The sequence below is a fragment of the Bufo gargarizans genome, chromosome 2, assembly GCF_014858855.1.
Source record: "Bufo gargarizans isolate SCDJY-AF-19 chromosome 2, ASM1485885v1, whole genome shotgun sequence".
NCBI classification, from domain to species: Eukaryota; Metazoa; Chordata; class Amphibia; order Anura; family Bufonidae; genus Bufo; species Bufo gargarizans.
This window is the reverse complement of record NC_058081.1, coordinates 624618532-624906889: the sequence shown is the minus strand read 5'-3', so window position 1 is coordinate 624906889 and position 288358 is coordinate 624618532. Positions and strand designations below refer to the sequence as shown.

Here is a 288358-nt window from a genome sequence, read left to right as displayed (position 1 = left end):
CCATCTTTAGTAAGGTAGACTCACCCGTCCAGCAATGCACAGGTAAGCCATTACCTGTGCCTGTGTCGGGAGCCAGTCTGAATTCAAATGCAGTCACCGGGAGCAGGCAGTTCCGAGAACAGCAGCCGGGGGCCTTCATCGGGCTGTTCTTAGAACTGCCTGCTCCCGGTGACTGCATTTGATTTCAGACTGGCTCCTGGCACAGGCACAGGTAAGGGCTTACCTGTGCATGGCTGGACGGGTGAGTCTACCTTACTAAAGATGGCAGCCCGCATGTGTTCGCTGGCAAACACTGCAAACTGACCATCACTGGTCATCGCACCTGCTGAGCAGGAAAGCGCATGGTTGGGGAATGATCCCCGGCCTGTGCACTCTTCCACTCAGCAGGTGCAATGATGTTACGGTGGGAAGTGCATTGCATTCTTCGGTATTTGTGTCCAGATACTGTTGAGGACATACCAAAAACATCCCTGGACTGTGGGACACCATTGAAGTCCCTACTGTTCCACCAGATCCTAGATGGTTGGGAGGTGTGGAGGTGACATGGGATATATGGCTTTCGTCTAAGCTACATTGTGATGTTTTGTAGTGCTACTGATTGATTTTAATAGTGACAGTTGCATTCCAAAAGATTGATATAGTGCTACAACAGGTCTCAGTGTAGCCCTAGCCTAAGGCATAATACTACTTTTTATTGTCTTTTTAGTGAAAAATTTAAAATCTGTGGAAAAACAATAAAGGCAAACTTCATATATGAATGTTCCCTAAACCCATCCACGCTGAAGTTTGACAATCACAGACATAGGTGGTAAAAGCCCTACCAGTGGTATCTTCTCACGTAAACAGATGCCCAGGCATATGGCACCACCTTTGGATCTTGGAGAGGCCTCCAGAATGGGATACTGTATACAAATGTCTTATTCATGAGGCTTCTCTGCACTTGATACAAAAATATGGCAACCTTCTGGTCACATCATACTGTAACCCAAAAAATTACCCCTCATCCATCACAGTGTTTCTGAGATTAGTAAAACTATTCCCATGTAGAGCATAACGCCTCCTTCCCTGATGTACCTTTCATTTGGCGTTTCTTGTTTTCTATCTTGTGAAAATCATCTTTGTATGATAGGCGAATGAGACCCTAAGATGCCCAGAGGAGCGTTATTTTCTTTCAATGGTGCCCAGGAACACCCCCATTGAGTGCCCAGTCCCACCGTCCAGTAGAGCCCAAACAACCCTCTCCTGGGCTGAGACTCCACATCAGCACTGTTGCCGCCCCTTCCAATACTAGGTCACTGACATGAGGTAACGCCACCCACACTTGCTTTCAGTTTTGCAGAGAAATCTTGCGCAGGTGCATGCCCAGTGACACATTTGAGGCTGACATGAAGCACGCAGGCAGTCTTCGATATTGCGCCTGCGCAAGATTTCCAGAAACGCCCCCATCCAGTGCCCAGTCCTGCCCCCCAGCAGAGCCCAAGCACGCCTCTCCTGGGCTGAGACTCCACATCCCCATCAGCGCCGTTGCCGCCCCTATGCCCGCTACGTCACTGATGTGAGGTAATGCCGCCCACATTTGCCTTCAGGTTCGCAGATAAATCTTGCGCAGGTGCAATACCGAAGACTGCCTGCGTGCTTCATGTCAGCCTCAAATGTGTCACTGGGCATGCGCCTGCGCAAGATTTCTCTGCAAAACTGAAAGCAAGTGTGGGTGGCGTTACCTCATGTCAGTGACCTAGTATTGGAAGGGGCGGCAACAGTGCTGATGTGGAGTCTCAGCCCAGGAGAGGGTTGTTTGGGCTCTACTGGACGGTGGGACTGGGCACTCGATGGGGGTGTTCCTGGGCACCATTGAAATAAAATAACGCCCCTCTGGGCATCTTAGGGTCTCATTCGCCTATCATACAAAGATGATTTTCACAAGATAGAAAACAAGAAACGCCAAATGAAAGGTACATCAGGGAAGGAGGTGTTATGCTCTACATGGGAATAGTTTTACTTTATTAGTGATAATCCATGTGACAGATTTCCTTTAAGGAGGACTAAATACAGAAGCTTTGCAATTAAAGGGGTTGTACAGAATGAGCAGAACAGGTACAGGTTTTACAGAAGAACAAACAGCTCCACACCTGTTCATGGGTTTTGTCTGGTGTTGCAGTTCAGCCCAGCTGAAATAAATGAGGCCTAATTGCAGTACCACACACAACCACCTGTGGGCAACTGTGGCACTGTTTATGGAAGAAAGTAGACTTCTTTTAAATTCTGTACTTACTGATGAAATAACAAAGCTGTGTCATTTATGTTCACACAGTTATGCCTAAAGAAATATAATTTAAGCAGATCCCCCCCTTAATTGTACCCATACGTGGATTCCTCATCTCCCCATCTCTCTGATCTGTCTCTTTAAAACAAAACACAGCATTGGGTAAATGTGACTTTGAGTCATGGTTGGTTCCTTCTTGAAATATTCACAGTTTATCTCGGTGATAAGTTGTATTTAAGCTCCAATAAAATGTTTTCCCTGTGGTCTTATATCATCTAACTGGAAATTCATTTTTTAATTTTTCTCCAAATCTCCGTTTGGAATGTGTAGTCCTTTCCACTTAAAGGAAATGTTCTATTGTTTAATACCTTGAAATGAGGAGACAATGAATCGTTACCCGTTCATTTACACTCCACTTGCCTGTTTCATTGTCATCCTCGCTAATGCTTCATCCTTTAGACTGCGAGCTTGACCTTGCAGGTTGACATTGCTCGCTTTTTCAAGTATTTTTGTAAGTGGCTTATTAGCTGTTCACTAGACCCTTTAGTTTTCATCCTGACAAAGCTCATTTTTCTTGCAAAGGGGATGAATTGCATTGTGCCCTACAACAACTTCACCTAATCGTCCCAAAGGGATGTCATTTAAAAAAAAATATATAAAAAATCTATGCAGGTAGCCAAGGGCAGGAATCGTCGTCCGTTATGGTGTTGAATAGCTTGGCTATCAGTCTTTGGATGGAAAATCAGCATGATGTTCACGTTATGATAGGACTTTATTTTGGAGCTATAAATATTGTAATAAAAATGTTTTAACATTTTCCCAAAAAGATCAGAAAATATTAGAATTAATTTTTTTTTTGTTTCTTCAGCATTAAATATTTCATATTAAGAAGTAAACTATCAGTTTTGCAAAATGTCAGTAAAAGGTCATGCCTGGCTGACCTGTTACATGTGCATTTGACAGCTGAAGGCATCTGTGTTGGTCCCATGTCCATATGTGCCCAAATTGCTGAGGAAAATAATGTTTTAATATATGCAAATAAGCCTCTAGGAGCAACGGGGGCGTTGTCGCTACACCTAGGGTCTCTTCTCTCTCTGCAACTGCTGTGCCCTCTCCACTTAGATTGACTGGGCCAGGCATAATGATGCTTTCAGTGCCTGGCCCTGCCAATTAAGGTACAGGGAGAGCAGAGCCTCTAGGTTTAACCCCTTAAGCCACTGTGACGTACCGGTACGTCACGGTGGTACAGGGGATGTATGGAGCAGGCCTCTGCAGCAGGCACGCTCCATACACAGCGTGTGCTGGCTGTATCATACAGCTGCCACCCGGCCACACTGACATAAAACGGTGACTGCGCCACCCCCGTCATTTAACCCCCTGCGAGTGAAAGTAAAGGGATGCGGTTCCCTCTGCCTTCCGATCGGAGCCCCAGCAGTAAAATTGCGGGTCTCCGATCGGTTGCCGTGGCAGCCTGGACGCTGCCATGGTAAGCTCCCTGCTGCCGTGTGCACAAAGCACAGGGCGGCAGTGAGGATGTGAAAATCCTATTCACCCTAATAGATCTCTATTAGGCCTCATGCACACGAACATATTTTCTTTCCGTGTCCGTTCTTTTTGCGGACCGTATGTGGAACCATTTATTTCAGTGGGTCCACAAAAAAACTGAAGTTACTCCGTGTGCATTCCGTATGTCCGTATTTACGTTCTGCAAATAAATAGAACATGTCCTATTATTGTCTACATTACGGACAAGGATAGGAGTGTTCTATTAGGGGCCAGCTGTTCCGTTCGCAAAATACAGAATGCACACGACATCATCCGTATTTTTTGCAGATCCGTTTTTTGTGGACCACAAAATACATACGGTTGTGTGAGGCCTTAGGGTGAATTGGACAAGGGATCAAAAGATCCCAGGTTCTAGCCCTCTAAGGGGCTAATAGTTAAAAAGTAAAAAAAATATAAAGTTAAAAAAAACATTAAAATATTACAAGTCTAAATCACCCTCATTTTCCCAATTTTACATATAAAAACATATATACAATAAAAAAATAAACATATTAGGTATTACCACATCTGAAAATGTCTGACAGAAAAACTACAATTCATTACGCCAAAAACAAGCCCTCATACAGCTCTGTAAACCAAAATATAAAAAAAAAGTTATGGCTGTCAGAAAATGCCAATGCAAAGAAAAGTTTGATTTTTTTCAAAGGTTTTTATTTTTTAAAAGTGGTAAAAATAATAAAAAAAAAAACCTACACAAGTTTGGTATTGCTGGATTCGCATTGAGCTGCAGAATAAGAATGTCATGGCATTTTTAGCTCACAGTAAACGCTGTGATGTCAAAATCCAAAAAGCTTGGTGGAATCGTGTTTTTTTTTTTAATTTAACCCCACAAATAATTTTTTTTCCCAATAATAGAAATGGTAAATTAAATGGTGCCATTAAAAAATACATCTTGTGCCGCAAAAAAATAAGCTTTATAAGTTTTATCTTGAAAACAAAAGCCATTGAAAAACAATTGAAGGTGTTTGCTTAGTTTAGGTAACACAACTCAGAAAGCATGAGTGTTAACTCTACTACATCGGTATGTGAACGAAAAAATCTAAACGTTATCGCTATTGGAACGTGGGGAGGAAAAAAAACTAAAATGCAAAACCAAAAATGGGCCTGGTACTTAAGGGGTTAATAGCAACACCCTTGTTGCTCCTAGAGGCTCATTTTCAGGCTCATTGCTCCTAAAAGCATTTGAGTATAAAAGTCTCAAATCTTGGCGCAATTGCAGTTTTGCGCCAAAAATTTGACTTTTTGTCCTTCTCCATCTCCTTCACCATTTTGTACTAAAAGTGGTCTGGAGGAAATGGGTGGGACTTCCAAAGCCCAACTCTTTTAACATGTGTACTAGAACCTGGTGGAAAGGTTTTATAGAGATCTTCTGCGTAGGATTCCCATACCTTGGACTGAGTGAGGAGCAGGTCTAAGGCAACTATCTCTGGAGGACCTATTGCACATTATTGTAATGCTAATGTAATGAAAAGCCAAACTAACGGCCAGCAAATGCGGCGTACCAGACACACTTTGCACAAGCCGTCACACTCTGAACACCCTTGAGGGCCAAGGTACTCTTCACCAGCCTCCAGCAGGAAGGGGGACTTTGGCAGAGCCCTTCCCAGCTGTCAGTAGCAGGGCGGCTGGTGGCTGGGCACAATGGCTGCAGTTGGGCAAAAAAAACCAAAGTAAATACCATGAAACTGAAGCAATGGCCAATAGGGAAATTGGTCAATAAACGTAAGCCAGTGCACAAGAACCAGAAGACAACCAAAACCAGAGCCAGAGTCAATAACCAGAGAATTATATAGACAATCCTTGATCTGAATAAGCACTGTATAATTATTAATTTCCCCTGTGGTAGACCTGCAGAGAAATGTAACAGTTCCTGTTAGGCATCTTCATCGATTACCGCTGATTGTGCGGTACCCCTGAACTGGGGCCCTACAAAGCTTTAATTTGGTACATTACTAAAATGCATAAAGCTTTGCATGTGTTCCCAAAAATGTCTATAGGTGGCATTATTTTTTTATTTATGCCCTGACTGAGCAGAGGGAACTTGCTTTCCCCTCTGAGGGAGGAGCTTTTTAGTTGGGATTGCATAAAGCACTTCAGTTTAGCTCAGGGCAGGTGGTAGTTCAGTTTAGCTCCAGGAGAAACATTATTCCTGTTGAGAGAGAGTAATTACTGAGGGAAAGCTAGAGAATACATTGATATACTGTCTAGGATCACAAGGCAGTGTGTGTTAGCAAGGTATTCACTGTTAATTACGATAGTCTTGTTGAAGAGTTTAACAGTTAACGTACCTTTCACACTTATATAACGGATTGGCCAATGATCTGCATCCCTCTGTTCAAGAATTGCAGAGCTGATTGTGAGACTTTTTGGATGTGGATGGATTGTAGTCTCTGGCGCCTACCACACATTCTTGTTATTTGTGTGGATGGTTTTTAGTCGGCGCACCTACCACATTTTTTAAAACTTTGCATGCCTGTGATCATCTTGGAAAGGTTGCAAAATATTTAGAAGGAACTCAGGGACTACTTCTTCTATTATCATCATTTTTGCCATTTGCCTATATATAGCTATTGGGAAAAGGCTGCACTGTCACTTGCCTTGGAACTGTGCCTTGATATCGTTGGATGTACTACAACTCCCATTCTGCACTTTAGTATAGAGAGAGTTGTCTATTTTCTATAATTGGCCAGGTTACTGACTCCAGCACCATTTGCCAGCCACAGCACTTATACCTCCTGCCTTGCACCCATAAATCAAAGGGCACCCTAACTACCATAATTTAGGAGCCCCAACATTAGGGTGTGCCCCGTGGGAAGAAAGATTGTGCACTCCTATGACTGCCCTGGCTCTAGGGCGCATTGGTGTGAGGACTGCCACTGTGAAAAATTATTGCATCCAGAACCACTATCACTCGTGTTGCACCGGCTGGTACCTTGGTACTGAAGCTGACTTCAGATTCCTGTTTTAAAATGTTTTTAAAGTCGTAGAATCGAAACCCGAAGTTATTCACTGAAGTCACGCACAACTTTGGACTTAACAAATTTTGCCTCCGTGAAGCACATACATTTTAAGGTCTCCATACAGCATAGAAACAAAGTTTTTGAACGAATCGACTTTGGATTTCTGATTCAAAGCTCGATTCGCTCAATACTAGTGATCGGTAAACAGTGTAAATAAAAGTGGCACCATTTTTTTACCTTAATTTTAGTAATAAGTAATATACTATATATTTCATATTCTGCCTTTAAAGGAAACAGTAATACTATTTAGTAGTATTTTAAGCACAGAGCAGCAAGCCTTTCCAACAGGGCAGGCCTATAGTATGGTGGTAAATCTTTTGCCTGCCATACAGAAGGTCTAGGGTTCAAAGCCCAACAATAACCTATCAATTCATTTATTTAGTAAAGTGTATGTGTCAGGAGAGGCCTCCTTTCACAACCCATATCCAGCTGCAGGGCCACACAGCTCCATCAGTATGCACTGATTTAAAGTGGCTGGTCCTGGGCCCCTGATTGCAGTACTGCCCTGATAGTGGCCCCCATAAACACATGAGTAACAGCCCTGTTCCCTATATAGCTTGTGATTTTCTTGTTTTTGGATATGACTTGATTATAAATGAGAGGAGAGCATTATCTTCCTCTTCCGACCAATATTAGATTTCAGGAGCGTGTCATATTTTATAAATGGATACCAGCGGGTCAGATATTTTTTTATTTGCAATATATCATTACGCAAGGTATCAGCGGTGGATGTAATTACTTCTCCCAGTATTAGTGTTGTAAAATGTAGAATGCAATGTGCTGGAAACGGGCAGCTTCTTCCATTTTTAACCATGCCGTTAATGAACAGGTATATATTTCCCCGGATAATTGCCCTTTTTAGAAGCTCATCTGTCATTTTTGAGTTGAAGAAATTACTTGCTTTCTCAATCAATATTATTACAATATTCGGTAGTGACCACAACAGTTTTATGGCGCTTTTTTTTTCTTCCTAGAAGCTTTTAAATCTATTGGTTATAAATTCCTGGCCAGACATTACAATGAGTAAGGGAGTTGTGATGTTGAACATTTAATTAAACTGCCTCTGCAGGTTTTACAAGTCTGTTTATACTTCACCTTATTTACAGACGTATTATTACTTTTTTCTTATAACAAATTATAATTTCAAGGGGCTCTCCTCTTCCATTAATTTACTTTACAAAAATCTCTATATCGGCCTTGAGTTTAAAGGGAACCTGTCACGTTGAACATGATGTCTGAGCTGCAGCGGGTCATAGAGTAGGATGATCTGAGCAGATTCATACCGTATATACTCGAGTATAAGCCGACCCGAGTATAAGCCGAGGCCCCTAATTTTACCCCCAAAAATGGGAAAAATTAGTGACTCGAGTATAAGACTAGGGTGGGAAATGCAGCTATAATGCAGAGTGTATGTGTATATAATGCACACACTCTACATTATATACACACATCTGCAAGAGGGTTACTCAGATTGATGGGAGTCTGACTCCCTGTATTTAATGCAGAGTGTGTGCATTATATACACACACACTCTGCATTAAATACAGGGAGCCATCCACAGATCTCCCCCCTAAACAGTGCCATCCACAGATTCCCCCCTAAACAGTGCCATCCACAGATCCCCCCTCCCCTAAACAGTGCCAGGATGGCACTGTTTAGGGGAGGGGGGATCTGTGGATGGCACTGTAGGGGGATCTGTGGATGGCACTGCCATCCACAGATCCCCCTACAGTGCCATCCACAGATCCCCCTCCCCGACGCTCACAGCAGTATATTTATAAAGTAGTATTCATCAGTATTCTTTAACTTTGGATATCTTACTTTGTCTTTACTCCGGTAATAGCAGCCGCAGGCAGTGCGGGGAGCGGCGCTCACTCACTGACGTCACGCGCCTGCTCCCACTAGCCGGCGCAGGCGCGTGACGTCAGTGAGTGAGCGCCGCCCCCCGCACTGCCTGCATTACCGGAGCAAAGACAAAGTAAGATAGTAGACTCGAGTATAAGACGAGGAGGCTTTTTGAGCACAAAAATTTGTGCCCAAAAACTCGGCTTATACTCGAGTATATACGGTATATAGTTTTATGGGATAAAAGATTCAGTATAACTTGTAAATTTAAATTCCTTCTCAATCACTGATAGGCAGTCCTATCAGTGACTGACAGCTATCTCTGTGTACACAGTTATAGAGGGAAGGTCGATCACTGATAGGAGCGTCTCCTGCCCTGAATAAGCAAGAATTTATATGAATGAAATACAGGTTTTATTGAACCTTTCCCCTTAAAATATATATATATATATCAATCTACTCAGCTCCTCCTGCTCTATAGCATGCTGCCTGCAGCTCAAACACCATGATTGCTCAAGTGCAAACTGGACTTCTGCATACGGCAGCAGTGAGATTTAGGAAGGGGATAGATTTTTCTTGGCTTTGTGGTTATTTACTTCTACATAAGAGCTCATTCATTGCACTTGTTCACACATGAGTCTGGATCAGCCTTTTTTGCTGCATTTTATATTACAAACTACAGGAAAAAATTGTTTTTATTTATAACAAAAAAGGCACAAAACTCAAAATATGATCAAACCACTCAGTGTTTAGCCATGCCCCCAAAACCAAAACCACTTTTGACTCGTGTAAACTTGGCTGGTATGTTTTGTTGGGAAAGGTGGCAACCCTTTAGACAGCACACATCCTTGTTTTTCCACTGCCAGAAGCATGCACTACTTTGGGCAATGTTGTGGACCAAAAACACCCATATAAGTCTATAGGTCTGTGAAAACCACTGACAGAATACAAATAACCACAGCGCTGTACACTGTGTAGTGGCCATTCTCAGGTACTGCAGCTCAGCTAACGTTCACTTGAATAGGATTGTGTCTGATATTGTCTGTATCTTGCGATAAGTGATGAACATTTTTTTTTTCAATTCTCTTGATTCCCCATATTGCAAATCGCTCTGATTTGCTGTGATTCTGGAATTGAAGGAATAGTTTCTACCTGTTACCTCTAACATCCCGCCAGTGGCGGATCCAGAGCCTGGTCTCGGGAGGGGCACTTTCAGATTATTTTCTGTCCGCCGCCACAAAACAATGGTGCTTATAGAACAGACTACACAGTGTAGCAGTATACTGTATATTGTGTGGCACAGTGTAGGCTATATGTGTATAACAATCATATTTCACATGAACACACAGTTACTTGGCTTGGCCCTTGGGGATCTCGGACGCCACTTCCACACTTTGGCCGGGGGCTCGGCGGAGCTGATGTTGTGTTTTATCCTAATGAGAAAGATTTCATAATAAGTATTTGGAGAAGGGGCAGAGGGATAGCAGAGCAGGGAGAGGATGGTGCTGCTACTAGGGGGCTCATACCATAGGGGAGTAATAAAGCCCACCATAATGCCCCCCCCCAGTAGAAATAATTCTCCTTATAATGTGACAGTGCAAAAAATACCCCCTTGTAATGCCCCCAGTTGAGCTAATGTCCCCATAGTGCCCCCATAATGTGCCAGTATAAAATACCCCTATATAGTGCCCCTAGTAAATGACCCCATAGTGCTCCACACCCTCCTTCCTCCTAGTGCCCCCCATAATGTACCAGTATAAAATGCTCCAGTAGATGCCCTCAGTGTCCCCCATAATTTTCAAGTATAAAATACCCCTTCTTAGTGCCCCCCGTAGATGACCCCATAGTACTCCTCTCCCCCCTTCCCCATAGTACCCACCATAATGTGTCCCAGTATAAAATTGTACTGTACAGAGAGCCCATATAAAATACCCCTTCTTTGTGGCCTCAGTAGATGCCCCTATAGTGCCCCCAATCATGTGCCAGTAATAATAGCCCCCCTGTGCCAGTAATAGCAGCCCCCCTGTGCCAGTATTAGCAGCCCCAGTAATAACAGCCCCCCCTCTGTGCCAGTAATAACAGCCCCTCTGTGCCAGTAATAACAGCCCCCAATAATAAGAGCCCCTTTGCCAGTAATAACCGCCCCCAGGTGCCAGTAAAAGTATTGTATATAATGAAAAAAAAAGAAAACACACATACTTACCTCCATGTCAGCGATGCGATGCAGGCCTCTTCTGGCCTGTGTCCCACGCTGTATGGCTCAGGCGGCGCGATGACGTCATCGCGCTGCCTGCGCCGGCCTCTGATAGGCTGCAGGCACTAGGCCGGCAGCCTATCAGAGGAAGGGAAAGGGACACGCCTCTCCCTTCCCTGCCGCAGCACAGGCAGGCATCTGTATCGCTGTCCTGAGGACGGCGATACAGATGACTGGAGATGAGCGCTTCCACAATGGAAGCGCTCATCTCCCTGTGCCCCGCTGCCGCCGCCGCCAGCTCGGGGGGGGGGGGGCAATTGCCCCGTTGCCCCCCCCTGGATCCGCCACTGCATCCCGCGCTATACACCAAGCCCCAGTAAATCCTTGTATACTTATAGAAAATAGTCATATTTTCTGACACACATATATATATATATATATATTTCCCAAAAATGAGGCAGCACTCCAGATAAAAGTGAAAGGTGATGACCCAATTTATTTCCAACATTTTAGCCCACTCAATGAGGCCTTTGTCATTGAGTGGGCTGAAACGTTGCCTAGGAATAAATTGGGTCATCACCTTTTATCTGGCGTGCTGCCTAATTTTTGGGAAATATTGTACAGTGGAATGGTCGCCTACCTTCCCTGAGGATTTGCACCCTATTTACTTTTTTTTCTAACTGTGCTGCTGTTGTATTTTTGGTTTTATATATATATATATATATATATATATATATATTATTATTTTTTATCAATATTTTATGTTTATCAATATTTAATGTGAGCTTATTCTGTTTCTGTTGTTATTGAATATGGCCAATTAAGGTCAAATGTTTGCTCGCTCACTGAATGTAAATTTAGTTTTTTACAATATTATGCAGAAACTGGATGTACAGGAGAATACAATAGCATACTCTACTCCATAACAACTGGCCACAGTAATATGGTGCAGATTGACTCATTGTCACTTTGTTGTTTTGGCTTAATTTTGTAATATTAACATTTTCCAGTACATTGTTTTTCTAGCAGTGTATACGTGATGAGTTAGTTCATGTCCTGGGGTCCTCGTAGATCCCATTGCGGTTTTCTCCTTACAAGCATCAGGTCATAGCTGTAGTTTGTACATGGGTTGGTTCTGTGCCCAGACAAGCTTGCAATAAGCCCTGAGGCCCTAAAATTAATAAAATAACTCACGAGGGGTCACCAGGAGTTGCCAGTGGGACTTGAACCAGGATTCCCAGCTCGGAGGTCACGATCATTATTGTCAGAGTCAGCAGTATCTGTTCCATACAAGGCTCAGAGACCTGTGAGTGTCCATGATATGAGAACGTTACCCATCATTTGACTTAGCAAATTCCTCTCACAAGAACCATGTCAAGAGCAATTGAAAGATATTATTGACTGCTCCCGGCAGTTAAGTCCTGCTGTTGATACGGCCACGATGGAAGCTCAGCGGGAAATAATGACAGCATTAAGGAACATTTATATGATATTAGGAGAGTCAGTTCTGCCATTAGCACTAGAGCCTCCTAGTACATCAATAGCCATTATGACTTTTAGTTCGGGTTATAGAAATGTGCAGCTTTACAGAAGAGTCTTACTTTATGGGGATGCTACCATGTGATACCATAAATACTTGAGTGACGTGTATTAGAGTATATATTTATGCTCTATATGGAGATGGCAGCTACATTTGCCAAGTGTCCTTCTACCCCATAGGAATACGGTACGTAGAGTTGCACCACAGACAAGATTCAATGACCACCACTAAAACCATGATTTCAGACTTTAGATTTCAGACCATGAATGGCAGCCCACGCCCGTCTACAGGTGATATGTGGTATTGCTGCTCAGCCCCATTCACTTCTGTGAAGCTGAACAGATACAACGGCTGGACAGGGTTGGTGCTGTTTTTGGAAGAAATCAGCCATGTTTTACTAATCCTGGAGAATCTTTCATATACTGCACTATCCGAATGCTACCAACTGCTTAATATACCAAAGCATGCTCTATCCGTTGGAGTTTTTGTGGTTTAATCCCCATTGTCTTAAATGGAAAAAAACAGCTATGCTCCGGTTCTCTGGAGGAATTTTGCTATTGAATTCAACAAGAAAAAAAAACGTCACTTTAGGACTCATGCACTCGACCGCGCTGCTCAAATTGCAGATCTGCAAAACACGGATGCCGCCCCTGTTCGTTTTTGCAATTTGCAGAACGGAACTGGTCACCCATAATAGAAATGCCTATTCTTTTCTGTAAAATGGACAAGAATAGTAAATGTTCTATTTTTTTGTTGCAGCCCCACGGAACGGAGTCCTGTCCTCATCTTTTGCGGTCCCATTGAAGTGAATGGGTCCGAATCCGAGCTGTGAAAAAATGCAGCTCGGATGCGGACCAAAACAACATTTGTGTGCGTGAGCCCATAGTCAAATTTGAAAGTCATGGTTTTCCTGCTCCAAACTACAGGTAACCGTTTACAGCAGTGACATACGTAGAAGATAGGGGGCCTCATTACAAACCTATAAATGGGCCCCATGGCTTCAATTCACACCTAACACCCCCCATCTACCATTAAGCCTTTGGACCATTTGCACCCCTTGTTTAAAAGGGTCTGGTGTTTGTTTCTCCCTGACCAATCTTTCTGTGACCCTTGAGCCAATTCCTTAACCTCTGTTTGCTATAAGTGCAGGTCCTTTTGGAGCGGGCAGGGGTTGTCCACTGGTTGTTTCTGGTATGGCAGGTCAGCTCCATTGACATGAATAGGGATGAGCTGCAGTACCACAAACAACCTATGGACAGGTGTGGTGTAGTTGCTGAAAGACAGTAGTCCTGTTTTTCTAATTCACAACTAGAGAATTAAAGTAGTGTAAGTCAAGTAAAAGGTGCTCTGTAAATATAGAGCTATATGGAGTTTATGCCTAGTGCAGGAATGTTTTTTTAAGAAGATCCCATTTTATCAGAACCAACGAGTAGGGATGAGCGAACTCGAACTGTATAGTTCGGGTTCGTACCGAATTTTGGGGTGTCCGTGACACGGACCCGAACCCGGACATTTTCGTAAAAGTCCGGGTTCGGGTTCGGTGTTCGTCGCTTTCTTGGCGCTTTTGTGACGCTTTCTTGGCGCTTTTTGAAAGGCTGCAAAGCAGCCAATCAACAAGCGTCATACTACTTGCCCCAAGAGGCCATCACAGCCATGCCTACTATTGGCATGGCTGTGATTGGCCAGAGCACCATGTGACCCAGCCTCTATTTAAGCTGGAGTCACATAGCGCCGCCCGTCACTCTGCTCTGATTAGCGTAGGGAGAGGTTGCGGCTGCGACAGTAGGGCGAGATTAGGCAGATTAACTCCTCCAAAGGACTTGATTAACTGATCGATCTGCAGCTGTGGATCATTGAGCTGCTGATCCTCAATTGCTCACTGTTTTTAGGCTGCACAGACCGTTTGTCAGTCTCATTTTTCTGGGGTGATCGGCGGCCATTTTGTGTCTTGTGGTGCGCCAGCACAAGCTGCGACCAAGTGCATTTAACCCTCAATGGTGTGGTTGTTTTTTGGCTAAAGCCTACATCAGGGTGAAGCTGTCACACCAAGTGCATTTAACCAGCAATAGTCTGTTCATTTTTTGGCCATATACAAAATCAGGGGCAAGCTGCGCCTGTCACCAAGTGCATTTAACCCTCAATGGTGTGGTTGTTTTTTGGCTAAAGCCTACATCAGGGTGAAGCTGTGACACCAAGTGCATTTAACCAGCAATAGTCTGTTCATTTTTTGGCCATATACAAAATCAGGGGCAAGCTGCGCCTGTCACCAAGTGCATTTAACCCTCAATGGTGTGGTTGTTTTTTGGCTAAAGCCTACATCAGGGTGAAGCTGTCACACCAAGTGCATTTAACCAGCAATAGTCTGTTCATTTTTTGGCCATATACAAAATCAGGGGCAAGCTGCGCCTGTCACCAAGTGCATTTAACCCTCAATGGTGTGGTTGTTTTTTGGCTAAAGCCTACATCAGGGTGAAGCTGTCACACCAAGTGCATTTAACCAGCAATAGTCTGTTTATTTTTTGGCCATATCCCAGTCTAATTCTGTCACTAAATCCATACCGGTCACCCAGCGCCTAAATACTAGGCCTCAAATTTATATCCAGCTAAATCTGTCCCTAGTGCTGTAGCTGGGCGAGTTATTTAGTGTTCGTTCAAGCACATTTCTTGTTCTGGGTTGAAATACAATTCCCAATTTAGCAATTTCATAATTTAGTGGTTCCTGCTATATCAGAGCTATTTGAAATCTATCCCAAAAAGGGTATATAATATTGAAGGTGCACATTGGGTCATTCAGAATAACTTCACACACACCCGCTACTGTGTATTTCCAAGTCTAATTCTGTCACTAAACCCATACCTGTCACCCAGCGCCTAAATACTAGGCCTCAAATTTAAATCCCTCTAAATCTCTCGTTACCGCTGTACTGTTGTTGCTGGGCAAGATATTTAGTGTCCGTCAAAGCACATTTTTTGTTCTGGGTTGAAGTACAATTCCCAATTTAGCAATTTCATAATTTAGTGGTTTCTGCTATATCAGAGCTATTTGAAATCTATCCCTAAAAGGGTATATAATATTGAAGGTGCACATTGGGTCATTCAGAATAACTTCACACACACGCTTCTGTGCATTTCCAAGTCTAATTCTGTCACTAAATCCATACCGGTGACCCAGCGCCTAAATACTAGGCCTCAAATTTAAATCCCTCTAAATCTCTCGTTACCCACCGCTGTACTGTTGTTGCTGGGCAAGATATTTAGTGTCCGTCAAAGCACATTTTTTGTTCTGGGTTGAAGTACAATTCCCAATTTAGCAATTTCATAATTTAGTGGTTTCTGCTATATCAGAGCTATTTGAAATCTATCCCTAAAAGGGTATATAATATTGAAGGTGCACATAGGGTCATTCAGAATAACTTCACACACACCCGCTACTGTGTATTTCCAAGTCTAATTCTGTCACTAAACCCATACCTGTCACCCAGCGCCTAAATACTAGGCCTCAAATTTAAATCCCTCTAAATCTCTCGTTACCGCTGTACTGTTGTTGCTGGGCAAGATATTTAGTGTCCGTCAAAGCACATTTTTTGTTCTGGGTTGAAGTACAATTCCCAATTTAGCAATTTCATAATTTAGTGGTTTCTGCTATATCAGAGCTATTTGAAATCTATCCCTAAAAGGGTATATAATATTGAAGGTGCACATTGGGTCATTCAGAATAACTTCACACACACGCTTCTGTGCATTTCCAAGTCTAATTCTGTCACTAAATCCATACCGGTGACCCAGCGCCTAAATACTAGGCCTCAAATTTAAATCCCTCTAAATCTCTCGTTACCCACCGCTGTACTGTTGTTGCTGGGCAAGATATTTAGTGTCCGTCAAAGCACATTTTTTGTTCTGGGTTGAAGTACAATTCCCAATTTAGCAATTTCATAATTTAGTGGTTTCTGCTATATCAGAGCTATTTGAAATCTATCCCTAAAAGGGTATATAATATTGAAGGTGCACATAGGGTCATTCAGAATAACTTCACACACACGCTTCTGTGCATTTCCAAGTCTAATTCTGTCACTAAATCCATACCGGTGACCCAGCGCCTAAATACTAGGCCTCAAATTTAAATCCCTCTAAATCTCTCGTTACCCACCGCTGTACTGTTGTTGCTGGGCAAGATATTTAGTGTCCGTCAAAGCACATTTTTTGTTCTGGGTTGAAGTACAATTCCCAATTTAGCAATTTCATAATTTAGTGGTTTCTGCTATATCAGAGCTATTTGAAATCTATCCCTAAAAGGGTATATAATATTGAAGGTGCACATAGGGTCATTCAGAATAACTTCACACACACGCTTCTGTGCATTTCCAAGTCTAATTCTGTCACTAAATCCATACCGGTGACCCAGCGCCTAAATACTAGGCCTCAAATTTAAATCCCTCTAAATCTCTCGTTACCCACCGCTGTACTGTTGTTGCTGGGCAAGATATTTAGTGTCCGTCAAAGCACATTTTTTGTTCTGGGTTGAAGTACAATTCCCAATTTAGCAATTTCATAATTTAGTGGTTTCTGCTATATCAGAGCTATTTGAAATCTATCCCTAAAAGGGTATATAATATTGAAGGTGCACATAGGGTCATTCAGAATAACTTCACACACACGCTTCTGTGCATTTCCAAGTCTAATTCTGTCACTAAATCCATACCGGTGACCCAGCGCCTAAATACTAGGCCTCAAATTTAAATCCCTCTAAATCTCTCGTTACCCACCGCTGTACTGTTGTTGCTGGGCAAGATATTTAGTGTCCGTCAAAGCACATTTTTTGTTCTGGGTTGAAGTACAATTCCCAATTTAGCAATTTCATAATTTAGTGGTTTCTGCTATATCAGAGCTATTTGAAATCTATCCCTAAAAGGGTATATAATATTGAAGGTGCACATAGGGTCATTCAGAATAACTTCACACACACGCTTCTGTGCATTTCCAAGTCTAATTCTGTCACTAAATCCATACCGGTGACCCAGCGCCTAAATACTAGGCCTCAAATTTAAATCCCTCTAAATCTCTCGTTACCCACCGCTGTACTGTTGTTGCTGGGCAAGATATTTAGTGTCCGTCAAAGCACATTTTTTGTTCTGGGTTGAAGTACAATTCCCAATTTAGCAATTTCATAATTTAGTGGTTTCTGCTATATCAGAGCTATTTGAAATCTATCCCTAAAAGGGTATATAATATTGAAGGTGCACATAGGGTCATTCAGAATAACTTCACACACACGCTTCTGTGCATTTCCAAGTCTAATTCTGTCACTAAATCCATACCGGTGACCCAGCGCCTAAATACTAGGCCTCAAATTTAAATCCCTCTAAATCTCTCGTTACCCACCGCTGTACTGTTGTTGCTGGGCAAGATATTTAGTGTCCGTCAAAGCACATTTTTTGTTCTGGGTTGAAGTACAATTCCCAATTTAGCAATTTCATAATTTAGTGGTTTCTGCTATATCAGAGCTATTTGAAATCTATCCCTAAAAGGGTATATAATATTGAAGGTGCACATAGGGTCATTCAGAATAACTTCACACACACGCTTCTGTGCATTTCCAAGTCTAATTCTGTCACTAAATCCATACCGGTGACCCAGCGCCTAAATACTAGGCCTCAAATTTAAATCCCTCTAAATCTCTCGTTACCCACCGCTGTACTGTTGTTGCTGGGCAAGATATTTAGTGTCCGTCAAAGCACATTTTTTGTTCTGGGTTGAAGTACAATTCCCAATTTAGCAATTTCATAATTTAGTGGTTTCTGCTATATCAGAGCTATTTGAAATCTATCCCTAAAAGGGTATATAATATTGAAGGTGCACATAGGGTCATTCAGAATAACTTCACACACACGCTTCTGTGCATTTCCAAGTCTAATTCTGTCACTAAATCCATACCGGTGACCCAGCGCCTAAATACTAGGCCTCAAATTTAAATCCCTCTAAATCTCTCGTTACCCACCGCTGTACTGTTGTTGCTGGGCAAGATATTTAGTGTCCGTCAAAGCACATTTTTTGTTCTGGGTTGAAGTACAATTCCCAATTTAGCAATTTCATAATTTAGTGGTTTCTGCTATATCAGAGCTATTTGAAATCTATCCCTAAAAGGGTATATAATATTGAAGGTGCACATAGGGTCATTCAGAATAACTTCACACACACGCTTCTGTGCATTTCCAAGTCTAATTCTGTCACTAAATCCATACCGGTGACCCAGCGCCTAAATACTAGGCCTCAAATTTAAATCCCTCTAAATCTCTCGTTACCCACCGCTGTACTGTTGTTGCTGGGCAAGATATTTAGTGTCCGTCAAAGCACATTTTTTGTTCTGGGTTGAAGTACAATTCCCAATTTAGCAATTTCATAATTTAGTGGTTTCTGCTATATCAGAGCTATTTGAAATCTATCCCTAAAAGGGTATATAATATTGAAGGTGCACATAGGGTCATTCAGAATAACTTCACACACACGCTTCTGTGCATTTCCAAGTCTAATTCTGTCACTAAATCCATACCGGTGACCCAGCGCCTAAATACTAGGCCTCAAATTTAAATCCCTCTAAATCTCTCGTTACCCACCGCTGTACTGTTGTTGCTGGGCAAGATATTTAGTGTCCGTCAAAGCACATTTTTTGTTCTGGGTTGAAGTACAATTCCCAATTTAGCAATTTCATAATTTAGTGGTTCCTGCTATATCAGAGCTATTTGAAATCTATCCCAAAAAGGGTATATAATATTGAAGGTGCACATTGGGTCATTCAGAATAACTTCACACACACCCGCTACTGTGTATTTCCAAGTCTAATTCTGTCACTAAACCCATACCTGTCACCCAGCGCCTAAATACTAGGCCTCAAATTTAAATCCCTCTAAATCTCTCGTTACCGCTGTCCTGTTGTAGCTGGGAAAGTTATTTAGTGCCCGTCAAAGCACATTTTTTGTTCTGGGTTGAAGTACAATTCCCAATTTAGCAATTTCATAATTTAGTGGTTCCTGCTATATCAGAGCTATTTGAAATCTATCCCAAAAAGGGTATATAATATTCAAGGTGCACATTGGGTCATTCAGAATAACTTCACACACACGCTTCTGTGCATTTCTAAGTCTAATTCTGTCACTAAATCCATACCGGTCACCCAGCGCCTAAATACTAGGCCTCAAATTTATATCCCGCTGAATTTGAATACAATACATTGGGCCAAATAATATATTTGTTGTTGTGGTGAACCATAACAATGAGAAAAACATCTAGTAAGGGACGCGGACGTGGACATGGTCGTGGTGGTGTTAGTGGACCCTCTGGTGCTGGGAGAGGACGTGGCCGTTCTGCCACATCCACACGTCCTAGTGTACCAACTACCTCAGGTCCCAGTAGCCGCCAGAATTTACAGCGATATATGGTGGGGCCCAATGCCGTTCTAAGGATGGTAAGGCCTGAGCAGGTACAGGCATTAGTCAATTGGGTGGCCGACAGTGGATCCAGCACGTTCACATTATCTCCCACCCAGTCTTCTGCAGAAAGCGCACAGATGGCGCCTGAAAACCAACCCCATCAGTCTGTCACATCACCCCCATGCATACCAGGGAAACTGTCTCAGCCTCAAGTTATGCAGCAGTCTCTTATGCTGTTTGAAGACTCCGCTGGCAGGGTTTCCCAAGGGCATCCACCTAGCCCTTCCCCAGCGGTGAAAGACATAGAATGCACTGACGCACAACCACTTATGTTTCCTGATGATGAGGACATGGGAATACCACCTCAGTATGTCTCTGATGATGACGAAACACAGGTGCCAACTGCTGCGTCTTTCTGCAGTGTGCAGACTGAACAGGAGGTCAGGGATCAAGACTGGGTGGAAGACGATGCAGGGGACGATGAGGTCCTAGACCCCACATGGAATGAAGGTCGTGCCACTGACTTTCACAGTTCGGAGGAAGAGGCAGTGGTGAGACCGAGCCAACAGCGTAGCAAAAGAGGGAGCAGTGGGCAAAAGCAGAACACCCGCCGCCAAGAGACTCCGCCTGCTACTGACCGCCGCCATCTGGGACCGAGCACCCCAAAGGCAGCTTCAAGGAGTTCCCTGGCATGGCACTTCTTCAAACAATGTGCTGACGACAAGACCCGAGTGGTTTGCACGCTGTGCCATCAGAGCCTGAAGCGAGGCATTAACGTTCTGAACCTGAGCACAACCTGCATGACCAGGCACCTGCATGCAAAGCATGAACTGCAGTGGAGTAAACACCTTAAAACCAAGGAAGTCACTCAGGCTCCCCCTGCTACCTCTTCTGCTGCTGCCGCCTCGGCCTATTCTGCTGCTGCCGCCTCGGCCTCTTCCTCCGCCTCTGGAGGAACGTTGGCACCTGCCGCCCAGCAAACAGGGGATGTACCACCAACACCACCACCACCACCTCCGTCACCAAGCGTCTCAACCATGTCACACGCCAGCGTTCAGCTCTCCATCTCACAAACATTTGATAGAAAGCGTAAATTCCCACCTAGCCACCCTCGATCCCTGGCCCTGAATGCCAGCATTTCTAAACTACTGGCCTATGAAATGCTGTCATTTAGGCTGGTGGACACAGACAGCTTCAAACAGCTCATGTCGCTTGCTGTCCCACAGTATGTTGTTCCCAGCCGGCACTACTTCTCCAAGAGAGCCGTGCCTTCCCTGCACAACCAAGTATCCGATAAAATCAAGTGTGCACTGCGCAACGCCATCTGTAGCAAGGTCCACCTAACCACAGATACGTGGACCAGTAAGCACGGCCAGGGACGCTATATCTCCCTAACTGCACACTGGGTAAATGTAGTGGCAGCTGGGCCCCAGGCGGAGAGCTGTTTGGCGCACGTCCTGCCGCCGCCAAGGATCGCAGGGCAACATTCTTTGCCTCCTGTTGCCACCTCCTCCTTCTCGGCTTCCTCCTCCTCTTCTTCCACCTGCTCATCCAGTCAGCCACACACCTTCACCACCAACTTCAGCACAGCCCGGGGTAAACGTCAGCAGGCCATTCTGAAACTCATATGTTTGGGGGACAGGCCCCACACCGCACAGGAGTTGTGGCGGGGTATTGAACAACAGACCGACGAGTGGTTGCTGCCGGTGAGCCTCAAGCCCGGCCTGGTGGTGTGTGATAATGGGCGAAATCTCGTTGCAGCTCTGGGACTAGCCAATTTGACGCACATCCCTTGCTTGGCGCATGTGCTGAATTTGGTGGTGCAGAAGTTCATTCACAACTACCCCGACATGTCAGAGCTGCTGCATAAAGTGCGGGCCGTCTGTTCGCGCTTCCGGCGTTCACATCCTGCCGCTGCTCGCCTGTCTGCGCTACAGCGTAACTTCGGCCTTCCCGCTCACCGCCTCATATGCGACGTGCCCACCAGGTGGAACTCCACCTTGCACATGCTGGACAGACTGTGCGAGCAGCAGCAGGCCATAGTGGAGTTTCAGCTGCAGCACGCACGGGTCAGTCGCACTACAGAACAGCACCACTTCACCACCAATGACTGGGCCTCCATGCGAGACCTGTGTGCCCTGTTGCGCTGTTTCGAGTACTCCACCAACATGGCCAGTGGCGATGACACCGTTATCAGCGTTACAATACCACTTCTATGTCTCCTTGAGAAAACACTTAGGGCGATGATGGAACAGGAGGTGGCCCAGGAGGAGGAGGAGGAGGAGGAGGAAGAGGGGTCATTTTTAGCACTTTCAGGCCAGTCTCTTCGAAGTGACTCAGAGGGAGGTTTTTTGCAACAGCAGAGGCCAGGTACAAATGTGGCCAGCCAGGGCCCACTACTGGAGGACGAGGAGGACGAGGATGAGGAGGAGGTGGAGGAGGATGAGGATGAAGCATGGTCACAGCGGGGTGGCACCCAACGCAGCTCGGGTCCATCACTGGTGCGTGGCTGGGGGGAAAGGCAGGACGATGACGATACGCCTCCCACAGAGGACAGCTTGTCCTTACCCCTGGGCAGCCTGGCACACATGAGCGACTACATGCTGCAGTGCCTGCGCAACGACAGCAGAGTTGCCCACATTTTAACCTGTGCGGACTACTGGGTTGCCACCCTGCTGGATCCACGCTACAAAGACAATGTGCCCACCTTACTTCCTGCACTGGAGCGTGATAGGAAGATGCGCGAGTACAAGCGCACGTTGGTAGACGCGCTACTGAGAGCATTCCCAAATGTCACAGGGGAACAAGTGGAAGCCCAAGGCCAAGGCAGAGGAGGAGCAAGAGGTCGCCAAGGCAGCTGTGTCACGGCCAGCTCCTCTGAGGGCAGGGTTAGCATGGCAGAGATGTGGAAAACTTTTGTCAACACGCCACAGCTAACTGCACCACCACCTGATACGCAACGTGTTAGCAGGAGGCAACATTTCACTAACATGGTGGAACAGTACGTGTGCACACCCCTCCACGTACTGACTGATGGTTCGGCCCCATTCAACTTCTGGGTCTCTAAATTGTCCACGTGGCCAGAGCTAGCCTTTTATGCCTTGGAGGTGCTGGCCTGCCCGGCAGCCAGCGTTTTGTCTGAACGTGTATTCAGCACGGCAGGGGGCGTCATTACAGACAAACGCAGCCGCCTGTCTACAGCCAATGTGGACAAGCTGACGTTCATAAAAATGAACCAGGCATGGATCCCACAGGACCTGTCCGTCCCTTGTCCAGATTAGACATTAACTACCTCCCCATAACCATATATTATTGGACTCCAGGGCACTTCCTCATTCAATCCTATTTTTATTTTCATTTTACCATTATATTGCGATGCTACCCAAAGTTGAATGAACCTCTCCTCTGCCTGTGTGCTAGGCCTAAATATATGCCAATGGACTGTTGCAGTGGTGGCTGACATGAAGCCTGATTCTCTGCTATGACATGCAGACTAATTCTCTGCTGACATGAAGCCAGATTGTCTGTTACGGGACCTCTCTCCTCTGCCTGGGTGCTGGGCCTAAATTTATGACAATGGACTGTTGCAGTGGTGGCTGACGTGAAGCCTGATTCTCTGCTATGACATGCAGACTGATTCTCTGCTGACATGAAGCCAGATCCTCTGTTACGGGACCTCTCTCCTCTGCCTGGGTGCTGGGCCTAAATTTATGACAATGGACTGTTGCAGTGGTGGCTGACGTGAAGCCTGATTCTCTGCTATGACATGCAGACTGATTCTCTGCTGACATGAAGCCAGATCCTCTTTTACGGGACCTCTCTCCTCTGCCTGGGTGCTGGGCCTAAATTTATGACAATGGACTGTTGCAGTGGTGGCTGACGTGAAGCCTGATTCTCTGCTATGACATGCAGACTGATTCTCTGCTGACATGAAGCCAGATCCTCTTTTACGGGACCTCTCTCCTCTGCCTGGGTGCTGGGCCTAAATTTATGACAATGGACTGTTGCAGTGGTGGCTGACGTGAAGCCTCATTCTCTGCTATGACATGCAGACTGATTCTCTGCTGACATGAAGCCAGATCCTCTGTTACGGGACCTCTCTCCTCTGCCTGGGTGCTGGGCCTGAATATATGCCAATGGACTGTTGCAGTGGTGGGTGACGTGAAGCCTCATTCTCTGCTATGACATGCAGACTAATTCTCTGCTGACATGAAGCCAGATTGTCTGTTACGGGACCTCTCTCCTCTGCCTGTGTGTGTGCTGGGCCTAAATATATGCCAATGGACTGTTGCAGTGGTGGCTGACGTGAAGCCTCATTCTCTGCTATGACATGCAGACTGATTCTCTGCTGACATGAAGCCAGATCCTCTGTTACGGGACCTCTCTCCTCTGCCTGGGTGCTGGGCCTAAATTTATGACAATGGACTGTTGCAGTGGTGGCTGACGTGAAGCCTGATTCTCTGCTATGACATGCAGACTGATTCTCTGCTGTCATGAAGCCAGATTGTCTGTTACGGGACCTCTCTGCTCTGCCTGTGTGCTAGGCCTAAATATATGCCAATGGACTGTTGCAGTGGTGGGTGACGTGAAGCCTGATTCTCTGCTATGATATGAAGACTGATTCTCTGCTGACATGAAGCCAGATTGTCTGTTACGGGACCTTTCTCCTCTGCCTGGGTTCTGGGCCTAAATTTATGAAAATTGACTCTTACAGTGGTGGGTGACGTGAAGCCTGATTCTCTGCTATGATATGAAGACTGATTCTCTGCTGACATGAAGCCAGATTGTCTGTTACGGGACCTTTCTCCTCTGCCTGGGTTCTGGGCCTAAATTTATGAAAATTGACTCTTACAGTGGTGGGTGACGTGAAGCCTGATTCTCTGCTATGATATGAAGACTGATTCTCTGCTGACATGAAGCCAGATTGTCTGTTACGGGACCTTTCTCCTCTGCCTGGGTTCTGGGCCTAAATTTATGAAAATTGACTCTTACAGTGGTGGGTGACGTGAAGCCTGATTCTCTGCTATGATATGAAGACTGATTCTCTGCTGACATGAAGCCAGATTGTCTGTTACGGGACCTTTCTCCTCTGCCTGGGTTCTGGGCCTAAATTTATGAAAATTGACTCTTACAGTGGTGGGTGACGTGAAGCCTGATTCTCTGCTATGATATGAAGACTGATTCTCTGCTGACATGAAGCCAGATTCTCTGTTACGGGACCTCTCTCCTCTGCCTGGGTGCTGGGCCTAAATTTATGACAATGGACTGTTGCAGTGGTGGCTGACGTGAAGCCTGATTCTCTGCTATGACATGCAGACTGATTCTCTGCTGACATGAAGCCAGATCCTCTGTTACGGGACCTCTCTCCTCTGCCTGTGTGTGTGCTGGGCCTAAATATATGCCAATGGACTGTTGCAGTGGTGGCTGACGTGAAGCCTCATTCTCTGCTATGACATGCAGACTGATTCTCTGCTGACATGAAGCCAGATTCTCTGTTACGGGACCTCTCTCCTCTGCCTGTGTGTGTGCTGGGCCTAAATATATGCCAATGGACTGTTGCAGTGGTGGCTGACGTGAAGCCTCATTCTCTGCTATGACATGCAGACTAATTCTCTGCTGACATGAAGACAGATTCTCTGTTACGGGACCTCCCTCCTCTGCCTGGGTGCTGGGCCTAAATATATGCCAATGGACTGTTGCAGTGGTGGCTGACGTGAAGCCTCATTCTCTGCTATGACATGCAGACTAATTCTCTGCTGACATGAAGACAGATTCTCTGTTACGGGACCTCCCTCCTCTGCCTGGGTGCTGGGCCTAAATATATGCCAATGGACTGTTGCAGTGGTGGCTGACGTGAAGCCTCATTCTCTGCTATGACATGCAGACTGATTCTCTGCTGACATGAAGCCAGATTCTCTGTTACGGGACCTCTCTCCTCTGCCTGTGTGTGTGCTGGGCCTAAATATATGCCAATGGACTGTTGCAGTGGTGGCTGACGTGAAGCCTCATTCTCTGCTATGACATGCAGACTAATTCTCTGCTGACATGAAGCCAGATTCTCTGTTACGGGACCTCTCTCCTCTGCCTGTGTGTGTGCTGGGCCTAAATATATGCCAATGGACTGTTGCAGTGGTGGCTGACGTGAAGCCTCATTCTCTGCTATGACATGCAGACTAATTCTCTGCTGACATGAAGACAGATTCTCTGTTACGGGACCTCCCTCCTCTGCCTGGGTGCTGGGCCTAAATATATGCCAATGGACTGTTGCAGTGGTGGCTGACGTGAAGCCTCATTCTCTGCTATGACATGCAGACTGATTCTCTGCTGACATGAAGCCAGATTGTCTGTTACGGGACCTCTCTCCTCTGCCTGGGTGCTGGGTAGTGTTGAGCGCGAATATTCGAAAAGCAAATTTTTTTCGCGAATATCGCAACTTCGCGATTTCGCGAATATTTCGAATATAGTGCTATATATTCGTAAAAACGAATATTCGTTTTTTGTTTTTTCCCCCCCCCCCCACAAAATTACAGTACACATATAATTGATTGTTTCCCAAAGGTCCAACAGCTCAGATCTTACTCACATTGCCTAGAAAGTGATTGAGGCGCGAATCTTCGTAAGGCGATTTTATTAGCGCACATGCGAATATCGGCACGTCCCAGAACAGAGGCAAAGGGCTTTGCATTCATACATTAGTGAATTGAGTTGCGAATCTTCGTAAGGCGATTTTATTAGCGCACATGCGAATATCTACACTTGTCCCAGAACAGAGGCAAAGGGCTTTGCATTCATACATTAGTGATTGAATTGAGCTGCGAATCTTCGTAAGGCGATTTTATTAACGCAAATGCAAATATCTACACTTGTCCCCAGAACAGAGAGGCAAAGGCCTGTGCATTCATATAGTATAGCACCATATTCGCGAATACGTAGAACTTCGTAAAATTCGATTAACGAAAATTCGTATTTTTTATTTTACTTTCCACCTTACAGATTACATTGATCTGTACTCTGTCAACTACTGTCATCACCCCCCACTGTATCTCGATTGATTCCCAAAAGTCTCACATTCCCTAGAAAGTGATTGAGGTGCGAATCTTCGTAAGGCGATTTTATTAGCGCACATGCGAATATCTACACTTGTCCCAGAACAGAGGCAAAGGGCATTGCATTCATACATTAGTGATTGAATTGAGTTGCGAATCTTCGTAAGGCGATTTCATTAGCGCACATGTGAATTTTGCATAGCATATGTATTATGCGATAATTCGAATTATCGCATATGCGAAATAATAACGAATTTGAATAATCGCGAATATTTTACGAATATTCTTTCGAATATTCACAAAATTTCGCGAATTCGAATATGGGACATGCCGCTCAACACTAGTGCTGGGCCTAAATTTATGACAATGGACTGTTGCAGTGGTGGGTGACGTGAAGCCTGATTCTCTGCTATGACATGCAGACTGATTCTCTGCTGACATGAAGCCAGATTGTCTGTTACGGGACCTCTCTCCTCTGCCTGGGTGCTGGGCCTAAATATATGCCAATGGACTGTTGCAGTGGTGGCTGACGTGAAGCCTCATTCTCTGCTATGACATGCAGACTAATTCTCTGCTGACATGAAGCCAGATTGTCTGTTACGGGACCTCTCTCCTCTGCCTGGGTGCCGGGGCCTAAATATCTGAGAATGGACTGTTCCAGTGGTGGGTGACGGGAAGCCAGATTCTCTGCTATGGAACCTCTCTCCAATTGATTTTGGTTAATTTTTATTTATTTAATTTTTATTTTAATTCATTTCCCTATCCACATTTGTTTGCAGGGGATTTACCTACATGTTGCTGCCTTTTGCAGCCCTCTAGCTCTTTCCTGGGCTGTTTTACAGCCTTTTTAGTGCCGAAAAGTTCGGGTCCCCATTGACTTCAATGGGGTTCGGGTTCGGGACGAAGTTCGGATCGGGTTCGGATCCCGAACCCGAACATTTCCGGGATGTTCGGCCGAACTTCTCGAACCCGAACATCCAGGTGTTCGCTCAACTCTACCAACGAGCTAACGTGAAAAATGTACGATGTATTCCTCTCAATCCATCCCCACATCAGGCAGTTCCATATCCATTTATTAAGGTATGTATCAGATGGTTTCAGGCTTGTAATTGAGTCCTGTTCTAGGAAGCCTCAAACATCTGACTAATGACCTCCTTAAAACAATGACTCATTTTGTATGCAGCACCTAGCAATGTCCTTTTTACAAGTTAGCTTCTCGATTGGTTTGCCTTAGCAATGCAAGAATGTCTGCTGTTAACAGAAAACATTGTTACTGGTTTTGATGAATAGTCTTCAAGAAATAGATAAAACCTTCAATGACCTTTCTTACAGCAAAGCTCTCGAGTACAGTATATAACTACCTTCCTTCGAAATGCCACCAATTATTGTTTGTTTGCTTAGCACAATCTTTTTCAAATTTGCAATTACATTTTTTTTGCTCTAAAATAATAGTATTTTTGGGGGCCTATTATGTTTTCTGCCTTGGAATAGAGGCTTGTGCCCAATACGGTGGTTGCTTCTTATCTTGGAGAATCTAAATGGAGTTCTCCCTGATAGACAAGACTTTAGAATGGAAAACGCGGGACATAAAATCACTGTATTTCGTGATTACTCCGGTCTGAGGGTGACGCTCCTTTGATCTATTTAAATGAAGTGCACTTAGCATCAATTGCAACTGTCAGCAGAGAGCAGACGCTGCGCAAGTGATTTTATTATCTATGGGGAGCCATCTAAATTACCCTTTTCAAGTTTTAATGTGAGCCATTTAATTAGCAATAAAGACGAAATCATCACAGGCTGCCAGTACAGCAGCTCCGAAATGCGACGAGCATAATCCCCTTATAGGAAGTTGCATGGTGTATTTTCACAAATATAAGCCTGATGACATCTAGATGATTTAGCCAGAGAGGATCTTATTCTTTTATGAATTTGAGATGTTTGACTTGGATTGGATTTCATTTTATTTATTTTTTATGAGTTTGTGTGCACGCCTGTAAATGTATTATACATGTACTCTTCGAAAAATTATAACATCTTATCGGGTTTAATAGTCTGCGATGTCACTCTCTTTTGATATTGAGAATGTGGTACTTATCATCCAACATGCATATATTATTGTTGGCTGCCTTGGGAGTTTAAAAAGTTCATAAAGAGCCTGATTTGTCATCATTGGTGGCGCCCGAAAGCAGAATGACTGTCAGTTTGTCCTTGGTTGGCTCAGGAGTCCTTTTCTTGAGCCTCAGGAAGTTCCTTGTATGAGTGGCTTTCTCAAGTGTGGACACTGATTACTTAAGTCTTGTGTTTATCGTATTGGAGAAGTTATCTGGGTCATATTGGGTTGTATCTTAGGCTTTGTGAACTTGGTTGTGATGATAATGGTGACCTTGTTTTGGTAGCCTTGCTTTGACTTTTAATGCAACAACCTATCCAGAAAAGTTGGCCCTGTGGAATCATGGCTTCAGCACTGGTCAACTTTACCTAAATGAGAACCCAGATTATGTAAGTGTAGAAAGCGAGAATACATATCATTTGATTACTTTGATTACTGATTCACATTTCTCTAAAATATAGACATGTGTGTGAGTCAGATCATGAATTGAGGAACGTTAGGCATAGATGTACTCTTGTTTTCTTCATCTATCGTTAAGGACCAATATGAGAAGTTATGACATATGGCACATGATAACATTCAGTCTGTACTATGATTTGAATATATAATATTGAGCCTTTAGTGGGCATCGTGATATCAGATGGGTTTGACGAACTCTGGTTCAGGCTTTAGGCTCTGATCAGGGATGTCACCAAGGAGACATGCCCTAGGTCAGGGGTACCTGAGTACTTTTTTTTTAAAGTTCCATATACCTGGATCTACTGCTAGGTGAAGGTCTGAGGGACAACACCAGGGATGTGTAGTGCTCTGCAGCAAGCTGTTTTTTCTTCTTCTAACAATAAGCAACGTTTCTAATCCCACCCAATGCTCTTAGGGTCCCAACACAATAAGAATGCCATGTCACAGTAGAGACAATATGATGCCCCTTTAGTGCCCCCCTAGCAGTATGATGCACCCTTATCTGCCTCCTGTCACAGTATTATGCCCACTTAGTGTCCCCCATGCAGTATGATGCTAAGTTACCCCCTCACGGTGATGCCCTCTTACTTTACACAGTATTGATTCCCCTTAAGTTGCTCTCAAACAGTATCCTGTCCCCTTAAGTGACTCCCTCTTAGTGATGCCCTCTTGTGTGCACCCTGACTATTATGCCCCTTAAGTGGCCCCTTACACATTAGCATGCCTTCCTAAATGCCCCCACAGTGATGGCCTCTCAAGTGCCCCAAGACAGTAATGCCCCTTTAAGTGCCCCCCAAACAATATGATGCCCTCTTACATGCCCCTTCACAGAGATGCCATCTTACATGTCCCACTAAAGACTGCAGAGTGATTTTTTCCCTTGTGGCCCCCATGAAGTGATGCTCCACATTGCCTCCACTTGCGCCTTCCTACAGGCTGCATATAATATGAATTCATAGTATGCTGCCATTTTCCCCCATTCTCCCAGAGTGGTTATTAGACTCTTCTACAAAACATTTCTTTCCATAGCCAGCAGACTTCACTTTGACTTGAACACTTTTTAAACTCTTCACTCTTACATCTTTCAGAGACTTCTGGCAATGAGCCTCTACTTCAATATGACTCCCATTAATGTCTACCCAGGTTGTGATATTGATAGCACCATCTCTACTTCATATATAGTACACGGCTTTATCATTTGGAAACTATGCTATGCCTTTGATTTTTTTTCTTCCTAAATAATTCCCATAGCACCTTCATTGGGTACATACAAGTGAAAAATAAATAGCGCGGAGATTCTGCCGCTATGTAGCATCCATTCTCAGCTCAACCTTTTCATACTCATCTCAATTTCTTTTCCTTGACATTTCTCAAAGGAGCCTTTGCTTGTTTGCTGTGCGTTGACATAACTGCAGGTTCATTGCACCCAAAGGCTGAGGAAAAAATGTTTTTAGCAGTTGGTGTTTGTAGAACACATCGGTATGAAATCCACTGCATCTCAATATTTTTCTATAATTTTATTTTACTGCCATATCGTGTTTAAAATAGGCATCTTAAAACGAACTGTAAAATAAGCATTCGCTTTCTCACATGGAGTGGCTGCGATCCATTAATGGAGAGGGAGTTAAGCCTTGCAATTAGCTATTTAAATATCGTTTTGTGCTTATCAAGCCCTTTTTGTACAGTTTCTGATCTATCCATCATGAGAATTTTATTTCAGAAACTGCAAACTCATAACTACACTTTAAAACTTGTAATATATCATAAAGCTGCGATATCATTATTTTATCTGGAACATCTGACACAACATCTGGTGCTATCCAATGGACCAGATGACTTGCATTGAATATTATGCAGCAGAGGTAGAGCTTGGCCCTAATATGGAATCTGTTCTGTGGCCCTCACCGCTACATACTATTTATAATACTGATGGCTTCTGAAAAGGAAATTGTCACCAGGAAATTCAAGGTCATCTTGGCTGACCCTGTCAATCAAGGGTGCTGGCCAAGGAGCAAGGGTGCACAGAGTAGCTTAGGCCCACCCTCGTTGCACTTAACTGCTCATTTGCATATGAATCAAAAGTAATTTTTCTCCAGAATGAAGCAATGGATTTCTAATTGAAGGGTATCCATACATTCAGGTGAGATAGCCCTACAAGGCATTGTGCCTGGTTTACCAGTGAGTTACCTGGTGAAAGGTTCCTTGTTAAAGGGGTTGTCCCATTAGGACAGCCCTTATCCATATGCCCTGTTAGGGCTTATGAACACAGAAGGTGTCCCATAGTCAAGGCTCTCTTCTATTAGCAAGAGAAGAGTCACTAAAAACCAAGAACATGCATGTATCAGCATGCATGTTCAATTGAACGGACACCATGTCATACCATGGGGCTGCCCACAACTTCCTGTGTCTATGACAGCTGTAGCCTGGGAATTTAAGCTGTCGAATCAACAGAGAGCATTTGATTATCAACAGGTATTCATTTACAAATCGCCTTGTTTAGATGAGACGGCCGCTTTAAATAGCTGAGGGGTCTTTGACTCTTATAAAATAATTAACTTTACTTCAATCCTCTGACCAAAAAACTGGTTGTCTCAAGAAGACTACCCCAGTCCATATGACCTATTAGGATAAATGGATTTCATGGAGCGGATTCCCAACTTGGAAACCCTCTGAGCCCAAATTGGGATAGGATAGAGGATAAGCAGTCTGATCGTGGGGGTCCTACCTCTGGGGCCCCTGCCTGATCATGACAATGGTGGCCTGTGTTCCCCTGTTTGAGTTGTGCATCGTACATGCATGTGCAGTCTCTGGGTTATTTTATATGTTACTTTTATGTTACTGGTTATGTTTATGTTACTGTTACTATTGTGACTTCTTCCCCATCCACGCTACATACGCCAGTTCTAAAAAGGGGGCGGGATGGCCGGCCCATCTCATTAATCATTTTCTATGCTTGTTTTAGGCGTAGAATATTATCTAAATATACACCAGCAAGGAAGCTGGCATAGACTTAGCACAGCAGTGTATGCGCCTAAGTTATATAGAGGCCGGCGCCTCTACATAACTTAGGTGCATCAAGCTCCAGCGCAGGGGTATTAAGACTGGTGTCTAAAACGCCTGTTCTTAATAAATGACCCCATTAATTCTTTATGCCTTGTGTGCAACTATTAGCAATGTATGTGCAATATATGGTTAACACTGGCAGTTTAGGTTAGATTACCAGGTTAAAGGACCCGTCCTCTGGTTAGGGATTTTAGTCTGAGCAGAGCAAGGGAGATGATCTGCATGTGCAAGCTCCTGAAAACTAGGCCATAGTCCACAGACCATAATCCTTGAGGTTACAGCTGCCAGAGGAGATCCTCTATCCTCAGAGTACCAACCATCTTAGAAGGTCCAAAGCAATAAAGCTAGGCAAGATAATGTCAGTAAGATATTCGCTTGAATATGGCAATACAGACTTTACTGCTGTGGAAAGGGTTCCTCACCACCGCACCCACCACATTTGGAGATGTATTGGTCATCTGGATCTAAACTTTGCACCTCTCAGCCCAGGAATTGCAGAAAGGGTTAAAAAGAGTCACATGGCTTGCCTACAATTATTTGGAAAGACTGCAAAGTGTCCTTAGAAGAAAAGTCAGGGAGCACTGCTATTGCCATTATTGTTGCTGTCCATACACTGCTATTGAGAGGTTACCATACTTTGGAACTGAGCCTTTTGCTGCTATATGTACTACTACTCCCATCATTGTCTTAGTAAAGAAAGACTTTATTTATTGCAACCAATGGGCCTGATTATTAACTCCATCATCCATCTGCTGGCCTGGCATCCATATTCCTGCCTTGCACTCTGCCAACCACCTAATATCAAGGGCACTCCAATTACCATCAGGCAGGTGCCCTAGAAAGTCAGGGAGCTGCGCCTTCCATTCACTGCCATTCAGCAGGGAGGACTGCCATGGTAAAATTTGACTACTACTACCCTTCTCAGGGCCACAGTCACCACTCCTATCCTTTCTGTCCAGCATCTCCCCTCCAGACTGCTGCACATGCGCAAAACCACTCCATTCAATTCTGTGGGGTTGCCGGAGACAACCGAGTGCTTGTACTATCTCCAGCGGTACCATAGAGTTGAATAGAATGGGGGAAATGAACAGTGCCTTTATTGTATATGTTCCACGTTCAGAAGCTGGAAAAAGGAGTTTATAACGATATGCTTATTTGGTCTTGCAAATGCCCAGGGGTGGTGTTATGTCCACAAGTACGCAGGCCCCTTGCCGATGTGCCCACCTAACCACTCCCCTTGCAGTCCTCTGGCCCACCTCTGCCCTCCTAGTTCAGCGGTGGATGGTGCAGATCGCAGAGGAGGATGACAAACAAAGTGGGCAGGGTGGGCCTGAGGACTGCAAGGGGAGTGGTTAGGCGGGCACATCTATAAGGGGCCTGAGCACTTGCGGCCATAACGCCTCCCTTGGGCACTTGCAAGACCAAATAAGCATATTGTTATAAACTCATTGTTTTCAGCTTCTCTACGTGGGACATACACAATAAATGTATTGTTTAAATGAGGAGGAACTGCGCAATAATGCAATATGAGCAGTCTAGAAAGCTAAAAGTAGGTGACAGACTCCCTTTAAGTAATCTAGCTTTTCTTCCCAAATAGTCATATAGGTTTCTACTTTTGTCACAAGCAGGAGAAACATAAAGGAGCTCTGTATAATTGGTAGGACTGTGCTGCTTCATGGAGGTTAATGAGGACATTACAGCTCAAATGTTTTCACGGGGAAGAGACGATGAGCGTCCGTCATATTCATTCAGTAAATGCGAAACACATTTTCCATGGAATGGGTGGTAAAGCAGCTGTAGCCAGTCATTTCAGTTCACATAGACCTTGTTCCACTTTCCTCTAGAGCCCCAGCCAAGTGACAGCAGAGATGTACGGGCGGATGATCTATTTTGGAATTTTTGTTCAAATTGTCTTTTTTGTTGCTATGTGGAAGGTGATTGAAGTTGGTTTCACACTATAAATATCAACCTTGTCTTTCCTTCGTCTCTCTTATACATTTCATCTGTTTCTTAAACTTCTAGGACATCAGCTGCGCTCCAAGCTAACTCTGATCCAAATAAGATATATGTCCACAAACTGTTCTGAATAATCTTGATGCTGATTTTGAAAGTAGTGGGCTCCTACCTGTGGTTTCCAGCTGTGAGAAAACTACAACTCCTAACCTGTTAGGTCAAGGCAGTCTTAGTGATTAAAGTTTCACAACAGCTGAAGGCCCACTGTATGAGACCAATGGTGAAGGATAATATCATGTACAGTGTCCTCCATCTTGAGAGCTCCCATGATGACTATAGGGGCCAGCCATGCTCCTAGGGGAGAAGCCTTCCCTGGATATCAGAAGCATATGGACATATTGTAGTACTGTAGGGGTGGAAAGTATAATATAGACACCGAATTATGAATCTGGACCATATGGATTTGTACTACAGCCATGTAACTAAGTCCATAAGGTGCTATAGATATTTGTCTGGTTCCTGACTTTTGACTCATGCTGTACATTTTGGATCTCTTTAGCATAGGTCAATGATTGTTACCTTTGGAAAAGCTATTCAAATATCAATATAGGATTGGGTTCATTACAGTAAGGTAAGCTGTAGAATCTTCCAAAAAGTACTGAGATCTTGAAGGACTTGACTGTGAGATCACTAACAAATGCAAGAAGAAAGGTCTCAATTAGAATTTTCTTATGCCCCCACTAGTGATGTATCTATGATGAAGACAAGGCAGATGACTGCTTCAGGGCCCATGGCAGGAGGAGGCCAGTGATAGCAGCTTCCTGCAGCAGCCTGTGGGGGCGCTCCCTTTGAGTTCATTACTAGATATATAGAGTCATATGCAGTGAGCTCCTTCTTGTGGTGGTTACATGTCTGAAAAAACATACATATGTTTAAGTACATAACAAAAGAAAAAAAGTATGATATACATGAACTAAATGGCTGACAAAGTGATAGAGGACCCCAATCTACAGTGCCAGGGCCTTCAATCTACAATGCTTGTAATTCCCATGATAATGTAATTCCCAATAACAATTCTACAGCATCTTTTAACTCTGTCTTGTGCCATTCCTCTATTATTCCTTCTGAATAGTTATGAATAAACTGAAAACTAGGCATTACCCTTCCCCTTGTAGGGACACATCCCCACCTGGCAATGTCCAATTGTTAATCTGTTCATAAATGTCTAGTAGGAATAACAATGGAATGGTACGGGTGCTCCAAAATTGTTATTTCACGAGGAATCAAGGTATTTACTAAAACCGGTATATGTCAGGAGAGACGACAGGTGCCCCTCAAGTTCTATTTGTCATCTCTGTTCTCAGCACACCCTCAAAAGAGGTCAAGAGAGAACATTTCAGAACTGCAAGAGAATTAACTCCAATAGCTGTTGATTACAAGCCTTCATCAGCCTGATCCATCACTGGTCCCCTAGGACATATGGATTTGGACCTGGAGGTAAATCACGCATAGGCTTACTGCTTTATCCTTCTGTGTCCTCATATTCAGAACATTCCTGCGGTATTAACCTGTTATGACATCACTTGATATAGTAAAGCTGTACATTGTATATTGTGGACAAGGCTGTGTTCACCAGTAAATTCTTAGGCTCCTGCCAAGTACCGTCTTGATTGCGACAGGTCGAAATTACTGTGTGAGGCTCGGCAGTCTGCTCTGGAGCAGATCCTCCGGGTTGTTATCTGTGTCAGGCTGCAGATGTGTTGTGTAAAGGAATGCTGAAGGAAAAGTGGGGTGGGGGGGATTGATCCAGACCAATCTGACAGGTATTGCAGTTTAAGGGCAATTATTACACATGATCCTCCCATTTAGAAACATGACATAAATCTGTTACTGTCTGCTCTCTGTGGTTGTTTTGTCAGGGCTAATTGGTGAGAAGAAGTCCAATTAGGAGCAAGAAGAATTTTCAGTTCTTGTAAATGACTTAAAATGAGAAGAAACCTTTTAGTTATTTAACTACTTGATATCCCTGTTCCAGTTGTACATCGACCAGTTCTAAATGCACTTTACATTTTGTTTCCTAGTCTATTACAGTGCTACATGAAGTCTAAAAGGGGGTTTCCACCAAGAACAACCACTTTATCTCACAGAACATCTCTCCATTGTAAGCTAAGCATTGACTAATAGTCTTATGGGGATCGGCTCACTGTTGGGGGAGGGATTCCTAGAACAAAGGGGTTGTCTTAGGTGGGTCACCCCTTTAGGATGAACTATAAGCTACAGACTAGGGGAATAAAAAAAAGCGATGGCCGTGGGGAAGACAAAGGCTCATCTACATTTCCCTTGGGTGATACTTCAAGTAGAATGGAGTTCACAATGGTGACCATGTAATAAATCGTCACACGAGTTCTCCTGAGTATTGCCTCATTCACACGTCAGTGTTCGGTCAGTGATTTCCATCAGTGATTTTGAGCCAAAACCAGGTGCGGCTTTAAACATAGAACAGGAGAAGATCTTTCCCTTTTTCCTTATGTCTGTGAAGGCTCCAATCCTGGGTTTGGATCACAATCACTGATGGAAATCACTGACAAAACACTGACATGTGAATGGGGCTTAAGATTGAGTGTTTGTGGGTTGCTATTGCTAATAGAGGAGATGTTTGAAGCAGAGGACCACCTTTTAATAGGGCATTTGGACAGGTGTGGATTGTGATGGAGAGTACCTTTAAATGGGATATACTTTAACTGGAAACCCCTTTACGCCAGGTTTGCATGTTGTGCCTGTATCACAGTGGTGGTGTGTTTTTTTTTTGCTGCATTTTTCTGATTATGGAAAAACGTGGCAAAAAAACGAATTAAATGATGACCGCAATTTGTGAAGCCAGCCTTTGGCTTTCCAGCTGTTGCAAAACTAGAACTCCCATCATGCATTGACAGTTACATGCTAGAATAGTTAGAGGGCTACAGAATGGGCAATGCCGCCCTCTAATCTGGAAAACAATGAAAACTGACATTACCAGACTATAGAAATCCTAGTATTAAGGCGTACTCACATTGTGTTGCCAAGAAGTGATTTTTGTTAAATTGCGGCAAAAAACACAATTTGAATCTACAGTGTGAGTACACCCTACAGAATTCACTGCACAATATTCCCCTTTTCTTACTTCAGTCACGCTGGTAATTGAACATTTTAAGTGCATAAGAGAAGAAGAAATCAAAGCTTTCTGTAATTTTCCAAACCACTGCTGGACCTCACAAGTGCATCCTGGCCATCTGGTGAGTGACAAAAAGAACGTGAAAGAAGTGGAAAAAGGGACGGAGATCAAACTTCACAATGGAATTATCTGTCCAGTTTGCATTTCAAGTTTGTGTGACTAAGGCCCCTTTCACACGGGCGAGAATTCCATGCGGGTGCAATGCGTGAGGTGAACGCATTGCACCCGCACTGAATCTGGACCCAATCACTTCAATGGGGCTGTTCAGATGAGCGTTAATTTTCACGCCTCACTTGTGCGTTGCGTGAACATCGCAGCATGTTTTATATTCTGCGCAATATTTTCCACGCAATATTTTCCACTATATTTTTCACGCAACGCAGGCCCCATAGAAATGAATGGGGATGCGTGAAAATCGCAAGCATCCTCAAGCAAGTGCGGATGCGGTGCGATTTTCATGCATGGTTGCTAGGAGATGATAGGGATGAGCAACCCCATTAAAGTCAATTTACTGTATTATTTTCCCTTATAACATGGTGATAAGGGAAAATAATAGCATTCTTAATACAGAATGCTTACTAAAATGTGGCTTGAGGGGTTAAAAAATAAAAATAATAATTAACTCACGTCATCCGCTTGTTCGCGCAGCCGGCATGTCTTCTTTCTTCTACAGGACCTGCCAAAAGACCTTTGAAGATTCCATCTTCATTCAGCAGGACCTGCCCTGACGTCACCGCGCTCATCACGTGTTGAGCGTGATTACATCATCAAAGTCCTTTGGCAGGTCCTCAAAGAAGAAGAAGAAAGAAGAAGATGCCGGCTGCGCAAACAAGTGGATGAGGTGAGTTAATTTTTTTAGTTTTTAACCCCTCATGACACATTTTAGTAAGCATTCTGTATTAAGAATGCTATTATTTTCCCTTATAACCATGTTATAAGGGAAAATAATAAAATCTACAGAACACCTAACCCAAACCTGAACGCACGCAACGCAATCACAGTCAAAACTGACTGAAATTGCGTACACACTCGCACGATTTTCCCTGAGCGCAGACGCAATGCATCCAGACCCAATCCGGACACACTCGTCTGCAAGGGGCCTAAGAAGGGCAAGGCTAAGCATCATGCAAAATTTATATCATCTAAATCGCCTCCCAGAGGCGCGGCTAAGTGCTCCCCCCCCCCCCCCAGCGCCGCGCTCTGCGGCAAACACCCCGATCCTCCTCTCTCCGGCATCCCAAATCCCGCACAGGCGCAGTGCCGGCGATTGCCTGCGCTATGATAAGACTGACGGTACTGCGCCTGCGGGGGATTTGGGATGCCGGCGAGAGGAGGATCGGGGCGGCACTGGGGGGGGGGGTGTTGAGCACTTAGCCGCGCCTCTGGGAGGCGATTTAGATGAACTTGGAGGCGTTATTAGTTTTCAAATTTAGCCAGGCACGGCACTTCAGAGGGGCGTTCCTGGGCACCGTGGAGAAAGAATAACGCCCCTCTGGGCTCCTTACAGCGCCATTGCATATCATAAGAATCGATTTTTGAAGAAATGACAAGACTCACAATAAAAAGAACAAGACAGATGGAAAAAAAAGGTACTCTATTAAACATGGATTCATGAAAAAAAAATATATTGGGTAAATTGCTAGTGACAGATTCCCTTTAAGCAACCAGCAGTGAAGGAATAGGGCATCCTATAGGAGTCAGCATACACCTGCCATCATTTAAAGTGCCTCTGATTAACCCCAAATAAAGTTCAGCTGCTCTAGTTGGTCTTTCCTGAAATTTTCTTAGTCGCATCCCACAGCAAAAGCCATGGTCCACAAAGAGCTTCCAAAGCATCAGAGGGATCTCATTGTTAAAAGGTATCAGTCAGGAGAAAGGTACAAAAGAATTCCCAAGGCATTAGATATACCATGGAACACAGTGAAGTCATCATCATCAAGTGGAGAAAATATGGCACAACAGTGACATTACCAAGAACTGGACGTCCCTCCAAAATAGATAGAAAGATGAGAAGAAAAGTGGTCTGGGAGGCTACCAAGATGCCTACAGCAACATTAAAGGGGCTGCAGGAATGTCTGGCAAGCACTGGCTGTGTGGTACATGTGACAACAATCTCCCGTATTCTTCATATGTCTGGGCTGTGGGGTAGAGTGGCAAGACGAAAGGCTTTTCTTACGAAGAAAAACATCCAAGCCAGGCTACATTTTGCAAAAACACATCTGAAGTCTCCCAAAAGCATGTGGGAAAAGGTGTTATGGTCTGATGAAACCAAGGTTTAACTTTTTGGCCATAATTCCAAAAGATATGTTTGGCGCAAAAACAACACTGCACATCACCAAAAGAACACCATACCCACAGTGAAGCATGGTGGTGGCGGCATCATGCCAAGGGGCTGTTTTTCTTCAGATGGAACTTGGGCCTTAGATAAGCTAGAGGGAATTATGAACAGTACCAAATACCAGTCAATATTGGCACAAAACCTTCAGGCTTCTGCTAGGAAGCTGAACATGAAGAGAAACTTCATCTTTCAGCATGACAACGACCCAAAGCATACACCCAAATCAACAAAGGAATGGCTTAAAGTTTTGGAATGGCCCAACCAGAGCCCAGACCTGAATCCGATTGAAAATCTGTAGGGTGATCTGAAGAGGGCTGTGCACAGGAGATGCCCTCGCAATCTGACAGATTTGGAGTGTTTTTGCAAAGAAGAGTGGGCAAATCTTGGCAAGTCAAAATGTGCCATGCTGATGGACTCATTCATTTCAGCCTGATCCTGAGAACATCTCATCCTTGGGATCAATGGATTCCCAGACATTACACCTTCACAAATAAGAGTGAAAGGTCTAAAACGTCTGATGCTGTGGGAGTGTCTCTTTAATTTTTTTAATGCAGTTCAGCAGTATACATAATATGGAGGATTTTCAGCCTCCTGACGTTGGTAATTCTTTTAGTTGCTGCGTTTTAAGGTAATTAATACTTTATAAGGTGCTGGGGACAACTGATAACCACATCTCATTTAAACCTGTGGTTGTACCATAATAACAATGTGATTTTATTGGATACAATGTATTATGCAGTAATTATACCTGGTATAATTAGTGTCATGACTCGGCTACACTTAATTAATACATGTGATGTATAGCGTATTTATGTTCCTGCTCTCGGTCACTTTTTTTTTTTCATCTTTTTTTTCTAATAAATTTGAAGGTTTATTATTTGACCTTCAATAGCACTTGCAGTTCTGTCTTTATATTATATGTGTTCACATTTAAGTAACTTTGCTGCAGGTCATTAACCCTAGCACCAGATGTTTCCTCATTTTCTATAAAGTTTAAAGGGAAACTCCAACCAAAACCAAACTTTCCCATGTGTTCCATTAAAGGGGTTGTGAAAGAATAGTGGGAATGGGGAGAGGGGGTTTGGCCAGACCTGTAAAGGAAGGTTATTTACCTGCTTCCTGGGGCCAACTCTCTTCTCCTACTAGTCCAGGCCTGCAATGTTCCGCTGGGCTCCCTCTATGTCACCATCCTTGGCGGTGACTGGCTCCCATCATGACAAATGGTCACATGACGCAAGAGGATTCAATCTTTGCTGGCCTAGAGGAGAAGGAGTGGGGACCAGTGCCAAGAAGCAGGTAAGTCATCTTTACTTTTACAGGTCTAGCCAAGTGAGAGCCCCCCCCCCCAATTCTTGCATAGTGCCTTTAAAGAGGTTGTCCATTTTTATGTGATGGCCCATTGCTAGATTATTGGTTGGTGTCCAGGGCTGGAGTCAGCACCCAGCATACTCGGGAAAGTGCCACTGGCGTAGCTATAGGGGTTACAGTTGCAACTAGGCCCCTAAGCCCACAGGACAGTGCGGTGTGTCTTATAAAATGAATATTAGTGAACGCTTCTATTATGGAAGCACTGTGAGAGCTGTACTGTGCTTTTATCAGCAGCAGGCATGATGTAGTGACCTAATTACATCTGCTGAGCTGAGCAGGAAGGCCATCCCCCGGCCTGTGCGCTCTCCTGATGATATCACCACATGGCGCCTGCTTCTGGGGAGAGCATGATGTTTGCCGTTCATTGGGAGAATGGGGCTAGCTGTGTATTGCTTTGTTTTATAAACACTACAGGGGCAGCTGTATGGCGTCACTAAGGTGGCATGACTACTGTGTGGGGCACTAAGGGGCATGACTACTCTGTGGTGGAACTAAGGACGCATAACCACTGTGTGGAGCACTAAGAGGGGTATGAACTCTGTGTGGGGCACTAAGGGGACATTCTACTGTATAGAGGAACTAAGATGGCATTAATACCATGTGGGGCACTAAGAGGACATTCTACTGTATGGAGGAACTAAGATGGCATTACTACCGTGTGGGGCACTAAGGGGACATTCTACTGTATGGAGGAACTAAGATGGCATTACTACCGTGTGGGGCACTAAGGGGACATTCTACTGTATGGAGGAACTAAGATGGCATGGCTACTGTGTGGGGGCACTAAGGGGGCATGACTACTATGGGGAGCAAAAGTGGGACATTCTACTGTGTGGGGGCATCAATGGGGCATAACTGTGGGAGCGCTAACAGGGATTTATTACTGTGAGGGGGCATTAAAGGGAGATTCTACTGTGCGGGGTGTGAGGCAGTGACAGGCCTCACGGCTGCTAGGGGGGAGATATGGCAGGAGTTTCCATTTCTTCGCTGTCAATCAGCAGGTCAGAGGCTGCACCAGGTGGAACAATCAGTCTGGGATAAGAGCCGAGTCCAGACTGTTAGGAGGAGGAAGAGTCCGTGTACAGCAGAGGCCTGGGAAGGCTCTGTACAAGTGGGCTCAGCCGAGCTGGCTGAGGGGCCACGGGGCTAGGTGTTAGCCTTAATTTTGGGGGACTCCGCAAGGTCTTGGAATTGAGGAGGACTTCTGGGCCACGATCTCCCAAAAGGTACTGGACTTTGTTACAGCCTGGAAGTGCTGGATTGTTAGGCTGGGAAAAGCCGCATGTTCTTCCCGTGTGTGAACGGGGCTTTTAGTGAGGTAGGGAGTCCTCATGTTTAATTAGAGCCCGGCCGGGCAGGTGTTTTATTTTTATTGTTTGTTTTGGTTTTGCTGAGGTGCCAAATAAAAGCAATGTTTGGCCCCTAACCCTGTGGTCGATGAAGATCATTGTGAGAATGACCCCCGAATAAGAGGCGATCCCTTACAGGGTACAGTAAGGGGGAATAACCACAGTGTGAGTGCACAAAGTGGACAGGATGGGATTGGACATGTATAGATAAACACTGGGCAGAGTTATGGGCGTGACTTTGTGTTACAAAAAATTGCCACAGCGTGCCAAGTGCGCTGAAAGTTTTGTCCCTCTGGGCTCTTTCAGAAGTTGTGAAGTAGAAAACCAGGGTGGAATTCAATAAGAATGGAAAACCCTTAAATGTTTATGTATTCCCAAGGCATGGATAGGCACATTAGTATCTGTGTGCATGGGATCGACAACTCCGCCGAGACTCAGCTGTTATCTGAGACGGAATCATTGCTCTGAACCCGAATACTATTCCGTAGAAACTTAGAGCAGCGGTAACTGGTCGCTCAAGATGTGAGAGTTCATTATGGTGTCAAACATAAAACGGAGTCCCAAATGAGTTCCAAATCTCATCCGCTAACCCGATTATATTTATTCATTTTCATTGCATTCTGAGGGGGGTTACATACTGTCCTGTGTGCGCCCTTCCTTCTTGTTTGTGTGACGTGAAAATAGGGGTGGTAGGCGCTGAAGCAAAAGAGACATTCTCCAAGGCTGAAAGAATGTCTTCTATGTTCTGGCTGGGGCTCCTGGAGGGCGGTGGAGGCCCGGCTCAGCCCTTCGCAGATTGCCAAGTAGGCGGGGAACGTGATAGAGGGACATAAGTGGGAAGATAGGAAGGATCATGTAGTGTGAGTTGATGTGGAGGTCAGGGAGAGCTGCTGCTGCCATGCAGGGACAGAATAGGCCAATTTTGGACCACTGAACTGGGCCAGGCTGCATTGGGAGCAGGGGTGCACCTAGCCCTTCTGCTGCCTGAGACGAAAACTGAACCAGCTATCTCCATGTAGAACAGTTCTGGAGCATCTATCCTTATGGCTCTATGTTGTGCCATTACTTTATTATTTGCACTAATAGTTATGAAGGAATTGCTAGCAGTCTGCAGTAAGGGTACAGAGGGGTGGTAATACGTTGGGGGTGTGTACCTGCACAGTCTGAAAATGGCAGCACCGATTGGATAGAGTGAGTCTGTGCAGGTACACCCCCCCCCCCCCCCCCAACTGGTTACCTCCCCTCTGTACCCTTACTGAAGGCTAATAGCAATTCATTCATAACTTCTATTTGAAATAATAAAGGACTGGCACATACAGACTTAAGAATAGATGCTCCAGAATTGTTATTACATGGGGAATGCATGTAGCTGTTAAAACAGGCATGGCAGGAGCGGTGACAGGTCCTCTTTAACTATTAACTATTTAGAGAGTGAGCCTTGGAATAAATTCCTCTTTTGGCTTCAGGGGACCTCAGTCCATCCCTTGTCAGGTACAGTGGTCTATCATAGACTGCAGCTGCCAGGCACAATTAATAGCAGAGGGCAGAGGCCCAACACGCCTAATACAAAAATGTGATACTCATTTTATAGGAACCTTTATAAGACAAACAACCAAGTTAACTCTACAGTGTGTATATAGAAAGTCATTCAAAAATACAAAAGTATATCCAAAGGTCACAATAAGGCTTGTACAGCTGTCATAGGTGCCTTTGCAGAGTGTCTGTATGAGCATTTTTTGGGGTTCGGAGCAGCATATCAGCACAGCCTTTGTGAAGTCTGTTCAGTCAACTTCTTAGCCGCTGCAGTCACTTAAACCCCTAGATGCCACAGTCAGTAGCACTGTGTAATACAGTCACTTAGACGGAGGTAGGAGGATGCCTCTGTCACCACCTGCCCTCCTGCTGCAAATGCAATCTAGGATGCTAGTGTGCTGCTAACAAAAACTCCCAGAGCTGCCATGTCTGCATGTCCATTAGGCTATGCCACAGGCATAGTCTAATAGACTGGTTGTCACTGGTAAAGTGAAAGGCTGTAATTGGCATACAAGGTATACATAAAAGTGATGTTCCCTAGTGGGGCCTTCAAAAGTTAATAATTAAAGGTTAATAAAAAATAATAAATGCAACAATATTTGTCCTTAAAAAATTATTATTCTGTTAAAATGATGAAAAAAACCCCACACATAATATGATATCACCGAGTTTGTGGCAACCAATATATAATAAAGATAGCATGTTATGTAAACTTCCCCATAAACAATGTCAAGAAACCTGCAGTTTTTTTTACCCATCTACCCATCAAAATAGTAAATATTAATGAATAAGTCCTATCTACCCCAAAATGCTATTAATGAAAACTACATCTCATTCTGCAAAAAACAAGCCCTCATATGGCTACACTGACAGGAAAAAAAAAGTCATGGCCAGAAAAAAAATGCCACCCAGCCTCATTTTTCATACTCCTCCAAATGCTGAAAGGAGTATTTTTATTCTGCCGGTTTAACAGAAGGGCGACCTATGACCGTATCTACGATTCTTAGCTTACCTTCCTAGTCCACAAACTACACAATAAAATGCATAGGTGGATTTGCAGCTGTATTGCCATCTGGTGGCCATATCTTGTATAGCACCTCCAATTATTTTGGACTCCTTAATATTTTTCTGCAAGCTGTTGGTACCTCCGAGGTTACATATGTACTCGGAGACTGGGGACTCACAGGATCCATTAGCCCCATAAGATAACAACCATAATATACTGTCATTTTCATGTGATCGTTGGGAAAATGATGGTAGCAAGATTTTTCAAGATGCAGAATCCAGCAGCCAGGTGTTTTTGCCACAATGATTGGCCATGTTGCCTCATGGCGGTGTAATATTTTATCATATACATGTTTTATCCGGCAGATAGAATTGTGCAGGGAGCGGTAGCTTTCACATGTCAGATATTATGGCTGGAGGACACAGGGGATAATGGGTAAAACACGCATCTCAGTAAATTGGCTGAGAAGCTGCTGTCACGTGTGACCGCGCATGTTCTAACAGAGCGGCGTGGTCCCTGTGAGTGACGATCGCCTCCTGTATATGCAGCACCTGACATGAGGATTCGGCTCCGGCAGCCCCGGCGCAGGAGCCTTCCCAGTGTTGTGATGGATCTCTCCTCGTCTGTCTGCTCCCCTCACATCTATCACTCACCAGAGGCCCTCCAATCTCATTAAACAGCACAAGTTTCTTTAGGCCATGCTCAGAATCAACTCTAAATGGTTATTACGTTCCCAGTGGCCTTTTAGATTTATGAACGCGTTTCACCTTTATCTGTCTGAGCCTCCATCCATTTAGGGAAGAATTGTCTAATAAATCTATTGGTTTCTCTGCTGAAATAGATGAAAGAATTCTTCCTTTTTTTTTTTCCCTCTGACTTTTTCTCAGAGTTGCCAAGTTTTGAAATAGGCCCCTGACCTGGCATAACGGCAAAACGCCAAATGTTCTGACAGGGAAGTATTCATTTACTGCGCCGCCGGTCACAAGTTTGCAGAGGGTTATGTATTAAGCTCCCGGATTGGGAGTTGTCGCGGCTTTCAGATGGCTTATTTTTCAAGTGTGGAATATCAAAGGAGAATGATTTCGACAAGGTTAACAGCGCTTCCGTCCTGACATTTGATTTAGTAAAAAGATGGTGGAGTGCGGAGCCTAGAAGGTGACGGATAAAGGGGGTGGTGAAGACAGCAGTGGAGTTGGATTGAAATATAATGAGGACTATAGAAAAGCTGCTGATGAACTACTAGTACCAGAGCAGAGGGGTGGTGTGAGTTCCCATAGAAGAAAACAAAATAGCACCCCCTGTTGTTTCTGCTTGATGCCACCACACCCCACCCCATGTGTGCCTTCTGCCTCACCTCTTCCCACCGCCTACTTGTAGATAAGCGTTTGTACAGCTTGGAGATATTGATGACCTATCTTCATATCAGATTGTGGGGTCTGACACCCGGAACTCCCACCTATCAGAGCCAGAACCAACACAAGAGACTGAGCCAGGAGAACGCTCTGTCCACTGTGTAGTGGTCGTGCTGGCTTACATGAATGGGAGCTGAGCTGCAGTAAGACATCACGGCTTCTGGCTACCTCCACTGTGTTGTTTCCAAAGGGAAAGCAGTTTTGTATCGGTAGGAGCTCCGAATGTCAGACTCCCAACAATCTTGATGACCTATCCTGAGGGTAACATAGTTTATAAGGCTGAAAAAAAGACATTTGTCCATCCAGTTCGGCCTGTTATCCTGTAAGTTGATCCAGAGGAAAAAAAAAACTGTGAGGTAGAAGCCAATTTTCCCCACTTAAGAGGAATAAAAAATTCCTTCCCGACTCCAATCAGGCAATCAGAATAACTCCCTGGATCAACGACCCCTCTCTAGTAGCTATAGCCTGTAATATTATTACCCTCCAGAAATACATCCAGGCAGTGGCGTAGCGTTGGATGCCAGCACCCGGGGCGAGCCATGTATTGCCCCCCCCAACCTGTGGACACGCCCCTTTTTACAGATAATGTAGTAGTCCTATGTAACACCACAGATAATTCAGTGATAACTCTCTGAGTACAGATGTTGTAGTAGATGGGTGTGAGACCCCAGGATTCCGAACACGCACAGTGTGATCTGGAGTCTGGGGCCGGGCTGTGGCAGTGATGGCCAAATTCTATATCCCCCTCCCCCAACCCTACCGTGAAACAGATATGTGTTTGGACATTACATACATCACTACAAAATGTACAGGTGAATATAGCACCACATGCCTCTTATATCCAGTCACATCTCCTGGGATGTAGACTTTCCTCAACGTCTTCATTCGGAGATAAGACCGCTATGATACCTTTTATTAGCCACGTCTCGTCTCTGCAGAGTTTCACAGAAAAAATGTTTATATTCCTGACTTTACTATCATCCTCCCCCTCCTGGTGCCTCAACACTGTCATCCTGCTGCTACCCCCAATACTGTGGTAGAGTTGCAGCGGCCCACTGCCAGCGTTTGGGGGATCCCTTGCCCCTTAGGAGGTTTCTATAAAATATGTCCCTCTTATAGAGCAAATAAACGTGACGCCAGTTGCAGTTAAGCAACGAGGACATGGAGTCCCCTTTGTAGATAGTAGTGTTGGTACCCGGGGTAGGAGTGGCCTACAATGTCTCTGCAAATGCTATATGCACATGTCACGGTGCACGGTGCTCCTACCTGGATATCCTTGGATCCCAGATGTGGTGTAATAATGTAGAACACAGCTTTACCTGGCATAAACGGTAATCCAAACAGTTTACAAACTGGTCATCAGCAGGTATTGGCTTAACTTTGGCAGGCAAACACTTCTGCAACAATCTCAGCTCTGCTATGCTATCTGGAGTAAATAGGAACTTTTCCTATTCTGCTAGAACTTTAGCTTAGCTGTAGTCTCTTTATCTTTAGTCCTAGGAACTTCTTGTCCTGGCTTTGAGTACCTCAAGCTCGAGCTTCAGCTTGGATAAAGGCAATGCAAGCCCAGGAGGGGACAAGCAACCATGTAGGCTTCAGAGGCAGGGCCTCTGGGCACAGCAGGGCAGGCAGAGCTCTACTGGCCGACACACAAACTCTCCCTGAGGAGGGTAGGCTAGACTGCTACCTAACACTAATACTCCTCCCTCTCTAAAGATGGGCTGGAATGGAACCAGAAGGTTCCTCTCCAGGGAAACTAACTCTGCCAATGTTGCTGCAACCTGCTGGAGAACCAGGCACATTACATGTCAACATAACATTTGCAAGGAAATTAATACATACACATTGCAGGATATGGAAATACATATAAGAGATGACACAGTATCACACAGTGCAGATAGTGGGGGTGCAAAAGAGGTGGTAATGCCACTCTGGGGTATTAACGAGTCAGACCGATAGTCCCCCATAATAACATGCTCCCAAACTGTCCTCCAAGGTAATAGCGTACCCTGAAGCTGGGTTCCTCAACTCCAGTCTTCAGGGCCCACCTACCGGTCATGTTTTCAGGATTTCCTAAGTATTGAGCAGGTGATATAATTAGTGTCAGTGCGTCAGGACTTACCACAGGTATTCATTCTGTGGGATATTCTCAAATCGTGACCAGTAGGTGAGCGCAGAAGACCGGAGTTGAGACACACTACCTTACAGTATCTCCAATAGCAACCCCATTAATATGTGCTCAATAATAATGCCTTCATAGGGCCCCTAGTAGAAATAAGGCTTCCAATAGTGCCCCCAGCAGTAACAGAAGGGGCCATTACATATATATATATATATATATATATATATATATATATATATATATATGTATGTAATAATACAGAGGAAGCCATTATACAGTTGCAAGAAAAAGTATGTGAACCCTTTGGAATGATATGGATTTCTGCACAAATTGGTCATAAAATGTGATCTGATCTTCATCTAAGTCACAACAATAGACAATCACAGTCTGCTTAAACTAATAACACACAAAGAATTAAATGTTACCATGTTTTTATTGAACACACCAGGTAAACATTCACAGTGCAGGTGGAAAAAGTATGTGAACCCTTGGATTTAATAACTGGTTGAACCTCCTTTGGCAGCAATAACTTCAACCAAACGTTTCCTGTAGTTGCAGATCAGACGTGCACAAGGATCAGGAGTAATTCTTGACCATTCCTCTTTACAGAACTGTTTCAGTTCAGCAATATTCTTGGGATGTCTGGTGTGAATCGCTTTCTTGAGGTCATGCCACAGCATCTCAATCGGCTTGAGGTCAGGACTCTGACTGGGCCACTCCAGAAGGCGTATTTACTTCTGTTTAAGCCATTCTGTTGTTGATTTACTTCTATGCTTTGGGTTGTTGTTCTGTTGCGACACCCATCTTCTGTTGAGCTTCAGCTGGTGGACAGATGGCCTTAAGTTCTCCTGCAAAATGTCTTGATAAACTTGGGAATTCATTTTTCCTTCGATGTTAGCAATCCGTCCAGGCCCTGACGCAGCAAAGCAGCCCCAAACCATGATGCCCCCACCACTATACTTCACAGTTGGGATGAGGTTTTGATGTTGGTGTGCTGTGCCTCTTTTTCTCCACACATAGTGTTGTGTGTTTCTTCCAAACAACTCAACTTTGATTTCATCTGTCCACAGAATATTTTGCCAGTACTGCTGTGGAACATCCAGGTGCTCTTGTGCAAACTGTAAATGTGCAGAAATGTGTTTTTGGACAGCAGTGGCTTCCTCTGTGGTATCCTCCCATGAAATCCATTCTTGTTTAGTGTTTTCCGTATCGTAGATTCACTAACAGGGATGTTAGCATATGCCAGAGACTTTTGTAAGTCTTCAGCTGACACTTTAGGATTCTTCTTCACCTCATTGAGCAGTCTGCGCTGTGCTCTTGCAGTCATCTTTACAGGACGGCCACTCCTAGGGAGAGTAGCAGCAGTGCTGAACTTTCTCCATTTGTAGACAATTTGTCTTACCGGGGACTGATGAACAGCAAGGCTTTTGGAGATACTTTTATAGCCCTTTCCAGCTTTATGCAAGTCAACAATTCTTAATCGTAGGTCTTCTGAGAGCTCTTTTGTGCGAGGCATCATTCACATCAGGCAATGCTTCTTATGAAAAGCAAACCCAGAACTGGTGTGTATTTTTTATAGGGCAGGGCAGCTGTAACCAACACCTCCAATCTCATCTCATTGATTGGACTCCAGTTGGCTGACACCTCACTAAAATTAGCTCTTGGAGATGTCATTAGTCTAGGGGTTCACATACTTTTTCCACCTGCGCTGTGAATGTTTACATGGTGTGTTCAATAAAAACATGGTAACATTTAATTATTTGTGTGTTATTAGTTTAAGCAGATTGTTATTGTCTATTGTTGTGACTTAGATGAAGATCAGATAACATTTTATGAACAATTTGTGCAGAAATTCATATAATTCCAAAGGGTTCACATACTTTTTCTTGCAATTGTATATACTAATAATACAGAGGGGGCCATTATATATCCTTTATAATACAGAGGGGGCCGTTATATATATAAAAATAATTATACAGGGGGGCCATTATATATTATAGTTATCCAGAGGGGCCATTATATATACTAATAATGCAGAGGGGGCCATTATATATTATAGTTATACAGAGGGGCCATTATATATACTAATAATACAAAGGGGGCCATTATATATTATAGTTATACAGAGGGGCCATTATATATACTAATAATGCAGAGGGGTCCATTATATATACTAATAATACAGAGGGGTCCATTATATATACAAATAATAATACAGAGGGCGCCATTATATATCCTAATATTACAGAGGGGCCATTATATATAATAATTATACAGGGGCGCCATTATATATTGTAGAGAGGGGCCATTATATATTATAGTTATACAGAGGGGCCATTATATATAATAATTTGACAGGGGGGCCATTATATATTATAGTGTTCAATAAGTTTTTATTGAAATATAAATTTTTTCGTAATGAGCAGGTTACAGTATCTCGTTTTAATAACCATATCAAACAGGGAAGGGGTGTCCAAAAAAACACATCCAATACAATAAATGTCATACACAGTATATGCCCACTGAGGGTGGAAAGAGGACCCAAAGTATATGTTAACACAGTGATTATAAGCAGAGTTGCAGGTTGAGTGAGGTAACTTAAAGTAGAAGTAAATTACCACATGCCTGCAGGTAGAGGAGATGCCATATGGCCCATTGATAAAGGGCACACTGTGCGCCCTCCTTCACTTGAGGGGCTCCGTTCTCTGTTCACCTGTAAGACAATGGAGGCATATCCCACCGATATGGCCCCATTGTCCATGATGAGACAACCCCTTTAAGATACTTCAGTCAAGAACTACTCAGAAACAGTTCCTGACATTGGGTTTGTTTAGCAGTCATTGAGCAGTATTGTGCCACCAAGTGTGTTCCTGTAGCCGCCAAGTATGCTGTGCCACTTTTTCTGCAACTGCCTCGTCTGTGATTGTCTACGAAAGGGGGACACTCTTACAGATATACATATTTGCACATGTTGGCCTGGATATAGCCATACTGACTTGAATAACTTGAGGACTTCTGCAACATATAAGGCCTCATGCACACGACTGTTCCTTTTTTTGCGGTCCGCAAACCGTGGATCCGCAAAAAGCGGAAGCCATCCGCGTGCCTTCCGCAATTTGCAGAAAGGAACGGGCGGCCCATTGTAGAAATGCCTATTCTTGTCCGCAAAACGGACAAGAATAGGACAGGTTATATTTTTTTGCGGGGCCACGGAACGGAGCAACAGATGCGGACAGCACACGGAGTGCTGTCCGCATATTTTGCGGCCCCATTGAAGTGAATGGGTCCGCACCCAAAATTCAGCATGGCTAGTATTTGCTGTGGATTATGTACGCTGTGGGTGAATGGAGTTTGCTAAACCACAGTTCTGCCATAAATATGCAATATGTGAACTTATCGTAGACAAACGCATCTATATAGGATCTACAGCTCCCAAGACCGCTTTTGCCAGGGAAACCATGGGCAGCCAGGCACATTGATTTACATGGTGGCCATTGAGGTGTAATATATCCACAGTCCACTTCCAACCCTGTTTGTTAGCAGCACTACATTGGCTCATACAAGCGGAGTCCCAAATGGCAACTCCCCTCTATAATGTCCATGTACCCTAGGACATATATTGTATAATGGGAACCCCTTTAAGGGTATTATCACATGGTTGTCAAAGCCAAGAAATATCAACCAGACTGGAATAAAGCTGTTTCCTTATGGAAGGAATTTCACTTGTGTATTGTGCGGACCCTTCATCAGGCGGAATAAGTGAATCTGGCAGTGATATTTAATATTTTCTAAAGTTCTGCAATTATAGACATATGTAATAAACACAAGGTTTTCATATTTATTCCCTGGCTTGTTGGCAGAAGAATCTGGAATTTATAAGATGCAAGAGTTCAACATTCCAGTTTTTTTCTACTAGAGATTAGAATTCGCACCACGTGCGGCGCTCTCTAAACAATGGCTGACAATTGCCAGGTCCGGACTCTTCGTAAAACATGTAATTTGCTTTAATTGCATTTTATTTGCCCTTTTCTTTCCTTTTTTCATGTCTTCAATTAATTTAATTGTTTTGTATTTAGAAACATTCTTTTCAAATTATGAATAATGACCGAATCATGTAGAATGGGAGAATTCTGTGTTCTGGGATAATTGCTGCCTGTGATCCCGTCTTCTCTGTTCTCCAGGATCGGGTGACGTTCAGCCATCTTGTCTCTTATGGAGATGCTTCCTCTGTCATCCAAGGGTTATTTCACTTCCTTTCCTCTTCCTGACTTTTCCCTCCATTCCTCTCAGTGACATATGATCTGTGATTTAGCACCTCTCCTGACATGCCTGTTTTAGTAACTACTTGCATTCTCCATGTAATACCAGTTCAGGAGCATCTATTCTTAGGACTCTATGATGTGCCATTCCCTTTATTATTCCCACTGGAAACTATAAATGAATTACTAGCAGTTTGCAATGAAAAAAAAAATAATAATAATTTAACTCACCTTAATCCACTTGTTCACGCAGCCCGGCTTCTCTTCTGTCTTCTTTGAGGAAAAGGACCTGTGGTGACGTCACTGCGCTCATCACATGGCCCATCACATGATCTTTTACCATGGTGATGGATCATGTGACGGACCATGTGATGAGCGCAGTGACGTCACCACAGGTCCTTTTCCTCACAGAAGAGAAGCCGGGCTGCGTGAACAAGTGGATTAAGGTGAGTTAAATTATTTCTTATTTTTTTTAACCCCTCCAACCCTATTTTACTAAGCATTCTGTATTAAGAATGCTATTATTTTCCCTTATAACCATGTTATAAGGGAAAATATTAATGATCGGGTCCCCTTCCCGATCGTCTCCTAGCAACCGTGCGTGAAAATAGCACAGTTTGCGGATGCTTGCGATTTTCACGCAGTCCCATTCACTTCTATGGGGCCTGCCTTGTGTGAAAAACGCACAAAATAGAGCTTGCTGCGATTTTCACACAAGGCACAAGTGATGCGTGAAAATCACTGCTCATGTGCACAGCCCCATAGAAGTGAATGGGTCCGGATTCAGTGCGGGTGCAATGCGCTCACCTCACGCATTGCACTCGCTCGGAAAACTTGCCCGTGTGAAAGGGGCCTTAGAGGCTGTGTCCCTGCACAGTTTGCATTGATTGGATAATGGCAGACTGTACAGGGACACACCCCCAACTGGTAACACCCATCCGGACCTTCATTTAAAACTGCTGGTAATTCATACATAACTTCTAGAAGGAATAATAAAGGAATGATGCAACACACAGTCATAAGAATTCAGAGTCCAGAATTGTTATTATATGAGAATTGCAAGTAGTTACTAAAAGAGACAGGAGAGGTGACGGGTCCTCTTTAAAGCAGTATCACTAGCGTATGCAATCACTTTCTGAACTGCAGGGATCCAACTAGTAGGAACCCCACTGATAGCGACAGTAAAAAGATCACAGCACTGCAAATCCAGTATCTAGGAGTGCTGCTGTTCGGGGAAAACTGTGGATGGGCTTCAAGGCTCCGTCAGTTTTGTGGCATGTCATGCTCTTCATCGTTGGGGTCCAATTAGTCGACTTTACTGCGAAGGCAAGAAAATAAAGTCCTATAAGTTGCCTTAATTACACAGATGTTCATCCATTGGAACCCACAGCAGTGACGACGAGCAGGTGAACGGTTGCACCTGCAGCAATATGGCTTCAATGTGATAATTTGCAGGGGGTACAGCCGTAGGACAATATTGGTAGGACTTTCTGAAATGACAAGTTGGTCAGTCTCGGACTGTTATATAGCATTCCGTTCTGGCCTATCCAAAGCTTTACATATTTGTCCCCATCTATGTCGCCCAAATTGTCCTACATCTTTGTGCTAGAGTCAGTGCTTCCCAGGCATTTGTGAAAACTCCCGTGTGTCGGTGAATGCCAGACTATCAGATGTCCCAAGTGTTTTTTACTGATGACCTATCCTCCTTTCATCAGTCTCTGATCCTGGGGGTCCGACACCCGGGAACCCCACCGATCAGCTGCTTGCAGTTGCACCTTGGCTGTCTCTCTACAAACCAAGCACAGCGCCAGTGGCGTAACTACCAGGGAAGCAGGGGAAGCGGCTGCTTCGGGGCCCGGGCTGACAAGGGGCCCGGGAGCAGTGTCTCACACACACTTACTGTGTGTACATAACTTTACATTTTCCGGCCGGCCCCACCCCCGAAAACAACCCCTCCAAATCCCCTCCCCTTTACATTTGGTGCGGTCACATAGGGGCCAGGCCCGCCCACCCCTCCCATCCATCCTACACCCCCATTCATCAACACAGGGCCCGCTTCGGCGAGCAACTCCATCCATGATTATCTGCATTCTGCTGACTTGCTGCCTCTTCTGCCTGCATAGCGTGACACCTGCCAGAGAACAAGTCGGCAGCACGCTATGCAAACTAATCTCTTCAGGCAGCACAGTGGCAGCCCGCCCCCAAATGAAGTCCTCCTCAAGGGGCGGGGAGGCTGGGAGAAGCTGCGCATCATGGCAGAGAGGCGAGCAGCTGCACTAGTACACAGTGGTTCTGGGGCCTCTCTGGGCATGAGGAAAGAGGAGGGCAGGGCAGAGTCAAAGTAGTTAACCCTTTCCTCTTCTCCTAGTCTGTCAAGTTCACAGACTTGGAGAGGAGAAGAGGTAAGACCAGTTACAGCAGCAGAAAAAGTTCTGAGTGTGCAGCCATGGCAGGCTGCAGCATGTAGCTGCCACAGGCTGCCATCCCAGTCCCACCAGCCTCCTATATAATAAAATGCATTCATCTGCTTCTGTTATAATATACAGTCATGTGAAAAAATTAGGACACCCTTTGAAAGCATGTGGTTTTTTGTAACATTTTTAATAAAAGGTTATTTCATCTCCGTTTCAACAATACAGAGAGATTAAAGTAATCCGACTAAACAAAGAAAACTGAAGAAAAGTCTTTTCAAGATCTTCTGTAAATGTCATTCTACAAAAATGCCTATTCTAACTGAGGAAAAAGATAGGACACCCTCACATGTATTCCCTCTTAAATTGGCTCAGATCTCACACAGGTATATCACACCAGGTGCACATAATTAGTAGATCGTTACTCTGCATGTTGAATGAGGCTTGCCCTATTTAAACCTCAGACATTTAGTTTGGTGTGCTCCTGACTGTTGAAGTGAGAGTGAGCACCATGGTGAGAGCAAAAGAGCTGTCAGAGGACTTCAGAAAAAAGATTGTAGCAGCCTATGAGTCTGGGAAGGGATTTAAAAAGATCTCAAAAGATTTTGAAATCAGCCATTCCACTGTCCGGAAGATAGTCTACAAGTGGAGGGCTTTCAAAACAACTGCCAACATGCCCAGGACTGGTCGCCCCAGCAAGTTCACCCCAAGAGCAGACCGCAAGATGCTAAAAGAGGTCTCCAAAAACCCTAAAGTGTCATCTCGAGAACTACAGCAGGCTCTGGCTACTGTTGATGTAGAAGTACATGCCTCTACAATCAGAAAGAGACTGTACAAGTTTAACTTGCATGGGAGGTGTGCAAGGAGGAAACCTTTGCTTTCCAAGAGAAACATCGAGGCCAGACTGACATTTGCCAGAGATAAAGTTGACAAAGACCAGGACTTCTGGAATAATGTTCTTTGGACAGATGAGTCCAAAATTGAATTATTTGGACACAACAGCAGAGGACATGTTTGGCGTAAACCAAACACAGCATTCCAAGAAAAGAACCTCATACCAACTGTGAAGCATGGAGGTGGAAGTGTCATGGTTTGGGGCTGCTTTGCTGCAGCAGGACCTGGTCAGCTCACCATCATAGAATCCACGATGAATTCTACTGTGTATCAGAAGGTGCTTGAAGAACATGTGAGACCATCAGTTAGAAAATTAAAGCTGAAGCGGAACTGGACCATGCAACATGACAATGACCCAAAACATACTAGTAAATCAACCAAAGATTGGCTGAAAAAGAAGAAATGGAGAGTCCTGGAATGGCCAAGTCAAAGTCCAGATTTGAATCCCATTGAGATGCTGTGGGGTGACTTGAAAAGGGCTGTACGTGCAAGAAACCCCTCAAACATCTCACAGCTGAAAAAGTTCTGCATTGAGGAGTGGGGTAAAATTTCCTCAGACCGATGTCGAAGACTGGTAGATGGCTACAAGAACCGTCTCACTGCAGTTATTTCAGCCAAAGGAGGTAACACTCGCTATTAGGGGCAAGGGTGTCCTATCTTTTTCCTCAGTTAGAATAGGCATTTTTGTAGAATGACATTTACAGAAGATCTTGAAAAGACTTTTCTTCAGTTTTCTTTGTTTAGTCGGATTACTTTAATCTCTCTGTATTGTTGAAACGGAGATGAAATAACCTTTTATTAAAAATGTTACAAAAAACCACATGCTTTCAAAGGGTGTCCTAATTTTTTCACATGACTGTAGGAGGCTGGCAGAGGCTGGGATCGCCACCTGGCAGCTGCATGCTGAAGCCTTCAGCATGTAGCTGCCAGGTAGCCAGATCACAACCTCTGCCCACGCTTCCTCTGCCAGCCTCCTGTACTATAGCATGCGGTACGTGGCAGCCTCCCCTCTCTGCTTGCTGTTGCGCCATCTACTAGTGCTTATTATGGCACTCTTTTAAGTTACATATACACAAATGTGATGCCAGGATGGTTCTGGGCTGGCATCAGATGCATGCATATGTGTGTCATAATAAGCACTAGTATATGGCAGAGCAGCGGAGGCAGAGAGGGGAGGCTGCCACGTACCGCATGCTATAGTACAGGAGGCTGGCAGAGGAAGGAGTGGGCAGAGGTTGGGATGAAAGTTCCAATCACCCCCTTTCACAGTGTTTTAAATATAGGTAAATACACATAAAAAAAAGCATTGCCATGTCCGAAAATGTCTTCACTATTAAAAAATATAAATAATTTTAATTCAAAAAGGGTACCAATAAAAACTACATCCACTTGAAAAAAAGCTTCAGCTCTTTAGGCAGAAATCTAAAAAAAAGTTTTAGCTGTCAAAAAATGGTGATACAAAGACAAATAGGTTTTTTCAAAGGTTTTATTTTAAGTAAGGGTCCATTCACACGTCCGTTGTTCTGGGTCCGCATCCGTTCCACAATTTTGCGGAACAGGTGCAAACCCATTAATTTCAATAGGGCCGCAAAAGATGCGGACAGCACACCGTGTTGTGTCCGCATCCGTAGTTCCAATCCGCGGCTCCCGCAAAATAAGATGGAACATGTCCTATTCTTGTCTGCAATTGCGGACAAGAATAGGCATTTCTATCATAGGGAACTATCAAAATGCGAAACGCACACGGCTGGTATCTGTGTTTTCCAGATCCGCATTTTGTGGACCGCAAAGCACTTGCGGACGTCTGAATGGACCCTAAGGGAGGGGGGCCCTGTAAAAAATTTGCTGTGGGGCCCAGTCAGTTCTAGTTACGCCCCTGCACAGCGCCGTTCATAGTATAGCGGCTTTGCTTGGTATCTCAGCTCAGCCCCATTCATTGCGCCTGTGACCAATGAACGTGATGTCGTTGGCCTAGGAAAAGCGAGAGAAGGCCGCGGCTCTACTGGGAGCACCGGTGCCTTCTCAGACAGCTGATCAGTGGGGTCCTGGGTGTCAGACCCCCACCGATCAGATACTGATGAACTATCCAGATGATAGGTCACCAGTAAAAAACACTTGGAAGACCCCTTTAACAATGCTGTTTTTGCCCTCCTGATATTTCCAGTTCACAGCTAACCCCACACATGTCCACCCAGCATGTACAGGTCCTTCTAAAAAAATTAGCATATTGTGATAAAATTAATTATTTTCTGTAATGTACTGATAAACATTAGACTTTCATATATTTTAGATTCATTACACACAACTGAAGTAGTTCAAGCCTTTTATTGTTTTAATATTGATGATTTTGGCATACAGCTCATGAAAACCCAAAATTCCTATCTAAAAAAATTTGCATATCATGAAAAGGTTCTCTAAACGAGCTATTAACCTAATCATCTGAATCAACCAATTAACTCTAAACACCTGCAAAATATTCCTGAGGCTTTTAAAAACTCCCAGCCTCGTTCATTACTCAAAACCGCAATCATGGGTAAGACTGCCGACCTGACTGCTGTCCAGAAGGCCATCATTGACACCCTCAAGCAAGAGGGTAAGACACAGAAAGAAATTTCTGAACTAATAGGCTGTTCCCAGAGTGCTGTATCAAGGCACCTCAGTGGGAAGTCTGTGGGAAGGAAAAAGTGTGGCAGAAAACGCTGCACAACGAGAAGAGGTGACCGGACCCTGAGGAAGATTGTGGAGAAGGACCGATTCCAGACCTTGGGAGACCTGTGGAAGCAGTGGACTGAGTCTGGAGTAGAAACATCCAGAGCCACCGTGTACAGGTGTGTGCAGGAAATGGGCTACAGGTGCCGCATTCCCCAGGCCAAGCCACTTTTGAACCAGAAACAGCGGCAGAAGCGCCTGACCTGGGCTACAGAGAAGCAGCACTGGACTGTTGCATGTCATTCGGAAATCAAGGTGCCAGAGTCTGGAGGAAGACTGGGGAGAGGGAAATGCCAAAATGCCTGAAGTCCAGTGTCAAGTACCCACAGTCAGTGATGGTCTGGGGTGCCATGTCAGCTGCTGGTGTTGGTCCACTGTGTTTTATCAAGGGCAGGGTCAATGCAGCTAGCTATCAGGAGATTTTGGAGCACTTCATGCTTCCATCTGCTGAAAAGCTTTATGGAGATGAAGATTTCATTTTTCAGCACGACCTGGCACCTGCTCACAGCGCCAAAACCACTGGTAAATGGTTTACTGACCATGGTATTACTGGGCTCAATTGGCCTGCCAACTCTCCTGACCTGAACCCCATAGAGAATCTGTGGGATATTGGGAAGAGAAAGTTGAGAGACGCAAGACCCAACACTCTGGATGAGCTTAAGGCCGCTATCGAAGCATCCTGGGCCTCCATAACACCTCAGCAGCGCCACAGGCTGATTGCCTCCATGCCACGCCGCATTGAAGCAGTCATTTCTGCAAAAGGATTCCCGACCAAGTATTGAGTGCATAACTGAGCATCATTATTTGAAGGTTGACTTTTTTTGTATTAAAAACACTTTTCTTTTATTGGTCGGATGAAATATGCTAATTTTTTTAGATAGGAAATTTGGGTTTTCATGAGCTGTATGCCAAAATCATCAATATTAAAACAATAAAAGGCTTGAACTACTTCAGTTGGTGTGTAATGAATCTAAAATATATGAAAGTCTAATGTTTATCAGTACATTACAGAAAATAATGAACTTTATCACAATATGCTAATTTTTTTAGAAGGACCTGTATCTCCCTATTACACTGGAAAAGGCACAGAATGTTTAAACAGTGGAATAGACTAGCTGGACGGAGCGCCAGAGAATCTTGTGCGCAACTAACTCATATTGTCTGTTTGGAAAATGAACCTGGACGACATCCTGTGTATATTACGGGACAGATCTGCAATTCATCGAGTGTAACACCTGCAAAATTATCTCCGGTTATCTTTTTATCTCAAATTTATTCCACATTGATAACCTCCTGAAACATCTGCCTGCAAATATCTTGTGCTCGCCATGCGGAAAAGTATTCAAAGCGATGTTTACCCCTAGTCAAAAAATATCAAATAGAGATTGTATGAAATGTATTAGTTTCATAATCTGTTATCTAAACCAAACAGAGAAATAGTGCCCCCCCCCAACAAAAAATGTAAAAGCCTTAGGCCGAGTTCACACGAACGTGTGTGACCCGTGCTCGTGCTGCGGCCCGCAAACAGCGGGCCGCAATGCACGATCGCCGGCCGTAGGTCAGCCGCATCGGATCGCGGACCCATTCACTTTAATGGGTCCGCGATCCGCCCGTTCCGCTAAAAGATAGGACATGTTCTATCTTTTTGCGGAACGGAGGTACGGGACGTAACCCCACGGAAGCACTCCGTAGTGCTTCCGAGGGGTCCCGTCCCGTGCGGCCGTTCCGCTATTCCGGCTTTGCGGACCCATTGAAGTGAATGGGTCCGCATCCGTGAATCGGAATGCACACGGAACTGTGGCCGTGTATTGCGACCCGCGATTTGCGGGCCGCAATACGGCCACAGATCACACACGTTCGTGTGAACTAAGCCTTAGGCTGGTTTCACACGGGCGTTGCGGATTGGGGCCGGATGCGTTCAGAGTGCGTTCAGTGAAACTCGCACTATTTTGCAAGCAAGTTCAGTCAGTTTTGTCTGCGGTTGCGTTTAGTTGTTCATTTTTTTCCGCGCGGGTGCAATGCGTTTTGATGCGTTTTTCACGCGCGTGATAAAAACTGAATGTTTACAAACAACATCTCTTAGCAACCATCAGTGAAAAACGCATCGCACCCGCACTTGCTTGTGGATGCAATGCGTTTTTCACGTAGCCCCATTCACTTCTATGGGGCCAGGGCTGCGTGAAAAACGCAGAATATAGAACATGCTGTGATTTTCACGCAACGCAGAACTGATGCGTGAAAAACAACGCTCATGTACACAGACCCATTGTAATGAATGGGTCAGGATTCAGTGCGGGTGCAATGTGTTCACGTCACGCATTGCACCCACGCGGAAAACTCGCTCGTGTGAAAGGGACCTTAGGGTCCATTCACACATCCGCAATTGAATAAATCCATTTATTTCTATGGGGCCACACGATGTGCTGCCCGGATCCGGAATTGTGGATCCTCACTTCCAGGTCCGCAATTCCGTTCCCGAAAAAAATAGAACATGTCCTATTCTTGTCCGCAATTGCGGACAAGGTTAGGCATTTTCTATTAAGTGCCGGCGATGTGCGGTCCGCAAAATTCGGAACGCACATTGCCGGTGTACCTGTTTTGTGGATCCGCGGATCCACAAAACACACATGGACGTGTGAATGGACCCTTAGGCCTCTTTCACACGACCGTAGGGCTTTTCCAGTGTTTTGCAGTCTACTTTATTACGGATCCGTTTTTTGTTTCCGTTGCGTTTCCATTTCTGTTCCGTTTTTCCGTTCCGTTTTTCCATATGGCATATACAGTATAATGTAATTACATAGAAAAATTTGGGCTGGACATAAAATTTTCAATAGCTGGTTCCGCAAAAACGGAACAGATACGGAAGGCATACGGATGCATTTCCGTATGTGTTCTGTTTTTTTTTGGCGGACCCATTCACTTTAATGGAGCCACGGAATGTGATTTGCGGGCAATAATAGGACATGTTCTTATCTTTCAACGGAACGGAAATACGGAAATGGAATGAATACGGAGTACATTCCTTTTTTTGTGGAACCATTGAAATAAATGGTTCCGTATACGGAACACAAAAAACGGCCTTCAAACGGGGGAAAAAAATGGTTGTGTGAAAGAGGCCTTATAGAGGACCTGTCACCTCTCCTGAAATGTCTGTTTTAGTTACCAATTACATTCCCCATGTAAGGCCCCATGCACACGGCCGTTGTTCAGGGCCGTGTGCGGGCCGTGGAACCGCGGCCTGGATCCCTTCCTGTGAGCTGGAGCGCACGGCGTCACTGGTTGCTAGGACGCCGTGCGCTCCCTGCTGCCGGCACAGAACAGTAATACACTGGTATAGATCGTACCAGTGTATTACTGTACTGTGCCGGCAGCAGGGGGCGCACGGCGTCCTAGCAACCAGTGACGCCGTGCGCTCCAGCTCACAGGAAGGGATCCAGGCCGCGGTTCCACGGCCCGCACACGGCCCTGAACAACGGCCGTGTGCATGGGGCCTAATGAGAATTCTGGAGCATTTATTCTGATGACTCTATGATGAGCCATTCCTGCGTTATTTCTGCTAGAAGTTTATACATTTAGTTGCCATCGGTCTGCAATAAAGGTCCAGATGGGTGTTACCAGTTGGGAGTGTGTCCCTGCACACTATCCAATTAGTGATGCCAGTGTCAGACACTCCCCCGCAACTGATTACGCCTAGATGGACCTTTATTGTAAACTGCTGGCAATTCAGTCATAAACTTCTAGCAGGAATGCTAGAAGAGTGGCACAGCACAAAGTTATGTAAAAAAAAATTGCTCCTGAATTGTTATTATATGATGGATGGAAATAGTTACTAAAATAGACACGTAAGGAGAGGTCCTTTTTAAAGCTATCTGACGTGCAGAAAAATGTGCGGAGAAAAGTAATGATATAAAACATTCTTGTACAAGAATTGTCAGATTTGATTATTATTTTTTTGTATGTGTGCTTCATGTATAGTTCTTTATCCTGTTATTGATAGAAGACGCTCTCTCTTTCTCCCTCAGAGCAGGAAATCCCAGCAAGATCAGCTTTCTTTGGTGTTACTGATATTTAGGAGCCCAGGGGATATTATTTTGTCACTATATACAGGAATTGTATTGGCACTATTCGGCACTATTGATTAGTGTATGGAACTATTTGGCCTCTTTCAGACGGCCGTTGCGGGAAAATATGCGGGTGCGTTGCGGGAACACGCGCGATTTTTCCGCGCGAGTGCAAAACATTGTAATGCGTTTTGCACGCGCGTGAGAAAAATCGCGCATGTTTGGTACCCAAACATGGGATCGGTGTCCTGTAGATTGTATTATTTTCCCTTATAACATGGTTATAAGGGAAAATAATAGCATTCTGAATACAGAATGCATAGAAAAATAGCACTGGAGGGGTTAAAAAAATAAAATACAATTTAACTCACCTTAATCCACTTGCTCGCGTGGCCGGCATCTATTCTGTCTGTCTTCTGTGTGGTGTGCAGCAACAGGACCTGTGGTGACGTCACTTCGGTCATCACATGATCCATCACCATGGTAAAATATCATGTGATGGATCATGTGATGACCGGAGTGACGTCACCACAGGTCCTGCTGCTGCACACAGCACAGAAGACAGAAGAGATGCCGGCTACGCGAGCAAGTGGATTAAGGTGAGTTAAATAATTTTTTCCTTTTTTTTTTAACCCCTCCAGCGCTATTTTACTATGCATTCTATATTCAGAATGATATTATTTTCCCTTCTAACCATGTTATAAGGGAAAATAATAATGATCGGGTCTCCATCCCGATCGTCTCCTAACAACCGTGCTTGAAAATCGCACCGCATCCGCACTTGCTAATCTCCTCCAGCACCAGAAAAAGTGTTGCATCCTGTTGGATGCTGTCTCGTCACCAGGGGGCGTGGCTTAGCAGCTCGTCTCTCCATATGTGGTTACGCTGAAGCTAGTGAAATTGCCGCTGAAGCCGGTACAGGTAAGTTTGTGATGTATATTTTAGCGCCTCTCTTTCTAACCGTGGCAATTTTTCCGTTAATTGAGACATATACCCACATATTAAGTTCAGTGAAGTAAGTTTCTGGTGTTGCCATACCCAAGCTTTACTGTGGCAATGTGTTTTTTTGGGCTGATCAGAAATGTTGGGTTTGTGCCCCACATAGCGTTTCCTACGATGATCAAAAAGTTAAATTTTATACTCATCGGACCAGAGAGCCTTCTTCAACATGCCGTTTGGCCAACTCCAAATGTGTTTTCTTATATGTTTCTTTAACTTCTTCCAGACCGGGCCATTTACCCCCTTCCTGACCAGGCCTAATTTAGCAAATCTGACATGTGTCACTTTATGTGGTAAGAATTTTGGAACACTTTTAGTTATCCAAGCCATTCAGAGATTGTTTTCTTGTGACACATTGTACTTCATGTTAATGGTAAATTTGAGTCAATATGTTTTAAATTTATTTATAAAATCCAAAAGTTAATGAAAATTTGAAAAAATTCACTGTTCACTGAATTTATCTACTTTAAAGACAGATAGTGATACCTCATAAAATATTAATTCATTAACATTACCCATATGTCTACTTTATGTTTGCCATAATTTTGGTAATGTAATTTAATTTTTTTAGGTCATTAGAAGGTTTAGAATTTTAGAAGCAATTTTTGAAATGTTTAAGAACATTTCCAAAGTCAGCTTTTTTAAGGACCAGTTCAGTTCTGAAGTCACTTTGTGTGGCTCACATAAAAGAACCAACCCATAAATTACCCAATTTTAGAAACGACTCCCCTCAAACTATTCAAAACTGGTTATAGAAATGTTGTTTACCCTTTAGGTATTCCATAGGAATTAAAGCAAAATAGAGGTGAAATGTCAAAATTTCAATTTTTTTTGCAGATTTTCCATTTTAATACATTTTTTCCTGGAACACATCAAGGACTAACAACAAAACATATTTATTACCTTGATTCTGCTGTTTACAGAAACATCCCATATGTGGTCGTATACCGCTGTATGGGCACACGCAGGGCACAGAAGGCAAGGAGCGCCATATTGTTTTTGGAGGGCAGATTTTGCTGGAATGGTATTTGGGCACCATATTGCATTTGAAGAGACCCTGAGGTATCCCCACAGTGAAAACCCCCAAAAAGTGACTACATTTTGTAAACTACACCACCCAAGGAATTTTTAAGGGGTGTAGCGAGCACTTCACTTAACAGGTGTTTCATAGAATTTTTTATACTTGTGAAAATGAAAAATAGATTTTTTTATATATTACAAGAAAATAGTGCTTTAGGCCCAAACTTTCTTTTTCACAAAAGATAACAGGAGAATATGCCCCCACAATTTTTTACCCACTTACTCCTGAATACAGTAACACCCCAATTGTGGTCGTAAACAGTTTTTTGGGGATACGCCAGGGCTCAGAAGGGAAGGAGCAGCATTTGGATTTTCTAACATGGGATTTTCTGTTATGGTTTTAAGAGCGATAACTATTTTTTTATTTTTTGCTGAATGAGCTGCATAAGGGCTTATTTTGTGCGGGACAAGCTGTAGTTTTTATTGGCACCATTTTGGGGTACCTTTTGGCTTTCTGGTTCCTTTTTATCTAATTTTTTGAGAGGTGACTTTTTTTTACACCGTTCACCTGATGGGGTAGATCATGTGATATTTTTGTAGAGCCAATTGTTACAGACGCGGCGTTACCAAATATGTCTATTTTTTATAATTTTTTTTACATTTTACACAATAAGAGCATTTTTTCAAAAAAAAAATCATGTTTTGGTGTTGCATTGTGTTGCAATTTTCATAGAGCCATATGTTTTTTTTGTTTTTTTTTCTGGCTGTAGACTTGTGTGGGGGCTCATTTTTTGCGGGATGAGGTGACGTTTTTATTGCTACCATTTTAGGGTGAATACGACTTTTTTATTGATTAACATGTTTTTTGGCAGGTGAGCTCACTAAAAAAAAAATCCGTTTTGGCGCAATGTTTATATATTTTTTTTACGGCGTTTTTTGCTTCATACCTTAGGAACGCAGCCTGGTACCTTGTACCACTAACCAACTGCATTACAAGGAATTAAAGGGAAAGAACCACTAAAATAAACATTGCCACACATGCCCTTTATTTATTTTTGAACAATGTATTTCATGTTATTCCAACTGTAACTATTTGGATTATTTTGTCAGGGTTATTATATAAAATTTAAATTAAAATACCTTATTTTTCCAGATTATATAGCAACAAAACGAGGAAAAACACCAATGAGGTGAATACTATTGAGAGGCATTGTAGCAATATTATGTAGGGACTCTGTGATAGTGTTATTTCAATACTGTGTGGAGTAATTATTTCGGCACTGTATGGTGCCATTATTTGGCCACTGAATGGCTGTATTATTTGGCATTGTATGCCAGTTTCCAGGTATAAACAAATGAGTAAAAAGTGCACATGCATCTGTGTTTTATATGTATATCTAAAAATGGCGAGTTGCTGTTTCCTAGGGCGTCATATAGATCCCCCATTGGTTAATGGAGCTGTGCTATAATAACATACCATGACTAGAGAGAGTAGTGCTGTTTTTGAAAAATAGCCAACCCTTTTTACAGATCTATTAAATAGAAAGTTAGCTCTTAAAGGGAACCTTTCCCTGTGAAAATTCAGTGCAATCTGCAGCAGGTTATAGAGCAGTAGGAGCTGAGCAGACCGATATATACAGTAGTTTTATGGGAAAAATTCAGTATAACTCAGAATTTATTAATTTAAACCTCTGCAATTTTTATGCATAGGAGTCATGTGGGTGGTACTACTTCCTGACTTCTCTTCTTAGTCATGTAAAGTTAGCTCTCAAGAACCGATTGGCACTGCCCCTAGGCATAGCCGGGGCAGAGATTTAAATGTATACATTACAATATACTGAATCTTTTCCAATGTGTATCAGGCTGCCTGCAGATTGTCCCTTTAAATGTATTTTATTTTGAAATACTGTGAAAAGAAAATGTTACTATATCTTCTGTTCTTTGTGCTTTTGTCTGTTATTTATTTTAAATCTATGCAAGTGGGATGTCTGTGCCCCCCTACCCAGGAATGAATGATATTCTCTTACACAGCCAAAAATGCTGAACCAGGAATATCTGCACTACGTGTAGAAAATCATCTGGTTCTTATAGAAAGATGTTTTGATATAATGCAAAATGTGAACAAATGTGGACTTCCCTGACCCCAGTCTGCTGCATCGTGCCAGCCCATTGGAAAAATGGCAATGTAAATGTTGGAACTAGACAACAACTTCCTTGCAACCGCCATGCAACTTTATGTAAATCAAGTAGTGCACCTTTTTCACACTGGAGCCTCTGCATGATTTTACAGACAGTCATAGGGGTTTTCTAGTTTGCATCAACATCCTTTAACTCCTTCAAGACCCTGCAATTTTCCATTTTTGCGTTTTCATTTTTTACACCCTGCCTTCCTGGAGCCATAACTTTTTTATTTTTCCGTTGAGATAGACGTATGAGAGATTGTTTTTTGCAGGACAAGTTAGAATTTGTAATGGCACAGTTTAATACTGCAAACAATGTAGGGGGAAGCTGCAATTTTTTTTTCAAAAGGATTGGAATTGTAAAAAAAAGCAATTCTGCCACAGTTTTATGGATTTTGTTTTTACAGCGTTCCTTGTGTGATAAAACTGAACCATTACCTTCATTCTCTGGGTCAGTATGATTACAGCGATACCACATTTATTTAGTTTTTCTTGTGTTAACTTTGGAAAAAAATCTTTTTTCTTTGCATTGCATTGTCCATGGAATAGTTTTGTGGGGCTATCTGTAGTTTTGATTAATACCATTTTATTCAAACTTTTTGGTGAGGAGAAGTGATGAAAAAATGTCAAATTGCCCATTTAGATTTTTTTTCTGTTATGGCATTCACCATATGGGATATATACATTTATATTTTAATAGTATTGACATTTTGGGAGACGGCGGTGTTAATGATGTTTATTTTTTGTTGTTTATTTATTTTTAATATGGGGAAAGAGGGTAATTTTAATTATATATATATATATATATATTTATATATTTTATCTTTGATTTAAGTCCTCCTAGGGAACTTTAACATGCAATTGTCAGATCACTTGTCCCATAGACGGGTAATTCCTTATGTTACTGTGGAGCCTGCCACTGGCAGGGTTCCATAGGAACATTGCTGTGGCATGTCTTGAGCATTCAGAAGACCCAAGGCTGCCACAGCAATTGAAATTCAAATATCAGCATGGTTGTAATCAACCATGGCGTCTCGGGGGGGTTTAAATGTCCGTGACCTGTACACCAATCACAGAAATTGTCTCTGGGTGTCTGCTATGTAAAACAGCAGGTACGCAGTGGCTATGAGTGAGTGCCATGTTTAAAGACCCGACTTCCAGTCTATATGTATGGTGGAGGTCAGGAAGGGTTTAAAAGAATAATGTATAAAGATAGTTGTAATTCTTTAATATATTCATTTTACCTTTATTGCTCCTATCTTCTGTTCTGAGCTGTGGTCACATGACCATGTCCATGCAGTGCTTTCTTATTTCCTGTGATGTCATGTTCATGGGCGGAGCAGTGATAGGGGAGTGTCTATATAACTAGCTGAGTGGGAGGAGCTATAAACTAGCTGGGTATTGTTAGAGTCATTCCTGGAGCTGTGGCAGGGAAAGAAGTGCATCATTGGTTTGGTTGGATACAGGAACAGGAAGTGCTTCATACAGGATGGCAGTCACTGCTTGTAAAACCTCTTTAAATTCAAAAATATTCCCTCTGAATGGATTCATAAAGTTGGCATCTATCCCTAGTCTAAAGCTGGCCATACACAAAAGTATTTTGTCAGCCGAACCTGCTGACAATCTAACGTGTGTGGGGAGCGCTTGACTCTCCCCTGACAGAAGATCCTAGGGAAGACAAGGATCGGGCCCAATCCTTTTGTTCCCCCCAAGATATGAACCACCAGCTTTCTTCTCTCTCCCTGTAGAATACACATACATGTCAAGCTGAATGTGTAAATGTGTGGGGAAGCCAGGAGGGAGTTGGGAGAGATTGAAGGTGTATAGGTGGCTTGCAATGTGGTGCAATGTTACTTTGTACTATCCCAGTCACTGGGGCTTGCTTCCAGGCACTGAAGGGTAAATAAGATGATAAACATACTGTATCTGGGACAGATGCACTTTCTCAATCCACTTACGGTATATACTAGGCGTCACCAAGTAGCCGTCTCACTGGTAGTCCTTGAGGACGGATCAGTTCCTCTGCTCCTTATTATCGGTGACATTTGATGTTGACAAAGAAAATGCTTCAGTTCCATTTCTTATGTGACAGATATAAATTCAACATTAAATTTATAAAATGTAATGAAAGGCAGATCTCCCTGAGACTATAACAGTAGCCAGATGTTAACCAGACTCAACAAAACCACGAGTTTCGTGACTAACAAAGAAGAACACTGTACAATAATATTCCCCAGTGTACAAAGCGCTCACTGTGAAATCCTGACCTAATCCCATTCAGAACCTGAAAATTCAAATGTGAAGTTGGCCAGGGTTAGAAAAAACATGGCTGCCTTCTTCTAAAAACAGTGCCAGAACCGACCATGGGTCGTGTCTAGTATTGCAATACCCCACAAACTCTGTGGACATGTGTGGCCCTGTATCTTCTAGTCCCGAACAACCCCTATGTCTAACTCACGGATCTCTAGGAAGATGAGATATGGAGATCTATTTAGTAGGGTCCTAGCACCTGAGAGCCAAATGCAATCTCCTTTCCTAAGATGCCGGCAGTCTGATTCTCACCAAGCTTTCCTGGGCTTCTGAGTGACCACGTTGCCTGTTTACATACTTTTAGGTAGAACAACTGGGAAAGCTGGGCCACAACCCTTGTGGGACGAGTCCGCCAGCATTCCCTGGAGCAGATGTAGCTGAAAATTGACAAAAAGGCTGTTAGTCAAGATTTTCCTTTTTTTGTTTCTTCGGGCCGCCATGTTGACATTTTGAAAAGAGTCCATTCACTGCGGGTTAAATTCCTACCTTCACTGGCAGTGACCTTGTCTGCTGATTTCTCCACAGCTGGCTCGTCACATCAACTTTATAATTTTTCTAACTTTTTTCAGCTTTTTCTCACACTTTTTGTGGTCAGTTCTGGACGAATGACCGTAACCTTGTGAGCAGGAAAGTATAAATGTGACATTCCATAAGCAGGTGGACAAAAGATTTATCATACTAAGTTCCTGAGCTGTCGGCTCACTTGCTGAGTGGTCCAGTACATTACATGCGTATGGTTTGCCTGCTGTACTATTAGTATTACTGTGTTATCGTCTTTTGCAGCGTGTACAATAGGTTTCTATCTTTACATACATAGATCCTATCTGTCCTTAGGCTACTTTCACACTAGCGTTCGGGCGGATCCGTTCTGAACGGATCCGCCCATAATAATGCAGACGGAGGCTCCGTTCAGTACGGATCCGTCTGCATTATTTTTAGCATAGAACAGCTAAGTGTGAAAATAGCCTAGTACGGATCCGTCCAGACTTTCAATGTAAAGTCAATGGGGGACGGATCCGCTTGAAGATTGAGCCACATTGTGGCATCTTCAAACGGATCCGTCCCCATTGACTTACATTGAAAGTCTGGACGGATCCGCACGGATCCGCACGCCTCCGCACGGCCAGGCGGACACCCGAACGCTGCAAGCAGCGTTCAGCTGTCCGCCTGTCCGTGCGGAGGCGAGCGGAGCGGAGGCTGAACGCCGCCAGACTGATGCAGTCTGAGCGGATCCGCTCCATTCAGACTGCATCAGGGCTGGACGGCTGCGTTCGGGTCCGCTCGTGAGCTCCTTCAAACGGAGCTCACGAACGGAAACCCGAACGCTAGTGTGAAAGTAGCCTAACCAGTTCAAGCCAATTTCCCACCAGACACTTTTTGCTTTTTTACTGTATGTATTTTATGTTACACATTATGCCCTCCACATTTACAAATGAGCCCCAGTTAGGCCCCTTGCAGACGAGCGTGAGCTGATTAGATTCGGATGCATTGCGGATGCGTTTTGTGAAAAATTAGCAATTTCGCAAGCAACTCCATTCAGTTTAGTATGCAATCCCGTTCAGTTGTTCAGTTTTTATTGCGCGGGTGCAATGCGATTTAATGCGTTTTGCACACGCGTGATAAAAAACTGAAGGTATACAGACAACATCTCTTAGCAACCATCCGTGAAAAACGCATTGCATCCGCACTTGCTTGCGGATGCAATGCGACTTTCACACAGCCCCATTCACTTCTATGGGGCCAGCATTGCGTGAAAATCGCAGAATATAGAGCATGCTGCGATTGTCACACAATGCACAAGTGATGCGTGAAAATTAACGCTCATCTGAACAGCCCCATTGAAATGAATGGGTCCGGATTCAGTGCGGGTGCAATTCGTTCGCATCACGCATTGCACCCGCGCGGAATACTCACTCGTGTGAAAGGGGCCTTACAGGGGGAATACAGCCTCTTATAATGCACTGTCGAACTTACTGCATTTGCTAGGGCCCCTTTCACACATGAGTTGAACGCATTGCACCCGCACTGAATCCGGACCCATTTATTTCTATGGGGCTGTTCACATGAACAGTGATTTTCACGCATCACTTGTGTGTTGCTTGAAAATCGCAGCATGCTCTATTTTGTGTGTTTTTCACGCAACGCAGGCCCCATAGAAGTGAATGGGGCTGCGTGAAAATCGCAAGCATCCGCAAGCAAGTGCGGATGCGGTGCGATTTTCACGCACGGTTGCTAGGGATGGGGACCTGATCTTTATTATTTTCCCTTATAACATGGTTATAAGGGAAAATAATAGCATTCTGAATACAGAATGCACAGTACAATAGTGCTGGAGGGGTTCAAAAAAAATAATAAAATAATGTAACTCACCTTAATCCACTTGTTCGCGCAGCCCGGCTTCTCTTCTGTCTTGATCTGTGAGCAATAGGACCTTTGATGACGTCACTGCGTTCATCGCATGGTCCATCACATGACCCATCACCATGATGATGGATCATGTGATGAGTGTAGTGACGTCATCAAAGGTCCTATTGCTCACAGATGAAGACAGAAGAGATGCCGGCCACGCGAACAAGTGGATTAAGGTGAGTTAAATTTTTTATTTTTATTTTTTTAACCCCTCCAGCACTATTGTACTATGCATTCTGTATTCAGAATGCTATTATTTTCTCTTATAACCATGTTATAAGGGGAAATAATACAATCTACACAACCTTGAACCCAAACCTGAACTTCTGTGAAGAAGTTCAGGTCTGGGTACCACATTCAGTTTTTTATCACGCGCGTGCAAAACACATTGCACCCACGCCATAAAAACTGAACAACGGAACGCAATCGCAGTCAAAACTGACTGCAATTGCGTACCTACTCGCGCGGGTTTGCCGCAACGCATCCGGACCTTATCCGGACACGCTCGTGTGAAAGAGGCCTAAGACCCAGCAACTCCTGAAGTTTCCCGGCAGTCACATTTAGGAAGGTCCGCAGGTGACTCTCCAAGGACCTACCAGATGCTAATATGCTATATGCTATAGTCTTTCCCAGAGACCCTGTTTCTTAGGCCTCTTTCACACGAACGTGACGGATTGGCTCCAGATGTGTTCAGTGAAACTCGCACCATTTTGCAAGCAAGTTCAGTCAGTTTTGTCTGCAATTGCGTTCAATTGTTCAGTTTTTTCCGTGCGGGTGCAATGCGTTTTGATGCGTTTTTCACGAGCGTGATAAAAAACGGAAGATTTACAAACAACATCTCTTAGGCCCCTTTCACACAGGCGAGAATTCCGTGCGGGTGCGATGCGTGAGGTGAACACATTGCTCCCACACTGAATCCGGACCCATTCACTTCAATGGGGCTGTGCAGATGAGCGGTGATTTTCACGCATCACTTGTGCGTTGTGTGAAAATTGCTGCATGTTCTATATTCTGTGTTTTTCAGAGAAGTGAATGGGGCTGCGTGAAAATCGCAAGCATCCGAAAGCAAGTGCGGATGTGGTGCGATTTTCACGCATGGTTGCTAGGAGATGATAGGGATGAGCAACCCTGGACCCCATTAAAGTCTATTCACTGTAATATTTTCCCTTAATAACATTGTTATAAGGGTAAATTATAGCATTCTTAATACAGAATGCTTAGTAAAATGTGCCTTGAGGGGTTAAAAAAAATTATATAATTAACTCACCTCATCCACTTGATCGCGCATCGTCTTCTTTCTTCTTCTTTCAGGACCTGCAAAAGGACCTTTGATGACGTAATCGCGCTCACCACGTGGTAAGCGCTGTGACGTCAGTGCAGGTCCTGCTGAATGAAGATAGAAGATCCTTCTGTATCTTCATTTAGCAGGACCTGCTCTGACGTCACCATGCTCACCACGTGGTGAGCGCGATTACGTCATGAAAGGTCCTTTTGCAGGTCATAAAAGAAGAAAAAAGAAGACTATGCCGGCTGCGCGATCAAGTGGATGAGGTGAGTTATGTTTTTATTATTCTTTAACCCTCAATTGGCATACTTTGCATTCTGCATTCAGAATGCTATTATTTTCCCTTATAACCATGTTATAATGGAAAATAATAAAATCTACAGAACACCTAACCCAAACCTGAACTTCAGTGAAGAAGTCCGGGTTCGGGTCTGGGTACCACTTTAATTTTTTTCTCACGCACTGCACTCGCGCGGAAAAAACTGAACATCGGAAAGCAATCGTAGCCAAAACTGACTGCAATTGCGGGCCTACTTGCGCGGGTTTCCCGCAATGTACCCTGAACGCATCCGGCCCTCACCCGCGACACCTGTGTGAAAGAGGCCTTAGCAACCATCAGTGAAAAACACATCGCACCCGCACTTGCTTCCGGATGCAATATGTCTTTCACTGAAGCCCCATTCACTTCTATGAGAATATAGAACATGCTGCGTTTTTCACGCAACACAGAACTGATGCGAGAGAACGCTCATGTACACAGACCCATTAAAATGAATGGGTCAGGATTCTGTCACGCATTGCACCAGTGCTCGTATGAAAGGGGCCTTAGGGAGGAAGCCAAACGCACCCATTAGTGTAAAGCCATCTATCATTGGAACTACATGGCATTTTTATTTGCATGCTGAACATTATGTGGACATCATATGGTGGTATTATTTGTGCTTCATTTGACAGTATTATCTTGGTACTATATAGTAGTATTTTGTGGGCTGTATATGACAGTATTATAAATTATCTTGGCTTTACTGTATTATATAGGTTCAAATTAGAAGTCAATTAAATTAAACTATACATGGCAAGCAGTGGGCAATACTTTCCTAGGACCCATTTTCTGTAAAACTGTCCCTGCACATGGCAAGTAGAATGGACCCCACTGAAATAATGGCTATAGACAGCAATAAAGATGTTAAGCTCCATTGTAAAATCTTCTGTGTCCAGGTTAGGTTGAGATGTAAGCAGTGGCGCCATCACCCGTCCATAAATGAGGCATATGACAAGCTGCTTTATGCCAGTTTATTATATCACTTGTTACTGGGACCAGCAAGCGGTCTATTTCTAACTGGTGTCATGTTGGGAGCTCGGCTGAAAAAAAGCTTATTATAAATGGACTTTTGTATGTTGTTTACAAACCCATTACCCCCCAGCAAAAATACCGAACTATTTCCCATGAGGTTTAGGGACAGAATGACAGATTAACGTCACCTCCTGGGACCCCTCTTACTCCAAAGACATTTTTCAGATGATTTGGCAATCGCCTGGTGAGTGCTGTGTGGGAAAACGTTCCCGAACAAGGGGAAGGCGCTATATGAACAGCTGGGTCATTGACGCTTTTGTGGATGACATGTGTGCCCTGGTGGGTGATCAGGACACAGCGCAGGTTAATTACAGCACAGCAGGAGGGGGGCAATCCCCATTTATGCCAATTGCCACATATATATGTGTGTGTGTCTATAGATAGCAGCAGTAGGCAAAGTATTTAAAGTATGGTGCACACAATCCAGATCCTGATCAATTAGTCCCAAAGAGCATATACAAGATCATACCACCCCGGGAATGTGATAAAATAGTAGATTTAGTGGGAGGTGAAACATTGCGTTTTTTATGGATACAGAGGAATAAATCTACTATGTTCCCACATTCCAGGAGTGGTATGATCACTTGTATCTGCTATTTGGGACCATTTGATTAAGATCTGGATTTTATTATGACCAAAGCCCATAATAAAATGTTGATATTCTATGAAATATATTTTTCAGAGGTATTTTATAATTTGTTCTGCTCAGTCTTCTGTCTGTGGAATTTAATGTCATAATGTATATCAGAGCTAAGAGTAAGGCCTCATGCACACGACCGTTGTGTGCATCCGTGGCCGTTGTGCCGTTTTCAGTTTTTTTTCGCGGACCCATTGACTTTCAATGGGTCCGTGGAAAAATCGGAAAATGCACCGTTTTGCAGCCAAGACCGTGATCCGTGTATCCTGTCCGTCCAAAAAATATGACCTGTCCTATTTTTTTGACGGACAACGGTTCACGGACCCATTCAAGTCAATGGGTCCGTGAAAGAACACGGATGCACACAAGATTGGCATCCGTGTCCGTGATCCGTGGCCGTAGGTTGCTTTCATACAGACGGATCCAAAGATCCGTCTGCATAAAAGCTTTTTCAGATCTAAGTTTTCACTTCGTGAAAACTCATATCCAACAGTATATTCTAACACAGAGGTGTTCCCATGGTGATGGGGACGCTTCTAGTTAGAATACACTACAAACTGTGTAAAAGACTGCCCCCTGCTGCCTGGCAGCACCCGATCTCTTACAGGGGGCCGTGATCAGCACAATTAACCCCTTCAGGTGCGGCACCTGAAGGGATTAATTGTACTATCATATCCCCCTGTAAGAGATCAGGGCTGCCAGGCAGCAGGGGGCAGACCCCCCCTCCCCAGTTTGAATATCATTGGTGGCCAGTGCGGCCCCCCCCCTCCCTCTATTGTAATAATAGGTGGGTGGCACAGTGTGCGCCCCCCGACCCCCCCCTTCCTCCCTCTATTGTAATAATTCGTTGGTGGCACAGTGTGCGCCCCCCCCCGCCCACTCGGCCCCCCCCCTCCTCCCTCTATTGTAATAATTCGTTGGTGGCACAGTGTGCACCCCCCATTGGCCCCCCCTCCCTCTATAGCATTAACAACATTGGTGCCCAGTGTGCGGCCTCCCATCTCCCCCCCCCCCCCCCCGATCATCGGTTGCAGCGGAGTTCCGATCAGAGTCCCAGTTTAATCGCTGGGGCTCCGATCGGTAACCATGGCAACCAGGACGCAACTGCAGTCCTGGTTGCCATGGTTACTTAGCAATAGTACAATAGTAGAAGATTCATACTTACCTGCTGGCTGCTGCGATGTCTGTGTCCGGCCGGGAGCTCCTCCTACTGGTAAGTGACAGGTCTGTGCGGCGCATTGCTAAATGAACTGTAACTTACCAGTAGGAGGAGCTCCCGGCCGGACACAGACATCGCAGCTCCCAGGTAAGTATGAATCTTTTACTATTGTACTATTGCTAAGTAACCATGGCAACCAGGGCTGCAGTAGCGTCCTGGTTGCCATGGTTACCGATCGGAGCCCCAGCGATTAAACTGGGACTCCGATCGGAACTCCGCTGCCACCAATGATCGCTGGGAGATGGGAGGCCGCACACTGGCCACCAATGTTGTTAATGCTATAGAGGGAGGGGGGGCCGATGGGGGGTGCACACTGTGCCACCAACGAATTATTACAATGGGGGGGGGCGCACACTGTGCCACCAACGAATTATTACAATAGAGGGAGGAAGGGGGGCCGATGGGGGGCGCACACTGTGCCACCAACGAATTATTACAATAGAGGGAGGGAGGGGGGGCCGCACTGGCCACCAATGATATTCAAACTGGGGAGGGAAGCGGGGTCTGCCCCCTGCTGCCTGGCAGCCCTGATCTCTTAGGCCTCATGCACACGACCGTTGTGTGCATCCGTGGCCGTTGTGCCGTTTTCCGTTTTTTTTCACGGACCCATTGACTTTTAATGGGTCCGTGGAAAAATCGGAAAATGCACCGTTTGGCAGCCGCATCCGTGATCCGTGTTTCCTGGCCGTGAAAAAAATATGACCTGTCCTATTTTTTTCACGGCCAACGGTTCACGGACCCATTCAAGTCAATGGGTCCGTGAAAAATCACGGATGCACACAAGATTGTCATCCGTGTCCGTGATCCGTGTCCGTTTTTTCCTATCATTTCAATGGCAAACTTGACTTAGATTTTTTATTTTTTTTTCATGTCCGTGGATCCTCCAAAAAACAAGGAAGACCCACGGACGAAAAAACGGTCACGGATCACGGACCTACGGACCCTGTTTTTGCGGACCTTAAAAAAAAACGGTCGTGTGCATGAGGCCTTACAGGAGGATAATTGTGCTGATCACGGCCCCCTGTAAGAGATCGGGTGCTGCCAGGCAGCAGGGGGCAGTCATGTACACAGTTTGTAGTATATTCTAACTAGAAGCGTCCCCATCACCATGGGAACGCCTCTGTGTTAGAATATACTGTCGGATATGAGTTTTCACGATGTAACTCATATCCGACAGTATATTCTAACATAGAGGCGTTCCCATGGTGATGGGAACGCTTCAAGTTAAAATATACCATCGGATTGGAGAAAACTCAGATCCGATGGTATGAAAGGGACTCCAGACTTTACATTGAAAGTCAATGGGGACGGATCCGTTTGAAATGGCACCATATTGTGTCAACGTCAAACGGATCCGTCCCCATTGACTTGCATTGTAATTCAGGACAGATCCGTTTGGCTCCGCACGGCCAGGCGGACACCAAAACGACTTTTTTTTCATGTCCGTGGAGCCTCCAAAAATCAAGGAAGACCCACGGACGAAAAAACGGTCACGGATCACGGACCTACGGACCCCGTTTTTGCGGACCGTGAAAAAATACTGTTGTGTGCATGTAGCCTAATTGCTGGATGTTGAATTAAAGGAAGTCTACAGTACAGGCCCGGATCCTACTGAGGACCCAGGGAGAGGGGCCCTGTTTCTGGGAGTCCCCATTGTGATTACTTGAGAACATTGTGGGAACAAGTTAACGGCATCTGTCAGCAGATTTGTACCTATGAAACTGGCTGACCTGTTACATGTGCTCTTCAGAGACAGGGGAAGAAAAAAGAGGGTTAGTCACTGGGCCTTCAGAATGATGGTCCAGGGATAACTTTGCAGGGCGCCAAAGGTGGGGCAGAATAAGTGTACTACGATTACGCCTGAATATTGGAAAAAATAATAATATATATATAAGTCAATTGACAATAGTAGAACAGAGAGGGGCCGGCTGCCAATGGTCTCAACCCACCCTGATGTCCTCAAGGTGGGTGATTGGAAAGAAAACAGTGGGGTTGCGCGGAGACGCTAAAAAGGACCACAGAGAAGCGCCAGAATCCCTAGTGTCTAGGATTGTGATGGTATATAACCCAAAGGTAGAGGCTTATGTTTTTAGGTATACATAAGTAGGGTGGCAATATTCACACACTCACCAGATATTAGGGTTGGTTAATATATGGTAGGTAAATAAAAGCAAAATAAAAAAAGCGATAATAGGCAAATATAAAATCAAGGTATAAAATCAAAATTTTAGTGACTCACTTCACCCAGGAGGGTAATGTGGGATAAAGCTCAAGACACCCACATCACACCTCCTGCGCCTGGATCGCCAGTAGAGTCTCAGAAACGAACAGTGATCACTCAGGAGTCCTTGTTCTTTCTTATAATCCTTTATTCCAAAGCCAGGGTGGGGGAGTGAGCATTATTCCCTAGTCACGTGATCAGGGATAGCAAGATCGTATCTGTGTTTATATACATTATTCTGTAGCCATATATAGCATCCATATTTCAGATGTGACTAATTATATATAAAATATGGATGCTATTTATGGATGCAGAATAATGTATATAAACACAGATACGATCTTGCTATCCCTAATCACGTGACTAGGGAACCAATAATGTGAATCCACTCTCTAAAGATATTTTTGCACAAAAGATGTATTTTTTTTATAAAATCTGTATCCCTAGGCTCTGTGTAAGCCTATTACCATGGGACCCCCCCCGCTTTTTTTTCGCATTGCTGACCCCCTAAAACAGATACTCCCGACTAGAGGCGTACTTCCGGTTCGGGTGCGCTCCAAGCTGGAACGCATCGGAAGTCCGATATGCGTTCCACCGCGGGCGCACCAGAAGGAGGAACACTAACCCACAGAAATACTCGGGAGCGGTGAGGACTTGTCGCCAAACCCCCCACCGGCTCCGCATGTGTTCCAAACCAACCATTCTTTATACCTATAATTTTCTCCACTATCTGCAAAACGGACGGCCCTGAGACGGAAGTGACGGAATTTCAAGCCGTTTTTGGCGGTCTTTTTTGCTTCTTCATTTGTTATTTAAACCCCATTGTACAGTTTTTTGACTATATATGCTCCTGATGAAGGGGACCCACTAAGAGGCCCCGAAACGCGCCGAGCTGCTCACTCCCCCACCCTGGCTTTGGAATAAAGGATTATAGGAAAGAACAAGGACTCCTGAGTGATCACTGTTTGTTTCTGAGACTCTACTGGCGATCCAGGCGCAGGAGGTGTGATGTGGGTGTCTTGAGCTTTATCCCACATTACCCTCCTGGGTGAAGTGAGTCACTAAAATTTAGATTTTATACCTTGACTTTACATGTGCTCTTGGCAGCTGAAGGCATCTGTGTTAGGCCCCATGCACACGGCCGTGTTTCACAGCCGTGTGCGGGCCGTGGAACCGCGGCCTGGATCCCTCCTGAGTACAGGAGCGCACGGCGTCACTGGTTGCTATGACGCCGTGCGCTCCCTGCTGCCGGCACAGTACAGTAATACACTGGTATGATCTATACCAGTGTATTACTGTATTGCGGCGGCAGCAGGGAGCGCACGGCGTCATAGCAACCAGTGATGCCGTGCGCTCCTGCTCTCAGGAGGGATCCAGGCCGAGGTTCCACGGCCCGCACACGGCTGTGAAACACGGCCGTGTGCATGGGGCCTTAGTCTCATGTTCATATGTGCCCACATTGCTGAGAAAAGTGATGTTTTAATATATACAAATGATCCTCTAGGAGCAACGGGGGCGTCGCCATTACACCTCTCTCTGCAACTGCCACATCCTCTGCACTTTGATTGACAGGACCAGGCAGGTGTGATAAAGGGCAGAGAGGGCAGAGCCTCTAGGAACAAGGGCAAATCACCTCTATGTGATGTCTCTGCATTAAAATACACTGCACCTGCCATCTTCACTTCAACCGTTGGGAGTTTCGTGCAGGTGCAGTGTATTAGGAGGCTGAGTGACGTGTCTGGTCACATGACCCTCCATCAGCAGCCATCTTATGGACAGAACCTGTATGCAGACAGCATAGATTTGCCTAATAGGTAGACATGACATGAAATATAGCAAACAGCACAGAATATCAACAAAGGCTATATTAGGGTCCATTCACGCGTCCATATGTGTTCTGCGGATCCGCACATCGCCGGCACTCTCATAGAAAATGCCTTTTGCGGACAAGAATAGGACATGTTCTATTTTTTGGCGGAACGGAAGTGCGCATCCGCAAATGCGGATGCGGACAGCACATTCTGGCCCCATTGAAAATGAATGGGTCCGCACCTGTTCCGCAAAATTGCGGAACGGATGCGGATCCATTTTGCGGACGTGTGAATGGACCCTTAGTATGTGTCATATAGTCATCTTACATACACACTGATCAGCCCCTTTTAAGGCCCCTTTAGACTGCCTGAGGTTCGGCCTGATTATCTCTGTTGAGCGTTTGTACGAACTCTCGTTAGCGTTAATCTGCTGGTGTAAAGGTGCCGCGAATTACCCAATGACCAAGCATAACGCTTAAATAGAATAGTTAGCTCTGGCACCTAAATCCTCATTTGCCGGAAGCAGATTGTGCAATCTGAACAGCCCCTGCTGCCAACAAACAATGATTCTGTATGGGGACGAGCGATGGCATTAGTGATCACTCCTCCCTATACTGTGGAGGGGATCACTGCATGTAAATGCCGCGGCGGTCACCTCCGCTGACGAGCAGGCGGTTGTTAGGAAGGAATTGGACATGTGCAGGGGCCTTTAGCCATTTACTGGTTACACGGCCAAGAATTTGGCCCCATCAGCAGCAGCCAGGGAGGTCCACATTTCCTAATCGCGCTATGCTTCGTTAGTTTAATTAGCAGCACATTTCTTTTTACAACTGTGTATCAAATAAATGAATTAACATGTGAACTTCTGAAAACAGAGAGAAGCGTTTCTCACTACAGAACAAGAAGGATTCCATCTTGTTTGACCTTTGAAACCAAGCCTGGGTTAGGCCTGGAGAATGACAGAGGCGACCCATACTTGGTTTCAAGGGTCAGCAAGGAACTGTGTCGGACTGAGATTCCTTGTGATCCCTAGAAGGAGCTTCTGCTAGACCTTAGGGCCTATATTGTGCATGAACCTGGGCCAACAGAGGATCATCTGGTACTCTGGTAGGCCACTCCAATCTTCTACTCGGATATCTACTGTCTCAGGAGGATGCTATTTTAATGCTGATCAGTGATCACACCCTCGTGAAAGGTACAAACATAGTGATGAAATATATTCTTCTGGACATTTGTGGACCATTACTGGACCAGGACTGGGCCTGCCAGGAAACCAGGCAAAGTACAACTTTGGTAGGAAAATGAATGATGTTTCTAATGGGATAACCTGGGATACATGCCTCTCCTCTCCCCTCTAGCTACACTGCATCTGTGGGTATCCTAGTAAAAGAGATTAGGCACATCTAGCTTGCTTTATCTCCTCAGATGAGATATTTGGGCTGACTTCTAATCAGATGATGATATACGGTCGTCTTTGGAAAGCCGCATTACATCACCCTTTCACTTGTCCTCTTTTATCAAAATGGACCTTGTTCCCCATAGCAGCTGTCCACAGCACAGCTTTTCTTATCAGCTGAGCTCTGATGGATTGGACAACAAGAAGAGATTTTGTAAATTTTTATACGTTTGGCCCATATTCGTTCTTTGAGATATTTATCAACTGGCAATAGTTTGTTATTTGCTTATTATCATGAGCTGCTCAGTATTTAATATAATATCAATATTGTAAAAGGAAGTCAACGTATTGCGCCAATGTATACCAATGATGCATACAGAATGATTATTTTAGTGCAGCTCAATTGACACCTTAAAGGGAACCTGTCATCAACGTTATGCTGCCCATACTAATGGCAGAATAAAGTAGAGACAGGTGAGATGATTTCAGCGGTCTGTCATTTTAAAAGTTAAAAGTAAGTGGTTGCCGAGAACCAACATCACAATCATTGCAGACTGGGCCTGGAGAAGAGTCCCGGCCACCTGAGAAGAGTCCTGGTTATTCATGAATTCCTGCCCACCTGCTGATGACTGATGTCTTCTACCTAGTTTTCTCCCTTTCTCTCTAGGAGAGAACTGCCAATCATCAGCAGGCGGGAGAGCAGGAGATTAGGAATAACCAGGACTCTTCTCAAGTAGATTTGACTCTTTCCAGGCCTGTGCTGCAATGGTTATGAGGCTGGTTCTCAGCAACCACTAACCTATAGCTCATGAGTGACACACCGCTGACATCAGCATTTCTGGCACTAATTTATACTGCCTTCAGTGAGGTCAACATAAAGTTGATGACAGGTTCCCTTTAATTTCTGATTATACTGCAGCATTATTTTATGCTCATTTTACTACTCTTAGCCACTGTAAAAAATAATAATAAAAAAAAAATAATAATTTTTCAAAACTTCCAGGAAAGGTGCAAAAACCGTGTTTTTGGCACACTTTGTCTTAATTTCAGTGCATTTTGCGTAGTGTCTGGAGCTGTATGTTTTTGTCTTAGATCCTATGTAGGGCTTGTGTCTTTCAATATACTCATCAGGGTTGTCCACCTACATTTTTTTTTTGTACTGGACAATTTATCGAAAAATCACAGACAGCCACCATTTTTACAGGCAATTTGGAAAACTATATTGAAGTATTAAGATTCTAAGTAAAACATGCTATAGGTTAGATAATAATACTGAACACAATACCGTAATTTACTGTAAGCTCTAAAATGCTGAGAACTGCAATCAATGTGACCTTCTCAAGTACCACTAGCCTCAAAACAAAAAAATAATGGACACGTCGATTTGTTTTCATGGCAATGGAAAAAAGTCCCCTATTTTTACGGGCTGTCCAGGAATTTCTGGATGTTAGGCAACCCTAATACTCACAATCAGAGTCCTACTTTACTTTTAAATTTTGCAAGAGTATCTCTATTACTATATGGCAAACTTTATACAGAGCAGACAAGTGTTCTCAGTGACGACTCTTCCTGTGGTTTTATATTCCTTAACATGTTGCCGCTTCTTTCCAGCTTGGTGTCTGAATTAAACGCCTGCTTTTTCGGTGATGTGCCGTGTTTTATGTGTTTATTACAAATGAGACAGAGTAATTGGCAATTAGTGGCTCTCTAGTCAAGAATGAATTTTCATTAATGATCTTCACAAATCCCATTATTTCCAGTTTGATGTTGGAGACTGATTGAATCCTCGGGCTGGGCCACACACTGCTCCCCGACAAGTGATGAACGGTATTTTAAACTCTGTTTGTGCTTGTTACATATGTGGTTTTAGTGTGTGGAAGCGAAAGTTTCACTGGCTGCTACTAAGTTAGAAAGCAGTTTTTGTTAATATGAGTTCAAAATGGCTGCCTCTGTGGTAGAGTGAAGCTAGTTGGAGTTATAGGATGTAGGGAATGCCTATTTCCAGGCTTTTGGCCAGCAAAGTGTTCTCACGGCAATGGCTAGAGATAGGTCGATATTCTTGCTGTGCCCACCTACAGTACTTCACCATTTAATTATCTATAAACCTCTTGCACATCAATAGTTTACCTAAATTTACCTTTGACACCCAAGTAGGAGGAGAGCCTAGCTATTTTTTTTCTGATGACTTTATTGATTTACACATCCCAGATTCCTTGTTTTTCTCTTTAAAGTGCACCTTAAATAAGTCTATACGATAATCCACAACAGAAGAACAGTACCATTACTTGTAACCACCAAGCTGTGAGGCCACTTGTGGCTGTAGACACTTAGCTCAGAAACAAAGTATTAGCAATAATCCACAACAGAAGAACAGTACACGGCACTCACCAACAATCTTCGCAGCTTTATTTGTAGATAAAACAAGATGGATGCGGGCACAGCACAGTCAAAAGGCTACAGACGGCTGTAGTTTTTTTTTACTGTGCTGTGCGCGCATCCATCTTGTTTCATCTACAAATAAAGCTGCGAAGATTGTTGGTGAGTGCCGTGTACTGTTCTTCTGTTGTGGATTATTGCTAATACTTTGTTTCTGAGCTAAGTGTCTACAGCCACAAGTGGCCTCACAGCTTGGTGGTTACAAGTAATGGTACACAACTTGGCTGTTACAGTCTCTTTTGGAAACTCAGATTTGTTGTTACAAGTAATTGCACACAGCTTGGCGGTTACAGTCTCTAATAGGCCCACAGCTTGGTGGTCCCAAGTAATGGCATGCATCTTGTTTGTTACAGTCTCTGATGGGCACTCAGCTTTGTGGTTACAAGTAATGGCACATAGCATGGCAGTTACAGTCTCTAAGGGGCTCACAGCTTGGTGTTTTCAAGCAATGGCACACATCTTGGTGCTTACAGTCTCTAATGCGCACATACCTTTGTAGTTACAAGTAATCGCACACAACTTGGCTGTTGCAGTCTTTAATGGAGACTCAACTTTGCGGTTACAAGAAATGGAACACATCTTGGTGGTTACAGTTTCTAATGAGCACAATTGTAGTTTCAGCTCTCTGATGGGCACACAACTTTGTGGTTGCAGTTCTTTGATGGGCACACAACTTTGTAGTTTCAGCTCTCTGATGGGCACACAACTTTGTGGTTGCAGTTCTTTGACTGCTCACTTGAGCAGCTCGCAGTAACAATAGAACACATAGCCGCTGTAGTTTAGCATAACTTAGTAGGAGCACCAGGGCTTCTCACGGCCCACTATGATCACTTTGAATACACTTTGAGAGTGATCAGAACCCACTCAGAGCCCACAGGATCAATGCGGTCACTGGGGATTCTCTTACCCCAGCAATCTCATGCAACACTGCATTCTGATTGGAATCAGTACACCACACTGAAAGCTGTCGGCAGTCACTTGAATTGAGTCACAACCTCTTAGTGACAACCATTACCAGGGCCATAGACTAGGTCACAGACCTTTTGCTGGACTTTGCTGAATTGACAAGTTTACTGCTCCCTCTGTCACTGCTCACTACATAAACCACAATGGATGCCACTCCACCTCGCTGCACCTGTCACACTTATCATGTGCCCCTCGCAACAGAATAAATGGGGTAGGCATAATGTTTGCAGTTAAAGGCCTTTACCTGCAAATGACCACAGTAATGTACCAACAATAGACGTGGCATTAGCACAGAGCAGTAAACAGTGATGCCCACTTACCTCAGTCCAGTGCACGATTCTGAAGCTGAACATTTATAATGAGGAGCAGTAAAGTATTGCAGACAGTCCTTACACACCCCCAGAGAGCATTCGTCCGACAGCTATTAGAAAAAGATAACTGCTTTCTTTTAAGAATAGCACCACAACCGTCCACTGAGTGTGTGCGATATTGCAGCTTAACTACATTAAAAGTGACAGGTGCTATATTTGGAAGAAAGCAGCCATGTTTTCTTAGTCTTGTTTCACATTTGCATTAAAACAGACCTAGCAGGCTGTTCTGGCTGGATCCGTGAATACTGGGCGCTACTTTGCGCTGCCAAGGTTCCATCCGGCCCCATTCACTATAATGCGGACCGGTGGAGATCTGGCCACAACCCAGGAAATCCGGCCACATATTTGCCAGGTTGTGGCTGAATCTCCGCCAGTCCTCATTATAGTGAATGACGCTGGATGGAACAGTAGCACCCAGTATTCATAGATCAGCCGGATCTGTTTGTGAAACAAGCCTTAAAAGGGTTGTGCAGTGCAAAACTAACTGATTTTCCTAGTCTACGACGTAAAGTCATAGTTTTATTAAGACACGGAGGCGAATATTGCTTTCTCTTCCTTTACTGATCACCAATAGCAGCAAGGAGAAACAAAAACAAATGCAAATGGTCACCATAGTAACCCCTACATCCCACCCCTACAGCCCCAATATAAGGCTGCGTCCAAGGTGGTACTTCCTCTTTCTCTGCGAACCAGTCCATAATAACCGATGAACGAACAACTCCGGACCACTCAAAGAATGACCTGCGCCAAAGAGACCCACAGAGTCCAAGCAGGAACTTTCCAGCGACAGGATCCACTTCAAGGGAAGGACTGGAAACCATCATCCAAGACTCTCAGCAAATCCAACGTGGCAGATGCAGGAGCTGGAGGAAAACACCGTCCAGAACAGGAACATTCCAGGGCTGGAAGACTCAACCTGAAAGAACAAGAGAAGCAAACTCCGATAAAGCAAGAGTATGGCCAAGCCAAACCCATATCCAGCGGACACCAGAGGTCCAGGCCGGCTTAAAGCATACAAACAAGTATGAGCACATAATGGCGAAAAACTGAACACTATAAATATATAACAGTTCAAAATAGGCCTACCAAATAAAGTAGAGCTAACAGGCCAAATCCCCCCCCCACACTACAAGAGCCCAGGGGAGGGAAGGGTGGGCAATATTCGCCTCCGTGTCTTAATAAAACTATGACTTTACGTCGTAGACTAGGAAAATCAGTTAGTTTTACATCAGACACGGAGGCTTCATATTGCTAGTTCAAAGCTGGTTAACCAAGGGATCAAACAAATGAGGAGGAGGACGGAAATAATACTCACGGAAGGTGGAGGCACTAGACCAGTCCGCCAATCGTAGGATGTCCTCCAGGCGAGCTCCCGAGACCGCCAACGAGGTAGACGCCGCACCGCGCGCCGAATGAGCTGTAAACACCGAAGTGTCCACACCGGCCAGAGCCATAACCCATTTCAACCAACGGGCCAACGTGGGGCTAGTCACAGGACCGAACGGGTGACGGATGGAGAGAAACAATTGCGGCACATCCGGAGATCTGTAAGAACGAGTCCTGGCCTCGTATTCTTTTAAACAAGCTACCGGGCACAAGGCCGGGGAAGCAGGAAAGCTGGGGTACGACACGCCCCGGATGTTTGTCTTCGTGCGTCTCGAAATATTAAAAGACACGCCTTCCGGGGTAAAGGACCTGGCGTCGTGGTCCAGAGCCCGCACATCAGAAACTCTCTTACAAGAAATTAAGCAAAAGAGAGTGACCAACTTTGCGGAAAGCTGACGTAAGGAAAGGTCAGTATTGGTAGGCCAAGAGGACAAAAAGGTAAGCACCAGGGAAACATCCCAAGTGGAAGAAAATCTCGGCCGGGGAGGCCGAGACAGCCGCGTGCCTCGGAGGAGGCGCGAAACGGAAGGATGCTGTCCTGCCGGAACGCCGTCAAATCCTTGATGTGACGAAGAAATCGCCGAACGAAAAAGATTGATCGTTCTGTAAGCCTTTCCCTCTTCAAAGAGGGAGGTGAGGAACTGAAGCAACTGAGCTACAGGAGCTGAAACGGGATCCAGGTCCCGTTCCAGGCACCAGCCAGCCCAAGTTCGCCAGGCCGCCCGATAAGATTTTCGGGTGCCGGGAGCCCAAGCGTCGTCCAGGAGGCGCCTAGTTGCCTCCGAAACTCCGTCGACCGCTCCTGGAGTCCTGAGAGCCGGCAGGCCATCAAACGCAGGGATCCGTCCAGGAGCAGAGGGTGGGGCGTCCCCTGAGGGCAGCGCAGGAGAGAGGTCGGGTTCGGTAGAAGGACGGGAATGTCCACCAGAAGCTCCAGGAGAGACGGGAACCACACCTGGGAGTCCCAGAACGGGACTATCGCCACCAACTCCGCCAGATGGCGACGTACTTGGAGAAGCATCCGCGGAATCATCATGAATGGGGGAAAGGCATAGAGAAGGCCGGAGGACCAATCCTGCAGAAACGCGTCCGCCGCCAACGCCTCCGGATCCGGGCGCCAACTGTAGAACCGAGGGAGGTGAGCGTTGAGCCGGGAGGCGAACAAGTCCACGGAAAAGGGTCCCCATCTGGATGACACCTCCGAGAAAATCGACGGGTCCAACTGCCAGTCGCTGCCGTCCGTAAGATGGCGGGAACTCCAATCCGCCCGCACGTTGTGAAGTCCCGGTAGGTACTCGGCCTGCACCATGATGTCCCTGGAGAGACAGTACGCCCAAAAGTCCTTCGCCAATCCCGCCAGAGTAGCAGACTGGGTTCCGCCCAAACGGTTGATATAGCGAACCGCTGAAATATTGTCCATCCGGAGACGGATACATGCGTTGGCCATACCGTTGGTAAAACTCTTGACGGCCAAGGAGCCGGCCAGCAATTCCAGGGCATTGATGTGCAAGTGTGTCTCGACATGCGACCAAGGTCCTCCGGTGGAGACCCCGTTGCAGTGCGCTCCCCAGCCCTGAAGGCTCGCATCCGATTCGATGGTGAATTCCGGCTGGAAACCAAAGATCGCCCTGCCGTTCCAAGCCTCCAGATTGGCGATCCACCAACGAATCTCTTCTCTGGCCTCCGAATCCAATTCCACCATGTCTGCAAAGGAGGCCCCCGAGCGGAGGTGCGCAATCTTCAAGCGCTGTAGGGCCCGGTAATGCAACGGTGCCGGGAAGACAGCCTGTATGGAGGATGCCAGCAGGCCGATGATGCGGGCTAGGTGACGCAGGGACAGGTGGGCACTGGTCAACGCCCGTCGCAGTTCCTTGCGAATGGAACGTAACTTGTCCCCTGGAAGGCTGAGGGATTCCGAGATCGAGTCCACTGTGAAGCCTAGGAAGTCCAACCTCTGGGAGGGAGTGAGCCAGGACTTCTCCAAGTTGAGTAGGAAGCCGAGCGACTCTAGGAGATCCGCCGTCCATCGGAGGTGCTGCAGCAGTGTCGACCTGGATTGATGCATCAGGAGGATGTCGTCCAGGTATATTATGAGGCGTACTCCGCGACTCCTCAACCAGGCCATGACCGGACGCAGGAGTTTGGTGAAACACCAAGGAGCCGATGACAAGCCGAATGGAAGGCATGTGAATCTCCAGACCTCGTCTTTCCAGAGGAAGCGAAGGAGATCCCTGGAGTGGGGGGCCACCGAGACCGTAAGGTACGCGTCCTTCAGATCCAGCTTCACGAGCCAATCCCTGGGGGAGAGAAGGTCCCGGAGTAGATGGATTCCCTCCATCTTGAAGTGACGGTACCGTACGATGCTGTTTAGGGCCCGGAGATTGATGACGGGACGCATCTGACCCCCTTTTTTCTGGACCAAGAAAATGTTGCTTATTACTCCCCCTGAGTGGCCGTGAGCTCTCTCTATGGCCCTCTTGAGGAAGAGGGAAGAGAGCTCCTCGTCCACCCGGGCGGAGTCCGATCCCCTCCGAAGAGAGGACGGTGGGTGCTGCACTGAGCAAGGGGTGTCTGTGAGTTCTATGGAGAAGCCCCTGACCGTCGCCAGAACCCATGGGTCTGCTGTAATTAGTTCCCAAGCGTGTAAAAAATGCCGAAGCCTGCCCCCTACACAAAGGACCGAAGAATCCCCGACCGGGGTCTGACTTACCGGAGGACTTGCGGGAAGCCATGTTTCCTCGGAAGGAACGAGAGCGCCATTGTCCCCCTCTGGATGGGAAGAACGCTGGGGGAGCCCGCTGGTCTTGAAATGCGGCTCGCTGGGAGAAGGAGCCTCTGGATACACCCCTGCCTCGGGTGCTGGAGCGGCCGGACAGACGGCCCCTGTTGCTGCCGGCCCTGTGAGAGACCCGGCCCTGGAAGACTTTGCGCATAGTTGTCTGCGCCTTGTCCAGAGCGGAAAATGTGCCGACGAAGCGGCTGAGATCCTTTATAAAGGAATCCCCAAAAAGCAGGCCTTCCGCCTCTTTGCCCGTCTCCGTCTGGGCGAGATTTATAAGCTTGGGGTCTATCCTAAGAAGGATGGCTTTGCGCCTTTCCACTGACAGGGATGCATTGGTTCCCCCGGCGATGCAAATCGCCCGCTGGGCCCAGCCCGTGAGTTCCTCAGGGTCAATGTGGGAACCCTCTTGTCTGGCGGACTCCGCCAATTCCATTATCTTTGCCAGTGGACCAAAAATGTCCAGGAGCTTGTCCTGGCATCCTCTAAGGGCTGAGTCTAAACCCTTCTTGGCATTCCACCCAGACCTGGATAAAAATTGGGTCATTTTCGGGTCCACGACGGGCGTGTCGCAGACCCTGTGGGGTATAATAGGCCTGGGGCACTCGGCCCGCAGCTTACTGCGCGCCTCCTTGGACAGAGGACGGCGGACCCAATGCTCCAGGTAATTACTAATTTGTGTGTCGGGGAGCCACTCCGCCGATCTAGGGTGGTGGAGGGCCTCAGGATCAAACATGGGTGCCCCGGCGGAATCCAAAGGGGAATTGTCAGCAGAGGCCGAGGAGGAATCCTTAGTTAAAGGAACAGCAGGGGGAGTGGCAATAGGGTCGGACCCCCGAGGGGTGTCATCCTCCTCTGAAAAATCACTAGCCTCTGCCGGGTCCTCTGGGCCCGAAACCAGATCCGAGTCAGAGTCGGAATCGGCTTGCGCTCTAGCGCATTTCCACACCCGCGATTTATCAGCCTGGCGGGGACAAGCTCTTTTACGCGACCTCAGCGCGTCGTCTGGGGTGGTCATCAACACACCGGTCATTGTCTCCTGTCCAACAGGAGGTTCAGCAGCATAAGAATGCTGAGCAATCTCAGAGGGAGCAAGTCTGGCCCCAGCTAGGGGGTGTGCAGACAGGGCCTGGGAGATGGTCTGTGATAAGACTGTGGACATGGAACCCATAGCCTGCAAAATAGCATTAGACACAGAGCGCTGGATGAGCTGCGCCTGTGTGTCTGAGTCAGTGAGATTAGCATCCCCAGGGAGGGGGGAGGGGGATGACTGGGCAGAGGGATCCATATTGGTATAGCAAAGGGAACAGGGTACCTGCAGTTTGGAAAAAAACTGTGAGGGAGAAGAGCCTGAGGAACTAGGGGTAAAGAGCCTGAAGAACGAGGGGTTAATCACCCCAGGAGAGAGAGGAGCAGAGCAGCAGCACAGACGACCGGCAGCAGGGCACGCAGGAGACCGGAGGAAACGAGATCTCGCGGGAACGGGAACCAAGATGGCCGCCGGATCTCGCGAGATCTCGCTCCAGCCAGCCAAAAGCGCGCGAACAGTTCGGAGAAGAGCCGCCGATCCGGAGAAGACGCGCGCTAAGAGGGGGGCGTGGCCCACCACCGGGAGGCAGAAAATGGCGGTAAGGCCAGCGGAGCGCACAACCAAAAATGGGACCCCCAAGCAAAACTCCCGAGGGGAGAAGGGGGGAGAGGGAGAAAACACAAGGACCCCCAGAGGGAAGGTCCCAGGGGGAAAAAACGCAGAGCGCAAACTAGGAGAAAAAACCAGGGAACACTGAAGTAGGAAATGCCTGCAATGACAGGGATAAGCACCTGGGAAAAAAATAATGCAGGGTAAACAGCTATACCACTGCACAATCACTACACCACCTAAAAGGGAGGAAATAAACCCCAGGGGAGAAAAATAACAAGGGGAATATAATATATAGCGATATAAACCCCTAGGGAGAACAAAAGCAGCTAACAGATAAAATGAACATGTTACTTATCTGGTGAGCAGCAAGAAAGAGGAAGTACCACCTTGGACGCAGCCTTATATTGGGGCTGTAGGGGTGGGATGTAGGGGTTACTATGGTGACCATTTGCATTTGTTTTTGTTTCTCCTTGCTGCTATTGGTGATCAGTAAAGGAAGAGAAAGCAATATGAAGCCTCCGTGTCTGATGTAAAACTATTGATGACCTATTCTTAGGATAGGTCATCAGTATCAGATCTGTAGTGGTCTGACTCCTTGCACCCCCGGCGATCAGTTGTTTGGAGGGGTTGCGGCACTTGTGCCAGCTTTGCTTTTGTTTCAGAATTACCCACATGCCGTTTTTCTTGTAGAAGCCGTGCACTGTAATTACAACGGCAGTAAATCACACTGCGTGGCCAATGCAAATGAAATACCACGCAGGTAATTTTGAAGCGGAAGCAGCGCTTGCATGAGTGCCGTGACCCCTTCAAACAGCTGACCGACCAGGGTGCCTGGAGTCAGACCCCTGCTGATCTGGTATACTATTGATGACCTATCCTGAGGATAGGTCATCAATATCTTTGCACTGCACAACCCCTTTAACACTGGACATCTCCTACATGGATAACACTGCACGTAGCTGCTCCGGCTTTGTATTTATTGTATGTTTTGGCTGGAGCAGGCCTTTATACTACTTTCCATGAGGCTCCATTCTCACGTCCGCAATTCTGTTCCGCATTTTGCGGAACGGAATTGTGGATCCATTCATGTCTATGGGGCAACACGATGTGCTGCCCGGATCCGCAATTCCGTTCCCGAAAAAAATTGCGGACGAGATTAGGCATTTTCTATTAAAGTGCCGACGATGTGCGGTCCGCAAAATGCGGAACGCACATTGCCGGTGTCCGTGTTTTGCGGATCCTCGGATCCGCAAAACACACCTGGATGTGTGAATGGACCCTATGGTTACTTTCACACTTGCGTCAAAGTTTTCCGGTACTGAGTTCCGTCCTAGGGGCTCAATACCGAAAAAAAAAAACTGTTTTATCCCCATGCATTCTGAATGGAAAGCAATCCGTTCAGGATACATCAGGATGTTTTCAGTCCTTTTACAGTATTTGGATGGAAGTAAAAACCGCAGCATTCTGCATTTTTCTCTGCGGCCAAAATTCCTGAACACTTGCTGGAATGCCGGATCTGGCATTTTTTCCATTGGAATGTATTAGTGCCGGATCCGGCATTAAAATTGCCGCATTGATGGATCCCGTCTTCCGTTCTGCGCAGACCTTTAAAAATGTAAAAATAAATAAATACCAGATACGTTTTTCTGGATGACACTGGAGAGACAGATCCGGTATTGCAATGCATTTGTGTGACGGATCCACACCCGGATCCGTCTACAAATGGTATCCGTTTGCATACAGATTGCCGGCGACGGAACTGCCTGCCTGAATCCAGCAACGCAAGTGGGAAAGTAACCTAAGCGGTTTCTAAGTGATTGCTGTACAGCATTGCTCTTGGGTAGTAAACAGATTATTACACTCCACTGCAGCCAATCCTCCGCCAGATTCCCAGCTCCACTTTAATATTCCTGCCAAGCAACTTGTCGAGTTACTGAAGAGTGCGCCTTTGAAGTGCAGTGATTTATGATAACAGAACGAGACCACGAATATCTCCGGCTTTTCCCAAACGAGTGATCCAACCGCTGAGTGTCCCGGGCTGAATGGAATGAGGCCGACTCTCAGGAATGTGTCACATCTATAAATTGGAAATAAAAAATTAAGCAAACATCAAAGTGGCAGAATCTTTAGTGTCACCTTTTGTGTGCGGAAATGAGTTTTTCTCAGCGCTGCCAAGTTCTGTGTGTGCGAATGGCAAATTTTACTATGAGAGAAGTCGGGAAATTGCTACTAAAGTGGAAGAAAGTCGATTCCAGTTCACTTAGTGACACCAAGACACCAAGCAGCTGTATGTATACTTTATTATAAGCATTATTCAGACAGCACCAACATAAGCTACAGCGCTGTACAAAGATTGTCATCACTTACATCAGTCCATCAATTTCCATTTTCGTCAGACCGGCTTCTGCCTTAGTAGTTTGCTGCAATGTGTCAGTGCAGATAAATGTATTAGACTTCAGATAGGATAACATTGGAGCAAGATCGAAACTGTGAGAAGTTTTAGACCTATGGGTTTCAGCCTCTTGATGGAGGTAATCATGTTCCCATTCACTGACAGCAAACTGATATCTTGAAAATATACCATATGTTAGATGTAGAAACATTTTATTTTAAAGACCTGCTTTTTCTTTGTTAACTCATTAAAATGGAAGGATTTAAAAAATAATATTTATCACCTATCTGATGGTATGATTGATAGGGGTGGGACCACTGTGTTTGCAACTGCATCAAGGCTGGGTTTCCACACTTTTTTTTTGTTTTTTGTTGATGTTTTTTAAGCCAAAACCAGGTCTGGATCAGAAAGGGGAGAACGTCCTTTATATAGGACAGGAGTAACTAGTCCTATTTTGTTCAATGCACTCCAGGTTTTGGCTCAAAAGTTAAAAACAAAAAGGGCAAACATAAAAAAAATCCCTCACCCCCACATCAAATAATGCCACCTAGCTGGGAGGTATGCTGTCCCTTTAGTTCTTCTTGTATTCTGCTAAGGGCTCATTCACACGTCCGTTGGTGTCCCGTTCCCGTATTGCTGACCGCATTTGCGGATCCGCAATACACGGGCACCGTTCCGTTGTCATTCCGCATCACTGATGCGGACCCATTCATTTCAATGGGTCCGCAAATCCGGAGATGCGGAACGGTGCGGAAGCACCGAATGGAACACTACGGAAGCTCTATGGAGTGCTTTCTGGGGTTCTGTTCCGTGCCTCCGCACCGCAAAAAGATAGAACTTGCTGTATCTTTTTGCGGAACCAAGGTATTGCGGACCCATTCAAGTGAATGGGTCTGCAATCCCCATGCACCTGCTCCATGGAAGGTGCCCGTGCATTGCGGACCGCAATTTGCGGTTCACAGCACTGCACAGGACACCAACGGTCGTGTGAACGAGCCCTAAGGCTGTAATTGTAGTCCAGCAATCTGGGGCAGGGCCTGCAATGAGATACAGACTGCGTTATATACAGATGTAAATCAACAGCGTGTTCTAACTTCTACAGCTGCTGATCTTCATTCTGTAGAAGACCGGGCATCCAACAGAATGAAGATCAGCAGAACACTCCACCATCCATTTCCATCTCGATATTGCATGGCCTGTGTCTCATCACAGCTCTGCTGCAAATTGTGATACAAGCTGCATTATATACAGATGAGAAGTAAATGGATGGAGTGTTCTAACTTCTGCTGATCTTCATTTTGGGTGCATGTGGTGTCCTACCGCCTGCCGCAACCAGACCACCGTGCATCAAACCCCAGCTCAGCCCCCAAATTCATACAGATCCCATATTAGAATCCAAATCGCATCTCAAATTCACACAAACCCCAAATCAGCCCCCAATTTCACAGAGACCCTAGATTAGACCCTGAATCAGCCCCCAAATTCATACAGACCCCAAATCAGCCCCCCCCCCCTAATTCATACACACCCCTGATCACCCATCAGAATTAATACAGACCCAGAGAGGAGAACCCATGAATTAATAGAGACCAACACCAGACCCCCAGGATAGACCCCAAAATTAATATGGAGCCCTAAAAGCAGCCCCCAAACTCATACAGATCCCATATTAGAATCCAAATCACATCTCAAATTCATACAGACCCCAAATCAGCCCCCCAAATTCATATAGACCCCCCTTCACCCCAGAATTATTACAGAACCCCCAGATGAGACCCCAGAATTAATAGAGACCAAAACCAGACCTCAGAAATAATACAGACCCCCCAGACTAGACCCCTGAATGTATATGGAACCCTAGATCAGCCCTCAAATTTATACAGACCCCAGATCAGGCCCCAAATGTATGCAGACCACAGTTCAGGCCCCAAATTCATTCAGACAACAGATCAGACCTCAAATACAACACTTGTATTACTCTGTATGTGTCGATTTTGAAATTCTGCGCTGATTAATTTCTCAGAATATATTCCCAGAGATCGGGACTTGGTTTTTTTCTAATACAGAGCTCCAAATCTTTAGTATAAACATGGTTAAATGGTAAACCTCTGGCTGCCACTAGAGGGAGTTTAGGAAATACTGGTTTATCAATGAGTGCAATGTATAAGAGTATGCACCAAACTCCCACACTCCCTCTAGTGGTGATTTCAGGCAGATGGAATGTTAATATTTAACGCTATGGCTATGCAGACTATAGTCTGTGTATAAGCTGATTATATATATATATTCAACCCTTGATGCCTGGTTGTTGCCACTATCTTCTGTTCAGCATTTACTGCAGATTACGTATAATCCAGTGCTGGCATCGCTGGCATAACGCCTAACAAAGGACTTCACAGAGCTCTGCCGTCTCAGTTCTCTGTGCCTGATGATTTATGGATTTAGCTTTTTTTTATGGGGAAAGAATAAAAGACAGAACCTGTTCAGTCTGTATTCCATGCCAAGGTAGTAAATCTGTCAGAAACAGCAGAGGTGTTTTATCTGACATCGCCTGGATGGAACACTGGGAAAATAGGCTTCACAGGAACTGGTCACAGAAGGCCCTAGGACAGCTCTTATATTTATGCCACCTATGTGCCCTGGGGGGGCAAAAAGAAAAAAATAGCACACTAAGAACTTTACGTTGAATTGCGGAATACAGTCTATCTATCCTTCCATCAGAGGTATTCATTCCTACAACTCACCTCCGATGGAAGGTGTACTTTGGCTTATAATGCATATGTCCCCATATGCTATCATGTAGAATATATACCATGCAGTATACGTTTTTTGTGGAATGTCTTAGCATAGAAAAGTGCAGTCACCTGTACTTTTCTATGCAGTTTGAGATAGTGACAGGAAAAGTGATCAAGGATCAAGATTTCTCGAGACAGCTGCTCGTAGGATGATTTGGCAGACTCTGGAGTTGTGGTACATTGTTCTAGTGTTCAGCGAGACCTGCACAAGTATCTCCTGCGTCCTTATACCACAAAATTCTGAATCAGAAGTTTGCAAAAGAACATCTAAACAAGCCTGGTGCATTCTGGAAACAAATCCTGTGGACCAATGAGGTAAAAATAGAACCCTTTGGCCACAATGAGCAAAGATATGTTTGCAGAAAAAACCCTCACAGAATTTCATGAAAATTTTGGGTTATGTTGCAGCCAATGGCATGGGGAACATTTCACGGCTAGAGGGCAGAATGGATTTAATGAAGTTCCAGCAAATTCTGGAAGCAAACATAACACCAACTGTAAAAAAGCTGTAGTTGAAAAGAGGATGGCTTCTACAAATAGATAATGATCCTAAGAACACCTCAAAATCCACAATAGACTACCTCAAAAGGAGCAAGATAAAGGTTTTGCCATGGACCGCACAGTCCCCTGATCTGAACATCTCTGAAAATCTGTGGATAGACCTCAGAAGAGCAGGGCATGCAAGATGGCTCAGAAATCTCACAGAACTGAAAGACTTTTTCAAGCAAGGATGGATGAAAATCAATCAAAGAAGAATTGAGTCTTGGCTGGCTACAAAAATAGTTAACAAGCTGTGATACTTGCCAAAGGGGGTGCTGCTAGATACTAACCATGCAGGGTACCCAAAGTTTTCTTTTGCACCCTTTTCCTTTTTTGTTATTTTGAAAATCTAAACAATGAACCTAAAAACGGTTTCTGCTTAAAATACCGAGGGAAATGTGTCCTCTTAACTTTATTGAAATACACAAGGGGGGAAAAGAGGTCAATTGAACAGAGTCCAAATGACCAAGGGGGATGGGGAACCGTACAAACAGCGCCAAACCGAGCTATGAGTGGGTCAAGAATGTGGTATCCTGGTGGTATAGTACCAGCATATTATAAAGACAAGTAAAATACAAGTACAAGGTATATTCAAGGAGTAAAATGGATCATCCATTTTACTCCTTGTTTTTAACCGTTTGTTTTTAATCTTCTGCGGATACCGCTAGCAGGAATTGAACTTCATCTGTCTATCGGTTGCAAATGAACTGAGCTCTTCAAGAACTCTTGGGTGTAATCCATTTGGACCACACATTTACCTTATTGAACTTCTCTTGGACCATATCTACAGTTAGCCAATTGAGTATATTACTGGATGTACTAACAGCCCCAGCACCACACATATCAGCTCCTTTCTCTTCTTTTGTATATACAGAGCTAAAAAAACTATTTAGTTATACCGCCTTTTCCCTATCTTCTAATCAAAGAAGAAAGTTTATCCAGCTCACCATAAGCGTTCGGTGCACGGAGAGGACCGGACCCGTCCCTTGTATAATCAAAGAAATAAAGGAATATTCTCCAGCATCCGTCAGTATTGGTCGTCTTTATTGTAGATCGGTATAACAGTACATGCTTCAATCTTCACCACCCTCCACCACAGGTTAACATGTTTCAAACTCGGAAGTTCTTAGTCATAACCTAGTGAAGGTTATGACTAAGAACTTCCAAGTTTGGAACATGTTAACCTGTGGTGGAGGGTGGTGAAGATTGAAGCATGTACTTTTATACCGATCTACAATAAAGACGACCAATACTGACGGATGCTGGAGAATATTCCTTTATTTCTTTTCCCTATCTTCGGTGACGATTCCCCCTTTACCGTTATTTAGGGGACCTACCTGCTCAGACCATGGTTTTTTATGATCTATATATTTTTTTTAAATGTTGGGATTTTGTATTGTTACTGAGGTTAATAGCCTCAAAGTGGACCCTGGAGCAGTGTTTCATTTGTGTTTCTGGGCCTGAATGTAAAAAATATACTTCTATATTGTGCAATGAACTAAAGAACAGGTAAAGCCCTGTTTAAAGTGGACTTCTGTGTCTCTGTCTCCGACTGCATTTGATTTCATTTTTTTCTACCGCTACATGAAAAAGTATACCGAAGAACAGAGCTGTGTAACTCTATAGCAACAGGCCTGGCTGTTAAACACTGTGTATATTTCTCTCCTTCTTACAATGTAACATTTCTTCTACTCGGCTCAGTAGACGGAAATACATAGACATTTTGATTCTAGGTCCCTGGAGACCCCCCACTTCTGCACACACATGCAGGGTATGGTAAGAAGCTTATGATCAAATGTCAGCGGTGCATTACATGGCCATAATGATATATACATTAAATAGGAGATTAATTGCCCTGTGTGCACTGAGCTGTACTGGAACTGAAATGGCCTTTATTAAAACCAGATGAGAATCATACAGATTTAGAAACAAAGAAAATATTCTAGATTTAGAAACGGTCAAACGTAAATGAGATTTTCATTACTGGGCACTTATTTTTTTTTAAACAACGCTGAGGAAATAAGCATAAAAAGCTAATGGATGGCAGTCTTCTCATATACACTGCTGTCCACAAAAAAAGTCACCACCCAAAAAAGGTCACACACTCTAATATTTCATTGGACCGCCTTTAGCTTTGATTACGGCACGTATTCACTGTGGCATTGTTTCGATAAGCTTCTGCAATGTCACAAGATTTATTTCCATCCAGTGTTGCATTCATTTTTCACCAAGATCTTCACCAAGAGTCTGACCGCTGCGCAAAGCCTTCTCCAGCACATCCCAAAGATTCTCAACGGGGTTAAGGTCTGGACTCTGTGGTGGACAATCCATGTGTAAAAATGATGTCTCATGCTCCCTGAACCACTCTTTCACAATTTGAGCCCGATGAATCCTGGCATTGTCATCTTGGAATATGCCCGTGCCATCAGGGAAGAAGAAATCCATTGATGGAATAACCTGGTCATTCAGTATGTTCAGGTAGTCGCTGACCTCATTCTTGGAGAACATACTGCTGCTGAACCTAGACCTGACCAGATCATAGCACTGCCACCACAGGCTTGTACAGTAGGCACTAGGCATGATGGGTGCATCACTTCATCTGCCTCTCTTCCTACCCTGATGCGCCCAACACTCTGGAACAGGGTAAATCTGGACTATCAGACCACATGACCTTCTTCCATTGCTCCAGAGTCCAATCTTTATGCTCTCTAGCAAATTGAAGCCTTTTTTTCTGGTTTCCTTACTGATTAGTGGTTTTCTTACGGCTACACTGCTGTTTAGTCCCAATCCCTTGAGTTCCCTTTGCATTGTGCATGTGGAAATGCTCTTACTTTCACTATTAAACATAGCCCTGAGTTCTGCTGTTGTTTTTCTTCGATTTGATTTCACCAAACATTTAAGTGATCACCGATCACGATCATTCAGGATTTTTTTCCAGCCACATTTCTTCCTCGAATACGATGGGTCCCCACTATCCTTCCAGTTTTTAATAATGCGTTGGACAGTTCTTAACCCAATTTAGTAGTTTCTGCAATCTCATTAGATGTTTTCTCTGCTGATGCATGCCCATGATTTGACCCTTCTCAAACAGACTAACATCTTTTCCCATGACCACAAGATGTTTCTTTCGACATGGTTGTTTAAGAAATGAGAAGCAACTCATTGCACCAGTTGGGGTTAAATAACTTATTGCGAGCTAAAAGATAATTGCCAATGCAGTAATTATCCAATAGGAGGCTCATAACTATTTGCTTAGTTAAATCCAGGTGGCGACTTTTTTTATTTTTTTGGACAGGCAGTGTATATGGAGCTGAAAATTTTATGGACTATAGAAGCCTAAAGGAACAGATCTAGCTTCAGTCTCACACCCTGCAGACTTGGATGAAATCCCTAGGAAACCTACCTATAGAAACACTCAGTGCAGTCCCTCCCGGTGTCAGCGCTGAAATGTTATTTTGGCTAATATTAAAGTTTTACATTTCGATTGCAGGAATGTAAATCTCACAAGACTCCTGACATATGTCTGCAACTCGGATCTGCAGGCTGACATAAGGGCTATATTGTGTCTAATGCCAATTTCACATATGCATTGGGTTCTGTCCAAACTGCTTTTTGAATCGCTAACTTGGTGCTAGTGACCTCTAGTGGTTCAGTGGTGGAGCTGCAGTGCATTAATAGCAGGACTGGTGGTTGTAAGTAGGGAATATAACAGAGCATTATGGCATATTTTTTGACATTTTTATAGAAAGGAAAATCTATCTATCTCATATCTGTTTGTTTGTCTATTTAATTATGTCACATCTATCATTATCTATCTATCTATCTATCTATCTATCTATCTATGTCACATCTATCAATCTATCTAACATCCAGCTTTAGCTCTGGGAACCATGTTTCGGCTACGTGAGCCACAATTTTGTCCTTATTTTTTATACCCCTCGCATGTGATTTGCTATATATAGCACTACTGTGGCGCTTTCCCAGTGTCTAATACATGTGATTTGCATATTTCGGTTGGTCTTTCGGACTGTGTGATATTTGGAGTTAGCATTAATTTGAGAGGTTGGTGACATGTGGGGTTTTTGATCCAGCCTTTGAATAAATCTCCCCCCGTAATCTAGAGGCTGGTTCCTTGTCTGTCACGTTAGACGTCCAGGAATGGCGGCTCGCGGACACAGGGGATACTCTAACCTGTGGTTATGTGTGAATAACGCGTGCCACAACAGTTGGACTCCTCGTAAGACTAGGGGGCTCTTGAATAATAACAATATTGAGTGACTATCCTATTTTGGGGACTTGCGGTACCACCGCTATATATACGCTATATCCCCTTACTAACACTACCGTGTAATAGGTCACCATTCTACATCTCTCAGGCTCATTGCCGATCCATTCTCACAGTGCCGATATCCATACTGATTTTTTTGCAAGTAACAGTATGTCGCTGGGTTGAGCCGTATGATGCTTTTATTTGCAGACGATCCCATGCGATTGGTTGCTAGGACACCTGCTGTTAAGCGTGCGCTCCACGGTCTGGTGGAACGCCTGAGACATCACGAGGGTTCCGATGATGTGGCCATACTTGCAATCATGTGATCGGGCATGCGATCACATGACTTGCGAACTTTGAAAGGTCCTGTGACATGCGCAATACAAACGATCAATGCGCGATCACATGACCTGCAAATTCTGAAAGGTCCTTTGACATGCGCATTACAATCCATGTGGACCCTCTCCATCGCCCACTCCTAGGACCTGCCTCATCAATTTGTTTCTAAGGTACACCTGTACACTTCAGGTCATTATGAAGACCTTCACATATGTTTGTTATCACAATTATGATAAGGTGGTATGATTTTATTACTAGATGATGATTTTATAAAGTGACATAGTATATGGATATTTGTCTTTATATTGATATTCTGAGATGATTGAACTTGACTAATGTAATTGATTTGATGATTACTTAATTATGTAAAGCTGTATAAATATGCACAATGCACTGCTTACTATGTCACTGCTTGAGAAAGATCCCAGAAAGCGGATCGAAACGTCGCGTGTCTGGTGAATAAAGCCGTTTTCTACTTTTTTACGCCTTGGATGTGCTGTGGAATTTTTTTCATTTTATCTTCATTGGAGGTGGATCGCCCCCACAGCCACTGGCACTCCGACCGCACTCTATAGACAGCTGTGCTGCCCACACCTTTCAACCTCTATCTAACATCTATCTATCTATCTATCTATCTATCTATCATCTATTATCTATCTATCTATCTATCTATCTATCTATCTATCTATCTATCATCTATCATTATCTATCTATCTATCTATCTATCTCACATCTATCTATCTATCTATCTCACATCTATCTATCTATCTCACATCTTTTATTATCTATCTATCTATCTATCTATCTATCTATCTATCTATCTAAAGCAGGTCCTTATGTGCATTTTCCATTTGCAACTGCCAAGTGAAGTTCAGTTCACTGGGAAGTACTGCCATTACTGAGTCACCAGGCGCCTCATCTACCAGTATTCCCATTGTTCCTACTGAGCGGATGTGGTGAATATCATTCTAGTCCAGCAGAACATGGCCTCCTCTCTTTATTAAATGCGTTCTAATACAAGTGTCAGTCTGGAGCTGTCATCCCGGCACAATATCATCTGTAATTATTTCATTTCAGCCCCTTTTATTTCTAGCAGACCATCCCATATACTGTAAAATGAGGGGCAATCAGTGTCTGCGCCGCGCTGCCACTTCTCATTCTGTCATTGTTACTGTCTGTGTTAAAATCTTAAATTGCTAAATTGCAGGACGGCGCTGGAGCTATGGGGTTGCTGTTTTGTTTAATTTGACTGTAATTACTAGTCGCGCAATTACAGCTCAGCCCAGCCTTTCACTGCGCTGATTATATGATCAGACCGCTGGATATCTCCGCCAAGCGGGAATTATTGTTTCTAACAAGTGTTACACGTACAGATGGACAGTAGCAGACCGGGGCCATCTACGTCTGTATGCTGTCATTTTGGGACATATTTCACTTTGCTGTCTTTGGGTATGTTCATATGTTGGAATCTGTGGCTGCTACAAGACTGACCATCGTCAAGCAGTTTGCGTGGCACAGATCCGCCCGTGGATTTACCCCCATTTAATGACGCCCTCCAAGAATGGGCAAGCCCATTGTTTTCTCATCTGTGACGTGGATTTTCATGGGTTCCCATTTAGGGTAGGTCTGCAACAAAATCCTTTGCGTATCCCTCAGCAGAATCCCCTGCCCTGTGCTGCGGTTTCTGCTGTGGGTTTTCGGGCGGACCCGCTCAAGGTTTAGCTTCCTGTACATTCTAGGCACAGTCCTGAACACTGCGGGACAAATACCCTCGGCTCCATGAACTGCGGCACGGCCTCCCTTTGAAAACAATGGGAGGCAGTTTCAGTGCAGATTTGTCCCTGAATCCGTGCTGAAACTCGTGCCCAAAACCCGTCTGAGCCTACCCTGAAAGCAGTTGGAGACGTGCAGATTCCTTGTGCATTTGGGTGTGGAATAAAATATGTATGAACATACATTAAAGGGAATCTGTCAGCAACCTCCCTATCCAACTAATTGCATAGGCACATAGCTGTGGTTCACCTGATTAAAACGCAGTTTTTCTTTTGTTCATCCGAGACTCTGTTCCCGAGTTATAATACTTTTTCTTAATATGCAAATTAGACCTGTAGTGCAATGAGGGCATCACTATTGCTCTTGTTGCACCCAAACTCTGCTTCTTTCTATGGGCAGACCCTTCCTCGCTGTTTTGCCACTCTGTCTCCTGTCAATCAAAGCAGCGGAGTGGAGTTTGGGTGTAACAAGAGCCAGGGCCGGTTTTAGACAAAATGTGGCCCTGGACAAAATCAAAAGGGGGGGCCCACATCTTGTAATAATGCTAAAAACACAGTCCGACACCCCCGATCAGATATTTGTGAAGACGGCGCATGCTGTTCACTGCTGCTGCACGCCTTCTCCTCAAACAGCTGATCGCCGGGAGTGCCGGCTGTCAGACCCCCGCCGATCTGGTATAAGGATAGAACATCAATATGAAAAAAAACGGAGAAGCCACCCCCAATACTGTGCCTGTTGTGCTCCCCCCTATGTCCGCAAACACTATACTGTACGGCTGGGTGATATGGGCTAAAATCTATATCGCGATATAATTTGAAGCATGTGCGATATAACAATATATTGCGATATATTATTTTCTTCTTGTATACAAATTACATGGCCATCATCATCCATGTCCACCAGCCAGCGCCATCAGCCCCATGCCATAGCCATAGTGTTCCTCTGCAATTAGGGACATCATTTCCAAACATTGGCATGTACTACGGATGGACCCAGATATTTGTGGGGTCATAAAGGAACACCCCAACATCACCTATAGGCGGGGTAGGAGTGTCCGTGACCTCATGGTGCACAGCCATTACACACCAGCAGCCATGAAGAAAACTTGGCTTGAAAGAGGTATTCAGGGCAATTTCAAATGCGGAGGATGTGTGGCGTGTCCCTTTATGACGAAGGCAAAAACCTTTGAGAGTAACAATACCGGAAAAATATACACGGTTAATGATTTCATTAATTGTAAAACTATGGGAGTGGTCTATAAGATCACATGTGACTGTGGAAAAGAATATGTGGGAAAAACTATCAGAGAACTTAGGAGGAGGATAGGAGAACATCTGGGCGACATAAAAAACGGAAGAGACACATCTGTATCCCGACATGTCAATACGGAACATGGAGGGAGAACAGAATGTCTTTCTTTCATGGGAATAGAAAGGATTAAGCCAGGGGTGAGACGGGGGGATGTAGACAGGAGGATCCTCCAATGTGAGGCGAAATTAATTTTTTATCTTAAGACCGTCCACCCCACTGGCCTAAATGAGCAACAGAATTATAGTTGCTTCATATGAAGAAAGGATGGCACCCTATAGAGGTTGAACAATTATTTAGGGAATTTCATGGTGACCCGGTGCTGCACACCTATGCACCAATATACCGATTGTCACATTGTTCATCCTTACGTATGAGTGCATTGTTTGCAGATTTTCCCTTTATGCTTTTCTGCCCCAAGAGGTATGCAGGCAGGATGCGAAGTGGCGCCCTAGGCGGATGACTACCCTCCCCTATCCATCGTCCCGCCCCTATTTCAGAGCACATTACCGCAGGAGGTATAACAGAAGAGGACTCTAACTCCCAGCATGTCCAAGCCGTTATTATGTAATATCAGAGTACATTACAAGAGGAAGTATAGGAGAAGACTACAACTCCCAGCCTGTCCAAGCAGTTATTATGTAATATCAGAGTACATTACAAGAGGAAGTATAGGAGAAGACTACAACTCCCAGCCTGTCCAAGCAGTTATTATGTAATATCAGAGTACATTACAAGAGGAAGTATAGGAGAAGACTACAGCTCCCAGCATGTCCAAGCAGTTATTATGTAATATCAGAGTACATTATAAGAGGAGATATACAACTCCCAGCATATCCAGGGTGTGGTAATGTACACTATTATATAATAATGGCCTGGACATGCTGAGAGTTGTAGTCCTCTCCTCATACCTCCTCTTGTAATGTACTCTGATAGTACATAACAGGAGGTATAAGAGGAGAGGACTACAACTCCCAGCATTTCCCTTGCACTTTCATTGAATCCATACTTCTTCACATGCACGGCTGGTCTTCTTCATTACATTACTGCACTGCAGAGCTCCGCCTCCTGTTCTGGTCACATGATGGTGAGGTCATCGCAAGTCATTCATCTCCTGTTCTCTGCTGAGCTCCGCCTCCTGCATCTGACATTATCGCAGGTCCTGTCAGCACTAGGGTAATTATTTATCTTACATGTTAGGGAGGAGACCTTACACTACATTGTAAAGTGCAGCTGTCCGCCAGTTTCCTTCCTCGGACGTTCAGCTGAACAGCAGCACTGAAGCAGGGGGCCCTGGGCAATTGCCCAGTTTGCCCCCCCTAATGCCGGCCCTGACAAGAGCAATGGTGACGCCCTCATTGCACCAAAGGCCTAATTTATATATTAACAAGAAGTATTAAACCTCTGGAACAGAGCATCAGATCAGCAAAAGAAAAACAGCATTTAAAGCAACATGCACACAACCGCACCATGTTTTGCCGTCCGCAAATTGCAGATCTGTGACACCCGGATGCTGCCCGTGTGCGTTCCGCAATTTGTGAGGCCACCCATTATATTCTTGTCCGCAAAACACGGAGTGCTGTCCATATCTTTTGCGGCCCCATTGAAGTGAATGGATCCACATGCGGACCAGAACAGCAGTTAAGTGCATGCAAACAGCTGGATCTTTTTTTCTCCATTCCCCTACTCACATCCTGCCCTGGTCATACACAACCCTGTCCTCACTGATATTATCATATGATTGGCCAGGTCTCTGCCTCCCAAAAGATTAGCACAGTCATGAAAATCCTCTGTGCCACAGGGAGGCCCCGCTTCTGCCACATCGTCCTGTGACCTATTGCTCATGACACAGTTGCTTCCACATGCAGCTCTGTTCACTCGAACATCATTAAGTGGATAGGTCACTGCCTCCCACTCATTACCTGAAATACTCTGTGCTTCTGGGAAACCTTGTTCTTTCCACCATTTACCTTTGTCAGTGACCTGCTACTTGTTCATGTCATCCTGACACCCTGTCTACTTTTCTCATGCAAGTATACTAAGTCGAGTCCCACTTCCCTCAAGCCATACATTCAATTCCTGAAACCCTCTGTGCTGCTTCTGATGCTCTAATGTTGATGCTTCAGGTCATCCGTAGTGACTCTGAAACCAGAAATCTAGAGAGGTTGTCCAGTGCCAAAACTCTCCAAGGACATTTCAGTGAATTCCAAGATTGTTGACAAAAATGACAAGTTATATATATATATATATATATATACACAGTATATATTTACATATATATATATATATATATATACACACACAAGTTTTAATATTTTTTTGTTAACTTTTAGGTCACTCTTAGCTTCTGAGGCCAAGAGGCTAAAGTCAGATCTGTGAGTGTACCAGCAGGTGGCACTGTTCTACTGTGGGAACAACTTAATTTCAGCTATCCTTTAGGCCTCATGCACATGGCCGTTGCTTTAGTCCGCATCGAGCTGCAGTTTGGCGGCTCGGATGCGGACCCATTCACTTCAATGGGGCTGCAAAAGATGCGGACAGCACTCTGTGTGCTGTCCGCATCCGTTGCTCCGTTCTGTGGTCAAAAATAAATAACCTGTCCTATTCTTGTCTGTGCTTTGCGGACAAGACTAGGCAGTTAAATTAAAGGCTGTCCGTGCCGTTCCGCAAAACACACAACGGTTGTGTGCATGAGGTCTTAATGGTATAGTAAAGTTCAAATGATCTTTTTGTGTGTTGGGGGTGAATCTGTTATTCTCTGGTGTCAGCCGTCTGATCTTCAGTGAGCAGAGTGTGCTACTGTACTGCGTATCTGCAAGGGGATGATTTGGGACACTTTTCTCGAAAGCTCAAATAAAAAAATATCTGGAGTAATGCAGAACATTGTCAATGGACAAATGCCAGTGTCATTTTCACCCTTTATGTCTTTGTTACCTGCCTCCCTGCAGCTCTGGTCTCTTCACTTTCCGTGGGTGGGCAGCAGCTCATCACATGATAATCAGGCACCTGCATCTCCCCGGAGTGTTTTACAGCCAGCTCTTATTAACCCCTTCCCGTCTTCCTTCCCTGTATAGGAAACAGTCCCTCAAACATAACGTTTCCACTATTAAATAGCACTGTGGTATTTAATGTGCCCCCCATTTCCTTCTCCACTGTCTAGAGATAGATAGATAGCAGTATATTTCTACGAATTTAGGAGTTATGGATGAAGGTGTCTGAGCCACTTTGCCTACTTCTCTGTGAGATCATCACTATGAGAAGTTACTGGGCATGTTAGTCCACCTCTGAATGCCAGAGACGGTGGACCAGAACTTCAAACAAGAAGTTTGCCTGCTGCACTGTGAGTAATGGAAGGCCTGTTTGGGTGGCATTGGGTAAACTCTTCTATGGTGACTTGTGTGCTTCATTCACCAGAAATGAGGACGATCTCAGCACATTCTGCTTGGGATAATGCCATACGTTACATCACCTGTACAGGAGAAAAATCTGACAAATAAAGGGAAGCACACCATTTTTTTTTCTGGCGGAATTGTCTACCAGTTTTATATGTCACCTTCCCATTGAAAAACTGAAATTGAGTCCAATAATTTAAGATGGCCGCTGTGTTGGTGACATGGGCTTATAGATTTCCCTCTTCTCCCAGTGTATTTGTTCATTACACAGACAGTCCACTGATTTTAATGGTTACCGTGTAATGCTTTGTTTATCCAGAGGTGGCGCTGCATGGAAAGAGTACATTTGCTGCCCGGTCCTTCTACAGCTTACCCTGATTGTTGAGCTCCAATTAGAAGGGCAACATATGAAAACCTTAGGCCTCTTTCACACGGGCGTCTTATTTTTGGCCCGGATAAGAGGCGGGTGCGTTGCGGGAAAATGCGCGATTTTTCCGCGCGAGTGCAAAACATTGTAATGCGTTTTGCACTCGCGTGAGAAAAATCGCGAATGTTTGGTACCCAAACCCGAACTTCTTCACAGAAGTTCGGGTTTGGGATCAGTGTTCTGTAGATTGTATTATTTTCCCTTATAACATGGTTATAAGGGAAAATAATAGCATTCTGAATACAGAATGCATAGTAAAAGAGCGCTAGAAGGGTTAAAAATTTTTTTTTTAACTCACCTTAGTCCACTTGATCGCGAAGCCCGGCATCTCCTTGTGTCTCCTTTGTTGAATAGGACCTGTGGTGAGCATTAAATACAGGTAAAGGACCTTTGATGACGTCACTCCGGTCATCACATGGTCTTTTACCATGGTGAATCACCATGGTAAAAGATCATGTGACGTACCATGTGATGACCGGAGTGACGTCATCAAAGGTCCTTTACCTGTATTTAATGCTCACCACAGGTCCTATTCAACAAAGCAGACACAAGGAGATGCCGGGCTTCGCGATCAAGTGGACTAAGGTGAGTTAAATTTTTTTATTTTTTTTAACCCTTCTAGCGCTCTTTTACTATGCATTCTGTATTCAGAATGCTATTATTTTCCCTTATAACCATGTTATAAGGGAAAATAATAATGATTGGCTCTCCATCCCGATCGTCTCCTAGCAACCGTGCATGAAAATCGCACCGCATCCGCACTTGCTTGCGGATGCTATGCGATTTTCACGCTTCCCATTCACTTCTATGGGGCCTGCGACGCGTGAAAATCGGACAACATAGCGCATGCTGCGATTTTCACTTAACGCACAAGTGGTGCGTGAAAATCACCGCTCATGTGCACAGCCCCATAGAAATGAATGGGTCAGGATTCAGTGCGGGTGCAATGCGTTCAACTCACGCATCGCATCCGCGCAGAATACTCGCCCGTGTGAAAGGGGCCTTACCCTAAGTTCACACCTGAGCGTTTTACAGCGCGTTCCTACACGCTATAAAACGCTCAACAAGGAGAAACCAATGCTTCCCTATGGGAATGGTTCTCACCTGGGCGTTTTACAGCGCGTACGATCGCGCTGTAAAACGCCCGACGCTCAAAAAAGTTCTTGAGCTTCTTTGGGGCGTTTTGTCGCGCGTTCCTGTACAATAGACTTTCGGGAACGCGCGACAATGGTCGTTCGCTTGTCTCTGTATGCGCGATTGTAAACGCCCGTACAATCGCGCATACAGAGCGCTCCATCGCGAACGCTCAGGTGTGAACCCAGGGTTAGGGTATTGCTATACTTAGGGTCTGTAAAAAAATTATTTAAAAATCTGCAGCAGATCTGACTCAGAACCGTTCCTGTGAAAAATGCTGCAAATGGGCTTGTTTTTGAGGAGGTATTACTGGAGTCGGTTTTAGGCCTCATGGACACGATTGATAAATCTTGTGCTAAGGGTACTTTCACACTTGTGTTGTTTGATTCCGGCAGGCAGTTCCGTTGCCTGAACTGACTGCCTGATCAGGCAAACTGTATGCAAACGGATGTCATTTTTTCTGACTGATCAGGCATTTTTCAGACTGATCAGGATCCTGATCAGTCTGAAAAATGCCTGATCAGTCAGAAAAATGCATTGCAATGCATTGCAATACCGGATCCGCTTTTCCGGTGTCATCGGGCAAAACGGATCAGTTTTTTTTTTTTTTCCTCATTTTTAAAGGTCTGCGCATGCGCAGACCGGAAGGACGGATCCGGCAATCCGGTATTTTGAATGCCGGATCCGGCACTAATACATTCCTATGGAAAAAAATGCCGGATCCGGCATTCAGGCAAGTCTTCAGTTTTTTTCGCCGGAGATAAAACCGTAGCATGCTACGGTTTTCTCTTTTGCCTGATCAGTCAAAATGACTGAACTGAAGACATCCTGATGCATCCTGAACGGATTGCTCTCCATTCAGAATGCATGGGGATATGCCTGATCAGTTCTTTTCCGGTATAGAGCCCCTGTGACGGAACTCAGTGCCGGAAAAGAAAAACGCTAATGTGAAAGTAGCCTAAGTAGAAACTGCCAACAAATAGGTTTACTACAGTTGGCAGATCTTTTTTATTTATATATATTTTTTTTTACATTTGTCTTTGTCAGTAATGAGAACTCAAGACAGTGTAGGGATGGTTTTTGTAGCCATTCTCCATTCTGGCTAATAAATAAAGGTCCTGAATAGGGGTCCCCTCTATTAACACAGAACACCCAAATATGGGTATATAAAATGAGTTTTCTAAACTAGACAACCCCTTTAAGCTTCTGTTAAGGGTCACTACCTTCCTGTGTCTTATCTCCGGATTCCTTTTTCTCTGCGGCGTCTGTGCGGCGCAATGACCCATGTAACAATCTGAGTTCCTGAACGCATAACTTGGAACTGGCTGAGTCTACATATGAGGTCAGGCTATTTCCAGCTTTCTGACAAGTCCTGGAAAGTGAATGAACAGCACAGTCAGACCTCAGTTTCTGTCCAAGAGTCCTTTGGGCCAGAGTAAACTCCAGGCCCCCTGTCCGAGTCCTAAGAAAACATCCCTGACAGAGGAGCCAAGTGTAGAAAATGTACAGTGCCATCATCACTAGTGTTGTCTAATAAGTACAGATGAACTTGAAGTGCACGTCTAGAGTCTACATATAATCTATAGAAAAAGTTCTGTCCCTGTACATTATTTATCCTGTACTGATCGTGAGTTACATCCTGTATTATACTCCAGAGCTGCACTCAATGTTCTGCTGGTGGACACACTGTGTGCATACATTATATTACTTATTCTGAACTCATCCAGACTTACATCCTGCATTATACTCCAGAGCTGCACTCAATGTTCTGCTGGTGGACACACTGTGTGTATACATTACATTACTTATCTTGTACTGATCCTGAGTTACATCCTGTATTATACTACAGAGCTGCACTCACTATTCTGCTGGTGGAGTCCCTGTTTACTGTAAGAAGGTACAAGGAATCATCGTGGATGATAGGTACGTGTCACCGAGGTTCCTGGCCTCGGTGGAGTAAGAGCTGGTTTTTATGTGTCACAGAAGTTGCTGTTTGACACCTTAATACTTAGTATGGCTGTATAGCTGATCCGGGATAGCTCTTACTGGGAGTAGTTAAAGTGCTGGGTGGGTGACTACTCCCCGTGTTCCAGGCCGGATTTTGCCAGGCCTAAAAACCAGCCAGCACTGCCAGGTGAGTAGGATTACCTCAGACTGACAGTGGAGCTCAGGAGGTGTGTGTGCTGGGATCTGGGGTCTGTGCTGGTCTGGAGAGCGGAGACCTGTCTGTAAGGGAAATAGGCCCCCTAAAAGCCTGCTATGGACCGCTGGAGGCAGAACTACCAGCAAGGTGATTTTTACTATGTGGACTTTCCATTGTGTGTGAACTAGCACCAAGACTGCAAAGTGACATTTTGTTTTTGCTTTGTGTGTGAATAAACACAAAATTTTGATTTAACAACTTGTAATTTGCCTCTGTACTGCGTCCACACACCCTGTCTACCAGAGCGAATCCCCACAGTACATACAGTCATAGTCTTATTTTTATTCTGGCCACCTCTCGGCATGTTTGCCATGCTGCTGCCGAAACTTCAGCCCACCCCCATTATAGTCAATGGGGCCGGAGCAAACCTCCGGTGGCACGCGTGCACTAGCAGCAGCACGGATTCGGCAGGCTGTTCACCCGCCGGAGCAGCCTGACGGAGAAGGCTGCCGCTAGTGTGAAAGTAGCCTTACATCCTGTATCATACTGCAGAGCTGCATTCACCATTCTGCTGGAGAAGTCACTGTGTATGTACATTGCTATATTTATCTTGTGTTGATCCTAAATTACAGATTCTAATATTCTTCAGAGCAAAACTCAGTATTTTTCAGGCACAGTCATTGTGTGCATTATTTACACTACTTATCCTCTATTGATCCTGAATTACTTCCTGTATTATATTCCATAGCTGCACTCACTATCCTGCTGGTGGAATCATTGTGTACATTTACTTATCTTTGACTGATCCTGAGTTACATCCTGTATTATACTACAGAGCTGCACTCACTATTCTGTTAGTAGAGTCACTGTGGGGACTGATTCTGAGTTACATGCTGTATTATACTCCAGAGCTGCACTCACTGTGGTCATACATTACATTAGTCATCTTATACTAATATGCAGTTACTGTTTGTATTATACTGTAGATTTCTAATGTATTTTCATTATACTTCAGAGCTGTGTTCATAATTCAGTTAAAATACCGGCAGTCTCTTATTGCTTATTGTTTGGATTGAACATGATGTAGTGATTTGCATTCTGCATTCTGTCTTTACATCATATTTTGTGCATTTATCTGAAAAGCTGACTGCCCCGATGCCTTTTTGGAGCTTAGCAATGTTTTTAGCTATATGTCTGCCTACAGGCTTACTGACTGTTTCCAGTGACAGCCAGCCACACATACAGTACATGTTTATTTTGCTGCTGGTGGATTGTGACATGAATGTAACTGCAAAGCTAATAAAATCGGAAAAATTTCAAAACCATCCACTGGACAGAGGTATAGCTATGAGGGGTGTAGGGTTGGCACACGGTAGGTGGGGGTTCAGGAGCTTTAAGTTACACCTCTACTGTTGGCGGAGGGGGACATATTGCTTTCCCACAATCCTTTCCAAAGGGACCAGCTCTCTCCAGGGTCCTATTCCATGTTTATTAGGCGTATTATAAAAGTCCTATCAACAGTGACATGGGAGGTCGGGCTCCGTCATGTTCTCTGCAAGTCTGTACCCCACTTTTTCAACCCCTGAGTTCTGGTTCTTCCCCCATAAAACCATAGCAAATAAGAACCAGTGAGGACAAACATGGTAAAAGCTGCTGCTGCTTTCAACTATTAAGCTCTTGTATTTTCTGACTAAAGTAGATAAAGTAAGTACCCCCCCTCCCATACCGCTATATGTATTCAGTGTGTTCATTAGATCTGTTCTTCATCAGTGAAATGGACTCATTATGAGATATTAACGTGCCGAGGTCTAATAAAGACATTCTCCAAGGAATTAAAATGTGTGGGGGTCACTTGTGGGGCACACTTACTTTCTCATGAATGAACAATCTCCAGCCCTGTGATAATTACCTCCAACACAAAGGAACGGCCAATCTACCTTGCCGGGTAATTTTGGTTTGGAATGTAATGAGAGAGACTCAAAGTACGGCCTAAAGTTGTATCCATTTACTGAACTGCTCACCGCTCTAAAAATATAGACGAGCAATTTAATCGCTTATTAGTGAAATGATGGTAATTACATCAACACAAATGTCCCAGAGAGGTAAAAAGCCCCTACTAATTGCTGCACGGTAAATTATTGGAAGTCCACCTCTGCCGAAAATTTACAAAAGTTCAGTAATCTAAAAAAAGTCACACCTCTTATAAGCACATTCTTCAGTATTATAGTAATTATATTCTTCTACCGTACATAGGAGGCAGTATTATAGTAGTTATATTCTTTCACATAGGAGGCAGTATTATAGTAGTTATATTCTTGCACATAGGAGGCAGTATTATAGTAGTTATATTCTTGTACATAGGAGCAGTATTATAGTAGTAATATTCTTGTACATAAGAGCAGTATTATAGTAGTTATATTCTTGTACATAGGGAGCAGTATTATAGTAGTTATATTCTTGTACATAGGAGGCAGTATTATAGTGGTTATATTCTTGTACATAGGAGGCAGAATTATAAAAGTTATATTCTTGTACATAGGAGGCAGTATTATAGTAGTTATATTCTTGTACATAGAAGGAAGTATTATAGTAGTTATATTCTTGTACATAGGAGCAGTATTATAGTAGTTATATTCTTGTACATAAGAGCAGTATTATAGTAGTTATATTCTTGTACAAAGGAGCAGTATTATAGTAGTTATATTCTTGTACATAGGGGGCAGTATTATAGTAGTTATATTCTTGTACATAGGAGCAGTATTATAGTAGTTATATTCTTGTACATAAGAGCAGTATTATAGTAGTTATATTCTTGCACAAAGGAGCAGTATTATAGTAGTTATATTCTTGTACATAGGAGGCAGTATTATAGTAGTTATATTCTTGTACATAGGGGGCAGTATTATAGTAGTTATAGCCTTGTACATAGGAGGCAGTATTATAGTAGTTATATTCTTGTACATAGGAGGCAGTATTATAGTAGTTATATTCTTGTACATAGGAGGCAGTATTATAGTAGTTATATTCTTGCCTATTGGAGCAGTATTAAAATGGTTTATGTATACTCTTGCCTATAGCTGTATCTTAATTATAATAGTTATAATATTGCCTATAGGGGCAGTGTTATAGTGGTTATCTTCTAAATTGGGTAATATTTTTATATAGTTGGTCCTTAACTTCTAAAGTAATTACAGAGCAGATTAGGGGAAGGGCAACATGGAGCCACTTGGATCTCATGCGGCAGAGGCAGAGCTGAACACCTGCGGCATGTTATAAAGCTGTATAAGAGCACAACAATGTGTCTGCAGCGGCGGAATGATCGTTGGCTACAGCCAAGCTTCATCCAAACATATGATATCATCTTCTATATCTGGAGTCACCTTATTTCCGCTGCTCCGAACCAAAAGGCAGATGATTAAAGCTTTTTTGATGGGCCAGATGTTCCGGACAGGAATGTTTCAAAATTTCAAACTCAGAGCAGCTGGGTCATATGAAAAGTCATTTCTTTCCATTGTCCATATCCTATATCCCAGTGATCACTCACACTTTGTAAGTTATGAACAGAATTGTCCACTAATCTGAGAGTCATTTTGAGAGAATGGCATTTAGGATTTAAAGGGCTATAAAAAAAGACCCCATAGACTGCAGCTGTAGATGTGTATCCTAGCATTTCACATGAGGATTCAGGACAAATCCATGTGGTGTAGGAGAGTCTCAAACACTTGGAGGAATCAATAGCACTGTCTTCGTTTCGTGAATAGAATGATACGGTGAAGACTGACACTGTATAATAATATAGATTTCTATTTCCTTTATGGTCACCCCAGATAACTCTTGAATTGAAAGAAAGTGAAATTGTGTTTTAACCAATAAATTTCAGGCCAGAGAACTGCATTACAATGTTGTTACACCTTTATGTTCCTTTATGTTCCAGATGTCAATGAATGTGAAAATAGTAATGGCGGATGTGAAGTGCAATGTTGTAACACCATCGGGAGCTTCTACTGCAAGTGTCCTGAAGGTCAAACTCTGAAAGAAGACGGAAAAACCTGTCAAGGTCAGAAACGTGACAGCAGCAGACAGAGTACCTCGCATGTGAACGTGACATGACATTTATTGGGGTTTTATGTATTGTTGTGTTTGAGGTGAGGGCGTGAAAATCTGAAAAGATTGGGCAGATGCCTATGAGCACATAGAGGGACCTTACGATTTTCACTTTGAATGATCACATGGCCTCTCAACAAATTAAAAATCTTTCATTTTAGTAATATTTAATTTAGTACATTTTGAGTATTTTATACTTCCTTAACTCTAAAGGGAACCTGACATGTTGAATATGGTGTTTGAGCTGCAGGCAGCAGGTCAAAGAGCAGGAGGAGCTGAGCAGATTGATATATATGGTAGTTTTGTAGGAAAAGATTCAGTATAACTTGTAATTTTTACATTTAAATTCCTGCTCATTCTGGGGCTGTAAAGTCCAGGAGGCGGTCCTATCAGTGATTGACAGCCCTCCCTCTATGACTGTGTATACAGAGATTGAAGTCCAGGAGGCGGTCCTATCAGTGATTGACAGCCCTCCCTCTATGACTGTGTATACAGAGATTGAAGTCCAGGAGGCGGTCCTATCAGTGATTGACAGCCCTCCCTCTATGACTGTGTATACAGAGATTGAAGTCCAGGAGGCGGTCCTATCAGTGATTGACAGCCTTCTCTCTATGACTGTATGCAGAGATTAAAGTCCAGGAGGCGGTCCTATCAGTGATGACAGCTATCTCTGTATACACAGTCATAGAAGGAAGGCTGTCAATCAGTGATAGGACCGCCTCCTGGACTTCAAAGCCAAGAGTGAGCAGGAACTTAAATGGATGAAATACAAGTTATACTGAATCTTTTCCCATATATCAGTCTGCTCAACTCCTCCTGCTCTATAACATGCTGCCTGCAGATTATTGTGCATTTTCTTGATGACTGGTTCAGTTTAAAAATCTTCTATTCATACATGGAAACCATCAACAAGCTCATGTTGGCGGACCTGTTCCTCTTACAAAGCGGGAGGTTTTTCAAGACAGGCACCTTCTGCTCCAGTCTTGATATCCTCAATTTTTGGGCGGTGTGGAGGCATGGACAAACCCCATGGGGTTCTGTGCCTCTGTTCCGCACCGCACCTTCCAGATTGCGGACCCATTCAACAACGTTTGTGTGCATGAACCCTAAGTGTCGTTTTGAGAGTCAGTGTTTAGCAGTTTGAGGGCATAAAAGTGTCATGCTGTTCAGTGCAGTACCGCCATAATACCGCTCATTCTTCTCAACAAGCTATGCTTCTTGCTAGCAGTTTATGGGTAGCTCTATAATACAGCCGTGTTCTGGATATGTACCCCGCCTGATGCAAGGTCCAACTATGGTAATAGGACTGCTTGGAGCGTTCACAAGAAAATTTTGTGAGAAATAAACACATTATGAGATCAGTCAACAGCATATAATATAATTGTTAAAGGGTTTATCCCATCCTAGACAATGGGGGCATATCGCTAGGATATGTCCCCATTGTCTGATAGGTGCGGATCCCACTGTCACTACCAGAGCTTTGAGACGTTCTCACAGCTCTGTTTCTCCACCCCTGTGATGATGTCACCACTAGAGCTTGGAGGAGTTCCCTCTGCCCTGTTTCTCCGCCCCTGTGATGAGGTCTTTACTTTCTGTTTCCTTCCTCCCAGCTGTCCCTCCTGTGTTTGATTTTGCTGCCTTTAAATCACCCCTCCTCCTTTGTAGAGGTGCGGATTATACTTTTCATTTGAGCTGTATCTCTCGCTTGAGTATCTTCACCTGTGTGATATCTTTTCACTGGATCTGTGTTCTGCTGAAGCAAGTACTTCGGATATTGTCTGCTGACTTTGCATCTGTTTTCACTGCAGCTGCAGCTCCTTCAGTTAAGTGTTCAGACATTGTGTGTTTCTGTTTCTTTGCTGACTGGATCCGAGGCGACCCCGGTTCCATCCATATACTGAGCAGGGCACCGGTGGCCGTGCCCCTTCCACTATTGTAGGGGTTTCAGTGGTCATCAGCCTTAGGTACGCGGGCATGTCTCGATCCACCATCTGGATCTGGACATGTGCATAGCAGCTTAGATAGAGCTTTTAGGGTCTGACAGGGGTCACCCTTTATCCTCCCTAGTTTGGGTCCGGTCAGTTGCTATTCACTGTGTAGGCTCTTGTTGCTCACTTACAGCCGTGACACCCACCTTTGGGACCCGCACCTACAAGGAGAACGGAGCCGGGGAGAGTTGTGGGTGGAGGACCCCGGGTTTCCCGTCGTCTGTCCACCACTAGGCGCAGCTCCCCGCCTCTCCCATTGAAGTGAATAGGAGCGCACCGCGCAGGCGCGGCCACCGCTCCCATTTATTTCTGTGGGGCCGAAAGAAATAGCCGAGCCAGCGCTATGCTATTTTCGGCGGCTCCGTATAAATGAATGGAGGGCGGCTACGCATGTGCAGTGCGCCCTCCTCAAGTTTCTCCGCTCAGTTCTCCTTGTAGGTGTGGGTCCCAGAGGTGGGACCCGCACCTATCAGACAATGGGGGCATATCCTAGCAATATGCCCCCATTGTCTAAGATGGGATAACCCCTTTAATGGTTTCCAACACATTTCTTATTCCCTACTGAACAGAGTAAAAATCAAGCTAAAAAATAAGTATAAGACACCAAGAAGAGTAATAAAGTAATAAATATTATATTATAGAGTTGCTAGATAAGTCAGGGAGGTTGGCCTCCTAGATAGGCCAACAACCCCCATTCCTGCCTAAATCTCTGTCATCATACACTTTGCTTCTATAATTTTTTTTTTACTATAATAATTACTGTCAATTTATGCCATATACGAGGTCGCAGTCAGTGATATCTGCATGATTATTCCTGTCACAGAGACAATACAGGGGGAAGGTTGCACGCGAGGTTCGTGGCTCCGTGTCTCCCCGTATGACACAGACCATGAAGACAAAGACCAATGTAAATAATTCATTCTGGATATTTTCTAGCTCGAAAATTCACTTCTATTGTGTCTCAGGGCGAACATGTTGGAACAGTCGGCTCTGCTGTCATTGCCCCATTCCTGTCATTTCTGCAGCTAAAGTAAACCGTCTCCGTAAACCAAGGAATCCACATTCTTAGCATGACTTTGGATTCTTTTCGCCTAAAATGCAGACGTCGGACCCGTTTGCTTCCCAGTTACAAGGAGAAACGCGTGACAAGGAGCAAAGTGTAACAATCCCATAAATCTGTCACCAGTATTCTTAGTAATCTACACATTGGAGGCTTGGGACGCATTCATAGGGATCAACGATAACATATCATTGAGCGTTAACATATATAAATGTAGAATTTGTGCATCTTTTTTTAAAGGAATCGGTCACCTACTTAAACTAATGGCATTACACTCTAGCTCTTTGTACCATCATTAAAACTATACCTTTGTTAGTGATATCCATCTTTTTGGACAGCAGAAAATAAACTTTTTGGTATGCTAATGAGCCTCCAAAGTGTCCCCCTCCGCCAAGTGTCCAAGACCGCCTCTTCACATGTTCCCAGTACATCCCCTTGCACTTTCCCATCCACCCCCTCCTCTGTGACATTATTGTCTTTAGAAAACTCCGTCCACCAGTTCATCATGTAACTCAACAAAATCTTGCGCAACGGTGGCTCAGTAAACTGCCTTCGTTTGGCGCATGCGCTGTAACTCTAGTGAGTACAATGCCCACCGCAGGGAAGTGCAGGTAGTTTCCTGTCCCACACTTGTGCAAGATTTCGCCGAGGAACATGCTGACCAGATGGTCAGAGTTTTCTGAAGACTGACATCACAGAGGAGGGGGTAGACAGGAAGGCGCAAGGGGCCGTAATTGGAACATGTGAAGAGGTGGGCTTGGTCAGTTGGAGGAGGTGGGCTCCAGGAACCGTAAATCACATCGGGTTGAAGGCTTGTTAGCATACCAAACAAAGTTAATTTTCTGCCATTTGAAAAGATGGATATAACTAACAAAGGTATAGTTCACAGCGCTAGAGTGCATTGCCATTAGATTAAGTAGGTGACCAATTCCCTTTAAAGGGAACCTGTCATCAACTTTATGCTGACCTCACTGAAAGCAGCATAAAATAGTGACAGAAATGCTGATGTCAGCGGTGTGTCACTCATGAGCTGGGGCACAGCCCCCCCCCCCCCCCCGAGCTGGGGCACAGGGAGATGAGCACTTCCATTGTGGAAGCACTCATCTCCATAGTGATCTGTATCAGGACAGCGATACAGATGACTGTGCTGAGGCAGGGGAGGGAGAGGCGTGTCCCTTTCCCTTCCTCTGACAGGCTGCCGGCCTAGTGCGTGCAGCCCATCAGAGGCCGGCGCAGGCGGCGCGATGACATCATTGCGCCGCCTGAGCCATACAGCGCGGGACACAGGCCGGAAGAGGCCTGCATCGCTGACATGGAGGTAAGTATGTGTTTTTTTTTTTTATATATATACAATACTTTTACTGGCACATGGGGGGGGGGCTGTAATTGATGGCACATGGGGGGCTGTTATTGTTGGCACATGGGGGGCTGTTATTGCTGGCACATGGGGAGGGGCTGTTATTGCTGACACATGGGGGGGCTGTTATTACTGGCACATGGGAGGGCTATTATTACTGGCACATGGGGGGCTGTTATTACTGGCACATGGGGGCTGTTATTACTGGCACATGGGGGGGACTGTTATTACTGGCACATGGGGGGACTGTTATTACTGGCACATGGGGACTGTTATTACTAGCACATGATTGGGGGGGTTGCTCTTGTTACTGGAACATTATTGGGGGCACTATAGGGGCATCTACTGAGGCCACAAAGAAGGGGTATTTTATATGGGGTGCTCTGTACAGTACAATTTTATACTGTGACACATTATGGTGGGTAATATGGGGAAGGGGGGAGAGGAGTACTATGGGGGTCATCTACGGGGGGGACTAAGAAGGGGTATTTTATACTTGCAAATTATGGTGGACACTGAAGGGATCTACTGGAGCATTTTATACTGGTACATTATGGGGGGCACTAGGAGGAAGGAGTGTGTGGAGCATTTACTGGGGCACTATATAGGGGTATTTTATACTGGCCCATTATGGGGGCACTATGGGGACATTAGCTCACCTGGGGCATTACAAGGGGGTATGTTTTGCACATTATGAGGAGAATTATTTCTATGGGGGGGGGGCATTATGGTGGGCTTTATTACTCCCCCATGGTATGACCCCCTAGTAGCAGCACCAGCCTCTCCCTGCTCTGCTATCCCTCTGGCCCTTCTCCAAATCCTTATTATGAAATCGCTCTCATTAGGATAAAACACAACATCAGCTCCGCCGAGCCCCCGGCCAAGTGTGGAAGTGGTGTCCGAGATCCCCAAGGGCCAAGCCAAGTAACTGTAAGTTTTCATGTGGAAAATGTTTATGTTTTACACATATAGGATACACTGTGGCCCACAAAATACAGTATACCGCTACACTGTGTAGTCTATTCTATAAGCCACATTGTTTTGTGGCGGCGGACAGAAAATAATCTGGAAGTGCCCCTCCCGAGACCAGGCTCTGGATCCGCCACTGAGGTGGGCAGGGAGAGCAGGAATTTAAGAATAACCAGGACTCTTCTCAGGTGGCCGGGACTCTTTTCCTGGCCCAGTCTGCAATGATTGTGATGTTGGTTCTCGGCAACCACTTACTTTTTACTTTTAATTAATAAATGACATTCCGCTGAAATCATCTCACCTGTCTCTACTTCATTCTGCAGTTAGTATGGGCAGCAAAAATCTAAAGATCAGAAAGGTGTAAAGTGATCAAAAAAGTCATACTCGCCTTACCGATCCCCGCTGCTCCTGTTTACCCAGTTCCTCGCCGGGCTCTACTTTTTGTTCCCTCTCAGCACACAGTTAATAACCACTGAGACCATTACTGGCAGCAGTGGTGACCAGTCTCATCCAGTGATCAGCTTAGCAGTCATTTCCAGTGTGTAGAGCAGGACCAGGAGGCAGCTGAAATGGAGAAGTCAGGGATCTGTAAAGTGACTATTAGAATTGAGCGAATTTTCACTTATGAAATTTGTTCACACTTTGTTGGTTAAAGGTGAATTGCGTTATGGATTCCGTTACCACGGACCATAACACAGTTCTATGACGAAATGCATAACGTAATGCAACGGATCCGTCCCGTTTCCGTTATGCAGGGGAGTCCTCCCCTTCATAACGGAAATGGGACGGATCCGTTTTGCAGCCCATAGACTTCTATTATGACGGAATGCCTCTAAAGCAGGCATCCTCAAACTGCGGCCCTCCAGCTGTTGCAAAACTACAACTCCCAGCATAACCCGAACAGCCTACAGGTATCAGCCTACAGCATGGCATTGTGGGAGTTGTAGTTTTACAACAGCTGGAGGGCCGTAGTTTGAGGATGCCTGCTCTAAAGGAAGGAATTCCGTCATAGAATTGCGCTATGGTCCGTGGTAACGAAATCCATAACACAATTCACCTTTTACCACCAAACGAAGTGTGAATGAATTTCAAAATATAAAATTCGCTCATCTCTACTGACTATGACTTATTTTATTACTGTACACAGTTCTGAAGATTATATATATATTTTTTCATTTAATTGGCATGAAAAATGGAAATAGTGTAATTAAAGATTTCCTCCAGTATTATTTATATAACTACTATTGCGACCTATGTGTCTCCATGGTAACAGACCACAAACAAAATCCATGATCGGGTCATATTGTCATCCATTTGCCCACTACTTCTTGCTCACCCGTCAATGCAAGGAACTGAACACTTGCTACTGGGATCATGGACAGATTACATCTGATAGCTGGGGTTCCTAGCAGCGAGACACCCTGACCCTGTGTTCAGCTTAATGTCAGGGGAACCTACCTGCAACAGTTCTAAAAAAGTGGAAAACCCATTAATCCTTATTCACACGTCAGTGTTCCATGTACCCATTCATTTTAATGTGTGTAGTCACACATCAGTTTTTCCTTCCTGTGTTCAGGAATCCATCATGACCATTATAATCTATGGGTCTGTAAAAAAAAAACACAGATGCAACATGGATGCCATCCGTGTTTCACCCATATTTCACAGATCATTAGGAAGAGATGCTTTAAAAATTATTTTTCAGCTGTTCAGTGTCAGTGAAACACAGATGACACATGGACAGCAAAAAACGGACACATGGACGTAACACAGATCCATCACGGACAGCTTCACGGAGGCATCAACCTAAGAGCTCATGCACACGACCGTATGTATTTTGCGGTCTGCAAAAAACGGATCCGCAAAAAATACGGATGAGGTCCGTGTGCATTCTGTATTTTGCGGAACAGAACAGCTGGCCCTTAAAAGAACAGTACTCTCCTTGTCCGTAATGCGGACAATAATAGGACGTGTTCTATTTTTTTGTGGAACGGACATAAGGAAACGGAATGCACACATTTTTTTTGCAGACCCATTAAAATGAATGATTCCGCATATGGTCCGCAAAAAAAAATGGAACGGACTCAGAAAGAAAATACTTTGTGTGCATGAAGCCTAAGGGCTTATTCAGACAACCGTATGTTTTGTTCCGCACCCGTTCCGCATTTTTGCGGAACGGGTGCGGACCCATTCATTTCAATGGGACTGCAAAAGATGCGGACAGCACACCGTGTGATGTCCGCATCCGTTGTTCCGTGGCACCGCAAAAAAGATAGAGCATGTCCTATGTTTGTCAGTAAAACTCGGCTCCGTCTATGGATCCGCAAAAAAACAGAATGCATATGGAACACATTCCGTATGCATTCCAAAAAAACGTAATCCGCATTTTTACGGGCAGCAAAAAAAATATATGCTCGTCTGAATGAGCCCTTAAGTGATGGAACTAACACTTTGAATGGAACAAGAAGCGCAGCGCCGTTCAAAGTTTAGTGGCCGTGCTGGGTTACTGCAGCTCAGCTCCATTCCCCCAGTACAAACACTACACTTTCAATGGAGCTGTGCTTTCTATTCTATTCAAAGTGCTATTTCCAGCACTGGAGGCTGCAGGTAGCAGCTGATCATGGGGGGTGCATGTTGGCTGGCCCCCACTGATTGGATATTGACAACCTATTGATGAGGATAGGTCATCAGTATCAGGAGCCTGAAAACCTCCTTTAACTTAAAGGGGTTATCCAACATTATATAAGATCGTACAGAGTGGCCCATTGTGGTGGTGATCTTACTGGTCCCCGCCGCTGGGTTCAGTCTCTGTCGCTTCTCGGTTGGCTATTGGTCTCCCTTGTGCGCTGATATTAACATCCCGTTGATGGGTGAGGCAAATAGTTATGTGACGCAAGGAGAGCAGGTTAGCCAATTGCAGGTCGCAGCAGTCACGTGTCCCCCGTCAACAAGTTGTTGATATCAGGGCACCAGGAACATGAAGAGCCTGGGCTGTAATATTGGCCATCTTGCCAGTCACCCAGCTTTCCCACCATTTCTTGTTTGCACTTCAGTGTTTGGTCAGTGATTTCCATCAGTGATTGTGAGCCAAAACAGGACTAGAGCCTCCACAGGGATAAGGTATAAGGGAAAGATCTGCCCCTGTACAGTTTTTTTGACCCAAACCTGGTTTTGGTTTACAATCACTAATTGAAATCACTGACCAAACACTGGGGCACATTTACTAAAGCCTGTTTATGACTGCTTTATTATTTAAGTCTTATTTACCAACTGTTTTTGCGCCTGTTTTGGAGGCATTTGTGCCTGAGCGCAAATTTTTGGAGTTTTAAGACAACTTTTCGAACTTTTGCGCCTAATTTCCATCCTATTTATGTAGGTGCACCCTATTTTTTGCCATATTTTTAAAAACGGTGTAATTTCTACACCACCCCAGGGCTGGCGTAGTTTTCTAGTTCCGTTTTGAGTGGTGAGTGGTGATACGTACGGTACGCCTAAATTCTGTCCACATTTTCATGCGCATACTACACTGTATTTAGACCAGTTTAGTGAATTTGAATCCGTCTTACAAGAAAACGACCACTAGATGTCAGCCATAAACCAAAAAAGACAAACCAGATTTATTACAGGATCATAAATGAGGCGCCAATTGAAGACTTTCTCAATATGCTTTTATTTCATTTTTTTTTTTACTCCAAAAAAAGGCGAGCTTAGTAAATGAGCCCCACTGACTGTGTGAAAAAGGCCTGAGAAAAGGCAGAACAAAGGTTTTAGCAACATGATAACCAAACCAAAAACATAGTCAGTCATACCGCACAAAAACCAAAAGCTGCAAAAGATCCAAGAAATTTCAGCTGATTTACAGCTGGTGGCGCTGTTGTATCGTAACCTATGGAAAAGTATATGTTACTCACTTAGTAGCGAAAAAGCGGTACTGCAAGATATTTTATAGTCTGATTTCCATAGGGGCCCCACTGCTAGGCTGTCTTTTTGGGTCTCTGCCTCATGATACCTGCAGACCAAAATAATGAACAATCCTGCAGACACTGGTGGCTGTTTCCCTTTAAGTGACACATTCGGCTCAACTACATCTGCATGTCCATCCTGATCCAGTGACTCTGTTTTGTGTTAGTGCTTGATCTGACTTATGGAACGATTATCGTGGAGTGGCGATGGAATTCGCGCTGGATCCATGTCTGCAGACCTCAGCATTGTGCTTGGCAGAGCGGGGTCTTCGTGTGGTTTTATGCTGCTTTAGGAGAAGTTTTAACTATTGGGAACAATTACGACTTCAACTCCAAAAATAGATTTTACATCACATTTTATAAATTTTCCAGCACGAAGAAAGGAAACATAAACAGGTTCTCCGCATGGCTTCTAATCCTCTAATTCTCCTGCTCCTTTTGATTAGAGTTCTGCTCTTGTGGTGTTTAGATTGGGGCTGTTTTGTTACTGTGTTTTTCTTCAGCTTTGCCCAGTTTTGATTCTTAAATCATTCCACGTGTCTGCCTTGAATTGTTATCCTAATGATTATTTAGTTCTTATTTCAATTATTATCTGTGGAGCATTATCAAAGGGATTCTGTGGATAAATTAAAGGGGTATTCCCGTTATGTACAGTTATCCCCTATCCACAGGATATTGAATAGCTATCAGATCGGTGGGTGATATCGTCATCAAAATTCAGGACAAGGCCCACAAGTAACACATGCAGATTTGGCTCAGAAACGTAGCGAAAACCCGCATTAAAATCCACGTGGAAAACCAGCATAAACACAAGCCGTGTGCTTGTTCCCTTAAAACCTTAAAGGGGTTGTCCTGGGTTTTAATATTGATGACCTATACTCAGAATACCCCTTTATGTGGCGTTTTTGGCTGTCAGCATGAACAAGGCACCCCCCATCAGAGGAGGAGGGAACCCCATAAACATTTCACCATCCTCCCCAGTGCAGAACATTCCTTCCATTTACGAACACGTGTGCCTCGCATTGCGGCCCGCAAACAGAGGGTCCGCAATATACGGGCACCGGCTGTGTGTGCTCCGTATCACAGATGTGTACCCATTCACTTGGAATCCGCAAGATGCGGAGCCCTACGAAGTGGAGGCACGGAACAGAAGCCCACAGAAGCACCACGGAGCGCTTTCGTGGGATTTCGGTCAGTGCCTCTGCACTTAAAAAATTGAAAATTTTAGAATAGAACAGGACTGAATCTTGGAGATTGTGGACCTATTCAAGTGAATGGGTCTGCATCCGTAAACGACGGGCACATGGCCGGTGCCTGTGCATTGCGGACTGCTATTTGCGGTCTGCAGCATGAGTACGGGGCGCACACATTCATGTGCATGAACTCTAAAAGAGAAGGCTCCACTGGGGTGGAGGGATGTAGTTACAGGGGTCCAGAAGTAGCGGTCATACCCAGCCCTGGTGCCTGAGGGTCCAAAAGCTCTTCCGCCGCATAAGAAGATACCTTATTATAATGGCACAGGGTAGGCGGAGGAGCTGTTAAAGAGTTTGTATTGGAGTCCTGGCTTCAAATTACACATCTGGAGCTGAAGATCTTTTCTGGGTTACACCAACCTACACATCAGTATGTGCCCCACTATTTGTGCTCGGATCGGCAACCGTTGGTACCTATCCTATTCTACCTAACTAAGCAGTAGTGTGAGTGCCAGAACTGCTGAAAATAGGGCAGGCTAAAGGGGCCCACCCTAGTAGAGAGTGCCTATAAAAGGGGGTGGGAGGGTGCGGTAAGACGCCCAGTCGTCGTTCTGTTGAGGACCCTGCAGGTATTTTATGCAGGTAACCCTGCATCCCCTCCACAAATCCAGCTCATTAATTAGCCTCTAACATGTCAGCCTTCTCCTGCCCTCCACAGGTACTGCAATGCGGATTACCCAAAAATAGGGAACAGGCCCAAGGACATGGCCCTCTACTGTAAGGGATGGAAAGGAGAGCAGGGGGAACAAGCCTGAATGTTTCTTAGCTTCCATTGAAGAACACCACGCCTAGTCTTCTGCCCGACTGATGTGGCTGATAACAGGGAGCAATAGACTGCATTCAAGCACACCAGAGATGAAGAAAATAAAGAATTTAGGTTCTGTGTCCCTTTAAGACATGTCTGCTATGGATAAAGTGGTTTCTGGAGTCATTAGACCTCTGTCTGCTCAAGGAGCGCCTCTGCTGGGAGCGACAGCCTTATCCCTGCATCCCACACATTCTGGCAGAAGCCTCGAGTCCCCGTTGCCTCAGCTCCTTGCCAGATGCGCTTACTCCTTCAATTGTTAAATATTTTGTTTGAACAGAAGTCTGTGTGATAAAACAAAACCAGCATTTACGACCTGTTGTGTCACGTAAGCGAGGTTTCGTGCGCAGAGTTTGTGGTTTTGAGATTGCAAACTCAGAGGAAATCAAATCTTTTTTGTATCACGGAAAGGTTTGGGAAACTCCCCGTGCTCAGTAGATGGCTTGTTACTTATGGGGTTCAATTTATAAATTCATTGTTACATAATTTAAATGGACCTGAACAATAAGGGGGAGGGGCTTCAGGAGGAAGGGGTGTGTCATACTAAGCCCAGCTTTTTAGTAAGGGCTCATGCACATGAACGTATTTTTTTTCCGTTTCCATGCAATATGGATGTCACATGGATACCATCCGTTTTTTTTGCAGATCCATATTTTGCGGACTGCCAAATACATACGGTCGTGTGCATGAGCCCTAAGAGTTTGGAGACGGTTCTGTGTGATGTTCAATCAAAAATGTGCCCCCTACAGCACAGTTAGTGTGCACAAAATGTTCCTTCCTTTTGTTAGCCATCTTTGTAATGGCAGATTAAGGATACCCATAGACCCTGAGCTGTTCCCCAAACGTGCAGCCCCCCTGAGTGGGATGCTGTAATTAGGTCAGGGGCCACACACAGAACTGTTGCTCTTATATTTTGAATAGTTGTCAGGATACAAATGCGAGGAACAGAGCACCTGGGCAACTCAAGGAAGAGTCCACCACCTCAGTGTGGCCGCCTGGGCTAAGAGGCTTAGGTACTTAGCTTACTAGGCGATGATGTCCATCAAACAGTATTGATGCTTCCTGCAGAACTCTTTAGAGGATATCATCTTCAGACTAGACACTCAGTGAACCTCACAAGAAGTTTTACAGCAGCATCCAGATGGAAGATGAAAAGGTACAACAATATGGTGCTGGACTTCAGCAGCTATGGGAAAAATTGGCGAAGAAAGAGCTTGAAAAGGGGTTCCTTTGAAGTGTAACTGTTATTTGAGTTTATTTTTAATATAGTGCAGGGACAGGGATGTTAAACATTTTTGTAATAGACTTTACTAGGGGAAAACCATTAATTGTTCTAAAAAGCAGGGTCTAAAGAGACTTCTTAGCAAAGCTCTGAGAGTTGCTAAGGAGAATCTGTCTTCTGTCTTCTATGTCTACTGAGCGCTGAAGACGTCTGGGTAACAACTCAGATAGGCAGGGTGATGGGCAGTAATAGGCCACATGTACATAGTCAGGGATGGGGTAGCGACAAGAGGGAGTCTGGAGGCTTCTGTAGGTTACACACAGGCATCTTCAGCGCTCAGTAAGCAGTGTCATGAAACACACTGCTTAATGTTGTGATTTTGTTTCATGTAAATGTCTTCTCATAAAGTTGCATAGGGGGGGGGGGCGTTCTAACAGGCCTAGGGGGCGGCTCTAACAGGCCTCCCAGGGCTAGCTCCGCCCTCACACAGTGCAGGAAGAAGAAGGTCAGTGTGTCATGTCTGAGGACAAGCTGAACCTCAGCAGCCATTTCTGTGAGTTATCCAAACTCCATACTTAGTTCCATGTACCAGCCCATAGAAGGGAAAAGATTACAGTATCTCCAGGCTACCCAGAGAGGGAATGAGGATATTGACGAAGGCCGGTAACTGTCATTTATCAGACTCCAGACTCCTTTGCATCACGTGGAGAGATTGAAAGCTACCCACCATGATTAAAGACAAAAGGGCCATTTGTCAGAGTATAGTATTCCTAGAAGAGGATACAGAGGTACAGCATTATACAGTACAACAGAGATAGTTCATCCCTGGAGAAATAAGAGAGAAAGACTGATTGTCATAGAGGACGATTCCTTATGCAACTTCTGGGAACTAATGTGAATCATTGTGAAAGCTGCCTTGTAAATGACTGTTGCATACTCAGGGCCAGCGCCACCCATAAGCAGAGTAGGCCACCGCGTAGAGCGCACTCTGCCTGGGAGCGCCGGTGCTCTGGATTCCGTCAGCGAGCGACACAAGTACGTACTGGGGTGGGGGGGTTTTGGCGGCAATTTCAAATTACATAATGGAGCCTGGCTGGAGGGCAGTGTGACTGTGCACTGTCTGTGGGGGCAGTATTACTTAGTAGGGCACTGGGGGGGGGGGGGGGAAATTACATAATGGAGGGCATTGCGCACTGTCTGTGGGAGCAGTATTACTTAGTGGGGGCACTGGGGGGCAAATTACATAATGGGCAGTGTGCACTGTCTGTGGGGGCAGTATTACTTAGTGGGGCACTGGGGGGCAAATTACATAATGGAGGGCATTGTGCACTGTCTGTTGGGGCAGTATTACTTAGTGGGGGCACTGGGGTCAAATTACATAATGGGCAGTATGCACTGTCTGTGAGGGCAGTATTACTTAGTGGGGCACTGGGGGGGCAAATTACATAATGGAAGGCATTGTGCACTGTCTGTGTGGGCAGTATTACTCAGTGGGGGCACTGGGGGGCAAATTACATAATGGGCTGTGTGCACTGTCTATGGGGGCAGTATTACTTAGTGTGGCACTGGGGGGGCAAAACTGGGGGGCAAATTACATAATAGGCAGTGTGCACTGTCTGTGGGGGCAGTATTACTTAGTGGGGCACTGGGGGGGCAAATTACATAATGGAGGGCATTGTGCACTGTCTGAGGGGGCAATATTACTTAGTGGGGGCACTGGGGGGCAAATTACATAATGGGCAGTGTGCACTGTCTGTGGGGGCAGTATTACTTAGTGGGGCACTGGGGGGGCAAAACTGGGGGCAAATTACATAATAGGCAGTGTGCACTGTCTGTGGGGGCAGTATTTCTTAGTGGGGCACTGGGGGGGCAAATTACATAATGGAGGGCATTGTGCACTGTCTGAGGGGGCAATATTACTTAGTGGGGGCACTGGGGGGCAAATTACATAATGGGCAGTGTGCACTGTCTGTGGGGGCAGTATTACTTAGTGGGGCACTGGGGGGGCAAATTACATAATGGAGGGCATTGTGCACTGTCTGTGGGGGCAATATTACTTAGTGGGGGCACTGGGGGGCAAATTACATAATAGAGGGCTGATTGGGGGGGAGAGGGCGATTGTAACGGGACTTCTGTAGAATATCTAAAATTAGCTGGTCAAGTAAAATGTTGCATGCAATAGGTGGCCGAAAAAGGGGCGGGTAAACGGGCGTGGTCAATGGGCGGATTCAAGGGGGCGGCAAAATTAGCTTTTGCCTAGGGTGGCAAAAATCATTGCACCAGCCCTGTGCATACTTTGATGATCTGTGGATCAGCTTCAGTAAAGTACTGGGAGTTTGTTAAAAGCTCTAGTCTCCCTTTTTCTATATCATAATTTCAACCACTACCACCAAAATTTGCACCTAATGGTGGTGGCGTCACGAACCAGGGGCCCAGCCGCCAAAGCACATTACACCAATTACCATCAAGGGCACCTTAACCTACATCTTGCTGGTGTTCCCTGCAACCAAGAGTGCCCCGGAGGATTTTGTGCTGATTTCCCATCCACTGTACGCCAGCCTAGGGAGGCATCTGCTAACCGTGAGTACGTGAATTATTGCACCCATCGGCCCACAGTGATCCTCACGTGTTTCCCCCTGTGGTTTGGTATGCTACAAGTAGAACTGAAGGCACACTTTCCTTAGAAACACTGAGAATTGCATCCAGTCACTGGTTCAAAAATTGGGATGAAGCCGGGGTTAAAATTCAACAAGAGATGCACGCATTTACTGGACACATCAGCGCAGTGGATCATAACATCGGGTTTATGTGTGAAGATGTTTGGACCAACACACTGGCTTTCTTTGGCTGCTTGGTAACACTGAAAGAGGGAGGAAGGCTGGAACCAGGAGTCTATAATAAACCTACAAATATGGACCAGTACCTGCTGTTTGACTCCAACTATCCTCTGGATAACAAACTGGATGTCTTCAGAACCCCACCGGACAGAGAATCTCAACCAGCACAGAGGCAAAGACAAAGGAATTCAAACACTGGAGAGGGGTCCTTAAACCCTCGGGGTATCCAGACTGGGACTTTGTTAAAACTGAGAAAAGAGAAAGAGAAAAGAATGTCAAGATTGCCAGTAAAGATGCAAAGCAGGGCAGATGGAAGAACATGGTTCCTCCATATATAGCTGGAGTATCTGAAGAATTTTTAATAAACATTGCATCCCTGTCTGCTTTAAACCTGGCAATTCATTGAGGCATCAACTGGGTCACCTAAAAGACCCAAGGCAGAAACACAAGAAGAGCAATTTTGTGTATGCAGTCCAGTGCAGTGAAGATTGCCAAGACTTGTACATTGGGGAAACAAAACCGCAGCTACACCAGCGAATGGCCCAGCACAAAAGAGCCAACACTTTTGGTCAGGATTCAACTGTGTACCTAAATCTTAAGGACAAATGATTTGTGCAAAAGTAGTGTGAAAGAAGCTATTTATGTCAAATTGGAGAAACAGATCTTGAATACAGATGGAATGGGGCGACATCTATTGTCTGCAAATTACAATGCTGTTCAAACACCTCTCCCAAGACAGTTTAATCCTGCCTAATAGCTTCAGTCATGCAACTTGCAATCAACATCTTGACTGGAAATTTTGTGTACAAGTCATTCTAATTGACAAAGCTGGTCGGATAAAACGGCTAGTAAAACGGCTTTAAGAAAAAAGTACAAGTCCAGTTGCCCTGACTTCTCAAATCTCGGCTGTGAAAGGCTGAGATGGGAATAATACTTTAAATAATAAATCGTATGTACCTGCCAGTAGTCACCTCTAGGGGGAGTTTAGTAGCTTACTGGATACTTTATTACTATTAAAGAGGACCTTTCATCAGTTTAGCCCTAGTCTAATTATGGTCTTACCTTATAGGACGGCCCCCATTGATGTCATGGCACTTTTTTTCCCAAAGACCTTTCGTTCGTTCGTCCGCTGTTGGCCCAGTTGATTTCGGCGCCTTATATTATAATGAGCCGACTCGGTTATACTAGGCGGAGACTGGCAGTTTCACTGGGGGCGGTTCTCTTCTCCCTGGCTGTGAGCACATCAAATCAGAGTGCACCGCTCTTAGCCAGGGAGGAGCTCATTCTCTCTGGCTAAGAGTGGTGCGCTCTGATTGGATGCACTCACAGCCAGGGAGAAGAGAACCGCCCCCAGCGAAACTGCCAGTCTCCGCCTAGTACAACCGAGTCGGCTTATTATAATATAAGGTGCCAAAATCAACGAGGCCAACAACGGACGAACGGGGGAGGTCTTTGGGATGAAAAAAAGTGCCATGGCATCAGTGGAGGTAAGACCATAATTAGACTAGGGCTACACTGATGAAAGGTCCTCTTTAAATGCCTTGTATAGTATAACATTATGCAGTGAACTCCCAGGCTCCCTCTAGTGGTAGCTGCAGACAGACATAGTTTATCATGTCATCCTTTGTTCATGCAGGGCATTTGGAGTTTTGTATAAAAAAAAAAAAAAATTCTACAAAAATGTATGAAGAAATGAATCCGCACACAATTTTTGATTTATTTAGGAAAAAAATGTTTTTCAAGGATGGACATTCCCTTTAAGGCTTAATATTCTTTTTTTTTTTTCATGTTTCCCTTACTAATGTAGATAAACTCAGAATCTGCCTCTTTCCATTTATTATGTTTTTCCAATATCAAGTTTCTTAATTGCGTTGTTTCCCTGATGTTAGCATTTCTCCTCCGTTACTAGCGTGACCGAGCTTTGTCTGTGTATTATTGTGCAGAAATACAAACAATTAACCTCCGGTTACTGTCGAGGCTGGGGCTCCTCGTTCTGCAGCTTATTTTTAATGTGCGCTGCATTCTGGATGACTCCAAATTGGGCTCATCCGGTGATATTCTGATGTTTGTTATTTTGTCCTTTCTGCTGCAATTTCTAGATTGCCCAGTTTTGTACACATATAGTAGAATTCATTAGCTAGGCATCTGGGAATAGTGACAGGAAAAATAAAAATGCATCTTTGGGTTATTTAAGGGGTTGTCCACATTTTTACAACTTCATTTCTAAACATGCTGACCCAGCAATACATATACAAGTGACCCATCAATTGCTTCATCTAAAGACATCTCCACTGAGAAGACGTTTGTAGAGAAGCTTGTATGTCAGTGACTACCTCTGTATGCTGAACCTTATTCACAGTTCCATATTACTGATCCTTGTTGAATGGATCTGTAATAGGGTACTGATATGAAATATCTGAAAAAAAAAATCGTGGGTGCTATACTATGGAGGTGTATACTATACAATGTATGGCGCTGTGCTTGGTGAGCTGTGTAGAGGCTGCAGCGATCAGCAGAGTGCCACAGCCTTTTCAAACTACTGATCAGCAAGGGTGCCGGATGTGAGACCCCCACCAATCAGATATTGATAACCTATCCCGAGGATACGTCCTCAGCATGCTAATGGCTGAACAGTTAACCTCTATTTACCTCTGGACTACTTGTCTACAGTATTACCACAAAGTGCATAACTTCTTTTAACATCACTGTCCTGTTCGAAATTCATTGCTGAGGTATTGGACACATCCATGACTAAGTGATTCCGGACATTGCATGTGAACATCTCTTTAGTTTCTCCTCTGTAAATGCTATTTTCATGCTTCTTAAATCCCAGATGTGAGTCTGAGGTGTCCTAATATCTCACCTTAAATCTACTGAGACACTCGGAGCTTAGTTTGCATAACAAACCGAAAATGTTGATAACTGAATTCTTGACATTCCCTTCTATATGTTCTATAGGCACCTGGGACATCCATATATCCTGTGTACATTATTGTGGTTTTATGATCTATTTTATTCATTTATATAGTGCCAACATGTTCCTCAGTGCTGTACAGAGATTTTCATCAAATTGGTACCTATCTCCATTAGGGAGGAAACCCACACAAACATGAGGATAATATAATTAGGAGTATTAATCGTGTTGTAAGTTACATTGTGAATGTTTTTTTAAATTTAAAATAAATCTCATCATGCCTTGGAATGAAGTGCAGATTTTATATTCTTATATTGTTACTGAACTATCTCTACTTCGTTCTACTATAATTTAGCCCCCATAGACAAGAATCCAGCTAATATAAAACTGCCCCTTATGTACAAGAATATAATTACTAAAATACTGCCCAATATGTACAAAAAATACAATGACTGTAATACTGCCCCATATGTACTGTACATAACTACTGTAATGCTACCTATATACAAGAATACACCTACTATAATACTATCTATACATCTACAAGAATATAATTACTATAATACTGTCCCTTATGTACAAGAATAAATGTACTATAATACTTCCCCTATGTACAAGAATATAACTACTATAATACTGCCTCCTATATACAAGAATATAACTACTATAATACGACCTGCTGTGTACAAGAATATAACTACTATAATACTGTATCCTATGTACAAGAATATAACTACTATAATACTGCTCCCTATGTACAAGAATATCACTACAGTACTATAATACTGACCTTAAGTATAAAAATATAACTACTACACTACTGCCCCCTATATAAATGAATATAACTATTGTAATACCAGTTCTATGTGCAAGAATTAAATTGTCCCTATGTACAAGAATATAACTACTATAATACTGCCTCCTATGTACAAGAATATAACTGCTATAATATTGCCTCCCATGTACAAGAACATAACTACTATAATACTGCCTCCTATGTACAAGAATATAACTACTATAATACTGCCCCATATGTACAAGAATATAACTACTATAATACTGCCCCATATGTACAAGAATATAACTACTATAATACTGCCCCATATGTACAGAGATAGAACGACTATAATATTGCTCCCTACATACAGAAATGTAAACATGTAACTGTTATAATACTACCCTTTCTGGAAAATAATATATCTACATCATACCATAACAGCACACCAGGTGCAGTATGTGGGGCAATAGAATATTATCAATGTGTTGTTGGCTTGTTGACTTAGATTTTTCTCTGTTTGTACAAAGTGTGGTTTGAATTTGGATTCTCAAGTTTCCATAGTAGAGCAAAACATAAAAAAAGATCTTTAGAAAAGTGCCGCCCGGTCCTGTCTTACTCCCTTCTCCTTGCCCTGCAGCCATCAGCCTGGAATCTTTCCCTCTCCTTGTACTTGACACCCTGGTTTCCTTGGTTTGTGTCTGGCTGGGGCTTTGGCTGCAGACTGCTGGGGGCCGTTCAATACCTGCGAGAGATGGGCCAGGACTTGGAAACATGAAAGGACTCATGTGGGAGGGACATGAAGGATTCCCAAGGCTCCAGAACATATATAGTAAAAAAAAAAATCCATAACAAAATCTGCATCTGTGCAGGAGAGGATCACATCTTCTCTGTCAGAATCCCACATCATCTTGTAACATGAAGCACATACTGGGGATCCTTTCTATGGTTCTGGTCGGTTGCTGCATTCATGTGGGTACCACATTCAACTCCAGATTTCTTCGCCCCAACTGCTACCCATGTTATATAAGGAGCCAGGGATATAGTGCTATTCAGTCTAACAGTGGAAAGCCAGGTACGAATGAGCTCAGCTGTACTTCAGATTATATATATGGTATTGTTTTATGTTTTGTTTTATTTTATATGTTTTTATTTTATTATTTTATGTATTTTTTATCTTTTTAGTTGTTTTAGAATTTTTTCTTTATATCTTATTTTTTATGTTGTAGTTATTTTATATATTTTTTTATTGTCTTTCTTTTATATACTTTATATTTTTGCCTCAAACATTTTTTTGCATATTTTAGTGTTTCGAAAACAGAAGTGTTCCATCACAGTAAGGTTTTATGGTATGGGTGTGAGTAAAATTAGTGTTTTCATATAGAAAAACCTAACATGTCAAAACAATATATATATTCAATCTATTTGGTTTTTTCTTTTACCTTGCTATTGCTTATGTTGTTGCTCTGAAATGGCTATACTAGGTGTTTGTTGTGCAAGCCCCTACCTCACAACTATACATATGACACTTACTGCTGCTCAAAGAATGGAAGAAATGAATGAGCTGGAAATACTGCAAGTATAGCAAAAAAATAAATAAAAAATAAATAAAAAAGCTACAACAGCTGCAGTACCACTTGTGAACAAAAGGTGGTGATACAATGCTACATTGGTATTCTAGTAATTCTGTTCATTTTTTTATCTGGTTTGTGAGGGGTTAATATGCTCATGAGAATGTTTCTTACTGGTGCCCACAAAGATTTGGTACTTTCCTCTAATATGAAAGGTTATGTACAAGTTGTTACGACACTGGGGCCTAGAATAGTACAATTTATACAGATCTTAGTCTGAATATTTTTTTTCTCATTTTTAGATTTGTTGCATTGTGGGACATTTCCATCAGATACGTGTTCTGGTTTCTCTCTCATTTGTCATTTTCTACCTTTTATGGATGAAATTAACTCCATTCCGCTCTAGACATACCTGAGCCCATACATTAGTTAATATTTGGGGAAGATGGATCTTCTGGGAATACTGTGGTATGCAGGCGCAGTAATACACTTTTTATGTAGTCAATGTAAAGCATAATGTATGCATGTGATCTCATGACAAATCTTTCTGTTCTTTGCTCTGGCAGTTGAACCTTGTCTTTGGGACATTGTGTTGACTGAAATCATCACCCACAGAAATAGCTACATGGTAACTGCCTCTATTGGAGCCTTTCAGGTTATGGGCATTGATGCAGATGGTAATTTGGACCAACACAATATCCCAGTGACAAGACAAGAATTATTCTAAATAAGATACAGGAACAATTGAGTTATCCTGTAAGTTCAAGCACTGACCAAAAAATAAGCTATTAAGCTACTCTATCTGCTGTCATAGCTCTTTTTTTTTTATACAAAGCTTCCCTGTGTAGACCTAGTTAAATGATAACATTCTGTTGGTATGCAGCCACCACTAGAGGGAGCTTAGGAGCTTACTGCAAACTGTTATGTTGATATGTTGTTTTATAAACTCTATACAGTAAGCTCCCTCTGGTGGTGGCTGCAGGCACTCAGAATGTTACCATGTAACTTTATGCCTATGCAGGGGATTTGGAACTCTGTATCAGAAAAGCAGAGCCATGCCTGCTATGAAGAGATATTAAGAAATTAATGGGCACAGAGTAAAAAAAAAAAAAAAAAAAGAAAGGATTCGGTGGTGGGCATTTAATCTAAGCCTTTAACGTGTGAGGCATTCCTGATGCACTGTGCACAGTTGGCTTACAGTAGCTCCATCAATCAATGGGAAATAGCTGAGAATAAAAATGCAGATTCCAAGATGTCCCTGAAGCATGAGACAGCAATGATCCCCTACTGATACCCAGCAGGCGCAGTCACTGGCATCAGACATCAGCTCCATTATTCATAATGAATGGAAATGACTACTCATTAAGCAGTAGTTTGTACCTTGTAAAGCAGAAAGGTAGGGCAGCCTTGAATACAATTCCTGGGGCTTTCCTTTCGGTTCTGGATATAATAATCAAAGTTACTTTAGTAATGAAGAGCTTTTTCCTTAAGATAATAATGAAAAGAACAAGATCCTTAATAAATGTAATTCTCTTGGGAAAGCTGGGTGGTATCAAGCAGCATGGCCACCATTAGAACGTACATGGGCTGTCATTTAACTTTTTATAGACCTGAGAATTTCAATGCTAGAGATGCCAGGCATCCTTACTGGGGGCAAGCGTTCAGTTCTGACTGCTTCTGCTGGGCTGTCTTTTTCCCTAACTCATTAGCACCCCCATACCACCCAGCACAAGTGGCCTTACAAATAGGGTGATATAAATTGACGATTGGTCCCTTTAAGGCTAGACCCATTAGAAGAACAAGGGAGTGCAAGTCTGGAGGACATATGGCGTTTCCCTATTCTGCTTGGTGCTTGTCCTCAACATGACCAGCTTTTCCCAGGCTCTTCATGTGCTCAGGTTGTGGGTTTAGGATAGGAAGTGAATTTGAGATAAGCTTCATCGACCATTCTTGAGGGTTCATTACTACATTAGGGATTCCTGAGTTCAGAGATCTTTATCTAACAAAATTGTAGGGTGTAAACAGTCTTTTTTGGTTTCCTTGACCTTAAAAAGCTGCCTATATATGAGTCAGGGAAAGAAAATACCCAGTAACAACTATGTTCCTCTATATCCGTGGTGGCAAACCTATGGCACTGGTGCCAGAGGCAGCACTCAGAGCCCTCTCTGTGGGCACTTGCACCCTGGAAAAAGTCTATGTTGTACCAATATGCCTTGGACTTTTCCTGCCATTCATCAGCGCAGGGCGCACTATGAATGGCACAGGCAGTGCATTGGATGTAGGTAGGCTTTTATAGCTAAGTGATAAAGTACATGGGAGATATACTATATTGGACTGTAGTATTCAGGGTAAATTGCTGTGTTGGCACTTTGGGTTTTGGGTTGCAGTTTGGGCACTTAGTCTCTAAAAGGTTCTCCATCACTGACCTATATCATAAGCAGCTTAGAGACTGCTATACAGCTTGAAGACCCCACCAAACAGCTCTTCATATCTCAGATTCCTTGACCCCCATGTCTGTCTACCTTGAGCATCTGTCACTGACTGCTTCACTCTCATAGGGGCACTCTGACCGATACTATTCATGGTGACTCTGGCTAACACTATTCATGGGGACACCATTGTTGATACTTTTCTAAATGGCACTACATGAAAGATGATCCACTATGGGTTTTAGACATATGGCTATAATGTGGAAGAAATATGAAGTATGAAGGCTAAATTGCAGCTGTATTGCATGTGAAACCAGCCTTAGAGGGGTTGTCTAGCTTCAAAGTGCTTTTTAAAGGGATGCTGTCATCAACATTATGCTGACCTCACTGAGGGCACCATAAAATAGTGACAGAAATGCTGATGTCAGCTGTGTGTCACTCATGAGCTAAAAGTAAGTGGTTGCTGAGAACCAGCATCGTAATCATTGCAGCCCAGGCCTTGAAAAGAGTCAAATCTACCAGAGAAGAGTCCTGGTTATCCATAATCTCCTGCTCTCTCCGTCCATCTGCTGATGATTGGCAGTTCTCTCCTAGATGAGAAAGGGAGAAAACTAGGAAGAAGACATCGGTCATCAGCAGGTGGGCAGGAGAGCAGGAATTCATGAATAACCAGGACTTTTCTCAGGTGGCCGGGACTCTTCTCCAGGCCCAGTCTGCAATGATTGTGATGTTGGTTCTTGGCAACCACTTACTTTTAACTTATAAATGACATTCCGCTGAAATCATCTCACCTGTCTCTACTTTATTCTGCCGTTAGTATGGGTAGCATAAAGTTGATGACAGGTTCCATTTAAATAACCCTGACCTTGACAGGTCCTGCTGGTCCACCACCACCCAGCGTCACCTATTAAGGGAAGCATAGTTAACTGCTCCCTGACTCTACGTTCTGGCTCCATGGGTCCACTGCTGTCGTCACTGTATTGAGGTCTCTGCATGTACATTTCTGGCACAGATGGGGGTTACTTGCGCCTATAGCTGTTACCTGTTAGCTGTTGAGGTTTGACTTCAACATGTAATAAGTCCAAACAGGTGGCAAAGATGTAGCTGAAAATTGGCAGCAACTTGCAATTTTACCACAAATGTGGTTGGCTGTTCCTTGTTTTGGAGAACACTTGTATTTACCTTCAAAATTGCCCTGGTTTGTGGTAAAACTGAGTGTGGCCTGCGGATTGTGGCCTAATCCTACATGAGAAACTCTAAACGAGGAAACATTGTAAACCTGCTCCTACAGGCAGTGCTGTAACATCTGTACGAGATATGAGGGCTGTGCACAGCACTGCGTTCTGCATTACATAAGTTCTAGTCATTCAGCCATGGTCCAGCATGTGGAATGTATCACACAGGATGAGACATAAGCTCACGTTCCACCAAGTGCACAGCTGTGAAGATCCCCTGACACACAAGTGCCGGCTGCTTCCTCTTTCCCATCCTCTTTCTATAGGGAAGATGCAGCTCTGTAATGTGTCCCTGTGGGATCTCTATGGAAGAGGCAGACAACGCACTGAACCGTATAACCTGCAGAGGCTGTACCTGTAGTCTGCTGACTGGTATGTACCATACACCTACAGTCAACGCTGGCGAACTGCCAGCCAACATGTTTGTTTCTGTACTGTTTGGAGGAGGGTGGGCTGGATCCTAGCACCTACAGGCAGGGCTGGACTGGGAGTAGGCAGACAACGCACTGAACCGTATAACCTGCAGAGGCTGTACCTGTAGTCTGCTGACTGGTATATACCATACACCTACAGTCAACGCTGGCGCACTGCCAGCCAACATGCTTCTTTCTGTACTGTTTGGAGGAGGGTGGGCTGGATCCTAGCACCTACAGGCAGGGCTGGACTGGGAGTAAAAAGCAGCCCTGACACACATACCCAAAAAGATAAAAATCCAGACCCCTCTATTTACCACACATAGACACTACATAGGCACTAGATACACACCGCGCTCACACACTACTTTCAGTACACCAGTAACACGTGCCACAGGCCACGTGTACCTCCAGTGCACCGCCACATTAATGACAGCAAAGATTTTCCCCCATGCCACTCATTGTCACTGAGACTGTATCCTATGCCCCCCTCTTTATCATACAGACTGCTCCTCTTTACCCCTATAACCCCCTATAACATGCAATATATTAGTAAGTGCCATATAATCATCTTATAAATACATTGGTCAACAGCAACCCGAAAGTGTCCAACCCCTTTAAAGATGATCTGTCATCAGACTATGGCTCTCTCTATGTAAAGGTAGCATGATATATGCAGTGACCCACTGGTTCAAGGCTAATAGGGTAACTGCTATAGTTCACTGCTTAAGGCCTCATGCACACGACCGTTTTTTCTTAAGTCCGCAAAAACAGGGTCCGTAGGTCCGTGATCCGTGTCCGTTTTTTCTTCCGTGGGTCTTCCTTGATTTTTGGAGGATCCACGGACATGAAAAATGAAAAAAAAAATCTAAGTCAAGTTTGCTTTTGAAATGATAGGAAAAAACAGACACGGATCACGGACACGGATGACAATCTTGTGTGCATCCGTGATTTTTCACGGACCCATTGACTTGAATGGGTCTGTGAACCGTTGGCGGTGAAAAAAATAGGACAGGTCCTATTTTTTTCACGGACTGGAAACACGGATCACGGACGCGGATGCCAAACGGTGCATTTTCCGATTTTTCCACGGACCCATTTAAAGTCAATGGGTCCGCGGAAAAAAATGGAAAACGGAACAACGGCAGCGGATGCACACAACGGTCGTGTGCATGAGGCCTAAAGGGGTTATCCAATTCTAAAAATTCCCCTGACAATGCTGGGGCCCCTCCTATAGATCATACTTACCCCGCGCCTTAATCGGCGGGAGGAGACTTATAGGCCATACATAGTAATCCCTCCCTACCTTTTTGCCATACTACGCTGCTTTTACAGACAGCACTATAGTCTGATGACAGATCTATGGTAATAGGATTATAAAAATCCCTATTTATGAAGGACACCAACCCAATTAGAAGCAATGTGTTGGTAAGTTGCTTACACCTTTGCCTTCTCTGGTCTGTTGGTGTCCCGTGAGCTGGCTCCACCGCTGTTTCCCTCCTGCCCCTATACGTCCCAGGAGTGCACTACAGTCAGTGGCACTAGCCCCGCCCCCTAGAATGGCTTATCGCACAGTGCCAAGCGGGAGCTAGGAAAGCAGGAAAACACTGTATGCATGTTCATAGCTGCTCGAATGTATCTCTACAGGTGTGAAATTAAGCAGATTTGAAAGACCAGCCCGTAGTCTTTTTTTTTTTGTTTCCGATCCGTTTTTGCGGGTTCCGTTTGCGGTCTGTTTGCGCAACCATTTGTTTAAATGGTTCTGCAAAAAAAAAACTGAATGTACTCCGTATGCATTCTGTTTCCGTATATCCGTTCCACTAAAAGAACTTGTCCTATTATTGTCCGCAAATAACGTTCCGTGGCTCCATTCAAGTTAATGGATCCACAAAAAATACAGGAATGCATACGGAACACATCTGTATGTTATCCTTTTTTGCCGATCCATGCCCACTTTGCCCACGTGTTTACTGTTTAAAAAACATTACTGTACAATACAGTAATAATTAAAAAAAATGTATGTTTCCGACAACGGATCGCATACGGAAACCATACGGAGATTTTTTGCGGAACTACGGAAAGGAAACAGAAACACAACCACAACGGAAACAAAAAAAAACGGAACAACTGATCCGTTAAAAACAGACCGCAAAATACTGAAAAAGACGGTCGTGTGCAAGAGGCCTTAGGGAAAGGACACGTTGCGGGAGATTAATCAACTCTGGCGCTTGATATTCCCAGCAGGCAGTCTAATTTATGATACAAGTCCACCTTCTGCCCCCTGCAGGAATGGAACTGCTCAGCGCATAGCCTGGTTTTTATGTAGTTACCTTGACAAATATTTGGTGGTAAACTAAACATATGATCTATGGGACTTGGCTTTGCCATGCATCCAGGCATTAAACATTCCCTGACATGTTGCACATTTTCAGTGCACTGACAGATTCATTAGAAAGGAATTTGGTTTCAGAACAAAAATAAATCCATAATTTGTTTTGCTTTCTAAGCTCCATGCGAGGCTCTTTGCACGATCCCCTAATTGTTATAGGAGGGGAACATTTACAGACAGTACATGTTGTGAGCTGCAGAACAACAGCAAAAATAACGACAGCATATGAAAGATAGAGCAAATCACCAGGTCTCCACTATTGTGAGACTACAACCCCCAGCATTCCGTTACAGCCTTCTATTACCCTGCAGTATGAAATAAACAATCACATAAAACCTAATGCATGAAATAAAGATGATTGGTTATGTACTGCGGGGAAGTGAACGGTAATAAATGTGCCATCCAGTGATACAGATGGCTATGCCAGCCTGCTGTATTATTACTATGCCAGGGAAAGAATGGCAGGTAGTTATTATTTGTAATAATTATTGTAATCTGGGGGTGGAGAGGGGGCAGCCCTTCTCTCCTTAGTCTATATGTGTTTGTTTCCCTATACGCCCCCTTTTCCTGGTTAGTTGCTTGTATTTTTATATCATTCTCTACTTTCTGGAATGAAAATTGGCTATGTATTTACACAGCAGTCTATATGAGCAAGCAGATCTGGAGTGTAAAGCATGTAGGATAGGCAATGGCATAACTAAAAATGACTTGGTCCCACAGCAAACTTGTGAACGGGCTTACCCGACCGCCCCCGCTGCCACCAACCACTTATTTGCATCATCCAATCCTGTGACTAGTCAAGATCTCTCTCTCAATCATTAGTCCAGAGAATCCCCCTGCCTCCGCAGTCTTCTTCCCATCATGAATCCTGGTGCCATCCCTCCCCCAGGTGAATGAAGCAACCAGCCATCCACATGACCTATCAGACCAGACCACCTTCTTCCAGTAGCTCCATGGTCCTGTTTTGATGCTCATATGCCCATTGTAGTCACTTTTGGTGGTGGGCAGGGGTCAGCCATACTTGCTAACTTTTAGAAGTTGGCATGCCGTCGAAACCTAATTGAGGGGCATGAAGCGCTCCAGCCTGAGCTTTCTGGGTGTAGACACGCCCCTTCTTCAGATGCCAACCTTTTTCCGGAGATGCCAACCTTTTTCTCTATTCATGACGCATCATGTGCTTGCAGAGCATGTATGGGCACTGGGGCTGCAGTATCCTGGTGCCACATAATTATAGCTCATGGAGCTTTGCCTTCCAGGAGAATGCAGCTCTTCATGTGCTTGGAGATTTGCCAACTCTTTGAGGAGTTTAGAAGGTCCCCCGTTTTTCTGTGAGTGTCCGGGGAGAGTTGGCAATTATGGGGTTAACATAGGCACTTTGACCACTCAGCAGGCTGCAATGCCATTTTCATATCCAGCATTAACTTTTATGCGTGCTATGGTAGCACTCACTCCACAAGCGTGTCAGTGAGCTTACGACCCTGTCTCTGCACAGTTTGCCACATGGACATCATAGCTTCCTACATTTCCTTCATCCTCCCCATCTTCTGAACATCCCATCCTGCCACCCCCAATACTGTGCCCACTGTGCTTCCCAATAGTATACTGCAGAAACCACACAAAATCCCCTACCACGTAGATTATGGCCTCTTCAATAAGTTATTGTCACACAGTTTTCTCAAACATATTTGTTCCCAGCAAATATGACAGTAATAATGCTGCAAAAGATTGTGTCCCCCAGAATAATTGTGCCCCGTACAGTAATAGTGCTCTGAAAAGTCCAACCAATAGGAGGTGGTGATGGTGAGTACAATAAAGGAATTCACAGAGGGGCCTGGATGTATTTCTGGAGTGTAATAATATTACAGGCTATAGCTACTAGAGAGGGGTCGTTGATCCAGGGAGTTAGTCTGATTGCCTGATTGGAGTCGGGAAGGAATTTTTTATTCCCCTAAAGTGGGGACAATTGGCTTCTACCTCACAGTTTTTTTTTTGCCTTCCTCTGGATCAACTTGCAGGATAACAGGCCGAACTGGATGGACGAATGTCTTTTTTTGGCCTTATGTACTGTTACTATGTTAATAGTAATAGTTTGTCTTCTGGAGTACACTTATTGGTAACAGTGCCTACAATAATAACAACACCCCCCATTGTGCCATAGAAGTAATAATGCCCCTATAGGGCCCATACTAGTAATCATGTTCTCCATAGTCCGCCATTAGTCATAAAGCCCACCATAATTCCTTGTAATAAGGTACCTGTACAAAAATACCCCCTTATAATGTGTGCCAGTGTAAAATACATCCTTAAAATGTAAATGTTTGCCAGTGCAAAAATACCCCTTTACAATGTGTGCCAGTAGAAAAAATATGAGTGCCAGTACAAAAACACCCCCTTATAAATGTGTGCCAGTATAACAAATCCACCTTATAAAATGTGCCAGTACAAACCCCTTTTACAATATGTGCCAGTGTCCCCGGTAGAAGCAGTGTCCCAATATTGTCCCCCTTATAATGTGTGCCAGTACAAAAATGACGCCTTATAATGTGTTCCAGTACCAAAAAATGCCCCGTCATGTGTGCCAGTACAAAAATGTCGCCTTATAATGTGTTCCAGTACCAAAAAATGCCCCGTCATTTGTGCCAGTACAAAAATGCCCATTATAACGTGCGCTAGTACAAAAAAATGCACCCTTTTAGTTCCCACAGTAGAACCAATGCCCCCATACTAGCGCCCCCCAGTTATAATAATGGCCCAACGGTATGCTGCTAAAGAAAATTAACAGGCTCAAATACTTAACTCCCTGCCACTCTCAGGATACGGTGCCGGACACAGACCACTTCCAGTCTGTGTCCTGAACTGTATGCTGTCTGACTGAAGCAGCTTGATGGAGATTTTGTCATCATGCCGCCTGCGCTGGCCTCTGATAGGCTGCAGGCATCACATGACCCGTTGCAGCATTTAACTCTATCGCCAAACTGAGAATGGCGATGCAGTTGTGAATATCGAGAGATGAGCACTTCCACAATGGAAGCACTCATTAGTTAATAGTACCCCTCCCCCATGAGGTAGCGAGGTGGTGCCCCATGCACCGGATCCTAGAAATGGCCCCACCATTCCACAAGATTTGACCCTTGTCAAAGTTGGATCAATATACTGTATGTATATAATTTTAAAAAATGTTAACAGCCAACTGGAGAGCTAAGTGTGTACTTTCACTACTAACATAAGTCAGTGGGTTTGTATTGTATTATATTTACATTGAGCTGTCAAAAATGAGCAATCTGTGCTCCTGCATGGGTTGTGGAGCTATGACCTAATGTGCCCTGCCAGCCAGATGTTGATAGAACTTTTAGCTTTGGAGAAGACAAGAGAACCCCAGGCTGGCTGCACTGATAACAGTCTATCATAGTATAGCGCCTTCCACTTATTTCCCTTGCTTTTTAGCATTTTTGAAGACCACGTTGGCTGTTGTCCAGACTTTGCTTCCTGAGAACATTCCAGGAGCATTGAAGATATTATCTAAAATAGGCATGGAAAATGGATGCAAGATGAGGTCTTAAAGAGTTATTTTGAAGACTCTCCAAAAGGAATGTAAACCTTGTACATTTCCTTATGTCACCAGGACGACGGGAAGTAACCTCCAAGTCCGCCAGAGACATGCTGTCTTCATAAAATTGTGCAATATGTGATCTTACTTTTCTATAGATGATGAAGCTTAATTGTCAGTTGAGTCCATGATTGTTTGATGAGTCAAGTCCAGCCATAGATATATATGCCATTGAAAGATCAGTCTTGAGCCAATGAAAATTAGTTCAGCAAATTTTAGTTGGTCATTATTATCTAATCTTGACAGATTTCGGGGCTATTAAATGGGTGGTCCTCCAAATGTACTCTTTTATACAGAGGAGGTGAGAGGTTCTTCTGGTGGTCGGCTGTACAGGTGAAACTTAAAAATTTGAATATCGTGCAAAGTTCATTTATTTCAGTAATGCAACTTAAAAGGTGAAACTAACATATGAGATAGACTCATTACATGCAAAGCGAGATATTTCAAGCCTTTATTTGTTATCATTTGGATGATTATGGCTTACAGCTTTTGAAACCCCAAAGTCACAATCTCAGGTCCCCTTTGCTCAGGGGGTATGGATTAATTAGCTGACTAGAGTGTGACACTTTGAGCCTAGCATATTGAACCTTTTGACAATATTCTAATTTTAAGTTGCATTACTGAAATAAATGAACTTTTGCAGGATATTCTAATTTTTCGAGTTTCACTTTTATATTTCATCCTGGTTATAAACAGGGGTTTGTCCAATCACTGTAAAAAATCACCCAGGAATGCCTATAACTAGATGGTTGTTGGTGGTCAATATTTTGAGGTGATGGTTGACCCAACATTGTGGAATGGAGACATTTGACCTGTGGAGCAACAGTATCTGAGCAGCCACCTACACTCCTCATGGATGCTGCTAATTGGATTATCTATCTCCATAGCACCTTTCTTCCAGCACTTCCAATTCACTGACTAGCTTGGTGGCAAAATGGAATAGATTTTTCTCCATGAGAAGTAAAATAAGGATCAACTTCATATCTGCCGTTTATAGTATTCATAGTTATTAGGGAGATTTTGTGGGCATGCTCTAGGCCAGTGATGGCGAACCTATGGCACGGGTGCCAGAGGCGGCTCTCGAAGCCCTCTCTGTGGGTACCTGCGCCCTGGAAAAAGTCTATGACGTACCAATATGCTTTAGACTTTTCCTGCCATTCATCAGCACAGGACGCACTATGAACAGCACAGGCAGCACACTGAATGTAGGCTATTAAGCTATTATAGCTATATGATAAAGTACATGAAATATATACTATATTGTATTCAAGTTAAATTGCCGTGTTGGCACTTTGCGATAAATAAGTGGGTATTTGGTTGCAGTTTGGGCACTCGGTCTCTAAAAGGTTCACCATCACTGCTCTAGGCCATTAAAGCCCTTTCCTCGTGTTGATTTAAAGTTGGAGGTTCTCTTCTAGATTTGATGAACAACCAAGCCATCTATCTTCTATACTAATAAAAGCCCTGTGTGCGTGCTCAGGGCTGGTGTCCGTGCGTGTGTGCCGATTATTGAAGAGCTCATGCGCGGCGCACCGGCCAATCAACACACGGCGCCCACACCAGCACGCCGTCCTATCACAGCTGCCCCACATGCCCGTACCGCCCACACCTGTGCTGGCCAATCAACACATGGTGCACCACACGCTGCCCGCACCGCCTACACCAGTGCTCTGTCCTATCACAGCCACCCCACACGCCTCCTGTACCGCCCACACCTGCGCCGGCCAATCAACACACAGCGCACCACACGCTGCCCGCACCGCCCACACCAGCGTGCCGTCCTATCACAGCCGCCCCACACGCTGCCTGTACCGCCCACACCTGCGCGCCGGCCAGTTGGAGCGCCGCCATTATGGCCATCACAGAGTCGCACAAATTCCAGTACTGTCAGACACACACAGCAACTGCTGCCAGCAGTATTAGCCACCAGTTGCTGCCAGTGGTCTCAGTACCACCAGTCAGTCCCAGCATTCAGTGCCAGCTATCTCAGCCATTAGTCAGTGCCACCAGCCACAGCCACCAGTCACAGTGCCAGCAGTCTCAGCCACCAGTCAGTGCCACCAGTCACAGTGCCAGCAGTCCCAGCCACAGCCACCAGTCTCAGCCACCAGTCAGTGCCAGCATTTTCAGCTGCAGCCAGCACTCAGTGTCAGCAGTCTTAGCCACAAGTTGCAGCCAGTAGTCTTAGCCACAGCCACCAGTCAGTGCCAGCCGTCTCAGCCATTAGTCAGTGCCACCAGCTACAGCCACCAGTCAGTGCCAGCAGTCTCAGCACCACCAGTCATTACCAGCCGTCTCAGCCATCAGTCAGTGCCACCAGCTACAGCCACCAGTCAGTGCCAGCAGTCTCAGCCATACAATGTGGTCAAGTTTCCTTGTCATTTAATTTAGACTGTTCCTACTAATGTTTATGCACTACTGTTCTAGCTCCCGTTATTGTAATAGGCTTATTGTCTAGTAATATATAATGACTGAACTTAAGAAGTGTTTCCTCATGTTTCTGAAGCGGTATCTGACGCAGGATCATGAAACTAATGTGTGTTAAGATCAATCTCTTATGCTTTAAAATACTGGTAGGTATGGTTCTTCCATTCCCCGCATATATTGGCTTCCTAACCCACCCTGCCCTCTGTATAAATAATTATCCCTGTGCAGAATCTAGCCATGACCATCAGAGGGCATAGCTCTGTTTACAGCACGACAGTCCATACAAACTGACAGCACAAAAACTATCTTTGCCCTTGCAGATACCCAGGTGAGTAAGATTTTGGAGGTGGTTTTAAGGCTAGTTTATCCTTTGAAAAAATGGTAAACTAGGGGAAGAGACGATAGTGAGCCCCATCTGCAGGAGAGGAGATTTGAGTTTTATGCTATATTAAAAATTATTTTCATTTTTGTAGCCCTATTGAGTCTTTTATTTAGGAAGATCATTACCAGAAAACAAATTATGCATTTTGGCCCAGGCCTCCCTCTATTTGGCTCAATAACTTTTACCTCTTTTATGGATTTCTTTTATTTTCGAACAATAACGCACAGAGATACAGTAGTTAATGGGTTTGTGTATTAATCTCGGGACAGTGGTAGCAGTTATCACAAAACATTTCTGCTTCTCTTTTTAGATGTCGATGAATGCCAAGTCCATAATGGAGGATGCCAGCAGCGGTGTGTCAACACCCCGGGGTCATATCACTGCGAGTGCAAATCGGGCTTCCGTCTCCATGCAGATAGCAGGTCATGCATTAGTAAGTAATCACTAACCACTATTACATTCTTGCTTATAATCTCATTTTATCCCTTTGGCACCAAGCTGGGCTCATATTCCCATATTGGTTGGAATCCGGACAAGTTTTACCCTGCAGAATGCTCAAGTGCCATCCCAGTTTACTGTATATCATGGCTAGTTCATAAGTACACTCATAAGCGTGATTGTCGAGGCCCCATTTCATTTGTTCATGAAATGTTTGGCTCCTCTCGTATTTTAATGGAAATCTGTGACCCACTAGACAACCTAGAACGCCATGCTGTGAAGGCCCTAGCCAAAGTTCACCGAAGAGGAGCCCTCAAAATATTACATTTTTTCAGAGCCAGATATGTGCTCAGAGCAGTACAGTTGTAGATTACCATGGTACAGAGATTATGAGATCTATGCACCATGCGTTGGTTCCTGTTAGATTCTGATGATGGTGCCCACCAAATTATAAGACCTATGCACCATGGGGAGTTTGAGTTCTTGTCAGTTTCTGATTCTGATACCCAGATTTTAAAGGGCTTATCTAGGATGTATAACAATCTTGGAGTAGAAAGGGAGTGTGATAAAATAAATAATACATATTACTCACTTTCTACTTCAAGGTTTCCCTGACCATCCTTTTAATGGCGGGACCAATAGCAGCTCTGCTGTGACAGGCTGTCAGTCATGTGACACATCATGGATCTTCACTGCAATGCAGCATTGTGGTGCTGATCAGCATAGTATAGCAATGAAGATGGCTGTATCTGTATGCCCCAATGTCTCTCCACGTGTCGCAGTACTGCACAATTTGTACAGTCTCTAACAGGCGCTCCCAGGTGGCTTTATCTCCATCATCACAACCACTGTACACACACTTCTCAGTCATGGTATGCTCTTGCTCGTGACACATGGTATTGCTTACAGGCTGCAGTCTGGCTGGTCTTGGTTACAGGCCTGTCTCTTACATAGGCCTTGGCTTCTTCCTGAATCCTTCTCTGTGATGTTCAGCTGCTCGGTGGCTTTATCTTTACCCTGAGGCATTATATCCTTTTGACTAATACCAATCACCTCCACTATCTAGCTAGCTACACATTAATTAATGCTGGCCTTGTTTCCAGCAGCAGCTTTACAATTCTGTTACTGCCTCTGACCATGTGGCTTGCCTGCATTATTATTTATAATCTCTGACATGCGCTCTCTGTGTGCAAATTAAGTTAACTTTAAAAGGCCCATTTGCATCTACTGTATACATTATCCAACAGTAATAATACAATTGTTGAGAAGATGTCAGCACAAATTTGATGTTGTCTTCAACACACACATCTTCAATGCATAAATTTATATCATGGAATAAAATGATGCAGTGTAACACAGTGCATTAAATCTACAATTACAGTACAGTACATTACACCAGTGCTGTCCATCTACAATGTCCTTCCCAAGGTATATGAGTCCTGACGCCAGAGTGCCGATATGTCGTCACAACCTACCTGAGACAGTTCCCACCATTTGACGACTATGTCCAGGTCCAGAACAATTTACCCTCCTTAGTGTATAGCAGTACAAGACTCACACAGCACATATGTAGCATATCATTGTAAGCTTACAACATGGCATATTGATATGAATGCAAGCACATGGCACACTTAAGTGCAGGAATATGTAATGCTGTATGTAAATAGCAAGCACTGACCACCACAACAGAGTCAACAGTAACTCGAAATTTCTTCCAATAAAGAAAAATAGATATAGGAGGCCTGAGATACTAAAAATACGGAGCTGCAAAACACGGACACCGGCCATGTGCATTCCACATTTCTCCGCACATGGCTGGCCCTGTGATAGAAATGCCTATTCTTGTCTGTGGCTGCGGACAAGAATAGGACATGCTCTGTCTTTTTTGCGGGGCCACGGAAGGGAACTACGGATGCAGACCTCACACGCTGTGCTGTCTGCATCTTTTGCGGCCCCATTGTAATAAATGGGTCCGCATCCATTCCACAAAATTGCGTAACGGATGCGGACCCACTAATACGGATGTGTGAATGGATCCTTAGTATCCTTTTTTTAAAATGTTTGCATATTTCAGGTGTTTGCTGTAAAATTGATTGTTGTGTCTGTTGTGACTGGAATTGCCCTTTAAGGGACACCAGCGCCCTCTAGTGCCGACTGTGCCGCAAGAACAGTTTGCCAGACAGCACACTGAGTGATCAGTCAGCCAGGCGTGCAGAAATAGCAACACGACTCTCCTAATTGCACTGGCAAGCACGCTCGTGAAATCATCACATAAAATTTTCTCAATGTTGCTTTGTTGCTGTCATTATGAAATGAGTCCCTTCAGCCTCCAAGTGTGCGGCAATCTGCTGAGGCCAGGCTTGGCAGACACCGCACTGACAGATGTCATTCCTTTAGTGTGTCTTTCCTTGTCAGTGGCATCTGTCTTACTGAACTCCTTCCAGGATTCGGGGATGACGAGAATTTTTTTATACATTGTGCACTCGCTTGCACTTTTTTGATCCTTTAAGAGAAGCAATTCTCTTTTTCAATGGAGCTTAATTTGGGGGTGGAGAATCTCTACTATTTTTGAGACTCAGACAAGAGATGCTGGCATTAATAGCGGCACAGGATTATAGTCAATTAGCGTTTAAATTGCTGAAGCCATGCTGCAAGCTGGCGGTAAACATCTCCGCTAATTGCATATTTGTATCTGTCCATTTTCACTGATTACAGGAATTTATCTTCAGATAAGGGCGTTATTAGGGGGCTATTCACACCTGTGCATTGGATGCCTGGAGATGTTTTTGACTATAGAAAAATGTTTAATGAAGTCTCATTAATTGTTTCTATAGCTCGCAGATTCAACAGTGACACCTGCAGGCCAAACAGGTAACTACAGCCTGAGGAAATCTAGGATTCTATCACCAATATAATGAACCTAATCAGTTAATATAAATAAAATAATAATAATATAATAAAATAATAGCCATGCAATGTAAAAATCAAGTAGTCACATGAAGTGTGATCACTGTGCATCATACCACATGCCTGCACACTGTTCACATATACTGTGTCCTTGCATGGTGGTCATGTTGGTTGTCACCCAGCTTTTCCAGGCACAGATATATCTAAGAAACAGCTGTGGATCACTGAAATTCCAATCTTTATCGCCCACTTAAACATCGCTGGTGTTCTGCGCCATCATAAACTTCAGCACTCTGCATGGCCTGATCCTTACTAAGCTGTAAATAACCTTCCTTGCATATGGATCTAGTTTACCAGATATGAATACACATTTCAGGCTTGCTGGGTAACATACCATCATCTGCTTCAACTATAATATATATACTTTAATGGGGGATGTAAATTGCAGTGGGTACAGTCTCTTAAAGGCACAGTAGGCATACTGGTTCTAACATGAAGGCGCAGTTATTCTGTAAGTATAGTATATACAGTTTTTTACACTAGCACTAGTCAATGGGCCCTCAAGTGCCTTACTTTGGGGATACCTCTACATTCCGCTCATTATACTTGCCTCGGCAACCATCCTCCCACTGTTCCAGTGTTCCCAGGCAATGGTGTACTCATCATGGAGGTGGACCTTGCCACTGCTATTTGGCCCATGGTGAGAGTGGGCCTGGCACTCCTTCTGCTGTTCCAACATAAAACCACAGAGTTTTACAGCTGACATTCAGTTCAGTGGCGGCTGTATAAATTCCTATGCACTGTGCTCCCTCTAGTGGTGGCTGCAGGCATAAAGTTATAACAAACTGTGTAAAGAGAAGCAGATTAGCAGAACTGTATGTCAAACATTTCTCAATTTATTTATGTCAGTTTTTTGTAGTAAATGTTGAGTAAGTGTGCCACATTTCCAGTTTGACAAGACCATTTTTATGGATAGTTGGCCAAATAATATCTGCTGAATAAAATTTTGGAGAAGGCGCAGAACTTCACCACAATTACCACAACTAAGTGATACACCAGCAACTGCACCTACAGGTGGGGATCAGCTTGCTGGTCACAAATATGCCCATGCAAAGTGTGTACTTGAAGCCAAGGTGTATACACTTCCACTCACTACTCATGTTAGTATCCCAGCAGCCTAAAGAGTGCTCCTGCACCTGTGCAAGGTTTAGAACGGCCAGGCGCTGATGTACAGGATGCAAGGGGTGGGCTGGAGAGCTAGTGTGATTAAGTGACTCACCTCAGGCAGCCACACACCCCAGTGACACCAGTGGAGCCCTTTTTATGGTGTCAGGTACTTTTTAAAACATGATTTTTCTCAAAGAACACCATTACTGAGTATTTAATCAAAATCAGTTTCTGAAACTTGGCAGCTTGACCAGTACAAACATGTAAATAGTTTGATATGCTGGTTCTGATAACAGGTTCACTTTAAGGCAACAGTATAATGCGTTGAATTTAACTGGCATATTAACGCAACAGTACAATGCTTTGAATTGAACCAGTATACTAGTGCAGTTATATAATGCGTTGAACTGCACAATTTTAAAAAGTAGCAAAATTGCAGCTGGTTTTTAGGAAGAAAAGGTCCCTTTGCACGGCATAGCCAGTAAAATGTATGGTGTATTGCTAGGATTTCCCAGGAATATGCCTATAAAAAACGGTAAAAGCTTCATTAAAAAAAAATAAAAAAAATACTGCAGGATTTTGATTATTGCAGTATGAAACAGGGGCGTTGCTAGGGTCTCAAAAGATCCAGGGCCCAAGCCCCAATGCAAATGGCCCAATTCTCTAAGTCGACCAACCAACTCCACACCCCACCCCCCGCCACCAAAAACACTAACAGTGAAGACATTTTACTGTACTTGTTATACAGCTATACAGCAGCACGTACCCCTTACATCCAGTGCCTCCCAAGTGACTTCTCCTCTGATGTAGATCTTCTTCTTCATTCAGTCCGGACAACTTCTCTCAGTCGCCTCGTCTCTGCAGAGTGTGACACACAGACATCTTTGCTTCCTCACTTTTCTGTACCCCCAAATACTATCCTGGAAAAAAAAACGATTGCCATACAAATACTCCTCCTCATAGTAATACTGCTTCTTATAGCCCCACCAATAGTAATTCCCTTCTAAAATGCCCTCATTAGTAATACTGCCCCCTACAGTGCCCCCAACCGTGATAGTGCTCCCCAAGAGTGCCTCCATTAGTAGAAAAGCCCTGCAGTATTAATAATGCCCCGACAGAGCCCCAAGTAGAAATAAGACCCCCCCCCATTGTTCCCCCAGTGGTAATAAAGCTATCTACAGACCCCTGAGTAGTAATAAGGCCCCCATAGTGCTCTTATTAGAAATAATGCTTATCTATAAGTCCCTCCTAGAGAGCCCCCAGTAGTAATAGGAACGCCTAATGTCCCCTGGATTTAAAATGTCCCTACAGTACCCCCAGTATTTATAATGCCCCCTACTGTTATAATGCTCACCCTGAATTTCCCCCAGTATTTATATTGCCCCTTGCATTCCCCCCTGTAGTTATATTCCTCCGTTTCGTGTACTCAGATATTATCATTCCTCAGCCCCTCCACCATACAGTCCCATGTAAATAACATTATTTCCCTCCCTCCGCCATAGAGTCCAATGTAAAAACCATTATACCATCTGTCAAGCCCCCTCCAATATCCAATATGCCACGTAAATAACATCCCTCTCTATCTACAGCCCCCTCCAAAATACAGTCACATATAAATAACATCACACCATCTCTCCTGCCCCCTTCTATATACAGCCCCACTTTAATAACATCACTCCCTCCCCAGACGCCTTCTACAGTCCCATGTAAATAACACCCCCTCAACATTTAGTCCCATGTAAATAATATCACCCTGCCCCAGCCACCTCCAACATGCATTCCCATGTAAATAACATCACTCCACCCCACTATCGCATGTAAATAACTTCCCTCCCTTCAGCCGTAACATACAGTCCCAGTTAAATAACTACGACTCCCAACATTGCTCTGCCTCTCACACTGAATAATCTATCCCTTCATTTACCTCTCCTCATGTAGCAGACCTCACAGCTTCTTCCCAAGGCTTCTCTTCTTCACTGCTGAGCCCTCCTCTCCTGCATTGGTCACATGATGGTAACATCATCGCAGGTCCTTTTCAGCTACTGCCTTCAGCACTGATCACATGGACTGTGATGTCATTACAGGTCCTTCAGCTCTTGCAGGGCATTAGATTCAATTGTATTACCATCCTGAGGATGGCAATACAGTTGTATCGAGCAGGCAGGACATTCGGGGCCTGGGACAAAACATCAGAGGCCCAGGCCCTGAATATTTTAACCTAGCAACGCGCCTGGTATAAAACACAAATTGTTGTGCAGGCAGTGTTCAGCTAGGAAACACAAAGAAGGCGCACCATAGGGTTACGTATATGATAAGAAAATGACTTCAAAAAGGTGGCTCACTTTGTGTAGTTGTGCTAAACGCAGGCACAACTCTAGTGTAGTCTCATCTGGGGTTGTTTAGATCCCCTCTTAGATGGATGGTTTACAGCAAAGGATACAGGTGCTTCTGGTCAGGGATGCCTGGGGTCCCTCAGAAGATAAGTGGATCAGTAGAGAAGATGTTCGTGGCGCAAGAAACCTTTCAGTAGTTTGAATCAAAATCAGAGGTTTTTAATCAGCAAGTGGTACAACGCGTTTTGGGGGCAGTTTTCCCCTTTGTCAGGTACAGAATGCTTGCATACAGTATTGAGAATGTGCGATGCAGTGTCCCAGGGGGTCAGTAGTGTATGCTGGGCTTTGTAGTGCAGATTGACCACTAACCTGGGATCCACTGTCGTCTTCAATTGGGGCAAATACTGGAACAGGCAGGTATTTAATAGTTCGTGACGCCAGTGTCAATTAAACGGTGACACGCCGTGTAAAGTATGGTGGAAAAATGAAGCAAGCACAGGATAGCCAACAAAAACTGGAACTTTTACTGAATATCAGTCAGGATAATACACGGACACTGGTAGTGCACAGTTCCATAAAAGACGGTTGGTTTTAGAAGAATACAGATGGTTCTTGACATCACAGGAAGGCCGGTCTTAGCGATGAATTATACAGAGTGTTGATTACAGGAGATGCAGTACAGGCGGCTTGCACACTATTCCTGACTGGTCCTGCTACATGTGACTTTCCTCCAAGGTCTAATGCCCTTTATCTGGCGTACCCTTGAAGCTGTCCTTATCTAGTACCTCCTCTGTTATCTTGAGTACCTCTCGCTTTATCTGATCGGCCTGTGTGGTAATCTGTGTCTTGGCTTGTGGCTCACTTATGCTGCTTCAGCTGAACGGATGGTGACTCAGGAGGGGAACCTTTTCCTTGGATCCGGAACCCGGTTACAGGGCCTTTACTACCCTCTCCTAGCCGGCAGGCTTCAGGCCTGCACTGCTCTCACAGGCCCATAGCCTGGCCTTCTCTCAGACACAGGATCATTTCTGACCTCTGTTCCCACAGTCTGTCTCCTGCTATTACTTCCTGACTGGGCCTTATATAACCTAGGGTTCCCTAGCTCCCTCTAGTGACTCAGAGCTGGAACTACACCCTAGCCGGCCTGCAAATGCACGTTTCACAGTAACAGGAAAATACATAGCATGACATTATAAGATATTCTATACCAACCTCCCCAAAAATACAGGGGGAACGACAGTACCCAAGTGACCCTTCAGTAGTGACGGGGTATTACTCTCCCGTACACTACATACCCCGCTGCTTTAAGCTGAGTACGACCTCGTACTCCATCAGGGCCCGCCCAACTGGAATCATGACCTGAAATAGAGGAAGACACATGCATGCATACAGATATGTCATTTACACTCTTATCAGACCCAATTGGAAATGGCGAAGTGCGGTGACAAGGGGCGTCGTTCTCTTTTTCACAGGATAGTGAGTGGAACGGGGGCGCTGACCTGGCACAGCGGATGTTGAAAGAACCAGGATAGTCCATGACAATAAATAAGTCCATGATAAATTAACCTCTCAGAGGCTTGCACATAGGAAGTCCATCTCTGGGCACATATACTTGAATAAGAAAACCGGTTATTAAATACTGTCAGCAGCACATATATAAAATGACAATACAGGACTCTGACAATACCAGGGCCATGTTATCCTGGCAAGTCCTGCTTACCCTTTAAAATAGTGCTGACATAAGAATGTCTTTTCAACCTGAAATGGGGGTAAAAAGGGAAAAACAGTGCAAAATAAGGCACAACTGGGATGATAGCAGCAAACCGGATGTCCCAAACATAACAAGGGCAGCTGGAAGCAGTGGTATACCGTGGCACATTATTCAACTAGGATGCCACCGGCCGTGTGTAACTGGCAGCAAGCTTGACCAGCTCTGCCAACCGGAGGGACTAAACGGCCATTAAGGAGATGGACATGAGGGAAAGAGTACTCACAGGCGAGTGTCATGTTCTTCCTCGGATGACGAGTCGACGTAGGGAACCTGCAGCAGTTGTTCTGGCAAGGCCGGCCACATTTGGAAACCGTCACCTCTTACAATCTTCAGAGGGGGAGGCTTGTCCTTCACGGCCTCCATTTCAGCCTCCGTCCTCGGGAATGGAAACCACTGCACTCCTCCAGCGCAGCCAAGGTCCGCCACCCAGTACACCCGCTTGCGCAGGGCCTCTAGTTCCGCTTTAGTGCAGGTGGTTGGATCTACCGGAGGTCCAGGGGGTCCGGCCGCTGGGGTAACAAGGGCACCTGCGGTTTGGCGCCGGGCCTCAGCCCATTCCTCTGCTCTCCGGCAGCTGTCCTGTCGCTCCTTCTCCTCCTCTCGTCTCACTGCATCCGGAGGGGGATACCGCTCCTCCAGCCCCTGCAGCACGATGGGCTCCCAGAAAACGTCGGGGCTGAGGTAGGTCTGGTTCTGTAGATGGGTGGTCCGGGCCTTTTCCACGTGCGCTCTCTCTGCCTCAACTGGTTCTGACCTCTCTTTTCCAGAGTCCCAGTTCTCAGCCGGCGCCTTCGGGCGAGTCACTGCGGTGGCGTAGGGGCCCCTTAGACTTTCGGCAGGGGTGTATTCTATGATCTCCCCCATAGTTAGATTGTGGAGATGCTCTGGGAGGTAGTGCCGTTTTACCGATCGCCGGTTGACATAGAAGTCCCGGCCAGTCCCCAACTCCTGGATAAACCCATAGCCTTTCTCTTATCAAAGGACACCACGATCCCGCGGCGCCTTTCTAGCTGGGGCTTACCCGGAAAGGAGTCTCCCTGTATGGACTTAGCCATCTCCTCGAACCGCTTCTTCCGGCTGGTGTTCTTTTTCGCCACCGCGGCTCTCAACTCCTCCATAATAGCCGTCCATTCTGCGTGCCGGCGACGGATCGGTGGGGACTCAGGTCGGGTGATGCTTAGATCCATGGCCTGGGCCCAGGGGGTGGCCGTCCAGGCTAGAGGATCCCACGGCCCCAACTCCGGAAAGTCCGGTGGAGTGGCGCCCCACTCGCACGTGGTCTCAGCCTCTCTCTCTGCAGCGCACGCCATCTCTTCTCTTCCTGGTTGCTGCATCGACTCTGACCCCTCCCACACACGGGGCCAGTCTATCTCCATCTGAGCCCCGCCTCCCAGGCGTAACTCTTCAAAGTAGTCAGCCGCGTCGTCACTCCTCAAGGTGGGTGGCGCTCCAGGGCAATCGTCTCCTCCTTCTTCTGGGAAGGTTTCGGCGCCAAATTTTCGCGCCTCTGCACATCCTGATGGCGCAGTAAAAAGCCTCATGGCGACGGCGGCCATTTTAGGTTTCCTGATGCTGCAATTCACTGACAGCAAGCAGGATGATGAAAAGTCCAGTAAAACACAGTCCACAAATGCGATTTTCTCTCTGGGGGTAGCGCAACACAGCACAGCGTCTCTGATTCCTCCCAGGCACAATTTCAATCCACAGATTTTAGAAATAAAGGTTACAGTCTTTGTAATACGGTGGTGGAATATTCAAAGCACACAGTCCACACTTCTCTGCACTTCAGAAGCATGCGTATCCTGTTCGTGACGCCAAAAAGAGCGATGCAGTGTCCCAGGGGGTCAGTAGTGTATGCTGGGCTTTGTAGTGCAGATTGACCACTAACCTGGGATCCACTGTCGTCTTCAATTGGGGCAAATACTGGAACAGGCAGGTATTTAATAGTTCGTGACGCCAGTGTCAATTAAACGGTGACACGCCGTGTAAAGTATGGTGGAAGAATGAAGCAAGCACAGGATAGCCAACAAAAACTGGAACTTTTACTGAATATCAGTCAGGATAATACACGGACACTGGTAGTGCACAGTTCCATAAAAGACGGTTGGTTTTAGAAGAATACAGATGGTTCTTGACATCACAGGAAGGCCGGTCTTAGCGATGAATTATACAGAGTGTTGATTACAGGAGATGCAGTACAGGCGGCTTGCACACTATTCCTGACTGGTCCCGCTATATGTGAATTTTCTCCAAGGTCTAATGCCCTTTATCTGGCGTACCCTTGAAGCTGTCCTTATCTAGTACCTCCTCTGTTATCTTGAGTACCTCTCGCTTTATCTGATCGGCCTCTGTGGTAATCTGTGTCTTGGCTTGTGGCTCACTTATGCTGCTTCAGCTGAACGGATGGTGACTCAGGAGGGGAACCTTTTCCTTGGATCCGGAACCCGGTTACAGGGCCTTTACTACCCTCTCCTAGCCGGCAGGCTTCAGGCCTGCACTGCTCTCACAGGCCCATAGCCTGGCCTTCTCTCAGACACAGGATCATTTCTGACCTCTGTTCCCACAGTCTGTCTCCTGCTATTACTTCCTGACTGGGCCTTATATAACCTAGGGTTCCCTAGCTCCCTCTAGTGACTCAGAGCTGGAACTACACCCTAGCCGGCCTGCAAATGCACGTTTCACAGTAACAGGAAAATACATAGCATGACATTATAAGATATTCTATACCAACCTCCCCAAAAATACAGGGGGAACGACAGTACCCAAGTGACCCTTCAGTAGTGACGGGGTATTACTCTCCCGTACACTACATAAACACATATAAATACCTCAAGAAACTGCCAAAACATTGGGGGTCAAGGGGTGGGAATGGGTGGTGCCATTGATCTAAAATGAATATGCTGAGTTTTTATACATTTTTATTAAAAAGTAATGTGAAGGCATAGGGAGGGTTAAAAACGATGTGGTGAGTGGTGTGTAAAAACTTTATTAATTCGCAATAGGAGAAGCCTCTCCACAATGCCCGGTGCTTACCAAGGCAATCGTGCTGTGGGGGCGCTCACGTGACTTGGATCTGTGGTCACGTGATTGCCGGAGCGGGCACATGACCACCGCTGCCCGGCAACGAGACGCTGAGGCAGCCCGACCCAGTTGAAATGTATGTGCTGGTGGGAGGGGATGCATTGACGTCACCACGTCGGCCAGTGTGATGACATCATCTTGTAAACACGTGAGATTTCACACTGTGTCTTCAATTAAGACGGCTGCGGCAGCCTCTACGCCATCAAATGGATAGTTTTTTTTACTGGATTAACCCATGAAAGCCCTCAATATTAATCTGGTATCTGAGGGTTTCAATGACGGAGGGGCAGGTGGGGGCGCGATTGCCGTTCAAATTTGCTTTGTGGCGAAGTAGAGAAGCAGCCGTTTTGAATTTTTGATAACTTTGCTCATCTCTAGTGCTGGGAGTCAGCCATCCACTGACTGATCTAATATTAATGACCTATATTTCACAAGTAAAGTGGTGGTGGGTCATCAATAACGTATCAGTGGGGGGCTGACACCTGGTACATTGAATGGGAGCTGAGCTGCAGTAGTATGGCACAGCCATTACACAGTGGGCAAATCTGTCTGCTTACGCCTCCCTACACTGTGTTAGTGCTGATGGCTGTGGCTACTGATAGCAGCTGAACGTTGGGGTTTCTCAGTGTCAGACACGGCCGGCTGTTCCGGCAGAGAACAGCCTGCTGGCGTTCACCGGATCTGGCATTGTCGAATTCTACAGATCACAGCCAGATCCCTGTTGACTATAATGGGATCCAGCGGTGATCTTGCCGCATTCCAGCATAAATAGCGGATTTCAGCTGGACAAAAACCGTTGCATGTAACAGTTTTTGGTCCTGCCGAAAGCCGGCATTTGTGCCAGATCAGGCAGCCGTATCCTCTTGCCCCAGATGAGAACGCAGCCTAATCGATCGGACATGGATGACCTATCCTAAAGTAATTTGACAATATAAAATTCCCGGAAACCCCCTTTAAATAAACTGGCGTTTGATATTCAAATGTTGGTAAGACTTATGGGGACAGTCAGGCTGGGGTCCTTCCTTCATTATGTTCCCTGGGTAATACACTGATAAATATTCGCCGCTTACAAGCTACTCTCACTAGTGACCAGATAAATCAGGAGTGAAGAGTTATTTTTCTCCTCTGTAAATATTACAATCGCTTCCCGGACAAGATATGTCATTAATTGGGTCTCGCGAAATAAGTGCTGTTCTGTTCCAATGCCGTCTCCCACCTCCTTTATAAGACTGAGGAGCTCTGAAGTCACAAGTGGTGCGAACATTTTTTAGGGAGGGAATTTTGCAACCCAATGAGATATCCAGACAATAGTTATGATATGTGTCTCTGTTTAGGCGTCTACTGAAGGGTTTTTCAGTTTTCATTTAGTCTCCTTATCATAAGCAGGAATTTTATAATACAAAGACTCCAATAAATAAAACCACAGTCCTTAGCACTGTCATGACTGCCATGTTCCTCTGCCTGTGCTGGTGGCAGAAGAGATCCTATTAGCTAAGGCTGAATGGGGATTAGTGAAGGCCCCTGGTGGATTAGGTTGATTGATATCCATTCTCCACGATGGTCTAGGGTGGCTGTGGGATAACATTTAAGGGTCCATTGATGTACTGATATACACCACTTTTGTCGCAAGCCATTTTGCAACAAAATCTGCAACTTTTCCCTGCTCAAGCCACTTTTCCGACAGGTCTAAAAAGGGCGGCGTGGAAGAGGGTGGGCCGCCTTATGGACCCGGCTTGGTGGAGATTTTAGATTGTTACGTGTGTTATTGGGGGAAGCAACAAAGTTATGTAGAGGCCTGCGCTTCCACATAACTTTGGCGCTTGCTCCAGCAAGTCTTAATAAACTGGCTGGTCTTAATAAATGTGGCCCTTGATATCTCTGGTGATCTAGGATGGTTTACCTAATATTCTTCTTAGTTTGTGGACCCTGTTCCCTCTTGTCTGACCAGAATGGTCCAATGTTGGAGCGAAACGCCTCCTTTTTCTGCTCTCTCTTATATGTAGGCCTATCTCTGATGCATGAGGCATCTAGACAAAAGGTGATGTGCTAGAAATGTCTAACATAATCGAAGGGACAAACCCTGGAAAAAAAAGATTCTGTCCTGAGCAACTCCTCCAACTTCAGCCTTAAAGAATCTTAGTGTGGCACTTAGTCTGTAATCTGCGTATCAGCGGGCTGTAATCAGTTTGCTGACACTGTTTTCTAGGGAACTCCTAAGCAAATTCCATGGAAAACTGAATTTCCTTGTAGTTTTTGTAACCCCCCCCCCCCCCATTCAGTGACAGTATTGGCAGCATATATGTTGCTGCCTGGAAGGAGAGTTCAGAAGACGTCTGCTCTTGGGATCCAGCAGGAGATATGATGTTTTCCTGTCAGAGTTGTCCATTAAGTACATTTTGGCAGATATAGATCGTGTGCTCCTTACACTTCTGGCAACTCCATCTACGACCAGATCATACACGCATGTCTGTCTATTCCCCCTGGAACTAGCAACAGCCCAACGTGAATCCCATCCCAAAGAAATGATTTAATAAGGAGAACAGCTGCAGCTTGTATGGAGTTGGTTGCATTCTCAGTAGACATATGATCTGCACAAAGTCACAGATCACATTAGCGAAAGGAATGACATTGTTTCCGTACACCAGAGAATTGGTGGTAGAAGAACCGTCTGACATTGGTCCTTCCGAAGTAAATGATTTACACTTAAGTTAGGATTTAAAGGGGTATTCTGGTTGTTAGAAGTCATCCCCTATCCACAGGATTGTGCAGCTGCTCCATTCATCTCTAAGGGAATTCCAGAGATAGAGAAGCACTGTACTCGGCTATCTCCAGAACTCCCATAGAAATGGATGAAGCAGCCACGAGCATGTGCGACCAGCCGCAACGTTCATTTCAGGGGGCTGCAGGGGGTACAGGACCCCCATTCTCATAATGGGTGAAAGTTCCAGTGGTAGGACCCCCACCGATCTGATAGCTATTCCCTATCCTGTGGATAGGGGATAACTTCTAACAACCAGAATATCCCTTTAAGCTGACACTGCCATCTGGTATTTTACTACATTTCAATGACCATGGATATGGTTGGGCAGATATCACTTGGGGCCCCCAAAAATGCCAAATCCACCTTTTTGATTCCGGAGAGATAGCTGTCGGCCAAATCAGCATCTTAAAGGGAACCTGTCACCATGAAAATCCAGTGAAATCTGCAGGCGGTATGTCATAGAGCAGGAGGAGCTGTGTAGATTGATATATAGTTTGTGGGTGTTTTTGCGCACTGGAGTCATGTGGGAGGTCCTACTCACTGATTGTCACCCTTCCCTGTATGCCTAATCATTTAGAATTAGCTGTCAATCACTCAATAGTACTGCCCGCATACAGGGTCAGATTGGCCATAAACCCTACAGGGAAATTTCCTGGTGGGCCGATGCCCAAGGACCCGCTCAAGCCCTCTTGATGGCCGCAGGCCAAGTACATAATGGTCAACGGCTACAGGTGCTCTCCTGAACTGAACTATGATACAGTTGAATACTGTGGTGAGGGCGGCAGTATTTTGAGCAGCCCTGTGGTATTTGCTTCTGCTGGGGCAGTATTTTGTGCTGCACTGTGGCATTTGGTTCTGCTGGGACAGTATTCTGTGCTGCACTACAGTATTGCAGGCTCTGCATAGTTCTGTTGGCCCTGGCTACTTGTTTTGTCCCCACTTTAAGTTCCCAGTCCGCCCCTACCCACAGGACTCCTAAGCATACAAACAGCATAGGTTTAAATGAGTAATTTCATAATTTTTACTGAATCTGTTCCCTTAACACTTTATATCAATTCTTCAGCTCTATAACCTGCTGCCTCCAGATTGCACTGCGTTTTGTGGTGAAACCTTTAAGAGCTGGTTCTTGCCTTTATTTAAATCACTTTCCACTGTCCCGCTGATGTCTAAGACCCGGACAGCATGACATTTTTGGAAACATGGGATCCAAAGTTGCACCAATAGTCAGATATTAGGTGCTCTCACCAATGTGTCCATGACAGTTGACCACAATAGTTATTCAAAATCATAGACCTCCTACCCCCTTGGCTCTTCATTACACGATAGAACCTTGCATGTAGCCCCACCATTATTTATATAATTCTTGGCACATTACACCAATTTTGATAATTTAATGGCCTGGTGCTCCATACAGATTCAGTGGTCTGCAGACACCAACAAAATTTGTTTATGGCCACCTTGTTCACCTTGATGATATTGTTTGAAGAGGGTTCAGAGACTTTTTAAGGACTGTGGCTTTGGTATCTGTGTCCAGGGCTGTTAAACTGTCCATTAATTTCTCACATCAATAGCACAAGAAGGGGCACCCCATGTTCACTTGCTATGGAAACCTTTCAATGTAGTCCCTTTCCAAGAGTGATGGTCTTGTATTTTGACCCTGACAGAACATTGACCCACTGAATGTCCTGACTGTTTAGAGAGAATACAAGAAACTCGTGGGGATCTCAGTCAGTGTTTACTACGGCAAAAAAAAAACTATTCCGAGTGATTCCAGCTTACTCCTAGAAATTGCTGACAATAACATCTTGTCAGGCCTAGGACAGAAGAGGTATTATTGGGTAAAGGGGCCGGAGGTGGCACTAGGCCAGCACCAGTAGATTTAGTTCACAGGAGGATTTGCTCAGAATCGGCTTCTGGTTCCTATTAGCTGTTCTAGATGGGAATGCGGTTGTTTAATAATAATTCATAGTAACAGTCAGTTTGCCACTTAGCACTTTAAGAGGACTGCATTCTGTCGCACAGAAGATAATGGTTGTGGACAGTGTGCGGACTGTTGCCTAATTCTAAGCATTTTGTAATAGAGCTGGAGAAACTACTGAGAAACATTGCTATAAGATTAGACAGGGGTTGAGGGCAGGGGTTGTCACTCAACGTATCTAGGACCCTGAATGGTAATCTCTGTTAGTGAATGGGAACATTGGATGAAAACTTGCGTTGACTAAGGCTCCTTTCACATCACCGTTTCTCCTTTCCGATCTCCGGCTCCATTGAGGAGCAGGAGAACGGAAAGGACGGATTCTGCAGATAACTGAGACCTAACTGAGCGTAACGGACCCTAAAGACCCCGTAGACTATAATGGGGTCCGTTCGGTGTCCGCTCAGAATATGATTTTTGAGCGGAGACGACTTGTATCTGCAGAATCCATCCTTTCCGTTCTCCTACTCCTCAACGGAGCCGGAGAACGGAAAGGAGAAGCGGTGATATGAAAGGAGCCTTATGGGTTGTCCAAGAGGTCACTTGGGCATGAGTGGCTGCAATGGTCATGTGAATGATGAATGTGACATCATTGCGGGTGGTGCTAGGAAGGCTCGTCCCCGCTGCTGCTTGCTATTGGCTACCCCAGACCCCCCCCCCCAGATGTTTTGATCCGCACAACGGGGAGATGCAGCAGCGGCCAGGCGGGCATCAGAAGCAACGCGGGTGCCAGGGAGCAAGGTAAGTACAACCTGTGTGAGGGGCCCAAACATTAGAGGGGGCTTTACAGGGGTTGGATAACCCCTTTAACCCCTTAGTGACCACACACATTTAAAAAAAATTGCATTCCAAGAGCTATAACTTTTTTATTTTTTCATCAATGTACTTGTATGAGGTCTTATTTTTTGCAGGACAGGTTATAGTTTTTAAAGCACCATTTTAAGTACATGTAATGATTTATTAAAGCAAGCTGTTTAGCTAAAACCCCCTTTGTTTACGTCAGTAAGGCTACTTTCACATCGCGTTTTGTGTGGATCTGTCATGGACGGATCAGTTTAGATAATACAACCGTCTTCGTCCGTTTAGAACGGATCCGTTTGTATTATCTTTAACATCGCCAAGACGGATCTGTCTTGAACACCATTGAAAGTCAATGGAGGACGGATCCATTTTCTATTGTGCCATTTTGTGTCAGTGAAAACGGATCCGTCCCCATTGACTTACATTGTGTGCCAGGACGGATCCGTTTGGCTCAGTTTCATCAGACAGACACCAAAACACTAAAGCATTCTGAGCGGATCCTTTTCCATTCAGAATACATTAAGAATGCAAACTGATCCGTTTTGGACCGCTTGTGAGAGCCCTGAACGGATCTCAAACAGAAAGCCAAAATGCCAGTGTGAAAGTAGACTAAAAAGGCGTATTAGTGGTCACTAAGAGGTTAAGCTGTGGGGAGGCAGTGGCACTCGTCAGAGCTCAAGTGGGTGTTGCAGCTTCCTTAAACAGCTGATTGACAGGGGGGCCTGGAATAGGATCCCTGCCAATCTCATGTTGATGACCTATCCTGAGGATAGACCATCAATAACAAAATCCCAGAAAATCCCTTTAATTCACTGACAACAAGCAAAGATCTTTGAAATGGTGATGAATTGAAACACAAAAGTATAATAGTCTGTGTTATGCTATTGCTCTGGTTGGCATTTATAAGTGGCGACACTTCATTCATCTTATGTAATGTAAGCTATAGAGAAAAAAATATTCTAGCAAGTAGATGGAAAAAATAAGGCCTCATGCACACGACCGGTCCGCAAATTGCGGATCCGCAAAACACGGAAGCCCCCCGTGTGCCTTCCACAATTTGCAGAACGGAACAGGCGGCCCATTGTAGAAATGCCTATTCTTCTCCGCAAAACAGGACAAGAATAGGGCATGTCATATTTTTTTTGCGGGGCCACGGAATGGAGCAACGAATGTGGATAGCACATCTTTTGCGGCCCCATTGAAGTGAATGGCAAACTGCGGCTCGGATGCAGACCAGAACAACGGTCGTGTATGAGGCCTAAGGCGGATAATACTATGGCAGACACAACATGTATTTCAGAATTTATCTTCTGTGGGGATTTGCTCTGGTAGACAGGCTTGCGGACGCAGTATAGAGGCAACTACAAAGTCTTTAACTTAAATAGTTCAGTGTTTATTCACACAGAAGGCAAAACAAAATAACAGTTCGCAGTCTTGGCGTTTGTTCACACCATGGAAAGTCCAGAACACAAACCTTCACCTTCCTAGCAGTTTTTCATCATGCGGCTCTCTGCTTCACTGTGAGATGGAGGATAATCCACACCACCTGATTCATGGTGACTGCTTTTTATAAGCCTCCCAAGACTTATAATGTGGGGAGTAGCCACCCACCCAGCACTTTGGCTACTCCCAGTAAGAGCCGTCCCGGATCGGCTTTACAGCCACACTAAACAGCTGAAGTGTCAGACTGCAAAGGAATAATGACACTTCAGGAAAAAAGCGGCTCTTACCTCACCGAGGCCAGGAACCTCAGTGACACGTACCGACCATCAATGATGGCCCCTTGTTCCTTCCTACACTACCAATCAGGTTTTTACCACTAAAAGATGCCAGAATATGCTCACTTTGTTACCCCATTTAAGGGCACCTGCGTGTTCTGCTAAATGTTGGGAGTTTTTTAAATGACTGTTTGAACTGGGTTTCTTTTTTGCCTTTTTTCCCTATAGTGAAAGAGATGTAACAATGCCTGGCAAAGAATGGCAGAGCTGCTGCATGCCACGTTTTTGAAAATAAGTTTAAAAAAAGGCAGAAAACACTAAAGGCAAAAAACAAAACAAAAAACAAACGGTTGCGTGTCCTGCATTTTATATTTCTTATAGACCTTCAGTTAACATCTAGTGCTGAAATTATATCCAAAAAAATGCAACTAAAAATGCAAATGTGCAGAAAAACGCCACCATAAACCTATGTGAAAGCGACCTCCATTAAAAGGGTTGTGTCATCTGAGATATTGTGGCATATTGCTAGGATATGCCACCAATGTCAGATAGGTGCTGGTCCCTATCTCTAGAATGGGGCCCCCAAAGTTAAAGGGGTATTCCCATCTGAGACAATGGGGGCATATCTGGGACCCACACCTACAGAGGGAAGGTGGAGGCCGCAGGACCCTGGGTTTCGTCAGGTCCGGCCAACACCAAGCGTTCTGCTGATAGTACTGAATGGGAGAGCACCGCCCTTGCGTGGCCACCGCTCCCATTAATTTCTATGGGGCCCACGGAAATAGGAGAACGCTGGCGGCCCTATAGAAATTAATGGAGGCCGGCTGCGCATGTGCAGTGAATGGAGAGCGAATGCACTCTCCTCTGCTTTAGGGTCCTGTTCTAGAGATATGCAACCAGATGAGACAACCCCTTTAAACTAGAAAACAAAACCAGTTCTCTGTCTATAGTCACCAGGATTGTAAACCTGGACACCACCCTTAATACTAAGAGCTGGAATGTGCCCCTTGGGGCATTTCCAGCTATTAATAGGCACATCCTTGCCAGTAAAGCAGATGCCTTTAAGAGTTGGTAATCCCGCTGGTCCTATCACCGCACACAAGTCTGTTCCCAGACATGTTATGCATTTGTTACGATCAGCAAAACTAACATTTATATTCCTAATCGCTCCAACAATATTAGCAGCCGTGCCGAAGCCACACTCTGCAGGAGCCACAAGTTCTTGTGTACTCTGGAGCCTATTCATCGAGGTCTTAAGTGTCTACATTGTGCCACATTCTGACTCAGCATGAGCTGGCACCGTGAGTGCCATAAATATACAGATTATTCAACGCTGAACCTTTCACAGTCACGTGTTCTAATCCTTGCCAGGGGCAAAAGGGCCACAAAATGCGTGGGAGGCAACTATATGATTCATTTTAATGGGTCTGTAATGATCATCCCCAACTGGCATTTATTTTACAGAACAGCATGATCATTTTGAAATTCACCCTAAGCAGGATTTTTACTTTAAAGTTAATACAAGGCACTTACTAATGCATTGTGATCGTCCATATTGCTTCCTTTACTGGCTTGATTCATTTTTCCATCGCATTACACACTGCTTGTATTCAGGGGTTATGGCAACTGCTGCAGTGCAGATACAAGGTGGCTGGGACGGGAGCTGCTGCGCATGCGTGCCTGTGAGCGCTCCCATGGTCCTGGCCACCAGAGGGGCCGGTGCTTTTCCTATAGTGTGCTATCTTGACCACCGCTGATTGATTGCAGGGTGGTCGTAACTACTGGATACGAGCAGTGTATAATGTGATGGAAAAATGAATCCAGCCAGCAAAGGAAGCAATATGGACAGTCACTGTCCTGTCCTGTTATAAGTTTATATTGGGGCTGACTGCGGAGTGAAGACTACTAATAAGGGTCCATTCACACGTCCGTATGTGTTTTGCGGATCCCCAAAACACAGAGACCAGCAATGTGCATTTCCGCATTTTGCGGACTGCAGATTGCCGACACTCATAGAAAATGCCTTTTCTTGTCCGCAACTGCGGACAAGAATAGGACATGTTCTATTTTTTTGCGGAACAGAAGTGCGGATCCGGAATTGAGGATCCGAAAATGCGGACAGCACATTCTGGCCCCATTGAAAATGAATGGCTCCGCACCTGTTCTTCAAAATTGCGGAACGGATGCGGACCCATTTTACGGACGCGTGAATGGACCCTAACAGCAAAACCAAAGGTTTGTAAATGTGCATTTATATCCCTGCAAGCATTCTCCTACTATTCTGCCAGTACAAAAACGCTAAAACTCAAAATCGCTTCTGATGCTGCGTCTGGGCTTCTCAGGCGCCAATTCCTCCACAAACACAGAAACCTACACTACATGAGTGGTAGAAATCCACAGATAGATGCTCTTCTGCCAAATCTTCACCTGCTCACTTACAGTAAATGTAAATGCAATAAAATACCTAAGGCCCCATTCACGCCACCGTATTTTTTGTCTGCCTCGGACGACATTCGTGTTTTATGTGGATCTGCAAAATACATACAGTCGTGTGAATGCACCATAAGAGATGTATAAAATATAAGACATATAAGATACAATAAATCCAAGTGGAGAACTCCACATATTGCCGGGGCCATTCTCCCTTCATCAGGAATACATAGCAGTCTAAAGGCCCCTTTACACTGCCTGAGAATCGGGCAGATTATCGTTAACGGACCTATGTACACACTCTCATTACCGGCCTGTTTTGGTGCCGCTGATTACCCGATGAATGAGCGAAAAGTCCATTCATTTGGTCATAGATCATTGGTGTGGACATCTAAATCATTGTTTGCCGGCAGCAGACCGTGCCGTCTAAACAGCTTCTGCTGCCGGCAAACAATGATTCTGTCTGGTGACGAGCGACGGCATTAGTGATCACTCCTCCCCATACCATGGAGGAGATCACTGCATGTAAATGTGTCTCGTCCATCGATGAGCAGGTGATTTCTTCCCAACAGTCGTCTTCTCCATTGAGCAGTGTAACTTCTATATACACACATGTACAGTACCTCAACATACAATGGCCTCAGGATATAATATTTTTTAACTTGCAATGGTCTTTCCTGGGCCATCATCAGTTAAAGGCCTCATGCAGACAACCGTTTTTCGGATCCGCATCCGAGCCGCAGTTTTTGCAGCTCGGGTGTGGACCCATTCACTTCAATAGGGACGCAAAAGATGCGGACAGCACTCGTGTCCTATTCTTGTCCGTTTTGCGGACTAGAATACGTATGTCTACAATTTGCGGACCGCAAAAAACAAAACGATAGTGTGCATGAGGCCAAAACCAGACTCAGCATACAATGCTTCAGATCCAACCAATCACCATAGCCATTGTCTGGTAGCGCCTCTTTACAGTACAGAGCGGTACCATGTGCTCTGCGCTGCCCTCTTGTGCCAGGTGAAGGTGACTCCACCTTATTTTCCTGGTACACTATGTAGTATACAGAAAGTAATTTACAGCTCCCAGTATCTGTTCCTGACTGTTATATGCTGCTTTATCTGTCTTATGGTACTTTTACACTTGCGGCAGGACGGATCCGACAGGCTGTTCGCCATGTCGGATCCGTCCTGCGGCTATTTCGCCGGACCGCCGCTCCGTCCCCATTGACTATAATTGGGACGGGGCGGAGCTCCGGCGCAGCACGGCAAAATAGCCGCAGGACGGATCCGACATGGTGAACAGCCTGTCGGATCCGTCCTGCCGCAAGTGTGAAAGTAGCCTTAGGCTGGGTTCAGACCTGAGCGTTCTGAAACGAGCGCTCTGTATGCGCGATTGTACGGGCGTTTACAATCGCGCATACAGAGACAGGCGTGCACACATTGTCGCGCGTTCCCGAATATCTATGTGCGGGAACGCGCGACAAACGCCCAAAAAAAAGCTCAAGCACTTGTTTGAGCGTCGGGCGTTTTACAGCGCGATCGTACGCGCTGTAAAACGCCCAGGTGAGAACCATTCCCATAGGGAATCATTGGTTCTTGCCTGTTGTGCGTTTTACAGCGCGTAGGAACGCGCTGTAAAACGCTCAGGTGTGAACCCAGCCTTAGTTATCTGCTTATTTTGCTTAAATCGTCATTTACTAGTTTTCCATCTATGTATATCCGCCTTCTTTACACCGGAAGTAATATTCCCAAATGCAAAACACGTTTTCTATATTGTATTCAGAATTAGCGATTAATTCATTGGTACATATTCCTTGTATCTTCTGCTTTTACATGGATTCATTCATCCCAGAGGTGCTCAACCTGCGGCCCTCCAGCTGTTGTAAAACTACAACTCCCATCATGCCCTGCTGTAGGCTGATAGCTGTAGACTGTCCGGGCATGCTGGGAGTTGTAGTTTTGCAACAGCTGGAGGACCGCAGGTTGGGCATCCCTGACTTAACCCATTCAAACCGAGAGTTTTTTTACTCACTTATATAGCGGTGACATATTCCGCAGTGCTTTACAGACATTATCATCTATTATCATCACTGTGCTCATTGGGGCTCATAATCTAAATTCCCTATCAGTATATCTATGTGGGAAGAAACACAAACACAAGGAGAACATACAAACTCCATGCAGATGTTGTCCTTGGTCAGATTGGAGCCTAGGACCCCAGCGCTGCAAGGCACCAGTGCTAACCACTGAGCCACCATGCTGCCCACCACTGAGCCACCATGCTGCCCACCACTGAGCCACCATGCTGCCCACCACTGAGCCACCATGCTCGCTGTTTACCTCAGGCCCAGTGACGTCACTAGTATCACTGGCCTGGGCGGGGCTAAGCTCCATTCAAGTGAACAGAGTTTAGCCCCGCCCAGGCCAGTGATACTAGTCGTGACGTCACTGGGCCTGCGGTAAACAGCGAGAAGTCTGCGGCGCTGCCCCCGCCGATCAGATGCTGATGATCTATCCAGAGGATAGATCATCAGTTTAAAATAACTGTAGAACCCCTTTAACCTCTCCCTTAAAGGTAATGTTCTACCTACATAGAAGACAATGCAAGTGTCTCAGTGTTCAACTGACACTATGTTGATGTTAGCAGCAGGATAACAATATGCTGATAATAATGTTGCAACATTATTATCAGCATATTGTTATCCTGCTGCTAACATCAACATAGTGTCAGTTAAACACTGAGACACTTGCATTGTCTTCTATGATGAACTATTGCTAAGACACAAATCGGCCGATTACTGGGGTGTTTAAGCTGCTATTGCTGGACTATCTGCTGCTATTCTACCTATTATACTGCTATCAACTGCTGCTATTATTGCCTGATTTTTATTGCTATTTTTATTGCTAGTTTTAGGATTGTTCAAGTGCTATATGAATTGTATTGATCAAGATTTTAATTGAATAAAAATATTCTCAAATATTCTCAAAATACAGAATAAAATATTTCTATAAGCCATCTTCATGACCCCATAATTAGAGTGCCTGCCTGCTACTATTATCATTATTAATTATATGCAATTGGCAAGGGTGAGTCAACTTGGGCAAGAGCACCTATCTCCAGAAAACCAGTGGAGAGCCGCCTTTTTGTTATATCCTTTAAAATGTTCTACCTACATACTGGATGCCACAAAGGCACTCATTGGAGAAATAATTGTACATTCAATACCTTAAAGGGAAACTGCCATCGACTACCTCTCTCTCCAACTGTTTGCGTAGACACATAGCTGTGGTTCACCTGATGCTGGTTTTCTTTTGTTGATCTGAGGCTCCGTTCCTGAGTTATGATACTTTCTCTTAATATATAAATGAGGCCTTTGGGGCAAAGAGGGCGTCACTATTGCAGGAAAGCAGGAAAAGTTATGTCAAAAGATAGCTCAAAAAAATAAAAAGCAGGAAGGGGAGGGGCCAGATATTGCTGTTAAAAGTAACACCTTTGGAGCGAAGTAAAAAAAAAAATATACAAATGAGAGATGTTTTGTTTGAACAGTTTTGCTCTGAATGGGTTAAATGAATGATTAGAAACAATGTAAAGCAGAAGATAGTTGTATCCAATAGAAGGAATCAGTAACAATGTATCCATAGTTATTTCCACATACAATATAGGGAGAGGGTGCTGCACTTGGGAATATTACTCCCGGTGTAGAGGTGTGACATGGGAGGAAGGTGAGTCGTGTTTAGGGTATATATATTGGGAGTTGTACTGCCGTGTATTCCTGACAAAGGGGGCACCCGAAACCCCCTTCTTTTTTATGGTATCTAATATGTGTTTAAAGGGAACCTGTCACCAGTTTTATGGTGTCCTAACTAAGGGCAACATAAATAAGTGACTGATTCGCTTAGCAAAATGCTGGCTCACTTTCTTTAATTGACCCAGTCAATCTGCCAACATCTTGTATTGAAAAGCTCCAGCTGATAATGATGAGTCATGAATATTCATGAGCTCCTGACTCTCCCCGCCCACCTGCTACTGAATGACAGTTTGTTTCCATATGAATCAGCAGCAGGTGGGCAGGGGAGTGGCTATAGCTCTGAATTAAATATACGCTGGACTCAATGACATCATGCTGGACTCAAATCAGCTCATTAGCATACGGCATGCGGCATCTTTGTGTGTATATTATGAGATAACCATCTGTCACACCAGTAAGTGAATACATCTAAGGCACTTTTTAGTAGTTAATGATTGTATATAATTAGTTAGATTATAATCAAATATCCACATGACAGGTTCCCTTTAAACAATAAACTTTTCGTAGATCTACGGTAATACGTTGGTGGGAAGTGGTGTAAGACTGGCCCTGCAGTGCCCACACAGTGCAGACTTATCTGCAAAAAAACTTTTTTTTGGATTTTTTTTGGGGATTTTTTTTTTGGTGCAGATTTTCTACACATCTCATCCTTCCATTGAAAAAGGTGAAATCCGCACTAGAAAAAAATCCAACAACTGACATCCTGCAAATTTTAAAATCCGCACACTCCGTCAATTTCCATACCTAAGAAAAAAGAAAAGCGTAGACTGCGTTTTTTCAGCACAAAAGTCAGGATGGAAAAACCACGTGTAATCTGCATTGTGTGCAGGTACCCTTACTGGACCAGGAAAGGAACACAAGCATCTGCTCCCCTCATACACGTGGGTAAGAATACGTGTGGTGCGGGAGGCCGGTTTGATGCCCTGCTCGCTCTCCAAAAATCTTTTTATCGCTTTTAGATCTACTGCTCTGTCTGTGGAGCGCTGGTCACACACACATTAGTCTAAACTTGATCAAAATGGATGATTTCAGCCAAACGGAACAGGAGGCCCATTATAGAGACAAGAATAGGACATGTCTCATAATTTTTGCGGGGTCACGGAACGGAGCAACGGATGCGGACAGCACACAGAGTGCTGTCTGCATCTTTTGCGGACCTGTTGAAATTAATGGTTCCATATACGTATCGTATACGGAATCAAAATACAGTCCATATACGGAACGCAAAAAACGTTCGCGTGCATGAGCCCTTAGAGTCAGCCTCGGCTACAGTTCCTGCATACTATTCATGAACTAGAAAGGTCAGGCTGAACACTGCTCTAATGCTACTTTCACACTTTAGTTTCTATTTTCCGGTATTGAGATCCGTCATAGGGTCTCAATACCGGAAAAAAACGCTTCTGTTTTGTCCCCATTCATTGTCAATAGGGACAAAACGTAACTGAACAGAACGGAATGCTCCAAAATGCATTCCGTTTGGTTGCGTTCTCATACCGGAGAGCAGCATGCTGCGGTTTTCTTTCTCTCATGGGATGCGGAGCAAGACCCACAATGCAAGTCAATGCGGACGGATCCATTTTCTCTGCCACAATCTGCCACAATAGAAGACTTGGCTATGTTAAAAATAATACAACCGGATCCGTTCATAGTGGATGCAGATGGTTGTATTATCAGTAACGGAAGCGTTTCTGCTGAACCCTGCCGGATCCAGTAAAAACGCTAGTGTGGAAGTAGCCTGAGTCCCCTCCTTTATGTAGGTAATGTACTTATGAATTCTTTATGTTGTGTTTTAACATCCTAGCGCTGTACTCCTGCTCCATGGGAAATGGCGGCTGTGAGCACAACTGCGTCCAGATCACCGTGGCTCATTACCAGTGTCGCTGCCGACAGAATTACCAGCTGAAGGAAGACGGCAAACGCTGCGAATGTAAGTGAGATGAATTAGGTGTGATTAGATTTTATCATAGATCTCCATCATGGCAGTCAGACAAGATGGAGGCACCCTGCTCATCATAGCTGGACCACACGCATTTCAAGACGTCCTCCTACAGTACGACACCTCCTTCTCAGGAACAATTCCTTCATTTATAGAGGATCTGAATCTTCAAAATTGTAGTTTTTTAGGCTTCAGTGGCTCCTTACATTCTCATCTGCACCACCTCATCTTTTTTCTCCAGGGACCACTAAGGGCTTTTCTTTGCTTTTTTGAGGAATTCCTTGTCAGAATGAGACAGGAGAACATACATGTAATTTAGGACTGAATTATGGGAGGTATGGCATTATAATGACTGATAATATGTCATATCCAAGCTCTAGTAGAAGGGGAATATAACCTGAGGCTTCGTTCACATCACCGTTCAGCCTTTCCGAACGAAGCAGGAGAACGGAAAGGACGGATTCGGCACATAACTGAGCCGAACGGATCCTAAGGACCCCATAGACTATAATGGGGTCCGTTAGGTTTCCGTTCAGAGAAAGATTTATGAAGAGGAGACAAAACTCCTGCACGCACTACTTTTGTCTCCGCTCCCAAATCATCTTCTGAGCCGAAACCTAACGGACCCCATTATAGTCTATGGGGTTCTTAGGATCCGTCCTTTCCGTTCTCCTGCAGGAGAACGGAAAGGCTGAACGCTGATGTGAACGAAGCCTTAGCCTTAGGCCTCATGCACACGACAGTATTTTTTCACGGTCCGCAAAACGGGGTTCCGTTGTTCCGTGATTCGTGTCCGTTTTTTCTTCTGTGTGTCTTCCTTGATTTTTGGAGGATCACCAGACATGAAGGAAAGTAAAAAAAAAATTCGTTTTGGTGTCCGCCTGGCCGTGCGGAGCCAAACGGATCCGTCCTGACTTACAATGCAAGTCAATGGGGACAGATCCGTTTGACGTTGACACAATATGGTGTAATTGCAAACGGATCCACCCCCCATTGACTTTCAATCTAAAGTCAGGAGTCCCTATCAGAGTTTTCTCCAAACCGATGGTATATTTTAACTTGAAGCGTCCCCATCACCATGGGAACGCCTCTATGTTAGAATATACCATCGGATTTGAGTTACATTGTGAAAACTCAGATCCGACAGTATATTCTAACACAGAGACGTTCCCATAGTGGGGACGCTTCAAGTTAGAATATACTAAGAACTGCATACATTACTGCTGCCTGCCAGCACCCGATCTCTTACAGGGGGCAGTGATCAGCACAATTAACCCCTCAGGTGCCGCACCTCCCCAGTTTTAAATTCATTGGTGGCCAGTGCGGCCCCCCTCCCTCCCCAGTATTAGATTCATTGTTGGCCAGTGCGGCCCTCCTCCCTCCCTACCCTTTATTAAATTCATTGGTGGCCAGTGTGGCCCCCCTCCCTTCTCTGTATTAAATTCATTGGTGGCCAGTGCGGCCCCCCTCCCTCCCTGCCCTGTATTAAATTCATTGGTGGCCAGTGCGGCCTCCCCTCCCCCCCTAATTAAAATCACCCCCCCATCATTGGTGGCAGCGGAGAGTTCCAATCGGAGTCCCAGTTTGATTGCTGGGCCTCTGATCGGTTACCATGGCAACCAGGACGCTACTGCAGTCCTGGCTGCCATGGTTACTTAGCAATTTTAGAAGCATTATACTTACCTGCGCTGTCTGTGACCGGCCGGGCGCTCCTCCTACTGGTAAGTGAAATTGTGCGGATCACAGCCCCCTGTAAGAGATCGGATGCTGCCAGGCAGCAGGGTGCAGTCATGTACACAGTTCTTAGTATATTCTAACTTGAAGCGTCCCCATCACCATGGGAACGCCTCTGTGTTAGAATATACTGTCGGATCTGAGTTTTCACGATGTGAAAACTCAGATCTGAAAAGCTGTTATGCAGACGGATCTGTGGATCCATCTGTGCGAAAGTAGCCTACGGACGCGGATGAGAGTCTTGTGTGCCTCTGTGTTTTTTCACGGACCCATTGACTCGAATGGGTCCGCGAACCGTTGTCCGTCAAAAAATAGGACAGGAAACACAGATCACGGACGCAGATGACAAACGGTGCATTTTCCGAGTCAAATGGAAGTCAATGGGTCCGCAGAAAATAACGAAAAAAGAAACAACAGACACGGATGCACACAACGGTCGTGTGCATGAGGCCTTATAGAAATCTTCATCCCGAACCTCCTGATTCATACCTTTAAAACCAGAACTGCATAGAAGAATGTAGGTGACAAACCCCATTACATTGCCTGCCATTAGTGATTGTCATGGCTCCATTAGGACCTCAACCACAGAGTTTTTGACTTACAGATCCCCTTGTATGGAAGTAGGTGGTGATGCCATCACACTTTCATTTGCACCAGGTCACAGTCATTCTTGGTTTTGGCACACCTATACATCCCTGATGCACACTTGGCCCTGCCTCTTTGGACCCCTAGTGCTATTGCTCTGGCTGTGTATGGTTAAAAGTCATTCTGACAGCTTTATAGAGAAGAACCACGAGGAACTGGATGAACAGAATAGCTATAGTGATATATGGCTCCGGTCATTTTTCATGTTTCCGCCTTTTATTAGTAGCACATTTCTCTCGTTATCTCCTGTTACTTCTAATTAGTCTGAACATTCGTTCTGTTCCCCCATTCAGCAGCGCAGACCTGTGGAGTTCAGTAGTAGGAAGATCTGTGGAAAATTCCTCTTTAATTGGTTCAATGTGTTTCACAGTGAATAACCCATGTTCAACCAGAAACGGAGGCTGCATGCACCAGTGTACCAACGATGGAGGACGGGGGAAATGCTCGTGCCACCCCGGGTACAGGCTGGCAGCTGATGGAAAGACATGTGAAGGTGGAGTAGACTGAATCAATGGGGTCTCAATGTAAACATATGGTACCATGAATCCAAATGGCAAAGGGGGCCCCAGAGCTGATGGGCCGGAAAATGTTTTCCATCTCTTGTGCTTTCTGCTCGGTAAAGTTAAATGAAATTACCTGAAAGACAAGAAATCAGCCCATTGGTCTCAGTGAAATCTATGACAACACAATCAGTCTCTACTGTAATGGTTCAGTGTTATCATAGGGACATTTGTAGATCCAAATCAATGACCACATCCTTACTGTCCCTGCTGATTTATGTACCTGGCAAATCAGTTTTATTTTAATTATTATTATTACTAGTATTATTATTAGTAATTTCAGTATTACTATTATCTGGAGCTATACTAGTATTTGTAGCATTACCATTAGTATTATTACTACACAGTGTGCCAGCGTAGCTGCGTTAGTCGCATTTACGCTACTACAATGTTAAAGGGGTTGTCTCACTTCAGCAAATGGCATTTATCATGTAAAGAAAGTTAATGCGGAGCACTCTCTAATGTATTGTTATTATCCATATTGCTTCCTTTGCTGGATGGATTCATTTTTAAATCATATTATACACTGCTAGTATCCATGGTTAAAACCACCCTGCAATCCAGCAGCAGTGGCAGTGCTTGCACAGTTTAGAAAAAAATTCTAGACTATGCGCACTCCCACCGTACCGGCCACCATAGAGGCTGACACTTCTTCCTATATTGTGCAAGCACAACCACCTTTGATGGATTGCAGGGTGGTCATGTAACACCCCAGAGTGGTGTTACCACTACTGCACCCTGCTACTGTCTTTAATGGGCTAATATATTGTCATGTGTGTAATTCTGTTCCAGGTCCTATACACTGTGCATTCCTAATCTGTTTGCAACTGTTATGTTCATGTAATATGCCTGATTCACCAGCAGGTGGCAGCAAACACGGCAGAGCTGTACTTAGGTAGAATGGAACTTTCCATACCATTCTAAACCCCCCCCCCCCCCCCCCCCCCCCCGAGAGAGAGAGAGAGAGAGAGAAGTGGGCTAGCCTTACTTTCTGCAGGAATAGTGGGGACCAGTTAGGTTTAATTTAGGTCTTCCCTAGACATGGGAAGGGTGTGCAGGGGAATGTCTCTGCTAGACATGCCCACGCCAGCCAGAGCATCTTAAGCTCTGCTGGCCATGAGGCCAAAGCTTGATGCCTCAGCAGCCAGGAGGAAAGTTCCCTGGCACAACCTAGAGTCAGACTACAGAGAAGACGTGCAGAATACATAAGAAACTGAGTTATACAGCCAGACTGTCAGTACAGCAGAGTGAGATAAAGATATAGCAGAGTTGAGTTTGCCTGTCAGTTTAATGCTAAAGTCTGCTGGAACCAACACCAAGCCTGAAGCTGTTTGAAGAAACGTTTATTCGAGTAAATCTGCCATTGAACTTCATCTCAAGGTCTGGACTCAAGTTATTTCTTCAAATCCGTTGATTATTCCCCCTATTTATTGCTTCGGAGCCAAAGCCTGGGGTCCAGCCGTATCCACCGTGACACACATAAAGGGACAATTTAGGCCACAACATACCACTCAACATTTCCTACACCTGGGGTGCGATATATAGGAGGGCCCTGGGGGGAGGCACCCGGTTAAATTCTCCCGCTTGGGCCCTCTATATATACACTCACCTAAAGAATTATTAGGAACACCTGTTCTATTTCTCATTAATGCGATTATCTAGTCAACCAATCACATGGCAGTTGCTTCAATGCATGTAGGGTTGTGTTCCTGGTCAAGACAATCTCCTGAACTCCAAACTGAATGTCAGAATGGGAAAGAAAGGTGGGCTACAACAGCAGAAGACCCCACCGGGTACCACTTATCTCCACTACTAATAGGAAAAAGAGGCTACAATTTGCACGAGCTCACCAAAATCGGACTGTTGAAGAGTGGAAAAATGTTGCCTGGTCTGATGAGTCTCGATTTCTGTTGAGACATTCAAATGGTAGAGTCCGGATTTGGCGTAAACAGAATGAGAACATGTATCCATCATGCCTTGTTACCACTGTGCAGGCTGCTGGTGGTGGTGGTGTAATGGTGTGGGGGATGTTTTCTGGGCTTACTTTAGGCCCCTTAGTGCCAATTGGCCATCATTTAAATGCCACGGGCTACCTGAGCATTGTTTCTGACCATGTCCATCCCTTCATGACCACCATGTACCCATCCTCTGATGGCTACTTCCAGCAGGATAATGCACCATGTCACAAAGCTCTAATCATTTCAAATTGGTTTCTTGAACATGACAATGAGTTCACTGTACTAAAATGGCCCCACAGTCACCAGATCTCAACCCAATAGAGCATCTTTGGGATGTGGTGGAACGGGAGCTTCGTGCCCTGGATGTGCATCCCTCAAATCTCCATCAACTGCAAGATGCTATCCTATCAATATGGGCCAACATTTCTAAAGAATGCTATCAGCACCTTGTTGAATCAATGCCACGCAGAATTAAGACAGTTCTGAAGGCAAAAGGGGGTCCAACACCGTATTAGTATGGTGTTCCTAATAATTCTTTAGGTGAGTGTATATCACGTACCAGGTGTAAGAAAGCCAAGTGGTATAGTGTGGCCTAAATTGTCTCTATGTGTGTCATAGAAACATAGAAACACAGAATGTGTCGGCAGATAAGAACCATTTGGCCCATCTAGTCTGCCCGATCTAATATGAAGGATGGCCTTATGCCTATCCCATGCATGCTTAAACTCCTCCACTGTATTTGCAGCTGCCACTTCTGCAGGAAGGCTATTCCATGCATCCACTACTCTCTCAGTAAAGTAATACTTCCTGATATTACTTTTAAACCTTTGCTCCTCTAATTTAAAACGATGTCCTCTTGTAGCAGTTTTTCTTCTTTTAAATATTCTCTCCTCTTTTACCTTGTTGATTCCCTTTATGTATTTAAAAGTTTCTATCATATCCCCTCTGTCTCTTCTTTCTTCCAAGCTATACATGTTAAAGGGACTCTGTCACCAGTTTCTAACCCCCCCTTTTATAACTATGGTTCTCTCTATTGTCCCCTTCTCATTACAAAGCTGCTGTTAGAAGTAAAATCCGCCGTGTAGTTTTCATATAAATCACTTTTATCTAACCTGTCAATCTTCAGTATAAGGTGCCCAGGGCGTTTCTGTTGTTCTGAATGTGCCGGTTTTCGCCGCCGCCGTTGGTGCCCAGCTCCTCCCATGTTCTTTTCTGCGCCACCTCGATGTTATGCAATCCTCCTCCGGCTCTCGTCAGTGCCCCCTCCTCCTTTGCAAAGATCTCGCGCGTGCGCACAGGCCTGTGCCTGATGCGCCCGTGCGGACGTTTAGTTTCTGCCTCGTGGAGCGTACTGCGCATGCGCGCGATCCGGCCATTCTTTCATTCGGAAGCTGAGTGGCTGGCGGCACTGCTCGTCTTATGAGGAGGCTGAACTAAGCGAGCGCACATTCGCGCGCGATCGCGCGAATGAATGGCCGGATCGCGCGCATGCGCAGTACGCTCCACGAGGCAGAAACTAAACGTCCGCACGGGCGCATCAGGCACAGGCCTGTGCGCACGCGCGAGATCTTTGCAAAGGAGGAGGGGGCACTGACGAGAGCCGGAGGAGGATTGCATAACATCGAGGTGGCGCAGAAAAGAACATGGGAGGAGCTGGGCACCAACGGCGGCGGCGAAAACCGGCACATTCAGAACAACAGAAACGCCCTGGGCACCTTATACTGAAGATTGACAGGTTAGATAAAAGTGATTTATATGAAAACTACACGGCGGATTTTACTTCTAACAGCAGCTTTGTAATGAGAAGGGGACAATAGAGAGAACCATAGTTATAAAAGTGGGGGTTAGAAACTGGTGAAGTCCCTTTAAGGTCCTTTAACCTTTCCTGGTAAGTTTTATCCTGCAATCCATGTACCAGTTTAGTAGCTCTTCTCTGAACTCTCTCCAAAGTATCAATATCCTTCTGGAGATATGGTCTCCAGTACTGAGCACAATACTTCAAATGAGGTCTCACTAGTGCTCTGTAGAGCGGCATGAGCACCTCCCTCTTTCTACTGGTAATGCCTCTCTCTATACACCCAAGCATTCTGCAAGCATTTCCTGCTGCTCTATGACATTGTCTGCCTACCTTTAAGTCTTCTGAAATAATGACCCCTAAATCCCTTTCCTCAGATACTGAGGTTAGGACTGTATCTCTGACTTTATATTCTGCTCTTGGGTTTTTATGCCCCAAGTGTATTATCTTGCACTTATCAACATTAAATTTTAGTTGCCAGATTTTTGACCATTACTTATCAACATAAAATTTTAGTTGCCAGATTTTTGACCATTCCTCTAGTTTTCCTAAATCCTTTTCCATTTGGTGCATCCCTCCTGGAACATCAACCCTGTGTCATCAGCAAAAATACACACCTTACCATTGAGGCCTTCTGCAATTTCACTGATAAAGATATTAAACAATACGGGTCCCAGAACAGATCCCTGAGGTACCCCACTGGTAACAAGACCATGGTCTGAATATACTCCATTGACTACAACCCTCTGTTGTCTGTCCCTCAGCCACTGCCTAATCCATTCAACAATATGGGAGTCCATGCACAAAGACTGCAATTTATTGAAAAGCCTTCTATGTGGGACAGTATCAAAAGCCTTACTAAAGTCCAGATAAGCGATTTCTACTGCAGCTCCGCCATCTATTATTTTAGTCACCCAATAAAAAAAAATCAATAAGATTAGTTTGACATGATCTCCCTGAAGTAAACCCATGCTGTTTTTCATCTTTCAATCCATGGGATTTTAGATGTTCCACAATCCTCTCCTTAAGTATGGTTTCCATTAATTTCCCCACTATTGATGTCAGGCTTACTGGCCTATAGTTGCCCGATTCCGCCCTACTACCTTTCTTGTGAATGGGCACAACATTTGCTAATTTCCAATCTTCATGGTGATCCTACCTGGATACGGCTGGACCCCAGGCTTTGGCTCCGAAGCAATAAATAGGGGGAATAATCAACGGATTTGAAGAAATAACTTGAATCCAGACCTTGAGATGAAGTTCAATGGCAGCTTTACTTGAATTAACTTTTCTCCAAACAGCTTCAGGCTTTGTCTTGGTTCCAGCAGGCTTTAGCATTAAACTGGCAGGCAAACTCAACTCTGCTACATCTTTCTCTCTGACTCTGCTGTATTGACAGGCTGACAGTATAACTCAGCTTCTTATGTATGCTGCACTTCTTCTCTGTAGTCCGACTCTAGGTTATGTCAGTGAACTTTCCTCCTGGCTGCTGAGGCTGCAAGTTTTGGCCTCAAGGCCAGCTGAGCTTAAGGTGCTCTGGCTGGCATGGGCACGTCCAGCACAGACAGGCCACTGCACACCCTTCCCATGTCTAGGGAAGACCTAAACTAAACCTAACTGGTCCCCACCCTTCCTGCAGGAAGTAAGGCTAGCCCACTTTTCTCGAGAGGGGGGGTTAGAATGGAATGAAAAGTTCCATTGTACCTAAGTACAGCTCTGCCGTGTTTGCTGCCACCTGCTGGTGAACCTGGCATATTACATGAATATAACAGTTGCAAACAGATTAGGAATGCACAGTGTATGGGACCTGGAACAGAATTACACAGATGACATTTTATTAGCCCATTAAATACAGTAGCAGGGTGCAGTAGTGGTAACACCACTGTGGGGTGTTACAGTCGTAACCATGGAAACAAAAAGTGTATAATGTGATGAAAAAATGAATCCAGCCAGCAAAGGAGCCAATATGGACAATCACAATACATTAATAAGTGGCCATATACAATGTGTAATGGAGCATAACACGGCACTCAATAAAGCAAGATTTTTACTCCCAGGTGAGTGCTGTGTTATGCTTTACTACACATTGTATATGGATTCTTTAACCTGTTACGGACACAGGGCGTACCTGTACGCCCTGTGTATTTCCGATCACCGCCGCGTGGTGGCTGGACCCCGGTCAGTGCAGCCGAGATGAGGACATTTTGAGGCCTCGTTCTGCACATGGGCCTAGTCAAGAAACCTAGTGTCAGGCATTACTGGAGTGGGGACGTCCTATACCATACCCCACTAAAGTGCATAGTGTGTCGCAGGAGGGGGATACGGAAGGACACCACTACTCAGTGCGTCACGTGCCCCGATCAAAAGTAGACATATTAGGTAATAATCTGCCCCTCAGATGAACACAGTTAAAAAAATAAAATAAAAACGGTGCAAAAAAAAGTTTTTTTTGTCACCTTACACCACAAAAATTGTAATAGCAAGCGATCAAAAAGTCATATGCCCCCCAAAATAGTGCCAATAAAACCGTCCTCTCATCCCGCAAAACATGAGCCCCTACCTTAGATAATCGGCTAAAAAAAAAAAAAGACTCTTAGACTATGGAGATACCAAAATGTTTTTTTTTGTTTATAAAAAGATAATATAGTGTAAAACATTCAAAAACAGACATATTAGGTAGTGCCGCGTCCGTAAGAATCTGCTATATAAAAATTCCCCCCCAACCCCTCAGATGAACACGGTAAAAAAAAAAGTGCCAAAAAAGCAATTTTTGGGCAAATTTTCCATTTTAATCAATTTTTTCCCAATAACAAAGTAAGGGTTAACAGCCAAACAAAACGTAATATTTATTACCCTCATACCGCAGTTTACAGAAACACCCCATATGTGGTCGTAAACTGCTGTATGACCAAACGGCAGGGCGCAGAAGGAAAGGAACGCTGTATGGTTTCTGGAAGGCACATTTTTATGGCCTGTTTTTTTTGGCACCATGTCCCATTTGAAGTCCCCCTGATGCACCCCTAGAGTAAAAACTCCATAAAAGCGACCTCATCTAAGAAACTACACCCCTCAAGGTATCCAAAACTGATTTTACAAACGTTGTTAACCCTTTAGGTGTTCCACAAGAGTTATTGGCAAATGGAGAGGAAATTTCAGAATTTCTATTTCTGGTAACCTTGCCTCACATAAATGTAATATAGATAAACCAAAAATCATATGTACCCTAAAAATAGTCCCAACAAAACTGCCACCTTATCCCGTAGTTTCCAAAATGGGGTCACTTTTATGGAGTTTCTACTCTAGGGGTGCATCAGGGGGGCTTCAAATGGGACATGGTGTAAATAAACCAGTCCAGCAAAATCTGCCTTCCAAAAACCACACCTTTCCCTCTACGCCCTACCGTGTGCCCGTACAGTAGTTTACGGCCACATATGGGGTGTTCCTGCAAACTACAGAATCGGGGCAATAAATATAGCATTTTATTTGGCTGTTAACCGTTGCTTTGTTACTGGAAAAAATTGATTAAAATTAAATTTGAGAATTAAAATCTCCATTTGCCAATAACTCTTGTGCAACACCTAAAGGGTTAACGATGTTTGTAAAATCAGTTTTGAATACCTTGAGGGGTGTAGTTTCTTATATGGGGTCACTTTTATGGAGTTTCTACTCCAGGGGTGCATCAGGGGGGCTTCAAATGGGACATGGTGTAAATAAACCAGTCCAGCAAAATCTGCCTTACAAAAACCATACGGCGCACCTTTCCCTCTACGCCCTACTGTGTGCCCGTACAGTAGTTTACAGCCACATATGGGGTGTTTCTGCAAACTACAGAATCGGGGCAATAAATATAGCATTTTATTTGGCTGTTAACCCTTGATTTGTTACTGAAAAAAAATGGATTAAAATTGAAAATTTGCCCAAAAATTGAAATTCTCAAATTTCATCCCCATTTGCCAAAAACTCTTGTGTAAAGGGTTAACGACGTTTGTAAAATCAGTTTAGAATACCTTGAGGGGTGTAGTTTCTAGAATGGGGTCATTTTTGGGTGGTTTCTATTATGTAAGCCTCACAAAGTTTTTGAAAATTTCAAGATTTGCTTCTAAACTTCTAAGCCGTGTAACGTCCCCAAAAAACGTAAATGTCATTCCCAAAATGATCCAAACATGAAGTAGACATATGGGGAATGTAAAGTAATAACTATTTTTGTAGGTATTACTATGTATTATAGAAGTAGAGACATTGAAACTTGGAAATTTGCAATTTTTTTCAAACTTTTGGTAAATTTGGTATTTTTTTATAAATAAAAATGAATTTTTTAAACTTCATTTTACCACTGTCATGAAGTGCAATGTGTGACGAAAAAAAAAATCGCAGAATGGCCTGGATAAGTAAAAGTTTTTAAAGTTATCAGCACTTAATGTGACACTGGTCAGATTTGCAAAAAATGGCCTGGTCCTTAAGGTGAAATAAGGCTGTGTCCTTAAGGAGTTTAAGACACATAGCACCACTAAGGAGTATGTGGGACTAGAGATCCTCGCACTGACTGCAGCATATGCAGAGCAGTCCCAGTAGTGCCAGTCTGATTCTTGGTTGTTATTTACATTAGTAAGTGCCTTGTATTAACTTTCTCTACATGATATATGCCATTTGCTGAAGTGAGACAACCCCTTTAAGTACAGGCAACCAGGGTGTAGGAAGTGGAGAAAAGGGCATTTCTCTACATTGGGTTACGTATTAAATTTAGAAAAGGTCTGGATTTTGGGAGTTGGAGGGAGAGAAAGGTGTGCTCCCAACTCCACATGCTCCACTCATAATTTAGGGCTAATTAGGCCCATTAAAGGTATTGTCTAAGATTTAACAAAAAAAAAAAAAAAAAAGTGCTAGAGAGCAGAGGCTGTATGAAATGAAGAAAAAGCCCTTACTCACATATTGCTGCTCCCTGCTGGGTCTGCAGCACTCATGGTCGCCAAGGCGTGTGACAGCTGCCGGCACAGCGGGTATTGGAGCAGTGGTGCGGGAGCGAGGGACATTTAGACGGTGAGTTTTTTTTTTCTTCACTTCATACAGCCCCTTTCTCTCTTGGGCAATCCCTTTAAGGGCTCATGCACATGGCTGTTGCCTGCCCGTGCCCGTATTGTGGCCCGCAAACACTTCAATGGGTCCACAATCCAGAAGGAACAGTGCAGAACGGAGTGTGACTCTGTGCCTCCGCACCACAAAAAAATAGAACTGCCTGTGTAAAAATCCCTTTGTAAAATGTCCCCACAGGGCTACTTTGCATGCCCCACTCACATGCACATAACCATATCCGTTTTGTGGTCCGCAAACCACAGACCCTCAAAATACGGATAAATTCCGAGTGTAATCCACATTTTTTTCACATTAATAAAAATGACTATTCTTGGCTACAAAATGGGCAAGAATAGGAAATGTTCTATAATTTACAGGAGGGAGTCATACGGGTGCGGCCAGCACACTGATGACATCCATGTGCTGTCAATTTTTTTTTCCAGACCCATAGTGATGAATGGGTCCATGAGTGATTCACAAGAAATGTGAATAGGATGCAAATGCCAAATAAATACGGTCATGGTCATGAATCCTTTCAGTAAAAAAGTGCAAAAAAAAAAAAAAAAAAGTGTAAATGTCTCCCAGAGATCTTTTAAAATCTACCGTATTTTTCACCTCATGAGACGCACCTGCCCATAACACACACCTAGGTTTTAGAGGAGGAGAATAAGACCCCCAATGTTAATAAGACCCTCAATCAGACCTCAGCTCAGACCCCATTAGATGACTTATTAAGTGCCAAAAATATATTTGAAGAAAGGTAAAAAAAAAAACTGAAACAGTACAAATAAGAGAATCCCATGTCAATTGAAACTATCGCCATAATAGTTTAGGCAAAAAATATATATTGTATATCAAGATATCAAACACAAAATAGGGAGCTCATTTTAATAAGTTGGTATCAGTTTAAAATATGCAATTTTTTTTTTGCATTTTTGCCTGAATTAAACTTAAAAAGAATCTCTAAAAGAGGTTAAAGGGATCCTATATCTTGACCTCACAGTGGACAGCATAAAGTCGCGTCAGTCACGCTGATTTCTGCGCTCTTGCCACTGGTAAAGTTGCTGCTGAGAAATTAACGTATAATTCCAGTGCTCCGAAGAAGAGTCCGGCGTATTCATGAGCTCCCTCTCTCCTTCCACCCGCTGATGATTGACAGTTTTATCTAAAAGAGTTTACTAATGAGAGCACTGGCAATCGTCAGCGGGTGGAATAAGCTGAACTCTTCTCAGTAAGTGAATGAAGCTGAACTGCGATACCAAGTACAGCCAATGTGTGGCGCTCTTCTTGGTGAGCAAAGAGAAGGCTGCGGAGCTACTGTGTGCACCATTGCTTTTACAAACAGCTCCCAATAGCGACCACATGGTCTTTCTCTATGATATGTAGGCCTATTACATACAGCTCAGCTTCATAGTATGAGCAGTGGAACGCTAAAACCAGGTATTAATAAACTCGTCACAATGTAGCAAGAAGCAATTACTCTTCTTTTTGGCAGAAGTTCCTGTGCTTCAGCCCCTGGTTTTCATGTTTAATAATCTCCCTCCGATATCCCCTGCTTCTCCTTACAGACATTAATGAATGCGTGACCGGCCTGGCCATGTGTGCTCACAGCTGTCTCAACACTCGAGGTTCGTTCCACTGCGGTTGTAGCCCTGGATATGAGTTAGGAGCTGATGGGAGACAGTGCTACAGTAAGTGTTCCATGGGGGGGAACGTTCCGAACATCTGCAGAAAATCTGCTGCTTTGGCTGTGAAATATTTGGGGTCTGTCCTTGCCAGAAAAACACAATTACAGAACCTTTAGTTGCATTGCAGCTTCACTTTCAGAAGTACATATAGATTTAAAGGGGAACTCCACTTTTGAATCACTATTTATTTTATGCCATCCTGCAGTTAAATTCTACATATGAGGTTAGGAAACTTTATAAATCCTTTGCTTTGCTTTTCTCTTGTAATTTTTTATCCTGTAATGATTTTGATTTATGTTATTTTCTTTTCTCTATTTGCATCTACCGTATTTTTCGCTCTATAAGACGCACCTAGGTTTTAGAGGAGGAGAATAAGAAAAAAATATTTTGGATTAGACCTCAGATCTGACCCCAATGTTAATAAGACCCTCAATCAGACCTCAGATCATACCTCCAATGTTAATAAGACTCCAATAAGACCTCAGATTAGACCCCAATGTGAATGACCTCCAATCAGACCTCAGATCAGAGCCCCAATGTGAATGACCTCCAATCAGACCTCAGATCAGAGCCCCAATATGAATGACCTCCAATCAGACCTCAGATCAGAGCCCCAATATGAATGACCTCCAATTAGACCTCAGATCAGAGCCCCAATATGAATGACTCCCAAACCTCAGATAACAGCTCCATTATCAATAAATCTTCCCCATTAAGACCTCAGATCAGACCCCCAAATGTGAATGACCCCCAGACCTCAGATAACAGCCCAATTATGAATAAACCTCCCCTATTCAGACCCAACGCGCACAGTGTGATGTCACAGAGCGACAATAGCCTCACGCTGTGCGCATTAATGACCAGGAAGCAGTGAGTTCAGAGCCTGGGGAGCACTGCAATCACCTCTTCCCGGTCCTCCGATACTAATGAACGATTCCATAATGGAAGCGATCGTTAGTATTCACCCCAGAAGACACACTGGCATATTTTTTTTTGGGGGGGGGGGGGGGGGGGGGGTGTCTTATGGGGTGAAAAATGCAGTAATTCTAAATTCAGAAATGTGCAGATTTCCTGATACCAGAGGGCAGTGCATTGTGAGACCTCAGATGCTGATTACAGATTTGGAGATCAGCTGTTAGATCATGTGTCTGACAACGAAGTGTAGTTATGCTGTTGTCTGTAGCCAAGGGCAACCAGCAGAACTTTGAAATGCGCTATAGATGTTAATGGAGGAAGACAGCAAATGACAGTAGAAAACCAGACTAAGGCCAGTTTCACAGGGATGTAATATAGCCACATTTTAACATCCATATTAAAGCTTTAAGACATGGATCCCGGCAGATCTGCTGATTACTCAGACCCCACTGTTTGTGCTGATGAGGGTCTGGCACCAGGAATGCTGAATGTTTCCAATTTGCTACTTTTGAGCAATGTATTTTGTCATCTAGGGATAGAAATGGAAATCATCAACACTTGTGAGATCAACAATGGCGGCTGTTCTCATGAATGTCGACACAGCAGCACTGGCCCCATGTGCGTCTGTCCGCAGGGGTTAGATCTGGACACTGATGGAAAGACGTGTGTAGGTAAGAAGGGTTTTTGGTGATTTTTTGTTTCATGTTTGCTGCCTGTGGGCATGCGCCTCTTACTTCCGAAATTGGAGGAGGAAAACTGCCAAGATGGATTGTACTGCATTTGTCAGAATGCTGCCCCTGTCAGGGAAGTGAAAAGTGCCGCCTCAGATAAAAGACCCACCTAGTCTCCTTTGCTGGGAAAAGTAAGACCAGGGGTGCCAAACCTGCGGCCCTCCGGGTGTTGCAAAACTACAACTCCCAGCATGCCTGGAAAGCCTACAGCTATCTGAGCAAGTTGGGAGTTGTAGTTTTGCAATAGCTGGAGGTCCGCAGGTTGGGAATCCCTGAATAAGACTAATGAAGCTTTTGCTAAACATTTGTCAGGGGCCTGACATCCAGCTCGGCCTCACATAGTCTCCCAGGTGAGTCCCTCCAGCTCTTTCAGGTTGATGCAAGCTATAAACTCCCAGCGTGCTATGGCAGCCAATATGCTGGGAGTTTTTAATTTTCAACAGCTATTCCTCCAAATCATCCTGGATCCAGCGAGACAGCACTTGAAATCCAGGATTGTCCTGCTGTCCCAAAAGGCCGGTGTCATGTTCCAATCTCAACGTCTCAGGATGTAGATACAGGATGCAGATGTCTTCTCAGGATGCAGATACAGTTTGAACCCCTGCCATCTGTGGCTTGGCACAGGTAAGCGAGAGGCAGTGAAGTCATTGTGCCTGCTGGGCTGAGACACAGAGAGCAGAGACTGGAGGAGACCTAGTGATCTGCTTCATTGGTTGTGGGAATGGGACTAGGTGAGTACTTTTTTTATTTTTAGGGGCACTATTTCTGGATGTTAGCAGTACGGGCCAGCATTGTACTGGGTGGGGGCACTTAGGGCTCATTATACTATATAGAAGGGCATTATACTGTGTGGTTCACTAAGAGACCATTATACTCTGGGGGGCAGTAAGGGGTCATTATACTGTTTGGGGCAGTAAGGGGGCATCACACTGTGACATCACTAAGGGGGCATTTATATATATATATATATATATTATGTCTGGGCAGACCTAAGATAGCATGACCACTGTTTGTTAAACAAAGAATGGAACTATTACTGTTTATGGGCAAAAAAAGACTTGGTGGGTATGGGCAGGGGGACTGGGCAGGGTAAGAGGGGTGGCATAACATAAGAAAGCTGCATGCACTACAAAAGTTCTCGCTCTTTATGTCCTTTGAAAATTGGGAGGTTGGAAAATCACTGGTCTGTGAAAAATCATGCCAATGACACATTCTACCCATACTGATGCCATGCTGTGGGCCGGCACAGGTGTTGGTGCTGTGCACGGACTATTTATCCTCTGGTTGACAGTCCACAGATGCTTCTCTTTATGGAGATGGTTTGTGTTGTATTATATCCAGGATCGAACGCTGGCTGCTTCTTCACAGTCCAGTCACGCACGAGCCAGATAGATACAGATATCGCCACCAGCGAAATTAAATTGTTTAAGCAAGATTATCCAACAGGAGGTCGTGTGAGTCTACAGTGCTGCCCCGGGAGCTTCAGACATGGCCCAGCGGGTTGTTCTGGTGTTATGCTAGTAAAGTTCTGCAACTTTCTAATATACTTGGTGTTTCATTTCATAGGCATTTTCAAGATCTCTGCTTGCTGTAAATGAATAGGGAATGAGAAACACTGTAAAGACCCAGTAGAGAGAGTTTGCTTCCCAAAAGGGGCCAAACTGACGCTGATAGCCTGAGCATCCAGAGCTTGCACCACTGACTATAGACTTTGTGCCCAAACCAATGGAAAAGCAATTGATCATCTTAAATGGGTATTCCAGTGTTTTGTTATTAATGACTTATTCTCAGAATAGGCCATCAATATCTGATTGGGGGGGCTACACCCCCACACCTGCCAATCAGCTGTTTCAGTGTAGCCAACAGAAAACAAAAATTGGGCTCTGCCATATTGCAACTAGTACAAAATATAATATTCTACCAGGTGACCAGACACTTCTTCGTTGGGGTTTCAGTAGATGGTCTCCTTTAGCCTTTATTGTTGTTTCTGGTGCTCGTTGTATCCTACAATCCACCATATACTTTACTTATTGGGCCATTTTATTCTTATGTGTCATTGATGTTTCCTACCTGATATGTCCACTGTTATACTCTGACTGATGGGGAAAACACTGTGGTTATCTAAAGAGGGATCTTGTAAGGCTTCGGGGATAGGGTAAGCCTTTTCAAGATGTGGCTATATTTTATTTAGGGTTTATAGGGTACAGACAAAGTTACAATTTAGAGACCCATGGCCATTGACCTGACCTGGTAGCATCAGTGTGTATTATTACATGCTGTACCAGTAAGTATACAGCAGACCTCAGTTTGTTTTGTTTTATTAAGATCATTGCTAAGTGTTTGCTTCCCAAGGCTCCTAATTAAGTTTTAAGACTAACCGCCGTTCTATTTTTAATTGTGTAATGTATAGGGGCAGTGATGCTGACCATTTTTGTAATATACTTTAATTACTGAAATCATACATTTTTATTAGAAAAATAGCTCGAAAGTGGCCCATTTTGAGCCTTAGCGACGCGCCTCTGTCTTCTGTTTACATAACACAGTCAGTATTGAGCAAGTCTCCACAGTTATGTAAACTGTGGGCTCAAAATGGGCCACTTTAGAGCTATTTTTCTAATAAAAATGTATGATTTCAGTAATTAAAGTATATTACAAAAATGGTCAGCATCACTGCCCCTATACATTACACAAATAAAAATAGAATGGCAGTTACACTTTAACTTAATTAAAGGACTTATCCCATGAATAATGTAAAAAAATAAAATCAGACATCATACAGTACATGGCAGCCTCTTTCTAACAAAGCTTGAATCACCCCTGTATCTCACATGGATCCAGAGATCCCCTCATTCATTGCTCTAATTGTTTTGCTAGGTTTATTTCAAGCTGGCAGCTCAGGGGGAGGTGGAGTGTCCCTTCTCAGTGAGAGTGTCCTTTGTGATGCAGCTGGTGGCAATTGAAGGATGGAACTGAGCATGTGCGTCCAGCTCATTGAGCTGGACAAGGAATTTTAAAAAAGAGCAAACAGCAGGTGGCGCTATACAGATAGATTTCAGTGAATAACTCAGCGGCTATACAGATTTTTTTATTACATGCAATTTAAAAATATATTCAGAGCCAGGTGCTGGTTTGAAAAATTTAATTTTTGTTTTGTTTTAATCAACTCACATCTATAACAAGCCTTTATCACATGCAGCTTTTATTGTTTCCTATAAGAAACTGTTACTAAAATCCCTTGGCTTATCAGTTTTCTTTCTGTGCAGATGCCGATGAGTGCGCCAATGGTGCTTCCTGCTGTCAGCAAGAGTGCTCCAATTACGTCGGGGGCTACGAGTGCGCCTGTTACTCTGGTTACCGTCTCAACATGGACGGCTGTGGATGTGATGGTAAATGGGTCATGGTATTTTATTTTGGTAAATGAAGCACAGTGTAATCTACTAGGTAGCTTGACATAGATGGAACAAGATTGGAGTTACAGTCAGGTCCATAAATATTAGGACATTCGACACAATTCTAACATTTCTGGCTCTATACACCAACACAATGGATTTGAAATGAAACAAACAAGATGTGCTTTAACTGCAGACTGTCAGCTTTAATTTAAGGGTATTTACATCCAAATCAGGTGAACTGTGTAGGAATTACAACAGTTTGCATATGTGCCTCCCACTTGTTAAGGGACCAAAAGTAATGGGACATACTATTAATCATAAATCAAACTTTCACTTTTTTATACTTGGTTGCAAATCCTTTGCAGTCAATTACAGCCTGAAGTCTGGAACGCATAGACATCACCAGACGCTGGGTTTCATCCCTGGTGATGCTCTGACAGGCCTCTACTGCAACCAGTGGCGGATCCAGGGGGGGGGGCAACGGGGCAATTGCCCCCCCCCGAGCTGGCGGCGGGCGGCGGCGGCGGCAGCGGGGCACAGGGAGATGAGCGCTTCCATTGTGGAAGCGCTCATCTCCAGTCATCTGTATCGCCGTCCTCAGGACAGCGATACAGATGCCTGCCTGTGCTGCGGCAGGGAAGGGAGAGGCGTGTCCCTTTCCCTTCCTCTGATAGGCTGCCGGACTAGTGCCTGCAGCCTATCAGAGGCCGGCGCAGGCGGCGTGATGACGTCATCACGCCGCCTGAGCCATACAGCGTGGGACACAAGCCTGAAGAGGCCTGCATCGCATCGCTGACATGGAGGTAAGTATGTGTGTTTTTTTTTTTCTTAATTATATACAATGCTTTTACTGGCACCTGGGGGGGTCTCTTATTTCTGGCAAAGGGGGGTCTCTTATTACTGGCAAAGGGGGGTCTCTTATTACTGGCAAAGGGGGGGCTGTTATTACTGGCAAAGGGGGGGCTGTTATTACTGGCAAAGGGGGGGGCTGTTATTACTGGCAAAGGGGGGGGGGCTGTTATTACTGGCAAAGGGGGGGGCTGTTATTACTGGCAAAGGGGGGGCTGTTATTACTGGCAAAGGGGGGCTGTTATTACTGGCAAAGGGGGGCTGTTATTACTGGCAAAGGGGGGCTCGTATTACTGGGGGCTGTTATTACTGGAGGCTCTTATTACTGGCTCAGAGGGGCTGTTATTACTGGCACAGAGGGGCTCTTATTACCGGGGGGGCTGTTATTACTGGCACCGGGGGGGCTGTTATTACTGGCACCGGGGGGGCTGTTATTACTGGCACCGGGGGGGCTGTTATTACTGGCACCGGGGGGGCTGTTATTACTGGCACCGGGGGGGCTGTTATTACTGGCACCGGGGGGGCTGTTATTACTGGCACAGGGGGGCTATTATTACTGGCACATGATTGGGGGCACTATAGGGGCATCTACTGAGGCCACAAAGAAGGGGTATTTTATATGGGCTCTCTGTACAGTACAATTTTATACTGGGACACATTATGGTGGGTACTATGGGGAAGGGGGGAGAGGAGTACTATGGGGTCATCTACGGGGGGCACTAAGAAGGGGTATTTTATACTTGCAAATTATGGGGGACACTGAGGGCATCTACTGGAGCATTTTATACTGGTACATTATGGGGGGCACTAGGAGGAAGGAGGGTGTGGAGGACTATGGGGTAATTTACTAGGGACACTATATAGGGGTATTTTATACTGGCACATTATGGGGGCACTATGGGGACATTAGCTCAACTGGGGGCATTACAAGGGGGTATTTTTTGCACTGTCACATTATAAGGAGAATTATTACTACTGGGGGGGGGGGGGCATTATGGTGGGCTTTATTACTCCCCCATGGTATGACCCCCTAGTAGCAGCACCATCCTCTCCCTGCTCTGCTATCCCTCTGCCCCTTCTCCAAATACTTATTATGAAATCTTTCTCATTAGGATAAAACACATCAGCTCCGCCGAGCCCCCCAACAAAGTGTGGAAGTGGCGTCCGAGATCCCGAAGGGCCAAGCCAAGTAACTGTGAGTGTTCATGTGAAATATGTTTGTTATACACATATAGCCTACACTGTGCCACACAATATACAGTATACCTCTACACTGTGTAATCTGTTCTATAAGCACCATTGTTTTGTGGCGGCGGACAGAAAATAATCTGAAAGTGCCCCTCCCGAGACCAGGCTCTGGATCCGCCACTGACTGCAACTGTCTTCAGTTCCTGCTTGTTCTTGGGGCATTTTCCCTTCAGTTTTGTCTTCAGCAAGTGAAATGAATTCTCAATCGGATTCAGGTCAGGTGATTGACTTGGCCATTGCATAACATTCCACTTCTTTCCCTTAAAAAAACTCTTTGGTTGCTTTTGCAGTATGCTTTGGGTCATTGTCCATCTGCACTGTGAAGCGCCGTCCAATGAGTTCTGAAGCGTTTGGCTGAATATGAGCAGATAATATTGCCCGAAACACTTCAGAATTCATCCTGCTGCTTTTGTCAGCAGTCGCATCATCAATAAATACAAGAGAACCAGTTCCATTGGCAGCCATACATGCCCACGCCATGACACTACCACCTCCATACGTCACTGATGAGGTGGTATGCTTAGGATAATGAGCAGTTCCTTTCCTTCTCCATACTCTTCTCTTCCCATCACTCTGGTACAAGTTGATCTTGGTCTCATCTGTCCATAGAATGTTGTTCCAGAACTGTGAAGGCTTTTTTAGATGTCGTTTGGCAAACTCTAATCTGGCCTTCCTGTTTTTGAGGCTCACCAATGGTTTACATCTTGTGGTGAACCCTCTGTATTTACTCTGGTGAAGTCTTCTATTGATTGCTGACTTTGACACACATACACCTACCTCCTGGAGAGTGTTCTTGATCTGGCCAACTGTTGTGAAGGGTGTTTTCTTCACCAGGGAAAGAATTCTTCGGTCATCCACCACAGTTGTTTTCCGTGGTCTTCCGGGTCTTTTGGTGTTGCTGAGCTCACCGGTGCGTTCGTTCTTTTTAAGAATGTTCCAAACAGTTGTTTTGTCCACGCCTAATGTTTTTGCTATCTCTCTGATGGGTTTGTTTTGTTTTTCAGCCTAATGATGGCTTGCTTCACTGATAGTGACAGCTCTTTGGATCTCATCTTGAGAGTTGACAGCAACAGATTCCAAATGCAAATAGCAGACTGGAAATGAACTCTGGACCTTTTATCTGCTCATTGTAATTGGGATAATGAGGAAATAACACACACCTGGCCATGGAACAGCTGAGAAGCCAATTGTCCCGTTACTTTTGGTCCCTTAACAAGTGGGAGGCACATATGCAAACTGTTGTAATTCCTACACCGTTCACCTGATTTAGATGTAAATACCCTCAAATTAAAGCTGACAGTCTGCAGTTAAAGCACATCTCGTGTTTCATTTCAAATCCATTGTGGTGGTGTATAGAGCCAAAAATGTAACAATTGTGTCAATGTCCCAATATTTATGGACCTGACAGTATATCCTACAACTAATCCAATGTAATCTCCATATAGATGTAAATGAGTGCTTATCTAACAATGGAGGATGCCATCAAGTTTGCGAAAATCTTCCTGGATCGTTCCAGTGTAGCTGTAATCCTGGATACAGACTGAACACTGATGGAAAAGGCTGTAGTGGTAATACTCACATACCTTGGACCATACCATTACAAGTACACTATTTAAAGCTTGTTTGGACTGTTCATTACCTCAAAGGGGCTATCCTATGACTAATGTAAAAAGTCTAAATCAGACATCATATACTACATAGCAATAAAGCTAGAACCTGCCCTGTATCTCAAATGGATCCAGAGATCTCCCCATTCATTGCTCCGATAGATTTATATTAAGCTGACAGCTCAGGGGAGTGTCTTTTCTGCTGCAGCTCAGGAGGCGTGTCCATGCTCTCCCTATCATAGCTCAGGAGGCAGTTGAAGGATGAAACTGAGCATGTGCCATCTCAGTGAGCAGGGCAAAGAAATAAGAAAAAAAAAAAAAACAGCAGGTGGCGCTATACAGATACATTTTATTGAATAACTCAGTGGCTATACTAAATGTTGAATTAAATGCAATTACGAAAGTATTCAGATCCAGGTACCATTTGAAAATGGTAGAATATTTTTCGTGGGACAACCCCTTTAAGGGCTATGCCTACTTTTACAATCATATCTTGAATAGCTCCAAAGCATTTAAAATAAAGAAAATAGATTAACTTTAAAAATAGTCTTGATTAGAAATTTCCTACTGTTGTTTTTATACAGCTCCTATGCAGACCAATGGGTCTCTATAGTTACAGACTACAAACAAACCTTGCGTAGTCTGTTCTTGCAGTTATACTCCCTTCAATCTGTACTTTTCTTCTTGCTTATCCACAAAATGAAAACTAGTCAACTTTTTTTTTTTGCTAAGCTTCTTCTCTCTTCCCAGGTCTTCAGGAAACTAATCCCGGGCAGCACCCTGCTGAACACTCCATTCCTCAGGTGACATTATTGCGGGATGAATTCTCCCAGATATTTGATGATGATTATGATGAAGATGAAGAAGCAGAACTGCGAGGAGAACACACACTGTCTGAGTCATTCGGTAGGCAAGCAAAAAAATCAAATCATCATTGCTGTTCATCCATCAGCGTTACACTAATCTCCCCCTTCATGAAATCACCCTTGAAAACCTATCCACTTACTGGTTATTACTGGATTTAACCCCAGTTAGCTTATACTAGGAATCTTGTCTCATTGAGGGATTATGGTGCCATTAAATGGTAACATAATCCCTCTTTAGACTGACTTATTAGTGCATATGGTTCTCATAATACAGAAGAGTGATTAGCTGAATATTCTTCACATTGCATGTATGGGAGGAGGAGGGGGCTGCAAAAGTATAATAAAATGGAGGTAAAAAAAAGACAGAAAGGGGTCCAGAAAAAAAAAGGTTACAAAATGAGTCTCTTTAACCACTTCAACCCCGCTAGCTAAAACCCCCTTAATGACCAGGCCACTTTTTACACTTCTGCACTACACTACTTTCACCGTTTATTGCTCGGCCATGCAACTTACCACCCAAATGAATTTTACCTCCTTTTCTTCTCACTAATAGAGCTTTCATTTGGTGGTATTTCATTGCTGCTGACATTTTTACTTTTTTTGTTATTAATCGAAATTTTACGATTTTTTTGCAAAAAAATGACATTTTTCACTTTAAGTTGTAAAATTTAGCAAAAAAAACGACATCCATATATAAATTTTTCGCTAAATTTATTGTTATACATGTCTTTGATAAAAAAAAAAAATGTTTGGGTAAAATAAAAAAAATGGTTTGGGTAAAAGTTATAGCGTTTACAAACTATGGTACAAAAATGTGAATTTCCGCTTTTTGAAGCAGCTCTGACTTTCTGAGCACCTGTCATGTTTCCTGAGGTTCTACAATGCCCAGACAGTAGAAAAACCCCACAAATGACCCCATTTCGGAAAGTAGACACCCTAAGGTATTCACTGATGGGCATAGTGAGTTCATAGAACTTTTTATTTTTTGTCACAAGTTAGCGGAAAATGATGATTTATTTTTTATTTGATTTTTTTCTTACAAAGTCTCATATTCCACTAACTTGTGACAAAAAATTCTAGGAACTCGCCATGCCCCTCACGGAATACCCTGAGGTGTCTTCTTTCCAAAATGGGGTCACTTGTGGGGTAGTTATACTGCCCTGGCATTTTAGGGTTTTAGGGGCCCATATGCGTGAGAAGTAGTTTGCAATCAAAATCTGTATAAAATGACCGGTGAAATCCGAAAGGTGCTCTTTGGAATGTGTGCCCCTTTGCCCACCTAGGCTGCAAAAAAGTGTCACACATCTGGTATCGCCGTACTCAGGAGAAGTTGGGGAATGTGTTTTGGGGTGTCATTTTACATATACCCATGCTGGGTGAGATAAATATCTTGATCAAATGCCAACTTTGTATAAAAAAATGGGAAATGTTGTCTTTTGCCAAGATATTTCTCTCACCCAGCATGGGTATATGTAAAATGACACCCCAAAACACATTCCCCAACTTCTCCTGAGTACGGCGATACCAGATGTGTGACACTTTTTTGCAGCCTAGGTGGGCAAAGGGGCACACATTCCAAAGAGCACCTTTAGGATTTCACCAGCCATTTTTTACAGATTTTAATTTCAAACTACTTCTCACGCATATGGGCCCCTAAATTGCCAGGGCAGTATAACTACGCCACAAGTGACCCCATTTTGGAAAGAAGACACCCCAAGGTATTCCGTGAGGGGCATGGCCAGTTCCTAGAATTTTTTATTTTTTGTCACAAGTTAGTGGAATATGAGACTTCATAAGAAAAAAAAAAAAAAAAAAAATCATCATTTTCCGCTAACTTGTGACAAAAAATAAAAAATTCTAGGAACTCGCCATGCCCCTCACGGAATACCTTGGGGTGTCTTCTTTCCAAAATGGGGTCACTTGTGGGGTAGTTATACTGCCCTGGCATTCTAGGGGCCCTAATGTGTGGTAAGTAGTTTGAAATCAAAATGTGTAAAAAATGACCTGTGAAATCCAAAAGGTGCTCTTTGGAATGTGTGCCCCTTTGCCCACCTAGGCGGCAAAAAAGTGTCACACATCTGGTATCGCCGTACTCAGGAGAAGTTGGGGAATGTGTTTTGGGGTGTCATTTTACATATACCCATGCTGGGTGAGAGAAATATCTTGGCAAAACACAACTTTTCCCATTTTTTTATACAAAGTTGGCATTTGACCAAGATATTTATATGTAAAATGACACCCCAAAACACATTCCCCAACTTCTCCTGAGTACGGCGATACCAGATGTGTGACACTTTTTTGCAGCCTAGATGTGCAAAGTGGCCCAAATTCCTTTTAGGAGGGCATTTTTTGACATTTGGATCCCAGACTTCTTCTCACGCTTTCGGGCCCCTAAAATGCCAGGGTAGTATAAATACCCCACATGTGACCACATTTTGGAAAGAAGACACCCCAAGGTATTCAATGAGGGGCATGGCGAGTTCATAGAAAAAAAAAATTTTGGGCACAAGTTAGCGGAAATAGATTTTTCTTTTTGTATTTTCTCACAAAGTCTCCCTTTCCGCTAACTTGGGACAAAAATTTCAATCTTTCATGGACTTAATATGCCCCTCACGGAATACCTTGGGGTGTCTTCTTTCCGAAATGGGGTCACATGTGGGGTATTTATACTGCCCTGGCATTTTAGGGGCCCGAAAGCGTGAGAAGAAGTCTGGAATATAAATGTCTAAAAAATGTTATGCATTGGGATTCCGTGAGGGGTATGGTGAGTTCATGTGAGATTTTATTTTTTGACACAAGTTAGTGGAATATGAGACTTTGTAAGAAAAATAAAAATAAAAATATCTATTTCCGCTAACTTGTGCCAAAAAAAATGTCTAAATGGAGCCTTACAGGGGGTGATCAATGACAGGGGAGTGATCAGGGAGTCTGTATGGGGTGATCACCCCCCTGTCATTGATCACCCCTCTGTAAGGCTCCATTTAGACGTCCGTATGATTTTTACGGATCCACGGATACATGGATCGGATCCGCAAAACACATACGGACGTCTGAATGGAGCCTTACAGGGGGGTGATCAATGACAGGGGGTGATCAGGGAGTGTATATGAGGTGATCACCCCCCTGTCATTGATCACCCCCCTGTAAGGCTCCATTCAGACGTCCGTATATGTTTTGCGGATCCGATCCATGTATCCGTGGATCCGTAAAAATCATACGGACGTCTGAACGGAGCCTGACAGGGGGGTGATCAATGACAGGGGGGTGATCAATGACGGGGTGATCAGGGAGTGTATATGAGGTGATCACCCCCCTGTCATTGATCATCCCCCTGTAAGGCTCCATTCAGACGTCCGTATGTGTTTTGCGGATCCGATCCATGTAGCCGTGGATCCGTAAAAATCATACGGACGTCTGAACGGAGCCTGACAGGGGGGTGATCAATGACAGGGGGGTGATCAGGGAATCTATATGGGTGATCACCCGCCTGTCATTGATCACCCCCCTGTAAGGCTCCATTCAGACGTCCGTATGTGTTTTGCGGTTCCGATCCATGTATCCGTGGATCCGTAAAAATCATACGGACGTCTGAACGTAGCCTGACAGGGGGGTGATCAATGACAGGGGGGTGATCAATGACAGGGGGGTGATCAGGGAGTCTATTTGGGGTGATCAGGGGTTCATAAGGGGTTAATAAGTGACGGGGGGGGGAGTGTAGTGTAGTGTAGTGGTGTTTTGTGGTACTTTACACAGCTACCTGTGTCCTCTGGTGGTCGATCCAAACAAAAGGGACCACCAGAGGACCAGGTAGCAGGTATATTAGACGCTGTTATCAAAACAGCGTCTAATATACCTGTTAGGGGTTAAAAAAATCGCATCTCCAGCCTGCCAGCGAACGATCGCCGCTGGCAGGCTGGAGATCCTGTCTCTTACCTTCCGTTCCTGTGAACGCGCACGCCTGTGTGCGCGCGTTCACAGGAAGTCACGGCTCTTGCAAGATGACGCGTATATGCGTCACTCTGTGCAGAGCTGCCGCCTCCGGACCGCAGATCTGCGTTAGGCGGTCCGGAGGCGGTTAAACATCTATATAGACAAAATTTTCAAAGAGATAAGGGTTTTCTGGGAGTTGAATATTGATGACCTATCCTCAGACTAGGTCATCAGTATCAGATAAGAGGGTGCCAGATTCCAAGCACCCCTACGAGCAGCTATTTAAGCCTTTACGCTGGGTTTAGACCTGAGCGTTCGCGATGGAGCGCTCTGTATGCGCGATTGTACCGGCGTTTGCAATCGCGCATACAGAGACAAGCGAACGCCCATTGTTGCGCGTTCCCGCTGATGTCTATGTACGGTAACGCGCCACAAGACACCCCAAAGAAGCTCATGTACTTCTTGGGGAGTCGGGCGTTTTACAGCGCGATCGTACGCGCTGTAAAACGCTCAGGTGAGAACCATTCCCATAGGGAATCATTGGTTCTTGCCTGTTGAGCGTTTTACAGCGCGTAGGAACGCGCTGTAAAACGCTCAGGTCTGAACCCAGCCTTAGGGGCTGAAGCACTCAGACAAGTGATGCATACTCTTCATAATATATCAAGCACAGTGCCATTCATTCACTGAGTGGGAATCAGATGCGCAAAGGCCATGTGATCGATGAATCTGACATCAAAGGTCGAGGAAGAAGACGCAGCATCGGGCATCTTCCAACAGCTGATTGGCAGTGATGCCTGGAGTTGGATACCCAGCGTTCAGATATTGATGACCTATCTTTGAAGTGTTTTGTAATCTGGAACCCAGATAATGTAAACCCCCGTGATATCATCAAGTGACATCACTGACTCCTCACCAATAACTCCTGCTGTCTACACTCACATACTTAATTTGCATTATTTAAGGCCTCCTGCACACGACTGTATCAATTTTTGCGGTCTGCTAATTGAGGATTCGCAAAAATGATGTTATTGCATCTAATTTCACAGTAAGCTATAAAATGAGAGTTGCTTCTTTTTGGACCAGCCTCCAGTAAATCCTATTTGATCTGATATCAGCACATAGAACATTTCATCACTTACTAGTACAGTGATACACTTAAAAAAAAATGCTGCCGATAAGTAAAAAAAAGTTTTGATTATTAAAAGATATGTCTAATGTTATTGAACCTTTAAGGGGGTTGAAATGGCCTGTGCCATCCAGTTCATCCATTGTCTTACTATCTACTGCTTGCTTTGATTGTAGTGTGTTTTGATGGCACGTTTGGCCCAGACTGCACGCTGACCTGTGACGACTGTCAGAATGGCGCTACCTGTACCATAGAAGAGGACAGCTGTGTGTGCACTGCAGGGTGGACTGGACTTATCTGCAACCAGAGTAAGTCACATGGCATTAATCAGTAATAAATATCTCATGGTTCTGTTATCATGAGCAAATGTTTAGATCCAAATCTCCATCCATATCAATGTCGACATCCGCACTGCCTTGACTATAAGTGTACATTGACAAGCATTATGATTTGGATTCAAATAATGTTCCTATGATAAAGCTAAACTGCCAGCAGGAAGTTGGACAGGAAGAGTTTTCATGAATTCAATGCAACCCTATACCTCAGTAGAGATGAGTAATGTGGTCCATCTAGGGCAGGGGTGGCCAACCCGCGGCTCGCGAGCCGCATGCGGCTCCTTGAGCCTTTATTTGCGGCTCGCAGGGGAGCGGTGCGGCCAGTGATTACTCTCCTCTCTGCAGCGCGTAAGTGAAGCGCTGGAAGGCTGGAACGAGGTGGAAGAGTGGAGAGGACTCAGAGCGCCGAGAGCGAGCACGTGACTCAGTCACTCACTGCAGCTCCGCCTCCTCCTCCGGCAGAGAAGGCGAAGCTGCAGTGCTTATCCCCGCCACCAGCCGCCGATGTGCCCGCCCACGGCCCCACATCCCCATCTGTGAGTGTGTTTGTGTGTGACCTAATGCCTGCCCCCAGTCTTCTCAGTGCCAGGCCAAGCAGCCAGATTCATCAGACCGCAGGCTGGGTCTATGGGGGCGGCAAGAAGTGGCGCAGCAAGCAAGGAGGACCTGGTTCCAGCTCCATAGTAACTTTTAATGAATGTTAATGGTGGACAGCAGGGCAGTGGGCACTCAGAGCAGCAGTGGCAGAGAGACTCACTGAGGCCAGCAGCAGCCATTTTAGTCCGATTACAGCCACTCTGCAGCTTTGGCTCTAATCTGACTGAAATGGCTGCTGCTGGCCCCAGTCTCTCTGTCACTGCTGCTCTGCCTTTTTCCTTTTTTTTCACAGGTGCAACTGCCCAGCACACCAAGTGTGTTTGAGCATATGGGTGGTCGTCTAAGCATGGGCGGTCATCTGAGCATAGAGCGGTCATCTGAGCATGGGGCGGTCATCTGAGCATGGGGCGGTCATCTGAGCATGGGGCGGTCATCTGAGCATAGAGCGGTCATCTGAGCATGGGGCGGTTATCTGAGCATGGGGCGGTTATCTGAGCATGGGGCGGTCATCTGAGCATGGGCGGTCATCTGAGCTTGGGGTGGTCATCTGAGCTTGGGGCGGTCACCTGAGCATGGGGCGGTCACCTGAGCATGGGGCGGTCATCTGAGCATAGAGCGGTCATCTGAGCATGGGGCGGTCATCTGAGCATGGGGCGGTCATCTGAGCATGGGGCGGTCATCTGAGCATGGGGCGGTCATCTGAGCATGGGGCGGTCATTTGAGCATGGGGCAGTCATCTGAGCATAGATCGGTCATCTGAGCATAGATCGGTCATCTGAGCATGGGGCGGTCATCTGAGCATAGAGCGTTCATCTGAGCATAGATCGGTCATCTGAGCATGGGGCGGTCATCTGAGCATAGGGCGGTCATCTGAGCATGGGGCGGTCATCTGAGCATGGGCGGTCATCTGAGCATGGGGCGGTCATCTGAGCATAGGGCAGTCATCTGAGCATGGGCGGTCATCTGAGCATGGGGTGTCATCTGTGCATGGGGTGTCATCTGAGAAATCTTGAAACACATTGTGAAAAACAAAGATTGCCAGAATCCTCACTAAACCGGTCTACATTACAGGTAGGAAAGGTGGTTTAAATGCACTTTTAAATGTTTGATAACTCAATTGCAGTAATACTGTCGTGTGCACGCATATTTGTGTAAACGGATAGCTTGTGGCTCCTGGCAGTCATACGATTTTTTTTTCTGGCTCTTTGTGTCTGTAAGGTTGGCCACCCCTGATCTAGGGTTTGCTCATTTGGGTGATTCTACCAAGAATAAAGGTGAAGTTCAACTCTTGCCCAAATTTGGTTGTTTCTTGCTATTGACTTGATATGTTGTGGTTGCCACATCAGCAGAGGATTCATGCCGAAGAAGCCAAGCCGCTAGCTGATGGAACTTTGGTTGGAGATCTGGATTGTATCAGCCTGTTGCCCCATGAACCCAATCCTGTCTTGTGGTATTCTATTCTGGTTCTTGGAGCAGCTTTGTGAAGACTTTGTGTGACTGCAGATTATTTCAACATTTCAAGGCTGTTGGTTCTTGTTCAATGTAAATTTCTTCACTGCCAAACTCCAGAGACCTGGATTCAAGATCTTGTCTTGGAAAGTGTAGTATCGATTTTTGGTTTTTAAGGAATTATGTGAACTGTTCTCTAGCTGAGTACAACTATTTTAGTTGGAATTTTTTTTCTTCTGTTCACCTATTTTATTTTTTATGGGAAAGCAATGATGTCCACTTGGCCCCAAATCTACTACTAGATCTTTGTTGGCTACATCCAGATGCAGTTAAGATTCTGCAGACTATACCTTGATATCTTCTGCTTTGCTGTAGTACTTTATGCAGGTTTTGAGGTCCCTGGTCTGGTTGTGTTTAAGGGAGACTGGGTTGTTGGCTGTGTCATACAGAGCTTCTTGGTATGGTTTACCTGATAAGATTATGTCTGCAGCCACCACTAGAGGGAGTATATAGTTTATATACTGAATAATTCAACTGTATGCAGTAAGCTCCCTCTAGTGGTGATTTTAGACAGCCAGAATGTTTTCATTGAAATATAAGTCTATGCAGTAGATTTGACACTGGCATCAGAAAAACTAAGCTCTATAAAGATATATTAATGAATTTATATTTTAAATTATATTAATGAATAAAGATATAATAAGAAATCTATTAGGACAGGATGCTGAACGTAAATTCAACATAGTTTCTCAAATGTTCACAACCATTGCCAAAAATATTCATGTAGTTCCATTCAGCATTTCAAAGTTTAGTATGCAGTTGAGTCCAGTCTCTGATGGTGCTGTTGAAAATTCAATGCATCATACAATCACAACTATACCTCAGAAGTCAGTCTATCAGATGCTAGCCTTTGCAAGGGTGACCACAGCTTTGGATGTGACTAGAGTAGGACACGTGATCAGTGATAAGTAAACAAAAATATAAGCCTTCGTAGAAGATGACCGCAGAAGTGGAGTCAGCAGTGCAGGAATACGCACACTTTGAATTTTGTCATCATCACGTTACATGGATGTCATTGTTTTTTCATGGCACCAGACTCATAAATCTTCAGCTCATGATGAGTGTTTGCTTTGACTGGCCGGCGTTCCCTAGTCTGGGTGTGTGTTTATAGGTTGTTCGCCTGCTTTATATAATTGGCGGAACAAGTTTACGGTCAGTTTAGCATGAAGGAGATTATGACATTTAAAGTGTTAACATCGAGACTGCTCGCTGATACTTGCATTACCGCACTTCCAATGGGGTATGCAATTTTACCTGCTACTTGCACTAGGAGGTGATGGATTTGGTCTGAGCATTTATTCTGTAGTGAAAATGTTTCTTTGGAGCTAAAAAGTAATCCCAATTTTCTGCCAGTGCTTTAACATTATACCGTTTGTTTCCTGTATACTATAATATCACTCACCTGCACACTGACGTATTGTAGTAGTGCGGCGCGCCAGACCATAATGGAGAAGGCATGTGTCACCCTTCGGTGTGGGAGGGAAACACCACACCGAGCATTGGAGGGAAGGGGGAAACGGGGAATCAGGCCTGAAAACTAGGGAAGGAAGGTGGACGCCTCCTAGTGAGAACCCTAACCAAAATCCTGACTGACTACCAGTATGAACAGACCCCAAAGGCAGGAATACCTAATCCTATCTAGCCCTATAGGACCCTGGTACTAATGGCACGGACGAGACTGCCTGTTCCTCCAAAAGGAAGGACGAACAGGAGTCTACTTCAGGCCTAATACAAACAATAGGGCAATACAACACACAGAACCCAAACAAAATACAAAATGGAAAGAGAAGACTTAACCTTAAAGAGGCTATGGAAGCACCAGGAACTCAGCCGAGATCCAACCACAAACAATGCACAGGCACAGAAGCTATAAACCGCACAGCATAGGGGGAGAAGCAACTATAAATAAGGAATGTTAAATGACCACAATAGCAACACCTGGAGGAAAGGGGTGTGGCCATTACAGAAACAACACAGACGCCTATTGATCCACAAGGAAAACCTGTCAGATCAAACCACGTGTTGCCAGTCTCATAGATCTCCTGCCACTCACTGTTGCCGGGACATCCGTATGTCTCGGTACGTCCATGACAGCATGGTGGTGGAGAGGATGTGGTGACGGCTGTACTGAGGGTGGTTGTAGTCCTTACGGTGGCTAGTCTCTCTCCCCAGGCCACATGTTCATTGGATGGAGGGATGCAACACCCTGGTCTTTGGGGGCCTAATATCTGGTGGTGGCTGGGGCACCCTTGATGTTAAGTGGATTGGTAGCAGGGGCTGACTGGCAACTTTTGGCCCAGGAGGCAAGTAACACCCAGAGGCCCACTGAGCCCCCCTCCTGCTTACCCATTTCCCCTGCCTCCTCCTGACCCCCCCCCCCCCCCTTGACACTTTCGTCAGCCATGTAAATTGCAACACAGGAAAACAAAATAAACTAAGGATGCTCCGATATATCAGCCGCCGAAACATATCAGACGAAAATGGCATTTTTGGTATAATGCCGAAAGTGTCATTTTCTGGCTGATACAGTGTTGCATCCGTGTATTCTCTCCTCCCCGCTAGGCGCTGCTCTGTGTCTTCCCCCCCCAATGACACCTGGTGACATTTGCAGAAGAAACTGTATATTGTGGGGCACGGTATATGCTATGTGTGTATAACATAAACATATTTCATATGAAAACTTACAATTACTTGGCTTGGCCCTTGGGGATCTCGGACACTTCCACACTTTGGCCGGGGGCTCGGCGGAGCTAATGTGTTTTATCCTAATGAGAAAAATATCATAATAAGGATTTGGAGAAGGGGCAGAGGGATAGCAGAGCAGGGAGAGGCTGGTGCTGCTACTAGGGGCTCATACCATGGGGGAGTAATAAAGCCCACCATAATGCCCCCTTCCCAGTAGTAATAATTCTCCTTATAATAGACAATGCCAAAAATACACCCTTGTAATGTCCCCAGTTGAGCTAATGTCCCCATAGTGCCCCCTATAATGTTCCAGTAGCCAATAGGCCCCCCTATAATCTGCCAGTAGCCAATAGGCCCCCCTATAATCTGCCAGTAGCCATAGGCCCCCCTATAATGTGCCAGTAGCCATAGGCCCCCCTATAATGTGCCAGTAGCCATAGGCCCCCCTATAATGTGCCAGTAGCCATAGCCCCCCCATAAAATGTGCCAGTACCCATAGCCCCCCATATAATGTGCCAGTAGCCATAGGCCCCCCTATAATGTGCCAGTACCCATAGCCCCCCTATATAATGTGCCAGTAGCCATACCCCCCCATAATGTGCCAGTAGCCATAGCCCCCCTATAATGTGCCAGTAGCCAGATAGGGCCCCCCTATAATGTGCCAGTAGCCAGATAGGGCCCCCCCTATAATGTGCCAGTAGCCATATAGGGCCCCCCTATAATGTGCCAGTAGCCATATAGGGCCCCCCTATAATGTGCCAGTAGTCATAGCCCCCCCTATAATGTGCCAGTAGCCATACCCCCCCCCTAATGTGCCAGTAGCCATAGCCCCCCTATAATGTGCCAGTAGCCAGATAGGGCCCCCCTATAATGTGCCAGTAGCCATATAGGGCCCCCCTATAATGTGCCAGTAGCCATATAGAGACCCCCCTATAATGTGCCAGTAGCCATATAGGGCCCCCTATAATGTGCCAGTAGCCATATAGGGCCCCCCTATAATGTGCCAATAGCCCATAGGCCCCCCACTATAATGTGCCAGTAGCCAGAGAGGGCCCCCCTATAATGTGGCAGTAGCCCATAGGCCCCCCACTATAATGTTCCAGTAGCCAGAGAGGGCCCCCCTATAATGTGCCAGTAGCCAGATAGGGCCCCCCTATAATGTGCAAGTAGCCAGATAGGGCCCCCCTATAATGTGCAAGTAGCCAGATAGGCCCCCCCCCCTATAATGTGCCAGTAGCCAGATAGGCCCCCCTATCAGTGACAGAAATGAGAAGAAGGAAAAAAAGCCAGTCAGACTTATACTTACCTCCAGCACCTTCACTGAAATACTCCCGTCCCGCCTCCAGCGCTGCTGTCGATGTCCTTACTTTACGGCCGCGCAGCGGCTCAGTCAGGCGGCGCGATGACGTCATCGCGTCGCCTGCGCCAGTCCGGCGGCCTCTCTGATAGGCTGCTGGCCGCACGCCTCCCCCGCTCCCCGTCTCCCTCCGCAGGCTGCAGTCACATATCATTCCGGCCCAGCCGGCCGGGACAATGAGCTGACAATTGCCCCCCGGCCCAGTCCGCCCCTGATTGGTAGCAGGGAAAGGGCTGGTGGAGGATGGAGGCAATGACCAGGTCCGCTTAGTTGAAGCAGAAAACAGTCCCTTTACCGAGGATGATAGGTGTGACACTGCGATCATGAGCAGTAGGCACAGTTTTCAAGTATTTCACTAGACGGACACACTCATGCAGAAGTGATCAAAGAATACCCCAGTTAACCCCTTAAAGGGAGTCTGTCAGCAGATTTACCCCTTTTTAACAGTTGCCATACCGCTGTAGCCGCAAAACAGATGATTAACACAGTACCTTTATATGCTTTGGTGGACTTTTAAATATGCCAAAAACGAACTTTGATGAGGGCTCGCAAGTGCCCAGGGCGGAGTCCACCGGGTTGGAGCCCAGGCAGCTCTGCCTCTTTGGCTCTTATCCCCGCCCAGCCTCTTCTTCTGCCCGCCTATCTGTTGTCTCTCCCCCTCAGCGAGATGACTTCCTTGGTCGGGGCATGCGCATAAGCTACTGCGATGCCGTGTCAGCAATGGGCATGGCAGTGCGCATGCCCCGGCCAAGGAAGTTATCGCATCGGCGCGGGATCTCGCTGAGGGGGAGAGACAACAGATAGGCGGGCAGAGGAAGAGGCTGGGCGGGGATAAGAGCCGAAGAGGCAGAGCTGCCTGGGCTCCAACCCGGTGGACTCTGCCCTGGGCACTTGTGAGCCCTCATCAAAGTTCGTTTTTGGCATATTTAAAAGTCCACCAAAGCATATAAAGGTACTGTGTTAATCATCTGTGTTGCGGCTACAGCGGTATGGCAACTGTTAAAAAGGGGTAAATCTGCTGACAGACTCCCTTTAACCCCTTCAAAGCTGTGATAAAACCTGATTGAACCATTGTACACGAGGAGAAGCTCTAGTGATGTTGGAAGTCCCAGTGACTACTGTTCATATATGGACAGGTACATTAATGGAGCTTCCTGGGAGCCCCTCACCCTGCCCAAATGTACAGCAGTGGCAGGCCAATGGCAAGGACACAACTGCGCTCTCACAATATCCGCCTACAAACAGCTTCTCTGAATAATTAAATTAAATAAGCAAGACTGCTGGAGGACCCAAAATGCTAGAGTGTTATCTTGCAGTGCTAGATACAGTGCAGGGGAGCAGCTGCTTTGACGCAATGACTATTTCTCCCATCATGTTTTCTGCCCTGCCATCCCCCTGCACTGCTGGCTAATCACACCCCAGCTCCGACCTTCAAAGTAACCAGATCTTGCCCTCTCTCTCCTGGGGAACTCCGGCTGCTTTTTATTCCATCCCCTGGAGCAGTGCTATCAGTAAGGCCTCATGCACACGACCGTTGTTGTGTTCCGTTCCGCAAAATGGGGTTCCGTGATCCGTTTCCGTTTTTGTTTCCGTGTGTCTTCCTTCATTTTTGGAGGACCACCAGACATAAAGGAAGGTAAAAAAAAGTCTAAAGACAGGTTTGCCATAGAAATTATAGGAACAAAACGGACGCGGATGACAAACTTGTGTGCCTCAGTGTTTTTTAGTGGTCCCATTGACTTGAATGGGTCCGCAAACCGTTTTCCACGGACAAGAATAGGACAGGTTATATTTTTTGGACGGACTGGAACCACGGACGCAGATGGCAAACGGTGCACTATCCGCATTTTCAACGGCTCCATAGAAATGAATAAGTTCGCATCTGAAACGCTAAAATCGGCGGAACGGACGCGGAGACAAATAACGGCCGTGTGCATGAGGCCTAATCCATATTATCCTGGGCTGGGAGCTGCAAATTCTTCTTTGCTGGTTTCCTTCCTCCTTCTCCGCCCCTACCATCCTAGGGCCACAGCCTATAGGTACTGTACAGTATATGCCTCCGATATAGGCTAAAGATATGTTGTGTACAATGGTATGTGTAAATATCTATGCACAGGCACAATATCCTGCCATATATTAGTATTCCAGTGGATTGTAAGGTGACAAAGTGTAAAGTTAAAGTCGCTTCAATGTACAAATAAAGCTAAAAAAAATGTACATGGAAAAAAAAGGCACAAAACACTATTTCTGATATTGGGTCAGAATTTGTACCGCAAAATGTATAGATTATGTATATAAAGTACAACTTACAAAAAACAAGACCCCACACGGCTGAAAAGAAAAAAGTAAGTTCTAAAAAAGTATTTGTATTTGCTTAGTCTTTCCTCATTGTGCTACACAGCCCTATTGCTTTATAATGAGGATGTCTAGTAATGGAGTCCTGTATGCAGTGAATAAATCCTTTCTTCGCTTTGATTGTCTTAAAAATAAACAGTTACAAGATGGCCGACTTATACCTTACAGATGCGGATCAGACTGCATTCACCTTCATTACTCTTCTCTTTTGTAGCTTGCCCAGAAGGAACGTTTGGTCTGAATTGTAGCCAGAAATGTAACTGTAAAAATGGAGGAACGTGTGACGCCATCACTGGCCAGTGCCGCTGCCCCCAGGGAGTGAGCGGGGAGTTCTGTGAGGATGGTAAGAGTCCCTACACTAGAACCTCTCAGTTCTGTGGGGGAGAGATATGATAAAATAGGGAAGTAGTGGGAACATTAAATTGCCATCAGTAGGATACAGGCTACCATTTGCAGCACTCTGTCTCCTACTTATGGAGCTGCAGTGACAGAAGGAATCCGATATCTCCACTGTTGTACTGCGTAGAATTCTGGCTGCCTGCAGCCACCACTAGAGGGAGCTTACTGTATGCACTTTCTACATGGAACCTAATAGCAGCAGTATGCAATCAGCTTTATAGCTCCCTCTAGTGGGCCCTGAATGCAGATAACATTTGACCTAGGTTTGGACTGCTTACTAAAATATGAACCTGTCTTTTCTTATAGGTTGCCCAAAAGGATATTATGGTAAAAACTGTAAGAAGAAATGTAACTGCGCCAACAAGGGCCGATGCCACAAGATCCATGGAGCCTGTCTGTGTGAGGCTGGCCTGTATGGACGTTACTGCCACTTAGGTAAGGTGGCTCTCTTCATATTGCATGTACCATCTGAGGTCTGGTTCATACTGAGGTCCGGTACATTCTCATTATACACTAGCTATACAGCACTGATGCGTAATATAGAGGTCACAAGCAGAGCCCTTGTAGCACTCAGTGGATGTTACTTCTGGAGTAGGGTTCCCACCCCTTTAGACATTAATACAAAAACTCCAGTTAAATCGTATTGGATGCAACTTGTTTATTGGGTTTTCAAAATCCGCAGCAACCGATTTTGAAAACCCAATAAACAAGTTGCATCCAATACGATTTAACTGGAGTTTTTGTATTAATATAGAGGTCCTGTAGGAAATACTGGAAGGTGATGATAGTATATGAGATACTGAAAATAATAGGATCTTTAAACCGGAAAATAAAACATATTATTATATTAAGCATTGGATTGACCTACTTTTTCTTGAAGAGAACCTGTAACATCTCCTGACATGTCTGTTGTAGTAACTACATGCATCCCAATGTAATAACAATTCCTATGACTCTATGCTGTGCCATTCCTTTAGTATTCCTGCTAGAAGTTATAAATACATTTCTAACAGTTTGTAAGGAAGGTCCAGATGGGTGTTACCAGCTCGGGGGGGGGGGGTCTGACGTTATCCAATCAGAGCTGCCAGGGAAAGACACCATTAATGTTGGAGAAAACGTGCAAATAAGTAGTTGTCTATTGTCCTTTGGTTAACTTTGTTTCAGATGATGTGCCATGGGAGGTGGGGCTTAACTGGAGGGGTGTGGCTTCATTTTCCTTGAGTTGCTTTGCATTCAGAGCAGTATTAGAAGTTTCCTGCTGCCTCTTGAGTAGGAAGACCAAGAAGAAGGAAGGGGAAATATAATGAATGTCTCCTGGAAAATATCAGAATTTACAACTGGCTGCATCTTTTGATGACTTCATAAGAGACAGGCGGAGTACGTTATGTCTGTTTCTGTATTTTAGTTTGCCCGAAGTGGACTTATGGACCCGGCTGTTCGAAAGAGTGCACTTGTGTACAGAGCAACACACTGGAATGTGGTAAAAGGGACGGGATGTGCACCTGTAAACCCGGCTATCAGGGAGCATCCTGTGAAAATAGTAGGTATCCAATAAAAGGCTCCGGTCACTTCATGCGAGACATTTACTTTGGATTCTGAATACTAAATAATTTGGTTCCTTGGTGATAGACGTCACTTTGGAGCTCAGTGTCAGCAGGCTCCAGCGATACATAGCTGACTGCTACCAATATTATAGCACCACCTGCTGGCCAGAAAATAGAATGCAAAATTGTGTTTTCATTAAAGGGATTGTGCAGAGAATTGTTATATTGATTACCTAGACTCATGATAGGTCATCAATATCTGATCGGTGGGGGTCCAACACCCGGCACTCCTACCGATCAGCAGTTAGAAGAGGAGGCAGCTCCATGCTTATCTCATAAGTGCTTCTATATGTTTCTATATTAGAGGGGTAAAGGTTTAAAAGTAATATCAGGAAGTATTACTTTACTGAGAGAGTAGTGGATGCATGGAATAGCCTTCCTGCAGAAGTGGCAGCTGCAAATACAGTGAAGGAGTGTAAGCATGCATGGGATAGGCATAAGGCTATCCTTCATATAAGATAGGGCCAGGGGCTATTCATAGGATTCAGTATATTGGGCAGACTAGATGGGCCAAATGCTTCTTATCTGCCGACACATTCTATGTTTCTATGTAAGTGCAGTGTAATGAGTACTTACAGGAAAACTACGGCACAAGCATAGATTAAAGAACATGAAGCGGCGCTCGCATGGACCGCTCTTCAAACAGCTGATAGGCGGCGGTGCCAGGTGTCGGACCCCCACCGGTCAGATACACAGTATAGACACCCAGTATAGTAGCAGGTAGCCAAGCTGTCTTAAAGGGGCTGTGCAGGGATTTTACATTGATGACCTATCCTCAGGATAGGTTCAATACTAAACTCTTGCACCACCCCTTTAAGACAGTCAGTTCGGCTACCTGCTTCTATACTGGATATACAGGGTGTTTCCAAAAACACAGAAATGTGTGGCAGGAATTAACCCTATTCAGTCTACCATGAGGTGGAATGTGAATTGGTGTCCTTTTGTCGTTTTACAACTACACAGCAGTTGTACGTATAGGACATGACTTATTACTGACCGGCTCCTTTGCCTTCACCAGAATGCGACTCAGGATTTTATGGAGTTGGCTGCAAAAATAAATGCACCTGCCAGCAAGACATATCCTGTGACCACACAAGTGGGAAGTGTCTGAAACAATGTCCTCAGGGATACCACGGGGAAAACTGTGACCAAGGTAATAAAAGCACAATGGAGGGGAACTGTTTTTATGTGTGATATGTTCTCCGAGACTTGATCCAATGATACTGCAAATAATATATCTACCCAAGTGCATTAGGCTTGATTGGTATCACCTCTGCCAAGGATCTCTGATGCCAGCATCATAATGATCCATCTGGGAGATGTTTGGATGATCCATATCTGACAGTCTGGTCACTAGGGTCTGTAGAACTGATCATATGAAAAGCATTTCAGACACAGGAGGTCCATGTCCATGTGTACATGCAGTCTGATGAAATCAGGGTTAAAGTCTGGAGGTGGGAGAGGGTAAGTTAAATTGTGGGAAGTCCACGGTTGGGGAGAATTCCTGGAGAAGACCTTGTGCCAGAAGTGAAAAGGGAATGGAGAATACAGAATGGAGACTAAAGGTGTGCTTGGTCATTAGGAGGAGCATTTCTAATCATGGCTGGGAAAATATTTCTTATGGTGGCACAATGGTAAGGATAAGTGTCGGGTATCTTTTCCTCCGTTCACACTGGCCAATTATATATAACGATCCCTTCACAATCTTGACGATAGTTGACTAGTGTAAATGGGCCTTCAAGGGGTTGTTATGGCAGATTATAATTACCTGAAGAGGATCTGAAGGCTGTGTGTTAAAGGGGAGCATCAGATGACTTGTTCTAAAGGAAGGGAGAAGTCCAGGAAGTGAGAGTGAGGAGGTGTCATGTAATAGTGTGCCCAGGGCAGTACACCATGTTACACTATGTGTGTCTATATTGTGCACTTTGTTTTGCGTTGGCGTGAACACTTTTGCTTGTAATGTTTAATTTGCACTGCTGTTTGTATGTCATGGTGGCAGACCTCCTAGAAGCAGGGGTGGATCAAGGCAGCGGTTTGGGCATAGGACTCCTAGTTACATTCCACATTCCCAGTCACTCTTTCTTGAGAGGCTTGTTTTGTGCAGGGCATCTTGGTACCCTGGGATGACATCAGGGACCACAGGAGTGCATGAACATTGCGCTGTGGTGTTCCTGTGGTCAAGGAAGCAGGACTTAAATAGAGTTAGTTGCCTCCAGAACCTTCTTTCGGCGTACGCCTGTGCTCTGAGTGCAATCCCCTTAGGGAGTCACTGTGCTTTCACACAGTTTCATTTAATTTAATAGAGAATGGTGTAACAAGCTAATTTCTAAATCACTTAATCAAAAAAATATGCCTGCATCCACCTGAAAAAAAGCTGCAAGGCAAGGAAAAAACTGTGGTCTTGCACACAAGTTCAATCAGTTTTGTCTGTGATAGCATTCATTGTCTTCGTTTTTTCCGTCCGGATTATATCTAGATTGCACGTGTTTTTCACGCTCGTGAAAGAAAACCTGAAGAATAACAGTCTACATCTCCTAGCAATCATCAGTTAAAAGCATGTTGCATCTGGATACCTTGCATTTTTTTCCAGTCCATATGCTATCCATTTACTACATGCATCGCATTCGGACAGAAAATTTGCTTGTGTGAAAGAGGCCTAAAGTCATGGCCACTAAGGGTCTCACTTCCACCTGAGTTGGAGTCCACCGCCTGTTGTCAGACATGATCTGTCCCTGGTAATAGAGACTCAGAAGACGGCGTGTCAGAGCTAGTGAAGCTCCTGAGCCTGATTAAACCGTTTTTAAACATCACAGGAGCCGCTTGTCTTTCTGTAAGTGTGATTTATACCATTTCCTGGCAATGACGGTAAAAATAAGCTGGTTTCAGTGGAGCTGCCATGGATTCTGTCACACAGGCACCACTGCATCCACTATTGCATTGCAGGGGAAATGAGACAAAACTGGACAGTTTATTGCTTATATTCTGTTAAAATGACCGTGTCTTATCTGAGATGGAGATATTTGGCCACTCACGTCAGGGTTCCAGCACCCCACGTCACATGCAGACCATTGCACCCTCATTGACTTGCATCCTTCAAGTTATAACGTCTAGTGAAAAAGCACGGGATTGGAAATACAAACATAGAAACAGTTTTCTACTGAGGTTCTGCAGATACTTTACTTTGACAGCACATTCAGGGGCCATTGATTGTATTCAGGGCTCGTTAATGCAATTACAATTAAAAGGGCTGTGTTTCGACAGAACGGACGATCGATCTTGATCCGCACATTATTCATCATGTACTGCGGACGAGCTAGCTGAATCTATAGGACTTCATTGTGTGAGCTTCTGGCTGTGCGATCCTCTTATTGACACAACTTATGGCCTGGCTGTCTGGGTCAATAAACAGTACAATAGGCATAATAGGACAGGACTTGTGTGTCCTGATACATTGTTTTTGACCCCACCTTTTGTTCTCAGGAACATTACAGTACATGCATATGGGTCATTTATAGGGGTATTATTATATCATGATTATTGTTGCCTTGCACACAGAATGCCCGGCAGGGACATACGGACTGGACTGTCTGAAATCCTGTTCTTGTGGAGGAGCTCCGTGTCACCACGTTGATGGAACTTGCATTTGCCCATCTGGTAAAACTGGCTCAGACTGCTCTAAAGGTAAGAAAATAATCCTCTAGGACTCCATATATTACATTATATACTGGTGAACAGTCAGGGATGTAGTTACTGGGGTCCAGATGTAGCATTACACCTGGTCCCTGGTACCATATGAGGACACCACAGTTATCCGGTAAAAAGTACGTTGTGCGGCGGGCCGGTGACCAGTAATAAAGCATGAGCCAAATACAGTATCCTAAAAAACATCCTTACCAGCACAGGTTTCCTTTTGATTATAGGGGTTCTCGGGGCTACAGATATTGATAACCTATCCTCTGTATAGTTCATCGGTATCAGATCTGTGGAGTCTGACACCCGGCACCCCCATTGATCAGCTGTTTCAGGCAGCTGCGGCATCGGATACTATACAGTGTACAGAGCTAGAGGCAGACAGCTCCGTCCACTATGTAGTGGCCATTCCAGGGTACTGCATCTCAGCTTCCATACAATACGTGGCGCTGGAAACTGCAGTGTGTGTAGAGCCTTCTGCTTCCGCTCCATACACTGTTGGTTTTCGGTGCCGTGGCTGCCCAAAACAGCCGACAGTTGGGATGCCGAGGGTCGTACCAACATCAATCTGATATTGATGACCTATCAGGATGGGTTCATTTATATCTGTAGCCCTGAGAACCCCTTTAAAAGGGTTATCCCATATCCCCTACACTGTGGATAGGAGATAAGAGTCTGATCAGTGCCCCCCATTTGTGCCAGGGTATTTACTGTGGGTCCATTCAGAACAATACACTCAAGCCCTCATAGTAGCAAATGCACTCACCACCCATAACGAGATCTGTAAGCAACTGCTAACCTGCATGTTGAAGGTTTCCGCTCCCATTTTTCATCCCAACCTCCTAAATGGCATGCTGCTTGAATGGAGTCAGGTGCAGTTAATATGTCAGATGACCCCCCCATCATGGTTCTTACTGGCTGACTGGTGCAATTTATGGAAACTTTATCTATCAGCATATTTCATTCCAGCAATCACAAACCAAAATATAAAGAGGAAAATAACAGTGCATTTATGGCGCTGCACCGTGGGATACCCCTCCTCTGTGCTGTGCAGATAAATGTGGTTATTTCTTTTTTGCCGCTTCTCTCATCTTCTCCATTTTATCAGGGAATTAGCAGCGGAGCGGCTGATGTCTGAGCTCTTAAAAGTGATTTATTGGAGCAGACAGGTTGTATCTCTTTTATTTTATGGCCACAGTTGTGGAAAAAAGGGAAAGTACAGGTTTTTGTAGAGAACACGGATCCTCAGTAATTTAATGTTATGCGGAGGCTCCAGTGCATTATTTATTTCATGATGAATATGCTACGAGAGTGGCCAATTAGACATTGTCTTATACCAACCCCAGAGGAACGCAATTGTTAGCATGTCAGGGACGTAAAAAAAAAAAAAATGCTAGCCTCTATGTGCACAATTGCTCCTCCTGATTCCTCTGCCAGTTCCTCTCCTCCTTGATTGACAGTGGCATTTTCCTGCATAATCTTCTCTTCTGGCACTGTCAATGAAGAAGGAGAGGGGGAATCTGAGAGGCAAAGCAGGAGGAGCAGGAGTGCATAGAGTGGCTTGGGTCCGCCCTCAGTGCTCTCAACTGCTCATTTGCATTTGGATTAAAGGATAACTGTCATATTTTCATAAAAAAAATCAATGCTGCAGCAGCATTATGCATAAAGCAATCTTTAGTTTCTCCACTGTTTTCCTTGAGTTTTCCCCCTAGTTACAGCTGTTTTAAATCCTACATTATGAGGATCTTCTCAAGATGGCTCCTCTGCCAGTTCTCTGAGGCCAAAACTGCTTTCCCTCAGGTCACATACAAACTTGCTGTAGCCAGCAGCTCCCTGCCAGCCAATCAGATTGGAATACTGAGAGACACGCCTCCTCACTCTGAAGCCTAAAGCAGGCATGCAGTGTGAAGGACCGCCCCTCCGTCTTCCTGTCTTCTTAGCCAGAAACAGACAAGCCATAGCAACTGTCTTTTAAGAGAGCAGTGGAAAGGGACAGAGGACATTAATGAAAGCTGTTATTATAAGGTAATTACAGATCATTTGACAATCATTGACAGACTAACTCAGGTATACATGCCTAGTTCTAATACACTACCAAATAAAAAAAATATAACAGTTATCCTTTAAAAGTACTTTTTCTCCAGAATAAAGCAACAGATCTCTAAGTGAAAGGTATCATTACATTCAACTAAGCTATAACTTCATTGTACCTGGTTTGGCAAAGCCCTCTACTTGGCCGAACCTGTAAAGGGAAGAGAAGCTAACTTACCTGCTTCTTGGTGCTGGCTCTCTGCTCCTTCTGCTCATGGCATGCAATGATCCGCTTTGCTCCCTCGCGGAAAACATCTGGTTTGACATGGCTTCAGCCAGGGGAATAGCTATAGGGGGTACAGAGGTGGCACTCACTACTGGGCTCAGGAGCCTGAGGGGGCCCAAAGACCCTTGAGGTACATAAGAAGACCACCTCTGGCTGAACGGAAGGGGTTAGGTCAAGAATTTGGCATGGGAAGGGGGGAGGATGCCGTTTCAATTTTTGTCTTAGGCAGCATGAAGCTATGTGCTTCCCTGCCCCCTGGCCACAAAGCCCATGAGCCTTAAGCTATTATCCTGGCTGCAGCCAATCACTGACCGCGGCAGTTACCGGCTCCCTTTATATCATGATAAATGGTCACGTGACGCAAATGTCAAACCGGACGTTGTTAGCAAAGCAGCCCAGCGGAGCATCACAGGTTGCAAGGACAAGCCAGCTCCAGGAAGCACGTAAATTAACTTCCCTTTACAGGTCTGGCCAAGTGGGGAGGGGGGGGGGGGGGGGCTTTGCCAGGGCCATTCGTGCACAACCCCTTTAAAGGGAGTCTTTCACGCCGATTGACCCTATTAACCTATTAACACACTTATGTCCACTGCATCCCCCCTATTAAAACTGTTCTTACCATTAGTTCCCTGCTAGCATCATTCGTCCCCAATTTTTTTTTATTCCGTATGCAAATGAGGCTGTGAAGGTGCCCAGGGGCGGCCTTACAACGGCCGGTGCCCAGGCCCCTGGGTCATTTTCATACCAATTCACTCCCCCTCCTCCGCGTCTGCCCGCCCATCCGCCGTGTCTGCCCGCCCTTGGTCTCTTCTCTATCTTTCCTCCTACTGTCCGTAATTCCGCGCATGCGCCGATTACCGCGATACCGGCGCGTGCGCATTGAATGACCACAGTCTGGCCGGGGTATCACTGTTTACTGTGCGCATGCGCCAGCCCGGGCCTAACTTACGTTCTTGCCGTGATGCTGTGATCACGGCAAGAACGTAAGTTAGGCCGGTGCCGGCGCATGCGCACAGTAAACTGTGATGCCCCGGCCAGACTGTGGTCATTCAATGCGCACGCGCCGATATCGCGGTCATCGGCGCATGCGCGGGATTATGGACAGTAGGAGGAAAGATGGAGAAGAGACCAAGGGCGGGCAGACGCGGCGGATGGGCGGGCAGACGCGGAGGAGGGGGAGTGAATTGGTATGAAAATGACCCAGGGGCCTGGGCACCGGCCGTTGTAAGGCCGCCCCTGGGCACCTTCACAGCCTCATTTGTATACGGAATAAAAGTGTTTTTTGGACGAATGATGCTAGCAGGGAACTAATGGTAAGAACAGTTTTAATAGGGGGGATGCCGTGGACATAAGTGTGTTAATAGGTTAATAGGGTCAATCGGCGTGAAAGACTCCCTTTAAGGGTAATTTTCCAGGTGACAGACTCTCTTTAAGTCCCAGCTCTCAGCTATTTCCCTAGTGATTGATAGAGAGAGCCCAAATCTAGAGAGTGGCCCATCTTCTGCCAGATTTCTACAAGACTGTTTCAGCAGCGTGTAGAATGTGATACATTGTGCGTGTAAGATTGATATCACATTGCTGGGAAGATGTAGGAGTTCATCTTCTATACCGAGTAATTAACATGATGTGTGACTATGCGCTCGCAGCTTCATCCCAGCAATAAAATCATTTACAAAATGTTTCCCATTGATATCATCCTCGTCCTTCCCTGTCATCAACAGGCAGAAACCTTCACAATTTGTTTTTATATAATGTTTTATATCTATTTATTCCTTTTGATGAATCTTTCTCTATTCTGAGGAGCTTGGGTACACTGGGAAGTGGTTTTTCTGCAGATTATGAGATTTTCTACATGTCGTCAATGAGTGAAACAAGAGTTTGTATTTTGGTTGGAGGAACATTGACTGGCACCCCCTGAAGTTGCTGCTCATGTGTCTTCTTTGTATCTATCATCCCCCCAGCCCCCACATCATGTCTACCTTCACTTTACAATCTAGCGTGGTCCTTTTTCCTTTCTGCTGCCAGCTATCAGATCATTTGTCATATGAAAAGTGTATGGGAAAAATGCTCAACAAGCAGATTAACTGCTCCTAGGGTATTTTATTCTGGGTTCTGGGTTGCGTTTGTTACTATTTTGAGTAGATAAAGTTCCACGTTATCTACTTTATCAGAGTAGCTAATTAACATTTGGGTATTCCTGTAGTAATTAGCGTTGATACAAGAGAACCAGAAATGCAGTGTAATGCCTCTTTCACATCTGCATTTTCCTTTCCGGTCTTGAGACCTGGAAGAGGATCTCAAAACCAAAGGAAAGCGCTTCAGTTTTGTCCCTATTCGTTTTCAATGGGGACAAAACTGAACAGACCAGAATGCAGTGCACCAGAATTAATTTCGTTCCGGTTTGTTGTTGTGTTCCCATGCCGGACACAAAACCGCTGCAAGCAGCGTTTTTGTGTGCGTCGTGCAAAACTGAATGTTCCAGATCCGGCACCAAAAACCATGTAAGTCAGTGGTGCTGGATCCAGTTTTTTTGTGTGTCCGGTATGTGCATTTTCAATATAATACAACTGGATCCGATCTGAATAGATGCAGCCGCTTGTATTATTCAAACGGATGCGTTTTGTTGTGGTTTTGAGATTCCACGCTGGATCTCAACACCGGACAAAAATAACACATATGTGAAAGTAGCCCAATCTGCGGACAGCATATTAGAGAGCAGGAGGAGTTGAGCAGATGGATATATATAATGTTATGGGACATTTTTCAATATAACTTGTAATTTATGCACAATAACAGTTGTACATGGGGAGGAGCTGACAGAGAAAGCAGGAGTGCACCAAGTGGCTTCAGTGCACTTAACTGCTCATTTGCATATGGATTAAAAGTACTTTTTCTCCAGAATGAAGCAACGGATGCATAGATTACAAATTACAATTTGTAATTTGTTCAAACCAATATCTATTCCGAAACATTTACCTGCTATTACAGAGAACAGCTACTGTAGCTAATCACAAAACATCAAACAAAAATTTGTAGCCTTTATAGCTCCCATTAAAAATAATTGTATTTATTTTAAAATACCCAAATGCACATTCATATAGTGGGGATAAATATAATATCCTACAACCGGATATCTAATGGAGTGCAAATTCTAGGCTAATTCATAAATGTTGTAACGAACTTCCATTTGCTATGCATGGATACAAGCTGAAAAACACAGTAACCTACTAATAACTATGCTATCATACCCTCACTGATCATAGATACATGATAACATAATATCATAATTAGTGATGAGCAGCATGGGCAATATTCGTTTTCGCGATATTTAGCAAATTTTTGGCCTAATATTCGCGATAAATTAGCAAAATTCCAGAATTCGTGATCTCCAGTCATTATTTTCTTGATTGCGAAAATCGGCAATGTAATATGCGCGTATTGCTAAATTTTTCAAGCTGCTAGAAGTTTCCTGAGACTGGAGAAAATGCACAGTACAGTAATTCCTATCACACTACCTAACACCCTGCACTGGAGCCTATCAGCTACACTATATCAGGATGTAACCCACACTGACTATCTCCTACTAACTATCTGTATTATATATATGAGCTAACTAAGGCTACTTTCACACTAGCGGCAGGACGGATCCGACAGGCTGTTCATCAGAACTGCAAAAAACTGCAGAAAATGGCTGCTGGGGAGGTTCTTATATAGTAAGGGGAAGGCAACTTTCCTATTGGTTGCTAGGGATGTTGCTAAGCTCAGACAAAGACATTGCAGCCTTCTCATTGGCCCACAAGCAAGAAGGGAGGTTACTGATGAAAAAAAAATCTAGAATCTTAGTGATTATGAATATATAGCACTATATTCTACATCTTCACAAATTCTCGAAGTGCCGATATTTGCAATAAAAATTTGCAATTAGAATATTTGCGATTAACACTAATCATAATATTCTAAGACAAATAGGTAAGTTCAAATCCCATGATTAATAACTAAATAAAATAACTTAGTTCATTGCACCATAGCACTATAATCACTTGCCTAGTATGCACTGTAAGATGCACGCCGAAAAGGTGTCCGGGTCCCTCTACGCGCATTTCGCGTAAGCTTTGTCAGGAGGTGACGTAGGTAAGGAGGAAAAAGTATTTAACGGGGCGTCCCCCAATGGAGAAGTGAGGCGCGGTCATATGAGCGCCAGCTGATTGGTGTGAACATTATCATATCAATATATAATTAGAGATTACGCCATGGAGCGATGTTGGCGCATGGACGTCTGGATTTCCCGAGACTTCCTTCCTTCCGCCCTCCGTCAGAGATCACGTGCGCCGGACACAAGTCATGTGGTGCCTAGCACCACGTGCTTACGTCACAGGGGAAACGGTCACATGAGACAGAGTGGCGGAAGAGGCTCGGAGGCTCAAAACTGCTATACGCACTTCTCCAATACAATTATATATAAAAAATAATAATAATGGTAAAATGAGCTATAAACAAATTTATAATATGGCAAATCATTTGCTAATGGCAATGCTTAAAATGCATATTATAGACAGGTAATATATTAGATTTAAAACAGATAAAAGTGCTTAGTGCAGTGAACCAATCAATGACAATATTAAACATCGATATATATATATATATATATATATATATATACACATATATATGTTAATGTGAGTGATTAGTGAAAAAAATAAAAAACATAATTTATGAGAAATAAAAAATAAACTATAAACTTATGTGAAAACTTTTTTTGAAAATGTGCTACGTGTTAAGCTATTACATAGACCGTGTTAGCAGTGAAAAAGTAGAGAATATAAATACTCATTAAATATATTAAAATAAGTGATTTCATAAATCTAATTCAATATTAACCCCTTCCCGACCGCAATCCGTGCAGCTACCACGTATATATACGTTCTGGCAGCTCTTTGCTTGGATTAAAGCTTCTGCCCCTGCCCTGTATAACGGACAGCATACAGTGCAGTAATGCCGGCAAGGGACCAATCAGAGTGGCCCCTTGTCGGCAATCGATCCGATTGGTTAGTCTGTACAGACTAACCAATCGGATCGCGGCAGTGAGAAAATGCCGGTTTCAGGCTCTGATCTGCGGTCTGCAGATCAGAGCCTGAAATCACAGTGTCCTCGTGCCCCCCCCCCCCGATCCATGCAGCCCCCCCCGATCTGTGCAGCCCCCCCGATCTGTGCAGGCTGCCCCCTGATCTATGCAGCCCCCCATCTGTGCCCCCTCCATCTGTGCGGCATCTTGTGTCCACAGTGCCCCCTCCATCTGTGCCCCATCTTGTGTCCTCCAGTGCCCCCTCTTGCTGGCCGTGACAATTTCCATCCCCCCCCCCTTCCAGCGCTGCCCCCCGCTCGGTCTGCCCCCCTGCTGTGTTTGATGGCGACGGCTCCATTCCTGAGCCGCCGCCATCATCAGAGTGTCAGCTCTATGCTGACACTCTGCTGTAACCCCATAGATGCCGCGGCAGCGGCATCCATGGGGTTAATAGAGGGAGGGGGCTCCCTCTCTCCACCATCGGGGCTGCTGCGCTGCGATGGCAGCCCCGATGGTTGCCCTGGCAACCAGACGCTTTGCAAAAGTGTCCGCTGTTGCCACCTACAGGGCATCTGAATGTATTACACTTTGCAATGCAAGAGCATTGCAAAGTATAGTACAGCCATCAGCCCCACTGGATCTTCATGATCCAAGAGGGACTTGATAAAAAAAAATGGGAAAAAAAAATTAAAGTAAAAATAAATAAAAATGTAAAAAATAAATAAAAAATTGCCTTTTCCTATAAAAAATGAAAAAAAAAGACACATATTAGGTATCACCGTATCCGTAACGACCGTCTCTATAAAGATATCACATGATAGTCCCCGTCCGATAAACACCATAAAAAAAAAGTTAAAAAAACTATTTTTGTCACCTTACATCACAAAAAGTGCAACAGCAAGCGATCAAAAAGGCGTATGACCCCCAAAATAGTACCAATCAAACAGTCACCTTGTCCCGCAAAAAATTATACCCTATTTAAGACAATCGCCCAAAAAATAAAAAAGCTATGGCTCTCAGACTATAGAGACACTAAAACATCATTTTTGGGGTTTCAGAAATGCTATTATTGTATAAAACTGAAATAAATAAGAAAAAGTGTACATATAAGGTATTGCCACGTCCGTAACGATCTTCTCTATAAAACTATCACATGACCTAACTCCTCAGATAAACGCTGTAAAAAATAAATAAATGAAAACTGTTCCAAAACAGCCAATTTTTGGGTCACCTTGCCCCATAAAGTGTAATAATGAATGATCAAAAAATCCTATGTACCCAAAAATGGTACCAATAAAAACCTCAACACTTTCTGCAAAAAACGAACCCCTGCACAAGATGATCGGCAGAAAAATAAAAAACATATGGCGTTCAGAAAACCAATCCAGCACAATCTGCCTTCCAAAAATTGTATGGCATTCCTTTCCTTCTGCGCCCTGCCGTGTGCCCGTACAGCAGTTTACGACCACATGTGGGGTGTTTATGTAAACCGCGGAATCAGGGTAATAAATATTGAGTTTTGTTTGGCTGTTAACCCTCAAGAATTTTTTTTTATAAAATGGAAAATCTGCCACAAATGTGAAATTTTGAAATTTCATCTCCATTTTCCTTTAATTCTTGTGGAACGCCTAAAGGGTTAACAAAGTTTGTAAAATCAGTTTTGAGTAACTTGAGGGGTGTAGTTTCTACAGTGGGGTCATTTATGGGGGTTTCCACTATGTAAGCCCCACAAAGTGACTTCAGACCTGAACTGGTCCTTAAAAAGTGGGTTTTGGAAATTTTCTTAAAAATTGTAAGAATTGCTTCTAAACTTCTAAGCCTTCTAACGTCCTAATAAAATAAAATGACATTTCCAAAATGATGCCAACATAAAGTAGACATATGGGGAATGTTAAGTAATAAATATTTTATTAGGTATGACTTTCTGTTTTAGAAGCAGAGAAATTGAAATTTGGAAAATTGTGAATTTTTCCAAATTTTGGGTAAATTTGGGATTTTTTCATAAATAAAGGTGAAATATATTGACTCAAATATATGACTATCATTAAGTACAATGTGTCACGAGAAAACAATCTCAGAATGGCGTGGATAAGTAAAAGTGTTCCAAAGCTATTACCACATAAAGTGACGCATGTCAGATTTGTAAATTTTGACCTGGACACTGGGGCATCAATGACCCTTGGTCATGAAAGGGTTAAGATCTAAATATGGCCTGAAAAACCTTCAAAGTCCATACTTTAGTTCTATATAAAGCATCTCATCGTTGTCATTACTTCACCCTTTTATCATTCATATGTTTGTTCTATTTCTCTTTTTGCTCTTTGCTGTTTTTTCTTTTTTCCTTTTTTATCCTTTTTCCTTTTTTGTCCTTTTTATTGTCGTTATTTCTTTTTCCCTTTTATTTCCATCATGTCACCAATCTTTCTTCCCCATCGCTTAGATGAAAAACGGCATCTACCTCTCTATTTGTGTACTTATCTGTAAGATCTATATACATATATATATATATATAACAAAAAAGTGTGAAACAACTGAAAAAGGAGATTTTTGTGAAACTCACCTGTAAAATCTTTTTCTCGTCTTTTCCATTGGGGGACACAGACCATGGGTATAGCTTAGAGGTATTACTAGGAGGGACACTATGCAAAAACGAAGCTCCTCCTCCTCGGGCTATACCCCCAGACACCTCCAGGAGGACTTCAGTCGTTGCAAAAGCAGTAGGAGAAGGAGAACTGAAAAAACCACAATGGAAACCATCACACCAACTAAACAAAAAAAGCGGGCGGGAGCTGTGTCCCCCAATGGAAAAGACGAGAAAAAGATTTTACAGGTGAGTTTCACAAAAATCTCCTTTTCTCGTACATTCCATTGGGGGACACAGACCATGGGACGTCCAAAAGCAATCCATGGGGTGGGAAAAATCCAACACCGCCAGGAAAAGAAACGTCCAGCCATCAATCGGGCACCACGGCCTGCAATACCCTGCGTCCGAAGACAGCATCAGCCGAGGCCAGCGAGTGCAACTGGTAAAACTTTGTGAACGTATGCAAAGATGACCAAGTGGCCGCCTTACACAACTGGGAGGCCGAGGCACGATTGCGTCTGGCCCAGGAAGCTCCCACTGCCCTTGTGGAGTGAGCTGTAATCCGCGACGGGGGAACCTGACCCCGAGCGCGATAGGCCGCAGCAATAGCGGAACGGATCCACCGCGCCACAGTAACCTTGGAAGCCGCCAGACCCTTACGAGACCCCTCGGGAATCACAAAGAGGCAGTCCGAACGACTAAAGGAGGCGGTGGCCCCCAGATACACCTTCAGGGCCCTGACGACGTCCAGGGAGTGGAGAGCACGTTCCTTGGGATTCGCCGGAGAAGGACAAAAAGAGGGCAGGACAAGATCCTCGTGAAGGTGGAACGGAGAAACCACCTTGGGCAAAAAAGAAGGAACCGGCCGTAGCACCACCTTATCCTGGTGGAAGACCAGAAAAGGCTCCTGACAGGAAAGCGCGGCCAGCTCCGAAACCCTCCTGATGGAGGTAATGGCCACCAGAAAAACCACCTTCCAGGTGAGGAAGACTAGGGAGACCTCCCTCAGAGGCTCAAAAGGCGCCTCCTGAAGGGCGCGCAGGACCAGGTTAAGATCCCAGGGGGGTAAGGGAGGAACATACGGAGGAACCGAATGCGCCACCCCCTGCAGGAAGGTTCTCACAGGCCCCAAAAAGGCAATAGACCTTTGAAAAAAGACCGCCAAGGCCGAAACCTGACCCTTCAAAGAACTGAGCGACAGCCCCACCTCAAGGCCGGACTGTAGAAAGGCCAGCACCACCGGAACAGAGAAACGAAGCGGCGGAAAACCCGACTTCTCACAAAAGGTCAGATAGGCCCTCCAGGTGCGATAACAGATCCGCGAAGAAGCCGGTTTTCGAGCTCTGATCATGGTTCTCACCACTGCATCAGAGAAGCCTCTCTTCCTCAGGATGTAGGTCTCAATAGCCACGCCGTTAAACGCAACTGACGTGAATTCTGGTGGAAGAGCGGTCCCTGAGACAGAAGATCCCCTCTGTCGGGAAGAGGCCACGGAACGTCCGCTAGCATTCGGATGACGTTGGAGAACCAGGTGCGGCGAGGCCAATCCGGAGCGATAAGAATGGCCGGTATCCCCTCCGCCTCGATCTTGCGCAGCACCTTCGGCAACAGAGGAAGTGGAGGGAAGACATAGAGGAGGCCGAATCGCTGCCAAGGAGACACCAGCGCGTCCACTCCGCACGCCCTTGGGTCTCGAGCGCGGGCCAGGAACACCGGCACCTTGTTGTTTAGTCGGGACGCCATTAAATCCACGTCCGGACGGCCCCATCGGCGGCAGATGTCCTCGAACACCTCCGGATGTAGGGACCACTCTCCCGGATCCACCTTGGTGCGGCTCAGAAAATCCGCCGTCCAGTTGTCGACGCCCGGAATGTACACCGCCGACAACACTGGCACATGAGACTCCGCCCATAGGAGGATCCTCGCCACCTCCTGCATCACTGCCCGACTGCGCGTTCCGCCCTGATGATTGACGTAGGCTACAGCTGTGGCATTGTCCGACTGAACACGCACCGGCCGAGCTGCAAGGAGGGAAGTCCAGTGGGAGAGGGAGCTGAAGATCGCCCTTAGTTCCAAAACGTTTATCGGAAGACGGGATTCCTCCGTCGACCAGACCCCCTGAACTGTGAGGTTCCGGAGAACGCCTCCCCAACCGATGAGGCTGGCATCGGTGGTGACTATCGTCCAGGAGAACGGAAGGAAGGACCTCCCTGATGAGAGATTCGGGGAGGCCTGCCACCAAGGGAGAGACAACCGAACTTGCCGGGACAGGCGGACGGGAGCGTCCAGACCCCGAGAGGTCTTGTCCCAGAGGGCAAGAATCCACTGTTGTAACGGTCGAGTGTGGAACTGGGCATACGGAATCGCCTCGAAGGAGGCGACCATAAGGCCCAGAACCCGCATGCACTCCCGAATGGTGGGACAAGGAGCTTGTAGAAGGAGCGACACCGCCCTCCGAATCTAAGAGGACTTGGAATCCGGAAGAAACACCCGAGAACTCGAGGTGTCCAAAACCATCCCCAGGAAGGAGAGTCTCTGGGAAGGGTGCAGAGAGGATTTGGGTAGATTGATCAGCCACCCGAACCGTTCTAGAGATTGAACGGTGATTCGGACGCTGTCCTCGGCCTGTGGAAGAGACGGGGCTTTTATCAAGATGTTGTCCAGGTAGGGCAACAACGAGATGCCCCTGGTGCGAAGAAGCGCCATGAGAGGCGCCAAAACCTTGGTGAAAACGCGAGGGGCGGTCGCCAACCCAAAAGGCAGGGCGACGAACTGGTAATGACGACCCCAGATGGCAAAACGCAGAAAGCGATGGTGAGACTTCGCAATCGGGACGTGTAAGTAGGCGTCTTGAATGTCCACAGACGCGAGAAGTTCCCCTGGAAGCAGAGAAGCAATAACGGAGCGAAGGGACTCCATGCGAAACTTCCGCACCCTTAAAAACTTGTTCAGAAGCTTCAGATCCAGTATCGGGCGCACCGACCCCTCCTTCTTCGGAACGACGAACAGGTTTGAGTAAAAACCTGTTCCCCGTTCCTCCGGGGGAACGGGAAAAATGACACCCCGGTCCAGAAGAGAGGAGACCGCCAAAAGGAGGTCCGAGGCCCTGGCTGGATCCCCCGGAACGCGAGACGGGAAAAAGCGTTCCGGCGGGCTGGACGCGAACTCCAATTTGTAACCGGACGTCACAATCTCCAGAGCCCAGGCGTCCTGAACGTGAGCCCTCCAGACCTGTTGAAAGGAGAGCAAACGGCCCCCCACCACGAGGGGTGGGGGCACCCCTTCATGCGGAGGGCTGCTTGGGAGCAGGGGGACGGGTTGACTGTGCCCGTGGTCGCCAAGAGGGCTGGGGTTTGAAGAAAGGCTTCTTGCGGGATTCCTGGGATCCCCCAGCCGACGAGGACGAAGACGTCCTGGCCGTGGAGAAGCAACGAAAGGACTGGGCCCGGAACCCTGAAGCCCGAGATCGAAAGGGCCGTTTGGATCTGGGTTGAGGCAGATGAGTACTCTTGCCCCCCGTTGCGGCAGAAATGAATTCGTCCAACTGGGCTCCAAAGAGTCTAGATCCTTCAAAGGGAAGGTTAGCGAGGGAACGCTTGGAAGAAGCATCAGCATCCCACACCTTCAACCAAACCTCTCTACGCTGAATGACCGAGAGGGCCGAAATACGGGCAAATAGGGAACCGATATCCATTGAAGCCTCACAGAGATATTTAGAAGCCTGAGACATTTGGAGAATAAATTCCAAAGTGTCTGCAGGGGCGCCCTGTTCCGTCAGATCCTGGTGGTGGCGCCGCAACCACGCCGTAAGGGCTCTGGCAACCCAAGTCGACGCAAAAGCCGGTCGCAGGGAAGCGCCCGCCAGAGAGAAGATGGACATGGAAAATGAATCCAGGCGTCTGTCCACCGCATCCTGCAGGGAGGAACCGTCTAGGACAGGAAGGGCCGTGTTCTTGGCCAACCTGGCCACCGGAGGATCTACCTTAGGGGAAGAAGTCCACTTTTCCACCGAGTCAGAGGGGAAAGGGGAAAGCGTATCCATGCGCTTGGTGGCCGAAAATTTCTGATTGGGTCGGTCCCAAGCCTTTGATATGACCGCTGTGAATTCCTCATGAACGGGGAACACCGCGGATTCGGGCCTTTTGGGCAGAAAGAGGGAGAACTCCCGACTAGTGGAGGGAGTGGAATCTCCGTGGATATTAAAAGTGTCACGGACAGCCTCCACCAATTCGGATACCATGGTGGAAAGCTTAGGCAGGGGTTCCCGCTCCGTGGCCTCGTCCGATCCGGACAATTCCCCTTCGGATTTGCGCTCCCCACGAGAGGGAGAGTCAACTGGGCATGCCTCAAGGCGTGGGGGAGAAGCGGAGTCATCCGATGAGGAATGCTGCCGCTCACGCTGCCTCTTAGACGTCAGACGCCCCCTGTGAGAATCACTGAGAGGAGATGGAGCGGTGGACGCCACTGGAGTAGTAGCTGCCATACGCTCCATGAAGGACATGGCTGCCATGGCAACTAGGGCCAGATCCACTGCCGCACTAGACATGGCGGAAGCCCAGGCGGGTACCGCCGGTTCCGCAGGGGCAGAGGGAGGACTGGGCTGAGCAAGAGAAGGAGGCTGATCCTGTCCAGGAGCAGGGCACGAGTCACAGGTGCCAGAGGCAGAAAAAGGCAGAAGGCACACCTTGCATGACCCCAAAAGAGCCTGAGAGGAGGCCTTGGCAGATTTAAGTGCCCCAGGCTTTGGCATGATGGAACCCCACAGTAAAAGATCTCCTACCAGTTGCTGCAAAGATCAGGAGCAGAGCAAATAAATGATGGTCCAACTAAACGCAAACCGGATGGAAGAGCATGCCGCTGCAAGATGCTGTGGTAGCCATGCTGGTTCAGTATGCCTTCAATTTTGAATAAATCCCCAACAGTGTCACCAGCAAAGCACCCCCACACCATCACACCTCCTCCTCCATGCTTGACGGTGGGAACCAGGCATGTAGAGTCCATCCGTTCACCTTTTCTGCGTCGCACAAAGACAGGGACCGCTCTGGAACCAAAGATCTCACATTTGGACTCATCAGACCAAAGAACAGATTTCCACTGGTCTAATGTCCATTCCTTGTGTTCTTTAGCCCAAACAAGTCTCTTCTGCTTGTTGCCTGTCCTTAGCAGTGGTTTCCTAGCAGATATTCTACCATGAAGGCCTGATTCACACAGTCTCCTCTTAACAGTTGTTCTAGAGATGTGTCTGCTGCTAGAACTCTGTGTGGTATTGACCTGGTCTCTAATCTGAGCTGCTGTTAACCTACGATTTCTGAGGCTGGTGACTCGGATGAACTTATCCTCCGCAGCAGAGGTGACTCTTGGTCTTCCTTTCCTGGGGCGGTCCGCATGTGAACCAGTTTCTTTGTAGCGCTTGATGGTTTTTGTGACTGCCCTTGGGGACACTTTCAAAGTTTTCCCAATTTTTCGGACTGACTGACCTTCATTTCTTAAAGTAATGATGGCCACTCGTTTTTCTTTACTTAGCTGCTTTTTTCTTGCCATAATACAAATTCTAACAGTGTATTCAGTAGGACTATCAGCTGTGTATCCACCTGACTTCTCCACAACGCAACTGATGGTCCCAACCCCATTTATAAGGCAAGAAATCTCACTTATTAAACCTGACAGGGCACATCTGTGAAGTGAAAACCATTTCAGGTGACTACCTCTTGAAGCTCAACAAGAGAATGCCAAGAGTGTGCAAAGCAGTAATCAAAGCAAAAGGTGGCTACTTTGAAGAACCTAGAATATGACATATTTTCAGTTGTTTCACACTTTTTTGTTATGTATATAATTCCACATGTGTTAATTCATAGTTTTGATGCCTTCAGTGTGAATCTACAATTTTCATAGTCATGAAAAAAAAGTTAACTCTTTGAATGAGAAGGTGTGTCCAAACTTTTGGTCTGTACTGTGTATATATATATATATATATATATATATATATAATATAACAAAAATTAGAGCCAATTAAAAGATAGAGCAAATACCTAAAAAGTAATTCACAAAAATGCACTATAGCCCATGTTTTCATTTAGTCCCCTTGGTGCCAGCGTACCCAATCTGAAGATCCATTTACTTTCCAACTGAGTCAGTTCTTGGTCAAATCTCCACCTCTTTATCCAAGATGTATCTTATGTATTCCTCTGAATCTGAGGAGTTGAGGGTTACATTAGTGATAGATTTTGTAATGTTTTGGAATTGTTTTCAAACTTATGATCTCCTCAGTAGTCTTTGCTTTTTCTAGGTCTCTTATATGTTCTATAACTCTAATTCTGAACTCCCTTGTTGTAAGTCCAACATAAATCTTGTTACATGGACAGAATGCATAATATATGATTCCTACTGCTATGCATGTAATATGTTGTCTAATCTCAAAGGATCTTTGGCCATTATGATTTTGAAAGCTCGTAGCTCTCTCAATGTCTTGACATGCTTTGCAATTTCCACAAGGATAACATCCATTTCTGCGTTTGATTTCGCCAAATGGAGTCTTCTTTTGTGGTATGTAATGACTATGGTTCGTCTTGCTGTCACTTTGGGGTATTCTAATATGTGGCTGCTCAATAGTGGATCCATTTTCAATATATCCCAATGTTTAAGAAGGATATTCATCACTTCCTTCCATTGTGAGTGGTACTCAGGTGATGAATCTAGTCTCTATCCTACCTTCAGTCTGTTCTGATTTATTAGGGCACAAGAGGCCTTGTCTAGGGGCCCTTTTGGCCCTATTATATCCTTTTTTGATCTGTCTGTTCTATAGCCTCTCTCCCTAAATCGATCTTTGAGATCCTCTGCTTGCTTCTTCGAAATTAGAATCTGTGGAGCAGATGCGTCTGAGTCTCAAAAACTGTCCCACTTGAATGCCCTTGATAGTTGATCGCAGATGTGCAGAATCTGCATAGAGAAGAGATTTAATTGCAGTATGTTTTCTGAATACATTAGTCTCCTTGGCTATTTTGTATGTTAATTTCACTTTGATCTTGTTATCATTTAGTTGGTACATCAACTCTTTCAATTCATCATATGGGCCCTCCCATATGAAGGGGATGTCGTCAATGTAACGCATCCAATTTTGTACTTTGCCTATATTAGGGATAGATTCCCCCAGGAAAATCTCTCTCTCCATGCACCCAAAAATTAATTTGCATAGGATGGTGCACATGTCGTGCCCATGGCCATTCTCTGTATGTGTAAATTAGAACAGATAAAAAAATGTTGTTTCAATAGAAACTCAAAATAAAAATCCAAATTAGTTCACTTACATCTTTTTCGATGTTACTCGTTCTCCAAAAATATGCAACTGCTCGAAATCCATCTTCATGTTTTATTGATGTGTATAGAGACTCCACATCTGCTGTTACTATCCACATGTTCTCCTCCAGAGTCAATCCTTCCAATCGATTGAGGGCCGCTGTAGTATCCTTAATAAATGAAGGCAATTCCATTACCAATTGTTTGAGATGATAGTCTATAAATCTACATACCAGTTCACTGATTCCTTCATTACCTGCCGCAATAGGTCTTCCCGGAGGTTCAGTCTAATTTTTGTGAATTTTTGGTATTAAATAGAAGGTTGCTATTCTCACGATGTCCACTATTAGAGCTTGCCATCATCTTTTTAGTGATAATATTCTTTTCATATGCACTTTCTAAGATGGCAATTAATTCTCTCTGGAAATATGACAAAGGGTTATCGGTCAATATTTGATAACATGTTTTATCATTTAATAACTTATAAGGCTGTTTTTCATATTTTTGATCCGACCAAATTACAATGTTACCCCCTTTAGTCTGCTGGTTTTATAACCGTCCCTTTGAAGGTACATAGGTTCTTTTAAAGCTATCCGTTCTTGGGTGGTTAAATTATCATTGCCATGTTTACGAGAGAGTGCCTCCAAATCTTTTGAAACTAGTTTAACAAACAAGTCCACCACTGGATATATTGTCAGTGGGGGAAATGTTTTAGATCTTTGAATCAAGAGGAAGGAGAAAAGGTAGGTACCTTCCCTAGTCAATTTTGTAAAAGATATAAAACATTTTCCCCATTGAGGGGTTACATTATCATTGCCATGTTTATAAGAGAGTGCCTCCAAATCTTTTGAAACTAGTTTAACAAACAAGTCCACCACCAGACATATTGTTAGTGGGGGAAATGTTTTAGATCTTTTATAAAAAGGAAGTTCCTGTGCTCTTGGGAACATTCAGTGCAGAAAAACTGTACCCTTTGTACCCTTCTCCAGATCTGTGCCACCACACAATCCTGTCTCTGAGCTCTACGGGCAGTATTTTCTTCTCATGGCTTGTTTTTTTTCCTCTGATATGCATTCTCAGCTTGTGACACCTTATATAGGCAGGCTGTGTCTTTCCAAAGGATTTCCAATCAACTGAGTTTACCACACGTGGATTTCAGTCAAGGTGTAGAAACATCTGAAAGAGAAATAGGAGGCCCAGAGAGCAAAATTTCAAGAGTCACAGCAAAGGGTCTGAATACTTATGTCCATGCAAAATTTGTTTTCATTTTTTCTAAATTTGCTAAAAATTTCTAAATTCTGTCATCACTATGTAATTATGGAGTTCTGAGTGCAAGTTGATGGGGTGGGGGAAACATAATTTTTTTTTTTCATTTTAGCACAAAACCGCAACATAACATCTGCAATTACACTGTAAAATAGTTTAACTGACTCCTTTACCACTACAGTATATGTCAGTCTGCTCAGCACCTGCTCTATAACATGCTGCCTGCAGATTGCACTGTTGCTTTGCAGCACTGGGGTCCTGAGTTCAAATCCAACCAAGTGCAATCTCTTTATGGAGTTTTTCTGTTCTCTTCAAGTTGCATGACTTTCCCCTGAGTACTCTACTTTCCTCTCACACTCCAAAGAAAAATTGGCTTCCTATGAAACTGACCCTAGTGGGTGCTGAGGGTGAGCTTCTATATGGCAATCACCGATTGCCCTGCTCTACGACATCCTTGCTCATTGAGTCTCTTGTTTGAGAAAAGTGCATTATAAATGTTTGTCAATGTCATTACATGGTGACAGGTCCCCTTTTAAAGGGGTTGTGCAAGTTTATAAAAACATGGCTGCAACACCACACTGGTTTTGCAAATCTGACTCATTCTGCATCTTCACAAATGGGTTTGTCTGCAAGCCAATGGACAACCGGTGTGCTCTGTTTGGAAGAAAGCAACCACGTTTTTATAATTACAACTAGAAATGAGCAAAGTTTTAAAAATTCGGTAGGCTTCGCCAGATTTTGACAAGAAAATCCATTTGTTACAAATTAATTTGTCGTGAATCGCTATGTTAAAACCCTATTCAATCTATCAATCAATGGGACCGTTTTAACGGCCGCTTAGGCAGAAGTGCACCTGTCTAACGGTAATACGCTAGTGCAAAATGCCCTTTTGGGTTAAAAAAAAAAATTCACTCACCTCATCCACTTGCTCACGCAGAGGCAGTCCTGCTCCTCTCTTGAGTGAAAAAAGACCTGCCAAAGGACCTGCGCTGAGCGTGGTGACGTCACAGTGTGCTCCCAGAGTGATCACGTGGTGATGTCATCACTAAGACAACTGTAGCCGCCATTTTGAGGGAAAATGATTCGTTATCACGAAGCTCAAGGAAATTCGGCTTTCGCAGCTTTTTTCCTAAACTTCAGATCGAATTCCTGCTTCGGATGCTTCGATTCGCTCAACACTAATTACAACCACTGATCGAATTAGACCCACATCCAATAATAAACAGACATGTTAACAACACGTAGCCTGCTTGTTAATGGTTTCCGGGTAGCAGCATGCATTCTTTTCATTTCAGATGTTTTGTATATACTACGTAGAGTAGACCATATGTAGACGATATGTTGAAGAGATGCTAGAATTGATTATTGCTCACTACATGCTCAGACAGCTGCATATCTTCCCTTTTAAAGGACTTGTACTGTATTAGACAAACATGGCTGCTTTCTTCCAGAACAGTGTAACTCAAGCCCGTGGGTTGTGTGTGTTACTGCATATTACCTATATTGGATGTTGCTGAGCTGCAACAGCACACACAACCCGTGGACAGACGTGGCACTGTTTTTGTGAGGAATCGGCCATGTTTTCTTTGTTCAGGACAAACCCTTTAAAGTGTCCCTTTAAATCCGGAATGACATTCAGATCTGCACCATAGTGCTTTGCTGTAAGTTGGGTTTTGAATGCAGCCCCCTGCACCAAGATGTCATGGTACCCGCATGGCCGCTTACGTCACTACTGCAGTTAACGGAAGCGGTAGTAAATGCTTTGCCACATTTCAGGATTTATGAGCAGCAGGGTGCGAGCTCAGGAATTAACAAATGCCCTTGTGGTCTGAGCTTGTAAATTCTTCTCATTCTCGTGTGTCTGTTGTAGATTGCCCCATAGGAAGATGGGGGGACAGCTGTCAAGAGATCTGTCCGCTGTGTGTCAAGAATGGCAGCTGTGACCCTGCCACAGGAAAGTGTATCTGTAAGCCGGGATACACTGGAGATCACTGCAGGGACAGTAAGTGACATAATGTGATGAAGCCACACCTCTGTAAATAAACCCGTCATAAGCTGTCCTCCATTCACTATAGATGATGATTAGTATATTTAATGCATCTTTTCCTTTGTTCATCCTGATCCATTGTTACAATGGATCTGCAAAAAAAAAAAAAGAAAAGGGAGGCAATACTCATGTTACTCGGATGTCATCAGTTTTTTTGCGGAATCCGTGTTTTGTGGATCCTAAAATACATACGTTCATGTGCATGAGCCCTTACACAGACAGGGCAATGGAACAGAGAGGGCATGTGGTGGGCAGGGGAGATTTACAATCCACTCAAGATTGATGAAAAGCTATGTGAGAAGCTCTATGTGTCAGCCCTTATGTTATGCTGTTATTGGTAGCATGTATGACATTTTTTTAATCTGCAGGCTGCCCCGCTGGTTGGTTTGGGCATGGCTGCCAGTCACGATGCCTCTGCCAAGTTCATAGCGAGTGTGACTCTGTAACCGGCAGGTGTGCCTGCCCACCTGGATTTACAGGACACAACTGCAGGAGAGGTATATAGAGCAATACTTCACTTTACTGTTACATGAAATCCTAGACAGCACTATACTGATAGCATCCAGTAGTCTGAGAGCCGATCAGAGTCTATGTTTTCTGGATTATCTAACATTCTGTATCTTCTTGGTCTGAGGTTTATAACATGTTCTGTCCTTACAGCTTGTGATAGCGGTTACTGGGGTGCGGACTGTGTTCATAGCTGCAACTGCAGCAACAGTGACTGGGACTGTAACCCTGTGACGGGGGATTGTGTCTGTGAATCCGGATACACTGGAAGGCAGTGTGATCAGAGTAAGTTCATGGCATTTTCCTAACACTAAGTTCCAGCAGACCCTGACAACTAGTTTGTGTTTATGGTTGGGAGACTTAAATGCTATGGATGCCTTAGTGGAAATTTTTGTATTATTGCATTGTACTAATTTTGAGCTAAAAATCTTTTTTTTCAGTTGGTCTTTATTTTAAATGTTGAGCCCCTTTCTCAGTACAGCCTTGAGATTCTCTAGTAGCATGCTCTGTATTTTTAATGTGTCCTGTCAGGCAGCTCAGCTGACGGCTCCTTATCTCTGATCTCTGACATTATAAACATTCATTATAGCTTAGTTATTATCTTACGGATGGGAATGTGGCTTAAATAAGTATGTTGAGCTATTAGTAATTTAGAGATAAGGGTTATTAGATGACCAGCACAAAGTGAAAGTGAAAATATGATTCTCACAGCTAGGCACCAGTTAACCCTTTATGACAAAGCTGCTGAATATTTTTTTAATAAAGACCAATTGAAAACATTATTTTAAGCCCAAAATGAGTTAAACGCAATCATAAAAAGGGGTATTCTGGTTATGTTGTTATCCCCTATTTATAGGATAGGGGGTAACTATTAGATCGGTTAGAGTCCTGCTGCTGGGACACCTACTCAAGAATGGGGACCCTGTACCCCGTGGAGGACCTCAACATAAAAGGGGCGGCTGGTAGGGCAAGTATGCAGCCGCTCCATTCATTTCTATGGGAGCTCCAGAGACAGTGAAGAGCTGTGCTCAGCAGAACCCCTTAGAAATGAATAGAACAGCTGCGTACGTGCCGATCCATTCTGCTGCCCAGAAACGATTTCGGTGACCGCATCAACTATGTTTCTCCCTGATAAACAAGCATTTGCTCATTCATAAAGTGATCAGCAGCACCTTTACACAGGGCAATTATTGGAAAGGAGTATTCCTAGGAATGGTCAGTAACAATTGTGCCAACAGATCAGGCAGCTGGATCTTCTAAACGGACATGTGAAGGAGGCCAGGTCTTCGCTGGAAGTTCACATCTGCGTTGTGATCTCCGGCACTCTGATCCGCTCACTGTATCCGGCATATCGGCCGGACAAAAAAATAATACACACAGCATATGTGCTGGAAAGTGACCTGATCCTCATTGCATCCCATAATAGTGAATTGGGACTCGGCGGTCCACGGGGGTGTTCGGCTATGCCGAATACAGTGAACTCCGGCAGTTGGTTCCTCTGCCAGAACAGACTGCCGGAGTGCACAGCGCAGATATAAACGCAGCCTTACATCATCAGGAATGCTTCTTTATTCCAACAGAGTGCCCAGCCGGCTGGTATGGTTCAGACTGCAGGCACCAGTGTCAGTGTGAAAACGGGGCCATCTGCGACCATGTGAGTGGAGCCTGCACATGTGCCCCAGGCTGGCGAGGGACCTACTGTGAAATTGGTAAGTGTATCAGTGATTAATTCTACAGCCGCTCGTATTTCATGGTTTAACATGGTAACATGGGGGATCTCAGTAGTTCATTTAGGCTTCTGGCTTCTAGTAATTGCCTCAGGCGGAATGACAGATACAGCGAACATTAGTCAGACGGAGGAAACGGTTTGTTAGGATTCCAGACTGTTTCTTGGCTCTGTGCCATATAGCCAGTCCTCATGTATTTTAGTGATAGAATACATAAAAGTCACTTTACATGTAAGCACAACATGTGTCTAAAGCTGGGGTCTGCAGACATAGACAACCGGGGCCTCCGGTGCCAGAGCAGAATGTGGGCCCCTTGCTCTTGAATAGCTCATCCCCTTATGTCTAACAACTGCCAGTATTTGTGAGTCATGGAATTCATTTGCTCAGTCCCTTACATGACATCTAATACATAGTAAAAAACTGGGCCTCCTTGCCCACTGGGCCCCTGTGTATCCGCATTACTTGCACGTATAGGATGTCCACACTTGGGTCTGCAACATGTGGTTCTCTAGCTATTGCAGAAGTATAATTTCCAGCATGCTGGCTGTCGGATCATGCTGGGAGTTGTAGTTTTGTAATAGCTGGAGAGTCACAGGTTGCACACCACTGGTCTTAGAGGCTAAAGAAAGTATTAGGGTACACATACTTCAGAGAAGTGGTCTCTATATGTGGTAGACTACAACACCCATCATGTCCTCCACACGCTGGGAAGGGTAGTTTTGCAATATTTGAAGTACCATAAGTTAGACGAGTTCCACTGCTTTTCAGCACCGGGTAAGATAGGAGCATGGGCCATAGACTCTACAGGGAAATTTCCCAGTGGGCTGATGTCCACAGCGTCTTCCAAGCTCTTCTGTTGACCACCAGCCAGGTACATAAAGATCTGATGCATTAATTAATGTAGGCAACATTCTGTGCTGTACTGTGGTATTTGGTTCTGCTGGGGTGTATTGATATGAGAAGTCACATTTCTGTTGTGTAATCTTATTACAGCATGTCCAGAAGGATTCTATGGTACTGACTGCGCCAACAGCTGCCAGTGCGCCAATGGTGCCAGCTGCGACCATATTGCTGGGACCTGCACATGCCAAGATGGTTGGTTAGGACCTACATGCAAAAAAAGTAAGTTGTGTAACATGGAGACAACATGAATTTATCTACTGACATTCAACTTATACCAGCCCAGATATTACAGCTGAATTCTGGTCTATACCCATCATGTCATGGACGAGTACACTGCTCCAGTAAACAGATGTGTTGAATATCATGCTATGGTGCTGGGCCATAATGGTTAGAAGTCCTTGAAGTCAATCCAATTTGATATCCTAGTGACCTACTGAGGTGGGAAAGGGGGGGGGGGGGCTTTAATTATATCTGTATCTGGCAATGTGGGGGACTGCCAATATATTGACCATGACAACTCACACACTGGCTAATTATTCAGCTTTCCTTGGGAGAGATAGTGAGTGTAGGATTTATTAGTTTGTAAGTATGCAAATCTGATGATCTGCTTAGATCGGCACTTTTGAGTATACAGGGAAAAAATAGGTTTCAAATACACACTTTAACACAATTTAATGAGTGGATAGGGAATTTTGATCAGAAGATGAAGATTTCTCACCTTTATAAAAAATTACTTATAACTCGATTTGGAGGTGTTTCCTCTACTGGTCAGAGGACTTGGCAAAATGAGTGTCCAATGATCCATTTGGATGACCAGCAGAAGGTAACATTGAATTTAAAATTGGTCTCACATAATTTGAATCACGTTGTGGTGCAGTTTAATATTCTACACAGACTTTATGTTACACCTCTCTGGCTTAATAGATGTGGGATTAGGAATGATTCCAACTGTCCTAGGTGCGATGTCCCTGAAGCGGACTATTTGCATATGTTCTGGTCCTGTGCAGAGTTGAAACATTATTGGGGGGCTATTCATAAACATATTGAGGGAAAATTGAAGGTGCGGATCCCTTTCTCCACTGAATGTTGGGTATTGGGTGAGCTGTCAGCAACATAAAAAAATCTTCTATTTAAGGTTTTTGGCACGACTTTTGATAGCACGTTCTTGGTTTTCGCGAAACAGTCCCACTATGAATACATGGTTAAATCTGGTGAATATCACTAAGAGATATGGATAGATCTTGTATAAGCAGAGAAATATGGAGAAAAAAATGGATTGGAATTTGGGGAGACTGGAATTCATAGAGCTTCTCCGCTCTTCACCTGTCACCACTACTCCTCGGTCTTAGAACGGAGGAGTGGTGGTGAAGGAAGACGCATCGCAAGGGGGGAGGGGGGTTGTGGGGTTAAAGGAAAATATCGATAAATGTTAATAATGATATGTTTTATAGAATGGTTATTGTTGGACGATTAATAAAGTGTTTAAAAAAAAAAGTATGCAAAAATGACGTTCAGTACTCTAGGAAATGTAGGTAATAATGTCTGGAGCTGTCAGAAAGAGAACCCCCCAGTTCAAGGAAAGAAAATCAAGTTAACTGGGGATCAAACAGGACGTTAACATGGTGACCTTCCTTTCATCTGCAAATCTACCAAGCTCCTCTTCTGCCATCCAAGATGGCTGCACCGCTTCCCAGACTAGCTGACACACATGGTACATCGGCAGCTCAGGACACTACCTACTTGTCCAGCTCTGCTCTTGGATTGTCCACAACTGCTCACATCAATAGTATTGGCCAATCCGAGGGCCCCAGGAAGTATCTTGGACTAGTATGCATCAGCTAGTCTGAGAAACGGTGCGGCCATCTTGGATGGCAGAAGAGCCCATAGATCTCTAGATTTGCAGCTGAAAGGATGAAAAGAGGTCACCATGTAATTATTCTGCTTGGTCCCCAGATAATGTGATTTTTTTCTTGAACAGGAGGGTCATTTTAACAGCTTTATTGATAGCTACCAAGATTTTGCAGAAGAGAGAATCCTTTTATTGTAGCTGAATGTGGGAAAGCTGGGTGATACCTATCACAGCTCCCACAGTGGTTGTCACACTGCTTTCCCAGGCACAGATACAAAGCGGAGCATACATTACAGTGTAGCAAGCAGGTTTGACCTGAACTGTAGGAAAACCAAGTGCACCGCCTGGAGAGGTCTATTAACAGTTATAGTTGTTACTAGCTAGAGAAAGAGATATACAGTAACTAAGAAATGGTGGAAATAGAAGTTTTGACAACTTGACAGAAGAGGACAGCTTAAATTCTGTTTTTATTTTTGGGGAGAACTTCCTTCTATCACTGTTCAGTGGTGATAATATCATAATGTACACCCCTCTTATTACACAATACCTTGTAGAATGTGAAGACAACAGATATGGAAGAGGCTGCAAGGAGACATGTCTATGTGAGAATGGCGCCAAGTGTAACCATGTCAGCGGGATGTGTATTTGTGCGCCAGGGTGGACTGGACCACGCTGTGAGCAAGGTAAGTCAACGCTTGGGAGAAAAAAGATGCTGTCCTTCAAGGGTCTGTCATGGACTGTCACACAGCCTTACCAGTAAGACTTACAGCGGTCTTAATAAAGCCCCGTAGTTGGCAGAGGGTCTGCCGAAGTTAAGAAGAGGCGCAGGCGCATCCAGCGCCAGTTCTAAATGTAAGACAGCTTCCTAGGTGTCTTACATTTAGACCATTTTCTACGCCTAAAACAAGTGTAGAAAATGATGATTGAGATGGGCCTGCCGGCCATTCCCCTTCCCTGCCCACACCATGCCCACATTTAGGCCTGGCGTGAGCGAGATAATAGTTGCGCCACCATCTCCTGAAATACGCGTATTATAGGCGTATTTAAATACGCTGCTATGGCAGCTATACCATTGCATGCTTTATGTGTGACAGGTATCACCATACTTAACAATATATAAGAATTTCAAACTGACTTGCATTTCTCCAGCTTGCCAAGATGGTTTTTATGGCGAGAAATGTCTTCAGCAATGTATCTGCAGACACGGAGGAATCTGCAATCACGTCACAGGACTCTGTATTTGTCCTAAAGGTTGGACAGGATTGGCATGTGAACTGGGTAAGTAATTCCCCATGTAAATTCGGTGGTCGGTTGTCATAATTGCTTACACCCAGGTGTAGCCCCACTGCTGAAGAAATACCTGGGACATCTCTATCAAATTTTTTCTTTCTGTTCTAGAATGTTCTTCAGGAAAATTTGGAGATGATTGTCTGCAAAACTGCACTTGTCAAAATGGTGGGCTATGTGATCATGGCACAGGCGCTTGTAAGTGCCCAGCGGGGTGGTCTGGAGAATCCTGTGAGACTGGTAGGTAAAAGCTTTAGTGAGATGTTGGAGAAGTATTAATATGTACAAAATGAAAGAAGATCTGTCACAAGTGATAGCATCTATCTAGAGGAGCGTTATCAATATACAGGGAGTGCAGAATTATTAGGCAAGTTGTATTTTTGAGGATTAATTTTATTATTGAACAACAACCATGTTCTCAATGAACCCCAAAAACTCATTAATATCAAAGCTGAATATTTTTGGAAGTAGTTTTTAGTTTTACCTATTTTAGGGGGATATCTGTGTGTGCAGGTGACTATTACTGTGCATAATTATTAGGCAACTTAACAAAAAACTAATATATACCCATTTCAAGTATTTATTTTTACCAGTGAAACCAATATAACATGTCAACATTCACAAATATACATTTCTGACATTCAAAAACAAAACAAAAACAAATCAGTGACCAATATAGCCACCTTTCTTTGCAAGGACACTCAAAAGCCTGCCATCCATGGATTCTGTCAGTGTTTTGATCTGTTCACCATCAACATTGCGTGCAGCAGCAACCACAGCCTCCCAGACACTGTTCAGAGAGGTGTACTGTTTTCCCTCCTTGTAAATCTCACATTTGATGATGGACCACAGGTTCTCAATGGGGTTCAGATCAGGTGATCAAGGAGGCCATGTCATTAGATTTTATTCTTTTATACCCTTTCTTGCCAGCCACGCTGTGGAGTACTTGGACGCGTGTGATGGAGCATTGTCCTGCATGAAAATCATGTTGTTCTTGAAGGATGCAGACTTCTTCCTGTACCACTGCTTGAAGAAGGTGTCTTCCAGAAACTGGCAGTAGGACTGGGAGTTGAGCTTGACTCCATCCTCAACCCGAAAAGGCACCACAAGCTCATCTTTGATGATACCAGCCCAAACCAGTACTCCACCTCCACCTTGCTGGCGTCTGAGTCGGACTGGAGCTCTCTGCCCTTTACCAATCCAGCCACGGGCCCATCCATCTGGCCCATCAAGACTCACTCTCATTTCATCAGTCCATAAAACCTTAGAAAAATCAGTCTTGAGATATTTCTTGGCCCAGTCTTGACGTTTCAGCTTGTGTGTCTTGTTCAGTGGTGGTCGTCTTTCAGCCTTTCTTACCTTGGCCATGTCTCTGAGTATTGCACACCTTGTGCTTTTGGGCACTCCAGTGATGTTGCAGCTCTGAAATATGGCCAAACTGGTGGCAAGTGGCATCTTGGCAGCTGCACGCTTGACTTTTCTCAGTTCATGGGCAGTTATTTTGCGCCTTGGTTTTTCCACACGCTTCTTGCGACCCTGTTGACTATTTTGAATGAAACGCTTGATTGTTCGATGATCACGCTTCAGAAGTTTTGCAATTTTAAGAGTGCTGCATCCCTCTGCAAGATATCTCACTATTTTTGACTTTTCTGAGCCTGTCAAGTCCTTCTTTCGACCCATTTTGCCAAAGGAAAGGAAGTTGCCTAATAATTATGCACACCTGATATAGGGTGTTGATGTCATTAGACCACACCCCTTCTCATTACAGAGATGCACATCACCTAATATGCTCAATTGGTAGTAGGCTTTCGAGCCTATACAGCTTGGAGTAAGACAACATGCATAAAGAGGATGATTTGGTCAAAATACTCATTTGCCTAATAATTCTGCACTCCCTGTATAGCTAAGCAGATCTACCATTCAGGACACCTGAAAAGCTGTGTCACAATGGCAGCCATATGCATCGAACAAGGGTCAGGGGTGTAGAACCTACGAGCGGGGCATCTCCATTATTGTTGTTCAGGCTCAGTGCTCCACATTTGGTGGTGGCTGTGCTTAGAATTGCAGCTTAGTCCTACTCACATGAATAAATAAGAGTTCAAGCCTGTAGAGGGCAAATAAATATCCCAGTAATTGAAGCCTCAGAGCTCCAATTGTTCTTTTAACTGGTTTTGCCTGGGCTTCTCATAAGGGAACAATTGCCCAGAGCTCTAAATCTATAGCAGCCCTCAAGATTTTCTAAAAAATTATGCAAAATTTTATGTTGCAGCCTGTCCAGCAGGGATGTTTGGAGTCCAGTGCCTGGAGAAATGTGAATGTCGATATGGTAATTCCTGTCACCATATCACCGGTGCCTGTGACTGTCCCACAGGATGGAGAGGAAAACATTGTGATAAGCGTAAGTTCTGCAAACTGAGTTAGTAAAATAATAAAGTAAAAAAAAAAACAACTACAATAATATTGCTGCCTATGTACAAAAATATAACTACTATAATACTGCCCCTATGTACAAGAATATAACTACTATAATACTGCCTCCTATATACAAGAATATAACTACTATAATATTGCTCCCTATGTACAAGAATACAACTATTATCATACTGTCACGGCCATGGTTATGGTCGTGACTCCTGAACTGCATGCGGTTGTCAGCGGTCTTTGGTTTGGTTGTCAATCACAGGTGAGGGCTGTGGTATTTGCCTCACCTGTGGTTGCCGCTGGCAACAGTATGGATGTGGCAGCATAGCAGTCTGAGCTGTGTCTTGGCAGCTTGCTATGCTGTGCATGCGGTTGTGTGTGATGTTTATGTATTGTGTGCACTTCTCCTTTAAGTGGTGTTTTCCCTTCCTTGGTGCTGGAAGGGTTAACTCCCTTCCCAGTGTGTGTGTGAGTCACTGGGTGTGTCTGACCGTTGGGTGTGGCCTCTTGGCCTATAAAGCCTCAGTGTAAGGCAGTAGTCAGAGAGGGTGCTTCAGCCATGCTTGCTGGAGACATCCTCCTGGCTACTTTATCATCTACCAGTGGGGGCCTCCCTTCTGGTCACAGTGTTATCTAGGTGTGTGTGGGGTTTCTGTATTATTGCAGCTTATGGTCCGGGTCCCTGTGTGATGTCTGTGTGTGCTGTCTTTGTTGGTGCCTTGAACAAACAGCACCTGCACATGGGTTCCTGGTTGTGTTGTCTGTGGCAGGTGAGTGTTGTGTGGATTGCTTTTGCCTGTCACTGCCATAGCTGTTTCTGTTTCCCTTTGTAGCTTGGCCACATTAGACTCCTGTTTCTCCGTGTCCAGGAGGAACGGGCTGTCTACCCAGCTCCTAGCTCAGGGAACGACGGAGGGTCAGTAGGGATCCGAGGTTCCTGAGTATGGGCCCTCCTACCTTTAAGGGCGGCCCATGCAGCTAGCAGTTAGGGTCAGATTAGGGAAGCGCTAGGAGATGACCTGCTCCCTAATTCTGTGGTCCTGGCCAAGTGACAACCCCATCATCTCCTGGCACCGCACGGCTGAGGGTTTTCCCCATCCTCAGCCGTGACACATACTGCCCCTATGAACATACAGGATTGTAACTACTATAAAACTGCCTCTTGTCTACAACAATATAGCTACTATAATACTGCTCCTATGTACAAGAATATAACTACTATAATACTGTCTCCTATGTACAAGAATATAACTACTCTAATATTGCTCCCTGTGTAAAAAAATACATCTGCTATAATACTGCCTACTATGTACAAGAGTATAACTACTATAATACTGCCTCCTATGTACTGTACAAGAATATAACTACTATAATACTGCCTCCTATGTACAAGAATATAACTACTATAATACTGCTCCCTACGTACAAGAATATAATTGCTATAATACGGCTCTCTATGTACAATAATACAACTACTATAATACTGCCTCCAATGTGCAAGAATTTAACTACTATAATACTGCATCTTATGTGCAAGAATATGACTACTATAATACTGCTCCCTTTTGTACAATAATACAACTGCTATAATACTGCTTCTACTGTATGTACAAGAGTATAGGCACTATAACACTGCCTCCTATGTACAAGAATATAACTACTATAATACTGCCCCTTATACAAACCGGATTCCAAAAAAGTTGGGACACTAAACAAATTGTGAATAAAAACTGAATGCAATGATGTGGAGATGGCAAATGTCAATATTTTAGGCTACTTTCACACTAGCGTTCGGGCGGATCCGTTCTGAACGGATCCGCTCATATTAATGCAGACGGAGGCTCCGTTCAGTACGGATCCGTCTGCATTAATTACTTAGAAAAAAATCTAAGTGTGAAAGCAGCCTGAGCGGATCCGTTCAGACTTTCAATGTAAAGTCAATGGGGGACGGATCCGCTTGAAGATTGAGCCACAGGGTGACATCTTCAAGCGGATCCGTTCCCATTGACTTACATTGTAAGTCTGAACGGATCCGCACGCCTCCGCACGGCCAGGCGGACACCCGAACGCTGCAAGCAGCGTTCAGCTGTCCGCCTGTCCGTGCGGAGGCGAGCGGAGCGGAGGCTGAACGCCGCCAGACTGATGCAGTCTGAGCGGATCCGCTCCATTCAGACTGCATCAGGGCTGGACGGCTGCGTTCGGGTCCGCTCGTGAGCCCCTTCAAACGGAGCTCACGAACGGACCAGCGAACGCTAGTGTGAAAGCAGCCTTATTTGTAATAGAACGTAGATGACAGATCAAACGTTTAATCCGAGTAAATGTATCATTTTAAAGGAAAAATATGTTGATTCAAATTTTCACGGTGTCAACAAATCCCCAAAAAGTTGGGACAAGTAGCAATAAGAGGCTGGAAACAGTAAATTTGAGCATAACGAACAGCTGGAAGACCAATTAACACTAATTTGGCCAATTGGCAACATGATTGGGTATAAAAAGAGCTTCTCAGAGTGGCAGTGTCTCTCAGAAGCCAAGATGGGAAGAGGATCACCAATTCCCACAATGTTGCGCAGAAAGATAGTGGAGCAATATCAGAAAGGTGTTACCCAGCGAAAAATTGCAAAGACTTTGCATCTATCATCATCAACTGTGCATAACATCATCCGAAGATTCAGAGAATCTGGAACAATCTCTGTGCGTAAGGGTCAAGGCTGTAAAACCATACTGGAAGCCCGTGATCTCCGGGCCCTTAAACGACACTGCACCACAAACAGGAATGCTACTGTAAAGGAAATCACAGAATAGGCTCAGGAATACTTCCAGAAACCATTGTCAGTGAACACAATCCACCGTGCCATCCACCGTTGCCAGCTGAAACTCTACAGTGCAAAGAAGAAGCCATTTCTAAGCAAGATCCACAAGGCGTTTTCACTGGGCCAGGGATAATTTAAAATGGAGTGTGGCAAAATGGAAGACTGTACTGTGGTCAGACGAGTCACGATTCGAAGTTCTTTTTGGAAATCTGGGACGCCATGTCATCCGGACCAAAGAGGACAAGGACAACCCAAGTTGTTATCAACGCTCAGTTCAGAAGCCTGCATCTCTGATGGTATGGGGTTGCATGAGTGCGTGTGGCATGGGCAGCTTGCATGTCTGGAAAGGCACCATCAATGCAAAAAATATATTCAGGTTCTAGAACAACATATGCTCCCATCCAGACGTCATCTCTTTCAGGGAAGACCCTGCATTTTTCAACAAGATAATGCCAGACCACATTCTGCATCAATCACAACATCATGGCTGCGTAGGAGAAGGATCCGGGTACTGAAATGGCCAGTCTGCAGTCCAGATCTTTCACCTATAGAGAACATTTGGCGCATCATAAAGAGGACGGTGCAACAAAGAAGGCCCAAGACGATTGAACAGTTAGAGGCCTGTATTAGACAAGAATGGGAGAGCATTCCTATTTCTAAACTTGAGAAACTGGTCTCCTCGGTCCCCAGACGTCTGTTGAGTGTTGTAAGAAGAAGGGGAGATGCCACACAGTGGTGAAAATGGCCTTGTCCCAACTTTTTGGGGATTTGTTGACACCATGAAATTCTGATTCAACATATTTTTCCCTTAAAATGGTACATTTTCTCAGTTTAAACTTTTGTTCCGTGATTTATGTTCTATTCTGAATAAAATATTAGAAGTTGCCATCTCTACATCATTGCATTCAGTTTTTATTCACGATTTGTATAGTGTCCCAACTTTTTTGGAATCCGGTTTGTACAAAAATATGACTATTAGAATATTGCCCTCTTTGTACAAGAATATAACTACTATAAGGGATCGTTCACACAAACGTATTTTGCGTTCCATATATGGGCCATTTTCTGCGTTCCGCATACAGTCCGTATACAGAACCATTCATTTCAATGGGTCCGCAAAAGATGCGGACAGCTCTCTGTGTGCTGTCCGCATCCGTTGCTCTGTTCCGTGGCCCCGCAAAAATCAGTTTTGCGTACAAGAATAGGCATTTCTATAATGGGCGTCCTGTTCCGTTCTGCAAATTGCAGAAGGCACACGGATGGCATGGTCGTGTGAACTAGCCCTAATACTACCTCCTATGTACAAGAATATAACTACTATAATACTGTATCCTATGTACAAGAATATAACTACTATAATACTGCCTCCTATGTACAAGACTATAACTACTATAATACCGCTCCCTATGTACAAGACTATAACTACTATAATACTGCCTCCCACGTAAAAGAATATAACTACTATAATACTGCCTCTTGTGTATAAGAATATAACTACTATAATACTGCCTCCTATGTACAAGAATATAACTACTATAATACTGCCTCTTGTGTATAAGAATATAACTACTATAATACTGCCTCCTATGTACAAGACTATAACTACTATAATACTGCCTCTTGTGTATAAGAATATAACTACTATAATACTGCCTCCTATGTACAAGAATATAACTACTATAATACTGCCTCCTATGTACAAGAATATAACTACTATAATACTGCCTCTTGTGTATAAGAATATAACTACTATAATACTGCCTCCTATGTACAAGACTATAACTACTATAATACTGCCTCTTGTGTATAAGAATATAACTACTATAAAACTGCCTCCTATGTACAAGAATATAACTACTATAATACTGCCTCCTATGTACAAGAATATAACTACTATAATACTGCCTCCTATGTACAAGACTATAACTACTATAATACTGCCTCCCACGTAAAAGAATATAACTACTATAATACTGCCTCTTGTGTATAAGAATATAACTACTATAATACTGCCTCCTATGTACAAGAATATAACTACTATAATACTGCCCCCTATGTACAAGAATATAACTACTATAATACTGTCTCTTTTGTAAAAGAACTTCTTTAATATTTCCCTGTAGAAGAATGTAAGTACAATAATACTGTAGATTGATATTTATTATAATATCTCCTAGCTTGTCTCCCGGGCTCATATGGTGATCAGTGCTCACAGCTTTGTAGCTGCCCCCATGGAACCCCATGTAATCACATCAGTGGGGAGTGTGGCTGTCCACCCGGATTCACAGGCAATGGATGTGACCAAAGTAAGTGACAAAGAGTAAGAAGCGGAATTTCACATTGATCCCTTACTCCCATCAGGTCTCCATCGCTCATTATATGCATATAACAGGACATGGCAGATGCCCAGGTGTAGGTGTTGCTGATATATTTTCTATACTTTATATGCAGTATGTATTAGGTTTATCAGGCTTTCTGTATGGCTGGAGTCTGAACTGTCTTTCCTGTACCCCTCCCCAGCGTGTGTTCCAGGAACTTATGGCTTGAATTGTGGAAATATATGTCAATGTCCTGGTCAGCATCAAGACTGCCACCCAGTGACCGGAGAGTGTATCTGCTCACCAGGCTACCACGGACACACGTGTCAACTAAGTAAGTGCCTCGTTGTCTACAGCGGTTAGGCCCCTTGCAGACGAGCGTGTGCGGATTAGGTCCGGATGCGTTGCGAATGCGTTCAGTGAAAAATGCACGATTTTGCAAAATAAGTCATTCATTTTTGTCTGCGAATGCGTACAGTTATCGCGTGGGTGCAATGCGATTTAATGTGTTTTGCACGCGCGTGATAAAAAACTGAAGGTATACAAACAACATCTCTTAGCAACCAGCCGTGAAAAATGCATCGCATCCGCACTTGCTTGCGAATGCAATGCGATATTCCCACAGCTCCATTCACTTCTATGGGGCCAGCGTTGCGTGGAAATCGCTGAATATAGAACATACTGCGATTTTCACGCAACGCTCAAGTGATGCATGAAAGCCAACGCTCATGTACAAAGCCCCATTGAAATGAATGGGTCCGGATTCCATGCGGGAGCAATGCGTTCGCATCACGCATTGCACCCGCGCGGAATACTCGTTCGTGTGAAAGGGGTCTATGAGAACTATCTGTTCAAGAATTGCCTTGGAATTTGAGATGATTGTGTTATAAAAGCAGATTTTGTTGCGGGTTTGCCCCGGGTATCAGCCTACACGTTGTGAAATCCACAATGAAAATCCGCCATATAAATTGACATTCTGTATATCTAAAATCTGCACTGCAGGTCACTGCTATATTGCGTCGTCCTGCAGTGATGGCTCATACATAGCATAGCATGGCCGTCCAGGTGCACTCACCCTATAGGTTTTAGAAGCTGGACACCTGACCTAACAAGTAAAAACGTCTTCTCGTGGGTCTCCCCTTTATTGTTGCCCACTGATTGTATGAACACACACGCCAGAAGAAAAAAATTATAGTTCAAATGTTCAGTAGAGCCCCCTAGTGGTCAGATTGATATAATGCTTAAACATGACTTGTCGCTCCCCCTGACATGTCTGCTTTAGTAACTACCAGGGGCGGACTGGGAAATCAAAGCAGCCCTGAAAAAACAATACTAAAAGTGGCCCCATGTTGTAGGCAGGTCCAAATTAACAGAAGGTGGGGCAACATGAGTAGGCGGGTCAACAATACCATAAGGCAAAATAGCATCTCAGCAGAACCAAATAACACAGTGTAGCACAATATACTGCCCCAAAAGCTGTCCCTCTGTGGTGGCCATCAATAGCTACGTCTTCTGTCCTCCTCCTCCAGATGTCTATGGAGAAGGGGGCTGAGGTGTGGGCCACAGCAGTTCACTTCAGGAGGGCATGTGTGGTCGCTGCCCAGGTACAAGAGTACCTGATTCTCACAGCATTAATTACTGTTGAGAGCTCATTATGTGCCCATTCAGCATTCAGCCCCTGGGGCATCGGCCCACCGGGAATTTTCCCTGTAGGGTCTATGGCCAATCCATCCCTGATGATAATATAGCAACTTTGGAGCTTCTTTTCTTATAACACTACTCTTGTAACCCTCCTTATTCCTCCTAGAACTGTATGAATAAATTGACAGCTTAGTGTTACAACACTCTGACATGTTGACAGTATATGAGCTTCTAGAAGCTCAGGGTACAGGTCCTGAAAAGTCTCATTTTTCCATCACTGCCTTCACGCCATTGTCAGTTTAGCTTTGGGCTGAAGACCTGGGTAACCAGACAGACTGGTTGCTATGGGCCTGTTGCATGACAACCTGACATGAAAGTACTGTATATGTCTCTAGCAACCAAGACTCCCACTGAATGTTACACATATTCACATTGCAGGATGTGCCGGTGGATATTATGGCCGAAACTGTGAGCATGAATGCAAATGTAAGAATGGCGGCCATTGTGAAGCGACTACTGGAGGGTGCCGTTGTCCGGCGGGTTACCTCGGGGCTGATTGTGGCACTGGTAAGTGTAAGTCCTGGGGATGATGAAGTTCTAACACCCCCGTCACCTCATGTAATTGGCGCTTGTGTTCTGTTTTAGTGTGTCCTCCAGGGAGATACGGAAATGGATGCGTCCATGTGTGTCACTGTAGTCCCAATGGATCCTGTGATCATGTGACTGGCGATTGCGTCTGTGCGCCTGGAAGAAGAGGAAAGAACTGCGAACACGGTATGAATGGCGATCACAGACTGCTGCTACAGAGCAATATATGCCTTAAAGGGGTTGTCTCTTTTGTTGATAAGCAGTTTGGGGCTGGAGGCCTTTTAACTCTTTAAAACAGAATATGAGAACAAACAGATGGGAGGACATCAATTTGCTTCAGGAGGACCAACCCTCCGCTGTTTTTTACTTTTCAGTCTGCGCCAAAAACTACTTCGGGGAAAACTGTCAGCAGATTTGCTCCTGTAAAAATGGCGGATTGTGTAACCCGACCAACGGAACGTGCAGCTGTGGTCTGGGATGGATGGGAGTCACGTGTGAGGACGGTAGGTACTATGCATCAACACTACTAGATGGATCGCTGGAGAGCAGGGATCAGCAACCTCCGGCATCCAGCTGTCCTGAAACTACAACTCCCAGAATCCTCCTTCCACTTTAGATGGAAGTTACAAGAACAGCCAAGCAAATGTGCATGCTAGGAGTTGTAGTTTCACAGCATCTGGAGTGCCGAAGGTTTCCGGCCCCGGCTGTAGAGTCTGGTTCCTTACTGGATGTTCTGGGCATGATGTGGGCTCTTAATGCCCCTGTGTGAATGCAGCCTTATGGCGTGTCTGAACACGCACGGCCTGACTGTTTTATAAGCCAGAAAAAAATATAAATAAATAAAGCTTCAGCTGCTCAGTAGAGCCCCCTAGTGGTCAGGTTGATATAAAACTTAAACATGGTCTGTCACTCTTCGCAACGTGTCCAATATAATATAGCAACTCTGGAGCATCTTTTCTTATAACCTTCTGTTATTCCTCCTAGAAAGGTATGAATATATTAACAACTTAGTGTTACAACACTGACACTGTTCAATCAGAGCTAGCAGTGTATGACGATGTGCATTGACACTCCCTTTAATAAGGGGAATGATAACATCCAGTTGTCAATTTATTTCTACATTTCTAGAAGGAATAACAGTGGAACGACACTGCTACAGAATATGTACAGAAGCTGAAGATCCATGCCAAGGAAATAAGCACTATTACAGCTGGCTGTTCGTTACTGTTGTATCAGGCCAAATACAGCAGCACAAATTTCTCTGCTGTCCGTTTTTTTTTAACGTATCACTATCAATGTAGGTTCCTTGCGCATACATTGTCCATAATTGTTGCCCACAGTCCTGTCCAGTGCCGGACTGGGGTACCTAGGGCCCACCAGTGTAACTGATTCTGGGGGCCCACCTTAGGGCTCCTGCACACAAACCTATTTTTTTCCGTGTCCGTACCATTTTTTATTGTGGCCTTTATGAGAAACCATTCACTTCAATGGGGCCGCAAAAAACGGAAATGACTCCATGTGCATTCCGTGTCTTTATGTCCGCATGGCCGTTATGCAAAATGATAGAACATGTCCTATTAGTGTCGGCATTACAGACAAGGATAGGACTGTTCTATTAGAGGCCGGCTGTTCTGTTCCGCATAATGTGGAATGCACACACCCGGTATCCATGTTCTGCGGATCCGCAATTTGCGGACTGCTAAACATTCAACAATCGTGTCCATGAGCCCTTACAGCGATAACAGAAATATTAATGATAAAGTATGATGGTAGACAGAATTTAGGCTACTTTCACACTTGCAGTAGCAGGGTCCGGCAGGATGTTCCGGGGGGGGGGCCGGACAGCCTGCCGCATCTGTGCTAATGCTAGCCCACCTTGCCGCCGGAAGTCCACTGTAGTTTTTGTTCGGCCGCCTCTCGGCATGTTTGCCGTGCTGCGGCCGGACCTCCGGCCCACCCCCATTACGCTAGTCCACTGCTCGTTTCCATGGTTACAGACCACCCTGCAATCCAGCAGTGGTGGTCATGCTTGCACACTATAGGCAAATGCGTCAGCCTCTTTGGTGGCCCGGGACCATGGAGCACACATAGGCTAGTGCTTTATCCTATAGTGTGCAAGCACGACCACCACTGATGGATTGCAGGGTGGTCATAACCATGGAAACAAGCAGTGTATAATGTGATGGAAAAATGAATCCAGCCAGCAAAGGAAGCAATATGGATAATCACAATACATTAGTAAATGGCTTGTATTAACTTTCTCTACATGATAAATCCGACTTACTGAAGTGAGACAACCCCTAATACCACGTTCCCTTGATCATAGGGGTCCCAGCAGTCAGACCCCCACCAATCAGACACTTATCACCTATTGGACCTTTTCACAATCCCTATCCTTAAAGGTTTTCTTGGGATGTAAATTTTTTAAAATAAAAATTACAATTCTGGCCTCAAATATGTGTCAAACTAAATAGAAATACTCGCCTGTTAAAGGACCTGTGTCCACTTTTCTAGTTATCCTCTATCCACAGGATTGAGGATAACTAAGTGATCCGTGGGGGTCTGAACGCTGGAGCCCCCCCTGATCCCCCTTCTTGACGGTTGAGCATATGCCCTGCCTCTCCATCTCTATGGGGTTGCCAGAGAAGGCAGAGTACAGCGCTGGCTAATTCCAGTGGTCCCAAAGAGAATAAATGGAGCAGCAGGGCGTATGTGTGCCCTGTCACACCATAAAAAGGGGGAACAGGACCTGGGATCAGTAGGGGTTGCAGAATCGGATCCCACTATTCATATAGTTATGCCCTATGGTGTGGAGAGGATAACTTGAAAACTTGGACAACCCCTTTAAATCCTCCACCACCAGTATTTATTTGCATGGCAGCAGTGATGCCTGTAAATACAGAATATCATCACTGCCGCCATGTAAACCATATGTGTCAATACTGGAGAATGTGACGCACTGTGCAGAATTTTTCGGGCATAAGTCCAACCCACTTTTCAGGTCACAACCTTTAACAAAGCCCAAGCAAAGGTGCTAGAGGAGCAATGTGAGGAAAGGGCACAAACGGAGGGTCATAACTGAAGCAGAGACATTACAGTCACCTGAGGCAGGGTAAGGTCCGCAAAAATCGGATCAGAAAAAAAATATGGATGACTTCTGTGTGCATTCCGTGTTTTGCGGAACGGAACAGCTGACCCCTAATAGAACAGTACTATCCTTGTCCGTAGTGCAAACAATAATAGGACATGTTCTATTTTTTTGCGGAACGGAAATACGGACATACAGAAACGGAATGCACACGGAGTACCTTTCATTTTTTTTGCGGACCCATATAAATGAATGGTTCCGTATACGGTACGCAAAAAAAAGGAACGGACACGGAAAGAAAATACGTTCGTGTGCATAAGCCCTAACTTCAGTTTTTTTTGCGGATCCATTGAAATGAATGGTTTCGTATACGGTCCGTACACGGAACGTAAACAGAAAAAAAAAAAAGTTTGTGCTGTTCTATCAGGGACCAACTGTTCCGTTCCTCAAAACACTAAATGCACACAAACGTCACTCGTATTTTTTGCGGATCCATTTTTGGCGGACAGCAAAATACTAAAAAAGCCATACAGTCGTGTGCAAGAGGCCTTAAACTGATCAGTTTTTCATTTTTTTTTGTTCCAGTAGTGTTTCCTCTTCCGTTCCGTTTGGTTTTCGTTTGTGATCCATTTTTTGCGGATCGGAAACGGAAGCATTCAATAATGTTTAAACAGTAAGTACATAAAAAAATTGGGCTGGGCATAAAATTTTCAATAGATGGTTCAGCAAAAACGGAACGGATACGGAAGACATACCGATGCATTCCGTATGCATTCTGTTATTTTTTTTTGGCGGAACCATTGACTTAAATGGAGCCACGGAACGTGATTTGCGGGCAATAATAGGACATGGTCTATCTTTGAACGGAACAGAAATACGGAAACGGAATGCCTTCCATTCTTTTGCGGACCCATTCAACTGAATGGTTCCGCATACGGACTGCATGCAAACAGAACACAAAAAAACGGAACGGAAACAGAAAAAAAAATGTTTGTGTGCAAGAGGCCTAAGGGTGCACTCACACGACTGTATAAATGGGTCCACATCCGTTTCACAATTTTGTGGAACGGACGCGGACCCATTAATTTAATTTGGGCCGCAAAAGATGCAGACAGCAGACTGTGTGTTGTGGACAAGAATAGGAATTCTCTATATAGTGCCGGCATGTGCGGTTCCCAAAATGCAGAATGCACGCGGCCGTTATCCGTGTTTTCCGGATGCGCAATTTGCGGACCTCAAAACTCTTACGGTGGTGTGAATGCACCCTAGGAGTTTTCCTCCAGTATAAGGTTTCTTATAGTGACACTTAAACAATGCTGTGTAAATATTCGGTAAAGCCCTGGTTGAGATCATCGCTGTCATTCATCGCAGGATGTCCTCCTGGGAAATATGGAGCCGGCTGTCGGATGGATTGTTCCTGTCTGAACAATGGGACGTGCGACAGAGTAACTGGAACCTGTCACTGCTCCAGAGGATTCTTTGGAAACGCATGCCAACACCGTAAGCTGCCCTGATATGCCAGGCTGTCAGGAGGAGGAAATGCCTGTGATAGAATGAGGGGGTGGGGGTGTTAAGAGGGCTGTGACTTCCCCTCCCAGTCCCTAGGGGGAGATAGACTACAATGTCTATAGGTTTTCCTATAAGGCTTGGCCTTCTTATGATGATATGGGCCATGACCTATGGATTTTACAGTCCCATAGAATTGTCTCTAATCTTATCTTCTTGTCCATGAGTAAGTGAGGGCGGCATAAAACAGAAAGGGATACGAAGAGCCAGTCCCACCATTTACTTTTATAGCATATATATATATATACACACAATAAATTGGCAATAAAGCACCAATGTCCTCCTGATTTTTAAGGATCCCACCATTTATGGCACAGGTTGTGAATGTGCCATAAATGTCTTTGATAGGGAATACCCCTTTAAGGGTCCATACAGCACACCTTTGACACCTATAGAAGCCAAATAGCAGGTGAGATGTATTAATACTGGAAATAGCCATACTTTTCCTTTACATCTATGTTGAGTTAAAAATAAAGGGGAGATTTATCAAAACTGGTGTAAAGGAAACAGGCTTAGTTGCCCATAGCAACCAATCAGATTCCATCTTTCATAGCTCTTTTGGAAAATGAAAGGTGGAATCTGATTGGTTACTATGGGCAACTAAGCCTGTTTTCCTTTACACCAGTTTTGATGAATCTCACCCCAAAGTGTTGGGAGCTCAGGGGCACATCTTAAGGGTAAGCAGGGTGAGACTTGCCCCGCCAGGGTATCCCCGTACGTCCAGGCCGTGGCCTAATAATGGGCCCCAAAAGTCCAGCAAAAGGCAACTCCATTTGGAGGTGACATGGAGCCAATTACTTGTCGTTAGGGCCTAGTTATTCGTAAATGACCTAAGGAACCTCAAGGAGGAGCCAGTTTCGTAAATGGTAGGCCTCATGCACACCTCCATATGTATTTTGTAGTCGTCAAAATAAAGCTACCGTATGTGGCACATCCGCATTTTTTTGCAGACCCTCTGACTCCAATGGGTCCATGGTCAGCATTTTGCAGACAAGTATAGGACATGTTCTAACTTTTTGCGGAACTTACATACGAAGAGAAAAGCACATGGATCATCTGTGTGTTTTCCGCATCCATTTGTCTCTTCTGCAAAAAAGACCACGTCGGCAAAATGCAGACCACGGACCCATTGAAGTCAATAGGTCCACAAAAAAAAAAAAAGTGGACTGCATCCGTATTTTGCAGCTCTGCGGTTTGCGGACCACAAAACAGACACGGTCACGTGCATGGGGCGTTATAGGAATGTTACAGAGTGAAACTAACTTTTAGTTTGTTCTGCAGGTTGTCCCGGTGGTTTCCATGGAAACAAATGCCAGGAAATGTGTGACTGTGAAAATGGAGCATCGTGTGACCCGGTGACGGGGACCTGCCACTGCCCAGCTGGTTTCTATGGAGACAGATGTGAAAAAGGTCAGTGTTACACAGGGGCCATAAATCACAAAACGCCAGAATGTGAAAAAAAAGAAAAGTAAATGTTACAGCGAGAAGAAAGGTTAGAAAATCTTCTAAACGGGTCAAACAAAGGACATGTAGTAACCTTTAAATACATTTTTATATATGAATATTTTTATAGGTATTCTATACACTATATTTATATTTTACATCTTTTTATGTGTTTAAGAGCTCATGCACACGAACGTGTGACGTGGAGGCATGGGCAGAAAACGTAGTGCTTCCATGGGGTTCCATGCCTTCGTTCCACACCGCACCTTCCGAATTGCGGACCCATTCAAGTATATTGGGGACCCGCTGTTTGTGGGCCGCAATGCGGGCACCGGCCGACAACGGTCGTGTGCAGGAACCCTAACCCTTAGGCCCCTTTCACACGGGCGAGATTTCCGCATGGGTGCAATGCGTGAGGTGAACGCACTGCACCCGCACTGAATCCGGACCCATTCATTTCTATGGGGCTGTGCACATGAGCGGTGATTTTCACACATCACTTGTGCGTTGCGTGAAAATCGCAGCATGCTCCTCTTTGTGAGTTTTTTCACGTAACGCAGGCCCCATAGAAATGAATGGGGTTGCGTGAAAATCGCAAGCATCCGCAAGCAAGTGCGGATGCGGTGCGATTTTCACGCACGGTTGCTAGGTGACGATCGGTATGGGGACCCGATCATTATTATTTTCCCTTATAACATGGTTATAAGGGAAAATAATATCATTCTGAATACAGAATGCATAGTACAATAGAGCTGAAGGGGTTAAAAAAATAAATAAAATTTAACTCACCTTAATCCACTTGTTCGCGCAGCCGGCATCTCTTCTGTCTTCTTTTGTGAGGAATAGGACCTTTGATGACGTCACTGCGCTCATCACATGGTCCGTAACATGGTCCATTACCATGGCGATGGATCATGTGATGGACCATGCGATGAATGTAGTGACGTCATCAAAGGTCCTATTCCTCACAAAAGAAGACAGAAGGAGATGCCGGCTGCGCGAACAAGTGGATTAAGGTGAGTTAAATAATTTTTATTTATTTTTTAACCCCTCCAGCCCTATTGTACTATGCATTCTGTATTCAGAATGCTATTATTTTCCCTTATAACCATGTTATAAGGGAAAATAATAATGATCGGGTCCCCATCCCGATCGTCGCCTAGCAACTGTGCGTGAAAATCGCACCGCATCCGCAAGCAAGTGTAGATGCGGTGTGATTTTCACGGAACCCCATTCATTTCTATGGGGGCTGCGTTACGTGAAAAACGCACAATATAGAGCATGCTGCGATTTTCACGCAATGCACAAGTGATGTGTGAAAATCACCGCTCATGTGCACAGCCCCATAGAAATGAATAGGTCCGGATTCAGTGCGGGTGCAATGCGTTCATCTCACGCATTGCACCCGCGCTTAAATCTCGCCCGTGTGAAAGGGGCCTTACAGGGTCCAGAGTGCAGCTCTGGAGTATAATACAGGATGTAATTCAGGATAAGTGCAAGATAAGTAATGTATGTACACAGTGACTTCATTAGCAGAATAGTGAGTGCAGCTCTGGAGTATAATATAGGATTTAACTAAGGATCAGTATACGATAAGACATGTAATGTATAGAATGTCCCCAATAGATCTAACAGCGGACTGCAGCTCTGGATTATAATACAGGATGTAATTTAGGCCTCATGCACACGACCGTTTTTTTTTAAGGTCCGCAAAAACGTGGTCCGTAGGTCCGTGATCCGTGACCGTTTTTTCATCCGTGGGTCTTCCTTGATTTTTGGAGGATCCACAGACATGAAAAATGAAAAAAAAAATCTAAGTCAAGTTTGCCATTGAAATGATAGGAAAAAACGGACACGGATCACGGACACGGATCACGGACGCGGATGACAATCTTGTGTGCATCCGTGTTTTTTCACGGACCCATTGACTTGAATGGGTCCGTGAACCGTTGGCCGTGAAAAAAATAGGACAGGTCCTATTTTTTTCACGGCCAGGAAAAACGGATCACGGATGCGGCTGCCAAACGGTGCATTTTCCAATTTTTCCACGGACCCATTGAAAGTCAATGGGTCCGCGAAAAAAAACGGAAAACGGCACAACGGCCACGGATGCACACAACAGTCGTGTGCATGAGGCCTTAGGATCAGTGCAAAATGAGTAATGTAATGTATGTACACAGTGACCCTTCTAACAGAATACGGAGTGCAGCTCTGGAATATGTATAGTGAGTATGTATAGTAACCCAGGATCAGTACAAGTTAAGTAATGTATGTACTGTACACTCTGTCTCCACCAGTAGAATAGTGAGTGCAGCTCTGGAGTATAATACAGGATGTAACACAGGATCAGTATGGGATAAGTAATGTAATGTATGGACACTCTGACTTCACCAGTGGAATAGTGAGTGCTGCTCTGGAGTATAATACAGGCTGTAACTCAGGATCAGTACAAAATCAGTAATGTAATGTATGTACACAGTGGCTCCACCAGCAGAATAGTGAGTGCAGCTCTGGAGTATAATACAGGATGTAACACAGGAACAGTATGGGATAAGTAATGTAATGTATGGACACTCTGACTTCACCAGCAGAATAGTGAGTGCAGCTCTGGAGTATAATACAGGATGTAACTCAGGATCAGTACAAAATCAGTAATGTAATGTATGTACACAGTGACTCCACCAGCAGAATAGTGAGTGCAGCTCTGGAGTATAATACAGGATGTAACACAGGAACAGTATGGGATAAGTAATGTAATGTATGGACACTCTGACTTCACCAGCAGAATAGTGAGTGCTGCTCTGGAGTATAATACAGGATGTAACTCAGGATCAGTACAAAATCAGTAATGTAATGTATGTACACAGTGACTCCACCAGCAGAATAGTGAGTGCAGCTCTGGAGTATAATACAGGATGTAACTCTGGATCAGTACAGGATAAGTCATGCAATACACAGTATATACACAGTCACTCAATATATAGAATTTACCTACCGAAAATAATGTGCAGAGCTGTGTTGAAAATGCAGTCCAATCTGAAGAGAAGGTTGCCACTCAATAAGTAGGACCAATCCCTGGACTCCTAAGTATGGAATTAGCAGGGATGAATAAATACTTAAAGGGTTTTTCCCCGACACTTAAAGGGGTTTTCCAAGACTTTAATACTCAGTCATGAGCTGTCCTCTAGATAGGTCATCAGTGTCTGATCGTGGGGCTCCGACCCCTGGAACAAACAGTGTCCGTACAGCACATCCATTACCATGATGAATAGAAAGATTTGAGGTTCACCAAGCGTCTGATGTAGTAATGTCTTACAGTGCAGTACATGGTAGGACAGGTGGTCGCTGACCTGAGGGTGTAGTAGCAATGTCAGAGACTCAAGATCCGCTCAGTCATGTGTTGTCCCATCTCTGACCAACCTGATCCAGGGTCTTATGTCTTCCAGGCTGCAGCTCAGGGACATTTGGAGAGAACTGTGAGAAGATTTGTGAGTGCGAAGGGAACGGACCTTGTGACCCGGTGACTGGAGCTTGCTTTTGTCCACCTGGAAAGATGGGAACAACCTGTGATCTAGGTACAGCATCCCAGGCATTCTGGATTCAGTATGATGACATTCCAGTATTCTTCAAGCTGTGGTTTTTCCAAGTAATTTTTTCCTGAGACCTCTTTCACACGAACGATACAGATTTGCTCCAGCTGCGTTCAGGGTGCGGTCAGTGAAACTTGCACCATTTCGCAAGCAAGTTCAGTCAGTTTTGTCTGCGATTGCGTTCAATGTGCGGATGCAATCAGTTTTGAAGTATTTTTCATGTGCGTGAAAAAAAACTGAGGAATTACAAACAACATCTCCATCCGGACTGCAATTCGTTTTTCACTGAAGCCCCATTCACTTCTATAGGGCCAGGGCTGCATGAAAACGCAGAATATGGCTACATGCACACAACCGTATGTGTTTTGCGGTCCACAAATTGCGGATCCGTATAAAAAAAGGATGACATCCGTATGCCATCCGATTTTTTATTTTTTTGCGGATCCATTGTAACAATGCATAAAACGGACAAGAATACGACATGTTCTATTTTTTTGCGGGGCTAAAGAACGGACACACTGATGCGGATAGCACACGGTGTGCTGTCCGCATTTTTGGCGGACCCATTGAAATGAATGGGTCTGCATCCTATCCACAAAAAAAACTGAACGGACACGGAAACAAACAACGTTCGTGTGCATGTAGCCTATAGAACATGCTGCGATTCTCACGCAACGCAGAAATGATGCATGAAAAACAACGCTCATGTACACAGACCCATTGAAATGAATGGGTCAGGATTCAGTGCGGGTTCTATGTATTCGCTTCATGCATTGCACACACACGTGTGAAAGGGGCCCTAATGGGGTTATTCAAAGATTAATGTAAAAAATGAAAATCAAACATCATACAGCACATGGCCATCACTTTCTAATAAAGCTAGAACCAGCCCTGTACCTCACATGGATCCAGAGATCTTCCCATTCATTGCTCAAATTGCTCTGCTAGATTTATTTCAACCTAGCAGCTCAGGGGGCGTGTCCTTTCTCAGGGGGTGATTCCTTTAGCTGCAGCAGGTGCCTTTTGAATGATGGAACTGAGAATGTGCGTCCACCTCAATGAGGTGGACAGAGAAAGTAGAAAAAGAACAAACAGCAGGTAGTGCTATGCAGGTAGATTGCATTGAATAACTCCGGGGCTATGCAAAATGTTTATATGCAATTATAATACTTTTCAGATCCAGGTGCTGTTTTTAAAAATACAGAATACAGTATTTTTGTGGGACAATCCCTTTAAGGTTGGCTTCACACGCGGTAAATTTTGTTGCAGAAATTTCTGCTACTGAAAATCTGTTCCATCCATCTGAATGGGGTTGTTTTGGCGGTAAGCACATGGATTTCCGTTTTCAGTTGCTAAAGTTTCTGCAGTAAAATCTGCCACGTGTGAGGCCACCCTAAAGAAGCCTTGCCCTGGTTTCACACATGAGCGTTTCGCAAACGCGCGTTTTTGTCGCGCGTTTTTTGTAATAGTAAACGCGCGTTTGACGCGCGTTTGTGTGATTGACTGCAGTGTCCTATGGCCACAAACGCGCGTCAAAACGCCCCAAAGAAGCTCAAGTACTTGATTATGCGTCGGGCGTTTTACAGCGCGATCGTACGCGCTGTAAAACGCCCAGGTGAGAACCATTCCCATAGGGAATCATTGGATTCTCCTTGTTGAGCGTTTTACAGCGCGTAGGAACGCGCTGTAAAACGCTCAGGTGTGAACCCAGCCTAAAACCTAGCCTTGTGCAGTTGAAAACAAATGTCCAGTAGATTTTGTCACGCAGCTGCTTGTTTTCCACCCCAGACTGTAGGATAAATCACTATGGACCAAACTGCAGCCTGAGCTGTGAATGTGGCTGGAACGCACAGTGCAATGCCCTGACCGGAGGATGTATCTGTCTCAACCGCTTCATAGGAACCACCTGCCAAGAGGGTGAGGATCTTTTAAAATATTCCTAGGAGACTGAATCTTACATCATGCAATAGAGGGGTTGGAGAGGCCAATAGTCCTTCTGCCACAGATGAAGACACCAGTATTTTAAAGTGTAACCTTCATGTTTTCATGAAAAAAATCTATTTTAGCATATGTTACTGCAGCAGCATTATGCATAAAGCAATCTTTAGTTTCTTCACTTACCACTGTTCTCTTTGAGTTTTTCCCTTAGTTACGGCTGTTTTACCTCTACAATATGAGGACTTTCTCAAGATGGCTCCTCTGCCAGTTCTCTGAGGCCAAAACTGCTTATCCTCACTTCCCATACACACTTGCTATAGTCAGCAGCTTCCTGCCAGCCAATCAGATTGGATTACTGAGAGAGACGCCTCCTCACTCTGAAGCCTAATGCAGGCATGCAGTGTTAAGGACCGCCCCTCCGTCTTCCTGTCTTCATAGCTGAAGATAGACAAGCCATAGCAACGGTCTTTTAAGGGAGCAGTGGAAAGGGACAGGAGACAATAATGAAAGCTGTCATTATAAGCTAATTACAGATCTTTTGACAATCGTTGACAGACTAACTCAGGTATACATGCCCAGCTCTAATAAACTAGCAAATAAAAAACCTGTGACAGTTACACTTTAAGTCCTACATTGTCGGTGGGGGCCTGTTACAGATTTTGCTTTGAGGTCCAGAAGATTCTCATGATCCCTCTGATAAAGCCTGCACAATTTCACCTGATAGTTACACCTGATTATTTAATGTAAAATGTTGTGTTTTAATTCTTCATCATTTACAAGATCTCTGCTTCTCGTAAGTGAATGAAAGCGTTCATACTTTTATTTCAAGGACTGAAATTTGGTCATGACTAGGTCTTACTCTCAGAAAGGAAAGTTTACTACAGTGAATCAGCGTAGGTGATCCTATATGAGCTGCACACAGCAGCAGCCCACCTCTGTCTCCTATGTGCCACTTACCTCCGCTGATCCATTGTGACAGATCTTCAGGATTGATTTTCTTGTTATTTGCTTAGGTCTCTAACATGTGAGTAATTCAGGCACAGTACCCCTGCAGTAAGGGGTCTATTGATCAGTAGAACCTCGGGGGCTGGAGGTTTTAAATAAGGTAAGTGTGATTCATCCTAATGGCAGGCAAACTTCACATCACATAGGTCCGTTGTCTGCAAATCTCTGGGCTAGGAGTACTGAAAAACTATTGTGGGTAGGAAAGAGTAGTAGAGAGTTTGGGGGGAGTATTGTGGGATGTATTTCAGACTCAGGCTAAACTGTTTTATATGTATATATTTTCAGGAGGCCCTCCCTCGCTTATGTCAGCACAGCTACAGGCGCTTAACCGTAAGTCTTAAACTTTTACTCATCTTGTCCCTTCTTTTGTGTGGACCGTTGCCCTAGCCTCAAAGATATGTGATTGGGATAGTTCACCATTTCATTTAGAGGTAGTTTCCAGACTGAGGCCTCTTGCACATGAACGTTGTGTGCCCGCGGCCATATTGCGGCCCGCATACGGTGGGTCCGCAATCACGGATGCGGTCCATTCACTTGAATGGGTCCACAATCACAGAGATGCGGAACGGAATCCCGGATTGGAACCCCACGGAAGCACTACGGAGTGCTTCCGTGGTGTTTCTGTCCGTGCCTCCACAAAAAAATAGAACTTATTGTTGAATGGGTCTCGATCCATCCCGGCCACCGCACGGATGTTGCCCGTGCATTGGGGACCGTATAATTGCGGTCCCCAATGCACAATGTTCGTGTGCAAGAGGCTTAAGGCTGGTTTCACACGAGTGAGTTCAATGCGTTGAACTTGCAGCGTGTGTCTGGGGGAGCTCCCATCCTGACCTACGTAGCACTGATAGCATCATAAATCTATGCTATTCAATCCTATGTAACCCTTGGAGGTTTGGAATGTATTGTATAACACTGACATAATGCTGTCAGTGTTATTCAATACATTCCAGAACTCTAAGGGTTAGACAGCATCATAAATCAATATATATGCTCTGCGATCCTGTCAGTGCTACGTAGGTCAGGACGCGAGCTCTCGCAGACACACTCATGCGAAACCAGCCTAATACCTGTATGTTGATTCTCACTTGGGGCTCACAGACAATGGACAAGAATAGAGCGGTTTTCAGAGAAAGGGGAAAAAAAATTGATTCTGGACAAAACTGTATAATAAAAATGCTATAAGTACATGGAAAATCTTATTATTTTCCCAATTCATCAACTATCAAAATCTGGGTACTGTGTTTTTTTTTTAAGTGTCTTGGTAATAGACTGCTGTAATGTGGCCAAAATACCTGGACCATATTGTCATCTAGGTTTGGTTCACTTGAACTACAGGGGAAGTCTGGCTGTAATACAGGCACTAAAATGCAGGCACCAGTAAGGCTAGAGGTTTATATGTCACGGACATAATGCTAAAAACAAAATGCATTTTAAAAATGTGTGCTGTTTGTGCGAAATGGAAAATGCCCACATGGTTTTACAGATAAAATACAGTAATTTAAAGGGGTTGTCCCAGCTCAACATTCATGGCATATTGCTAGGATACATCACTTCTAGGACCTGCTCCTTTCTCCAGAACAGGGCCCCCCTGTAGTGAAGGGAGAGCAGCAACTCACTGACAGCCACCCTCCATTTACTGGTATGGGGGCTGCGAAAATAGTCAAGCACATGCGCGGCGTCCTATCCATTCACAGCTATGAGACCTTGAAAAATAGGCAAGCACACTCGCTAAGCTATTTTCGGAAGTCACGCACTAGTGAATCGAGAGGACGCTATGCATGTGCAGTGTACTCTTTCTCACTTTGGCGTCTTGTTCTGGAGAAAGGTTCGGGTCCCAAAGGTGGCACCCATTTGTGGCATATCCTAGCAATCCCTTTACCATGTTAAAAACTATGCGGGCAATTACTGCATCGCAACTTATGGCAAATCAAAGTAAAAACATATTTTTACAATGCATTTATTTTTATTTTTTTACTGCAGATTGTAAGCCGAGCCTAATTGGCTACCACAGTAATCAATTTAGATGTACAGTAGTAGTTGTGAATGCACAGGGTTGGAGGTCCACAGTCTCCACTGCTATAGCAGAAGTTGTTTAAATGCAGATACATTTCAAATAAGAGTCACTGAGAGGGCAACTGTCCTCTTCTTCACCTTTCTGAGAACTGTGGTTACTCACAAGTCTACTGAAGAACCATGGTGGCGAAGAGTGTCCAGAGTTTCAGGATGCAGCTGTAGCTATGCTACATTTGTGCTTCTCAGGACCACACATGGTCAGTCTCTTATTTGGCAGAGTAGTCAGTGGCTGAAAAGGCTGGAGGTTATAGCTGGTCCTGCAGAGGATCGTTCCTGCCTTCTTCTTGGTTAAATAAGGTTAAAGGAAGTAATGTTTTCTCATTCATTTCCACTGGAATGGACTCACATATAGAAAAGTTTAGCAATTCCAGTCAACTCCCACCATCAGAGTTGTCCCTAGCAGAGAGGTCTTAATACAGGAGAGGTTTTAATAATGTGTTTTCTGCTTTGACTTCCAGATGTACAGCCTCGACCATCACATCGATCTTCAGTTAGATATTTAATACATTAAACCAAACATTGGCCATAGAGTCATTCTTGGAGTAAAATCCATTGCAGGCACCACCATAAAACCACTATCTGAATGGGATAATGTTCATTTATGTCCATACTGGAGAGACAATTTTGGAGGAAAGAACTTTTGAAGATTCATTATTAAGGGAAGCCAAGATTGAACATACATGATGAGTTGTGCCATGAGAAGACCACCATTGACATGACACTGAGGTCTTCTGTGGACCAATGTTCCACCCCTGCTGTCTTCTGCTCTAAAACAGAACATCATAAACTCATTGGCTCAAGATACGCAATCCTCATTAGTCTTGAATTAAATATGGACCAACAGATCCCTGGAGACCTTGGGTTCAACAGACTTTTTTGACGTCTTAGTTCATGACTTGTTTGCCTGATACATAGTTAGGGAGTCTGTTCATGGTGACTTTATGAGCCAGATTCTTGAAGCTCAGCCAAAGGGTCACACGTTTGGTGACCATATGTCGTCTTGCATTATCAAAAGAATGCCAGGTCTGAGGTTGTTGACATCTTGCCATCTACAAATCTGTCCATGTAACCGCAACACATTTTCACCAGCTATATCTCTTGTAGTGTTTGGTGACAACCAATATGGTTGCCAATACAGCTTCACAGTGGTTGTCACAAAGCTTTTTCAGAGCCCTAAACGGTTAATTTTGCCTAATGATGCAGAAGTGTGGGAGCGGAGGATGTATGACTACCTGCCATTGTCAAATCGTCTTAGTTACAGTGGTGGCCCATTTTGTGCCACCCACCATTCCTAGGAACAGATACACGGTTGCTTCAGCAGTGAAGATAGCAGCTGAGGTCTCAGAGCAGTGAGAGTAACGATCTTTAGTTGTGTAAGGTGTTAATATACAACTGGAGGGATCGTACTCGTAGGAAAATGTGCAAAAAATTTTGGTGCTTTAAAAATACACAAGCTTTTCCTTAGTACTTGAACTACTGTCCCAGAGAAGACGAGACCTTGCTGAGGCCTGCTGGCTGTAAGACGTGATGTTTGGGTTTTGTAACTAACAGGAACTATACTATTTTGTGAATTTTTAACAGCTATTGAAAAAGGTTTTCAGCACCTCCGCTTGTGTTCAGTAAATGGGAAAACTTTTATACAGCTGCAGTTTGTAACTGTGTATCACTGTAAGTAGGGCACCAGTGAAGACTTTCACACGGCAGTATTCTGCATCAGTATCGTGGTACACTGTAAGGCCTCTGCAGGTTCCGTTTGCGGAACCATTTATTTTAATGGTTCCGCAAAAAAACGGAATGTACTCAGTATGCATTCAGTTTCCGTATTTCCGTTCCACTAAAAGATTAGAACTTGTCCTATTATTGTCCGCAAATAACGTTCCGTGGCTCTATTCAAGTCAATGGGTCCGCAAAAAATATGGAATGCAAACGGAACACATCCATATGTCATCCTTTTTTTGCGGATCCATGCCCACTTTGCCCATGTGTTAACTGTTTACAAACATTACTGTACATTACAGTAATGATTAAAAATTTTATGTTTCCATTTGCGATCCACAAAAAACGGATTGCATACGGAAACCATACGTAGATTTTTTGCAGCAAAATGGAATGGAAACCGGAACGGATCCGTGAAAAACGGACCACAAAATACAACAAAAGACATATGGTCGTGTGCAAGAGGCCTAAGGCCCCTTTCAGATGAGCGAGTTCCACCCATTGGACTCGCAGCGTGTCAGGGAGTGCACCCGTCCTAACCTCTCAGCCCTGACGGGTTGCATGTAACCCTTACAGTTCTGGAATGTATTGGATAACACTGACAGCATTATGTCAGTGTTAAACAATACATCCCAGAACTGTAAGGCTGGTTTCACACGGACGTTGCGGAAAAAGATGCGGGTGCGTTGCGGGAACATGCGTGATTTTTCCACGCAAGTGCAAAATATTGTAATGCGTTTTGCACGCGCGTGAGAAAAATCTGCATGTTTGGTACCCAAACCCGAACTTCTTCACAGAAGTTCGGGTTTGGGATCGGTGTTGTGTAGATTGTATTATTTTCCCTTATAACATGGTTATAAGGGAAAATAATAGCATTCTTAATACAGAATGCATAGTACAATAGCGCTGGAGGGGATAAAAAAAAATTAAAAAATTATTTAATTCACCTCATCCACTTGTTCGCGCAGCCTGGCTTCTCTTCTGTCTTCTTCTTTGAGGAATAGGACCTTTGATGACGTCACTACGCTCATCACATGGTCCATCACATGATCTTTTTTACCATGGTGATGACCATGTGATGAGCGTAATAACGTCACCACAGGTCCTATTCCTCAAAGAAGAAGACAGAAGAGATGCCGGCTGCGCGAACAAGTGGATGAGGTGAGTTAAATATATTATTATTTTTAACCCCTCCAGCCCTATTGTACTATGCAGTCTGTATTAAGAATGCTATTATTTTCCCTTATAACCATGTTATAAGGGAAAATAATAATGATCGGGTCCCCATCCCGATCGTCTCCTAGCAACCGTGCGTGAAAATCGCACCGCATCCACACTTGCTTGCGATTTTCACGCAGCCCCATTCACTTCTATGCGGCCTGCATTGCGTGGAAAACACACAAAGATGAGCATGCTGCCATTTTCACGCAACGCACAAGTGATGCGTGAAAATCACCGCTCATGTGCACAGCCCCATAGAAATGAATAGGTCCGGATTCAGTGCGGGTGCAATGCGTTCACCTCACGCATTGCACCCGCGCGGAAATCTCGCCCGTGTGAAAGGGGCCTAAGGGTTACATATCATCATAAATCAGTGTAATGCTATGCGATCCAGTCAGTGCTGAGAGATCAGTACGGCAGCTGCTGCATACTCACGCAGTGAGTCGGATACGTGGGACTCACTCGTCTGAAGGGTATGTTCACAGGACAGATTTTGAATTTTTTTTTTTTCCCCACCACATTTTCCATGTAGTTGTAGTTGTTGATTGTTTTTCTAGTTATTTTTTTATCCAGTGGGTGTTTACTTCAATACAAAACCGCATTTTCAGCTCATGGTTTTTGTCGTGGATCTGCACCAAAAATCTGCTTGACACTTTCCTTTCATTTCAAAGGGAGATTCAGCATAGATTCCACTGAAAGATAGGGCATGCTGCTTATTTTTTCAACGTGAAAGCAAGTGCTGCTTCACATTGAAATGAATGGGATGCCATTTTGACTTTTGAGGCATTTTTGGAGACGATTTTGAGGCGGAAAGGTGCTAAAATCAGCGCCAAAAAACAAGCATCAAGTGTGAAATGGCCTTGAGGCCTATCCAACATAGAAGGATGGAAACCAGGACAAATTTTTGTGCTGGTGTTGTTTTTTAACTTCCAATCTCTTTGCCTACACTGAAACAAACTCACGCTTTCTGTGTAGGACTAGGTCAGGTTTTGAATTTCAAATGTTACTATGAGGAAAACACTGGATCTACATTGCACAATATCAGGAAACAGTCACCCACGATGAATTTAATATATCTAAAAGTAGAAACACGGAAGTGACATATTCCCCCTCCAACCTGCAGGGGGCACTGTTGTTGTTCCTTTTGGTTACAAGTTTCAACCGATCCTACGATCATAATGAACACACAATCAAGTCAGACATGGTCACAGAAGATAGTTTACAGAAGTGTTGTCACCATCTTGTCTTGCTTAGATCCTTCAACTACTCTAACTGCATTTTCAGTATGTTCCATTACTATGTGTTGAGAGGAGGCCCTTATGTATATTTAGGAAGCAGTGTATAACATGTATAGGTTCTACCCCATCACCACAGAACGGTCATTATGTATGTACTGTATTTATCAATACTGAGGTCATTACATAATTTATACTTTTTCACGTTTGGAATGAAACAATTACTTGGAATGCAACATGATCTTAATAACAACCATTTTATGTAATAAACCACTGTGCCAAGTGATCATTCCAGCTACCAGCACTGGGTCCTATAGAACTGGGTCCACATGCATTGTTTTTATCTTGTCTGCAGTATATACAGTTGTAGTGACATCTAGTGGCCACTGCGATAACTGAAATTTTACACTGCTGGGTATATGACAAAGATAACCACTTTTAAAAGGGATACCAGCAGAGTGCGTGGGGGGCTACAACATACAGGCTAAGCTCAACTCTGCATGTACAAAATTCACAGAGTAGGAGGCTGCAGGACCTCTAGTGATGTCACATGATAAAGGTTCTTCAGCCAAGCACTGCACAGGAAGAGGGCTAAACTAAGGTGTGCATAGTGTAAGTAAAATCTATATAATGTGTGCACAAGGTTAGTAAACTCTATATTGTGTTTGTATTGGCCAGAGGTCAGCAACCTTTCTTGCTCTAACTATTGTGAAACTACAATTCCCAGCATGCTACATTCATTTCTATGAGAGTTTTGAGAAGGGCAGAGTATGCATGCTGGGAGTTGTAGTTTCACAACAGCTGGAGTGCAAGAGGTTGCCTACCCCTGGTATAGGGGTAAATGTAGTCTATACAGTGTGCATATAGAGTATGTATACTCTACAAAGTGATTTTTTTGTTTTTGTTTTGATGGTAATGGGGGAGGAAAGGGGGGGGGGGGGGTAAAAGCATATTCTGCAGAGTGCCATTTATCTTACGGCCGACCCTGGAAACCAGTAGGGCATATTGACATCATAGAGGATGAAAGTTTGTATCCCAAACTCAGATCCTGGACACCACCCTCTATGAACCAGATTGTGAACCCCTCTGTTCTGTAAGGCCTAGTTCAGACTTCAGTGTTTGATCTGGGAGGAAGCCATGTTGTAGTTTTATTCCGGCCACCTATTGGCAGGTTTGCCGCCGGAACTCCGGCCCGCCCCCATTATAGTCAATGGGCCCGGAGCGATAGTCCGAAGGCACACATTCACTAGCAGCAGCACGGATCCGACAGGCTGTTACCCACCGGAACAGCCTGCCGGAGTTCCTTGACGCTAGTGTGAAAGTAGCCTTATCGTGGCTTCCTCTGGAGAGAAAAGCTGGGGGTTAGATAAACAGTGCAGTGATTCCTAACAATGTTACATTTTGTTTTCATGAGAGAACCCCTTTAAACTTGAAGGCCCCCACCTTTACTAACACACATTTTGAATCACTTGCGGTTCTTACCAGAACTGATACTCCAGCCAGTACTGTACTAATTTGCTCTAAGATACTATAATACATTGCATTATGGGAGATGTAGCTTTTTCTACATCAAAAACACTATACAGTGTGATGTGGGAGTTTAAGTGACTGCACCGGGTGCACCCTCTACCATCACAGACCCACCATGGGGCACAGGTGAGATCTGAAGTGATTCTAAGTGAGAATAAAAAGGAAATTTGGAAAGTAGAAAAAAAAACTGCTTTAAATGTTACTGGAGTGTGATAGGACGACTAAAAATCATTACAAATAAGACTTAATTTAGAGGAGTGCATTGTACCTATGTTCAGCAGTCTGTACCCTCGACTGATATCCCCACAAGACCCTCCGCACTGGTCTAAATTAGGCCTTCAATTTGAAAAATTTGAACTGTTCTTCCTATAGATCAAAACTTGTATCACACTGCCACCTTGTGTTTAAATTTAGGTACTACTTATCGTTAGCATCATTACTTTCAAACCATCGCAAATTTATATTTCCTTAACTTGATATGCCTGTATCAAGGTAAGGCACAATTAGTCTGCTGCCTCTTCATAAATTAATAAGATTTAACATATAGCCACAGATTAAAGTGAGTGGAACAAGGCTGCTACTTAGAACACTGGATATTTTTGTAGTAACTGTTCAGTGTATGGAGATCACTCAGAGCAAGGTAAATATTCTTGCACAAGCTCCACAGTCAAACAGCTGATCAGCAGGGTCTGAGAGTCGGACCGTGTGTCCCCCGTGGCTGTATTGCGGCCCGCATACGGCGGGGTCCGCAATACACGGGACACCGGCCTTGTGCATTCCATTCACTTGAATAGGTCTGCAAATCCAGAGATGCGGTGTGGAACGAAAGCACTACGGAGTGCTTCTGTGGTCTTCCGTTCTGCAAAAAGATAGAACTTGTCCTATCTTTTTGCGGAACGGACAGTGCGGCTGGGCCGCAGCACACGTTCGTGTGCAAGAGGCCTAACATTGTTCTGCCTCTCCAATCTAAGCATTGAAAGTGTGATCTCTAAACTTACAGTTGTGCTGAGATAGCGGTAACCATCAATCTTAGGTGAATTGGCTGACAGTGACTCAATCCAAACGACACCTTGTAGATCGTGAAGAAGTTTATTCCAAACTGTGCAGATCTTACACCGATGAACAAATGGATAGGTCAAAAAATCATGCTGTGAGCAGCTAACAGAGCAAGTAGCTGAGATGAGGGGTAAAGCCAGAATGAAGAAGAGGGGAGGAGACAAGAGAGAGGTCAGAAGCTAGGGGAAGAGAGAAGGGACACACATAACGAAAAGCCAAACTATGCATGTGTGACATAATACTCCCCGTCGAAATCTATGATGTCTAATAACATTTAAAACAATAATAACCTTGTTCAAGTCCATGAAATATAGATGTTTTCCTACTGGAACACCTGCAACAAGAGAACAAGGAACATAAACAAGAAAACATTACTACAATACTTGAAGAAAAGCTCTTGAAGTGTGGAACGGTAGGAAGTAGATAGTTCCTTGTGTCCATCTTCAGAGGGGAAGGCAGCAACAGCACCAGTTTTTACCTCCCTTTAACAGGTTGCCTTGAAGGTCTGTCTTCAGAGGGGAAGGCAGCAACAGCACCAGTCCTTCTTACCTCCCTTTGTATCAACCTGGTGTGAGGAGTTCTTTACAAATGTGCCACTTACGACACTCTTGAATTGTGCCATCCTTGTTTGCGAAGTGATGAGCAATGTGAATAAGACGTCCAGTCGCTCGTACAGCCGAACACCACTTAGAAAACCACTCAAATCGACGAGATTTCAGTTTTACCTTTGCTTCCACAGAGGTGTTAAGTGTAACTGCAATGGTCTTGATTTCCTTATCAGAGTCCGGCTGAATAAGTTCAAAGATAGATGTAGTGGCTGTTACTGAGACGTGGTTCAAGGGGAGTAATGACTGGGATACATCAATACCAGGGTTCTCTCTATACAGGAAAGACAGAGTAGGCAAGAAGGGGGGAGGGGTGGCCCTGTATGTGAAAGATAGCATAAAATCTAATTTGATACAAGTTAGCGAGGACAATTTAGAGTCAGTTTGGGTTACCTTGCAGCTTGATAATCATAAGGTAACTCGTGTAGGTGTGATATATAGACCACCTAGCCAAGTCAAAGAATTAGATGATCTACTAGTTGAGGAAATAGCTAAAATGACATTGAAGGGGGAAGTTATCATTATGGGAGACTTCAATCTTCCTGATGTAAACTGGAAAACCAAAATAGCTAGTTCTGCCAGGAGTACAGATATTCTAAATTCCCTACTGGGATTATCTCTACAGCAAGTAGTGGAGGAGCCAACCCGGAAGGAGGCCATTTTAGATTTAGTATTCACAAATGGGAATTTGGTATCTGATATTACTGTAGGGGAAAGCTTGGGATCTAGTGATCACCAGTCAGTGTGGTTTACTATAAGTACAGTGACTGAGTCACACCACACAAAAACAAAAGTTTTAGATTTTAGAAAAACTGACTTTTCTAAAGTTAGATTAGTGGTACACGAGTCCCTATCAGACTGGAACAGTTTCATTGGAGTCCAGGAGAAATGGGACTACTTAAAAGTGGCACTATTGAAGGCAACAGAAAATTGCATTAGGCTTGTCAGTAAAAGCAAAAAAAGGAAGAGACCACTGTGATACTCAGCAGAAGTGGCCAAAATTATTAAAAACAAAAAGATAGCATTTAGGAATTATAAAAAAAACAAAATGAGGATGACAGACAAATTTATAAGATTAGGCAGAGAGAGGCCAAACAAGTTATAAGAGCTTCTAAAGCACAGGCACAAGAGAAATTAGCTCAGTCAGGGAAAAAAGGCGATAAGGCATTCTTCAGATACATAAATGAAAAAAGGAAACTAAAACAAGGAATTACCAAATTAAAAACTAAAGGAAGGTATATGGAAGAAGATAAAGAACTAGCGGACTGCCTCAATGAATACTTCTGTTCAGTTTTTACAAAGGAAAATGAAGGAGAAGGGCCTCAGTTAGGAAAGAAGACTAATGAATCTTTTGACGCATGTGTCTTTACAGAGGAAGAGGTTCTAAGTCAACTGTCTAAAATTAATACAAATAAGTCACAGGGGCCTGATGGGATAAACCCAAAGCTATTAAAAGAGCTCAGCGGTGAACTAGCAAAACCATTAACAGATTTATTTAACCAATCACTGGCAACAGGAGTCGTCCCAGAAGATTGGAAATTAGCAAATGTTGTGCCCATTCACAAGAAAGGTATAAGGAGGAATCGGGCAATTATAGGCCAGTAAGCCTGACATCAATAGTGGGGAAATTAATGGAAGCCATACTTAAGGAGAGGATTGTGGAACATCTAAAATCCCATGGATTGAAAGATGAAAAACAGCATGGGTTTACTTCAGGGAGATCATGTCAAACTAATCTTATTGATTTTTTTGATTGGGTGACTAAAATATAGATGGAGGAGGTGCAGTAGACATCGCTTATCTAGACTTTAGTAAGGCTTTTGATACTGTCCCACATAGAAGGCTTATCAATAAAGTGCAGTCATTGGGCTTGGACTCCCATATTGTTGAATGGATTAGGCAGTGGCTGAGGGACAGACAACAGAGGGTTGTAGTCAATGGAGTATATTCAGACCAAGGTCTTGTTACCAGTGGGGTACCTCAGGGATCTGTTCTGGGACCCATATAGTTTAATATTTTTATCAGCGAAATTGCAGAAGGCCTCAATGGTAAGGTGTGTCTTTTTGCTGATGATACAAAGATTTGTAACAGGGTTGATGTTCCTGGAGGGATACACCAAATGGAAAAGGACTTAGGAAAACTAGAGGAATGGTCAAAAATCTGGCATTTAAAATTTAATGTTGATAAGTGCAAGATAATGCACCTGGGACGTAAAAACCCAAGAGCAGAATATAAAATCAGTGATACAGTCCTAACCTCAGTATCTGAGGAAAGGGATTTAGGGATCATTATTTCAGAAGACTTAAAGGTAGGCAGACAATGTCACAGAGCAGCAGGAAATGCTAGCAGAATGCTTGGGTGTATAGCAAGAGGAGTTACCAGTAGAAAGAGGGAGGTGCTCATGCCCCTCTACAGAGCACTAGTGAGACCTCATTTGGAGTATTGTGCTCAGTACTGGAGACCATATCTCCAGAAGGATATTGATACTTTGGAGAGAGTTGTCATGGAACCATGAACCAGACGTACAACAAGAGATAAGTGGAAATAAGAAGGCTTTATTGAAAATCAAGCTGTAAGCAAAAGTCCAAACGGATGGCTAAACCGAAGCAGGGTCTTGCGTAGACAGAGGTCAGGAACCAGAAGGGTAGTCAGACGAAGCCAGGATCAGGAACCAACGGGGTAGTCAGACGAAGCCAGGATCAGGAACCAACGGGGTAGTCAGACGAGGCCAGGATCAGGAACCAGAAGCAGCAGCAGTCTTAGAAGCATGTGAACACAGGAGGACCAAGCAAGGAACTGAAGCCACAGACCTCCTATATATATGAGCTAGGCATCCAGCTCCTCCCAGTGGGAAGGAGAAGCCGCAGGGTGGGAGGCTACAAGAAACCAAGATGGCCGCCAGCACATGTCAAACGAAGGAGAACAGTAAGAAGGTAAGACCATGACAGTACCTCCCCCTCAAGGGCCCCTCCTCCGCGGAGTAAGGAACGGTTTCTGAGGGAAGCGTGCGTGGAAGGCTCGGAGCAAAGCAGGAGCATGGACATCTGCGGAGGGAACCCAGGAACGCTCCTCTGGACCATAACCACGCCAATGGACCAAAAACTGCAACCGACCGCGGACCAGGCGTGAGTCCAGGATATTGCTCACCTCATATTCCTCACGATTGCCCACTTGGACCGGACGGGGCCGAGGAACCGAGGAAGTGAAACAATTACACACCAATGGCTTCAACAGGGAGACATGAAACACGTTGGAGATCCGCATGCCAGGAGGAAGCGCAAGGGCATAGGCTACCGGGTTTACCCTGCGAAGCACTCGGAAGGGACCAACAAAGCGAGGCGCCAGCTTGGGAGTGGGCACTCGAAGGTTGAGGTTGCGGGTGGACAACCATACACGGTCTCCGACCTGGTAGGAAGGAGCGGGCGCTCGTCTGCGATCAGCCTGGAGTCTCTGGCGCTGCGCAGAGACCTCAAGGGACCTCTGGATCTGTACCCAAGAAGCACGTAGGACGGAAAGGTGATCCTCCACAGCCGGAATATCCTGGGGAGAGAATACCTCCGGTAACACGGCAGGTTGGAACCCATAATTGGCCATGAAGGGAGACGTCCCAGAGGAAGAGTTCACCGCCGTGTTCCTGGCAAACTCAGCCCAAGGCAGGAGGTCAACCCAATTGTCTTGGTGATCGGAGACATAGCAACGAAGGAATTGCTCCAAGGCCTGATTGGATCGTTCTGCGGCCCCATTGGACTGAGGGTGGTAGGCCGAGGAGAAAGAGAGATGAATCCCCAACTGGGAGCAAAAGGCGCGCCAGAACCTGGACACAAACTGATTCCCCCGATCCGACACAATCTCCTTGGGCAAACCGTGCAACCGGAAGACCTCCCTGGCGAAAATCGTGGCCAACTCTTGTGCAGAGGGTAACTTCTTGAGAGGAACACAGTGGCACATTTTGGAAAACCGATCCACAATCATGAGAATGACCGTATGGCCTCGGGATGCAGGGAGGTCCACAATGAAATCCATCCCCAGGTATGACCATGGGCACTCCCCGGTGGCTATGGGTTGCAAAAGGCCCAACGGAAGGTGCCGAGGGGACTTACTCTGGGCACAAACGGAGCATGCCGCTACATATGCGGCGATGTCGGAACGTAGAGAAGGCCACCAGAACAGACGTGAAACAGCCCAGGACAGCTGATTCTTTCCAGGATGCCCCGCGGCCTTGGAGTTATGGTAGGTTCGCAACAACCGAGTGCGCAACTCCTCAGGCACAAAACACCTGCCGTTGGGTCTCCCAGAGGGAGCACCAGATTGAGCCGCCAAAATCTGCTCACCCAGGGGAGAGGTCAGGCTGGTGCGAATGGCGGCCAGGATCTGATTCGGAGGTATGACCGAAGTCGGAATCGACTCCTCCCCGGACAGCTCGGAGTACTGCCGTGATAAGGCATCCGCTCTGATGTTCTTGGAACCGGGTAGGTAGGAGACCACGTAATTAAAACGTGACAAGAACAGAGCCCATCTGGCCTGACGTGGTGTCAATCTCTTGGCCTCAGAAAGGTAGGTCAGATTCTTGTGGTCCGTCAGGATGAGAACCGGAACCACCGAACCCTCGAGCAAGTGCCTCCATTCTTTAAGGGCCTGCACGATGGCCAATAACTCCCTGTCACCAATCTGATAGTTGCACTCCGCGGAAGACAGTTTCCGGGAGTAAAACCCACAAGGAAGCAGAGGACCCTCGGGTGTTCTACGCTGAGACAGAAGGGCGCCTACTCCTGTCTCAGACGCGTCCACCTCGAGGACAAAGGGCAACCCAGGGTTGGGATGCGACAGAATCGGAGCCGACACAAAGGCGGACTTTAGAGCCTCAAAAGCTCGGATGGCCTCGAGCGGCCAGACCTGGAAATTACTGCCCTTCCTGGTCAGATCCGTGAGAGGCTTGGCTAGCATAGAAAAGTCCCTGATGAACTTCCGATAATAATTGGCGAAGCCCAAAAAGCGCTGCAGGGCACGGAGACCACTGGGCTGGGGCCACTGTAAGACAGCCGAAACCTTCTCAGGATCCATGGAGAACCCCTCAGCGGAAATGATGTAACCTAAGAAGGTTACCTGGGATCGGTGAAATTCGCATTTCTCAAGCTTACCGAACAGCCTGTTCTCTCGTAACCGTTGCAACACTCGTCTGACATCCATAATGTGGGCCTCCATGGATTCAGAATATACCAAGATGTCATCCAAATAGACCACCACACACTGCTGCAACAGGTCACGGAAAACATCGTTGATGAATCCCTGGAAGACTGCGGGCGCATTGCACAACCCAAAGGGCATAACCAAGGATTCATAATGACCGGTCCTGGTGTTAAACGCGGTCTTCCACTCATCGCCCGCCTTGATCCTTACCAGGTTATATGCCGCCCTCAGGTCGAGTTTGGTAAAGACCGTGGCCCCTTTGAGGCGATCGAACAGCTCGGAAATCAAGGGTATCGGGTAAGCGTTCTTGATCGTGATGCGATTGAGACCCCTGTAATCGATACAAGGCCTCAACTCACCGCCCTTCTTTTTCACAAAGAAAAATCCAGCCCCTGCCGGGGACGAGGATTTGCGAATGTGTCCGCGTGAAAGCGCCTCCCTCACGTACTCCTCCATGGCCTCATTCTCCGCTACCGACAGTGGATAGACTTTGCCACGAGGAGGAACGGCACCAGATTGTAACTCTATGGCACAATCGTATGGGCGGTGCGGAGGTAGGGCAACCGCGCGCACCTTATCGAATACATCCCGGTACTCTTCGTATTCAGGAGGCAACAGAGAGTCCGAGGAAGTACACAGCAACTTGACAGGCCCATGGATGCAACTAGCCCCACACTGCGGTGACCACGAGAGGACCTCGGCCGATCTCCAATCGAAAGTCGGATTATGCTTCTGGAGCCAGGGGTACCCCAAGACCACCGAGTAGTGTGGAGACGAAATCACCTGGAGACAGACCGACTCTCTGTGAACGGCACCAATGGCTATCCCCACTGGAAGGGTCTCATGAGTCACGTGTGGCGGCAGAAGGGGTCTGCCGTCTATCGCCTCAAGAGCCAGTGGGGAACCTCGAGGCTGCAGAGGAATGGAATTGGCGGCAGCGAACACACTATCAATGAACAAACCACCAGCACCAGAGTCCACCAACGCCTGGGTCGTCACCGAGCCCCTGACCCAGGAGAGGACAACAGTGATCAGTGGTTTGTCAACACGGGAAACCGGGGACGAGGAGACTCCACCCAAGATCTGCCCCCGACAGGATCTCAGGTGCGAGCGTTTCCCGGACGGTTCGGACATGCCAACCGAAAATGCCCACCGAGACCACAGTACATGCATCGGCCCTCGCGTCTCCGGAGTACCCTCTCCCCCTCGGACAGGCGAGCAAACCCCAGCTGCATGGGTTCACCCCCAGACAAGTCATCCCCAGGAGGCGTGGGAGGAGAGGGAGGCACGGGTGGGACAGCAAACGTAGGCGCCAATCTGTTAGAAGACCTCCGCAGGCTCTCCTTAAAGGAAGGTCTCTCCCTGAGTCTGGTGTCAATCAAAATCAGGAAAGAAATAAGAGACTCAAGCTCCACTGGTAGGTCCTTAGCTGCAACCTCATCCTTCAAGGCATCCGAGAGACCATGAGAGAAAGCAGCGACCAGAGCCTCATTATTCCAGCCCACCTCTGCTGCCAGGGTACGAAACTCAATGGCGTATTCAGCTACGGATCGTGAACCCTGTCTGATGGACATAAGGAGCTTCGCAGCAGAGGCAGCACGAGCCGGCACATGGAATACCTTCCGAAGAGAAGCAACAAAACCGGAAAACTCGGCAACCACCGGATTGTTGTTCTCCCATAAAGGGCTGGCCCAGGCCAAGGCCTTGTCCGAGAGCAGCGAGATCAAGAAGCCCACCTTTGATCTCTCAGTAGGAAAGGCATGTGGCAGCAACTCGAAATAAATGCCCACCTGGTTAAGGAAACCTCGGCACTGAGTTGGCTCTCCCCCAAAGCGCTGTGGAAGGGGGGCAGAACCGGTCATACCCCGAGACACCGCAGGCGCAGCAACAGGTGTCGGGGTAGACTCTGGCGCAACAACCGGAGCAGCAGTAGGAGCGGGCCCAGGAGCGACAACCGACCCATCGGCAACGGAAGCGAAATGAGCCGTGCGTTCAAGCAGGGTTTGCAACGCCACAGCGAACCGACCCAACAGGTGATCCTGCTGATCAAGTCTGGCAACCAGCGTAGGTAGCGAGGATGGCCCTGTACCGTCAAAATTCATGGCTTGGTCCTAATGTCATGGAACCATGAACCAGACGTACAACAAGAGATAAGTGGAAATAAGAAGGCTTTATTGAAAATCAAGCTGTAAGCAAAAGTCCAAACGGATGGCTAAACCGAAGCAGGGTCTTGCGTAGACAGAGGTCAGGAACCAGAAGGGTAGTCAGACGAAGCCAGGATCAGGAACCAACGGGGTAGTCAGACGAAGCCAGGATCAGGAACCAACGGGGTAGTCAGACGAGGCCAGGATCAGGAACCAGAAGCAGCAGCAGTCTTAGAAGCATGTGAACACAGGAGGACCAAGCAAGGAACTGAAGCCACAGACCTCATATATATATGAGCTAGGCATCCAGCTCCTCCCAGTGGGAAGGAGAAGCCGCAGGGTGGGAGGCTACAAGAAACACAGAAACCAAGATGGCCGCCAGCACATGTCAAACGAAGGAGAACAGTAAGAAGGTAAGACCATGACAAGAGTTCAGAGAAGAGCTACTAAACTGGTACATGGATTGCAGGATAAAACTTAGCAGCAAAGATTAAAGGAACTTAACATGTATAGCTTGGAAGAAAGACGAGACAGAGGGGATATGATAGAAACTTTTAAATACATAAAGGGAATCAACAAGGTAAAAGAGGAGAGAACATTTAAAAGAAGAAAAACTGCTACAAGAGGACATAGTTTTAAATTAGAGGGGCAAAGGTTTAAAAGTAATATCAGGAAGTATTACTTTACTGAGAGAGTAGTGGATGCATGGAATAGCCTTCCTGCAGAAGTGGCAGCTGCAAATACAGTGAAGGAGTTTAAGCATGCATGGGATAGGCATAAGGCCATCCTTCATATAAGATAGGGCCAGGGGCTATCCATAGTATTTAGTATATTGGGCAGACTAGATGGGCCAAATGGTTCTTATCTGCCGACACATTCTATGTTTCTATGATAGAGTCTACAGGCCTTGAGAAGAATTCTTCATTCAAGAGTACTGGTGGGGATATCCATGATATATCCAGAAATGTTGCAGCAGGCACTGCACAACTGCCTAAGTCGGCAGGGTTAAGGTCGGTGGGTACATAGTGCCATTGCTCTGGCGTGGAGAATTTCCTGATGCATTCCACTCAATTGCCGACATACACATGGAATTGTCTTGTTTGATTATGTATGTATCCTAGCACAATTTTGCTATCTGTGTAAAAGTCAAAGGAATCAATGTCAAGGTCTGTTTCTTGCTCTATAAGCTCAGCAATTTCAACAGCTAACATGGCTGCACAGAGTTCAAGCCTTGGGATGGTATGTGCAGGCTTTGGAGTTAGCTTGGTTTTGCCCATGACGAATCCTACTCCTATTCCACCATTAGAGTGTACAGCTCGGAGATAAGCTACAGTAGCTATGGCTTCCATGGATGCATCTGAAAAGACATGGATCTCTAGTCTGGTGGCATTCAAGGACGCAGGAGTGTAAGAGCGTGGTATCTTGAACCGTTCCAATGCCTGGAGAGACTGCTTCCAGGATTCCCACCTTTGTTGTTTCTCCTTGGGTAAAGGGGTATCCCAGTCAGTGTTCTCTGTAGTGAGTTGTCTGAGTAATATCTTACCCTGAATAGTAAAGGGTGCTATGAATCCCAAAGGGTAGTAGATACTGTTCACTGCAGACAGTACTCCTCTTTTTGTGAAGGGCTTGTCGCAAGCTGATGTTTGAAATGTGAACGTATCTTGCTTAACATCCCACAGCAATCCAAGGCTGCGTTGTGTGAGGGAAAGGTCAGACTCTGGTTGGAATTCCTTGGCACTGACAGCATGATCATCGGAAGGAAATGCTCCCATTACCTTATTGCTGTTGGAGATGATTTTGTGTAGTCTGAGGTTGGCAGTGGCGAGCATGTTCTGGGTTCTGGTGAGAAGGTCAATGGCCTCTTCTTCCGTAGGTAGGGACTTAAGACCGTCATCGACGTAGAAGTTCCTTTCCACAAACTGACGTGCATCCGTCCCGAACTCCTGTTCGCCTTCTTGGGCAGTTTTTCTCAGTCCATAAATGGCAACTGCTGGGGAAGGGCTATTGCCGAACACGTGAACTTTCATCCGATAGTCTATGACCTCGTTGTTGACATCATTATTGCGATACCATCGGAACCTGAGGAGGTTTCTGTTATCTTCACGGATGATGAAACAATGAAACATTTGTTGAATGTCGGCCATAATGGCAATTGGCTCTTGTCTAAAGCTGAGTAGGACTCCCAAGAGGTTGTTGTTCAGATTGGGTCCAGAGAGAAGATTGTCATTGAGAGAAACGCCTTCATAGCGAGCGCTTGAGTCAAAGACCACTCTAATCTGGTCAGGCTTACGAGGATGATAGACACCAAAACACGGTAGGTACCAGCATTCTTCTCCTTGTATAAGAAGGGGTGCAGGTTCAGCATGATCTCTCTCAAACACCTTCTGCATAAAGTCGACAAAATGTTTCTTCATCTCCGGTTTCCGGTTCAGGTTGCGCTCTAAAGAGATGAACCGTGAATCTGCGTGTTGTCTATTATTTGGAATTCTCTTCCTTGGAGTGCGGAATGGTAGCGGCGCCACCCAGCTGTTAGAATCATCTTGATAGAACTCTTTACTCATGGTTCTCAAGAATTCCTTGTCTTCCATTGTGGCTGCTAACTCATTGTCTTTTGTGGTCACTTCAAACACTGTGTTACCAATGTTGTCATCCGAAAAGATAAATGCTTTCCTATCATCGAGTATGATGCGCTCTGGCGTACCTTTGACACACAGTCTTTCTTTCACACTATAGTGATGTTGTTGTCTTGGAAAGCAAGTAGTGCGTCCATTGGGCAGGACATG

General features: G+C 44.7%; 1 protein-coding gene across 1 annotated transcript; it reads left to right on the top strand.

Moving 5' to 3' along the window:
• Positions 1-115306: 115306 nt before the first annotated feature.
• On the top strand, positions 115307-272751 carry MEGF6 (multiple EGF like domains 6). Its single transcript, XM_044277594.1, has 36 exons — positions 115307-115355; positions 116025-116147; positions 150100-150222; positions 176779-176904; positions 179663-179785; positions 190244-190366; positions 191812-191949; positions 195273-195395; positions 198944-199066; positions 199856-200011; positions 205204-205335; positions 214080-214208; positions 214571-214699; positions 215670-215804; positions 216887-217021; positions 219424-219549; positions 239948-240079; positions 240493-240621; positions 240785-240916; positions 242212-242340; positions 243352-243480; positions 245665-245793; positions 246260-246388; positions 246509-246637; positions 248667-248795; positions 253806-253934; positions 254149-254280; positions 256026-256154; positions 256233-256361; positions 256550-256678; positions 260635-260763; positions 262111-262239; positions 265719-265847; positions 267651-267779; positions 269091-269135; positions 271340-272751. The coding sequence occupies exons 1-36, from the start codon at positions 115307-115309 to the stop codon at positions 271390-271392; spliced, it is 4422 nt and encodes a 1473-aa protein (XP_044133529.1). The 3' UTR covers positions 271393-272751.
• The last annotated feature ends 15607 nt before the right edge of the window (positions 272752-288358 follow it).

Excerpts from the sequence above, each read along its gene's own strand:
- MEGF6 (XM_044277594.1), top strand. The coding sequence starts at position 115,307 with ATGGAGCCACTTGGATCTCATGCGGCAGAGGCAGAGCTGAACACCTGC. Across the intron at positions 240,080-240,492 it reads TGGAGATCACTGCAGGGACA|GCTGCCCCGCTGGTTGGTTT; the intron begins GTAAGTGACATA and ends TTTAATCTGCAG. Across the intron at positions 265,848-267,650 it reads GGGAACAACCTGTGATCTAG|ACTGTAGGATAAATCACTAT; the intron begins GTACAGCATCCC and ends TTTCCACCCCAG.